This window comes from Podarcis muralis, chromosome 6 (genome assembly GCF_964188315.1).
Source record: "Podarcis muralis chromosome 6, rPodMur119.hap1.1, whole genome shotgun sequence".
In the NCBI taxonomy this organism is placed as follows: domain Eukaryota; kingdom Metazoa; phylum Chordata; class Lepidosauria; order Squamata; family Lacertidae; genus Podarcis; species Podarcis muralis.
This window is the reverse complement of record NC_135660.1, coordinates 72,429,110-72,717,467: the sequence shown is the minus strand read 5'-3', so window position 1 is coordinate 72,717,467 and position 288,358 is coordinate 72,429,110. Positions and strand designations below refer to the sequence as shown.

At 41.9% G+C, this 288,358-nt stretch overlaps 1 long non-coding RNA gene and 1 other non-coding gene across 2 annotated transcripts; one reads left to right on the top strand and one right to left on the bottom strand.

The window, feature by feature from the left end:
- Nucleotides 1-100,624: 100,624 nt before the first annotated feature.
- Nucleotides 100,625-275,054, top strand: LOC144328044 (uncharacterized). The gene is made up of 3 exons (XR_013393280.1): nt 100,625-102,050; nt 183,900-184,041; nt 274,463-275,054. It is a non-coding gene; the product is annotated as an uncharacterized LOC144328044 (long non-coding RNA).
- On the bottom strand, nt 271,488-271,562 carry TRNAK-UUU (transfer RNA lysine (anticodon UUU)). Its single transcript has one exon. It is a non-coding gene; the product is annotated as a tRNA-Lys (tRNA).
- Nucleotides 275,055-288,358: the final 13,304 nt, after the last annotated feature.

Below are 288,358 nucleotides of genomic sequence, written 5' to 3'. Positions count from 1 at the left end.
GGACACATTCCAGCCAGGCAGAAACTCTCATGGATGGTGCAAAGTATCCAGGGAGAGTTGTGTGGCCTGAGCAGAATTCAGTGGGTCAGCCGGAAAGGCCCGGAGAGCTGCATTTAGTCCCCTGTGGCAAACTACCTTATTATGGAGAATGAGACCATGCCATCCTCTTTAACAAAGCCGCCTTCAGAAGGGCAGCAGCAGTCATTCAGCCTCATGGCTCAAATGGCAACTAAATGTATCATAACAGCAGGGATGATTTCTCAATTGCTGGCTGCCAGGGGCAAAAGAGCATTAAGGACGACAAGATGTTCCTGGCTTCAGGAGAAGAGGTCTTAGAAAATGCTCATCTCATGCCTGACTTGTCAGATGGCATTCGGCATTTTCGGAACACTTTTAGAAAATGTGGATTGCAGAAAGCAAAGTCAGTAGACTTTTCTATTAGCAAAATGTTGAGGAAAGCCAATGAGACCAATGCTGAGAAAGCTACCATCAGTTTGACTCTATAGAAATTACCTCTGAAAGTATAGTCTTTGTGAAATATAGTCATTGATTTTTTTATATGTGTAGCATTACAATTTCTGTACTTCTTGACCTACTTCTTTTTTCCCTATAATGTTTTTGACCACAATTTTTATAAAATCTCTGTATTTTTTATAATTTAGATGACTTTTCTTTCTTTTCTTTTTTTTTTGCATATTAAGAAAGAAAATACCTTCAGATTTTTAAAAGATAATCTCCATGATTAAGCTCCATTTCACAACTCTCAAGTCAGGCTTGATTCCACAAAAGTAAAGTAATCCATATTAAATTCACTGGATACTGAAGCAAATCTCTTACTGTCGATGCTGATCACAGGTGAGCATTCTAACACTATATATAATGTTAATACATTTTTATTTAGCTTTTTGATAATTATCTGGGACAGGTTGAAGTTGGGAGCTAGGGTGAAATTAATTGTACACAGTGCCCCAGTTTCTTGAGTTCCTTGAGTAATTGTAATGCATAGCCTTTTGTATCTGCCAAATAATTCAGAAGGTTTTTCAAAAGAAAGAAGTTGAAATTCAGCTGTCAGTTGCAGGGTGGAGTACCAGTGGGCTTGGAAGCTGGAGACACTCAAATTCACAGCTTTTCTTGAGGGTATAATGGCAAGGTATTTTGTGGGAAGTGCTTCTCTTGCCTCACCTCCGAAAACTGCTCACTGATTATTTGCATATTTCTTACCAGTTTGCTACTTCTAAATGACATCTGCTGCTCAAGTTGCCTTAGAAAGCTGAGGGCACCTGTTTCATCTACCTCTCCACATGACAGGTAACAGAGGAACTCATTCTTTCAGTCCTGCACTGGTATGCATAGTTTAAATTGTTTAATTTCTTTTAAAATCATGTAACTAAAAGCCCTTCACAAATTAGAATCTGTGCATTCAGAGAGAAGGTGAGAAGGTGAATCTTGTCCCAAATGTCACTGCCCCTGCAAAATATTGCGGCTAGAGTGTTGATGGGTACAGGGTACCATCAACGCACCACTCCTGTGCTCAAAAACTTGCACTGGCTGCCTATATGCTATTTAGAATCAATGAGGTGGTGAGCTATATACAACTTAAAATAACACCAATCAAGTAGGGGAAATGATAGTTAAAAAGAAAGCTGCATAAAGATAACAGAATAGTCAACCATGGAGACAATTAAAAGCAATTTGTTGGACAGCCAGATGCAACAGAAATGCCTTTGCCAGTTTCCTAAAACTTATCAAAGACCAGACCTGGTGGGCCTCTTTAGGGGAGCAGTTTCACAAGCAATTCACTACTAATATTGGTACTGTGGGACAAGAGCATAGAAAAGCCCAAATTAACATGCCTTCTGTTTTAAAATATGTTGATTGGAAGGTTGCAAGTTCCAGGGAAGCTTTCGGGAAAGTTGTGAGCAAATATGGCCTTTTAAAAAAAATGGAATGGCCTTTCAAAACCAAGTGCATTGCAAGGAAAAGTAAATTGAAGTAAATCTGTGTCATCTTGTCTGTAAATTATAGTGTTTGCATAGTTTTGCCTTTGTTATCCGGTTCATTAACACTGGGGACAAGTGCTTCTTATATGCTATTTAAGTAAGTTGGCATTTCTTTGTTCACACACTTTTACTGGCATAATTAGATGTCAGATGAAGTTTGATGCTCACTGACCTTTACAGCAAAAAGGAAAGTATAGACTCCTAAGCAAAACTTTAATTTCTTAGCCAGGATGACATACAAAAAAGGCTGCAAAGTGAGAACAGTGATCTGTTATATTGGATGAGCGTCTGTTGATGATAGCACATCATCATGTGTGTTTTCGGGGTTGTTGGGTGGGTTTTTTGGGCACCTTGCCAATTTACATTTTTTAAATAGCTACTTTCTTAACTACTTTCTACCTAACTCACAGCTCCTTACAGTCAGTTCTTCTTCTTCAACCAGTCTGCTCTTTCTGCCAATCCTATTGCTTTCGCCAAACCCTAATATTCTATTAGTTTGTAGTTCCTTCTGCAAGAGAACAAACTGTTTTGGGGTTGTTGTTGTTTTTATTAAGCTCTGCTGTGTCCCTCCTGTTCTCTCTCTTTGCTGAGAAATTGCTGTTTCTTCAATCTGTGGCTTTCCTCTGAGTCACAGAGTTGTTCCTTCTGTTTGCTTTTCTAATTCTCTTACTTTCTTCCTCCTAAGCTGACAGGGGCCTGGATTTGATAGTGGATTTGATAGTGGTTCATTCTTCTAAAACCATCTTGGCAAGAATACAGCCTATAGTCTAGCAAGTAGTCCTTTATTTTCAGGTAGGTAGCCGTGTTGGTCTGACGCAGTTGAAATTAAAAATTAAAAAATAGTCCAGTAGCACCTTAGAGACCAACTAAGTTTGTTCTAGGTGTAAGCTTTCACGTGCATGCACACTTCTTCAGATACACTGAAAGAGAAGTCACCAGACCCTTATATATAGACCCACCCCACCCTCCCACTATATATAAGGGTTTGGTGACTTCTGTTTCAGTGTATCTGAAGAAGTGTGCATGCACGTGAAAGCTTACACCTAGAACAAACTTAGCTGGTCTCTAAGGTGCTACTGGACTATTTTTTAATTTTTAATTTCCAGGAACACCTTCTGTTAGGAGAATTATAGGTCAAATGCCTAGGTGTGGACATGGTTGGAGAAGATTCTTCATCCTTATCCTCTCCTTTCTAGTCAGAGAGGAGACTGCAAACTAGAAATAGTTTTAGAGAGAGAACGAATGAGAGAGCTGGAGAGTGCATGGTTACCTTAGGAATCATTGTTTGGTGCTGGCTATCCGACAATCTACAAGAAAAGGTGAGGTCTTGAGAGGTATTCTGAAAGATGAAAGAGAAGAACTGAGTTAAAGTGCAGGGGAAATATAATCACATTAAGAGGCTAAAGTAAACGAGAGCAACAAATGTACAAGGAAACAACTCAAAGAGATGGCCATAGGAAGGCAAACTCTAGGTAGCAATACAGAACAGTAAAATGCTGACTCCTGGACTCTCTGATAAAGGAGCAATATGAAAGGAAATCAGCAATTCAAGTGGACTGGCAATAGCTAAGTGGTCGGAGTAGACTATGCCCTCCAAGCTTCGCTGTGTGACAGTCAAATCACGGAGCAACCTATATTGCCAGTTCTGGAATCAGATTTTTCCTATAGAGCCTTTTCCTTTAATCTGTCTTTTGGTTACTTTTACCTCTTCTAGCTCTCTTAAATCAGAAACAGGGAATCTTTTTCTGACAATGGGCCATGTTACCTCTGTGGAAAACTGGGTGGGAGCAGCAGAAGCCGCATAAGTGGTCACAATCACACACTCTTAATGTACACAGACATGCTTCACACATCCACAAGTACACACACACACAGCAAGGTTGATGTGATGGCTTGTGAATGTTCTTCGCAAGAAATGCCTCTGCTCACTCAGAGTTACATATATACAGTCTTTATTTTACATATGTACAAGCAGCGCATTACAATCATGCATCCGAATCCTCCGGCTTAGATTCTGGGAGTGGCTTATGCCAGCTCCTTCTCCAACAGAAAAGGCGGGAAAGTTTCATGTGATGCCTCTCCCCTCTCCTCTTTAACACTCTCCTTTCCCTGGCAGACGGAATAGGCATTGTTTCACTGTCTGTGCCAGAACTTCCTGTGCAGTGTTAAGGCTCTGGTTCAACATCTGTGAGCCATCCCGCCTCCTGGCTTTCCCCTCTTTCCTCAATCGCCACTTCCTGCCCCCCTCCCTCTGTCTGTCTCTGCTCCTCCCCTTCATTCTCTGGCAATACCATGACAGTTGAGAGGGAGGAAAGAGAGGGAGGTAAAGGGATGTGTGTGTGAGCGAGAGAGTTTCTGTGTTGTATGGTGGCTGGCAAAAGTTAAGAGTCCCTTTCTCACTGCAGAGCGCAGGAGCCAAGCAATTTGGGGTCTTAGTGGACCACAAGCTTAACATGAGTCAACAGTGTGGTGCAGTAGCAAAAAAACACACACCAAAAACAAACAAACAAACAAACAAACAAAAAAGCTAATGTTATTCTAGTCTGCATCAACAGAAGCATCGTGTCCCGATCAAGGGAAGTAATAGCACCACTCTATTCTGCCTTGGTCAGACCACACCTGGAATACTGTATTCAGTTAAGAAGGATGTTGACAAGCTGGATCATGTGCAGAGGAGGGCAACCAAGATGATCAAGGAAACCAAGCCTTATGAAGAACGGTTGAAGGAGCTGTTTAGCCTGGAAAAGAGGAGAGTGATGAGATATGATAGCCATCTTTAAATATCTGAAGGGCTGTCACATGAAAGATGCAGCAAGCTTGTTTTCTCCTGCTCTGGAGGGTAGGACTCGAACCAATGCCTTCAAATTACAATAAAGGAGATTGCGACTGAACATCAGGAAGAAATTTCTGACAGGAAGAACTGTTCAACCGTGGATCAGTCTTCTTTGGAAGGTTGTGGACTCTCCTTCCTTGAAGGTTTTAAAGAAGAAGTTGGATGATCATCTGTCATTGATGCTCTAGCTGAGATTCCTGCATTGCAGGGGGTTGGACTAGATGACTAGAAGCAGTGGGCAAAGAAGAGGCTGAGAGGCTACAAAGCCAATTGGGAAGACTTCTTGGGGCAGCCATAGGAAGCTAGTTCCCCAACCTTGGCTTTTATGTAGGAAGGTGGATCCACTTGATTCCAGGATCTAGTTAAAAGAAGGTTAAAAGAAAGGTAGACATGGAGACATTGGGTATCACTGATTTTTTGAGATAGACATTCTCCATTCTTGTGGAAGTGGAGGCAATGATCAGGGCAGTAAGAGAAGATTGCAGTAAAGTACTCAGAAGTTTGGCTACACTGTTGTAGAGCATTTCAAAATTGCCTGGAAAAAGAAGTTGTTGGCAAGAACTAGTAGTCTCTTCAAGTGACATGCCCAAGCATTGCACTGACATATTGATGCTTTGCTGTTCCAATATTCAAATGAAAATGATAAATAGTTGCCCATTTGAGGGACTGGGCCTCGGGAAAATTCTTGTCTGAAATAGTAGCGGGCTGCCAGATGTTGCTTTAAGCAGTGTCGTTTTGTTCTTGTCAGCTCATCCAGTTAATGGAAGCAATTTTGGTGCACTCCCTAGAGCACCTCATGTATATGTCAAAAATAATTTGCATGTGTTGGAATGAAATTAATAGAGTTGATTAGGTGGAGCATATTTCTTGCGTAAGGTTTCACACGGGGTTTTCTTCAGCAATGTGAGAAGTTATTCACGTCAGCAGGTACAAATTGGTGCTTTGTGGCCACAAGCTAGAGAAGAGATGGGCAAGTGGCAGTGTGCAGGGCACATCTGGCCCTCACAGCAATATTGTCTGGTCCCTGGCAGTCCTGACGAATTTTAATCAAGGCGTGATCAAAAGTTCTCAGCTTCACTTGCAAGGAAAAGAAAAGTTCCTGCAGTAAGACATACAGAAACCCCACACATAATTAGTTCTCCCTCTTGGATTTTGTACATACTGTGTAAATATGCATATTTGTGTATAATTTTATGACAGACTGCATAACTGGGAAGCCTTTACTGCTTGATGGTGCCAATTTTATTAGGGAATCTGCCCATTTGTGAAGGAGTCTAGACAAAGCACATTTTGAGCTTCTGGACCACTGTCTAGAGAACAGAATGAGCCCTGAAAACACAAGCCATCGCTTTGAAACATGTGCATCTAAAGTGTTTTCAGTGTACATAGCAAAGTGTACAAGTAGCAAATGTGGGTATTATGCAGTTAAACCTGCCAAAGAGCTTCTGATTGGGAAGGGGTGCTTGTTGGGTATGCACACAGTGGCAAATGAATGTAAATGGCAATTATACCTAGCAAAAGCTCTTGTGTGCTTAAACAATAATTTAATTAACTAGAGTAAAAATAACAAGTCAACAATTTCCACTAAAAAGAAATTAACTATAAAATGAAGTTCCACAATAACATATAGCTCACAATAAATGCAACTCATGGTGGTGGAAATTATGTATTTGCATCTTGAACAAAATGAAAAGACTTCAGGCTGATCTTTTCTTCTTTTTGTTGTCTCATATATATGAAATCTGCATGCCTCGCCAGTTTAGCTCTGTTTTGTAATTTACGTAAAGGTTTTGAAAGGCTATAAACTGAAACGAAATGGCAACTTTATGAATCTCAGCATATTTGCTATTAGTTGCTTTCCTTCATGGAATCTTTTCTGTGACCTAAAAGTATTGCCACTTCATCTAACGACCCATCCAATGAACCTATTAAGATTGCTTGCCAAGGCAGTAAAGGATATACAGTTTTAATATTTGTTGGCGACTGGCATCTAATGGGTTTTGTAAAAATAATAATGACAAGTTTGCACTTTCCCAATCTAGCCATGATCCAAAGACCCTTGCAACTAGTTCCATGTTCCCAAGTGGGGTTTGACCTGGCATTTGTCAAACAGCAGCTGCCCAAGCTGCCTTACCTACAGTAGCTAAATATTACATGTATTTAGTAATTAAGAGTCGGTGTGGTTGAATAGTCTGAGCATTAGAATTGGACCCATGAGGTTTCTCTGCTTTGTTGGGGACTCAGTTCTCTCCAGTTTGAATGCTCAGTCCCTAAACTGGTAACCCACTAAAGAAGGATGTCAGAGTGAACACAGGAATATTAAAGCATTCTGAATGCTAGAAATATGTTTAAATCATCGTATATCTGGTAGCAAAAATGTCCACATCATTAAAATAGCAAAACATAAAGAGGACTTCTCTGCCTGAACCCATCTTGTAATAATAAATTGCTAGTAGCTGGGTTGATAATCTGATGAAGTATCTCCTCTCAGTGAAAACAGTTGATTCAGGGCTTGATCTAGTCCTCTAGCTGTAATCTTGCAGGAAAAATAGATTTGGAGCAGAAAATGCATATTCAAATGAGCCATTTTCTTAATAAAAACAACAACCCTCAGAGCAAAGCCTGATTCACAAAACCCTTCAAAATTCCAGGAGTTGTTGTTGTTGTTGTTTAGTCGTTTAGTCGTGTCCGACTCTTCGTGACCCCATGGACCAGAGTCCAGGAGTAGGCAACAGCAACAAATCTATATTCTGATGATTGCCTCTTTCCAACACATGGGAGGAGGAAAGGAAAACACAACAGGCGACCAGTATGCCGTCCAGGTGGAGCAGCTTTGTGGCAGGCGAAGCCTTCCTCACTAATGTCATTCATTCATGAGGAAGATGCCCAGCCAACCGTGAGGAGCAGCAGCCAGAGCTCCTTCCCAAAAATGCTGGGGAAAGCAGACACGATGTGAAATTGTTAGATTATGATGAGGGCAGAAAAGTGGAGATGTTTGGATGAACTGTGAGAGGCACACAGAAGGGCTCGAGGGGCTGTAAATTGATTTCATTTCATTTAAATATTTCGGGGCCACTTTTCATTCCAAATCTCAGTGTGCTCTACAGTAAAAACAAAACAAAAGCAACAATACTATGAAACATCATTTTAAAAAAGCCTCCGCAGCAGGCAGGTTAATTAAAAGCTGGCACCCTGTGATTTGGAAAAGCCTGTGTAAACATACATTTTTAGCAAGAGAAACAAATTGCTGTTGGTGCCTCCTGTCTCATGGCAAGGAGATCATAGTAACACCAATTTTTTAAAAAAGGATCTGGAAAACTACAGGTCAGGTAGCTTAATGTCTGCTCCAGTGAAACCGGTGCAAAGCAATGTAAAAAATAAAACAACCAAGCATATAGAAGAACAAGTGTTTCTGAAGGGGAACTAGCATGTTTGCAAAGGCCAGTTCTCTGGCTCAGTAACCCTTTAGAGTTCTTAGAGAGGATCAGCAAGTGATCCAGCTTACATTATGCACTTGGACTTTCAAAAAGCTTTTGATGCAATCCTTAAGATTCCTGAAGAACCTTGGTAGTCATGGAATAAGGGCACAAATCCTCCTATGGATCAGTAACTGTTTAAAGAGCAAGAAACAAAAAGGAGAAATGAATGGACTTCTCCCAATGGAAGGAAATAGGAATTCCCAAAGATTGATACTGGGACCTGTGCTTTTTAACTGATTCATAGATGTGTTGGAGTTTGGGGATGAGTTAGGTAGTCATGTCTACCAATGACACCAAATTGCTGAGTTTGGTAAATGCAAAAAGGGATTGTGAGGAGCTCTAAAAAGATCTCTCCAAGCTAGGTGAACAAGTGTTCAAATGGCAAATGGGATTCAAAATAAGCAAGTGTAAAAGTGATGCACATTGGGGCAATAAATAAATCCTAATTACCTTATGCAGTGACTGGCCAGGGAAGAGATAGTGGGCCATGGTGGGATAGTTCAACGAAAATGTTGACCCAGCATGCAGCAGCTGTGAAAAAGGTGAACTCCAATCTAGGGATCATCAGGAAATGAATTGAAAATAAAACTGCCAAGATCCTAATTCCATTATACAAATCTATGAGACAATGCACTTGAAATAATGTGTGCAGTTCTAATTACCATACCTCAAAAAAGACATCATAGAGGTAGAAAGGGTGCGGTAAACTACAACCAAAATAATCAGAGATGTAGTGACTCTCCTAAGAGGAAACGTCATGGGATTTAGATTAGAAAAATGGCACACAAGTGGGGACATGGTAGAGGTGTATAAAAATGGATGGTGTGGAGGAAGTAAATCAAAGCTCTTCTCCCCCTTTCATAATACTAGAACTTGGGGACAATGAAGTGGAAAGTGGAAAGATTTAGAACATATAAAAGGAAGTACTTATTCACATAGTACATTGTTTAACTGTGGAGTTCATTGATACAGGATGTTGTGAAGGCCACCAACTTGGATGGCTTTAAAGGGGGTTAGATAAATTCATGGAGAATTAGGCTACCAATGACTACTAATCACGATGACTGTGGGCAGATCTACATGCGTCATTTATTGCGTTAAAATACATTATTAAAATGTATAAAACCAGAGGGTGCTGCAGAACAGCAAACCACCAGCAATGGGAAACTGCCTTAAAGGTTTTGAACATTATTAAATATAACATTCTATAAGATCAATGTAGATCCAGCCTGTGTCCTACCGCCTGTATCAGAAGCAGTATGCTACTTAACACCAGTTACCAGGGAAGTCTCTCTCAACTTCTCATTTTTTCAAGCTTAAATTCAGTTTTCCACATTAGTGGGGGGGGGGGGGTCCTCATACAAATTCTTCAGCATTTTAGTGCAATTTCCCCTAATATGCACATTTTTGTATGCAGCTTTCCCTACGCATTTTTCTATGTTATTTTCTTGTACATACGCAATTTAATGCACATTTTGTACGCTTCACTTGGATGCAGAATGGCATTGAAAAATTCAGGGAAGTGCCAGTTTCAAAGGACGGCTGCTTTTCAGTTTGCACTTTGTTTTAAAATTCTGCACTAGAATCACCTTTAAATGCACATTGCACAGTATTTCTTCCCCACCCTTAGTCACTGCCACCATAGGTAGTGTTCAGGGATGATGGTAGTTGCACTCCTGCAACATCTAGAGTGTCATAAGTCCCCCACCCCTGCTGTACCCTATAGTGAGCATCCATTTACCTCTGCATTTTCTATCGCTAGCTAAATAAATACAATTCCAGGAGGCCAGTTAGCATTACATTTTCTGTTGGCAGGAAATGAATACAGTGCACAAAGCGGAGGTAGAATTAGCATCTTTCATAGAAAGGGATGGCAGATATAAGAAGTGGATGGATGTTTAATTATGCAAATAGAGTTCTCAGATCTGATAATGCAGTGACATGAAACTGTCTTCACTGCATAGTCTAAAACATATGACGAGGAAGATTTTATCCCTAGGCTCTGTCTTTGGAAGGTTTTTTTAAAAAAGATATATTCTAGAAGGGCTGGTCCCTTTAAAAGCACCAAGAAAAATACATCTGAGATTTTAATATGCCTTGCTGCTGCCAAGCCCCATTCATAATGACAACTGAAGTAGGCAGGCAGTTCTGTCTCCTGTGCATTTATTAATTTGAAGAGGGGAAAAAATGTCAGTGGGAAAGTTTTATAACTAGCTCTAGGAGATTAAATTTTGTATAAAATATTGGGCCCAACTCGGCCTAACTTAAAACTCTTATCAGTCTGATTAATTTGAAAGGGCAAGATTTAATCTCAGTTGATTAAAAACAACATGGCTGTACCAATCCATTGTCATTTGACTCCAGTTCAAATGTACCCCAAGAAATCCATACAAATAAAATACCTGGCGGAAGTAATTAAGCACAACACCATTAGCAGGCTAGAAAACGATGTCTTTACTAGAAAAGGGGTCTCAATATAACAATATTGAGTTGCTGGGGTCCACAATACCCCGATGTAAAGGACAAAAACCTACACAAACAATATGTGATCATTATACACCTTTAGGCACCAGGCAAAAACATTACTTTGACTGATTAGCATCCTATATGCTTTTAAATGTATTTGTGGGAGAGGGGGTTATTGGTTTGGTTTATTTTTGTTCTTGTTTTTATTATGTATTTTGTGTTTTTGTCTTGTATTTTTATGCTGTGAACCACCCTGATATCTTTAGATGAAGGGCAGAATACAAATTTAATAAATAAATAAAAATTAAAAATCTAACTGATCCCACTGGTTTTTAAACACACCAAAAATGTGTCATTAACATACATAAAATATAACAGTTTATATGCAGCTTATTTGTCTGATTATCACATCTGTGAGAATTTTCTGAGTCGTAAGAACATTCCTGTAGTAAAATGGACCTTGACTGGATCTTGTTGAGGAAATATTCACCTGTAAACTTTGAACCCAAGTGCCACATGAATTGAACACTTCAATGGACCTCTTGTGTTTCTTGCAAAATTGCCCAGTGAGACTGTAGTGACTTTAAGAAAGACTTGGGAATTTGGGAGCCTGAATTCAATAAGCCTAACTGCTAGCATGTGACTGTGATTACACTATACCTATACAAGAGTAGGGAAGAACTTTAATATTAAGGGTCATAGCATCAAACTTAGTCAGAGTGATTTGGGCACCAGTGGGGAGGATACATCAGTCACCAACAGAAAAAGGTTTGTATTAATCCTGTGTAATATAATTTGAATGCTAGTGTTGTTTGTATGAAGGAGAATAAAAAGAGGTTTGTATCAACTTTAATTAATTTAATCTGAGCACTTTGACTACATGTTTATATAGTCTACCTGATTGGGTCAGCAATAAGGCTAGGGGTTTATCAGAGAGGAAAACCGGTAATTGATGGGAGCTGTTATGTATAAATATATTTGCAGATGTATAACCGAAGAAGCAAATAATGCAAGGCAGATAAATATTGGAAATCCTTATTATCTATCCGTGAAGCAAGTTTTGTAAAATAGTAAGCTGCTGTGAAAGTTTCCTCAATGGAGAACATGTTTTAGAAAATGAAAAGCTCCTGTAAAAATAACAAGATAAAATTTTGTTGGAGCAAATCTCATTGTAGTAATTTATAAGCTATGGCCTGCACAGGTTGTTTTCTCCCTCTCCCTCTTTTTGCAAATTAAGCAGCCTAGGCACAATCACCATAATTCACAATTCCGGGAGCAGAACAGGCAAAACAGTTACATTAAGCACACTGTTGCTGTGATGTTTTGTAACTGCATCACTCGCACAGATGGCACTTCACTCTCTTTTTTTGGTATCGGCAATGGCAAGCCATTCCAGTTCTGAGACTGATCTCCTGTTGTCCTAGACAAGCTGGCCCCAGCCCAGGGTTTATTTGATCAACTCTCTTCTAGGAAAAGACATCTTTGGGGATGCTGACAGCATTGTGGGTTAAAACAAAACAAATTCCTTCCAGTAGCACCTTAAAGACCAACTAAGTTAGTTCTTGGTATGAGCTTTCGTGTGCATGCACACTTCTTCAGAATTCAGCATTGTGGGTTGTTCGGCTTCTTCCTGTATACTGTCTTATTGTACATTTTAATTAAGGATGTTTTAATGATACTGTGGGTTTTAATTATGGATTGATGTTATAGTTGTAAACTGCTTAGAAGCCATTTTGGTATGTAAGTTATATAAAACCCTGGAAATTACACTTTCTGTTTATTTTCTCATGTGCCAGTCTAATCCTTCAAGAGCAGAGAAAGGTGAAAGAGCAATACTTTCCCCACTTCCTATTTCACCTTTATATTCTTTGGAAATCTCACATCAGCAGCTTGAGTGGGGAGCCAAACCTTGAAAAGTATATAGAGTTGAAATAAGAAGTAGGAACGAGTGTCAATCTTCTGTACTTCCTCTTTTACCTCCATCTGCACTTCACAGGGGGCCAGTGCCAGATTTACATAAAAGCTAAACAGGCTATAGCTTAGGTGCCCCCCCCCAAAAAAAAATTTAAAGGAAAAACCCACTGTATGTACATTTCCAAAATATACAATAAAAAACAAATAAAATAAAACCTACATACAGCATCAGTGTTTTGTGTTGTGTAGGCTTCTATTTTGTTATGTGCAAATGGCTTTAGATACTTATTAGGTCCATAAATTACCATATAGCATATATTCAGCACAAAAAACACTGACAATTTGTTGCTGACAAAGGACAGCGGGATATATAAAGGGTCCCATTACCTTCAGTAGGGTAAAGGTAAAGGGACCCCTGACCATTAGGTCCAGTCACGGATGACTCTGGGGTTGCGGCGCTCATCTCGCGTTATTGGCCGAGGGAGCCGGCGTACAGCTTCCGGGTCATGTGGCCAGCATGACTTCAGTAGTTTAGGGCCTCATCAAATCTAAATCCGGCCCTGCAGGGGGCAGCCACTCTCGCCCACCTCATGGCAAAGGGAACGGTGGGTGTGTTTGGTGGGCCCTTGGGCTTCATGAATGCCAGAGGAAGTCCTCAAGGGTGCCACACTGGTGATCCCAGCACTAGGGCAGTTGAGTAATTTCAGTACCAAAACTCTGGTGGCCAGAGTGAAATGGATCCCATGACCTCCAACATCTCTGGAGGGCAAATCAGGACATGCACACTGCACCATGCCCCCCACCCAGGTTGCGCCATGGCAACCTGAGGCCTCCTTAGAGCATCCTGGGAGTGTGTGCAAGCGCCAACAGTGGGCCTCACTCTCCCGTGAGCTGATGGAGCTGTAGTAGAGAAGAATGGTGTCATATTGGTGGGGAAGGGCAGGAGCTCTTATGCCTCCTCAATCCTGCTGCCACCGCAGGAGCTGATTCTGCAGCCCCCATCTGCAGGCTGTGCCAAATCAGTGTGTCCCAGGACAAAAGCAAAGCCAGTGGTGCCTTCAAAGGAATTGTGAACTTCACACTTGGAAGTTATGGGATCCAGGTGATTGGTTGCATCTAGGCAAACTGGAAGTTGGACTTTTAGCATACTCTAGCAACGACAAGGCTGTATTTTGTCTCCCTGCTTATTTAATTTGTATGCAGAATACATCATGCGAAAGGCTGGGCTAGATGAATCCCAAACTGGAATTAAGATTGCCGGAAGAAATATCAACAACCTCAGATATGCAGATGACACAACCTTGATGGCCGAAAGTGAGGAGGAATTAAAGAACCTTTTAATGAGGGTGAAAGAGGAGAGCGCAAAATATGGTCTGAAGCTCAACATCAAAAAAACGAAGATCATGGCCACTGGTCCCATCACCTCCTGGCAAATAGAAGGGGAAGAAATGGAGGCAGTGAGAGATTTGACTTTCTTGGGCTCCATGATCACTGCAGATGGTGACAGCAGTCACGAAATTAAAAGACGCCTGCTTCTTGGGAAGAAAGCAATGACAAACCTAGACAGCATCTTAAAAAGCAGAGACATCACCTTGCCAACAAAGGTCCGCATAGTTAAAGCCATGGTTTTCCCAGTAGTGATGTATGGAAGTGAGAGCTGGACCATAAAGAAGGCTGATCGCCGAAGAATTGATGCTTTTGAATTATGGTGCTGGAGAAGACTCTTGAGAGTCCCATGGACTGCAAGAAGATCAAACGCATCCATTCTTAAGGAAATCAGCCCTGAGTGCTCACTGGAAGGACAGATCGTGAAGCTGAGGCTCCAGTACTTTGGCCACCTCATGAGAAGAGAAGACTCCCTGGAGAAGACACTGATGTTGGGAAAGATGGAGGGCACAAGGAGAAGGGGGCGACAGAGGACGAGATGGTTGGATAGTGTTTTTGAGGTTACCAGCATGAGTTTGACCAAACTGCGGGAGGTAGTGGAGGACAGAGGTGCCTGGCGTGCTCTGGTCCATGGGGTCATGAAGAGTCGGACACGACTAAACGACTAAACAACAACAACAACAACAAAGCAACATATTTAGGTATGAAATACTCAGTATCTCTATTTAGTGGCCTTTTATTACTGTGGAGGAGTCATTTTAGATTTTGGTGGTATGTCTTTTAAGGGAGGACAGGCCTGTCAAGCAAGGATTGTGAGAAAAAGAATTATTGTCCATATAAGGTGGTAAAAGTGATAAAAAAGAGGCAGTTTTGTTCTTCCAAATCCTGGCATGACTGCAACATGCATAAGCAGGCCATTAGTTCCATGTGACCTGGCTACAAATATTTCCAGATCTTTGCCTAGGCAACAGACTCTGGCCTTGCTTGTGACTCCTTAAGGTGTTCCAAGTTTCTCTGTGTGCCTGTTCTCCCTCCCCGTCTCTCTCCCCATATCCACTTCTTTCCCCTGCTGTTTTCATGCTTGTTCTAACTCCCTTCCAGGTGGAATTTTCAGTTTTGATTCTGGTTTGCTCTCAAGTCAGTCCATCAAACATTCCCCCTGTGAAACTGCTCCGATGTCGTATGCAATCCTAATCCTTCTGGGCTTCCTACTTCAGCTTCCCACATGCTCTGCTACCGGTAAAGGTAAAGGGCCCCTGGACAGTTAAGTCCAGTCAAAGGTGACTATAGGGTTGCAGTGCTTATCTTGCTTTCAGGCCAAGGGAGCCGGCATTTTTCCACAGACAGCTTTCCGGGTCATGTGGCCAGCATGACTAAACCACTTCTGGTGCAACGGAACACCGTGATGGAAACCAGAGCGCATGGAAACACTGTTTACCTTCCTACCGCAGTGGTACCTATTTATCTACTCACACTGGTATGCTTTCGAACTGCTAGGTTGGCAGGAGCTGGGACAGAGCAACGGGATTTGAACCGCCAACCTTCTGATCAGCAAGCCCAAGAGGCTCAGTGGTTTAGACCACAGCGCCACCCATGACCCTTTAAAAATCTCACACCCAACATGGGGCTGGAACCCACAACCCTGAAATTAAGAGTCTCATGCTCTACCGACTGAGCTAGCCGGTGTTAACACTATTTTCCACCCCCTGGTATGTTGAGCTTCACCTGCTGTCTTAGTTTGAGGCAGGCTTTCCCTCTTGACTTTTCCTTCTTCTCTTGAATGCTTGTTTCTCAATTAGGTCCGTTAACCCACTCCACACCCATCCCCTCAGAGTGCTCCAACCTTCATATTGCAAATGCATTAAGCACATTAATTACTTATCTTTAATCTTCTTAGCTAATAATCTTATATAAAGCTTGGCTCATCAGTCCCTTTGCTATCATTTGCTAAGCTGAAAAGATACCAAATGTTCCATTGTGAAGTGTGTGTATAGATTTCAGTATACTGATAGCTGTACAGCAACCATAATTCCAGCACACTGACACTGGACTAACACAATTTTACTTGTACTTGACACTTGACAGGGGAATGGGAGTCGGCGTGGCATACAGATGAAAAATAGACCTTGATCAGAGACAGATGTGTTGAAATGGAAAGGGAGAAAAGGTCTGTTTACTTGTCTTTACAAACATTGCTTGTGGGACTGCTCTTCTTCCGCTCTGTGTATGCAGGTCTCATTAGGAGAATTTTGCAGCAGGGAAGGAAGGTAATTGCATACATTTCAGTTTTCCAGGAACAGACTCTCAGCTCTAATGGAATCATGGTTTTGATGCACTTTCCTCAGCTTTCTGACTCAATGAGAAAAAGCAGTGACTAGACTGGAGTGTTTGGCATCACCAGCACATCACTCATGAACCACAGAACTGCTCTTTGTACCCAAATCATATTGCTTGCCCTTCTTGGAATCTGCCATTTCTTCCTTCTTTAGAGGAGACAGTCTGTACTTCCACACTGCTACTGTTATTACAGGTTTGCAGTGTCAGTCTGAATGATATTTGTGGGTACCTTCCAGCTATGCCTTGAGGCTTCCCTGGAAACCTGATGTGGAGGCAAGATCTGTTAGAGTCTATTAATGATGTGTGCTCTTCCATCCAATGCTGACATTATACAGCATTGGGTCTAGCATAGAGCAAAACAGCCTTCTGTGTTTCCAGCTTCCAGAATCAGTCAAAACTTACGAACAGAAAGCTCCCCTTGGCCTATTGTTCCACATCCTTGATGGGAAAAGGCCCAACAATTTGTCCAACAGAGCTCATTCTCTAATAACTGGTATCTATAAATTTTACATAATACACAACTGTTTATTGTACATCATATTAGATACCATACGACTATTAATTACGTATTATCAACCTATTTATTTGATTTAAGAATGTTATATCTATCTCATGCATTATTGTAAACACTCATGAATATCCACTAATCACTACCCTCCATACTTACATAATAATAATAATAATAATAATAATAACAACAACAACAACAACAACAACAACAACAACAACAACAACAACAACAACAATTTATTTATACCCCGCCCATCTGGCTGGGTTTCCATTGATGAGCCATAATACAATGCTTTCCACCAGAGAACTACAAGTGAAAAACTTGAAACTCAAAGGGTGTCCCATATCAACCTAGAGGAGAGCGTCCTATAATCAACACCCCCCGTTCCACCCAGCCCCCACTAGCACCACATCAGCCTATATACTGCCATCGACAGTCTACCCCATAAGGGCACAATAGTAGACACGATAGCCCCACTGCTAATACCTCAGGTCAAGGTGTAGCAAATGTGAGGGAAGAGATTGGCTACATTTTTAATTATAAAAAACACGAAAAGCACTATGAAACCCTGCATGAAGGCAAGTTTAGTAGTAAAATAGATAAAGAGTATCTCTTTTAACAATGCTCTGGGATGCACGCACACCACCCCTCACCCTCCTCAACAACCAAATTCAACCTTTATAAACTAAAAGTAGTAAAACAGAGGAGGTAAGTTGTAACATGGTAAGTGTACCAAAAGGTGTGCTTGGACTAACAAAAAGTAGCTTATTTAAAGCACCCAGGTTACAACTAGGAGATGTCGCACAACCACGACTTTTTTGAGCCCCCAAATAAGCCGACTAAACCCCTACAAAATCACCTAACTATACATTAAACCAAACCATTTACCTAGGTTAGTAAAGTAAATGAGATTAAACACCACCAGCCAGCCTTATAAGTACCGCAAGGGAGCAATGAAAGAATAATGAAAAACTTTAAGCAACACATAGCAAAGATAAACCGCTGTACCTCCTGCATCATGGTCTAGCAAAACACTATCGGACAATGAGAACCTTTAGCCTGACCTCCCGAAACCAAGCGAGCTATTTTTAGGCAGCACTAAATCAGAGTGCACCCGTCCCTGAGGCAAAAGGGTGGGAAGGCCTAGAAAGAGGGGTAAAAAACCAATCGAGTTTGGTGATAGCTGGCTGCTCAACAAAAGAATTTAAGTTCAACTTTAGGCGTAACATGAACTAACCACTAAAATTCCATTTCTAAATCTAAAGGGAATTAATGGGGGTACAGCCCCATTGAACCAGAATACAGCCCAAACTGAGACCCTTTTACCCCTTTCCCCTACCATAGGCTTCTAAGCAGCCACCAAAATAAACCACGTCTTAGCTGAACCAAAGCAAATCCCAACAATCCAACCACCCTCCCAATCCATACCTTGAGTTATTCTATAATAATACAGAAGCACCAATGCTAAAACTAGTAATAAGAAACAACTCTATTCACACTCCTTTAAATCAGAATAGAAAAAAATGCATTGACAGTCATTTATTATCTTCCCAAGGCATCACAGTAGCTGCTCATATACAGTGAAGTAAATTTGTGGTGTAAAATCATCCTATAGAATAAGACATGGCTGTTTTTATTACATACACACCTGCTGTAAAATCACTGCCACTATAGCCTCAAGAATTGACATCTTTGGTTTGATTAGGATCCTAGATGGCTGGCTCATGGCAGATCGTCTTGCTAAATGGAGACAATCTTTGCACTCTGATCTTTTTCAGAGCATCCCTATGCCCACCTATTCAGAAGTGAATTCAGTGGGACTTAACAGATAAATTAAATTGAATTGCACTCTTAAAATAGTTTAAAAGTACACCAGCATAAAGGAAAAAGCAAGCTTTTGGAGCTGGTTGCTCATGTAAGTAATGTGGGTTTTTGCTGCCTAATGAAATGACTTGTAAAGCAAGCCTGCCAGTTGCCTTTATAATTTTGGAAATAATAAATAAAGGATCTACCCATGGCAATTTAAACTTGATGTGAGTAATGAACTCAAACTTTAAGGTCAGCGGCTGAGGGATGTGGGGTAGGGATTTAGCATCACTTGTTTCTATTTTAAAGGTTATTTCAAGTTTTTCCCCCTCCCTAAGGGAAAGAAACGCAGAGAAGCTGGTCCTGTCTGAAACATCAGGAGTGAGACATTTGTACATACGGACTGTCAGTATAATTGTCAAGCTAAATGAAGCTGTCCCTGGACTCTTGACAGTCTTGTTAGAATGGGCTCCAGAAAAGCACCATGAGCAGACAGCCTGGTGAAATAAATATGAACAGGGAATGGATACTGGGTGAGTGTTGTTTCTAAATAGGCTTTGGCTGTAAATAATATGTGCAGAATGGCTTACCCCTTTCCCAGGTGGGCGGCAGTTGTGGCCCCTCATGTTTGGCCACCATTCCCTGAGCATACAGGTTTGGGCCAGCCATTTAGGAATTCCCCTGGCCAGCCAGGTCGCAAGGTAGGACTGCCCTCCAAAAAGTCAAGTTAAACTGGTCAGAGCCCCTCCTAATGGGCAGTGCCTCACTGGCTGATCGGGTATTGATTGCTCCCATGCCCAGTCAGGCAGGGACACGTAAAAGCCAAGAGCAGAAGCAGAAAGATAGAACAGCGTGGGACAAGGATCAGCGAGGGACAAGTAGCAGGTAGTGGACGGGCAATTTCTAAGCACCTGGAGAGAGAACAGCAGCATCTCGGGACTGCAAGTAAGAATGGTTTCTTATTTCCCCTATTCATGCAGTATGTACATACTGTTTTGGGTAGCTTTGCGGCAAGGCTTTTCAATGCTAATACGCTGATCGGAACTTTGCTTGCTGAGTGTTATTTTAAAATAGGCTTTGGCTGTAAAGAATATTCACAGAAGAGAAATATGATGCAAGGAGAATTGTCTGGGCAGTTGCATCCTGTCACAGAAAAATTGCTTGCAAAAATGCATAAACTAGACAAAAAGCGGGTAGAAAAATATGTATGTTAGGGGAAATTACATACAACGTTTCCCGTGAATTAAAAAAATGAAATTGGAAAAGCTGAACTTAAGATTGCAAAAATAAACTGGAATTGACAGATTCACCCATACCTACCTCTCACCAACCCAAAATGTCACCTGGACCTGATTTCCCTCTCAGTGTTGCTTGTTTTACTTTGTTGGTTGCTGAAATCTAGGCACTAGCCACACAAAGGAGAGAGGTATTGATTGGTACACTTCGGAATTTGCAAAAGTGAAAGAAAAAAACAACAAAAGCCCTTTGAGGGGGGGACCCTCTCCCCCATACAACCTAATGAGGATTGAGCATGCTTAGTGGCCATGGAATTGCTGATCTGCAGTCAGAGTGGGGGGTGGTAACCGAAAAATTGATAGTGAGAAGTGGGGGGATGGAATGGAGCATCTAGAATTCTGAATGAAAACATTCCACATTGCAGCAGTGTGGCCCACAAGTTCCGTGTCAAAGTACTCTTGCGGCCCACTTGGCATGAAAAATTGGACTGCCCTGATCCAGACTAACCACAAACTATAACCAAGGTTTGTTTGGCTCAGTGTGACATGCAAACCAAGTCACTGTGTTCACACTTCAGTTCTAGATATTTTTAAGGGGGTCAGTAATGTCTTAACACTTGTCCAACACTTTGTCCATCATTTTGCTATTCCCAGGAAGGTTTTCTGCCTCTGCCTCAGTTCCAGAGGCAAAGACAGAAAAAATGTTGGAGAGATTGCTTTTGCATAATTGACTAAAAGAATGTAATTATAAAGTTTTGTTGAGCCCGCCTGTGTTTTTCTAATGATAGCCAGAATCTACGGTGTCAACTGTAAAGCAGTTCATTCAGTGGACATGCTGTGTTACAGCCTAGGTACAGCATTACCTCTGAAAATAATTAGTGTCTGATCTGCAAGACTTATTTTCTTTAACATACTGCATGATTTTCTTGTCCTTGTGTTGAAAAGTATGTTATTTCTTTAGCAGTTCCTAGTGACCTACTAGCTAATAATTTCACATTGCTTTGTTGATGTCAACCTTTTCATAATTGCCAGCCAGGGCAGGGGCCATACGCTCCCACTTATAGATGAGATATGCTATGTTTTTACAGCTGGTCTTCCTCTCTCTTTTTTATGACAAATTTTATACTCTGGTTGAATGGTAAATTGTAAAGCCTTGGCAATTTACACTAGCAGAGTGATACATGACATGTTTTCAAATCAAAGTTGTTTGCATGCTGTTTCAGAAGAATAAATGCAGCTACATGTCAGCAGTTTTAAATTCTAATGTGGAAATGGGTTGGTGAAGCAAATAGCAGGAGAGGCAGCTCACGCTTCTCTTATACTTGGCTAAGCCTGCAAGAGTCTAAGGCTATGTACCAGTAATAATTTTGCCATGACTAGCACTCATGAGGCACACCAGCGTTGCAGGCAAAGTGACCACTAGTCACACCACTAAGGACAGCTCCTATCAAACAAGGTGAGCCAATGAAGACTGGATGTGAACTGAAGCCTTGTGAGCTTCTGCTTCCAATCCACCCCAAGCCCCTTTGCAGGATGATGACCCTTAAAGGGCCAGCATCCCGGGTTGCAGACGACTCTCAGTGTGACTTCCTGCTTGGCATGCTTCCTGTGCCATTGGATGGTGATTCTTGGGCTCAAGGGAAGGTGCTTGTGAGGGTTGTGGCTCCAGTTTTGTTGTTCTGCAGGTTCCTGCCCTTCAGCTGTAGGTGCTGTGGCCTCAAACTCAAATGTCAGGAGCCCAGTAGAAAAGCCTCAAACTCCTTTGACTATGGAGCCAGAGACCCAGCAGGCTGCCATTCAGTGTTGGGAGCAAGTCCCATTGAACTCAGTACTTCCATGGAAGCATGCATAGGTTGGGAGGTAGGTCCACAACCACATAGTTCTTCAAGCATTTACTAGTTCTACCTGTAAATCTCTTGTAGCCATGGAGCCCTTCCCCACCTTTTGAACAAAATTTGTTTGGTGACAGCATCCATGAGCAAAAAAGTTATTTATTTAAAATAGATATTGCTTTATTCATACCTGCCCGTGTCTGTATTGCCCATTCCTGTTCCTTACTGTCTCACTTTATGCCAGTCCTTCTGCTGAATAAAATGCCACAATTTGTTTTTAGAATGTTAAAAAATCATTCACAATGCACAATTTTTTCTGGCTATTGTAAACTCTCTAAATCTACTCTAGTAGTTTATAAAGAAACCAGGGTTCTGCAAATATTGCTTTTAGTAGTGAACAAATAGGTTGGCAGTGATGTTTTTCTTTAACGATCTCTGTATTTTACAGATATATATTGCTTCTGAGAGAATGCATCTTTGGGGCTTAAGGTGCAACAATACCTTAGCATCTAACCAGGCCTGAACCTAGCTTTTTTCCAGGATGGAAACTAAGATACTCATATACTTCATTTTCAGCTCCATGCAGAAAGCTCAGGACACAAACGAAATACAATTACAGTGCAATCCTATTCATGTCTACTCAGAAGTCAGTCCTACGGAGTTCAGTAAGACTCCCAGGGAAGGGTATATAGCAGGGGTCAGGAAACATTTCAGGAGGGGGCCGATCCACTGTTCCTCACATCTTATGGGGGGCTGGACCCACTCTCTCCCTAAAGCACCCCCGAAAGCACCCCTGTTCCAAGCGAGAGCTGGAAGTAAACAGGCATGTGACACACAACAGCCTATTCCCTTTTAAGGTGGAACAGAACTATATCCTAACATCCCCCTCCTGAAAGGACCCCCACCGCCGCCTTATCTTCGTCATCGTCGTCCTCTGCCTTGGCCAGGGGTCTGTGGGGCACAGAGCCCATGCCGCTGGCCTGGGCGGCGAAGGCAGCCTCCCCGCCGCTGATTCCTCCCGCTTGGCTCTTGGCCATATATGGCTACCTCAGCGGGAAGGAAGGGGCATCACCCAGAGGCGTCTGCGGCTTCGGATTGGCTGCAGAAGCTTCCTGCAACCAATCCAAAGCCACGCCAGCATCGCAGAAGTCAGTCCCCGCGCAGTGAGGCCTCCGCGCTGCTCCAGTTTAGCAAGGGGACTGACCGAGTGGGCGGCAGGGTTTGCAAGGTTCGTGGGCCAGATTAAAGAGCCTGGTGGGCCGCATCCGGCCCCCCGGGCCTTAGTTTGGTGTATAGTATTGCATCCATAATTATGGTTGCCATCTTCTATATAGTTGTCTGGGAACAAGTCCCATTGCAGTTACTTCTTAGCAGACCTGTGTAGGATTGTACTGCAAATGAGCAATGTTTTGACAAAATGGAACAGTTTTGTTAGATCAGATTATCCACTGCCTGTCATATTGTTAGTTCTGCACTGAATTTCTTACCATTTTAGTTGTAAAGGAGTCTAGTCAACTTCGCAGCCTGAAATCTACCCAAAACGTGTTACTGAAGAGTGTAAGAGATTCACAGTTCATTTGAAATGCATGCTTTTGATTTATGCTTCTTTTCTTGTTTCATCTGACCTCAGGAATCTTACATTTTATTGAAATACTATTTTCAATTTAACATATTGGGTAATAATAGACTAGAGGTCGGCTACCTTGTATTTCTGTGTTAGTGACACCCTGAATCTAATTAACTGTTCATTTGAAATGTATTTGCATTTTCAGATGATACGCTTTGAAAAGACAGAATATTATTCCCCCACATCTGTAGCAAGATCTTAGCCTTAACAACTTTTGCTTCATAGGAAATAGCCTTAAGATAAATTGCAGCAATTTCTCTCAAGGTCATCAATCGAGTAGCAATGGCTGTTAGCAGAAGTTTTCTGGGGATTGATGAGTATGTAGGAGGAGTTGGTACCTCAGTCCACATCTCATTGTGAATATCCAAAAAATGTTAAGGCACTGTTTTTTTGTAAGCAAAAATCTACAGACAAATGAATAGGTAGCTCAACCTTGCAGAATTTTAACCCACCAAGCAACATGCAGCCTCTGAATATGTGAGCTATGTATCCATCAGACGCATCAGAGGCTCAATAAAACTCTGATCCGCTTTGCCAGCACAAAGACATTTTCTTGTACTCGTTTCTAAAGATATACAGCAGCAATAGGAGATGTTTAGCCCTCTAGATGTTGCTGAACTCCAACATCCTTCAACCCAGTCAGTATCGTCAATAGTCTGGGTTAATGGGAGAGAGGTTTCCTGACCTCAGTTTTCAGGAATTTTCCATTTTCCTGATTCTTTGGTCATGGTTCGGTTTGCTCTTTGTGACCTGCAGGTCAGGGTTTTCTTTCTTTCTTTCTTTCTTTCTTTCTTTCTTTCTCTTTCTTTCTTTCTTTCTTTCTTTCTTTCTTTCTTTCTTTCTTTCTTTCTTTCTTTTGGAATTTCCCTTTTTCTTACCCCACCAGTCACCATTTTGTTCATTTTTCACATATTTTGGAGTTTTCCTGACCCATTTTCCATGGTTTTGTTTGCTTCTCAGGTGTTCTTTGAATTTTCAGTCTTCCCAATCCACCGATCATAGTTTTGTGCCTTTCCCCCATTTTGAGGAATTTTGGGCATTCCTGACCCTCCAGTCACAGTTGTTTCCTGTTTCCACCTTTTTCTGAATTGTCCGTTTCCCTGAAATACCAGTCACAGTTTTGTTTGCTTTTTACATTTCTTAGAATTTTTGGTTTTTCTGAACTGTCAGTCACACTTTCCTGCATTTTTCACATTTGCGTCAGTGAACTGAGCTAGGTATACCTGTAGACATCGTTCCAGTTCAGTATCTAAAGTGTATATGTAATCTATAACTTTTCTTCAGAAATTAAAGGGAAGAAATGTGCCAATTGAATTCTTATAGAACTGAAAATATGCATAGCTTTAATTAAGAACTATCCTACCTTTCCATAGTTGTTCAGGTAGAGTTGGAACAGGGGCTCATTTAGTTCAGTATTGTCTACACTGTTTGGTAGTAGCTGTGTAGGGTTTCAGACAGGGAGCATTCTGACTCCGACCTGGAGAGTTGGGGACCTTCTGCATGCCAGGCAGTAGCTCTTCTCCCTCAAAGTATGCTTAAAAATGTGCATACAGACCTGATAAACTAAAAAAAGACCCTTCAAAAACTTAGTTGATAAATAGAACAAGTTTTTCCATCCCATCTATCCAACTCCTTTTTGTAAGCTAGGGTTGCCGTTCATTCAGAATTCCCCAGACATAGCTGGTATTCAGTGTCCAGGCAGAGATTTCTCAAATGTCTGGGAAACTCTGGACACATGGCAGCTCATGTCAGAATTGTAGATTTTCAATAATAATAATAATAATAATAATAATAATAATAATAATAATTTTTATTTATACCCCGCCCTCCCCAGCCAAGGTCAGGGCGGCTAACAAGCAATAATAAAAACAAGTTGAATGAATACAACTTAAAAACAAGATTAAAATACAACATTAAAATATTGAAAGGTTAAAATGTTAAAATGCAGCCTCATCACAGGAGGAGAAAGGAAAAAGAGAAAAGAAAAAGGGGGAGGGAATCAAATTGGCTCCAAGCCAAAGGCCAGGCAGAACAACTCTGTCTTACAAGCCCTGCGGAAATTAAATTAAATTAAAAATAGCTCACATTGTTGTTGTTGTTTTTCAAAAAGCTCACAACTTTCCCCCAAAAAATTACAACTTTTGAGTCCGGATTTTCACTTTTTGAAATATGACAACCGTATGTAAGCAAAGGGGCTCTAGTGCATAAATATCTAAAGACTGGACAGGACAAGCATAGACCTACCTCCTGGGTTAGGTTGTTTTATAGAAATGTTCCTTGCATATCATAATGTACCATGATTATTATTTTTTAAAGGGATTTCTGAAGCAGGTCCCTTTGAAGGTGGAGCAAACAGGCTCTTTTGGGGAGAAACTATTCGGGAGAGTCATTTTAACGATCAATGCAACAACCATCCAGGTTGTGACAGACAGTGCATTGCATCTGCCTTTAAAAATGCAACTCACATCAGCAATCCTGATTTTGTGCATTCGTTGCCTAGTTAAATGACTAGAAAAGCTAAATGACAGCTGCTCACGCTACTGAGTTTGTTACTTTCTTTGAGATTCATGTTCCCATAGGTACAGCATCAGGCCTGCCATTCTCTACAACACATGTTTTTCTCTGTGTACTTAGGAGTATGATTAAAAGTCTATTTGTAAATACATGCAAAGCAGGCTTTCATTAGTATTTGGGGGATTTTTAGAACATCTTGACACATATTCTGTTATTCGCTTTGTGTAATTGTCAGTACATACCTGTCAACATATGGAAATCCAGGCAAACTAAATTGCAGCTTTTCACCTGGATTGAAAAATCCCTCAGCCCCAGCATTTCATAACTCCCTCTGCTATTGGGAAACATGCTCTGGAATCCTAAAAAAGACAAACAAAACTGGGTGTGGTATTCAATATCTGCATTTCTTCTAACTGTATCCTTCAGCATGTGGTCACGCTTTATCTTTTGATTTAATCATTTAATTTTTCTAATTTTCTAAGTTGAAAGCCTGTGACTGACTGCTGTTGAGCATAAGGTGCACTTTAGTTTTCCGTAGGGGATAATTTATTCATTCTGGTATCACACTCTTGTTTTCATTTGCGCAGTCATCTGAAAGTTTTACTGAAGCCTTTCAGAAATCTTATAAAGCAGATTCAACTCATTGATTTTTGTGGGTTTACATCTGAGTAGAACATTGGTGGGGGAAGTCAGAGTCGATCATCCTTCCACTTCTAGGATAGGGATTTTCAGGGTCTGTTGCAGGTGGGGCCCAAAGGAGATGCAATTAAAGGGAAGGTCAGGGCTGTCCTATTTTTCTTGGCAAGAGAGTGGGATCCTTGTCCCACTGTGAAGAAGGGAAGAGATGGTGTACACTCGATGGATTGCTTAGAGCCAGGTCCATGGTGAGAGAATGACCTGGGAATGAGCTACTGAGAGTAGCCCCTTTCAGGTGGGCAGACTAGATAATGTGTTTATATTGTTGTAAACCTCTGTAACACACAAACACACAATGTTTTTTTCTGGGGGGACGCATACCCCTAAACATTTTGTGAATCTAAGTTTGGCCTCATTGAGGGGCAGTATTTCAATAGGAGTAGGAAAATGAGAGTACCACTAAACATTTTTTTAAAGAAAAAAAGCACTGTACACACACACACACACACACACACACACACACACGATGCAGCAATATATAAATGCTTTTATAAATAAATAATTTCTGTCCTTGTGTTCACAATCTGGATTTATTTCTTTTTAAAAGCTCTCTGGCTTTGTGGTGTTTGATTCTAGATTTTTGGGAGTGTGAGTTTCGGTGCAGGCTTTTTTGGCAGAGAGGAGGAATTGAAGAGATTGGGGAGAAGACTTTGGATGCCACAATCTGAAGTGTGATAGGGAGAGGGAGGTATGGCTGTGAGGGGTGAGATATCTGATGCCCTCGCTTCTGGTTTCATTCCCAACCAGGAGTAACCTGGTTACTACAGCAGTATCTCTCTGCCTTGTATTTTTGCTGCTTAATGCTGGTCTGCTTAATTATAAGTTTATTCCATTGCAAGATTTAATGACCAGCTAGAAGATGGAGTTTATCATAATTTTATACCTCTGTTTTGCCCTTTGTCTGAGGAGCAGATGGCTCATGTGTTACAAATAAGTTGGGGAAAGCAGAATCTGCTTGAATAGCAAAATGAAAGAGAAATTATTTGTAGTACTTTACTTTGCAGATCCTGTATAATAAAATCCACTGATCTGGGCACTGCCATCCAGATATTTTGTCAACAGTAGAAAGTGATAAATTCATCAAATGAATTATTCACTATAAATTTATTTTACACAGCTCTGTTAAATATATAGCTTCCCACCCCTCCACTTTTATTAACTTCTTTACAGCTGCCATGTTCAAAATGCCAGCGACTGGCACACAATAAATATTAATGGTCCATAAATTAAGGCATTACTCTTCCTGACATCCCACCATTTTTTCAGGGTCCAGTAGAAAAGACACAGGAGGCTGCTTATCAAACAAGAAAGATCAACCTGGAAATAAAGAGAGAGGAGGCATTTTAAAACAGTTGATGTATCAAGATTTAAGAATAAGTGTGGAATAGCACGTTCATGTACCATATTTCCACAAATGTTAAAAATGAAAGCATTTGCTATTTTAATGTATGACTTCATTTAGAGCAGTGTTTCCCAACCTTGGGCCTCCAGCTGTTTTTGAACTACAATTCCCATCATCCCTGACCACTGGTCTTGCTAGCTAGGGATGATGGGAGTTGTAGTCCAAAAACAGCTGGAGGCCCAAGGTTGGGAAACACTGGCTTAGAGGATGTACATTTATGAGTCAAAACTAAAATAAAAACCAGTCAGATACATTAAACAATAAAGTGCATCAACACTAACTCAGCCATTGCAGTTTAAGAGGTGATCTTTGAATGTCATTATGTTGGCATCATCATGATGGCACTAGAATCCGTGGGACACATTGGACAAATTCATACTGCCAATGCCACTTCAAGTTCCTGAGGGATGAAGTTAGCATGGGGAAGATCTGCAGTGTGGACTCTTTCCATATGCCCTGTGGCATCTTGTATTATCCCAGGATCGCAGGAAGAAGGAGCACTGCCACGGCTCTCAAATGTAAGATGAGAGCCCTTTATTGCACATGAAATAAATATTCTGATAGACTCACTAACCTATTTGGTGTTATTACCTAGAGGCAGCTTTAGCTTGTGCCTAAAGAGGAGTAGGGACATGGGTGGCGCTGTGGGTTAAACCACAGAGCCTAGGACTTGCCGATCAGAAGGTCAGTGGTTCAAATCCCCACGACGGGGTGAGCTCCCATTGCTCGGTCCCTGCTCCTGCCAACCTAGCAGTTCGAAAGCACGTCAAAGTGCAAGTAGATAAATAGGTACTGCTCCGGCGGGAAGGTAAACGGCGTTTCCGTTCGCTGCTCTGGTTCGCCAGAAGCGGCTTAGTTATGCTGGCCACATGACCCGGAAGCTGTACGCCGGCTCCCTTGGCCAGTAAAGCAAGATGAGCGCTGCAACCCCAGAGTCGGTCATGACTGGACCTAATGGTCAGGGGTCCCTTTACCTTTACCTTTAAAGAGGAGTAAGTGAGGAAAACAAAGGTATAGCATTCACTGTTAAGGTCAGATGTTTTACTGAAATCAGTTGCACTCATGCGCATTTAACAGTCACAGCGATGAAGCCCAAGTCCATTGTGTATAGCAGTAAAATTGAAGGTGAGAATGGATGTAATGAGTGTCTTAATGCAAACCGGGCCCCTTTTGAAGGACAGAACCCTGAGGCTTCCCTTACTTTGGTTGTCCGCACAGACTTAGTGCTTATCTGCCCCATGCCTGCCTTCCTTTGGGAAGAAGATGCGTGTCTGACTGATCACTTTCCTTCCTTAGTTATATCAGTTGCTGTTTATCTTGCCTAGAGCAGCAGATGGGATAGTTGCCAATATGTGTACTTGACAAGCAACTAACTTTCATCCATCAGCTAATTAGGAAAATATTGTATTTGTTTAAAAAACCAATGAAAAATAAGGAAAGCTTTTATTTAAAAAGTGACACACACACACTGCCTCAAAACAATTGAATCTCACATTTTGAACTTGGGTTTAAATTTCAATCCTGCATTTCAGAATTAAAGGCCACATTTTATTAGAAAAATCCAAATTGTGAAATCTGAAACATTGTCCTTTAGTGTAATCCCCCTAGCTGCTTCCTGCCATAGTGGACAGCGATGTAAACAAGGTCTCATTTCCTGTACTCTTCACTTCTTCCTCCTCATTCTACGAACATCACCCCAGTCAGGTGGACAGGTGAAAGGCAGCTCCATCTTGTGTTTGTCGCACGGTTTCCATTCTTCCACATTTCAGTTTCTGTTAACACCTACGTTATTTGTCTTGCTATGCACGGAACTAATGTAATTCATTATGTGGTTAATTTCAGTGCATGCCAATGTCAAAAACAATTCAGAAAACTGTGTAATTATTTATGTAACAGTTGCAGACTGAAAAACAATGATAGTGATACCTCTCATATTCTCTTGCATAATTTCCATTCCTGACCTCAGACAAACATGCAAATTGAAGCAATTTACACTCTCATTTCCATTTCCAATAGAATTCTCTGACAACCCATAGAGACATAATAAGGCTTTCTTTCTTTTACATTTCCAAATACATCTCTCTATGCACGGGCTCTGTCTAAATGAGATCTTGCAAAGGTTTAAGCTAGTTGGTCCAATACCATTTCTATGAGGAGAAAAATTAAAATATTTTATTTGTTGAAAACAGGTGTGTTCCCTCTTAATGAAAGCATTTTTGTCATGTGAAGAGGCCAAGGAAGAGAGTACAAATTTCTCTGTGTGTCCACAATGGGAAGCATTCTGCACTGGCTAGAGCTATAGTTTTGAGTTATGAGAAGAGATGAACATTAATAAACTGGGAGGAGGTCAAGGCACCCAGTGTACAAGGTATATTTCTATTCTGCCAGCGTTTGTCACCAGATGCTAGCCCTCAAATAAATCTTGCTTTGAGAAATGGTTGTTAAGACTTGCTTAGATCCGACAGCTGTAAATGTCCCTTGTGAACTATGAAAAAGCAATCTCAATCCAGCTGCTAGTGTTTAGGGCAACACAAAATGAAAAGTGCTGTAAATGACACCATCCCCCCCCCCATAGGTTTGACAAACAGTAGAGCTGAGCTGGCAAATGATGGGGGCTTTTTGTTATTGAGTTGCCAGTAGCAAATGCTGTTTTTTTTATTGGTGTAGGTTAAACATAAGATTAACAGCAGTGACATGGAATTATGTATGCAGATCAGTAATTATCCACCTCTCCCCAGAATACTAAACTCCCTTTCATAGGGTGCCTGCAGACTGTCAGTGTTTAGTCAGAGGGATTCAAGTACAAACTGGGAAATTTAGGCTCTCACCATTAAGGTGGATTTAAAGTGCCCTGAAATTGCAGCACAATAAATCAACTTTACAAAACAAATGGACTTTTTGCGTTTAGGAAAGTGATGGGGAAATGCATTGAGAAGTGTGGAACGAACAAGATTAATGTGATGATGTATAAATACCCTGCAAGCAAATGAGGATGAATACATGGTGAATACTCACTGTCATATAGCCTCCACACAAACAAATCGGAACAAAAGATTCATAAAGAACAGCTTTAATCTAACTTCTGCGTAAGGAAATCAGGATGTGTGCTCAATAAATAGGTCGTCTGGAGAAGCCCTTAGTAGCCAATGAATGCAGATGGAGATGTAACTCTCCTCCCTCCTCCTCCATCCACATTCATCAAGTGCTTTAGACTGTTTAACAGCAGGAATTCAAAATACAAATCTGAAGGTGCTCTAAGATGTCATGCTTTTCCTGCAGTGTTACAATATTGCAGTTTTGTCATTGCTGCAGTGCATAGTATAGCATTTCACCCTGAAAATATGGCTTCTGCAAGTGATTTTCAAATTCCTTCCTTATATTTGTAGGCTGCAACCCTGAACCCATTTACAGTGGAACTTCGGGTTATGTACTGTCCTCCTTACGAACTTTTTGGGTAACGAGCTAACCTGGAAGTAGATGCTCCTTGTTGCAAAGTTTGCCCCAGGATGCAAGCGGAAGTTGCGTGGCACGGCGGCAGCAGGAGGTCCCATTAGCAAAAGCACGCCTCATGTTAAGAACGGTTTCAGTTTAAGAACGGACCTTTGGAACGAATTAAGTTCGTAACCGGAGGTACCACTCACTGTACCTGGGAGGAAGAACAGGAGGGTGTATAGGGTTGCACCACTTCCCCATTGGTCTAGCTGGCCAGAGGTGGCATGCCAGCAGTAGCTTTTGCCCATAAGATAAAGGTAAAGGGACCCCTGACCATTAGGTCCAGTCGTGGCCGACTCTGGGGTTGCGGCACTCATCTCGATTTATTGGCCGAGAGAGCCGGCGTACAGCTTCCGGGTCATGTGGCCAGAATGACTAAGCCGCTTCTGGCGAACCAGAGCAGTGAACGGAAACACTGTTTACCTTCCTGCCAGAGCGGTACCTATTTATCTACTTGCACTTTGACATGCTTTCGAACTACTAGGTTGGCAGGAGCTGGGACCGAGCAATGGGAGCTCACCCCGTCGCGGGGATTCGAACCGCCAACCATCTGATCGGCAAGTCCTAGGCTCTGTGGTTTAACCCACAGCGCCACCCGTGTCCCTTAAGGTATGCTTGCCATATGTCTGGAATTTCCTGGACATATCCGGAATACTGCCCATCTCGGCAGTGCCATTTTTGCCACTTTTCCTTAAAAAAATCTCAACAACTTTTCTGTCCCGATTTTCACTGTTTGAAATACGGCAGCCCTACCATAAGGCTGATTGCAGCATTTCTACAATTAGACACAGAGATAAGGGTCCAGCCTCCCCTCTCTCCACACTATGGTCCCTGTGGAAATCTCTGCTCCACCCCTAAATCTACGATTGCATCTTTGAAAAAGAATCCTGTGATGTGGCTGCAAGTCCCACAATCAATGCAACATGCAGTTAGTTACATTAGCACCTCTATAGGAAGGAATTGACTAGATCAGATAGGTGCTGGCACATATTCCTGCACTGCAGGGGGCTGGATTAGATGACCCTCACAGTTCCTTCGAACTCCACATTTCTATGATGTAATGCTGATAATCCCTCTTTGAAGAATTTGATGTGGGTGTTCCTTATGCTGCATTTTCCTTCTGGTCAGAAATTATTTTTCATATTACCTTTGTTTTGGAAAACTCTCGATATTTGCAGATGCTCAAACATTTTTATATTGTATTCCTGCAATGGAGGGATTAACAGATGGACAACAAAGGTGGATCCTATTAAGCCCTTATGGTTGCAAAAAATACTTCAAAGGCTGGAAGGATAAAAATCACATCATCCACTACTTGGTGGTCTGAAGTTTTCACTACCCTTTCTATGTTTGAACATGTACCAGTCTTGTTTGGATATCTATTTGGACATATGGACTGCTTATATACGGTAAATACATAGGTTTAAGTCAGAATTTATAGATTATTTTTATGGTTAAGATGAGCTGGTGGTGTTTTGTTGTTGTTGCTGTTGTTGTTGTTGTTGTTGTTAGATGTTACATATACTTAAGCATGCAAGAGCATCTCTTTGAAGAGACAGGGCTTCTTGTGAACATTTTCCTGACAGAACTCTGTTTTGATTTTGGATGCTTTTCTTAAAAGCCCAAAGAATGCTATTGTTGCATCAGTCTGCGGGAATCATCTTCTCAGCTAGAAGCCTGATAATTTGGGACAGTGCAATAGCAACTTATTAATGGCAACAGTCCAATTTTCCCTTTTACTTAGCCAAACTGTCCTCCCAGCTAGAACCGTTTCAAGTGTGGTAAAGCAAGATAGAGTGTCAGGGACTGGCAGTGCTCTGGCAGAGGCAAGGGGACTGGATACTGACCCAGGAGAGGGGAGCAGTGATTGATGGGGTTTTGTGCCACGCATGAGACAGGAGCCCGGATGGGGGGAAGAGGAAGGGTCGGAGCAGTCAGAGACAAAGGTGGGAGCAAAGACAGGTTAGAAGTGGGGGAAGAGACTGTTCGGGTGAGTGGTGGGCTGACTGAAACCTTGCCATCCCCTGTCCCACTGTCTCCTAGATTTGGGAGGGGCTTGAAGAGGGAAGAGCAGCAACATTTTCCAAGCAGGAGAAGTCTCAGGTTGCATGTGTGCTCTCTGTCAGATGAGGGGGGCATTGTGCCACTGTTGCTTCAGCTGCTCCATGGGGCATGAACCTGGAAAAGTTAAGGCCAGCTAAGAGAACTCTCTCCTTCATGGATCACTAAGATCATGGCCACTGGGCCCATCACCTCCTGGCAAATAGAAGGGGAAGAAATGGAGGCAGTGAGAGATTTTACTTTCTTGGGCTCCATGATCACTGCAGATGGTGACAGCAGCCACAAAATTAAAAGAGGCCTGCTTCTTCGGAGAAAAGCAATGACAAACCTAGACAGCATCTTAAAAAGCAGAGACATCACCTTGCCAACATATAGTTAAGGTCCATATAGTTAAAGCTATGGTTTTCCCAGTAGTGATGTATGGAAGTGAGGCTGATCACCAAAGAATTGATGCTTTTGAATTATGGTGTTGGAGGAGACCCTTGAGAGTCCCATGGACTGCAAGAAGATCAAACCTATCCATTCTGAAGGAAATCAGCCCTGAGTGCCCACTGGAAGGACAGATCCTGAAGCTGAGACTCCAATACTTTGGCCACCTCATGAGAAGAGAAGACTCCCTGGAAAAGACCCTGATGTTGGGAAAGATGGAGGGCACAAGGAGAAGGGGACGACAGAGGACGATATGGTTGGACAGTGTTCTTGAAGCTACCAGCATGAGTTTGACCAAACTGTGGGGAGGCGGTGGAAGACAGGAGTGCCTGGTGTGCTCTGGTCCATGGGGTCACGAAGAGTTGGACATGACTAAACAACAACAAAGAGACTTCTAGAAATGTGTGCGTGCTTTGGTTGCAGCTTAGGAGCAGCTGTAAGTGTGTGCATTTGTCAATAAAGAATTAACTATCGAAAATTTGCCTTCCTTGGCTGGATGGAAGCAGGAGACGGGGTTTGAAGTAGGAATTCAATTGTGTTTGATTTCACATGGTTTGTTATTTTCGCCCATTTTGCTCTTACCAATCTCAATTGATACAAGCTGCTTCTGGATGTCAAATGCTATTTCCCAGCTTTTGCTTAAAAAGGGATATTGCAGAACAGCAGGCTTTAAGCAAATTAGCCGTCCACTGTTCCTTTCACTCTCTGGCTTTCTGAATTAGAATAAAGAAAAAGGAAGAGCTAGTCCAAGCCAATTTTCTAATTTCCCAACTATTGCCCAAAACTGCACAGGATGGTTGATATGCTGGAGGAGTCTGGTCTCCAGAGGGAGCTCTATGGCCTGTAGTTTTGCCAGAAGATCTGGGAAACCCTGAGGGGTGCTAGGGAATCAAACTAGGATAGCAGGATTATTTGTGGCAGGGGTCAGCAGCGTGGTGGCTGTGGGTCCAAATGTGTCTATGGTGGATTTCCATGGTGCCCACAGGGTCCATTCTGCTTTCCCCACTGAAATTAGGCTTGAAAGTAGCATTCTGTTATAGCCAATAGAAGAGGTTTCAATATGTGCTTCATTATGGTGTGTGCAAATATTTTGCAAATATGCCCACAAGTGGTTGGTGAACCCTGGATTATGGGAAGCTATTATTGTTAAACTAGTATAAAACCTGCGTATAGTGTTCCTTTGCTAAGTTTCAAATACATATACCTACAGGCTAATTTTGGAAGTAAATAACCACAAGCATCAGTCTTAGTAATGTGTAGCATCTTGTTCTACGTTGTTGTTCCTGTTGTTAAAACACGTTTTTGTTGTATTCTGCCCCTAAACTGACTTCCACTGTAGAACAACCCTGAAGACTACATAGGATTTTGCTGTTGAAGATGTCAGTATTGGGTACATATATAATTCCATGGGCAACTTTTGATAGACAAGGGAGGTGTCATTTGATTAAAAACAATCAACAGAACCAGAGTTTCAATGGTGTCATTCCCTTCAGAGAGAGAGCAGGGGGGGGGGAGTTGGGGAGCTGGAGGTCTTCAAAGACGCAGTACTTTTGGTTGGTGGACATCATGACAATCGGAACCAGATCAGGTTAGGTATCTTTTTATTCACAAATGTAATGGTATCAAATATAATTGATCAAGAGCAATTATATAACAATTATATAAGTATATGTTCAAGAAATATGTACAAAACCCAATACTTGAAATACATCTACAGTGCTGCTGCTATTATATTTATCTATGAGTATTATTTATTTTTATTATTTATTATTACATTTGTATACCACCATATACTCCTAGATCTCAGGGCAGTTCACAACATAAAATTACAATATAAAAAACACAAAACACATAATAAGGCAGGGACCGCCTTCTGGGGGAGTGCCTTCGGCTCTGGCCCCCCTGGGCATGTGGACATGGCCACTCCCCCCAGATCCCTTTAATGGAATACCTCAGTGTTTGGAGAGGCAGGCAGGGATTACAACCTCCCCTCCATCCAAAACAAGGGATTCCCCCAATGCTCAACCAGTTGTGATGAATTGCTATGAAGTAGGCAAAACCACTGGGTAAGAGCCAATTATCCCAGTGGGCAAATTCCTACCCGGCCCCATAAAGAACACTGTAGCCACAGCAAAGTCATTGCCTATCAGTGTAAGCCATGGGTAGGTGGGATGGGGGAAAACCTGGCACAGGAACAAACAGGCTGTGTCCCAGGTGTGGGCTGCTTAAATGGGCAGGGGGCAGATCAGAGGGAAGCCCACCGTCGGCTCCACTGGCTCTGCCCACGTTCCAGTCTGCATCCCCATTCGCCAATGCAGGGTGCAGGCTAAGATTCAGCTCCTGATAGGTGGCGGGGGCACATGCCCCCGCCGCCTATCAGGAAGGGCAGTGCCATTTGAATTCCACCATTAGGGCCCTAGTGAAACCTCTTCCTTCCGGCAATGCTGCCATACCAAGATTGGTGAGCGGACTTCCATAACACATTTAAAAGTGCATCAGGTGTCAGTCAGCCAAAGGCCTGGTTAAAGAGGAACGTTTTTGCCTGGTGCCTAAAGCTAACTTCCTTTGAGGCATCCCAAAGTGATTTTTATGTATAGGTATATCATATGTCTTACATACAGTTGGTTCATTATAATGAAAAAGCATGGAAATCTGGGAGCACAGTAGCTTTTCATGAATTGAGCAGTAGGAACATACCTCTGAGGACTAGGAAATGTTTTGATTCACTAGCGGCAATAAGAAAGAAAAAAAATCTTATAGTAGTTTTGGACAGTCTTGCAGAAAGCACTAAAACATCTGCATCTGGGGGGAGGGGAACCGTCTCTGTGGCATTGATGACAGACAAGATAATTTTAGAACTTGCCTCCACTTGGAAACGATGAAAAAACTCAGCTGAACCGTGCAAGGCAGTAGCTTCATTACACTCTGCAATGATTTTTTATTTTATTCTCCGCCCCCCTTGCAAGGTATTCCAGCACTTCATTCTTCTTTGCGATATTATGAGACAGTAGCTTTTCTGCGACGACATTAGAGGCATTTGTGGAGTCAGTGGCTTTCAAATTGAGCAGGAGGAGTATGCTGAAGTCTCTCCTTTCTGCTAATGTGACTTCAGCACAGGTACTGCATTTCCTCTGCAACCTTGTAATGAAGTGCAAGGCTGAATATTGACAGGTGAAAATAGTATTCTGGTTTGTCGAGAGTTTGCATCTCAGTCACCTCAGTGACTGCTATACTGAATGCCATTTCCTGGTGGCAACAAATATCGTTTGTGTTTGCCTACTTAGTAAAACCATGAAAACCATGTATTAGTCTAGTTATCATATGTTGCTTCATCAAAGCTAAGCAATCATCATGGGATGAGAGTGAACCTGTACTTTCCCCAATATTCCTCATGTACGTTTAACACTATGGTGAGATCTAGACATGACTACAGGCTGTGCAAACAATGACAGATCTGCACTTTGATGATATTCCTATTGCTATCACTTTCTTCTTTGCATTTGAGCAAAGCTTAGGAGCATCAGAAATTGCCGTATATGGAGTCAGATCATTAGTCTATACCATAGTTATGCAGGGAGATTTATGACTACTCTCATCATGTTCTGTTTTCCTTATTGCACAGGAAGCTGCCCTAAAGTCAGTCCAAACTAGATGAACCAATCTAGTGCAGCAGCCAACACTCTGGCCCCTTAGGGCTCCAGGCAGGGGTCTTTCTTATCCTTACCTGGAGAAGGCAGGGACTGAATCTGAGATGTTCTGAGCACAAAGCATATGCTGTACTTTCAGTAGAGTGGTGATCCTTCTCCGACATAGTCATGAAGTTGGGATAAGTGTTGAATTCTGAAGTCTTCAACGAGTTACAACCCAAACATTTCCATTTGACTGACATCTTTAGCTATCTTATCACTGAAGACTGTGTATGGTATGATTTTAATTATTGCTAAGCTACAGTATTTAAGTGGGAAGCTACTTGAGGCCAATATTCACATTGCAGATCTCCTGACATCTGTTTTTCTGTTAAAAGCAGCAGGAGGGCACCATGATCCATCAGAGCTCTCTGGAATATGGGATGGTTGCCCTCTGGTTTCTGTTTGTAAACATTCCCTCTCTGTGCCATTTTTGCTTTTTGCCTGTCAGTGGTTTCTCTTATGGACGAACAGCACTGAAGGGTTAGCAGCCCTGGCTTAAGGAGAGAAAGCATCAGAGACCCATGGAGAATAATGTAGAACAAAAAGGAGATTTGAAAAGGCTATTTAAAACAGAGACTTCTCAATGTCCAGGCAGAGATATGAAAAATCAGACAGTCCTTATGGTATCGTGGACCCAAGTTGTTAAGTGATGTTTAAATTAGAACCTTCAGCTTGCCCATGTAACATATGGACAGCCAGTACAAGTTTTTAAACACTGAGGTTATATACGAGTAGTTTTCTGCCCTGCCAACAATCTAGCTGCAGCATTTTGTATCAGTTGGTGTTTCTAGACTAGGCCCAAGGGTTGGACAGAGATAGAGGTAATTGCAACAGTCAAGTCTTGAGGTTACCAATGAAGGAATCACCTTATGTAGAACAATGGCATTTAATGAAATTGCATGAGAATATTTTGATCACATCCTAACTTTCCTAGTGTCTGCAGGTGGCCAGATGACACAAGATCTTGTCCAGTTTATATAAGTATCACTTGTTGATTTTTGGAGAACTGAGGAGCAGCTGGTCCTTCTTCCCCCCCCTCCCCAAATACTGTTTCAGCTTAAGGGGACAATGCAGAATTGCTACATATAAGGAATTGAGAATCATTTTGGTGTGGAATTGACTTCCACGGAACTAGGAGTCCATTTGTTAGCTGAGACTTTTTCAGTGAAACTGAGAACTTATGAATTAATGGGTTGTAAGATGAAGACACACAAGTAATTGAAGTGAGCAGTAATACAGAATGGGCTGGGTCACCGGAGCACTTCTAGCTATTATTCCAGGCAGAGTTGCTCAATAAAGGAGAGAGAAGAAAATGTATGTTCTCTTGCTACAGCCTTGTGGTGTTTTCTTCCCATCATTAGGAAATATAAAAGGTTTCTATCCTTTAATGAATTTTTCTGCATACTTACGGCTTCACAGAAGTGATACATGTGATTTAGGCTTGCCTCAGACAGCATCATTTTGTGCAGAGTAGTTTTGTAATTAGAAAAGTGGCATTTGAAACGTCAAAAAGAAGACTTCTTTTGGTTTGAAATTAAATTATCATATTAAGTTGAGTGTGTCTAATGTGAGGTTTGGATGTGTGTCAGAATCTCTGTGGTGTGTGTGAGTTGCATGGAGGCTCAGTGGTAGAACCTGACATCTGCAGTTATGAGAGGCTCAGGGAGCAGGTGATGAGAAATACCTATGATTGAAATGCTGGAGATCAGCTGCCAGTCTTAATAGGCAGTACTGGGCAAATAAAGCAACTTTTATGTTCTGATGGGGTATGAGGTATGAAAGAACCTCACCTTGATCCCACTGAAATGAATTGTCCCAAGTGTCATATATACTACAGCAGAGCTGTAGTAGTCTGAAGAGAGATCTGGTTAGTTCTCCTGGAGGGTCATATTAAAGGAGGATTGGTGAGCTAGTGCCTCATCCCTAACTCCACAAAATAGTTCACTGGTCGTTCTTTTTGGAATTCCCCCAAGGGGGGCAAAGCTGCAAAGCCCCAGAATTGGGGGTGTTAATTGAGGTACCATGTTTTTCGCTCTATAGGAATCAATTTCCCCCTCTAAAAATTAAGGGGAAATGTTTGTGTGTCCTATGGAGTGAATGCAGGCTCCTTGGCTTCAGCGAAAGCAACATGAAGCCTCCAAAGCGCAGAGGGAGCGCTCCCTCCACGCTCCGGAGGCTACGCGTTGCTTTCGCTGAAGCCTGGAGAGCGAGAGGGGTCAGTGAGCACCGGGACTCCTGGATTCAGCAAAAGGAACCCGAAGCCTTTGGAGCACAGTGCGAGGTCCCGCTGCACTCCAAAGGCTTCGGGTGCCTTCACCCCACTGCCCTGCGGAGGCTTCAAAGGCTGTCCCAGACAGCGTTGCACAGCGCTCCGTCTCGCTGTTCTAGCTTCAGGGTTAGCGACGCAAAGCCTCCCCAGGGCAGCGGGGTGCCTTCATCCTGCTGCCCTCCGGAGGCTTCGCAGGCTGTCCCAGAAGCCTCTGCAGGGCACGGGGATGAAGGCTCCCCGTGCCCTGCGGAGGCTTTGCGCAAAGCTAGACCAGCTATCCCAGCGGCTATCCCGGAAGCCAGATCCCTCTTTCTGTTCTGGCTTCTGGGATTCAGAATTTTTTTTCTTGTTTCCTCCCCCCCAAACTAGGTGCGTCCTATTGTCTGGTGCATCCTATAGAGCGAAAAATATGGTACTTAAAATAGGTGCATCTTCTGTTTGGTGGCTCAGTTGTGATTGCCTTTCTAATTCTTAAATGAGAACTACAAAACTGCAACATTGTGTGTGTGCTGATGAGTTGCAGTTCAGCAACATCTGGGGGGCCAAAGGTTCCCCACACTTGAACCAGACCAAAAATTATGTATGGAAACATTAAAATATTTGGTTCCAGAATGAGCAAATAATGACCTACAGCGGTCTTGGTTTAGCTGACCCAGAAAAAGGATGTAATTTCCACACACCCATCATCTTATCAAATATGCTTTTATTCTCTAATACTGGCATGAAAGTCTCAGACATTCTTCTGTGCTTGCCCTCCTGTCCTGGGCTTTCCTTTCTCCATGGTCCCAGACTGGGAACAGATTTTACTTCCGAAATCTATTTCTCTGTTTTGCAATTTTGCACTGTAAATTCCTCAAGCCCTCTTGTACACTCTGAGTGATTTACGGAGAGCTCAATAATGATTTATTTTCTCCAGTTTGAGTGATCAATGAGAAGCAATGAAGTGTACTTTGAACTTTAGAAGGCAAAGAATAGCCATTTGTAATGGGGAAAACAACTGGAGAAGGGAGACATGGCAGTTTGATTAAATATTTCAGCAGTGGCACCATTCATATCACTCAGAGTGAAGAGGCAGAAAAAAGCACGGTCTAACAAAATTAGAGAGAGGCAAGTCTTAATAAGAACTGTCATTTTTTTCTAAGACATTCGCCTTCAACTGGTAGGTTGGGGGATTCACAAATGGGTCACTCCCACGTACCTTTGGTCAAATCAGCTGATCAACCATTCACTTTATTAAGGGAAGAAAGAGAACAATAATACAAGAGAAACATGCTAGGGTATGGTCTGAAAGTGCATCAGGCTTCCACCTTGCTGAAGCTAATTAGTTCTGGATCTGGTCAGTGTCTGGGTAGGGTGACCCATGTAGAACCACATACACACTGCCTTGAGTTCCATGATGGATGAAGCATAGGCTACAAATTTTCAGTAAGTAAGTAAGGCTGCAATTCAAACCCCACTTACCTGGGAGTAAGCACCACTGAATTCAATGGGACTTGCTTCTGTGTAGACGTCGTTAGCGTTGCAGCTTAAGCCCATAAATATAGTGTAAAAAATAAAATAAAAGTTGGTTAAAAGATTTAGCCTAAAAATGGGTCCAATGCCTGGAAAGTTTAAAAGCTGCAACATTAAATATAGCACTCCCAATGCCTGGATGCTTCTGAATGAACTGCTGTCATGGACTTGTCCATGGTTCTGATTATAATTGCAAAAATAATAGCTGAAGGGTAACATAGCTTTTGAAAGCGTAATGGAAAAGAGCGAAAAAGAGAAATTGGCTCAGCAATAGCTTACTTAATTTTTCAAGAAAACAAGCAAGTATTGTGAGATTCTTAAATTGAAGGAATATATATTGTTAGCCTCCACAGGTGTCTTGAGATGCAGCACATAATTCAGAATAATTTTTTTCCCTTTAGAAATAAGGGGGAGAAAATCACCACTTTGCTGCTGCTTTCTTATTTACTAGCAGGCTTTTGCTTAAATTAAGAATGCTGGGTTTGATTTATCTTTAAAATGTTAAGTGAATTGTGAGATTCTTTTTATCAATAACAAATAGCAGTGTGTAATAACCAGCTGGCATCTATCTGTCTTGGGAAACAATGGAGGAGTGCGCCTTTGGGGGTGAGGTCAAGCTGTTGGAAGTGTCCTGTCCTATACAGAAGCCCGGGCAGTGTGTATGGAGGTCCTGGGCTACCCAGACGACAAGACCCCCCCCCCTCCCTTGGTGATGTGGGCGAAAGGAAAGCAATATGTTTGGCACCAGTTCGGCTGCAGGAGTTGCCAGAAGGAGGCATACAAGACGCCATCCAACCGTCTTAGGCACTCCACTCTGGATTTGTGTCAGGTTTACTCCTTAGCCTTTTCTTCCCAAAGATGTCCCGCAAGGCAGCAGAGTACATATTTTTCCTCAGGGTTTACTCCTGAAGCCTTTGTCATGTATTAGTGTAGCTGCAAGGCTGCAGAGGTTTAGGATCAGAGTTTTCCTTCTCATAGATGGGCTACCTTCCCAGGTTTACGAGCTCCATCTGCCCCTCACTTCCCTCTAGGGCCCGTGCAGAAACAGCTTTATTGACCATTAGACCCACTATTGGTCTCATCCGCTCAATCCACCAAAGCGTGTCTTTGCATGCAGGGGAAGTCCCTAACTCACTGAGGGTTGAGACCCATCAGCTAACCTCACCTGGTTTAGCCGGACACAGAAGCCGTTCCTGGGGTATGGCTGCTGTCGCATGCTGACAGCTTCTAGGAGCCACAGATGAGAGCTGAATGCAGGGAGGGGGGGACAAATGGTGGATGAACATGCCATGTCCCCCACCAGAGATACTGCTTCTCTGCTAACACCCCATACACTTCATTGTTTAATAGGAAAATTGGCTAAGGAGGCATTTGGGCCCTTGGATGTCAAAGGAATCAAAGGAAGAGAAACAGAAGCTGAATGAATTCTATGCATCTGTCTTCACAGCAGAAGATATAGGGCTGGTCCCTATGCCTGAATTAACTTTTGCAGGAAGGGCGTTTGAAGAACTGGTGGTGATGAGAGACAAAGTTCTGGGCCTAATAGGCAAAATAGAAAAGGGAAATTTGTTGGATCTGAAGGGCATCCACTTGAGAGATCTCAAAGAATTCAAATGTGAAATTGCTGGTTGAACTTGTCCCTAAGAACTACCTCCATACCTGTGGACTGGAAACTGTTTTACATGCTCTTGTATATAGCCAACTATATGCCTGTGTGTGTGTGTGTGTGTGTGTGTGTGTGTGTGTGAGAGAGAGAGAGAGAGAGAGAGAGAGAGAGAGAGAGAGGGAGATTGTGCCTACATACTGCTTCTGCTGTCTGCTTTAGTAACACAGTCACACTGAGGCACCACTGTGATTTCATGCTGATGCTGCATGCTGAAAGAAGGGAGAGTTGTCATTGGCCTCTTCCAGTAGCCTCTACTTATGATTTTGGAAGCAAGTAAGATTTTTTTTTAAGTGCTAAAATACAATATATTTAACACCCCCACATATTAAAAATCTCTTCTGCCTTGGTTACTGCAATTACATAAAACAATGAGATTTTCACTGCAGTATTACATATTTGTAGTATATTGGGTGAGGAAGCTAAATATTGATTGTTCAATAAATACATGTGGATATTTAATGCACGTAGGCACATTAAAACTGCAGAATAAGCAACACGGCATTTTGAACCAAATACGAGGCTTTGGTCACCCATATAAAGGTGTTAAAGGTATTGGAATTAATGAAGTAGTGGGAGAGAAAGTGGGAATAGATTGGGCTGAAAGCAGAACTCAGTGGATGTTAATTAAAATGTCTAGAGTTTCATTGTGTGGAAGGAAATGAATTCATAGTTAAAACAGGCAAGACACTGAGATCTATGATTACATCTCACACTTGTTTTGTTCAGTGCTGCTATGTAGGATGCAGGGACAATCAGCTCAAGAAACTGGTGCTGTGGTGAAGGTGTTTAATCTTGTTTTATGTTCCTACTGTGTATCTTTGTCCACATATGTTGAGAAATACGCATGTACTGGAAGAATGTGTTTTGTCTTCAGCTAGGAGTCATGGTGTGCCATGGAGCAAATTCTGCAAGGAATGGGGAATAAGCCACAAGATGGCAGACCAAAGTTTAGAATAGAAGAATATGGAGTTTATTACAAAACAGAAATATACATTGCAAATTTATTAAAGAAAGAAAGAAAAGAAAGAAGAAGAAAACACTAATAGAACCCCCCCCCGAATAGAATGGTAATTTAATGATGAACACACATTAGATTGTCAATCTGAAAAAGATCTGAATGTCAGACAGGCTTGTGCTAAGCAAGTACGATGAGCTCAAATAAACAGAAACACAGAGAATGGAAATAAGTGGCACCTGAAGCAATGTATGATTACAGAAAATGAACAGCAGCCAGGGGGGCCTGCCTCGATGTGCCTGGAAGCCAGTTGCCTGCCTTCTTATTAGAGGGAAAGAAGCAAGCATTTTGTTGGAAGTACCTATTGGGGAAATTGACCTTGGCAATGTTCAGAATTCTAATGAATATGTTTTGCTATTGCCACAGAGCCAGTGGTGAACAGATTAAATTATAGGGAATAAAAGAAGAGTCCTGCTAGATCATGCCAAAAGCCAACGTAGTCTAGCATTCTGTTCTCACAGTGACCAGACAGATGCCTAAGGGGAGCCTGCAGGCAGGACCTGAACGCAGTGGCACTCTCCCCATTCATGATTCCCAGCTACTGGTATTCAGAGGCATTCTGCCTTCGATGGTAGAAGCAGAACACAGAGCAGTCCTTGTATTGAGAGTGAAGCAGAGGTACTTGTAGAATTCAATCTTTGTAAATTCCAACTCGAACCAACCCAATTTGCATTCTCTAGACTGATGTGCAGATCGGAGCATAGTTATTCAGATTTTGTACATCTCTAAATTTTGGAGTGCAATTATTGGTTAAAAATGTACTAACATGCCCATTTTTGGATCAAATAAGTTTAGAAATGTGGTTTTTTAAAAAGAAAGTACTTTGAGATGTGCATTTCTGTTTTTTTGTATATAGGGCTAGACAGAAGCACTGACTTGGGTCCCAGGTTATGGGTGCCCAATGGTGCCCATGACATAATGTGGCAGTGCTTCCTTGGTCTCACAGGGTCTCAGAGGTTATGTCTGAGGCGTCGCGAGACCTCTGACGTGACTTCCAGTTTCTACTGGAAGTTGTGTTCAGAGGCCTGGCAGGGCCTCCAATGTCGTCCATCATTTCACATTACTTTGTATTTTTTTAAGTCCTCCTGAAACTTCACCAGCATTTTAGTGTGAATTCAGTTTGCACGCAATTTTGCCTCATATTTTTGTAAAGCAATTTCCCTAATAAAATGTATTTGTGTGTGTTATTTTCCCTAATATATGCATGTTCATGCAGACCTCACCCTAGTATATTCATTTTCTGTACATGCATTTTTGGCTTGAGAACTGTGTTTCAAACTCTGGAGAACTGCCAGTTTGAAAAGATGGCTGTGCTTCCGTTTGTGTATTGTTTCAGAACGTGTGAATTAGGTAAATTCACCTTTAATTGTGAACTGAATCAGATTTTTCTCCCATGCCTAAGCACCAGGCTGGGGAAAGTTGCAGTAGAAAAAGGTAAACTTAGAGGTTCTTTTTGTTTTCTCATCACTCACTCAACCTGGCTTTTAGCACAGATTGTCTCTCTTTGTTTCCAATGAATATTGAGTAATATATTGAAAGTCAAGCTATAACTCTGGACTCATGGTCATTTGAGTTTGTGTCTATTCATGCAGATACCAATATTACTGGCCTTGACACAGGTTAGAAGAAAGGAAATAGAGTGTTCCTGTTACCTTCCTGTCACTATTATTTGCCAATAGTGGTCTAGATAACAACTTCTAAGTGACAGCAATCTTGTTCCTCTTTTGCCAGATAAATGCTACCTGGAAGGATAAAATACATGGCAGTAACCTTTCAGCAGAAAAGACTTTGAAAATCATCTCTGTTAAAACTAAGCCGTGGGGTGAGCCATTTCAGGTGCTGCCTCATTTGCCCAAGTGAAAAATGGAGCAGGCAATCACAAAGATTCTTGTTGGGTTACCATTAACAGTTTGCGTGATGGGCCCAGGTTGTTGAATTTTGTTAAGCTGACTAGTAAGATCTAGGAAGGTATGTCCCATGTGACTTGGAAGCCATATTCAACATTGGTGGTGAAAATGCTAGTGCTTGATCTCAGATGCTGTGACTTGTTGCAAAACCTCCCTGATCTGTACTCTGGATATTACGGGGGCAATCCTTTGAAAGGTAAGCCTTTCAAGTGTATTGTACAAAAAGCTTAGGAAAGAGCTGCTAAAGAAAGGCAAGAAGTTTGAAGCCTGAAAGCACAGTGGAGAGATTGCTTTGTTCTCAACCACATTCTTATTTTGGATAGAGATAAAGGGATATGACTTTTCACTCTAAAAGTCCCTGTTCTTCTTTATCAGCACTTCAGGGAAATACAAATGTTTGGAATACAACATACAGAGTATGTAGAACAATAAGGAGACAGCTATGCAGGGAGAGGATTAGAAATCGGGACCTCACTTTCTTTGCTGTATGTAGCTTTTGTTAATGTGATTGGGTTTTGCCAGATTTGTTTACTCATTTCCTTCTTTCCAGCTTTTATACTAAGTTGCTGCTGCTGCTATTTTGGTTGCCTATTGAACCTGCTTCCTTTCTTCTGAGATGAAAGTGTTGACTCTGCGTACCGTAGCTTCTTAAGTATCAAAGAAACAAGTGATCCCATCCAAGTTGCATAGCAAAACAGCAGCAGCAGCAGCAGCAGCAAGCAGCAGCGGCAGCAATAGCAATATTCATAATTGCAACCCAATTTTACACTTTAGAATGATTTGCAAAAATTCAAAGCTAAAAGTGTTCAAAGGCAATAAAAGGGCCAGTCTATAAGACTGGGCATTTTCTCAACCTTTGGAAGTGCACACTTTTATTCCAAGCTTTTAATTAAAGATTTGTCCTGCAAACCAACGTTTAAAAGAATGCTGTTCTATAAAACAAGGGAGTGAAATGCTAATAACAGAAAAAGAGAAACAATGCTGCTTATGAGTTCCTCCCCAGACTAAAAAGGAATATCTATCTGGATGGAGAAAGACAACCTGGTATTTCCCCCTGAAACTGGTAAGATGATTTATGTATAGAAGCAGGGATGGGTGACCTAGGATGTTTGTTGCCCCTCCCCACTTTCTTAGTGGCTATAGGTAGCCTGTTGCTAGGCTGGTGCCAGTGGTCAGCATATGCCAGGGCCCATACCTTGCTATTACTAGTGCTGATGCAGGGTTTATTGTGTGTTGAAGATGAGGCACAGTCATTGTATAACCCCATCCTTTACCTGTGTTCATAAAAAGAAGTCCAAGCTATACCTCCGAGAAAGAGGTATGGGCCACAGAGTACATCCTAGGCTTGCTGTGTCCCATGATGGCCAATTAAATGCTACACTGTCACTTAAGTATCCTTTGGTGCTGATGTTGACTCCTCATCAGCATTTTAGTGTAAATTTCTCTTCATACACATTTTTATATGCAGTTTTGACTATCGTACACATTTTTGCAAAGAAATTTTCCCAACCGCAATGCGTTTTTGTTTGAGATTTTCACTAATAGCTTTGTTTTTATACACGCTTTCCCTGATGTATGCAGTTTTACAAACATTGGATAACTCTATCACAAAAGTTCAAATATCAAAGGATAACTGTGTCCACACATTATTCCAGAAAGTGCTAATTTGATTAGATTTGGCTTTAAATGCATGCTTACCTGAATTTCCCCCATCCCATGGTGGTTATTTGGGGTTACCGGGACCTGGTCAGTGGATGCTCCACAAAACTTTCTTGATTCTTTGAGAAGCTGGTAGTCAAAACTACACCTTCAGGGTTCAGAAGTCTCAGCGAAGAACCTGCTGCTGGCAGGCCTACTGGGGGTGGGATGGGGAACGAATCCATCTCCTCCTTGGACCCGCTACTGCTTCGGGTCTCTAAGCCTAAGATGGGGGGCATTGCCTGGTCCCTATGTGAAGATAGCCCTACTTGATCTTCCCATGGTAGCTCCCCTTTCTCCTGTCATGTAAGCTTAGAAGGTTCTCTGGAAACAAGAGAAAAAACCTGCCAGCTGCTTATTTCTCACCACACCTGGATTCTATTTGGCCTCTCAGCATTCTCTAGTTCCTATGGCAACCAGAGTTAGCCGGTAGTCACTTCTCTCTTCCTTCAGTTGCTCCAGGGTGGGGCACCCTTTTTTTCTCCTGAGATGTACCTTTTCTTGGGGGACAGGCAGGGTCCCCAGCAAATATATTACTATGGGTTGGGACTTCTAAGCTCCCAGGCTCTCTATGCTTAGATAATAGGCAGCAAGCTCCTGGCACTGCTTGTATCCGAGCTTTTATGACAGTTTGATTTTTCCCTCCAGTGACTTATTTTTCTTGAGGGACAGAAAACGGGACTTCACCATAAATGTCCTGTTCTGGCGAGAGTTACAGAGGGTATCTGAAGGAGAGGAGTAAGGGGACAGGGCTTCTTGAAACTTGACTCCGCTCTGCAGGGGAAGGTCTCCACAGTTCACAGGCCATACTGGAACAAGGAGGGACTCCTCCCGAAATGGAAAGGAAGCACTCTGCCGGGCAGCCAGCATGGCGAAACTCTGGAAAACATCCCGATAACAGGCCCCACAATGAAAAGGTAAGAAAATTTGAAATGAAAGGTAGAAGGCAGTCCAGGAAGCCCTAACTACGTCCTTTCTGTGGTATTTATATGTGTAAAAGCTGCCCCGGGTCATTTGACCCTTTAAAAAACATGGCTCTCTTTTTCTGTCCTGGAAAAGGCTGCACAAGAATCTCTGTTTAGAGTTTAAACATAACACGTTACTGTACTTTGAATACTAAAACATTTACATGTGTGCATATATATATGAGACTGACAGACTTATGAGACTTTACAGACTTCTTCTGAGGCACATAGCAGCATAAAACAGACTCCTGCTGCTCTCACAGTAAGACTTACTAACTAATACTCTGCAGTGGATAGCAGACCTAACTGAAAAACTGCCTACTGGGGTGACATCATCGAATTATATACTACATTAACTCTTTCCATAGCATTTTGTATGCACTGCTCCCACACTTTCCATGGAGCCTATAGTCCATGAAAAGCTGATATGCACAGAAACAGAGGTGGCTTCAATGTCTTGACTCTCTCTGAAACATGACATGCCCCAGCTAGAATATTCCTGCTTTCTCTGGTAAGAGTAAGGTGTTGTTGTTGTTTTTTTAAAAAAGATCCTTCAGGATATAGAAAAATATTGCATACTAGGGAGGGGTACTGCAAGCCCTATGGTTTCCGAACCCTGTGAAGGAACCTCCTCCCAAAGGCCGCATTTGCTGAGGCCAAGACATGTGCTTTGTAATGCCGTATGAATGTGTAGCTGCTTTGAAAGTCTCATACAATGGGGCTCTACCACACTCTTTCCTTTAGGAGAGAAAACTTTTGTAACTCCTTTCCTAGGTGGCCATATACCCAAACTCACTTTATTTTCGTGAGTTGGTTTAAATTGAAATGGGCTGAGGACAGCTGCCCCATAAAACACCTCTGGACATTTATTGATGGTTTCCTGTGTGCTACTGACTTAGGAAGATAATAGAAATGTTTCACAAAATGTCCTGAAGATTTCTTCTGACCCTTTGGCATGTAACACTTTCCCAATAGTTCACTTATGTTTCTTGTTCCTCTGTTAGTTTTATATTACTCCGCATTCTGTCGATATGTGTATGATGGATATTTTTTTTGATGGTTTCACAACGTGGAGTTCTTTCCAGATGGGGAAAGATTTAGTATAATGGGGCTTTTTTGGTCTTCTTTTTGTTATGGTCAAATTGAGGCTATATTTTTTGAACAACTGTGTAACTATCCCTTTCTAAAATGTCAACAGTCTTTTGTTTTGGCAGTACTTTCTTCTATTCCATTCATTTTCAACTAGGGCAATGCTTTCAAAAGGTGAGGCAAACAACTGCTTCGGTTTCCCTCCCCCTTCCAGTGATGAATTGGTTTTAAGATTTGTCAAAAAGGCATTTCAGGAGACCTATGGGGTAAACAAAGTAAGTACAGGATGGTGATCCACAAACTTGCTGGAAATTCATCAGCATTTTAGTGTGAACTTCTCCTAATATAGACAGTTTTGCATGCATTTTAGCTTAATATAGACATACTTGTAAAACAGTATTCCTTAATAGAATATATTTAGTATGTTGTTTTTACTAATGTGTGCATTTTTAGGCACACTTTACCCTAGTGCATGCTTTTTTGCATACATTGCCCCACTGGAGAATTGCATTGCAAAATTCAGAGAAATGTGACTTTCAAAGAACAGTTGCGTTTTGGAAAGTGCAAATTGGTAGATTGGCCTTTAAATGTGAACTGAAATTGAATCTCTGTTCCATCCCTACTACAGAGTGAAAGAAACTAGGACAAAGGTGAAACATATATACTGAAATTCTGTGGGAGGCAGATTGAAGTTACGGTCTCATAGGGAGTGCTGTCAGGACAGGACTTTAGGGCTAATGTTCAGGATTCCCACCTTGTAGAATGAGCAGGAAGATCCCAAATGCAGCAGGGCAAGATGATTTTGATTTAATTTTGAATACACAATACCATCAGGAGAGGGTTGTATTATAAGGTCTTTTGAAGTTACCTCAGTAATAATATACACTACCTTGACCTAGTTCAGTATGACACGGGGGGGGGGGGGGGAATACACAAACACATTGCAAGGCACATTGGCCTGATCCAACATGGATTCATGAATACACAACCACGGCTATAGGTTTGCTTCTTTTTACCCCATTCCCTTTGTATGGGATCCAATCCAGCAAGGAAGGATATCCTGCATAGAAACCCTTTTGCATGTGGGTTATCCTTACTAGTCAAGGTACCAGTCCACAGAATGACAGATTTTCATTGTAAATTCTCATTGGATAAAATACAGTTCATCTACTTGTATGCAAATTTAAGTGATCGCATGATTGTGGATTGTAACACTTTGAATTGCAAGTGGGGTGTGTGCCATATTTTTGATTGCCCAACCATATTAAACCTGAAAGTAGTAAACTATCAGGGAGAGAGCTAGTGTCTACATACAGGGAGGTGTTTTTTGGTTTTGCATTGCAAAATAATCAGTGCTATGATCTCCCACCTGCAGTTTGAAATGGTAGAGCCCAGAATTTTCCATCTAATTTTGTAAATGGTGTAAATCTGGAATAGAGAGAAAAATGAATGCATATACTCTTGGTTTATTTTACAGTGTTTTATTTGTGGCCATTCAAGGAATGGTTACAGCTTGAGTAATCAGCTCTTATCACCGCTCTTTAGGGAGCAATCCTAACTCCCCTATGCCCAGTGGCAGATCTGTAGGGAATGTGGAAGGTATCTCTGCATCAGGAGTTTGACATTTCATGTCAGCCAAGGCAGAAGGTGTGTGTGTGTGTGAGAGAGAGAGAGAGAGAGGTAGGGTTTTCATAAAATCATAGAATGGTAGAGTTGGAAGAGTCCCTGAGGGTCATCTAGTTCAACCCCCAGCAACACAGGAATCTCAACTAAAGCATCTATGACAGATACCCCATCTTTTGCCATGCCTGCTCCAGGCTGGTGCAGAACAGAGGCCCAGATTGGGACCACTGCCATTAGCTGGGCCAGCTTTAGGATCCAGTCTAACTCTGCCCCTTCCCACCCCAGAGATGACTGTTTTGGATATTTCTGCTGGCTACTTTCAGTGGGCCTAGCAAGGACTTTCACAGAGCCCACTGACCAATGTAGTTGAACAGAGCCAGACAAAAAAGGTCACTTCTGTTGCATCCAAACCCTGTACAGCATGCAGATTAGGGTTTGGGGTTGCTGTGTTATATGCTTACTCTGTATCTGCTTTCACCTTTTGGCCCCTCTAAATCAAGGTGTGCTTTTGTGTCAGAGCTCAAGGTGTCTGCAGTTAATCTCTTCTTCAATGGCAGCCATGAACAGATTTTTCAGGTGTAATTATAATGTGAAGAAGGCCTATTGATTAAAGGTCAATAATTATCTGAGCAGGAAAGTAATCCTCCGCAAATCTCAGACCTGTTTCAGAGACATTTTGTATTATAAATCTGCTACTTAAACAGAGGAAAAGGAGACAGTAGCTCCTTTCCTAAATGACTTGAGAAAAAGATTTTGGAGGCAGAGAAACATGAAAAATAAATTCAATAAAACCCAAGCAATGCTCTTCCCCCAAACAGTATGGAAAACTTATTTTCTGAAAAATATGGCGAAACAAAAACTTCGTTAATGTGGTTGGTCTGACCCCCCCCCCCCCAATTGTTACCTTTTATTAACCCAGTGTTCAATTCCTGGTTATTAACATATGATTAATGATTAGATGAACACTGTTTTATAGTTTGCATACAAGGTCCCATGACACTGCCTCTTCTATTCGTACTCTCTTTATATTTTTATTCCTATTCCAAGTAATGTTCTAAATCTTCTCTCTTGTTCACACACATACCTGGAGTTTTGACTCCAGAGCTGAGGTAGTTACTCTTAGCACCCTGGTTGTCTGTTCCATTGCATTTCAAGCATTTTGTAAACTACTTTGAGAACTTCGGTTGGTAGACAAGGTATATAAATATTTTAAATAAGCAAATTCTATGCAGCACAGTACTGTCATAAATTACTGTAAATGCAATCTTAATGGGTATACAGACTTTCATGTATTTTTGTGTTCTGTGTATGGTTAAATAGTTCTTATATATTAAGAGAAGGAACAGATGCTGGAGAACGGGATCTGCTTTAACCCATTTTCATTGCTACATTATTTGCTTTCTAATAACAGACTTGTTGCTAGTGGGTTCTGAATATATCTCCAGTACTGAAACTTGAGGCCATTTTTTACCTCTTTGGTGTCAGAGAACTGGACTTTCTGACAAGCAGCGAAAGAGCAGGCACAGAGGAAGAGATGGGGAGAAGCAGTTAGCCACAGGAATTCAACCTTTGTACACACAGAGAGAGACGGAGAGACACAGAGAGCAGGAATTCAGCTGCAAGGCTCAGATAGTGACACAGACACAGAAATGGAGAGAGTGCAATCACCCTGATCGCGTAGACTCATGAGATTAGCCAAGAAGTGCAAAAATTACAGGAAGAGGAGGTGAGGGTTTTCCTGTTGGGGGAGAAGGGGGCGGAGCTCAGTCCAGGCAACTGTGGCATCGGAGGAAGACTGAAATTAGTGGAGCTCCAACTGGGGCTTTTTGTTGAACCAATAAATCTTAATTAATTAACTGCCGGAGTCATGTCGTGTGTGTGTGAGAGACCCAGGCCTTACATTTGACTTCACCACACCTCTCCTCCTCTGCTACATCAGTAAGGAGGAGATTGGAAGCTTTCACTTCCATTTGCAATTATAATTATTGAACCTGGACAAACCGTGGTTAGTGTTGGCTAGGGTTTAGTGAAACAAACCAACTTCAAGCATGTTCCACTAACTAAACCATAGTCAGTGCTAAGCACAGCTCCTGATTCAGAATGTTGTGATATACAGTTACTGATTCACATGCATGAAAGGGTTAACTTGAGTCCTGAGCTCAAGGTACCAGAGTGTATATGGTTTAGCAGGCTCTTAGCAGCCTCTGCTTCCTCTTCTCAGACTCTTTTCTCTTTGTGCTTCCTATGTAAGTCTTGAGTCCAGTCAGGGGAAAAGACAGAGTTAAAAAATAAATAAATTATAATAATAAGCAAGAAGCCATGTGGCCATGGCTCCCTGCAAGTGAAAGGAATCTCTGTAAAAGAAGATTTTACAGCCCGCAACTTTACTAACCCAAAGATTGCAACATCCTTTTTTGTAAGGAAACCAAGTTCTTTTCTTTTTAAGTTATTTGGAGGATTTTTTTATCTTAATTTTACTGTCAACAGAGATCTGGAAACTTTGTGAGTAAAATATTCACTTATTTTCAAAGTGATTTATTCTAGCCTAAGTAATTTTGTGGGGAATGTTTGTATAAAGGTGCATGAGGGCAGATGCAAATCTAACCAAGTTTTAACATGCTTGGAGCAATCACCACTGTGCTAACACTGGCTCCTCAGAGATCTGATGCTTGTCTTTGTTATTACAGTCAATAGTCACAAAAATACTCTGTCCTATGCTCTAAACCAGATATGTATTCAATAATAAAATTAGCAACAATATATCATCTCCATTGACTGGCTTAGCAATAGCTAGTAATTTTTCTCTCCTGTAACAACCAGTGCACAATAGAGTACAGCTCTAACTGAACTATCTGTGAACCAAATTTATCTGACAAGGACATGCACCCTCTAAAGACGTACTTGACAGCTGGATCCTACTAGATAGGGCTGTTTTGAGAATAAAGGTTCTGTGTTAGTGCAAAGTAGAATGATCAGGATTTAAAATACTTGCTTTGCTAAAAAGTACTTTGTAAATTATTCATACTAAGCCTGATCATAAGCATAACGAGGTACAATTATTACATTACTGGAGCTGCTTCTCACATAAGTTGGCAACAAGATGAGTTCCTTCTCACGAAAATATTTGTTATCTTATTTAGGTTTTTTTAAATATCCTATTCTTGTGTTCCCAGGGAACTCTCAGCATGGCTTTCAAGGGGTAGTTGTAACACCAATAATCTATATCATCTATATCTATATCTATATCTATATCTATATCTATATCTATATCTATATCTATATCTATATCTATATCTATATCTATCAATATATCAGCAGCAGCACAGCTATTCATCATTAAAAATGGAGATTGTGGAAAGGAATAATGTGGTCTTTTAGAGTAGAAATTATGGAAGTGACGTGGTGGGACCAGATTACAGAAAAGCAGCTCCCATTCCACTTGGGTAACCAGTGAATCAGGTCATGTCATTGAGGAAGCCATTTTGAGGACTGCTCCACTATTGGGGCTCTCTCTTTCCCTCAGAAGGTCACCCAAGCATGAGCATCTTAAGCATGTGCTATACAGCTTTTATGTTTGATTTTGCTAATGAGACGCAGGTGGGCATATGTATCTTATTTCTTGGTACATATCTTAATCTTGTGTCTTAGTGTTTGTGTGTGTGTGTGTGTGTGTGTGTGTGTGTGTGTGTGTGTGTGTGTTAAAAATGTCTTGTGTCTGTTTATTTTACATACAGTATTGTAATGGCTTGGGTCTCTCCCACAGACGCGAGACAACCCCAGCAGTAATTATCTCAGATTTATTGCTCAAACACACAAATCATTTCGGAGCTCAGTCACTAGCATCATCCTCCAAGTTAGCAGTTGCCCGGACTGAGCTCCGCCCCTCCTCCAACAGGGAACACCCCCCCCCCCGTTTCTTCCACTCTTTTTCTCACCTCTCGTGAAGTCTTGTAGCGCGACAATTTTTTGCAGAGATCACATCCGGTCTCTCTGTCTCTGATCCAGAGCCTGAGTTGCCAGGTTGCATTCCTTCCTTTCCTTTAACTCTTTGCTCTTTGCTGGAGCCTGCCTTTTCTCCCTCCTCCCTGCATTCCAATCTGATCTGGCTGTCAGTATTTTGACTCTCTGTCAGCGGAGGCACGGAGCTGACAAGTATTAAATATTATTTTTGAGGCTGTTTTTAGTTAGGCTGGAAATATGCTAGAACAATGTATAGAGCACTTGCCGGCATTCTCCTGTCTGGAGAGACAATGAAGTGCATCTCTGGGGTGAAGTCAAACTGCTGTGTTAGCAGCCCCAAAGTGATCTCCTGGGCAGCGTGTATGGAGGTCTTGGGCTGCCCAGATGACAAGACCCTTCTCTTGGCCTCACTGATGTGGTCCAAAGGAAAGCAGAGCAATACACTTGGCACCAGCTTGGCTGCAGGAGTTTCCGGAAGGAGGTGTACAAGGTGCCATCCAACCGTCTTAGGGACTCCACTCTGGATATGTGTAGGGTTTACTCCTTAGCTTTTTCTTCTCCCAGAGACATCCCGCAAGGCAGCAGAGGTTTAGGATCAGTTTTTATTCTCCAAGACGGCCTACTTTCCCAGGTTGATGAGCCCCATCACTTCCCTCTACAGCATGTGCAGAAACTGCCTTCTTGACCCTTGGACCCACTATTGGTCTCATCCATTCAACCTGCTGGAGCCTGTCTTCACGTCTAGGGGAAGTCCTGAACTCACTGATGGTTGAAACCCATTGGCTGCCCTCATCTAGTTTAGCCGCCAGTTGTAGCCATTCCCGGGATGTGGCTGCTGTCACATGCTGATAGCTTCTAGGAGCCACAAGTGAGAGCTGAGTGCAAGGTGGGGACCAAAGGTGGACAAACTACCCCAGAAGTAGCATGACGTGTCCCTCGCCCCTCCTGTAACATCCCCCCACCCCAAAATAACACACTCACCTGTCCTTTAAACTCATTCCTTTCTATTCCCTATTTCTGCTCATAATGGCATAGTTTTTGGTGGTTTTTTCTTCTCTTTTTTACATTACCCAAACCATGTCTACTGTTCTTTATCTGTCAGTTCAAACTCCAGAGAAAGGTTACAAATGTTTTGACATTTTGCCAAAGTGTACATATTTGAGGGGGCCTAATATACATGATTAGTGGGACGCGGGTGGCGCTGTGGGTTAAACCACAGAGCCTAGGACTAGCTGATCAGAAGGTTGGTGGTTCGAATCCCCGCGACAGGGTGAGCTCCCGTTGCTCGGTCCCAGCTCCTGCCAACCTAGCAGTTCAAAAGCACGTCAAAGTGCAAGTAGATAAATAGGTACCGCTCCGGAGGGAAGGTAAACGGCGTTTCTGTGCACTGCTCTGGTTCGCCAGAAGCGACTTAGTCATGCTGGCCACATGACCCAGAAGCTGTACGCCGGCCAATAAAGTGAGATAAGCGCTGCAACCCCAGAGTCAGTCATGACTGGACTTAATGGTCAGTGGTCCCTTTACCTTTACCTTTAATATACATGATCAAGGTCATGATGACAAGGAAACCAAGGGTGGAATTTTGACAAGGAATTCCTGGGTGGAATTTTGTTTGAGATTCCAGAAAAAGCGGCTTTCCTCAGAATGGCAAATAGTTAGTTTTCTCTTTTTTCAAAGCCCAGCCATGCTAGACAATGTGACCCAAGGACTTGTCAGCCCAACTTGTAATAGTGAGGGGTTTTCATTCCATCTTGTCAGTTTTTCATTACTTTTCATGTCACAAAAATCATCCGCACATATTTCAAAGTCTCGTGTATTTCTGACCTGAATTAAATGAGCTGAGCCCTCTAGAGATGTATTATTTTGTTTCTCCTTGCTAAATGAATGCAACTTGCTTTTAACTTACTGTGTAAGGAGGAGATGTGTACAGGCATACAGTCCTTCAGAAAATGAGGAGGACTGAGATATCAATAATGCAAAAGGCTACTCTCTTATTATTGTGAACAAAGGACTGCAGCAAGCAAGCCAGGGAACAACAGGTCCAGAAGATTATCTCCTGGAAGCACAAACTGGTTACAATGGCCTAATTAGTGCAGATCTAGAATGTGACAAGGAAAATGTTGCCTCTTAGAGTCCATGGTATGGTGCAGTGTTGTGATTTTTCAAATATGTACCAAGAAACTTGGGAGTTCCTCTGAAGTGTATCATGTATTTTGCAGTGAGAAAACCAGAAGCAACAGGCAAACTTCCCTTAAGAATAGCTCACCCCCCCTCTATCCCATGCTGAGCTATCCAGGTAAGGTGCAGCAATGCTGATGTCAGAAAGGTGGATTGCCCCACCAGACCAGCCAGACCTGCTACTTACTGCACTGGCCATTCTAAGAAAGTTGCATCAATATTGTGACAACTAGGTTCTCTCTCTCTCCGTTTGCCTCTAGCAACTCTGAAGGCAGGGACCTATATGGGGAACTGAAGCTTTTAGCCAGCTTGTCCACATTTTCAAGCAGATATTGAATAAAGGCTGGGGTCATGACAATTTTTATTTATTTAAGGAGCTGCCATTCTCAATTAGCTGAGTTCTGTATACAATACCATATGCTATGCTTTTTCTGCAGTCCTGTAGAATGATAGCCTGCATGTTCTTGTGGTTCACAACTCCAAACCGAGCACAGCCTATTCAGAAAGCAAAGTACAGAATATTTCAGGGGTCTCCACATGGTGAGGCAAAGGGTTACACCCTCCTTGGAGCATTCCATTTCTGAGTTCAGTGGGACTTACTCTATGATAATGGGGTACAGCACTTCAGCCTTTTTCTCTCTCAGTAAGGATCATTATCCAAGCCACTGCTATCCAAATTGCCACTCTTCTTTCCTTGCTATGCACTGTAATTCATTTGCTCTGCCACAGATTCTCCTAAACTGGCTTCAAAGGGGGATTTTAATAAACTGATCGTAACGGTTTCCCTTTATTAAAAAAAAACAACTAGAATATTTAGTCTCACAAATTACCTTGCTTTGCCTGTTCTAGAAAAGCTGCAACACAAGCGCATTAGATTTGCATAAATATTACATTTGATGCAAACCTTCAGGGTTCATATTATTCAATTCATATGTGCTTCTGAAATTAGGCCTTTTAATATTAGTACAATTAAAAAACAGCACCGATGTTGTAGTGCATTTCAAGGATTCAAATAAGTTGTACATATGGAGCTTCATAAATGGTCTAGCCTACTAGTTTCTACTGGCTACTTGAACTATAGCTGGCCTCCGAAGGGGATTCTGCCTAACCTTGCTCTCTGACTCAGGACTCAGCTACATTAATAAAGAAACAATAATTTGAATGTACTATAAACATGTAACACTAGATGAAGCCAGTGAGCAGGACATATTTAAACATGTTTTTCCAGAAGTGTTTTTAAAATTTTGTTTAAACTATCTAATTTCTGATTTATTTATAGTGAGTCCCCCCGCCCCGTGTAGACCCACCCTCAGATCTTTTAACTGGAAGTGCCTGTGATTGAACCTTGGAGCATTTTGTATGCATTGTAGTATAGGCTTTGCCACGCAGCTGTGCCTTTTGACTTTGCATACTTTAGAGTCATAGAATCATAGAATTGTGGAATTGGAAGGGACTATGAGTGTCATCAAGTCCAACCCCATGTAATGCAGGAATATTTCACCCAACGTGGGGCTCAAACGCACAACCCTGAGATTGAGAATCTCATGCTGTACTGATTGAGCTCTGTTGTGACTTGAGTCAATCCTACATGCAGTCACCAGCAACATATTGCATGCATTAGGGCCGAAGCTGCATTATGAGTTGTATTCTTTTAAAAATAAACTTTGGTACGTGAAGCTTTTAATGGTTTTCGTTTAGATGGCTCACTTTCATGGATGGAGAGATCAGCTGCTTTCCAGTTCATGCCAGTTTCACATATGTTCATTTGTTAGTTCCATCAATCTGTGACTTAAAAAGAGCTGCAAAAAAATTCACACTATTTTTGTGTACATTGTATTCTAAAATACCCATTTTTGGTGCTCTTCTGAGCTGAAATCTGCAAAATTCAGAGAAGTATGAAGCCCAACAGGTAGCTGTGTATCAATCAGTGTTTTAGTCTGGGAAGTACAAATTGGCTTTGTTTGCTTAAAAAATCCCCACACTTTGCTATTCATGCAGAGGAACAAAATTCAATAGGGTATTTCTATGATGCAGTAGAAATTTCACAATGCCAATCAACAAGGCCTCCATAAATGGCTATTTTTGTCCCCCTCCCTCCCGCTTCCTTGTATCCATGTTGAGTGGTGTCAGCAGGGTGTGTTCAGGATGTCCTGGCAAACATCCCACTTGACCAGTTGTGTGATGCAAATTAATATTAACAATCTGTCTGTTTTTCCATGTAATTAAGCAATAATGATCAAAACTCAGTGTTTTCCTGGAGATTAATGACGGCTTTGAGAATTGATCGTCTGAAGTGTAATCGAGGGCCATTAACCAGAACCAGCCATTAATATCCCAGAAAAAAAAATTATTTGGCCTGAGTCATTATTCCTTCTATACTATGATTATTTAATGGTGTTTTCCCCTTTCCTGCCTCTTTATTTATTAGAATACTAATTAGTATTCCTGTGGAGACTCTTAATGCAAGTGAAATGCAACTTCAAAGGAAGCACCTGGTACGTGCTGAGAGCCCTGTTCTTGGGCACCGTGATTGTGGCAGGGCTGATTAATTTTGTACAAGACAAGGGGTGTAGAAGGAGGTAATAGGGGTTTTATTTACATGTTCCTTCCTACTTATATTTCATTTACTCTGGACTATTTAAGTACTGCATGTGAACAGAGATTTTTCTTTCTCTGTACAACAGCAGAGTCCCGTCCCCCCCCTCCCTGAATGGGCATACTTCTAGGTCTTTTAATATAGGGTCTGGCTCTATAGACACTCATCATTTTCATAGGTTCAGCTTGCCCTAGTGAAATATCACCAGCATAAAGGTGTCAGGGGTTGTGTGTCTTACGTTCCACGTTGTTGCATTTTAGTTCCTGCTATTTCCTGAATTTAAAGCTGGCTGTTCAGTTCCAATTACTCAACAGGATAAAAGTTCTGAAGAGTTTATCTCATTGCCGATTGTATGGTGGATGCCGGGGTGAGCCAAAGTTGCTTCTTGCTATTCACTTGTGTGCATGCGCAGAGATAACAATTTTATTTGATTTCTGAGTCCGTTTCCCACTGATGTCCTGTGTGCATTGCATTGCCCAGGTTTGCTCTCTCTACTTCACATTTTAAAAGGGGCAAAAAGTACTTGTCAAATGTCTGCTGATACAGCACTGGGCATGCAACACAGAAGTCTGCATATGCCCCAGATCAAATGCAGAAACTATTTTAGGTACGTGCTATGTACTGGGTCATAGACCTTTAAAGCAAAGTTCATACTGGGAAGATCAGAGGCTAGTTTGACCAGGAAACTTTATAAAGTATTCTAAAAGAACAAGCTTAAAGCAAGGGTGAATAACTGTGGGCCATATCCAGTTCCCAAGAGGTTTTTGTGTGTGGCCTCTAACATACACTCATTTAATTTTTTTAAAAAAAGCTTTTTAAAAGTTATTGGCTGGTCCTGTGATAATAACAGTTTGGGGGTTTTCTTCTTCTTCTTTAGATGCTTCCTAGATTTCGTTTGTCATCTCAAGTTCTCCCTGATCATTCTGATCAGTGATATGATAGCACATTCACAGTGCAAAATTACTATTGGGGCCCAGTATCATCACCCACAGTGATTCTGTGGAGGAGTCCACCCCTTTTGGAATTTCTAGTTTGCTGGACATGGGTAATTACATAAGCAAGCATCATGCTGATATCCTGACATCCCCATGTTGCATCAGGTTGGAGGAGCCAGGCAGCACAGCTTCAGTGTCTGGCAGCTCCTTCTCCTGCTGCAGAGGGGAAGGAGGGAGGAAGCAGCAGCCCCCAGCGGTGGTGGTGGCAGGAGGAGGAGGAGGAGGAGGAGGAAAAAGAAGAAGAGCCGCTGGCTATTGAAGTCGCACTGCTGCCACATTCCTGGCTCCTCCAACCAGGCACAACTTTTATTTTTTAACATTGGAGGCAGCCCTCCAAACAAATATTGGAGGAGGCCCAAAAAGATTTGGCCACCAGGAGTTGGCACCCCTGACCACAGCAGAGGTAATACTGCTTGCTCTCATGCAGGATAAAACTTTTTCCATGAACAGAAAAATTAATGTACCACTGCCAGTATTTAACATGGCCAGTGCTGCTTACCAAATGAAGGGTGCAAAAAAGGGTTTTCTGCTGGAGGTTTAAACTATTTATTTATTACTTTAGATGTTTCTACACTGCCTGTTATGCAGGCTTCTCAAAGCAGTTTACATCAATAATATGAAATATAATACAGCCTACGGGATGTTTGCACGCTTGTGTATTAATGCCTCTCACATACCAGCTTCCCCATACTGATGAAAAAACGATCATTTGCCTCCAATTCTTTGACCCTAACTTGTTCCTTTACAGGGTTAAATCTCCCTGGTTTCATTTCTTTGTCCCTGGACCAGTGACAGGGGATGAGAGGGTCTTTTACACTTGTTAGGGCTGCGTATAAACTGGTAGTTGTCCTTTTTCACTTTGGCAGTCAATTGTAGAAGGTTAATCAGCACGTCTTGGCCAGATTCCTTTCCTTCTGGGTTCGAAAAGATTTTCACTTGACTTTTTAAACCCTCAGTCTCTATGCATTTTAAACACAATTAATTAGGCTGCCCTGTCACTCCTAGGCATGGCTGCTAAGGGCCAAAGCAAGCCAGCATATATTTTGTCATCAATGCTTTCTACAATAACTGCTCCAGAGAACATTGTGTCACTGCAATGCTAATCTTCATTTTGCCTCTCTGAAACAAATGACATCTCTTTGCTCACACATAATGTCTGCTTGTCATAAATGGTGGTCTCTGCTTTCTACATCAGTAATTCTTGTAGTTGTTTCCCCCCCTGGGAATTGGTATTCTAGATGGATGAAATGCTAGACACTTATCTTGACTCCTTTCCCCCTGCATGCTCATTAGCACGTGAGCCCAAAACACTGTTGGGCCTTAGCTGCATGAAAGAGCAGATATTAAGAGCAGATATTTTCCAGTTAAAATGGAAATGCCACAAGGATTTTGCAAGGATGATCTGCTAAAAGAACCAGGTGGGGAATTTTGCTGATGGGATATAATCTTTCCTACTTTTCCAGCAATTGGTGCGTCATTCTTTTAAAATACAAAAATACAGTGGTACTTCGGGTTACGCTTCAGGTTACACACTCCACTAAGCCAGAACTAGTGTTTCAGGTTAAGTAAATCGGGCTCCGGTGGCGCGGCGGCAGCAGGAGGCCCCATTAGCTAAAGTGGTGCTTCAGGTTAAGAACAGTTTCAGGTTAAGTACGGACCTCCGGAACGAATTAAGTACTTAACCTGAGGTACCACTGTACTATCCAGCTCTCCACTGGAATCACTCTACAAGCAGCCTTCCATGGGAGTCTTAGATTACATACCTCCAGTCAGGAAGCTAGGCAAGAACTTTCTCTCAAAGAACACAACAGAAAACTTCTGACCACACTCAGATACATTTAAGTTCAATGTGACCTAGTGATTAAACTATAAGCTTCCCCTTTCTTGTGAATGAGGGAAGAGATCAGAGGTGTTCTCCTGGTCTCGCTTTCTTGTATCATGGATACCAGTCCTCCAGCCGTCTACATATTGAGGGTTGCAATCCATCAGAGGGGAATATTTTCTATTCAAGTAAGCTACCTGTGCAATTTAGAGCTCTGATCTTCCAGGGTTTTAAGTGTCGGTAGTGTGGAGGAGAAACTTAAACACATTGCAGAGTTCCCCAAAAATAGACCAGAGGCAATTGTACTTCATCCAGCAGAGCTTTACTGCTACTGAAGGCAAATGAGCATAATGGTCACAAATCCAATACATTCAGGACTGGCACAGTCCATAAGAAATCCAGTTGCAGCAGTCTTATATTACTAACAAGAACTTATAATAAGATGAAACCTTAACACTATACAGTGGTACCTTGGATTAAGTACTTAATTCGTTCCGGAGGTCCGTTCTTAACCTGAAACTGTTCTTAACCTGAAGCACCATTTTAGCTAATGGGGCCTCCTGCTGCTGCTGCGCTGCTGGAGCACGATTTCTGTTGTCATCCTGAAGCAAAGTTCTTAACCCGAGGTACTATTTCTGGGTTAGCGGAGTCTGTAACCTGAAGCATATGTAACCCAATGTACCACTGTATTCAGAACAGAACACCACACCAGAACAAAGAGATAGAAAGGGAAAGTAAGTGAAACCCAGGCTCCTTCTGGCCTGACTATTATAGTCAGCATGATCTTGACAGAAAGATAACAGAACCAGTTTAAACCAGCTGCACTCAGCTTCTCAGAAGGAATAACCCAAACAACAACCTTCTTTCACATGGAGAAGAAACCTTCCAGAACCCTCTTGAACTAGGCAGAACAGGAAAGATCTCTACATATCAGACCAATACTTTCTGTACTAAGAAATGCAGACTGATACTAAGTCACACAGGGATCCTATGTGAGTAGAGCAGACTCCCTAGTGCAGATGTTCAGTCCTCAACGTGTGATGGGGCACAAGATTGGCAATGGGCTGGAGTGAGGGAGTACCCCTCTGCCCTTCACTGGAGTGTATTTATGTGAGGGAATAACACATGAAGAGAACTCAACTAATGACACTACACACCTGTCACACCATGAATCTGGTTTCATCATAGTGAAATTTCTGCACAGGCTCTCATTATCCTGGTTGGACTTGCTTGGATATTAAAGTAATAATTTATCTTAAACACTAGGCAAGTATTATTTAAAAGTGAAGTGACTCCATGAAAGCAAGTCTTTGAGAATATGGCACCTCTTTTCTTTTGAGGTCTGGAGGTATTCAAGTAAAAGGATAGAAATCCAGGCAGATGATATTATTATTATTATTATTATTATTATTATTATTATTATTATTATTATTATTATTATTACAATTTGTATACCACCCTACATCTGTAGATCTCAGGGCGGTTCACAGCATAAAATTACAATATAAAAACCACAAAATAGATAAAATAAGATCAAAAACTAATTTCCCCTCCCGTGGCACATGTCAATCAGCCAAAGTCCTGGTTGAAGAGGAATATTCTACTTGCACTCACAATCCCATGTTGAAATGGAAACTTCACTGTAATTGTGTTTACTCTTACATGGTTAGAAAAACCACAAGATTAACTGTTCATTGGTTTTCCAGGGCTGTTTGAAATATCTTAGAGCAAAACTGATGTGAACCAACTGCTCCGCAGCTTCCATTAATTTTAATGGGGTGCTCATGAGAGAACCTCTCAATGGATTGTGCCCCACAGAGTTAGCAGTAGCGCCTTGATAGTATGCAAAATATTTTGAGACATATAGCACTGTACTAAATTCTCTTTCAGGTGTTCTTAATTATTGGGAAAGAGGCAGAAGCTAGGGTTATTGAATTGCTTGCAGCAGATGGAAAGACCATCTGGAAAGGGAGGCAGAGCTGTCCAAAGGCTCTCTGCTTGCTGACTGGTTTGACTCTGTAGTGTTCTGACTTACATAGCCTGATAATTCACAGGTTATTGCAGCAGACACCTGCTTATTTCATTACTTGGAATTGCACTACAGCTACTTAGTAATATGCATTGATCCCATCCAGTATTTTTAAATCAAATCCTGAGAGTGCATTACAGATTAAAATAAACCTGTTTCAGCAATGCATGTAACAGGTTAAAGGATACTGGATAATTTAGTTGTTTTAAAAGTTTGAAACTCAGGACAATAACCATGTATGGATCAAAAGTAAAATAATATAGAATAAGCCTTGGCCTGCCAGCTGTTTTGGGACTACAATTCCCATCATCCCTGATAACTGGTCCTGTTAGCTAGGGATGATGGGAGTTGCAGTCCCAAAACAGCTGGAGGACCAAGTTTGGCCATGCCTGATAGGGTTTCCTTGAACCGAAAGGAGAGTAAAAACCCCTCGGATATCCTCATGTGATTTGTAATTTTTGAAGCCTGATCTTGCAGTAGTGGTCTTCTATGTCTATATCTCTATGTTCTTCTAGGTCCATGAACTTTGCAGAGAGTAAGCCCATCCAGAATGTTGCCTGTGGCAAGATCTGGATTTTTTGTTGTTGAAGTACAACAGAAGAATTTTGTTCAAAGTTAAACACAATTTAAGTTTGTAAAAATTCTAAGCTGCTCTCCCTTAACAAAACAAACAAAACTAGAGCTCACAGGAATCTGCAGGCAGTGTCCTTGACAGCTTTATGTTGCAAATCCTATCAGAGACCTGTAAGGTAGAGCTTTCCAAACTTCTCATGTTGGTGACACACTTTTTAGACATGCGTCATTTCTCGACACAGTAATTCAGTTTTACTAGCAAACCGGAGGTTAAACTAACCCCTTTCCAGCCCTTCGAGTTTTGGGGTTTGGGAAGGTTGATGGTTCAACCCCACCCACCCACCCACCCACCCCAATAAAGGTGGAAATAGCTACTCATCTTGTCCCCATCTTTCTTTTCCCTTTTCCTAATCTAACAATCTTATTTATTTCGTTGGCCTCACATTTAATGTTCTGTGCTTTGTGATTAAAAATAAACTTATTGAGATTGCTGGACATGCTGACATGACTTGTTGTCTAATGTGTGGTGTTTACTCTGTGATCTTTTGGCAATAGGATTTAAAGCTCAGTTTAAAGCGTTTCCCCCTCCTAGGAGGCCGAGACTTTCAGGGTGGCTTCCCACATGTAAAATGCCAAGGCCTCTTTTATTTTGGTAAAAATGTTGGCATTTTTTTGGGGGGGGGGTAATGAATTTGTTCATTACCCCCCCCCCAATTTGTTGGGATGCGGGTGGCACTGTGGGTAAAAGCCTCAGTGCCTAGGGCTTGCCGATCGAAAGGTCGGCAGTTCGAATCCCGCTGCTCCCGCTACTCGGTCCCAGCGCCTGCCAACCTAGCAGTTCGAAAGCACCCCCGGGTGCAAGTAGATAAATAGGGATCGCTTACTAGCGGGAAGGTAAACAGCGTTTCCGTGTGAGGCTCTGGGTCGCCAGAGCAGCGATGTCACGCTGGCCACGTGACCCGGAAGTGTCTCCGGACAGCGCTGGCCCCCGGCCTCTTGAGTGAGATGGGCGCACAACCCTAGAGTCTGTCAAGACTGGCCCGTACGGGCAGGGGTACCTTTACCTTTACCTTAATGAATTTGTTGAGATAAACAACATTGGTATACATCTCTGAATAAAGTTTCAGCAGCCACTAAAAGGTGATATTCAGGAAAAGGCAAGGTGGGGAATAATACAGGAGTTAGCAATTTTGCACTTGTAGGTTGTTGACTGCAGTCCTCCTTCCTCAACCGCTGCTCCTAACAAACACAAAGGTACCCCTGATAATTTTTCTCCCTCACTTGATTGCCCCACACTCTTGTCTAGTAGTTTTGTCAAGTGACCAGCCATCACTGGGTAGGAATAATTTTACTCAGGAGATGTCAATCCCCATGGTGAGTACAGTATTTAGAATGGGCCCCTTGCTGTGAAGCTGCTTTCAGAAATTGAGTGATTTATGTGCACAAGTGAACTGGTCCCGAGAGTGAGCAAAACCCATTCCAAGGAAAACCAAAGGCATTTGAACTGTTTTATCAGAAGCTGTGCACCCCAAACCTCACAGCATGCCCCCCTTTGTCCCTTAACTGATTCTGGAGCTCCAGCATAACAACAACAACAACCATCATTCATACATACATACATACATACATACATATATATCCTGCCCATCTGGCTGGGTTTCCCCAGCCACTTTGGGTGGCTCCCAGCAGAATAATAATAATAATAATAATAATAATAATAGTAATGTGATTAAACATCAAACATGAAAAACTTCCCTCAACAGGGCTGCCTTCAGATGTTTTCTAAAAGTCAGATAGTTGTTTATTTCCTTGACATCTGATGGGAGAGTGTTCCACAGGGGGAGTGCCACTACCACGAAGGCCCTCTGCCTTCTGCTGGGTCAGGGCTGCAGATGTTTCCATGGCAGCAGGTGTGTATGTCCATCATCAAATCCCTCCCTCTGACATCAGAATTCTCTTTATTACCTCAAAGGGGAGGGTACATTGTATCCTATAGCCCTTGAAATGTCAACCTAGGGGAGGGGGAATGGGGTTACAGCCTGTCTTTTATACAATAAGGTTTTTAAAAATGAAAACCATGTACGCAAGATTTATTTCTCTAGATTCTATGTGTGCCTTGAACATTTCCAAACAGTCAAGAGGAACTGAGGACAAGGTTAATAGAGAAAAATTCAAAACTTATTATCTTTTCCACCACTCCGTTTAAGGAAATCAGTCACAACAAACTCTGTAACTGGGCAGTCCTAGATATGTCTACTCTGACATGTCCCACAGAGCTCAATAGGGCTAACTCCCACGAACACAAGTATAGGTTTTAAACCAAACCAATACTTTTATCTAGATAAATAAAAGCACAAAGGGGGGGGGGAGAGAAAGAAAAAGAAAGAAGTTTTAAAAAGAGTAGAAAAGAGGTTAAATGAGAAAGATAGAAAAATAAGATTCAGAAAGTAAAGAACTTCTGATTCTTCATCTGTCCGCTATATAAAAAGCAATATTCACTTCATGCAATCCAATATAACATGCAACAAAGCCACTTTCTATAAGCAAACATTATCTAGGACATTGAAGCAGTATTGACATTTTGCATACTTGACAAAAACAACCGTAAAACATTTACTTAGAGCCCTCAGGGATAGGGTGGGTTAAATTTCTAATTTAATTCTAGTTTAAATATTTAATTCAGGCAGCTTTAGTCCACTTCCAATCTTTATTTACAAACTTCATAAACTTCAGACCTGAATGATTTGAACAGGGAACAAAGTGTATCGTCTACTAATAATTCATTCCTTCTTGAGCCTGTTATGCTCCACTAGCCAATTTCCTCAGTAAATCCCTACGCAGCTCTATTAACTGCACACTAAATAAATATTTTGCCCATGTTTGCTTGGTTTGGCACCCGTCATAACAAGAGAGGTCACAGCAGCGCCATACATTAAAAGGAAGAGACAAATGAAAAGTCACTCTAATTTCCACTTAAATCAAAAGAACTGAGTTAATTATATTCTGAGTTGTGTGCTGGTTTTGGTACTGCTATTGGAAAAATCATCAGCATGCAGAAATGTACATAAAAATGAAGCTTGTGCTTTTCAGTCTTCCAAGGAAATGAGTTAACTCTATTTAGAGGGTGAAATGTAACCTGGAAAATGGGTCTTGGAGTCCAATTTATTTCTATTGAGTTGTCAATATGTCGGAGTATTCTGATGCCAACAAGATTAGGTATTAAGATACTGCCTGAACAACAATACCTGTAACTTGGTGGAGACATGTGGACTGTAAAACTGCTTCAACATAAGAACTGCAAATTATGTTTATTGTGAAGCTGAGTGCATCTGTTACTGTACTTTTTATAATAGATCTATGCTATTGGCCCTCTGTGAATAAAAGGCTTACCGGTACTTCTGTTTGCAGAAGAGGCTCCGATCCAGTGGAGTTTCCTCCTGGTGGAAGCTGGGGAGTGGGGAAGGTAATTTCCCTTGAGGTTATCAGCAACAACTCTGACATGAATCTATAGGGACCCCCGACCCTCCCCATATATGCCCACACAACCACTTCAGTCACATTGCACATTGCAAGAAATCAATCTTTTAATGTAGCAGCACCTATACTTTGGAACTCAGGACCCAGCTATACAGCTATACAGCTGCAAATAAAACGTTTAAAGTGTGTTGAAAAGTGCATTATACAAATGTGACACTAGATCATGATGGTGAGCTATGGCAAATTCAATATATTTTTCAAAACCTTTTTAAAAAAGTAGTATTTTCACAGCATTTTTATATGTGTCTAGATTCCTCCTCAGTGCCTGTTGCCACCAGACAGCTGCCTCTGGTGAGCTCTTTCTGGTACCTGCTTAAAATGTATTTCTTTAGGCAAGTCTATCTAGACAAATAGAAGTTGACATGCATTTTAATTTTTTCTTAACTTTTAAACTGCTTTTTAAATCAAGAATTGTCATCTCTTACTATAACTGCTTAGAGGTTGGTTGGTTGGTTGGTTTTTTTTACAATCACGCGGTTTATCATTTTTGTTGCAAACTTTATTAAAAGAAAAAAAATGGTTGGAGAATTACATTGCAAAATTCAGAAAAGTGCAGAGGGTAGCTGTTTTTCAGTTCTTGCATTGTTTCAGGAAGTGAGAATTAAGTAGATTGATACTGAAATCCAAACAGAACCAAATTTCTCCCCTTTCTGCTGTTGCCATTCAGATTGTTAATTGTTTTTTATACTGAAGCTCTGATACTTGGGGAAGTTCATGTTCAGATATCAGACAAATGCAAAAGCCAAAAGGACTTAGGAGGAAATATCCATTATCATATATACTAATAGTGATCTGAATTCATCAAGCACCATATTATATTGTGAAACTGGCACTATCTACCAACAAGAAGGAGGCATCCTTTTGCAGAAGGACAAAACATCTTGGGGAGGGGGGAGGAACAATAGGTGTACCAGGGCGGGACACCCCCCCAAAAAAATAGGCCAATAGCCCAAGCCACAGTGTGTTCAGTGGCCCCAGAAAGCTGACGACTGTTGGGGATGGAGAATGGAACAGAATATTCTAAACAGGAACTTTCTAAGCTATATCATTTTGCTGCATGTCCTACTTGTGGATTATAATATTCTACAAATGGCCTCGCAGACTTCATTCCATATTTCTTTCAAGCCTCTTGTAGGAGGAGGGTTGTGCTACTTAAAAATGGTCTGCATGAATTGCTTTCTTTCAATGCGTCCTTCCCTTTGTGTTGTTCCCTTTTTGATGTCTTGAAGAACTGTGCTCTCTTTTTTCCTAATTTGCTTTTTATTTTGCTTAATACCGTACTTTAGTATACAGTACTTGGTATTGGTGACAATAAAAAAAATGGAGTAATAGCCTTATAATTTAAGTAGCTCTGCATATTACTTGATATGGGGCCATTAGTACCAGCAATGAAGATGGCATCTGTAATTGTGGCTCAGTGTTTCCGGAAATAAATAAATTAGTAACAGCTATGAAGATGACAGATTTTATCAGTTCAATGTATCAAGGATAAAGAATACAAAGCTGTGCTATTGCAGAGTAATGAATTATCTCATTTGCATATTGTCTCTTCAAAGCGCTTGCTAATTCAGGTGCCCCTTTTGTTAAATTATTGCTTAATGCTATGTAGGTTTGCATTCCACCAAAATCAATGAACTTCTCAAGTCCATTGCATAGGGCATAACTGAATTATTATTATTATTATTAAAGAAATTAATTATTTTTTTAGCATAGAAATGATCACAAAAAGGAGAGTGTACTTCATGTGCAGCTGGATTTTTTTCTGGTAAACTTTTCAGGTTGCACTGCTCTAACAGGAAATTAATAAAGCATCCAAAAGTACAGTTTGCAGCCTTAATCGTACACCTAAGAGAAGTGCACTCCATTAGCCAAAGAAAATTAGCCAAATTTCTCTTTTCCTCACTCTGTGCAGAAGAAATGCCAGTAACCTTGTTCCACCAAGCACATAGTTAATATACAAAACTAGACACCTATTTTCATGAGATCCAGTATATTGTTTTAGCAGCTTCGGAATAAATAAGAAAAGGAATCAGGGAATCTGCTATGTTCTAGTTAACTGGTACATTATCTTTTCCTTTAACAGAGTATGCCAAAAGTTCAGCTCTGTTTGTTTGTTTTTATGTTCCAGCAAAAATGTTTTGCAATGCAAAAAAATCAGTGGTTCATGCTGTCGGCCATTTTGAAGTGGGAGGTTGGGAGTTATTGAAGACCTGCAACTTCCTCCCTCCTTGTAAAAGCATTAATTTAGGCTGCAAAGCTATCCTATACTTGTGTTCGTGGGAGTTAGCCCTATTGAGCTCTGTGGGACATGTCAGAGTAGACATATCTAGGACTGCCCAGTTACAGAGTTTGTTGTGACTGATTTCCTTAAACGGAGTGGTGGAATTTACGTTAATCATTTTAAAAGTGCTGGAAGCTCTGTTAATGAAATTAGCCGTTTTTCTCTCCACTTTTGAAAAATTGTGCTGTGCTTTTATAAGATACGAATTTTTGTTAAGCCACCTTGAACTCTGCCAAGAAAAGGTGGGATGCAAATTGCTTTAAATAAAGTACAGTAGTACCTTGGTTGTCAAATGGCTTGGCTCCTGAACAATTCAGCTGCCGAATGCAGCAAACCTGGAAGTAAGTGTTCTGGTTTACAAATGTTTTTCAGAAGTCAAATGTCCGACGTGACTTCCGCTGCTTCCGATTGAGTGCAGGAAGTTCCTGCAGCCAATAGGAAGCCGCGCCTTGGTTTTTGAATGGTTCCGGGAGTTGAATGGACTCCCAGAATGGATTAAGTTTGACAACCAAGGTACCACTGTAATTCTTAGGGCTGTGCCCGGATCCTGAATGGAATTGGACCTATTTCAGTCATCCTAGGAGTCTGCCGGATCATGTTGAAATAGCCCCAGGATTTCCTGGGGTCAGAGTGGGTCCACCCAAAGTGATTTGGGGCTGTCGAAAGGTGTGTGTGTGTGTCTGTCTGGTGGCATATAATGGGTGGAGAAGGAGATGTGCAAGCAGTCTGTGCACATCTTTCACCCCCCCCCAACTGCATGACTGTGCAATCCTAGTCAGACTGGGGTTGTGCTAGATCAGTCCCTGAATTTGGGGGATTGCACACAACTCTAGCAATTACAAGTCTTGGACCCGTGAGAGTGGGTGCCCAGGGCACGCCAATGTCATTGTGGCGTGCGCGGGTTGTGTCGGCACCCCCACAGCGTGCTGATGTCACTTGTACGCATCGCGGGCGTGTGCGTGCACCGCCGAGTGAAACCTTGGGGGGATCCGGTCCCTTCATTTAAAATTTTTGGGTGCTCAGGCACCCAGGGCCCCGCACAGTCAGCACCTATGAGCATGCACCTCCTTGTAGTCTCTACAGCCACAGCAGATGCTGTACTTCTCTATTGGCTTGACTTTACCCCTGAAAGGCACATTTTTCCATTGTCTCCTGAGACAGATGGATGCCAACAGCAGTTTAGCCCTGTGCTTGGATCACAGGCTGCTCTGCATATTAGGAGCACCTGCAGCAACAGTTTCTGACCTGTAAAATGTGGAAATCAGCCACATTGATTTCAGTGTGATTTGCTTCCAAGCCAGCGCCTTTAAGGTTGTAGCCTTAGACTTCTTAATTTCAACACTGGGATCCCCCCCCCCCCGGAAGATAAGCCAGCCCCACAAAGATTCTCCTCATAGCATATAAAGAGTTTAACAATGTGGAAAGAAACCCATTCCCTGTAGGGACTTGTGTCATGGTGGGTGGCCAAAAGTCATCTTGTATTAGTAGCAAAGGACATCTTTTATTCATGGACATGAGAAATAAGAGGGAACTGCAAAAGACACGCTGCTGGATTATGATACAAAAATAATATGGAAGACACTGACAAATTGGCTCCTTGACAAAATGTCACTTACTGTTTGAACGCTGCATATTTTAAAATCTAATTTAAAGCTGCTTATCAAGTTTTCTCTCTCACAGGTTCTTTTATTAACTTTTACGTCTACACTGGATATACATATCCATCTGGGAGACATGATTACCCAGAGCATTACTGTGCACACAAAATGTTCCTTCGCCTCATCTTGGCTGCCCTTTCTTAGTTCAATATGTGATTCTCCACTGTCTGTGGGATTTCTTGGTGGGACACTGGCAGCAGAAGTAAAATATTGCCTTCATTTTTAGGGGTCTGGAGGAAGCATTCCAGCAACTGGCTCCTGGTAATCAATAAAGGAACATAGGAAGTGGCCTTATTCGATATCAGAGCATCGGCCATCAAGCTTATTGTTGTCAACACTGACAGAGGCTTCAGAAAGGGGTTTTCTCTACCTGGAGAGGCCAGGTACCTGGCAAATCACTGTGCTGGTTTTTGCACCCTGTCAGAAAAAAAGCTTGTTGCTGGAATGGTTGTTCTTCAGGGTTCAGCTCTTCTCTCTAAGAGCCTGTGGAATTTTCATCTTCCAGTGGGAAGTATTTCGTCTCTAGAGCACGTAGGTGTGAATGCTAAGGCAGCTTGCAGTGCACAGCCGGTCTTTCACAACTGGCAGTTCTAGAGGTATATTTTGAACAGCAGCTAGCCTGTTGCAAGACAATGCGGTTTCCTAGGAGGTATTTAATAAAAAGAAGAAACATGCTTCTAGCTTTAAAACAAATGCAGTGTAAAGTAGATTAGGCCGGGGGGGGGGGGGGCTCTGTAATGTGAATCTGTGTGATTGTAAGTGGACCATCCCAGGATATAAGAATTGGGATGCTTCAAGGATATGTAAAGTCTGTTGGGCTGTCGTCATCTAAATACTTGTGCTAATGCAAGGATTAGTGCTAGTGCAAAGAGAGTTTCTCCATCTCCTCCCCTGTGCATGACATCCCTATATCTGCTCTCAGATGTTGGTGGAACCCCCCCCCCCCCAATTGATTTAAGGGTGCATGGGAGGAGGAGATTGGGAGAACATTCCATTGTGCAAGGAGAAATTCTTGTGTTGACACAACATTCACCTTACAGCATTATGTTAGGTACAATCCAAAGCCTGTGAAATCTTGAAGGGTATGCCATAACCTGAAAAATTCTACCCTAGCTCCACCTTGACCTTCCTAATTCATTCCGTTGCAACCCCAAGATACCTGGTTCTGCTCTGGCTAGACCTTGACTTACCAGACTCAATTATGGTTGTCTAGCTTTGCCTTACTCCTTTTGGAAAGCAAAAGTTGACAACCTTAAGCCCAGCCTACAGCCATCATTAGCATGGCAGGTGGCTAAATGATGCAACAGTGCAGTTTTGTGACATCATCAGTGTTACAGAATCACCAGAACTTCCACAACCAACTCAAATTTCCTCTTGAATTTGTTTGCACAGTCTCTGACAGTAACTTTTCTGCCCCCCCCCTTTTCTACTTCCTGCTGAAGCTTTTTTTTTGGGGGGGGGGTATTTTTTAGTAAATATGCTAATAGCTACAGCTACTCTAGATTGCATGCTTAGTCCCTGGTGCATGGAAAGAAACATCAAATGAGGTATACATAATGGGATATTAAATTACATTTCTGAAGGGCCAGGCATGGATATTTCAACTGTAAGCATTAATGGAAAATTACCCCATCACCTCCACCAGAGGAAGAAGGCTATTTTCTTGATACCTCATGCTATCTTACACCATGTTCCTACATGGTAGATGTCCAAAGATGTTAATGCCATGCTTGTTATGTTCCTTTCAAACTTTCCAGCTTGAATAGCTGGGAAGAGAGCAAGCTGTTTATAATTTTATTGTCCTTTTTGTGAGCTGATAATGCAGTGAAAGGCAGGGTATGCATGATATTAAAAGAATTATATGGAAGTTAAATTATATATTGGCTGATAGCCAACTTAGTCCTATTCGGAGTAGTCCCATAGACACCAATGGACTTAGTTATTTATACCTACAAAGGGGAGCCTTCAAAGCTTTAAGCCTCATATCTGAAATCCCAGCAAGACTACACCACATGATTTTTCTCTCCATGTAGTTTGTCCTACAGTGCCAAGATTCATAATCTTGAAGTACAATGAACCTTGTTGAGAAGGCAGTATGTTTGACTGCATGTCAGCAAACAGAATCAGTTAGCAAGGCATGCTGCCAGTACATAGAATCTGCCTTATATGGAGTGAAACCATTGGTTCATCTAGCTCAGTTTTGACTACACTGGCTGGCAGCCACCTGTTCTCCAGCATTTCAGACAGGGAACATTCACAGCCCTACCTAGAGAAGCTGGGCAAGTAGATGCTCTAACATTGAACTTTTCCCTTAAGGGAGACCTGTGCTAGCAGGAGTGGTTAGCAGCAATTTTGCCCTTTGTATGACAGAAGTGACATTCACTGCTTTAACAAAATATGTGTATGTGTTTGCGTGCGTATATATATCAGTTAAGAAACAAGGAATAAATACGGTTTATTATATCATTTTACCTATGATAAATATCCACTGAGAACCTGGTGTTTAATGGTGATGTATGTGAAAAACATGAATGTTTTTAATTTTAATTGGCGGTGTATGCATGCATTTTCAAACTGAGTGCAGGAAAACCCACATCTGAAGTGGTTCTCTGGAGATGCTCAAATTGTTCCACCATGGTTCTTCTCTGTGTATCCTACTGAAGGATTTTTTAATGCTATAAATCATTTTATCCATGCGTAATTAATTTTAGCAATAAATGATGCCAAGCATGAAAGGAAAGCCACAAATCAATTTTAAGGAAGTCATTCTGATGACTGGCATGAAATATGTGAGCCTCCTGCTGGCTCTTTAGAGTTGTACCTATCCTCCAGATTATTTGCATGAACGGGTGCTTAAAGGATGCATTGCCCCATCTTGGTGATCACTGAGCACAGCAGCAAGGTGTATTCGCCCCTGTCTCTGATACATTCTCAGAGCCCTCTGTGTTCTGCTCTGCTTCAGAAGTGGTTTGAGCTGTCAGACATTGCCTATTGGGATGGCACTCAGTGCTGGGGAGGGACACCATGCACTCAACAGCAGTGATGTCCTTCTAAACTATTTTGTTCAAATTCCATGTTGGAATTCAGGAATTTGACTTGACATTCATAGGCCCTGTGTGGGTAAACCGCTGAGAGGGAATCTCAGTGGGGGAAAATGTTGGAGGACACTGGTGCTAATAGGCAATTGCTGTGACTCCGCCCCACTGGATGAGCCACATTGATTTATTGATTGCTTTATCTACAGTACTTTGATTTATATACCTTGCTAAGGTAACCAAGTGTGGCAGAGTACCATCAGGTCAATTGGGAGCCAGTGATATGTGTGATCTCTGGCCTGGGCTCCTGCCTGCCTTCAAGGCACATGGTTCTTAGGAAGATGAGGAACAGCTGGACCAAACATCTCTCAGGCCATTGATGGCTCTGTCCGAAACTGATGATATGTGTGCTCCTTGCCTGGGGTGAACCTACACATAGGGGAAAAAACTGCTATAAATGAGTCAGAAATATAATGATTTAATTTACAAAAGAAAAAAACCGCTATGTAAAATCGCATAGAAAAGTTTCCTGCTCTACAGTACCATCTGGTGTGGCATGTTTATAATGCATTCAAAACGCTGTTTTTGGACTACTTGGTTCTTTCTAGTTATTATCTGGGGACTAGACACCAAAGTATACTCTACCTGAGTATACTCTACCTGAGAAGGAAGAAAGATAGGTGTCTGAGTCTACACAAAGGGGTTGTCAAGCAAACTCAAATTTGCTACATATCCTTTTACAGCCAAATCAATAATCGCCTTGGAGTATAATTCTATGTATGTTTACACAGAAGTAATTCCCATTGTTTTCAATAGGGATTCCTCCCAAGTAAATGGGCATAGGATTAAAAACCCCTTTTATGACCGTTTGTACATATACCACAACTTCATTAACTCTGGTAGAATTCACAAATATATATGTATTACAAAACACTTCAATTTGCTTGCTCTCACAGTAAGATTTGTCAACTAGAAGTGCTTCTATCTACATTCTGAGAGATGAAATTTATTTCATTTTTGCAATTTGCAGGGCACTGAGACTGAGTGACAGTGATTTAGGCTGCAGTCCTAACCCATTTTACCTGGGTGTAAACCCCACTGAGTTTGACAGGATTGACTTCTGTGTAGACATGATTAGCCTTGTACTGTTAATCAAGGTTACCCAGTGAGCCAATGTCTGTGCTGGGTTTACCAACTTGCTTTCCAGTGTTTAAAAATCATGCGAGGGAAAGAGCCTTTGACTGCTTCATAATTGGCTGAAAACATGGAAATGAAAGAGTAAAGTTTGCTCAGTAAGGTATAAAAATGGGAAGTACATTTGTCACAGCAAAACAACTGCACTCTGGGCCACTAAGTGCCCTGCTTTTAAATCCAAAGATGATGGAAAGAATGAAAATTGGTTGAGCACAACCTGGTTTTTGTTGTTGTTCGTTTTCATGTCACTGCACCTTACAGTGGGAGATTTTGGAATTACAGCATCCTCATCGCTTACAATGGTGGCCTTTTCAGCATACTGGGAAATGCCATTTAGTGACATGAATTAAGATTACGGGAAGACACTAAAACATTTTAATAATGAAGGCAAAACGCCTCATGTATGCCATTGGGCTTTGACCTCGGTCCATAATACTGGTGTGCAGCTCAGTTCAATGTGACGTTATAAACGGTGGGAGTTAAGAATTCAGTGCAATTAAGCAGCACTCTAGTGCGGCGTTTCGCCTTAAGTGATCTGAATATATTTCCCGCTGCTTATAAAGTGGCAAAATCCTTGAGCTTGGAACATTATATAGGCACCAGGGTGGGGCAGTCCCCACAGTGTTTCAGACTACAGGACTAGTCCTCAGGAGAACTCATACATTTGGCTGTTATATCTCATCCCAAACAAAAGGTGATAGGAACCTCAGAAATTGCTTAATACCAGCTCAGTCTCTTTGTCCATCTCTTGTGACTGGCTGCAGCCTCCCCCTTGGGTAGGAAGCTTTCACACACCTCAGTGATTTGAATCTTTTTTTTTTAAACTGGAGATGCCAGGGAGCTGGTTCATTTAGCAGGCAAAACATGTGTTCTTCTGTCACTAAGCAGTGGCCCTCAAACAACTTTAACTTAAATGCATGGCTTTTCCCCAATTCAGACTGCATCCACACCCACACATTTAAAGAACTCTTGTACCACTAACAGCCATAGCTCTTCTCCCCAAATCCTGGGAACTTCAGTTTGTTAAGGTTGCAGGGAATTGTGAGGGGTAAAGTACAGTTTCCAGGGGGTTTTGGGAGGGGGGAAGCCATGACTATAAAGTGGTGTAAGAGGACTTGAAATGGATATTGTGGATGTGACATCAGTGTTGAGTTTCTCAGTTGGAACTCTGAATCTTTTTACCCTTCCCCCCAGAATTCTCTTCACCACACTCCATACCAAAACCAGAGATGGTGTTCCCTGCCTCCAGTCTCACAGTGCCCTTTGAAGATGTAAATAGTAGAGGTGGAGGTCCTCTGCCACAGAGGTGGGGAGTCTGTGGACCTCCAGATGCTAATGGACTACAACTCCCTTCATCCCTGACCATTAGCTGTGCTGGCTGGGGCGGCTGGGAGTTGTAGTCCAAACACCTCTGGAGGGTCACACCCTGCTCTATAGTCAGGGACTTGCACACCTTAAGTAGCATCATCTCCTGCATGTACCTTATACCCTCCAACATTTCTCTGATGAAAATAGGGACATCCTATTCTATTATTATTATTATTATTATTATTATTATTATTATTATTATTATTACCCCACCCATCTGACTAGGTTGCCTCAGTCACTCTTGGTGTCTTCCAACATATATAAAAACATAATAAAACATTAAATGTTAAAAAACTCCCCTATATATGGCTGTCTTCAGATGTCTTCTAAAGGTTGTACTATATAGTTATCTCCTTGGCTTGTGGGTCATATAAGTCCATACCCTCCAATATTTCTCCAATGGAAATAAGGACGTCCTAAAGAAAAGTGGGACATTCCGGGATCAAATCAGAAACCGGGACGGCTTCTGTAAATCTGGAACTGTCCGTGGAAAACAGGGACACTTGGAGGGTCTGTGTACCTCCTGGTTTCTTCAGATCTGTAGTGGAGGCACGGCCCTGTGTCTTTCACAGAAATGGGAATGGGAAGGATGCAAATCTGTACTTTCTCTGTGGTGACATACTGCCATTGTGGAAATGCAGCCAAGCAAAGCCCAGCTGGAGGCATCTCCATGGACCTCTCCACACTTAGTTAAGATGTGGCTGTTCCAGAAAGCATGTCTTGCCAGTTAAGCTGGAGCTGGTGCCTTTCTCTGTTGGGACATAACCTGGAATCTTTTTGGCTGCGTTTCATGCCGGCTGTTTGTTTCTCATAGCGTTTGGGGGATGTTTTTATTGTAATTGTTTGTGTTTATTGCACAGTACACAGCTTTGAGTGTTCTCTTTTTGGCAGAGATCGTGAGATAGAAATTTCAATTAATTAATTAATATTTGGCAAAGAAATGAGAGAAAGCAGCTGGAGTGGCAGTGGTGGGGGCAGTGGTGAGTAGCAGCAACACTTTTCAGTACCATTCTGAAATATATTCTGGGAGTGAGCCCTGACACAGATTTAGCCCCAGTGCAGATTTTGCCAGAAACACACCCTCTCCTGCTGCATATGCTATCCCCACCACTTTCCCATATTCATAATTAGTGTTGTGGGATAGAATTTTTTGTTTTGCTGTTATTTGTTTTAGTGTTTATTGTGAAGATTTCATAGGAGACAGCACCTGAATATTCTACTTCAAGCACAGAAGTGTCTTGGGAAGGCTTGTGTTGCTACACCAAGGGAAGGCACTATAGACATTCATCCTTTGCTGTGATTTTTAATAGATATGGCACTGCAGGAGGAAATCTATCCTGAATGCAAGCAATTCCTTTTTGAGGAGGAGTCCATATTTCCCAAGGCCCCTCCCCCAAAGTTAGTGTGTCCTGTGCTTAATATTAGCTATTGGCTTATTGATTACTCTTCATACAAACATGCTAATTCATTTTTCCTTTAACCTCTGAGACTTTGAACTACAGGTCTGCTTCTGGAGTTTATTGAAGAACAAGCTCCTTAGTTCTTAGCTAGTCCTTGAATGTGAGATAGCTTGGAAAAGGCAATGCTCTCTAGAGGGCAGGCTTTGTCTAGTTATGCCTTGAAAGGTTTCCCTGTAAGGCCGAAACAGCAAATTTTGAAAATCATTTCCTCTCCCAGATGTTGAGACATTCTTTATTTTAATATTCCAACCATGCCCTTCTGCTAAATGTGTTCTTCAAGGTACGTATGTTTTAGCAAACCAAACTACAGCAGACATGTGGCTGCAAGTGAACAGAGCCTTCCTGAAATGTACTCACTGCTTCCTTCTCATAACATGTATTTTCTCATATCTGGGGTGTAGTGTAGCTTTGTACATTTGGGGTGAATCCAGCTGGGTCCTTTGCCCTAATGGAGAAGGGCTTTTGAACCAGCGGATGGTTCCACTGATGGAAGAAGAAGGGGGGGCCATTTTTGTCCTTTCACCCTCACTCCCCTGATTCTACCTTGTAGACTCCACCTCCCTCCCTGTTAGGGAAGATTACCCAACTCTCTGGAGCAGATTTCTTGTGGGTGCTGCTGCGGGTAGCAGCAGGGAAGGGAAATTGCCAAGAATGGCCTCTTCCATTAGCATAGGTCTCACCTACGTCAAAATTCCTTCCGTGAGTGCAAGGCCACTAACTGATCGCCATTAGTTGTGGGTGGGTGAGTAGGGAAATTCATGACATAACTAGTCGCATCATAGAAAGTGAAGCTTCCCAATATGGAGAAGGAATTGAAGAAGCAAAACAGGAAGGGCCTGCCTGCTGGTACCCCCTCCACGTCTACTGTAATGTGTTGTTTGGCTACAAGCCAGATAAGTGAAGCTGCTTTTTTGTTTCTCAAGTTAACCTTGAAATGTGTTAAGCGGCTACGTGCATTTATTCCATTGTGTGCTCACTGTCAAAATATGCTGTGGAGAGCATACTGGCATTCGTTTATTTATTAATTTATTTTAAAGATTTATGCCTTGCCCTTCAACGAATTCTCAGGGTAGACTGTAAAGAATCAGCATTACAGTGAAAGCAACTTAAAACCAAAACATTAAGCCTACATTTTGGCTTACATAGAATTGTAGAGTTGGAAGGGACTATGAGGGTCATCTAGTCCAACCCCCCACAATGCAAGAATCTTTTCCTAACATGGGGCTCGAACCCACAACCCTGAGATTAAGAGCCTCATGCTCTGCTGACTGAGCTATGTTGCAGCTTAGGCTTCCCCATGGTGTGTTTTCACTCCAATAATGGAGGGAGGGGGGATGCGTCCAGAAGTGAGTTTGCTATGTTCTTTAACATGCAAAGCACCACAAGGCAGTGCCTGAACAAAAGCTGGTATCCAACCAAGTAGTGTACTTCCATGAAAGACTACAACTCCTATCATCCCTGACTGGGACTGGATGGGAGTTGGAGTTGAATAACACATGGGGAACACCACATTGACTAATCCTGATCTACTAGATAGAACTGGCTGATGTACCAGCACTGAGAGGAAGAAATCTCTAAAGTGATGCTATTTTCTTTGACTAAGGTATGGTTTTTGTGTTAGATCGAACAAATTCATACTGTCAGTATCTTTCAAAATGGCAGATATAGTGAAAATGCAACTGATGTTCAGTCACAAAACTGTTGTAAAGAACTGTAGGTTATGAGTGGCAAACACTGTCAATCTTCCCTGTGTGCCGTGTTTCATGTTGAATGTCAGGATGGGGGGGGGGGGGGCTTAAATCACACAAGTTGGGAGATTTAACAGTGTTCCAGGTACTTTGCTGCAAGGTTATCTGAGATGTATTGTGTTCTAGAAGAATTAGATCCTTCACCAGGGCAAAATGGAGCCCATTCACTGCATCAAGAATGCAGATCCCAGATCAAGGCTTCCTTGAACCGTGGCAATGACTAAGGCTCATGAACTATATGTCATCACACAGGCTAAGCTTTGGCAATCGATTGTAAAATGAAAGTATGCTGGCGCACAGGCTTCTCTTTGGGAATCTATTACAAAGCAAATCAGCAACATCCTCAAACCTGTGTAATTCTAGGCTGGATCTACACTGACGTGTTTAACGTTATTACAATGATATTAGATATATTGTTCTAAAATGCCACAGGGCATACTTGCAAAGTAAATGCTTTCTCCCTACTTCTGGGTGCTCTGCAGCGCCCTCTGGTGTCACATTTTAATAACGCATTATGAACGTTAAAAGTAGGACATCATGTATCCATATAGTTAGCAGAACTATTCCTTACCCCTTCCTCAACGTTAAAAACCATGAGTGTAAATCCACCCCTAGTCTGGATTGACTGCATTGAAGTGCTTTATTTCTCTCCAGCTGGCAAAACATTGACCTGACAGCTAAAGATGTGGTACATACCCAGGCAATTGCTCCATTTTGCTCTTTTGTCTGACCGGTCCTAAAAGTTTCTAATGTCATAGAAGAAATATTTAGCTACTGAGCCACACGGCTAAACCTAGATTCTTGTTTGCGAGATGCAATGTGTAAATGTGTTTGTTAGGTGAACTGCTGTCTGCTTGAACAATACTTTGTGTGATAGATCTCTGAGCAATGATGATTCTTCTGCCTAGCCTAAGATGATTTGCCTCTGGTTAGAGAGCACATTTCAGCTGCCTCTTGCTGGTAATTCTGCAAATGCAGTTTGATTCAAATCCAAAATGAATTCCGATGCTTCTTGATTTTAATCTCTATCTGACTTTCGTTCTGGTGCACATCTAATATATTGACGTATATCTTCCTCAAACTGATGATGGTATCTCACTTCGCTGCTCTCCGATATCGTTGAATTAAGACATCAGAATAATTAATGCTGCTGCCAGATCAACAATGATGCTCCTTTCCATTCCACAGAGCAAGTCTCAGTCTAATTTTAATGTGGAAGCATCAGCGAGAGAAGACTTCATTGCCATTAAGAACCAGTTAAACATTAATTAATGGCCATTTAGAGCTTTACGGGGACATGTTTAGTGAAAAATGCCCCATTGGCAGAATAGGAATTGCCTTCTAATTATCACATGGCTTTGAAAAATTACCTGTGTATCTGTACTATTATTCCTTACAATTTGATGGCATGTCACATATCATGATCTATATAGATAAGGAAAAGTACAGAAGTAAAATGAACTGTTACTTCCCATCTTTCTGCTGGATTTGATCAATTTCCAAGTAAATGTGCTCAAACTTGTGTAGCAAGCAGAAATGGAAATGGAAACATTTGTCACCTTTAGAGAGAAATGTGTGCAGAGATTGTTAATATTTGCAAACTCACTGACATTCCGAAAGAGCCCCCCCTCACTCCAGCTACCCCCTTCCCAAAGGAAAAGCATTCTGAGGCACTTCGCTTTGCTCTTTTCTGCTTCATGTTACTATATTTCCTCATTCTGGTTGTGGGGGAAAAAATCAATAGCAGCTATTAATCATTCTCCCTCATGTGCAAAGACTGTGAACACCTTAAAGGTGAAATGCAAAGGTTGGCAGCAACAAAGAAAGGGTATGTGAATTGCCATTAAGTACACCATAAGTGGGGAGACCGTTAAGGTGACAACCACATTCCACTATCTTATATGTTGTTCTCCACACAGATGAGGATCTTAACCACTTAATGAGCAAGTCTTCTCTGGTTGCAGCACCCTGCACCTCCCAAAGAGCTCTTTGTGGGATGTCTAAAGGCCAAACAGGGAATATACCAAACTTCTAGACTTTTTTAAGCTCACAAAAATTGTCACTGTATGTCCTGGTCTCACTCTTTTCTTATCCCCGTTGTGGTTGAATTTTACCAGATTCTACTGTTTTGTTTTTCTGTTTGATTCTTTCTGCATTGTACTTTGAAAATATATACTTTCAAAAGGTACTTGCCAGTCACTGCTGTGTGGATGCGTTTCTTAATTTCTAATATAAAACTCACGCAATCCCATTACTTCTTCGACCTGTTTATGTTCTCCTGTGCCATGTGCTACTGCACATGGCACAGGAGAACATAAACAGGTCGAAGAAGTTCAAACCCACCATTAATTTCATATAGTAAGCTTTTTAGGAGGGAATGGGCTCATTTGGGATTCAAAACAAAATGGTTGCGCTTTTCATCCTCAATGTAGTTTTGTCCCTTTAAAAATGGAACCTTGTTCTATAAAACTGTATATTAGCCATTGTGGCCAAAAAGGCTTAGTTGAACCATAAAGCTGCTGGAATGAATAATTGTCCACCTTTCCTATGTGCATACAAAAGTGCTTTGTACATGAACAGATATCATCTCTCTATTCTCGTCACAAAGTTTTGGCCCATAGAGTTCATGATTATGCTCCTCTCACTGACCAACACTGGTGCTGAGAACCTACTAAAGGTGAATGGTAAAGGTACATGAGTTTTTCTTCAGTAGTGTTCTCCTTCAAGTTTGCTACTTACTGGTCTTTGCACTGAAGAAACAAAAGAGAAATCCCCAATCTTGAATAAAAGACAATGATTGTTTCCCATTGTGCTTTGTACTCCTCCTGGCTTCTTTAATCAATAGAATGCTCAGTGCTTCCTGGTTCACTGCGACAAAGCAAAAGGTTTGATGGGAATAGCTCAATAATGTCAGATCCTTCAAAAAGCACAAAAGAACGCCCTTTTGCAGGTGGCTGAAAGGATTCTGCTAAGATGTTACAGTGAATACAGCAAATGCCGTATTGACAATCTAAAATATACGTTGGCAAAGCTACAATATGTGTCCAGTGTATGACATCGCGAGAGCTTGGTCTTCTGATCTTGCCAAAGCAGCCCAAGAAGAAGCCAGACTGCAGCATTTCCGATGCTTCTGGTGACATAGGAAGGAATCCAAATACTGCTGATAGTGAACATCTGCTGGGAAAATGAAATGGCAAATCTCCTATGCAAAGGAATGGCAGAGCCACTGAGGGGCAGGTGCATTAGGCTGCTCCAAAAGGGTTGGTTCCGAGTAAGACCAGAACATGGGGGGGGGGGGGGTTGAAAAGGCCACAGCATTATTGATTACAGCAAGGTAGCAGGGATTTATTTCGCAATGTGGCACGGATCTGTTTTCCACTTCGGAATTCTGTTTGAAGAAAACACCTTCACGCTTGCCTGCTGTGAGGTATGCTGCCCACAAGAGTTAACCAGAGGGAAGGACCAACATGGTGTAGCTCATGCATCAGGGATCTTGCAGCCAACTTGAGGTGAGAGCTGTGAGGTCTGGCCCCACTTGAGCCGTGACCAGGGGGTGATGCATCACCTCAGGGTCCCATGTGGGGGTCTCCTCATGTTTGAGATCCTGCCCAATGTCATACATACATAAAATGAAATTCCTGGCTTATCTAAGGATATTGATACCTGAGCTTTCAGAAACTGCAACAATTCTAGCTCACTCAAACAATAATGATATTGATTCTTCCTGAATTTACAATTTACTATTAAATTAATAGTATGATGTAGATAGGGAATGACTAGGAGGGTGATAGGGCAAAAGCATTTTCGATAGCAAGTTATATTTAGCTGTGATTGGACGTAATACATATTATGTTCTCTACTGCTTATCAAATGACTTCCTTTTATTCTCGTCACATCCAACATTAATCTATCACCAACGATCTGGGGTTTAGCATCTGAGTATCTGCCAAAAAGTCATCATTACCATGATGCTTACAGCCGTAGAAGGTCTCTGGTATTTTGTCAGTTATTATTAACAAATACCAGAATGGAAATTGACGATCAGTCTTGATAAGAGACCTGATTGTGCTATTTACATCAAGGCAATTTTAATGAAATGCCTAATTCATAAACATACACCATTGATTTTCATATTCACATCACTGCAATTAGGAATTGGTATTTAAAGGGCACACTTCATATTCTGCATGTGGTTTTTTTAATCACACTTCACGTTTGTTTGTTTTTTGGAATTGTATAATTTCCTCCTGTGAGATGAAATAATTTGCCTCCATTTCCATTGCTCCATTAAAGGCAACACCTTTTAATGTCCTAAGATAGTTGGGTGAGGATGGGGCATTTGGGGACCTGGTTATGGTGCACTGAGAGGAAAAGAGCAGAGTATAGTTTGGTGACACACAAGGCAGTTCTGCTGCTGAAGCTAAGCCATTCTGCCTGGATGGGAGACTGCCTATGAACTGGATGAATATTGTACTGGATCTCCTCAGAGGAAGTGTGGGGAATAAACATTATAGACAGATAGAGATAGAGATATATGCAAACTGGCTCCCAACAGTCTACTACAGTCTAGCATGATCATAAAAAGACTCCAAGATGGGACTCTGCAAATGAAGGTAAGAGGTTATGTAAATCTACAGTGTCATCTCATTTCCTCCTATTTTCTTTCAAAATTAACAGTTTAATCGAGATAGAGAGTGGCTCAAAGAGCAACAGGGCAAACGCCTGCTTAGAAGTCTAGATTTTCAAAAGTTGAGTTCTCTAGGGAAATCCCAGTTTTAATGGCGCCCCAAAGTGTTCTTTCATTCCCCTCAACTAAGTTAATGGCCTCCTATGGGCAAAAGTGCACTTGGAATAACTTGCAGCATGGCAGGAAAATCTATCCTACACCCCTGACCTGAATAGTTCAGTTTGCACAGTACACAAACCCCTTTGGGGTTTCTGGATGTATAGTCACTCTTTCCACACCCACCCACCCATCGGAGTGATGAGCATTTCCCTAAAAATAAATCGCCAATTCAGTTCTAAGCACAGTTTTAAATCACCCTAGCCAGAGTCCTTCACCTGCTTACTAGCTTTGTTGTACCTCTTCCTGAGTCTACAATCAGATGAGTTCATCTGAACTTGATTTGCCCTCCCTTCTCATCTAAAGGAAAATCCAAGCTACATTCATAGGATCCTGCTCAGGCAAACACACAGCTGTAGCAAATATGAGGGGTAATGAAATTTCCAAAGATGTTGTGCATCTTTGTGTGTGAGTTTATAACTAGTTATTGCTTAAATATTGCATTTGGACAGTTCTGCTCAAGCAAAGCATTTTAGGGGAAGGTAAAATAATTCTAATATGTGAAAGTTAATTTTGCAGAGGAAGTTCCCACATGTTGTCTAATCTAAACATTAATTGGAATGCAGAACTCAACCCTGCATTTTTAAAGCAATTTGGCTGTTGGCACAGCTGTTATTTCCATGGAATAATTAGCATTTAGCAGTAAACAAGAAATACATTCTCTTTTCTTCTAAAGCAGTATGTGAAATCCTATAGAATGCCATTCTATTTTCCCCTGTTCTTTGCAAATTGTTATATGAAACCCTATATAATAGCAAACACATTCTCAGTGTGGGCATCCTTCATTACCTGAAACTTCAACATCCACACACAAGAAGGAAAGCATTGCTTACTGACTGAAACCCAGAGCACTCCACACTGCAACATTTTGTTGCAGACCTCACTTGGAGTACAAAGCTGTGGCCATTGCAATGGCTTGTCTCTTCATCCTTGCTGATGAAGGGCTCTCAGCACCTGGAGGTGATTACAGACAGCTGTTGGAGGACCTCAGAAGCTGGCACATGTGAGACTGGCCAGGAAGTATGGAGTGGAGAAAGAGGGAGAAAGAACAGTGACAAGCAAGTAGCAAAGTCAGGGGGGAATGAACCTCAGAGCAACAAAGAGTTGGTGGCGCAAAGAGAAATAGAAGGGAACTGGGAGCAAGCAGGTAAGATGGAAGCTGAGAGTTCTTAACTCAAATATGCAATTGTTATTTTGACGAAAGCTTGTCCTAAAGACTGGCCTCAGTGCCTGTACTGGAAAGTGGCCAATGCAGACCACGTTTAAAAAGTAATAATCTGGTGCTGGTAATTTAGCAGAAAGCATTATTAAAAGGAAAAATATTAAGCCGGTAGACAAATAAGTCTTGCTGAAAAAGAATCAACATAGCTTCTGCAAAGGTAAAACCTGTCTCACTAACCTTAATGGATTGTTGGTCTATCTTACTGTATGTTCAGATATTTCTTCACCAGACACTGGCTAATGAAGACAGCTTTTAAAAAAGGGATGTGACAAATTTGTGGAGGATAGTTTTTGTCAGTGAAACCTCTGGGTTCAGAGAAGGGCCTTACCAAGTTTACCTCTGAATGGCAAATGCTGGAGACAGGTGAGGGGCATTGATGCCATAACATGCTCAGCCATTGTTTGAAACATAATGCTTGTCTACATGGATGGGAACCTTTGGCCCTCCAGATGCTTTGAGCCACAGCTTGGTTTTGACAAGGGTGTATCGTGTTGTTACTTTGCTAACCTTTCCCCTCTCTCCTCCTTAACGGGACTGATTAGCCGATTTGGTGCTTTAGATTTCTGATGAAAGCCTTTCAGAATTTTTTCTGCAAAGCATTTTGTTTTCCTCTGAAAAGAAATTACATCAGTTGACTTAGAAGGAGATTAATAATTCAGAGCTTTGAATAGAAAATGAAAATCAAGACAGGCAATAAGTTAGCAGTGTTCATGTTTTGCTGATCATATGAGTTTTTGTATGAAACGCTTTCTCATCAACCGACAAAAATGCTAATGCGTTGAAATATCTACCGGTATATGGTACCATCAACCTTATTTCACTTAGGGAATGATGTAAGATCAATTCAATTGCGCCCTTTTGAAGAATATTGAAATTTAGCATTTGTTCTATGTAGGAAATACAAAGGTAACCTTTTTTTATCCTGTCTCTCTACCTGTGTTGTCTCTTCCATCTATGCATACATTGAGTTTGTTAACCTTTGGAGCTGTTGAATCATAGACTGAAAGTGACTTCATATATGAGGGGAACTCAGCAGAAAATCCTTGCAAACTCCTTATTAGGTCTTTGCTTCAATTCCCAGTATCTCAGGGTTTTTTTTTTTAATGAATACATAGCAGCTTAAGATGGCTCCCTTACTCTGTGGAGACATCCTTGCAGGTAGCATAAATGGCATTGGGCTAGATGGACTGAGAATAAGGAATTTTAATATGTTCTGTTCTGCTTGTGTGAGAAGAATAAGGCTGAATTCCGGAACATGGTTACTCGAGAGACTAACTTCTGAGTAAACCTGCTTAGGATTGTGCTGTAAGAATGATAGCAGAGCTTGGAAGAATAGCTGGCTGAGGGCCAAACTAGATAAGGTTCCGCTAAGGAGTTGGTGTGCTGGCCCAGATGTTTAGCATCTATCCATGGTGGGAATACTAGCTATGTTAAATCACAAACAAGCCTTGAGAATCAAACTTGTGTGGAGCTTTCATCTATAGGCCTAACAGGATGTTAACAATCTGATTTGCAATCACAACATATGTGGGTTAAAAAAAAAAAAATTAAATACCAGGTTGACAGGGGGAGAGGGCTATCAGGATAGCTGCAACAAGGAGGGAGGTTTTGAGCATTTCCTCTGCATGGAAATCCCAACCATTATATGCCAGTTAGCCTGAGGGCGGAAACCACACTGGCACCAAAGGAAGCTTTCCCCCCTTAATAGCTGTGTGGAGTAGGAATTTTGTGGAGATTGCACTGTAATACTGATAACAGTCCACCAGTACCTGGCATTTGATAATGAAAACACCATTGGGGAGAGTCAACATAGTGCTTGCAGGCACTCACTTGTGCAACGAGGGTTCGCCTTCCTCCCCTCCCACCCAGCCTCCTGTGCAGCCCCAAAATCTGATTTGTATGGTTAGGGGTTGAGATGGAGGAGAACTCTGATTCAGTTTGCATTGAAAACAATACACAGACCAAAACAACAGCCGTCTTCTGAAAGACACTTCTCTGAATTTTGCAGTGCTGTTCTCCTGCCAAGTAATCTGTAAAAAACTCTATATACTAGGGCAAAATGTGCAGAGAGATGCATATATTAGTGAAGATCACAAAACTGCACACAAACATGTTTATTAGGAGAAATTGGCACTTCTTTTGAAATGTTAAGATTTTGTTGTCTTGGATTTTTGTGTTTTGGGCACTTGAATTTTATTTCTGTGGGTTATTCTTTGTGAGATGCCTTGTGAGCTTTCTTAGTCCAAAGGCATCATATTAATTAACAGTAAAAATAAAATGTTGATGGATTTTCATGAGGGTTTTTTTAAAAGATGAACAAACAGATGTGAAAATGTGGGAGAATTGAATTTAAGGCTGAGGAAAAATTAAGAAACAGGGAAAAGCCAAAATTAACAGATTTGCCTATCCCTGGTTGGGTGACCCTCTGGAACAGATATTTGGGGCAACATGGTGGGGCAGGATGGAAGAGAAGTTATAGAAATCTAACTGCATGTGCAGATTTCTATTCCACATTATTGTATGTCATCCAGTCTGACTGCTAATCACGTTTTTAACTTCATGTGATGTTAGGCATATTTTACACTTACATTTTTATATTTAAAGCTTGTTGCATGCTTTCCTTGCTGCTGCTGCTGCTGTTTCCACTGATGGCTGAAAGCCTGTATTATGTTGTATTGCACCCTTTAAGCTCAGTGATGGATGACATGCCAAACACGTCAAGGGCAATCAAAGTTAGTTATATACCCTCTTGAGTAGTACTGACCTGCAAGGACTCAAGTCCTCGAGCGTCAGCGAAATGTGGCAATAGTTTGTCGAAAGGAAAAAAAACACCAAAAACCTAGAGCCCTATTCTGAGGAACGAAACCCCCAATGTGCTGAGCAAGCTGTTTATTTCAAGCAGGTATTTCTTCTATATAAATTGTCACTTCTCCCTCCATTGCTTCAGTGTATGTGTATGTATTTCGAGTGTACCAGCTATAGATCCCTTAAGTAGCAAAGAGGCAGGATAGACCTCTGAATTTCCATAGGTGCACATATAAAAAGCTGCCTTATCAGGCTATCTAGTCTAGTGCTGACTGGCAGTGGCTCTCTAGGCCACTAATCCCATTAACCGCAGGCGCTGGTATTGCATTGCTTTACTGCCTTCCTTTTTAAGAATGACTTCATGGATACAGATGTTAAGAAAATAATCAGGTGTTGAGATACACAAAAGGCTTTTTGCTTCTACGGTAGCCAGCAACTAGCCTTGAGGCAGGGTGAGCAGCACTTGGGAAGGCGAGGTGAGGAGAGAGGAACTATACCTAATAGTCCTCTTCAGCTGCCTGCATAAGTTTGAAGGGCACCTGTTCCCTTCCATGCCAAGCTCAAGATTTTACTATTGGCAAATAAAGGCCTTAAAAACTTGGGACCAGTTGACTTGTGAGATCTCCTTAACCCACTCCACAACTTTGATCTTGACATTGGGCCTCCGCTTTCAGCACCTACTTAGAAACGTTTTTGTTTAGACAAGCCTACCCAGATTTGTGGAACGTTTACATGCATTTCATTCTGTTTTTAGCTCATTGGCGATTTAAATTATTATTTGAATGTTTTAATTAGTTGTTTTCCACTGTTTTTACTAATACTTTTATGGTTTAATTCTTTTGTTAATCTGGTTTGAGTTTTTTTTGCATACAGTGGTACTTACCATTAAGTACTTACCGTATTTTTCGCCCTATAGGACGCACTTTCCCCCCTCCGAAAATGAAGGGGAAATGTGTGTGTGTCCTATGGGGTGAATGCAGGCTTTCGCTGAAGCCTGGAGAGTGAGAGGGGGCGCACCGACCCCTCTCGCTCTCCAGGCTTCAGGAAGTTCTGTGCAACTCTTGGGAGACCGGCGCGACTTCGTGCCGGACTACCGAGGGCTGTGCAGAGCTGCCTGCAGTCCGAAGCCTGGGGCGTGCTGAAGAGCACGCCCCAGCTTCGCGCAGCTCTCCGCAAGCCTGGGGAGACCGGTGCGACTTCCCACTGGGCTCCCTAGGCTTCCGGATAGCAGGCTGTTCTGGGGGCTGGGGTCAGGGGAAGCTCGGAGCACGATTTCTGTTCTCATCCTGAAGCAAAGTTCTTAATCTGAAGCACTATTTCTGGGTTAGCAGAGTCTGTAACCTGAAGCGTATGTAACCTGAAGTGTATGTAACCTGAGGTACCACTGTATTGGGTTTCCAGATCACAGGGAGGATTCTAAGAACATTCAGTCAAACATTCAGAAACACATATGTCAAAGTCTCCTGCAGAAGCACGGTGGTCTGAGAGAAGACTGCATGCCTGAATACATTTGGAACAAGGCCTCCATGCATCTCCTGCCCCTCTACACACTTATAACCCTCATGTATTCCGGCAAATGCATGAAGAGGGGGCTCATATGGTTCGTATGCCACACACACACACACACACACACACACACACACACACACACAACACAATAGCATTATGAGATCTCATACCCTCCAACTTCTTGAGTCCCCAAACGGGGATCTGCATCTTCCTGCCCGTGCACCTGCATGAGTCACATGACCCATGGGAGATCATGGAGCCCAAATTGTGCCCTTGTGTTTTGGGGTTCTGCATCGTGGCCCTGAAAAAAAACTTTTTGTTGGGGGGAGCACTTTTTTCAGGGCAAGATCTCCCCCCCAATTTTTTTATTGATTTTCCACATTTATCACAAAAATGACATAACAAAACACACAACAAAGTAAAACACATTACATACAATGAACAAAGCACATAGAAAAATTGTTTCTTCAAATTCCTAATTCTCATTACATTGATAACTGACTTCCTCGAATCCCATCTAAATTTCATTATATCACCTGTATAACAGTTCTCCAAATTCATATTTCTAATGATATTAACTCCTTTCATTTACTAACCTCTTATCCTTTATTAATATTCTAATCATTAATATTTACTACCACACATTCTTATTCTATCCCTAAGCCTATTTATTACTTCCAAGAATTTTCTATTTATCTTATATCACAATATTTAGCTAGATATTCTTTAAATTTCTTCCAATCCTCTTGTGTCTCCTCTTCCTTCTGGTCGCGGATTCTTCCAGTCAGGTTGGCCAGCTCCAAAAAATCCAACATCTTCATCTGCCATTCTTCTATTGTTGGTATTTCTTGTGATTTCCAGTTTTTGGCTAATAAAAGTCTTGCCGCTGTAGTGGCATACAAAAACAGTCTAACATCTTTTTTGGGCAATTCCAGTCCTAATATTCCAAGTAGAAAGGCCTCTGGTTTCTTAATAAATGTATTTTTCAACATTTTTTTAACTCATTATAAATCTTTTCCCAGAGGTATTTCACCTTGGGACACGTCCACCACATATGATAAAAGGTACCTTCTTTTTCTTTACATTTCCAACATTGATTATCATTTGTATGATAGATCTTTGCTAATTTCACCGGGGTTAAGTACCATCTATACATCATTTTCATAATATTTTGTTTTAATACAGTACATCCAGTAAACTTAGCCCCTTTCTTCCACAGCCTTTCCCAATCCTCCAACATTATATTGTGTCCTTTTCAGGGCAAGATCTTGGTGTGAATTGTGGCAGCCAAAATGGCCCCCATGCCCTCATGTGAGAAAACAGGATGTGCCAATTTCTCTGGGAATCTTACTTCAGTAAAGTGGCTCCCATGCCACTGGGGCGTAGACAACCCTTCTGTCCCTCACCTTCCCAACATTTCCGCTAACTTTCTCATAGAACTAGTGGTGGGCAAAGCTGTTAATTTTGGTTTCTCTCAGAGGAGTCTTAGGCTGGATCTAGACACATCAAAGAAGAGTTTCAGTTTAAAGCATTGTAAATTTAAACGGGGAAAACAGGTAGAGAAAAACAGGACTCCATGTTGCCATCCAGTGGCACAATGTTATATCGCACATACAATGCATATAAATTGCCTTTTCTGTACCAGTCTAGCTGAGTCTAAGTTCAGTTCTCCATATTTCCACATCAGTCCTAATGAAAATTCACCAGCATTTTCAAGCAAATTTCTCCCAAATTACACATTTTGCAAACCAATTTTTCCTAAAGTTACTTTGTACTTTATTTTCACTTATATATGCATTTTTATGCACACTGGGCTCCAGTATATGCCTTTTCCAACACATTGCAACACTGTTCCCCATCCAAGTAAAGTTTGTAGAAATTTGAATGCTGGGTGCGTTTTTAATTCGTATATTATTTAGGAAAGTGAAAATTAGGTAGGTTCATCTTTAACTGTGAACTGAATTGAATTTCTCCCCAGTCCCTAGTTGGAATTTCAGCTTTGTTCCTCCAGGCTACCCAAGCGCCTTGTCATTTCTGTAATGATCTAAAATGGGGGGACTTTGGTACTTAACTGTGCTTGTAGAAATATACCTTGACATAAACTAAAACAAGCCCCTGTCATTTAATTTTTAACTCCATTGATTTAATGCCTAATGAGGTAGATTTAATATATTTGGCTACTGGCAACAGTATTTAAATGAAGCACATGATTTGTTAAATACTAGCAAATATGCTTCTGGCTTTAATGATAATGTATTTTTTTCACCCCTTCATTGGCAGCCCTAAGTATCAAGATGCTGTTTCCTCTATAGCTCAGCTTTTGCAAGGTCATGGTGGCAGATGTAACCAAGATATTCCAGGTTTTTATTTTAAAAACTAGAACAAGCCCAATTAATCTTCTTCTACGATCCCTTTCAGCGGCCGATCTGTGTGGAGAACAAGGGCCAAATAATATCTGATCCTATGTGCCCATGATGGTTTCCCAGGCAGTGTGGGAGAAGTCTATATGAGTGTTTAGGCATACAACTTGCTATCCCTGTCAAGCCAGGCCAGCCATGACTTCTTTTATATAGCTGTATCCATGGGGGACACTCTGTGTGGACCCCCTGACCTCAAATCTTAGATACAATTCAAATCATCACTGAAAGAAGGGAGCCTGTACAGGTGACCCCACCCCCGCTGAAATGGCATTGCTGCTTTGTTACTTTTAGCATGTTACTGGAAATCACAGGAAGTGTGCACACTTACAAAACTTTCCAGCTAAATACTTACAAGATTCCAGGCCCAAGCCCGGGGAATAGTAGTTTCCTAAAATTCATAGGTTGCTGCACCTTTCCCCCTCAAATCTCCCACGATCAATATTTCCTAATTAAAAACAAAGACAAAAAGGAGCCCATTAGCTTTCCTTTTACTGTGCCCCAAGGCAAAAAAAACTCCAACAACCCTTAAATATTGTTTTAATTTTTTTAAAAAAAGTTAACTTAATGAGGGGTCTGTCACACCACGACAAAATTCCTCAAGATTCATATTCCCTTGAGAAACTTTAAGAATAGATACATAACTAAAAAAAGGAGGCCAAAGCAGATTAAGCCTGCTCAGAAGCTGACCTTGCATGTATTATTTTGTGGTATTTACCTGTAAACCTGCTTAGGATTTCATTTTTTAAAAAAATGGGTGTAAGAGCCGATAAGAAAGTTGTCCTCCCTGCTTGATTGACACTAGGAAGAAGTAGCCTGAGGAGAAACGAAGAGCTAATCCTTTCTCCTCCCCTCTGCTGGAAAAGTGCCAGACATTGGGGCAGCTGATGCAGGCAGTGGTGGAGCCAGCACTTAGATAAGTGACCCAGGGACATCAGAAGAACCTCTGAGGATCCAACTCCATCCTAGCTGTGCCTATACCTCACAGCATGTGTCCAAAGCCCACCCATAAGCACAATCTCATCATGCCCACTGATGTGATGGTAGATGCATGTCTGACGCAGGCTTGGCATCAGTACCTGGCACTGTGGGGCAAATGTTGGGACCCCTAGGACCTGGATTGGCCTACTGTCACTGACACCACCCCTTAATTATTATCATTCAATTGCCTAAGAACTGTGATGAGACACGCCGGGACAGATGGCTGCAGCTGCTGTCATCATTATCCCCAATACCTTGAGGCTCTGCCCTCAATGTTCTCTACATTAGGGCAGAGTCCAGGGGCACTGGGGTTGATGAAGATGACAGCAGCTGGTGCTTCTTTTCACTGCTGAGGGAGCACTGCAAGGCTGGAGCTGCAATGATTCCAGCATTGCCACCTGTCCCTGTTTCTGCCACCTCCACCTGTCGACATTCATCTTCTTCTAAAGCAAGTTTGGAAGGCCACAAGGGTGATGTGTGGTGCCCACCGGACGGCACCTGCCCTTATATCTCCTTAAACCTGGTATCAGCCTTGGTCTGAAGAAATGGCCCCAAGTAATCTGTGAAAAGGAAGCGCAGAGCCTTGCCAGCAATTGCTGGAGGGCTTTGTCTGGGTGATTTGAACCAGAGCACTTACTCAGGTCTGTGTTACTGTTTGGAAGTAATTACAAGTTAACTATAAAAGAGGTTTTTGCTGTAGATTTTACCAGCTTCTGCAGGTGAAAAAATGCAATTTCTTTTCAATGTCTTGATCTCCTACAACCTTCTATAGCACAGAAATTCAGCCCCAGGCATTGTTTTTGAGAACAAAGTTTTCTTAATTTTATTTTGTTGTCTCATCGACTGGGGGAAAACAAGATTTTTCGTAAAACCTTTTCTGGGGAAAATAAAACACTGATACTGTCCTAGATCTATTATATGCATGAATGTGCACAACCTCTTTGCTATTCACAGACTCCGCCCTGCCCCCTCAAAACAATGCACAGAACCTCTTTGGACAGAACTAACTTTTTGTTGTTGAGTGTCAATAATTACTACCCCTCCCCCCCAAAAAAATAATAAATTGGCATTGTCCATATAATTTGGATGCTTCAAAAGAAAACATTAGAGATGTGGGTCTCTTCTGACTATCTCCAGTTTGCACAAAGAAAGCCTGATGACCACTAAAGGTAAAGTTAAAGGTACCCCTGCCCGTACGGGCCAGTCTTGACAGACTCTAGGGTTGTGCGCCCATCTCACTCAAGAGGCCGGGGGCCAGCGCTGTCCGCAGACACTTCCGGGTCACGTGGCCAGCGTGACATCGCTGCTCTGGCGAGCCAGAGCCGCACACGGAAACGCCGTTTACCTTCCCGCTAGTAAGCGGTCCCTATTTATCTACTTGCACTTTGACGTGCTTTCGAACTGCTAGGTTGGCAGGCGCTGGGACCGAACAACAGGAGCGCACCCCGCCACGGGGATTCGAACCGCCGACCTTTCGATCGGCAAGCCCTAGGCGCTGAGGCTTTTACCCACAGCGCCACCCGTGTCCCCTGATGACCACTGACAAAAACGTAATTGCACCTCATAGTTGACTGTTAGTCCTCTCACAATTCCAGCTCTTAGTTTTTTCAATGAGAAGATTAATTCCTGCAAAATATACAATTATGCACATGCACACTCAAACACTTCATTGATTAATTGCACTTAAAAATCATTATTCATCCAAGGAGCTCTGTTCTAGAGAGAAGCAAGGAACCAAGTTAGGCTCACAACACCTCTGCAAGGTAGTTTAGGTTTGTGGCTGACCCAAGGTCACACAGTGAGCTTCATATCTGGGGGTGTTGCAGAACGTCACAACTATGGTATAACGAATTGAGCAGAATAGAAGGCAAGAGGCAGGGGTGCCAAATTCTGGTCTTGCAAAGGGCACCGCTGAAATTTGAAAGACCAAAGTCTACTCCTGGCTTAGCTACAATAATACTTACTCTGGTAACCTCTCAATTAGTCTATTGTAATGTGTTCTACAGGGATGTGGGTTAAACCACAGAGCCTAGGACTTGCCAATCAGAAGGCCGGCAGTTCGAATCCCCGTAACGGGGTGAGCTCCCGTTGCTCAGTCCCTGCTCCTGCCAACCTAGCGGTTCGAAAGCATGTCAAAGTACAAGTAGATAAATAGGTACCGCTCCGGTGGGAAGGTAAACGGCGTTTCCGTGTGCTGCTCTGGTTCACCAGAAGTGGGTTAGTCATGCTGGCCACATGACCTGGAAGCTGTACTCCAGCTCCCTTGGCCAATAAAGCGAGATGAGCACCACAACCTGAGTTGGTCATGACTGGACCTAATGGTCAGGGGTCCCTTTACTTTTTTAATGTGTTGTACATAGGGCTGCCCTTGAAGATAGTCTGGAAACTACAGTTAGGGGCAAATGTGATGGCAATATGGCTGTGAGTTACTTCTTGAAGGGAAAAATCTACAGGTAACTTTTGTTACGCTGTTTCTTCTGTTTTGTTTCTTAGCGCAATCCCAGTGCTAGGCCCTGTTTCATCCTTCCCCATTTTACTTTGGATATGAAGAAATCTTTCCACACAGGAAGGAAAGCTTCAGGGAGCCTGATGAGAGCATATGTTTCTTCCTCATAAGTTTTTCTGAAATGAGAGTTCTGAAAACAGTGTTTTGATTTCATTAGATGGATCCTACAGCAGGAAAGTGTTGGTGGTTTCCCCCACCCCAAAAAAGGAAAATAAATAAATCATAAATTGTTCAGAGAAGAAAAAAGCCCACTCCATGAAAACTTCTGAAAACTTCTTTTAGACAGGTTTTCTATTAATTCTTTATGCAGCATCTGGCAACAAAGGCGCAAAACAGAAAGCCCCAAGAAATGTTATTTTTATCTATGAAACATTTTGATCTAGTTTTAGCAGAATATAAAGCCATATTTCCTAAAATGGTATTTTTTTTTTATATCTCCATGGGGAAGATCATGGGAGGGAAATACTGATTATCTAGTTCAGAGCAGATATATATTTCTGATGTATATAAATAAGTGCTGTTTCTTTGTGAAACTCTGATCCAAGGCTTTCCCCCTGCACCCTCTGAGGGTGGGGAAGAAGAATCTATATTAGAAAAAAAGTATCCTAGATAAGTATGCATGAGAAGATTAAATGATATTTTGGACTCTACTGTATCTTTAAAAAAACAGGGTATATCTGTAGAACCAAATGACATTGGCAACACTGCTGGGTAGATTCACCACCATATTTACTCAGATAATGGTAGATTGTGACATGGGAATTTGATGTGATATTATTTCTCCTAATATACCAAGTTTTGACTAATGTATACTTTGGGCATACCAGCCCAAAGCTGGGCAAAGAAATCCTTGGTATCACACTGTGCCATGTTTGCTAGGTACTCAAAGCATAAAATTGCTCACATTTGTAATGACCTGGATGCCATGGTTGATGCATTTCAGTCAGTGAAGGTGTCTAGGGCATTGTTTGGCTCTACTTTGTTGCATGATTTTCCGTTATTAAGGCCACAAGCCCCTTTGCCAAGTCTAGCCAGCCATTCGTTTGCTTCCCTCTTGGTCCCCTCTGCTCCCCCCCCCCATCTAGCAGCAGTGCTGGCCCTCTTGGAGGTGGAGTGAAGCAACACCAGCCGATTTCTGGTAAGATCTCTTGAGATTTCACGAGATCTCACTGGAAATTGACACTGAGGCTGGCATCGCTCATTGCTGCACATTTGGCATGAAGGAACCCTTCATAACCTGCCTTCTATACAAAAAGAGTAGAACTGGCCCATCTGTGTTTGTTTGTTTGTTTGTTTGTTTGTTTGTTTGTTTCCCCTGTTTATACAGAACTGTTCTTCTTCTTATGATATGGTGGGGCCTCATAATGGCGATGCTGTAAGTAGTGGTGTGTCTTCGCTTCCCTATCCAGTTTGTTGTTATTTCATTTCCCATTCATTTAAATAGCTTTATTTTACTAGTTTATTCATTTTCCTATTGATATATATATATGGAAAATCCCATCGGTCTTCTGCTGCATGCACTGACTTTCCCCAGGCCATCAGACCTGCCAACTTTCAGAGAGAGAAGACAAGGGTCATACATTTTATAGACAATTGAAAAGGGTCTGTTCTTAGGACATTCAGTTACTTTCAACAGGAGAACCCAGAAGTGGAATTTTTGATCCTACTGGCACAAAATCTTTAGGTGTACTTCCAAACAAAGCCCCTAGCACCAGATCTGCCAGATTTCAGATAGTTAGGACACAGGGATACCATTTTATAGGCAATTAAGGAAGGTTGTAAGACGCAACCTAAATGCTACCTGTACTAAATAGAGATTCCAGCTTTATGAATCTCACAGTGCCAGCCCTCCTGCCTTCCCCAGACAAAGAGTTCTAGCCCATTTATTCCATGCATAACAATTACCACTTTTGAAAGTGGTTAAAAACAAACGAAAGAAGGAATAATTGTTTTCCATTCTAATTCATTCAAATGTATGTGCATCCTTGAGATAAGGTTCAAAAAGTTGACCTTGTTAGTTCTGTAACATGTAAAAATGTCATACACACAAGCATAACGGGAGCATGGACCCAGCTGTCTTTTGTCACTGTTGCAAGGCTGTTTTTGATCTTTGTGATTTGCTTTCTATTGTTTTAGCGAAGGCTCAAATGGGAATTTTTTTGAAAGGATTCTAATAGATCAGCGCAAGACAGAGCCAGCTATTTCCCCACTGCTTTAATGCCTCTGTGAACCGCTAAGGCTCAAAGAAACAGAAAGGGAAATTATTTTGGAGGAAAGAAAGAAAATTGCAGGGGGAATTGGGATGGCACTGGGATAAGCAACTCTTACTCTTAACTTTTGGTAATAGCTAGAATTACGCAAAACTGAAGAAACCCTCAGAGCTCAGATTTCAGTTCAAAAGGTCTCCAACTGCTCATAAAGTCTATGAATAGATGGTCTGGAGGAGGGAGGAGGAAAAGGTAGAGGATGGGTGGCTATTTTGGCATGAAAAGACTAAAAAGCCATACCACTCAGGTCTCCAAAGATGCCTTCCAATTGATCATAAATACAGCTTGATGAAAAGAATATGAATTGTGTAATTTTTCACCAGCTCACTATGTCTACAGCCTCAGTTTAAGTGTACGGTTGTAATTTTAATTTCCATAGCTCTTGACATTATGTTGTTCTCAGGGAAAAAAAGAGATAGATGTGCACACCACATCTAAATAAATAATTGAGTACTTTAATGCAAATGCTTGCTTTGAAGCTTTGTTTTAACGCTCTTTATAAAGCTGAGCTGAAGGGAAATTTCCTTTGACATGTAGCAAGAAAGAAATAACCCTGGATGTGATTTCTCTAATGAATGCTACCAATGAGAGAACTCATAAATAATATTGTGTCCCCAAAGGCTTAGTTCAGGAGGTCTTTAAGCAAAGGAGCAATTAATTACTTTAGTGGGATTAAGCACATGTTTAAATTTAGGTATGTGTTTAAATACTTAGCAGCGCAGGGAATTTGATGAATGAAAAACGATCACCGAAATCAATGAAAGTTTTGCAGGCAAGGGTTTTCATAAAATCCTAGAATTGTAGAGTTGGAAAATACCCAAAGGATCATCTAGTCCAACCCCATGCAATTCATTTCTTCAGTGAATTAAGTTTTATTAAAGATCACAACAATTTCTTGATTGCCAAATACAGCAGTTTAAATGGTCATTGTCTGTTAATGATTCAGGGCATTGATGGAAGCATAGGAAGCTGCTTAAGACCAAGACCGGCCATTGGGGCTTCTCTCTCAGTTGTCTATTTACTGACTGGCAGCTGTTTCCCAGGGTTTCAGACAAGGGGCATTTCCAGCCCTACCTGGAGACTGAAACGGGAAACTTTTGCATGCCAAGCCATACCCCTCCCCCATTCCTCAGATGAAAATAGGGACATTTCTCACTGTCCGGCAACTGACTCTCTCCGACCCCCCATTCTTTGTCTCCCCCACACAGAGCATTTCCTGTTAGAAGAAGGGCGAGTGCTGCCACCACCTTCCTGCCCAGAGCAGCCCTGCCCTCTGTCTGCCCCTCAGAGTCTGCATGTCACACGGGGCACAGCCTCTCCTCCTCACTTGCTCTCCAGCAGCCGCTCTGAGCTGCCCAAGGGAGGAGGCTGGCAGCACTGCCCATGGAGAGGCAACAAGATTCTTCCTCACAGCTGCCGTAGCTTGGCACAAGCACCAGCTCACCCTCCTCTTTGAGCATGGCGGTGCTTGTGAGGGGAAAAGGGACATTCCAGGATCAAATCGGAAGCCTGGGTGGCTTTCATAAATCTTGGACTGACCCTAGAAAATCAGGACACTTTGGAGGGTATGCTAAGCAGATGTTCTACCGCTGAGCTACAGCCCTTCCTCAAAGGTAAGCCAGGATCCAAAGAATCTCCAACTAGTTCCATGAACACAAGGCAGCTTTAAACTTTGATTTCACAAAGAGTAGCCCCATCCGCATATGCCACATGCCAATCTGCTTTTGAATCTAAGGCAGAATGCAAAAGCAATTTGTGGTGGGGCAGGAGTGGGGGTACTATTGAAAGTCCTCCCCATCCTGCAATCTCAATATGTATGCCCAAGCTGCTAGACACACTTTGAGTATCTCTTTGGAGCCCATCAAATGCTGTATCACTTCCACTATTAAAGCTAGAATTCATCCTAAGCATGAGAAGCAAAACAAAGCTTTCTGGCTTTCCAGGCAACAGTATTCTGTTTTTGTTTTGTTTTAAGTATGACAGACACTTTCAAATCAGAGAAAAGCATAAATATATCCTAAAGCGCTCTCTAATGCTGTTAGTTTCCAAGCTGTTTATTATTACTGCTTTTGTTTAAATCAGAGTAATAAAATGTAAAACCATGGATTAAATATGATTTGCAATAAGCTTGTATCAGGATCTTTTTTTGAAAAAAGATCTGGAAAGGTTCTGCTGAATTAACATTTAATGGCAAAATAATATAACTGCAGAGAACCTATAAAATCTCAGTAGGGTAAGTTGGAATCCATTTCTGTCCCTGAATAATCTAATATTATTTGGAAATACTTGTCTCTAGTGGGAATATTTCAATGATACTTCTTGACATATTAATAAAATGGTCTCTCTCTCTTAATTTTTTATATTTAAAATCATATATTTCTAGCAAATTTAAAAATGGATGTAAAAACAGGCATTACCCACATCATTCAAGTTGAAGAAGTACTCTGATGAAAATCTAATTAAGGATATTACTGGGAGAAAGGGGGGGAGGGAGACAACAGCCGCCAAACTGGTTCCTCTGAGAGGAGGATATTAACTAGATGCAGATCTAGATGAGGGAAAGAAGAATCTATAACCCTCCTTCCTGTGTCAACCGCTTGTAGGGGGTCCACACAATCAAATGAGAAGATGGGCTGTGCTGCTGTCCACACTCAGGAGGTCACACAGCTTCCTTGCCTCCCCTGCCCCCCCCCCCCGCCAAACATCCAGGCACTGAGTGTGGATGTCTGCAGAGGGAAAACCTGTATGTTCCTCAGATGCTAGAACTAGTGCATTGCTGAAAATGTATTTTCACCATGCGGACCTTCCCACCACCTTGTCTCTCCCGCTCACCCTACCAGGAAGCAGCCCACCTGCTAGGTAATGAGCATAGCAGCTCCTTTTCATCTGGGGAGCTACTTCTGGAGCACACCGAACATAGGCGCACGATAACCAGGCTCTCTGAATTCCCTCACTTCAGTTAAAGTCTGGGAGCAGACATTACAAAGCACCTCTCTTCCCTTTTCATATCAGGAAGCATGGGCAGCTGGGGAGGCCCCAGAACTCTGAAGAAATGTATCATAATGTTGGGAAACGCTGAGGCCGATGCCTCTCCCCCAACGCAGCACCGCCCGGGATGATTCATCACTCCTGTGTCCTGTTGCGCTGATGTGGCCCATATCCAAGGACATGAGCACACGGTCCAAACAGAAGCTGAAGTGCGACAGCTAAGCCTAATTTATTATGTACAAAATCAAACTTAACAGAGCGAAGAAAACATGGCTCCTCTCTTACTTCCTTAGGGAGAAGGGAAAAGCAAAAGCAATACAGAACGGAACAGCGTATCTAAACTTCCGTTCCCATGACATCCAACACTCTGGAATGTAAACACAGATGCGTGACATGTAACAATCACACATCTGCAGCACGGAGGAATGAAATTTCCAACACAGAGGGAAAACTACACAGACCACCACTGGCCACTTTGCAACAATAAGACCACACCTACCAAAATTCTAAAGTGTGGGGAAACAGGTGGGGGAAGAAAACCTCTGAGAAAACAGAGAACATGTTTTGACACAGCACCAGCTGGATCCCATCTCCCATCGCCTATATGCACTTTTGGTGGCTATGACATTGGGTTGAGCCATTAGATATCAGTTACCCTGATAAAGGGCTCCAGGGAAAGGTTTGCTTTGTCTGGAATTCCAGATAGGGACCGTGGGCCATAGCAGCTTCCCAAGCGGTGGCCCTGTTGGGAATGTCCCACTTGATGTATGTTGAGGGGTAACCTGCTACTTAGGGTTGACCCACTTACTGATCCAGCAGCAGGAGGGTTGCTTGATATCTGTACATACCCAATGCCTTCGCCAAAACCAGCTCACATCTGTCATCGATAAAGCTGTGGCCTGTTTCAACCCAATCCTGATGTCCTATGTCTTATTTTTACCCTGGACTGACCCCTGGTGGGTCACACACTTTCCGTGCCTGGGCACGCATGCCTAACCCATAGACACCCATGCATAATGTGTGAACATGGGGGATATGGAGCTATGCAACCTTGGAGTCAGCAATGTGGCCCTGTTGCCCCTTCAGCTCACGTGGACCCCCTTTTCACATGATTAATCTGTGAAAGAGGCTAATGTGATATTCTAACATTACCCTTTCGATGTGAAAAATGTTAGCTTGCAACTCTCCTCTGCCTTCCACATTTTCAATATCCCATAGAAAGGAAGTTGTCTGCTTCTCATTAGGTCAATATTTAATTACAATAAACAGGTTGGTCTGGTTGCTTTTTAAATACAAAGTTAATCTATATTTCTATCCAAATGGAAATTTCCTCCATGTTGTTCAGTCAGTGGCATAGCTTAGCCTCAGTTTTTATTGCTCTTTAAGTATAGATAGAAAGCAGGGTAGCTAACAGTTTAAAGAAGAGAAACAGAAGCAGAACTCTTGACGCTAAGCAGACCTGATAGCTAAATCGAGCTAGATTATTGAGCTTGCAGCTGCTTCTCCTGATGTTGTTGGGTTTTTTTTTTGGGGGGGGGGGTTGCCATTGGCTTCAGAGATACCAAAGTCAGTGCCAATGCAGACATGACTTTAATTGCATAGTGAGCAAATCTCTAAGAGGTCTAGTAAAGTAGAAAAGAACATATTATTTTCATCTGTCCATTGTACAACTAGCTATGCAAACACGTTTTATCCCCCTTTTTGGGGTACTTAATATCACGGCACAATGAAAATACAGATTCTATCTGTCTGACATTAACCCAGAAGTAACTGGCTGAGTTTTTATCAATAGTATCTCTTAGAGTGGTGAATGGCACTATTTAGTGGGAAGAAACGCCAATGAAATTCCTCGTTATTGCATATTTTTACATGGCTGTTTATTTGTATCTATTTTAAGATTTGATATATGGATGTTTTATGACAGCCTATATTTGTAATATATAGGGTGGTGTTATGGGTAAAACATCAGCGCCTAGGACTTGCCGATCGCATGGTCGGCGGTTCAAATCCCCGCGCCTGCCAACCTAGCAGTTCAAAAGCACCTCCGGGTGCAAGTAGATAAATAGGGACCGCTTACCAGCGGGAAGGTACACGGCGTTCCGTGTGCTGCGCTGGCTCGCCAGATGCAGCTTGTCACACTGGCCACGTGACCCGGAAGTGTCTGCGGACAGCGCCTCTCCCGGCCTATAGAGTGAGATGAGCGCACAACCCTAGAGTCTGGCAAGACTGGCCCGTACGGGCAGGGGTACCTTTACCTTTTTATATTTGTAATGGGATGCGTGTGGCGCTGTGGTCTAAACCACAGAGCCTAGGGCTTGTCAATCAGAAGGTCGGCGGTTCAAATCCCCACGATGGGGTGAGCTCCCATTGCTCAGTCCCTGCTCCTGCCAACCTAGCAGTTCGAAAGCACATCATAGTGCAAGTAGATAAATAGGTACCGCTCCAGTGGGAAGGTAAACAGCGTTTCCATGTGCTGCTCTGGTTCGCCATGCTGGCCACATGACCCGGAAGCTCCCTCGGCCAATAAAGCGAGATGAGCGCCACAACCCCAGAGTTGTCCGCGACTGGACCTAAAGGTCAGGGGTCCCCTTTACCCCCTATATTTGTAATGCCTAATAAAGGTTTGGCGAAGTAAGACATTGAATCAATAAATAATATCATTAAAGCAAAACAAAAACCCCAATAACACAAAACCAGCAATATAAAAGCATAAAAACAGGAATTCAGGGCAACACATGGCTCCTGCTTCACATATAGCCAGTGAAGGAGCATGCTACAAGTACAGGGACAATAATGGAAAATGCCTGTTTTGGCATCACTGTCCTATGCTTTATTATATTTCATAACATAAATTTCATAGCATTTATATACCACTTGATTTTTCTTATAACCCCCCCCCCCAAACTGGTTATTATATTTTATCATATGCTGTAGAGTAGAGTACCGCAAGTATAATTTCCATTCTTTGCAGTTATGCAGTCTAGGGGAGAAAATCCATTGATGCCCAAATCACAGTTAAACCTTCTTCCCCTATGCACAACTGTCCTGATGAGAAACACCCCCACCCTGCAGCTGTAATTAAATGAAGGAAAAAAACCACATAGCCCCAAGCTGCACATTTAACCTAATGTATAGTTTGACCCTATGACACAATACTTGTATTTTTAGGCATTACTCATCCTCCCTCTCTTGCATGCAGCTCTCCAGCTGCGGAAGGGAGTTCTCAGAGGGCTCTAATTAGCCCTCCCTCCTTAACCTCCCCACTGGCCCTCAGTTCGTGTTCTCTCTCTCTCTCTCTCTCTCCCCTCACACTTGCATTGTCCTGGGTGCACTACAATGTTTTTAGCTATTACCTCACGCGGAAATCCATTAACCCACTTTTCACTTGACACCTGGTGCACACGGGATTCTTGCAACAAGCAAAGGGCCCTGAAGATGGATAGACACCTCTGTAAGGCATGGGATAGCTTTATGCTCACTGCAGTGGCTCGGTGCTAGGAATGCGTGAGGAGTTCAATTTCTGTGAATACCGATGCAAACTGACCTGATCTGACCTCCCGGAAAATGTGTGGAGCTGAATGTAATTATTCTTTCAATTTTGTGATACGGTTCTTGGCTCAGTAATGAACCAAAATGCACTGAAATGCATGTTAAAGGATAAGATGTGTTTAGAAATGTGTACATTGAGATAAACATAAATATTTAAATGTGGGTTTGTGATGAACATGAAATTTCATGTGGATCTTTTCAAAAAAGAAAATAGGAGGAATGGACATATGGATAAAGATTGACCTGGAATAGACTACCAATCCCATCTCTATTCTGTGAATCTTCCCCTTCTTTTGTGTTTGCAAAAGGCACTGCTGTCACTTTAGTTTATTTATATAAATTGTTTTCTAGAAGTGCAACAGTTGGATGAAGCAGGATCATTTGCACGGTGCTTAAATTTTGTGTGCCTTGGCTCCTGCAAATGCTCCAATAAGTAGAGAGAGATTTCAGCAGGAGCTGATTCAAACAGTATTGATTAACGTTTGCTTTGCTGTTCTCTGAGGTATTCTAGTGATTTCCCGGAACTGGATTTAAGGATCCGGATTCAATTCCTCACTTAGCCTTGGTCAGAAAGCATAAGGGGAAGAGCTAAGGATGGTGACAAGATTTTCTGGGCCCTGTATGCTATATATCAGACATGTTCAACCAGTCAACCACGATTGACAGGTAGATCCCTGGGATGATCCAGGTCGATCACGAGTGCTCCTGGTCAATTGTGTTAATGGATAATGAATGTCACAGCTTCCCGCCCCTGGTGTTTGGTCTGTTTTGCTGCCACAGCAGCAAGCACAAGTAAGTGCAACGCATTTGAGTGGAAGCGTAGGTAAAGAACCCCCCCCCCCGAAAAGCTCAATAACTTTGGGCAACCTTCTCCCGCTTCCACCCACCCACCCACCCACCCCCGCTCCCCCTCCCTCCAAAGACAATGTGTAGATCACTGCCAGTTTTTTTATACTAGGAGTAGATTGCAGTCTCTTGGGAGTTGGATGTTCCTGCTATATATTGATCTCACCTTTCTGCAATCTATCAGCAAAAACTTCTGCTGATGTCCATATAACAACAGCTCACCTGTGTGGAGGAGCTGCAGCAATAGCCTCCCTCCAGTGGCATCAGCAGGGCAGGGTGAGGAGTGAGATTGTGATGATTCTGTCATGGCGATGAAGTCACAAACTTCATTTGCATTTGTTAGCCATCTGCCATGCTAATGGTGGCAGTAGGCTGGGCCTAAGGTTGTCAACTTTTGATTTCAAGGAAGAGTGAGGCCAGACAAGCATGGCAGAATTTGGTTATGAGGACCTGGTATCCTGTGGTTGCAACTGAATGAATTGGGAAGGGTAGGGCTAGGATAGAATTTTTCAGATCATGGCATACCCTTCAAGACTTCACAGACAAAATAGGCATACCTTTGAAACAGGGAAGTTTTTAACGTGTGATATTTTACTGTATTTGTGGTTTTTATGGAAGCCGCCCAGAGTGGCTGGGGAGGCCCAGCCAGATGGGCGGGGTATAAATAATATATTATTATTATTATTATTATTATTATTATTATTATTATTATTATTATCCCAGTTCTTGTACAGTTGGAGAGCATCCCTGGGTATAGCTTGCTGAAGGTTCTGCCTTGCAACAGACTACCAGCAGTTCAAAAGGTATCTCTGGAACTGCATGTTATAAAGTGGCAAGCTGTGACTGCAAGATGCCTTAGCATTCATATGTATGTGCCTGGAGGCAAAATACACACTACAATGAGATTTAACTTCTCGGGTCTCTTGGGGGTGGGGGTGCGTGGATCCTCCTGAAAAATGACCCTTCTAGAAACTAACACCAATGTTTTCTAACATCCCCAAAGGGCAGACATGGGGGTAGAGACCCACCAGAAATAAGAAGGGATGGAGTGTGTGAAATGCAACTGGTAGTATGGGTGGAGGTTGGTAGAAGGTGGAGTTTACTACATTTTCAGGCCCCAGTATTGGTTGGCAGACAAAATTCAGTATTATAGACAGCAAAATACCAGCTGGTACTGGGGAAAGGACATAGCTCAATGGTAGAGCATCTGATAAGAGCTGTTCAACTGTGGAATGGACTTCCTCAGAAGGTTGTGGATTCCGCTTCACTGGAGGTTTTTAAGCAGAGGTCTGTCACGTACAATCTAGTTGAGATTCCTGCATTGCAGGGGATTGCACTAGATGGTCCTTGGCGTCGACCTCCAACTCTACAGTTTTGTGCTTCTAGGCATGCAGGTCCCAGATTCCATCCCCAGCATTTCCAGCTAGAGCTGGAATAGTTCCCTGTCTGAAACCCTGCCAGTCAGTAGTGCTAACTTGGATGCATCATCTGTCTGATTTGGTTGAAGACAGTTTCTTATGATCCTACCAAGGGGATGTGCTGAGAGACAGAAAAAGCCAATGTGACAAACATAGCTGCAGCTGGAACCAGGTGGATGCCATCCCAGCATATTATGTTGGTGCAAGCTATAAGGCATTGGCAGGCACTCATGGAGACTGGACCTGGGACAATTGTACCCTTTCCATTGTCCTTTTGGTAGTCGTTGATCAATATCAGAGTACATGTTTTGCATGTAGTTCAACCCTCAACATATTTAATACCTGAGGCTCTGTAAGGCACTTCCAAACAAAGCAGGCAGTAGTGGGTTGCATGACCTTAAGCACTTGTATTTTTACTGGGCTTACAAATGATACATTTAAGAGATCTCTCCATGCTCTTCAAATTTCTTACTTTTGACTGAGAAGCTACAGAAACCCTTTGGCCACAATGGGACTACTACAGAATCATAGAATCACAGAGTTGGAAGAGACCACAGGGCGATCGAGTCCAACCCCCTGCCAAGCAGGAAACAAAAATCTGTTGAATGGTCATATTAATAAAGGATGCCTTTATCCTAAATATTAGAACCATGGACTTTATAAGAGTTCTTTATTGAGAGAATATATACATGCAACCAAGGACACATGCAACCAAATGTCTTCTGCCCCTAAGGTAAAGGTAAAGGTACCCCTGCCCGTACGGGCCAGTCTTGACAGACTCTAGGGTTTTGCGCCCATCTCACTCAAGAGGCCGGGGGCCAGCGCTGTCCGGAGACACTTCCGGGTCACGTGGCCAGCGTGACATCGCTGCTCTGGCGAGCCAGAGCCGCACACGGAAACGCCGTTTACCTTCCCGCTAGTAAGCGGTCCCTATTTATCTACTTGCACCCGGGGGTGCTTTCGAACTGCTAGGTTGGCAGGCGCTGGGACCGAACAACGGGAGCGCACCCCGCTGCGGGGATTCGAACCGCCGACCTTTCGATCGGCAAGCCCTAGGCGCTGAGGCTTTTACCCACAGCGCCACCCGACTTTCTGCCCCAACCCCACTTTAAAGCTGGTGCAGCATGAATAATCTCACCAATAGCAGAGGATCCATCCATGCCATCTCCAGCTACATGGCTCACTGCTAGGAGACAGCTTGCTTTGTTTGTCTGTTGTTCAGTCCCAATGGATGATTGCTTGATTCCATGCACATGTGAGCTGGCCCTTCAGTACACCATCTGGCAAACTGAAACTATATTTCCTTGGAGAAGTGACAGATGCCCCTGGGATGAAGTCAGCATTTTGCATTGGATATCCTTGCCACCAAGGAGACCTCAGTGGATCTCAGAACACCATTCCATGCCAACATCTTTTAACAGTGCCTGTCAAAACTTTATGATCAGATGCCATCCTTCAAGTCCTCCTTAGATGGGAGGTGAAAAGAGGTCCTTCTCAGTTGTGATGCCCTCTCTATGGAATGCCCTCCCTAGGGAGGCTCCCCTTCGTCCCCAGTCAAATATATTTGTATGCGCTTGGGTTCTTCCAGTATGTCGTTGAAGGTGGCTTTAACTGATGGTTTTATCTCTCTGCTGTGTTTCTGTGGTTCTCCTAATTTTATTGTACTTGATAAGATTTTTGTAAGTTGCGCCTGAATTTTTTATAGACAGAAGGGCAGGATATAAATATTTTAGATAAATAAATAAAAACATGATACCCACTGCAGGAAGAAAGAAATGTGGTACAGGCTTGCTATTCCAAGCCCTTTCACTGGGAATTATTCCTCCATTGCTGCTTATGTCTTTTTCATTTAGTTTCTGTGCAACAAAGACTGAGCAACCCATCAGAAAGTTTGCCCATTCACTTTACGTGCTCTTTCAAAGCCTTGTTCTAAATGCAGATAGTCCTAGTTGCTTTCAGAAATGTTTTGAAAACTAATTAGCTAAGTTGGGGTGATGTGCAAAGCATTTAGAATTCCTGTTATCCCTTGAGTCTGATAAACCATGAAATCATGCATAAGTCACCAATTAAGCTCATCCAATGTTTAATGGGTAAAAGATCAGATATATTTGAACTTCATTCAAGCCAATTATGTTTCCCCCACAAACTGGTGCAGTGAAACTATTAATGGATCTTGACTTTGCCTTAGGCTTGAAGCTACCAATTTGTTCCTTTTTGCATGAAACTTCTTACTCAGTACATGTTACATTTTCTTGCTATTTAAATTATCTTGATCTGTCAGATGCTCTGAGAGAGAATGTTGCTTAATGTTCTGAGATGGATATTAGTGCAGAAGGAATTTGGAATAAATTAATTGCACTCAGTAGTCACTACATGTGCAGAGCTTGTGGCCTACCAAGATGAGTGCAACCCACCAACCATATATGGGGTCCATCAAGCACTGAAAAAGTGGGTGGTGGGTGACAGGAAGCACCTAGCCACAATCCATGGCTGGTGAGATGCAATGCGCTCAGAGCGTCGGAAATAGTTCAAACTTGTTAAATTTATAATGTTGCTTTAATAAAGGAAATCACTTTGGTTTACTTACTTTCTAGATTCCTTTTCAGTTTTCTGTTTTAACTTCCTATAGCCTTGTGGCTGACCTTTGAGTGACCGTAGGTAGCCTAACAGTGAAAGCCTTACTCAGAAGCAAGCCCCATTGAGTTCAACTGGGACTTACTCCTAGATAAACTGCTATAGGACTGCAGCCTTAGGGAAGCATAGAATCATTTTGAGAATATTAAGATGATGTTGTAGAGGAACTAATGGGTATGTAATTGGGAGCAGAAATTTGCATAAAAATTTGAAAATATATTTCAAAGCTTGGAAACATCAAAGCACATTCAAATGCCAAGCTATCAATGTGGATGTTCAGTGTTTTTTTAAAAGAAAAATGAAAGACAGAAATGTACGAGTTTCAGTTTTAAGTTGACTAATTATATCAAATAATTTCAGACAAATGCAATACCTTCCCCTTTTCTATTTTTCCTGAATGTGGCTAATGTGCTTTTTCAGTATATATGGTAAGGACAAAGTCCTCCTGTTTTTCTGAAAGCAATGGGCTTTAATGCTGCCCTTGACAATGTGATAAAGGTGATGCTCTGAGTTTTATTGCATGTTAACATATTTATTTATTCAAGCAGTGCTTTTTTCCCTGGGGGATACTCAAGGATACGTAGTACCAGTACCTTTTTTTCTAGAAGAAAAGTACTGTATGCAAATATGTATATTTATAAACCTTGGGTGAAAGTACAATTTATTTTAGTGAATGCTTTATGGCCAAATGGTCTCCTTAATAAAAAAAATTCACAGTGTTCACAACAACATTGTTAACATTCCAGCAAACCAAACAGTGAAGAGTCAATTCATGTAATGAGTCATTTTCATGCAGCATATCTACAGCAATTTATTTTGAATGCCATTGAGGTCCATTAAAATCCCATCGATATTGATGGGAGAATGAAGCACATTTTGGGGCCTTCTCCCCTTGAAAACAATAATTGCTTAGCATTGGGTCAACAATATATGCACGAGTATGGAAGTTGCAGTCCCACTACCTCTCCATTCCAAACAGGAGGAATAGAGCATTTGACAGCTCATGGAATCATTATGAGATTGCAGAAGAAGGCCAAGTCCTTGCAAATTGTCCAACAAAATGCATATACCCCAAGTTCCTTGGCAACAGAAGTTTCAGTTAAGTGGGCATGAGGGGAGGAAGCCGTGACAGATTAGTATAAAACCAACAGAAGTTTGTCATGCTGATATACCCTTATCGCTGGTGTCACCACTCCTCGAGGCTGAATGAGTCAACTGGACCTTTCTGAGCTTTATAATTATTTATATTGGTTGCATATAAAATGAAAGCCAAGAGTCTGAGTAGTGAAAGAAAGTACTGCTGTTGAGGAGAGGACAGGCCACACACCCCAATATGGAGACTTGATGCGCTTGTTCTTCCCTTCCCTCAGCCATTTCCCACTGTTTACAGTCCTGATGGCACATTCCAAAATAAAACTTAGAAGGAAGGTCACAGTGCTTTGGCAGAGATGCTCATAAATCAATAACTTTCCTTGGCGTCATCGTATCTCGTTCATTATGTCATTTGGCTTAGTAATTCACCTTGAAGAGTGTGCTAACCAGGCAATGGCACAGCCAGGTTCAGGTGAGCACAGGACTGCAAGGAACACTGAAGTACAGAAAGAGATTGCTTGAGTGAAAGTGGGGCGGCGGCGGGGGGGGGGGCAGTCAAAATGCAGGGTGTCCTGTTAATGGAAAATAGGCAGAAAATGCCATGGATCTAGCCTGATGTCATCTTTTTTGAGGCCCTATGCTGATAATGGCTTATATCTCATAAGGGTCTTGTAGCTCGGCTTCAGTAGGTTATTCAATGAATACAATGAACTTTTAAAATAATTTATATAGCAATTTGCCCTCATAAGACATTTTAATCAATAGTATGTTGTAGTACTGATACCATCACTCCCTGTATCCTTGCTTCTAATATCCCCATTTCATTACAATGCATTCTTGATGTAAACATTAAAGCAGGTCTGCACAATCTGTAATCACAGGTAGTCATTCAGTCATGATCTGCCGCCCCTCCTCCTTGTTTTTACTGTCCCAGGCAGGCAGCAAAACGAGAAGAACAAGGTGGTAGGTAGATCAGTGCTGTGCAGGCGCAGCAGCTGGAGTTCCAGATTGATCACCAGTGGGCCCACACCTTGCTGACCTCTCTACTGCACCCCTCCCTCCTAAGTGGTAGCAATGTCACAGCTGCAGGGAGGACAGATGTGCACCCCCACCTCTTCCCACCAACCACTTCGGGTGACGAGTGAGCTGTGGGGTGTTTTTTTAATGCATCACAAGTTGTAAAGGCAAGGATGGAGAACCTGCAGCCCTCCAGATGCTGTTGGACTCCAACTACCCTCATCCCTGACTGAGGTTGATGTGAGTTGGAGGCCATGCTGGTTGAGGTTGATAGCAGCTGGAGTCTTTATGGAAGACCGCAAGAAAGGCAATCATTGTTGGCACCTGCCTGTTTTGTATTTGGCTTATCTGAGTCTATCCTCTTGTCCTCTTTTCTTTTCTACAGGTTTTAAATAGAGCAGCTTTTCTTCTAAATTTATTCCTGCCAAATCCCCACAAGAGCACATGTGCTTTTTCTAAGAAATAAGCCGAACTATTGTCTGAAACTATTTCACCATGCCTAAACCTGCGGTGGAGTTTGGCTCCCATGTATTACAGAATCAGTTTTATCCTGAAAGCAGGTGGGCTGGTGGTACTTGAGTGAACATTTTCATTAGCCTGCATTGTAGCACATGCTCTGAGAAGATTTTCATAGTTTTCACAATGCTTGGGAAAACATGCTTTATGGCTGAAGCTAGCATATGTGTATATAGCTGCAACCACACAAGGATTTTCCTGATACGATGACACCATGCTGTTTTTAAGTCACTACCATGTATGTGTGTGTATACAAGACAGGCCAGGCCAGTAAGATGGCATGGATTGTTGCCCTTTGAGCTTCCTAACAGCAGTTTGCTGGCACTTTTAAATGTACATCCCCATTCCCACATATGGCAGCGATCAGAGTGCCCAGCTTAAGACTGGGAACAAACATCCTGGGTCAAATCCCATTCAGCTATGAATCTCACTAGGGCATCTTGGGTCAGTCAGTCTTTATCCCCATAATTTGGCTTGCAGGACTGTTGTGAGAATAAGAGGGGGGAGAAACTTGTAAGACGCACTAAGCTCCTCGGATAAAAACAGATGTAAAAGAATTAATCATCAAGAGATGTCAGAACTCGCCATAAAAGCCTCCCTTGTTCTCTTAGAATGACAATGGCACCCACCTGAGAGGTGCCAGAACTGAGTTCTGGTGAGTTCCAGCTGAAAAAAGCCCTAAGAATAAGAATAATAAATATATATTTATTTTTTAGATGAACAATTAGTTGGATCATAGTGACCATCTATCTGTTTTATAGTGAAGATAAATGGCTTATTCCTCCAAGCTTTCTCTAAAAGTCTGGTAGAATTGCGCTTATTATTACAGTGATGATGAAAATGATCTTATTGAAATAGCTTTGAAATATCTTAAGAAATGGAAGGAAAATGTTGGAAAGAAAGCCAAATCTGGAAAGTACTATTGGCTCTTATGTCTCTCTTAATCTGCAGAAAGTTATATAGAATTGTACTCAAGTCAACACAGAGTTTTGCTTCTTAATTTCAATTTAAATGTTGGTAGCAGTAGTAAGACATTTTCCGGAGGCAAAATGCCTTACAGTGCAGAAGATAATGGCTTCCACTGCAGTTTTCCAAGTGCCTTTTTCATGAATATATTGCATCCCACTGGTTTCATGCAATAGTGTGAGATGGTAGCATTTCTACTTTGAGTGGACTTGATTAATCACAGCAGAAAGTCTAATTCTATGTGTCATACTCCGGCAGATCTATTATTGCACAGAGAATAGGTGACATCGTATCTCTCATCATTTTCCGAGCCACACACCAGACCCAGGACAAGTTCACAAAACAGGTCCCATTCTTCATGGACGCACACTGTATAATGAAATATTTTATATTTAATTTTGAAAATTGTACGGATAGATCTTATCACTTTATAAGTTTAATTTTATAAAGTGAGCACTTCCCCCTCCTCCACCTTGGCAATGATTTTGTTTAACCTTGTCGTGCTGGTCACCTATACCACAAGAATTTAAGTATACAGTATAAGGAATGAAGCTTCTGTTCACAGCAAGTCCATTTGGTCTGGGAGTGGCAGTGTCATATTGTAACTAAGAACTTGCCTGAGTATGCTCTTTCTCCTCTGCGCTTCAAGTCCTTTTTCCTTTTTGTGTTGCATCTTTCGGATTGTATGACTGAGGGTAGGCACTGTCTTATTTTTCATCTTTGTGAGCTGTTCTGGGAGACTTTTTAACCCGAAGAGTGGGCTAAAAGTGCTTTGAATGAATGAAGCTAAGCAATACTCTATTACAATATAAAGCATGCTGAAATCTAGAAATATAATACATAGATCCAGTGCTTTTTTTCTGGGGATACACAGAGGTATGCATACCCCTAAACATTTTGTGAACCTTTGTACTTTTGTCCATTTACTGTATTTATTTTTCCTGTTTTGAACAATAAAATGGTGAATTTCTTGAAATCATTTTCTTAAAATGAGGCTACTCCTAAACATTTTTTTTTAAGGAAAAAAAAAGCACTGCATAGATCAGCCATAATTGCAGTCTTTCTTCTCTAGGCTTGTGGCTAATTCACAAGAACAGGGCTGGGGTGGGGGTGTTCATATAGGGCTGGTTAACATATGTAGCAACCCATATGTGATCCCCACCCAAAAGAGAAAGGACTTCTTCAAGATTCTGGACAAACTCATGTGGAAGTGTTCTTCTGATAAACTATTACAACATCCGCATTGATCAGTGACTTGTGGTCAGTGGACTAGGGGGACTAGGCTAGTCTCCTAAAGGTTCCCTGTAAATTAGAGTAGGGAGAGAGGTATGATTCTACAAGGGGGCCCAAGAGCTCTTCGGCCACTTTCCCAAAAGCCCAGCTTTGAGAAGGAGGCGTGATGCTCACATACATTTCCTCCCTGGAATTGCGGGCGCCTCTGGCCCTAACTGTTCACCTATGGAAAATATCACAACATGCCACAGGCATCAATAATGTCCCCCACAAAAAAGCTAGTCAAAAATGCAGGTTTTACCTTGGAAGAAGGCCATGTTGATTCTTAAGAGGAGAGTCCATAGTTCAGTATTCCCAGGTCTAGTCCTTGGCAAATAGGAAATCACAGCTGGCAGCCACTTCAATCATCTCTTAAGCCTCTCCAACCCTCTCCTACCTTCATATGCTTATATCCTCAGCAGCTCTGATTTCTGTGATGACAGCAGCACTTCTTGGCATCGCCATTAACAACTGTTCCTTTCCTACGCCAAGTAAACTTGCTATATCACAAATTCTCCCTCACTGCTCACCTTTCATTGCCCACCCTCAAGTGAATCAAACGGATTCTAACTGCCTTAGAATGCTGCTAACAACCTCTCCTCCTCATTCCAAAGGCTAGGGCATTGCAACAGGAGCAGGGCATTTCACCCCAAACTGCCTTCCAGACTGTTGATTGTCTTGCATCCTATATGCAAGATTAGGGTTGCCATATTTCAAAAAGTGAAAATCTGGACACAAAAGTTGTTGAGCATTTTTGGCAAAGTTGCTCGCTCTTGTGATGCTCACTATAATCTGGATAGCTAAGAGTCGGATGCAACTAAACAATGAAGACAATTGTTTTTCTTCTTTGTGATCATCTGCTCTTGCCAGGGATGAAGATAAATAAATCTGCTGTTTTCAGCTTTTCTCCATTTCTCATGTTTCTGAATTCAGTTCCATATCCATGTCAGTTTGTGGGGTTTTTTTAATGAAAATTTGTGCATGTTTTTATCTGCAACTTGGTGTGCAGTTTTTCCTAATAGTGTACACATTGTTTGCAAGCCATATCCCCCAATAGAATGTGTTTTTGTAAGATGTTTCCACTAAAGACATTGTTGAGGGTACTTTTTATCATCTGCATAGTTTTACATTTTTTTGGTTGGAGAACTTGCATCACAACATTCACAGATGTGCAGATTTTGAAAGGTAGCTGCATTTTAGCTCACACATTGGCCCAGGAATGACAAGTTAGATAGGCTCACATTAAAGTGCAAACAGAACAAATTGCTCACCCATCCTTACTCATAGCTATCATCTGAAGAAACACAAGATTAACATGCAAAAAACATCTTAGGAAATGTAATTATGTCTCCAAAGAAATTTCTTGATTCCGAAAGAGTAATACCACAGCACTTGTCAAAAATTATAACAAACTACATTTGAGTGTAATTCAAAACACATGATGCAGGGGTGAGGGGTGGTGATAACCTAGTGCGAAAGATAACAACATGACTTAGGGTGCTTCTTTAACCTCACTTACCCAGGAGTAAATCCCATTGAATTAAGTGGGACGTAGACATGAGTAGACCACTGAGTAGACATGGTTGGGCTTGCAGCCTTAGATCACTCCATATATGCATGAGGGCGGGGGCAGAAAATGCATTCTTTATACCATTCAGCAATGAATATTACTTCTAGAATTTTAGTTACCTATGGAACTTCCTGATATAGACATAAAATAGCCTTTCATCTATTGCATTTTGGTGGCAATCATCATGATGATTTGCTGAGTTTTTGAGTAACATAAAAAAAAATGAACAGATTGCTTCCAGTCAGTGGCCATATGGCAATGTACAAATGAGTAAGTGAAGATTTTGAGCTCTCTTGCTCTTTCTCCCTCTTATCAGCCACTTAAAGAAAAGGGAAAGGGGTTTGTGTGGAGCTTTTAGAATGTAAAATACATGCCTGCCTCTTCTACTGCTTGAACAATTGGTGGGCAAAACACTGGTAATAATGGCTTGAAATGTCTGGTTGTAACCTAGGTCAGCCTTTGACCTTTAATCAGTTGGAGTCCTATAATTTCCTGTTATGTGCCAAGCAGTAACTCTTTACAAAAGAAGGCCTTTATTCCCGCTGGGTCCATCTTACAAGGTGTGTGTGTATGGCTTTATTTGGCAGTTCTGACAACTTTTGAATCCCCAAGTTGTCCCCAGTGCATTTCAGAAGTGTACCATCTGATCCCCTGAAGAAATTCTGACAGGTTACAAAAGCACATCACTGTGAGATGGTTGTAGAACTTCATAAGCCCAAATCTACAGCACATTAATACCCATTTCTTTTTTAAAAAGTTAATATGGTTTATTTTATAAGAAGTTTGTGGCTGTTAGAATATTGTGTTCTTTTTTAAAAAATAACATTGAAGCAAATTAAATTACTGTATTTTTCGCCCCATAGGATGCACTGTCCCATAGGACGCACCTAGTTTTTTTTTGGGGGGGAAATAAAGGAAAAAAAAATTAGGGTGCTTCTGGGTGCCGGCAAGGTCTCCGCTAGCCGTGGGAGAGCCGTGCGGCTCTCCCAGGGCTAGCGGAGCACTGCGCTAATCCTGAAGCTTGGGGCATGCGGAGCTCAGCGCGCCCCAAGCTTCTGGGTGCCGCAAGGTCTCCGCTAGCCGTGGGAGAGCTGCGCGGCTCTCCCAGGGCTAGCGGAGCACTGCGCTAATCCCGAAGCTTGGGGCGTGCGAAGCTCAGCGCGCCCCAAGCTTCTGGGTGCTGGCAAGCTCTCCATTAGCCCTGGGAGAGCTGGGTCTCCCACGGCTAGCAGATAGCTTCCTGAAGCCTGGAGAGCGAGAGGGGTCGGTGCGCACCGACCCCCCTTGCTCTCCAGGCTTCAGCGAAAGCCTGCATTCGCCCCCATAGGACGCACACACATTTCCCCTTCATTTCTGGAGGGGAAAAAGTGCATCTTATAGGGCGAAAAATACGGTAGTTGCTTTAGTAACCAGTTGTAATATCTGGATTCATTAAAACCCATTCATAACCAGTTGTATCTTATATTGAGGAATAATAGAAATGTTTCCCAACCCCCTGCAATGTAGGAATGTCGTCAAACAGTTCCCCATCCAATTTGAAACCATACTGCACTCTGCTTAGCTTTCAAAACATGCTAGCAGTTTTATTGCTGCAGCAAAAGAGGATGTTGCTCTATTGCCTTACCCAAATATCTACCAGTTCATCCACGATCCAGGTGTTTGATTTTCTACTTGTCATAATCATATTATACTTCACACAATATTTCACAGATGATACCTCCCCCCATATTATACAGGATTTCACTAGAACCAACCTCTGAGCATTGGTGAAGGCTATTTTCTGCATACTATATTCACTTGCTATGCAATAGTCTTTTCTTTACACACAGCAAGGTTTACTATTTGGATAGGCTTTTAACAAAGGAAGGGGAAGAGAGGAGTAGAAGAGAGGCAGTATGTTGTCATTTGGTGTTTAAATGGCCAAGCAAGAACCTACAGCCACAGTCTGGACTTGGTGATTGCATGCTTTTAAAAGCATATTTTTGTTTGTTTGCTTTGATCAAAGGTACAGTGGTACCTCGGTTTATGAACTTAATCCATTCTGGAAGTTGGTTCTTGAACCAAAGCTGTTCTTAAACCGAGGCTCACTTTCCCTAATGAGGCCTCCCGCCGCCAGTGCCCTTCCACCTTTCAGCTTCCATTTGTAGACTCTACTTCTGGTTTTGCGGAGTTTGTAAATTGAATAGTTCGTTAACAGGGCTGTTCTTAAACCGAGGTACCTATGTACACTAAAAAACCCTGTAATTGTCTTTAATACATTATAGCTCAACACTTCAAGCTCAACTTCCCTGCAGCATAGGGAATACTATGCTTTCTTCTAAAGCATGTTGTGTATTTTAATCCTATGCATGTTTAGTCAGCAGTAAATCCCACTGATTTCAGTGTGCCTTACTCCAGAATCAGAGGGCATAGGATTGTCCTGTTCATGTATATGCACTGCATGCCCGTGCATGTGCTCTGGAATCAAGCTGCCTGTCCTCATGCAGAAGTTTTATTTTGGATGAGATGGATGAGATGGATGAGAATGGAAACACCAAGAATGGCAACCCTGGTCCACTTATGCAAAAACTAATACAGTGGTACTTCGGGTTAGGAATTCGTTCTGGAGGTCCGTTCTTAACCTGAAACCGTTCTTAATCTGAGGTACCACTTTATCTAATGGGGCCTTGTGCTGCCATCACCGCGCAATTTCTGTTCTTATCCTGAAGCAAAGTTCTTAACCCGAGGTACTATTTTTGGGTTAGCGGAGTCTGTAACCTGAAGCGTCTGTAACCCGAGGTACCACTGTACAGTTTATAACAGGACACCCCAAACAGACTCCTCAAATAGCAAAATAAGGACACTGATATGTCTAGGAGAAGCACCAGAGAACATAAGGATGTTTGAAGGACATACATAGAAAGCTGTTAAAATGTTTCTTTTTGGGACAAAATAATAGTGCCTTCAGAAAGGCCAACAGGAATGGTAGAGTTCCAGAACATCAGGAAGTTCACAAGTTCCCCATCCATGGTTAACTTTAAGTGAAAAGAGCCAAGAGAAAATTATCTGCTGTATTCATGAGTGGTGAAGTTGGGCGAATGAGATTTCATTGAATATTCAACATGGAGGGGAGCAAAATCCTCTAACGGTTTCTTGGGAGTGGAGCTCACCAACACAACTTATTTCCCCTGTTCTTATTTTGTTGCTACTCATGCAAATGTCAGCAGCATTCCTGGACAGGCAGCCTGACCAACTCTGCCCACCCTGCCCATAATTCTCCTAACCTTCTAGAGCATTGGTGTGGGGAAGTAGAAATAGTGGTTGCCACAAAAAACAGCGCAGATTTTTCTTTTTGCAAAATTGACGTCTTTTGGGGGTGGGGAGAAAATATCTAAAACATCACCCAAAAACTCTCTTCTGAAAATTTTCAGATTACCTCTCAACTCCCTTTTTCTCCTGCTCTTGTTGCTATGCTGCAGCAGCTATGGTTGCTTGTTCAATCTACCTGTTAAACCATCACTTTAAAATGAGGCGAGTGCTTGCCCCACAGTGGGTAACAGAGGCTGTCAAATGGGACAGCACTTAGTCTCTGTTGACTTTGCTGATCTCTGATGCCAGTTACAGCCGCAGTCGTTTCTGTGTGCACAGCTCCTGCACTTTGAAGCTTAGAGAGATGTCTTTGCTGAATGCGTCGTCTGCAGCTGTTGCAGGAGAGAGCAGCAGGAATACTAATAAAACCTTAAACAATAAAGCCGCCACTTCTTTTTGAGCATGCACTACAAGAAGCCTGCAGATTTAGAGAACGAAAGCAAACAGCCTGGTCCTGAAGGCAGCTTACTTGTGAGCTGCACTTAAATGCCTCCTTTTTGCAAAAATCCCACTGCTGTGCATCTATGGCAGTAAAAGCCCTCGACTTTGCTGAAGCGGTTTGGGGAGCTGCTGCAAGACTTTTGAGAAGTCCCAGCATTTGCATTCTCAACAACAGCTGTCCAACAGAGGCTGTGCTAACTCCAAGTGCATCAGCACCCAAAGCAGCTTGACAACAAGTAGATCCAATTTATCTGGCAGTGAAGAGATGGCTCCAATTCAACCTTCCAAAATAGTTACATTTTCTCAGCAAAGAAGGAAATTAAATCTTGTCAGAGCATGGCAGAGAAGATGTGGAGCTGCTGCTCCAGAAATGTATTTTTTTTTTAAAGGCAACCAAGTTAACTTTGTACCAATATGCTATGCTTAAGAATAGAATACCATGGTCTGAGTATGTCTGCAAATCCACAGATTGGAACAGAAATGGTCTTGATCATGAGAGGGAACCTCTATGTTTAGAAGCAGTTTCCCTGACCTGAAAATGATTCTAGAATGGTTTTCTAAAATGCATTTTCATGGACTTTTTATCCAGAGTCTCAGGGAAAAAAATCACAGTTCAAACCCCACAGACAAAATATTTATATCACATAAAGTAAGGTATCACATAAAGTAAAGGGACCCCTGACCATTAGGTCCAGTCGTGACCAACTCTGGGGTTGTGGCGTTCATCTCGCTTTATTGGCCGAGGGAGCCGGCGTACAGCTTCCAGGTCATGTGGCCAGCATGACTAAGCTGCTTCTGGCAAACCAGAGCAGCACATGGAAACGCCATTTATCTTCCCGCCGGAGCGGTACCTATTTATCTACTTGCACTTTAAAGTGCTTTCGAACTGCTAGGTGGGCAGGAGCAGAGACTGAGCAACGGGAGCTCACCCCACCGCAGGGATTCGAACCGCCGACCTTCTGATCAGCAAGTCCTAGGCTCTGTGGTTTAACCCACAGCGCCACCTGCGTCCCTATATCACATAAAGTACTGTGCTATTAAAAGATATCAGTTCATACATTTAGATGGCAGTCACCAGGTGTCCTGTAATCAAATACAGAGAAATGGAAGTTAAACATACACTTTTGCAAACTAGTCCTATGCTATCCTTCATCAGTCCAGATCAGTGGTACCTGCTGCTCCTTAAATCTGTTCAGTATGAGAAGCAATACTTCCTAAAGCAGCATGTTTAAAATACGGTAGCTTCTATAGCAAAAAACAGGCACTCTTTCTTAGGAAAACGTGTCTTAAACAATAGTTCCATCAAGCCAAGCAGGTCATTGCATTTAAACACATCACATCAGTAGTTTGCAATTAAAATGCAGTGACATCCCAGAAGAATATTGGTCCTTGCTGAAGAAGAAGGGACAGAAGGAAGAATGGTGAGAACATTAGATCACCCCCTTCAGGATTAATTAATTTGCCAGAAGCTGACAAATGTATTTCTGAAACAGCTGAAGGCAAGTGTTAATTGGAGACTTATCTTTCCTACTTTGAAGAAAGTTTCAGTCCAAACTAAAATTGGTTTATTTCTGTTTTCAACTTCAGTTCCTTAAGTTGTAGGGGATTTGTTTACCTGATCGATTATGTGATAAGGTGGACAGATGCTTACAGGGTCCTGTGCTTACACCAAAACTGTAACTGGGTGTGCGGGTCTTATATTACGCAGCACACAGGGATGCTCCTTCTATTGCTATTAATTGGCTTTTGATTTTCTTACATCACGGGTTAGGTTTGCTTTCATCTTTATAAGGATGAATGGGAGTACCAGCATCTTTGTTCAGCCTGTCACTGCTGCCTGCCAACCAGAGGTGGCTTCCTCTTCTGTCTCATGCAAAAAACAAACAAACCCATGTCCTTCACCCCATGTCTGGGTGGCAGCAATGGTGGCTGCTACAAAAAACGGGATAGCCAATATTTGCAGAAAATTATGCAGTGATCTACCTTTTCAGGGGGTGGAATGCCTGGCTGAATGTATATGTGAGGAGCATGTGGTCTGTATATGTGGGGAGCATGCGTGATGGCCACTTTGACCATGCCCACTGCTGGCGTGTGCCGCTTGGATGTTTGGCCAACCCTCAGGGCAAAAAAAGGTTAGCCACTCCCGGCCTCGTGTCTCCGCAAATTGAGCAGGCCTGGCCTTGCTGTAAACTGACTATACAAGGAATGCGTTGCTTCTGTCCTATTCTACTGCAAAACACTGAACTGCAGTTTTGCAGGCATGCCTACCAAGGAGTCTGCTTTGATAGTTTGCTGAACCTTCTTTCGATCCTCTCCTGCTTCTGGCATCTGCTCTGTTCTCACCCTTCCACAGGCATTTGCATTTTCCAACACCTAAAATGCATCTCTTCCAGATGCCAGTGTGAGATGCATACATTTCAGAGAATGACATATTGTGTCAAGAAAGGTTAACACAATTTATTCATCATAAGCAGCAAGGCAGAGAAATTTCTTGATCAGTGGAAGCTGTAAATGCAACTCAGAACCCTATTGATTTTCAGCAGTTTTTGTCCCATGATTAATTGTTTACACTGTGTTCAGTGTTAGGCACCAGATAACACATTATTCTTAGTGTTATGACAATATTCCCCACTGACAGCCTTTAGCTGTCTACACTGTCTCCAGCAGATTTGGCAAACATTTCCTGAATTTTTAATGTTGGCTTGTTTTTCACAAGCTGCATGGCTTTGTTTTTTTAAAAATGAGAATTTAGTTAGGAGCAGGGAACCGCAGACCTGCATTGCTCTACATGATTAATTTCAGATTAATTTCAGTTTGTACCTGTACATATTTAATGGCATTCTATACCCCCAACTAATTCTTTAAAAAAAAAAAAAAATTGTTACTGTAGATTCACTGCATGTTCATGAAGCTGACAAGGCTGAAGGCATACTCTGTAGGGCACAAATTAGTCTATGGAAGTTGCCTTATGTCTTCAAAATGATCTGCCCTCTGTTGATTCTGAGTTATTATGAAAAAATTATCTCTAAGCATAATTTAGAACAGGTCAGCACAACTTGGAACCACCAAGGTATTTGCCAACCTTTCCCAGCCCCCAAATGTTTTGCCTCCCTGATGTTCCAAACGGCAGCTCCCATCATCTCTTACCTTTAGCTAATCTGGTTGGGGCTGAGGACAGTTGTAGTTGAGCAACAACTGGAATTTACCAGGTTGGAGGAGCCAGCAAATATGCATTTTGGCCTGTTAGGTGCTTTATGACTTCCTTTTCATATGAGCTCTACTAGTTAAGTATCTAAAGGTGAAAGGCAATCACCTCTGAAACTTCTTTGAGTGATAAAATTGGGGTTCTTAGAGGGGAGACGGGGCTGTGTCTTACTCCAACTTAGAACAGACCAATTGAAATTAGTCAACATGACTAACTTAGGTTTAATTATTTGAATGGCTTTACTGCATACCCTCCAACAATTCTCTGATGAAAATAGGGACATCCTATTCCATACCGTCCAACATTTCTCCAATGAAAATAGGGATGTATACTGTGACTTTATGTGAACTGTAATATTTAGTTTCAACAGCCAACCCACTTACTATTTCCATTTTATTGGTGCATGGAGTGTCTCCATTTAGACTCGTTTAGCATCTGAAACATTTTCTGTGCTACAGATATGTGGGTGGACAAAGGCTAGCTTTGAACCTGCTTCCTGTACTTTAATCAGGAACAACGTTTTGGTCAAAGAAAAAATAACACTAATTTAAGGTGTTTCTAGGTTGTTTGATTCAACAGTTAGTTAGAGTGTTGTCATTGCTGTGTGATAGGTCTTCACTGAGACATATAGCAAGGTTATTGGGTGATATCTGTTTGAGACAGATGCTATATAAAATGCAAGATGCCCCGCCCCTGTCCTTCCCCCCACCAATGCAGGCCCTCGCGGCATTAAAACATTACTTGCCAGTTCCAAGTTATTGTTGCCCTTGATGATTCAGCGTAAGCCTGAGTCTGTAGAAAATGTGTCTTTTCAAATAATAAAAAAGGTTTAATGTGTTTATTCTGTTCCCTTTTCAGCCGTTGTTTCTATAGAGGGAATAATGGTGATGGATGGGCCTGTAATTTTCATATTCACTACAGTCTTTTGAAATTGGTTTTTTCATGTGCTCAGCAGGGGTGGGTGGAGAGAACAGGTGTGTACTTTGAGAGACTGACATTTATGGTGATTTGGTTCACATTTGCTGCTTTTCCTCATGTTTCGATCATACCGCCTTCTTTCCTTTCTCCTCCCCCCTCCACTTTCCTTTACTTAATTTTTAACACAAGCTAATTCCAGCTCTGTGTGCATCTGTTCCTTGCTTTCAATTCATTTTAATGTTGCGTTCTCCTAAGACAGTTTAGAGGCTCATGTATTTATCGGGCAATTCAGAACAGATTTTCTGAACTTTTTGCCTTATCAGTGAAGCATCAGTACATACGCCAGATTTTGAATAACTCTGGAGTGTCAAGTAATTTCCTAAATCTAGACTAGTCTTCTCCAGCCTGTTGCCCTATATACATTTTGCCCTGTAACTCCCATCTGCCCCAGTCAGCTTCACCATGCTGGCTGGGACTAATAGGACTTGTAATCTGGAGGAGGTCAATCTATATGTTTAATTGGCAGAGGTGGATTAAGATCAATAAGAGGCCCTAAGCACTTAAAAGATTTTGGTGCCCTCATATACATCTAATTTAAAATATAATCAATAAGAAACCGTAATTTTTTTTTCCAAAATGAAACAAAATCTACAGTAAAATGGAATATAGTGTTTATTTTTGTACATTTGGTATAAATAATGTTTATTTTTGTTTAGTTGCACCATATGGCCCATGGTAAATCCAGCAATGGAAAACTTCTGTGGTGCTCCCTTTCCTTGACACCCTAAGTGCGTGCTTATTTTGCTTAATGGTTAATCCAGCCCTGTGCACTGTCAACCTTACAGGGATGTTGTGAACAAAGCTTCCTCCAAACATGGGGCAGCCATCTTTTCCCCATACAGTATCACAGGAAGTGATGGCATTCACAATGTACTGCCACTTCTGGGGGCTTTTCACTCAAAACTTTCCAGTGAGCACAGGAAGCGCCACACTTTGTAGCGGCTGCAAGTAGTTAGAAGTGATTCTAAAAAATAAAGAAGAGCCAGAAAGTCCTCAGATCACTTAATAATAATAATAAACCAAACCTTTCATCAGGAGTGAGATATACTTGGAAAGATTTGCAGATGAGCTCTCTAATTTGCATGTCTGTGTTCCAATCTGAGCATGATCTGTTGGCTGCAGATTGTGGAGGCTCACTCCAAATAGTTGAGCAAAATCCTTTTGCATGCCAAGTCTTCTGTTTGGGAAATGAGGAAGTAAAAGGACTGGCCACTGTGAGAACAGAATACTGTGCTATGCAAACCTTTGATCTGATCCAGCAGGGCTCTTTTCATATCTCCAACAAGGAGACTTAAAGAATGTATCTGTCATGAAAGCCCACACCTAATGCTACTTCTAGCCCAGTGTTCACTTCTGGATGCTTTTGAAGTGATTGCAAAAGGACCTGCAGAGTGACGATGCACAGCATTAGAGTTGGGCAAGGCTGCTGAGGTAGATTGGGGAAAGATGCGTCCCAGGGAGCAACAGCTGTGGGAGATTTACGAGTCTTAGGGCAGGTTGTTCTCTGCCCATATTTTTCTAATCTCTTTCTCTGTTGATAATGCCATCCAAGCACAATTCCATAGGTGTGCATAGTAATTAGGAATGGATGGACTTACTGCCTGAGGGCAAAGTGAGAGCTTGGCTAGAGCAGAAAGGGAGGCATAATTAATGGACATAAAATGGAAATGCATGTAGGACTGTGTGCGTTTTACATTGTGCATCAGAAATGAGGTGATGGCAGTCATTCATATTGTTGATAATTATCAGGGCTATTTTTCTAGAAAAAGAGGTGCTGGACATCACCATGAACACCTCCCTTGTTCTCTTATGATGACAATGGCACCCACCTGAGAGGTGCCAGAACTGAGTTCTGGCCAAAGAAAAAGCCCTGTTGATAATGTTGATAAACTATCTCTTGTTGTTAATGTCCAAGAAGGCTGAGGTGCATAGAGGAATGTTGGCATTCCCCTCAAACCTCTTGTCGGCCTTCAACCATATTTGTCCAACAATGGAGAAGTATATCTATCTACACATATAGTTGGGGGAGCATGAGACTTATCTCAAGGTCATGGGTTTGAGCCCCATGTTGGATAAAAAGATTCCTGCATTGCAGAGGGTTGATTCTAATGACACAGACACAGAATCATAGACCTGGAAGGGACCCAGAGATATGATCTAGACTAATCCCCCAAACCTATAACAATATCCTACAAATGTGGCTGCCACTTACCTCCTAATTCCTAATTCCACATTTGACCTGGTGAACTGGGTATGTGAGCTTCGGGAAGAGCTGGAGAGAGAAACTTGACTTTCTCAGCTATGCTGACTCCAAAGATATGCCTTTGGGGGGAAGGAGGGGTTCCCTAGGGACCTAATAGGGGGGCAAAATCTGTTGGAGTATTAATATTGTGAGCCCCCTTATCCTATGGTCAAGTTGTATATGTGTGTAAATAAAATCATATATACTAAATACACCCTTGAGCTTCATTCCAAGGAAACTAAACCCTGGGTACATGCTAGGATCCCTGGAGTCTCTCACTGCTCAGAGACTGGGGTACACACACAATATGGAAAAACATTTTTAAAAAACGTTTCTTAGCTGTTTATAGAAAAAGTCCTAGAAAATTCTGCTTCCTCTTACTGCAATGAAATGTAAACCCTATTAAAATTGTATTGGATTTTTTCTGCATGACTCTGGTGGCACCAGGAATGCATTTTTGAGCTGTAATCTTAATAACACCGAGCAGAGTAATTCTGTTCTAGTAGCTCTAATGTGGGCTAAGTGGTTAAAGAGTGGAACCTTAAGCTTTCAGAATTTTTAGAAAAAAGATGCCTGCTAATGGTTAGAAAGCACCCAAGTGCTTTTCAGGTGTCTAAGGAGAGCTAAGTGGCACTTGAGCTTTTGGGTGGCTTTTACAAATTCACCTGTGATGCTGAATTAACTTTTGGTGATGAGATTTAGCAGTGCCATGCTACACTCACAATGCAATGGTGGCCACCAACAAAATGTAAATAAAGAAAGCAAAAACAAAAAAGTCATTGTTAGAAACAAGGCATAACATAGCAAAACACACATGTATAGGAACACTGCTATCACCAATAGCAGCACAGGGCACCCACAAAACCTGCCCATTACCTATGCATTTTAGTTGTTTAGCCATGTCCTACTCTTTGTGACCCCATGGACCAGAGCATGCCAGGCACTCCTGTCTTCCACTGCCTCCTGCAGTTTGGTCAAACTCATGCATACCTATGCACAGAGAGCATCAAACAATGCACAAGGAAAGGCAAATTACTTAAGCAGCATCATGACCTTGGGGGATGGAGCCTTGGGCTTGGAGGAAGAATTGAAGGCCGAGAGGGAATTGCTCACAGGGCTAACCACAGTGGTCTCCAGAAACTGCAGTACATGATGAGGCTATTCTGCCAACACATCTGTGACCTGAGAAAGTTGCATTGATGCTCTCTGACCTTGAGGCCCAGAAGTCCCAGCAAACCAGAGTCTTTGCCCTAAGCACGTATAGCAAGTCCCCGTTAAACAGAGGAACTTTACCCACTGCATGCTGGAGATAACTTTCGGGATTGAGTGGCAGCCTTTTTAAAGACTTTGTCAGGGATAGTCTGTTTCTAATGCAGCATTCTTCATTTGGTCCAGCTCCCCGTGGAACCGCTTGTTCTGAATATTTCAGCCACTTCTACATTGTTTCACCTTTCTCTACTAGAGTCAGCTCCTGGATCAGAACAGCTACTTAAAAAAAGAAAGAAAGAAAAAGTCCTGGACAAAGTGTGTTTTCACCCAATTTCCTGCTTGTACAATCTGAGTTCTTTAAACATTGTGACAGGTTGTTATTATCACATGAATTGACATCTGAGGTGTGTATCCTATGGCTAAGACATCTATTCCATTGTTGGTATGGCATGACTAGGTGCAGAGTAGGTCTGAATTCTATCTTCTGTTGTGGCTTTTGAGAGAAAGGAGGCAAGGGGCAATCAGTCTGGATTTTTAGCTTCAAAAGGTGTGTTTAACTTAAAGTTGTCTTCTTTTCTGGAATAGCATTATGCCATAATTGAGGCTAGGACCCAACCTCTGAATGAGCTTTGGATTCCTCCTAAGTCCCTTGCTTCCTTGCCTCATCTGCAACCCTCTAAAGTAGGGTTTCCCAAACTTGGGTCTCCAGCTGTTTTTGGACTACCAACTCCCATCATCCCTCGCTAGCAAGACCAGTGACCAGGGATGATGGGAATTGTAGTCCATAATCAGCTGGGGACCCAAATTTGGGAAACTGCTCCAAACTGTTCCCCTATGTGCCAGTCTTATCGTGCTACTCTTGCATCAATGTTTCACCCTGGTTACACCAGTATAGATCCATCTCATCATCATACCAGTGGCTCCACCACTACAGCTACGCTTTTTCATCAAGAAGTTACAAATCAAGGATAGGGTTGTGCTTGAAGATTTACTTTTGAAAAACTTATGTAGAAGAGCCGCACTGACTAGCAGAACAAAGGGCTGAACCTTCTTAGGTGCTCTATGGCAACCTGTTTTTTTAATCAGTAGAACATTTAATTTACAGTACTCTGTTTTATTAATAAAACTGACCTACATTTCAGAAACATGATATTGCTGAAAAGAGTACATTGTAGTCTACATGTTACCTTGCAGCTATTCTGTAAAAGCCCTGAGCGGTGGCTCTTTTTCATATTACTATTGTAATTCTGATGCAATTCGTACAGGTATCAGAAGGAGAGGATGAGCAACTTCTTAGTTCTTGATTCTTACCTCACACATGCTGGCCCTACAAAAAACAACACAACAGAAAGTTAACAGAAATATTCAAATCCCCAATGCACATATATAGCCTTTAAGGGGGATATCTTGCAGAAAAAGAGAGAATAAAATCTTTATTCACATCGCTTTGGATGGCATCACTCTCTTCTGTGGTTTTCAGTCCTATGGTTGCCACTGTTTTCCTGATAGAGACTCTGTGCTGTTCACAGTGGCATAGGAGAATTGAACAGTGTTTCAACTATAGGCAAAGTTCCCTCCTGTTTAATTTCTCATCTGCCGTGTAGCTGTTAAAAGCAAAGCTCCTCTATCAACAAATGGGGCGGGAGTGAAGGGGAAGCAGCTCTAATTGGTGCTGGAAAGAGGCACTTAGATTAGTTTTCTGACCAAGCATTTTCATACAAACACAAGCTGTGATTTCCCTTGAATCCATCTGGTTTTTTCTGGTAGTAACAGGAAGACTATCCTTCACATAGTTGCCTCTATTTGTGGCAGGTAGTAAGCAGGCAAGCGTCCTTATTGATTCTGCCATGCAAACTTTAGCTGGACTCATGGCAGCAGCATCAATTAGTTCAGTATAAGAAGACTGCATTTAGACATATTAAAATTTATTTTCTTCAATACTTTTTTGCCCTCCTGGTAAAATAAGTTATCAAAGTGGCTTACAACATAATCATTTGGATGCACATTTAATATACTGGAAATATGTATTTAAGAATGATCCATCATCATATCATCTGCTTCCTGACCTTGTCCAATCATACAATTTTAAAATTAAACTTCACGGGGGATCTCCAACTCAAAGAAAGGAAACCAAATTGCATGCCAAACCAATATCTTAAAATCTTAAGTTAATATTGAAAATCCTGCAGGTCACATTTACTTATATTTAAAAAATAATTATGCAAAATCATCAGTAGGCGAGCTATAATATGCATAATTGAAGTGAGTTAAATGATATGAAGAGTTCCTTGAACAAATAGCTATGGGGAACATGTACTTATACATATACAGAGCCATTAGTGAGAATCTATAAGTCTGCTTAATTAGACTTAATTTCAATACTGCTGTAGTCAACACAGAAGCGGGGAGATATGAATATAGATGTTGATGTGGTTGTACGATAAGGGGCTAATTGGATGAATTGGTTTTGACTAATCGGGAAACAGAAAACTTTGAAAAAGGCATACATGCTGTAGGTCTATTCAGCAACCATATCCGCCATCTCTTCTGACTTGGTGAAAAGAATCTTAAATGACTTTCAGAACAAAGATCATACAAGCACTTAATCAGTAGTATGGGTTCTACAGATATGGCCTAGAATAGCGCCGATAAATCTTATGATCTATAAGGTTGCCTTTCCTAGTTTCAGCTCTGTGTGTGTTTGGAGTCCATAGATGTTTGAAATCCTTGGATTGTGGGAGGGCACTTCTGGAGAACTTTGGGCATGGAGCTGTTTTGTAAGAAGTGTGTGAGAACTGTGTAATGCAAGAATATTACAATTATGTTTATTGCACAACTCCCTTTTTCTTCAAGCAACATGGTACTTGTGAATTATTTCTATGGTAATGGGGAAAATATGGGCTTCCAGATGTTGCTGGCTACAATTCCTATAATCCCTGACTATGCTGGCTGGGGCTGATGGAAGTTGAACTTGGAATTCAACAAGATCCACGGAACCACAGGTTCCCCATCCCTGCTATATATAGTAACTAGCAATTGGCCAGCATTCTGGTGTCTCTCTTGAGGTCTAATATACCTTAGCTTCATTGCTTCTGTAAATGAATAGTATTTGTGTATGCTGCTTGCTTGTGATATTCCCACCTTCCTACGTGAGTTATTGGGTTACAGTGAGCTGAATGGAGTATAATTGGAAATCTAGATGTGTTAGCAATGAAATGTTTGAAAACAGTATACTGAGCTCAGCTTGTGTGGCATCAGTCTGCAATTTGCCCCAGCACAGATTCACGTTTAAGTCGGTTAGGAAAAGATGTGACCTTCTCTTTTCACTGGGTGTTTTAGGCTGTTAACAATGGTTGTCTGCTACCAACTGGCTCCAAAGGCTGGAATGTGAGGGGAAGCACCAGGCTCCCATTTTGCCTTTCTTATGACACCTGCTGTGATGGAAATGAACCACATGGTCTTAGTCATTTTCACTCACAGCAGGTTCTTCAAATTGTGGCACAAGATTCTATAACACACCAGGTGTCTCTCCCCCGCCCCCCTTGAACCCAAGGAAAAGAGAAAAAGTAAAAGTATGTATATAGAGAAAAGCTGTATATGCAAAAGAACAAAGCGGAGAAGAGAATATGGGAAACCACTAAAAAGAAATGCTGTTGCAGAAATAAAATCTGCGTGCAACACGGTAGGTTTTGTACCGAAACATTTAAAAGGCTGGTGAATAGGAGATAAAATGGCAATTCTTGTTGGGAGACTGGCCATCAGGAACGCACATGACAGTTGAGGTTGCGTGGGAATCTTTAGCAAATGCTGTTAGTGCTCTTCTAATCACATGGGATTCCAATTACAGTCCTCTACATGTACTAATAATGGATACTGTCTCTCCAAGGAATTGCCATTTAGAAGACAGACACATCTCTGCCTCCTGTGGGCATGGCCAAGCCTTGCACTGTCAGGAGGAGGAATGGGGAAGGAGCTGAAGAAATGGAGTGCAACATTCTCCTTCCCATTTGATCTAGGCAAACAGATTTAAGATCATTTAGGAGTAGGGTGGGATAGGGGAGAGAAAGAGACAAGACTATAGTGCTAAAATATATCACATTAATGTGTCCCTTGTTCTGGAAAAGAAGCACGTGGAGGCATTGCATTTGTAGCCCATGTGTATGAAGAAAATAACTCAAACAAACTACTGCTCCAACACACAACTTACTGGGCTATTAATCTTGCCATTCGTGGAGGGGGGAGTACTTTCAGCTAGAAAACTATTTAGATTACATGGGAGGTAGCATAGAGAGAGATTGAATTAAATTTAACATTAAAAGAAAAAATAGCAAAATTCTAGTCAAGGATTTTATTCCCTCTCTTCCTCTTGCCTAAATGAAATATCCCTGCTGCAAGGACATACTGCAAAGCATGGCTGAATGCCTGCATATCTTGGGGAACGTATCTAAACGTGATGCATAGGAAGACACAAAAGAAATGATGAACCCATTTAACGGCGAATTGTTCCTTTCGGAATTGTGCAGCTAAAGAGGAAAAGCTTGGTTAGCTATAAGAATGTAGCTCATGAATTTTCTTCCAGGTGTAAAAAATAATAATATCCAAGCAACCAATGTATGAAATTAGAATAGTTGTAGCAAAAAGCAAATAAATGCATGAAAAGAATGGTGCACAGTCAAATATGCAAACATGAAAATCAGTTAGAATCTTGAATCTAGCAGGACAAATTTGTGTCCTTTTCTTTGGAGTCTGTCTATGCCAGCATTCCCCAACCTGTACGTTCCAGATATTGTTGACTACAGATCCCATCAGCCCAAGCAAACATGGCCAACAGTCAGGAATGGTGGGAATTATAGTCCAACAATATCTGGAGCACACCAGGCTGGAGAAGGCTGGCCTGTGCTCATGTACTTGTATGTAAACATGTCTGTGGAGGAAACAAATGGGATAAAATGAGCTCCATCTGTTTGTATGATAGGTTAAAGGCAATGCAGCACTGATAAACTCAGGGGTTACCAACCTTTTTGGGCCCATGGACACACTAGCAAACCAGACAAACAGTTTTGTGCCGCACACATATCAAAGCCAAGCTGCAATAGAATGTTTCTTTCCAATGCTCTGTCTGCTGGAAAACAAACCCAAAGGCATTCAATAATCAGTTGGATCCTATTAGCCTAAAGGACAGACCATCCTAGTCTTAATCTGCCCACCCTGCAGGGCTGGTTCAGAACTATAAGGCCAAATATTAAACTAAATATATTATGAGAGAACAATGCAAAATGTTATTGTTGCAAACAAAGCAGCAATGAAAACTTTCGGAACCAGGATGGATGAACAGTAGATTAATCACAAAAAGGAAGAGAAACCACACACACACAAAATATCTAAGGGCATTTAAACAAATAATGATTATGTGTTTTTGTTTTTGAGCCTGGCCAGCTAAAGGGGAGTTAAAATATATAAAAAGTCTGTTTTAAAAACTGATGCACATTTTGGGGCTTTGGGGGAAGTATTCTGTTGGCAAATTGCAAATAAATGAAAGACCAAATAAACTACTGTTGAAGTGAAATTACCAGGTGGTCACTCAATATCATTTTCTTTCCTTGTCTGCCCATCCTGAGTTTACAGTCACAAACAGCACTGTTGTTTTTCTCTTCCAAGCACTGTGTTGCCAGTATATATGTGCATAAGATTAAGGGCAATTTATAATCAGCTCATATAAATCTGGCGCCTCAGGTTTTTCCTCGCAAATTAAGCCCTCTATGAAGTTTAAGAATTGGAACCTGCTTTGAAGTTGGAAACTAGATTGCACACATGTGACTTTCCTCACTCCTCTGGGACCACTCCTACCTGGCTTTGAGTTTGCACAGAGTTACACTTCATATGTAAGGGTCTTTAAAATCTGAATACATTAACAGCAAGGAACCTGCATTGTAGGAGATATGACTTGAAAGGCACCCACACTCACCGTGAAGTTGAAGCATATGAAATGCTGTAGACAGACACCCGCTCTGGCAAATGGCATCCACACGTAGAAGCAGATTTGTTGCTTTTGCCATTGTTGCAGATACCAGCTGATACGCATGGGGACAAACATTCCTGTCAACACTGAAATGGTCAATATCCCTCCCCCCAAATCAGGCAGAGGCACCTTCTGTGACCAGCATCCCTGCTCGCAGAAGCTGGCATTTTCTGGTTTTCAGGAATCCCCTTTTCTCTCAACCTCTGTGCTGCATGCCTCCCTATTCTGCAAGGTCTTCTAACATTCGGGAGAGACTTTGTAAAGGGGCAGGATCAGGGGGCTATGGTGGGGGGGCATAGATGGGAATAAGGAAAGTTGGCTTCCCCCTGCCACCTTCTGTGGGCATTCTCTGGGTCCAATGCATTCTCTCTTTCATATGGTATAGTCCTCTGGTTGACCATTCATGTTCCTTGAGGCCACTTTGAGAAGTATGAGGTGGACCAACATCTCAACCTCTAGCCCTCTGTCACGGGGCCAGGAGTCAGCTTTGCCTGTCTGAAGGGGGAGAAGACGGAGTGACTCCCACTTGCAACTGATCAGCCTTCAAGGGCACTGAGGGGAAGACACAGATAAAGGACCAGCTGGCTACAACCTTCTTAAGCAGAGCTTCCAGCAGCAGTCAGATGCCAGTAGCAGCGCTTGTATTTCCTGGCCCTACCTTGCTGCTTCCTGCTAGTCTTGACCCTTGACCCTCTGATCATCGGATTTCCTGACCCCTGGACCATCTGACCACGCAGATTGCTGTGTGCCCGACCCTAAGCCTGGATCTGACTTTGGATGCTGACTCTGCCTCCAGGCAAGTACACCTCAGAGACACTCCTGGTTGGCTGGCCTCTCCCTCCACTGAACTCTGCAAGTTGTTGCCCAGCAACGAGATTATGACACCCTTCAAAGTAGCCTGCTTGTAAATTTTGCTCTGGAATACATATTTGCCTCACCAGATGCTTCTAAGTAGGCTGCTATTGGGCCTGGTGGCTTCTTGGAGGCTGTATTTGACTGAGGAGTTGCTGTTCCATAATGCAGTCTATATTCTTTGTTGCTTATAGCCCTCTTTCAGGTTAATCAGCCACAGTAATTCCTACAGACTCCCTTGGCTCCAAATTCATCTTCATGCTTTTAGTTCTTCAACCTTCCTATTGTTAAATGAAAAAAAGTTCACTTCACTTTATAAAATAAGCATGTTTCACCTCTTTCAGGTTTAACATATGCGCCCCAGTTTTATTTATTTTGTACAGTTTTGATGTGTTGCATCAAGCTGTATCAATCATATAGCACGGTTCTATAAAGCAGTGTGATTGACAGCAAGGAGCTGACACATAGCAATCCAAGCAGTTCAAGTTCTAAATCAAGATGTATTCAATGAATATATTTACAGCTGGAAATACTTCTTGCTCATCTTTATAAATGAGATTGCACATTTTTGGTTAAAAAATATAGCACAGATCTTTTCACCTTACTTTTTTACCTGTCACTTAAACTGTCCTGTGACATTGAGTCTCATAATCGCCATTCATAACCCTGTCGATATTAGTTGATGTATGGAAGCTTCTTTGAATTTAACTTTACTTGGAGCATGCTCACGGACATTCAGTGAAAACCTGTGCGTTTCTCACATCTGTTGTGTCACTGGCAGCTTAATCTTTCTGCTACCTGCATGCGATCCTTGAGCTGTTTATAATTATCACTGCAGTACAAGAGGAGGGACTGAGAAGCTGCCATATTTTAGCTCTTCCACATGCTGAAGAGACCTGAAGTCAACTGATGCCAGAGGCTTCACTGGCACTAGGAGTCAGCATGTAGCACCTATTGGAAACACTCAGTTTTGTGAGTGGATGTAAAAACTAGCCTACTATACAAAAGTAGAATGTTCATTTATTGCTCTACTCACTTTTACCTCTACAACACCAACCACTGGTGGAAAGTGAGTGCAATGGCTAATGAGTGCAGGGGCTGATGGGATTGCCAACTGTTGTTTCCTGCTCTCCTGCCCCCTTCTGCTGTTTTTCTACAACATATTTTGATTCCCCCCCCCCCAGCATTTTTCTTATTTATTGGTTGGTTGGTTGGTTGGTTGCCCACGTAAGGTAGCGTTGGCATAAGTAAAGTGAGTGTAGGTTGCGGGCTTACTGTACTTACAATCCAGAGTGTTGCCATCTGCTCAAGTTTGTGAAAGGTATTCAGTCAGGGTGAGTGACACTTCTCAGTATTTTGTTTTAATCCATACAGTTGAAATTTAAATTGGCATTCTACAACATAATATGCCTTCCGATTACATGAAGACTTTTCATTCCACATGCCTCTGGAAAAATGGCATGTTTTGGCTCTATGCCCCCCCCCCCCCATTTTTTTGCGTCTGTTCATAAGGAGGATGAATGTTCCAAAATGCCTCTGTAGACTCTAGAATATATCATTGATACTAGAGGTCAGAGTAAGCACAGAGGAGAGGCTTGTGGTAACACCAAGTTATAGTGACTAAGGAGCCCTAGCTATCAAAGCAGCCCCCATGAGCACTTTTAATTTCCACAGCACTGTTTGTCGCCAGAACTTTCTTATTGTTAGAAGAACAGAGAGCTAAATACTTCCCCAGGAAATAAAGCAAGGTCAGAAATGAATTTTAACAAGTTTTACTGAAAATCATAAAATAGAAAATACAATATGCTCAAATTACACAGCATTTTAAAAGGGTTTCTGAATAAATTGAAATTAAAGTAATGATACAGAGAAATAATTAGGTTTTAACAGCTTGTGCTATCTTGAAATAAAGAGTTACAAGAGAAAGGATTAAGATTCCTGTAAAAGAAATAAGAATTAAGAGAGATTCAACCTAATTAAAGTAATAATTCTTTTCCCTTCTACTGGCCAGGCTGGAAAGAATGTTTCATCAAAAAAGAAAAAGAAAAAAGATACTTTACTTTATAAGCTACTGTACTTTAGAGAAGGTATCCTTATTAGTATAGCATGAATATACTTTAATTCCCTAGAATTATACATATTGTATCTACCTTTGAATCATCATTTATATTATCCCTACAAGTAAAGCCTAGAATTACATATAGCCAGGTCTAAAATGAGAAAAATACCTGTCAAGTTTACCAGCACATCCTTGAGTCCCTGAGAAAAATATTACACAAATTCTCTTTCATTGGGGTCACCTTATTTTCTGTCTCTTGACCCATTTTAACTACAATATTCAAAGGCTTAGTGAAAGAATAAATTATATCAAAGCATTTTCTGTAACATTCTTAACATATGTCTTTCATATAGAAGCACAAAACTAACTGGTAGAAACCATTACTCTCCCATCAGAGCTCGTCCACAATCTAAGATCTTGGGTAACGTGGTTCACATGAGATACGATGCAATGGATGTATGAATCAACCTGACTCAATCTTTTCCAAAAGTCATTCACGCTTTCATCTGCTATTTTCCATTCTGCAGCAATTGGTTTATTTGCATGTCTTTCTTCTATTTCATCAGCTACTGGTGCAGTAATATAAGTTGTTTTTTGGGGGGTGGGGTGGGGTTACGTATCTCACAGTGTACAATAGACACACATATCCCAGCCATCAACAGATGTTTACAAATCAGCTACCTTCTGTGTGCTCCCTTTCAACACTAAAGAATTTTCAGAGGCGTAAAACAACAAAGAGTCTTAAAGACAAAATTAAAGAAGTGTTTAGTGGCCCATCACAAAGTGATGTATGGTTCTAACCTTGACTACCCAGAAGGAAGTCCTACTGAATTCAGTGAGGTTTACTCCCATCTTAAATTGGGTTAGGGTTGCAGCCTATCTCAATAAGCTTGACTTCAGAGTTCAGTATTAACTTGACATAACATTTCATTTCCCTCACTCAGGCATCAGGGAGAGATAGTTTAGCACCCTGCTGATATTTTGCATTTTGTATCTTGGATTATATGAATTACTCCTGCCACTGAACTGCAAATAAGTCCCGCCCCCATTTTAACAATTTATTTAATAAACTTGTATTTTATTCAGAAGATGGCAATGTGCGTGTCAGCTGAAACATAACATTCAAGGTAATCTCCATGCGAAAAGAATGATTTCTCCATGTGAAAACAACAATAATGCACACAATGCATTCTATTGCTTTTTGAAATTCACAATGGGAAGCGAGCCCCACTGAATTCTGTGCGATTGACTTCTCAGCCATTGTGCATATAGTCTGTCTCAAGCAATGACCAACTTCAATACAGTGGCAATTATACATCAATGAATATGTAAATAACATATATTACAAATTAATTTACTTATCTATTTATGTATAAAGTGTGCAAGTTAGTTGTTATTGTTGTTTAAGAAAACTAAGGTGAAAATAATCCACAGCAAGAATCTGTGCCCATGGTAGGGTTGAATGAGCAAATGTAAGGATATCCACTTGACAGTCCTTTTTCAATGGATTCAATGGCCAACGTGTGGTCTCTGCCAAAAGCTGTGGCTTGACATTTCCTCTTCCTCACTCCCCATAACATTCAGTTAAACAAAATGTGAGAAGTGAGATTACTGTGTGCTATGTTTTGCCATCCCCATTATGCTTCATTGCCTGCTATTTGCCTTATGAAACGTTATGTGAGGGTGAGGAGACGACGACGAGGAGAAGCTCCCAACATTAACTGCCCATCAGCCTCAATATTTTATTCTAGCTCCAGTAGAGCCAAATTATACAAATTCTTTATTCTACTGGCTCAACATCAGCATTCACAATCAATCTACTTTCAAGCTCTAAAAAATGAGACAATTGCACTTTCCCTTGAGCTTCAATTTTCTTCAGGCAAACTGCCCATCTAAATAAGCCAATACAGGAGATGGGGGTGTCACTTTGCAAGCCCTCCTTTTGCATGGCAGCAGAGCGCTGTGGAATGCTGGTCCTCAAGGAATAGCGGTGTTGCCTGGGCAACCAACTGCCAGAGGGCAGAGCTGAGGGAGGAAGTGTAGAAAAACTGTGCTGAAATTGAGACCTTTATTTCCTCTCTGAAAGAACACTGATAAGTGTTGGGCACTCAGGCCTGAGACTGGGCAAGTACCTAGGGCAAGTGACAAGCAGGGAGATAGAAATGAGGTTGTATGGTGGCATCAAAGAGGATCTGATCTGGTGGTATTCCTCGATGGCAGTTTGCTTAAAATGGAGGAAGACAGCAAGTGAGTCCTGGGGTGGTGACCAAGAGGATGAGCTGTGGTGTTGTTGCAAGCCCCCAAAGGCTATAAAAACTCCTAGGTCTGTGGCCAATAAAACTCAGGAGCTGGGAGGAAATAAAGTCCAGCCATTTATTACTTTCCAAGCAATAGGTTGGATTACTGCGCAAAAACTGCAACCACGATTCAGCGGTCTGGGGGGTGATATTTATAAGTTTTTACACAAAGCATTTCAATTTTCTCCAATCATATGCATAGAAGTATTTCTCATTACCTCATTCAGTTATTGGATACATTTCATATCAGTGCGCTTGCGCTGTAGCCTTTCCCCCTTCTGAGCGTTGCCCCAGGGTGAGATGATAGAGGAGTCAATGGACACTAGGGTGAGGTTTCACAGAGAAAGAGTTTATTCAGCTCTGCGCAGAGGCGGCCAGCGGAATCGCTTCCAAAGGCTGGCAGGCCTTACAGCATGTTGGCAAGCAATTTTTATACCCTCCTCATCACCCCATACATCGTCATCCCTTTCCTTATCCAACCATACTACACAATTCAACTCATTCTCTTATCTGGCTCGTGCAGTGCCCTGTTAGCCCTTCTTCATTGGTCCCTGACACCACCCTCTCTGAACATGCGCACTTGCCTAGCTTGCATAGCAAGTTTTATATAATCTGTTTACGGCAGGCACCGCCCGTACATGCTTCCGCCCAGGCCATTTTCCTTATCTTCTCTTTGCACCTTCCAAGGCGTGCCCCTGACCTTTATTTCACATTCTTGTGTCCTTCAGCGCAAACTTAGCATAAGCATCGGCTGTTTTGCTGTCATCTATATGGCCTCAGTGTAGAAACATTGTGTTACATTTTTATAGCAAAATCTATTGTGCGTTTGTTGAACCTACGTGTAATAGCTGCGTATGTTCTGCAATAAAGATGTTAGCAGCTTCTCTTCCCATGGCAAAGGGCACTTGCATAACAAAAGCTTTCTTGGCAGTTTCAGAGCTTTTGCAGTTTCTTAGCATTTTCTTAAAGCGATAGTCTATCATTTTTTAGGGGCCCTTGGGGCCCCTCCCACAATGTGAAGGCCCCAGGAATAACAGTTGGTCATTCCCTCCTCTGACTAGCAGTCCTGGTGGCACAAGGAACAAGAATCCACACAGTTCTTGGTTTGAGCCCCATAGCAGCTGATAGTAAGGATAGTAAGAAAAGACACAATCGCATACCAACAACTTCTACACAGCTCAGTTGTATGAATAAGTAAAAATGCCATCTGAAGAACACAACAAAAGAATTATTGACTCTTGGTTGGTGTTCCTTTCCAAAAATTATACCAAACCCCTCCAAAAATCGTTATTTGAGTTTCTATCATCTGAAAAGGAAATGAGCCACATGGCACAGGGAACATTTGGTATAAAAATTCCTTTCCACTCCATACTCATTTTGTATTAGCAACATTCAGATGCGATGCAGTTCATGGAAGTTTCCCCATCTCAAAGGTATGGGCCAAGAAAAAAGTTTAATGCTATAAAACTGCAGCTTTTTTTTAATAAATAAATACGGGGCAATTTGGGGACAACATCTATAACTTTTGACACTTAAAAATATTGCCCAGGTTGTTTTTGATGCAAGGATCCTGTATTTCAAATATACATGTACTTGATTAAGCATTTCCCCATGGTGTAAAAAATCCAAGCTGAATGTCAGGAAGGAAAACACAGAAAATCTCTTTAAATGTTTGCCTCCATATCCCCTTTTATTCCATTCAACATTTGAACAAATTAAAGTGCTCTCTAAAAATCCATGTACAGATGTGTTTTGATGGATGTATTCAATGAAAGGTACTATTTTTGACTCAGTATGCAGGCTGTGTTTTACTGTAAGAACACTGTAGAAAGTTATAAAGGGCTAATTTCCTGTAGAAATGCTTAAGAGAGTTGTTGGCTTTAAATTAGTTTTATAGGTTATGTAACTGTGTTGTGTGTATTGCATTTTTTAAAATGCATTTATTTTAGACTCTGGATGCTGGCACTGTTTGCCATAGCCAGTATGGGGTGTTGATAAGTAATGCTGCTCTCTGTGAGGAAAAGCCACACCAGGGCATGGGTGGCTCCATATATGTAGACTATGCATGCAATGTGATCGGAGTCCAGTGTCAAGAAAAAGATCTCAAAGCAAAGTCAGTGGTATCTACTAAACTCTCTTGGCAAATGTCTACTTACTTCTGAGTCTCCACATTACAATTACCAGTTATCTGTAGGTTTTCCTGTCATCAACACCCACTTCTTAGTTCACTTCCAGAAATGCGGCTATTATGTGGCATGTGTAGCATCTTCTTCCATATTGATTTTCTGATCCAGACCTCATATTCTAGTCTGGCAACTGTCTTAACTGTTAAAAGACCTACTGATAGCAGTAGCCAATGCTTCCATCTTGATATCCAGTTGGCATTAGGCAGGCATGGCCAAACTTGGCCCTCCAGATGTTTTGGGTCTACAGTTCCCATCATCCTTGACCACTGGTCCAGTTAGCTAGGGACGATGGGAGTTGTAGTCCCCAAACATCTGGAAGGCCAAGTTTGGCCATGCCTGGCATTACGGATGGGGGAGAAAGTCAACTCAGTATGCTTTTAAAGGAAAATCTATCCAGTTCAAATTTTCCGAAACAGTATGTGAACCAAAACACAGCTACCCTTCAAAATGCACACTTGCCTGACTTTCGCAAAGTTTTCCAACCAAGTAATGTTTACATTGGGGGAAAATGTGCATCAAATGCACATATTCACGAAAACAACATGGGGAAAAGCATTATTTTAGGGGAAATTGCAACAAAAATGTGTTTATTTGGAGACATTTGCACTGAAATGCAATGAATTTTCAGCAGGATTTTTTCAAAATTACAAATTGTTGCAGAAATGTGGAAAACTGAATTTAAAATTGGAAGTGTGAGAAACTGAGAGAAGTGAATTAACAGACCCTTTTACCCCTAGCTGGCAGAGGGAGCCTGGCCAGTGTGGATGTGATGTGTGTATCTTTCAGATCTTGCTAAGCTTTGCAGAAAGTAAGTTTTCCAGAGTGTTCACTATTGTTTGTGATGTAGTTAGTCTGGGGCCTAACCCAGAACGAAGACCGATGTCCTAGTGTTTTTTGCCCACTCCTATCCCAAACGTCTCTTTGGCATGGTGAAGGGACTAGAATTCACATTGATTTAGCTTGCTCTGGTGAAAATAAATAATCAGTAGTATTATAGAGAGTGACCCATAGAGAGGGAGAAGGAATGAATGGCACCTTTGTACTGGTTCCAAGCATGCTTGTCTTTTTGAGGAGGGGAATGGAGAGCTATCTTTACTCTAGTGGGTTTGCTTAGCTTAGTGAAATTAGTGAGCAGGAACCAGCTTGCGACTACTAAAAATTAGTCCAACTCATTACCTGAATTGGATAGGTTTGTAGAGGTCTGATATTTGGTTAAGTTAGCTATAAATGGATCTGAAGAGGTAAAAATGCATTTTTTTCTGCACTGCCTTTGATTGTTTCAATAACTGTTTTTCTATTCACTGTTCAATAAAGGAAGATCATTGCTTTATGGTCTGCCTTCATTATTAATGGCTGAAAAAGGAGTTGGCCAAGAGCTTCATTTGAAAACATTTAATTTTTTCAGCATTAAAATAAATGCAATATATTATGATATAGTAATTAAAAAGCATCACTTAGAAGGCTTTAAAGTATAAATCAGGCTATGTAAACATAAAAAGATTAGATTATGATGATGGATCTATGAATATATATTCTTTCCTAAATCAGAGGGAATCAGTAATCAAATCTTTATATGTAATGAGTGAGCAAAGCTCCAAAAGGCATAAAATGTTTTGCCTTAGCTACATTTCTGTTTTGGAATATTCCAGGAGCCAAATAAAGCTTGAATATTTCCTTACATGTCTAAATGGCTTTGAAACAGCAACAGATATAGTTTTGCAGAAAGAAAGAGATGATGAGAGTCATTAAAAGAAAGTGGAGATCTAAGTAAGAACGTGAGTGAGATAAAATGGTTGAGGAAGGTTGGCAAGTGTTTTCTATTCTTTCCCTGAACGCTTTTCTTACAGAAGTAGGTTTGAAGCTGGTGTTAAATCTAAAGTTAATGTGAGGAAAGTAAACAGAAGCTTCAAGTCCCGGTTGGATCATTTCCCCCACTCAATTCCCTCCTTTAGCTAAGACAACATGGCTGAGATGATTGGGGGTGTTTGTGTGTGACTGACAGTGAATTTTCAGAGACAGCAGCCGGCTTGGAGACCGCTGCCCACCAATACTGGGTCATGTTGGACTGCAACACTGCTCATTATTATAATAGGTAGTATTTGTAAAATTTATCCTCCATAGGCTCCCAGTTGCCATTACAAAGCTTTGTTGCCAAATGCAAAGCTTAAATTTTGTCCATATGAATGGGTAGAAACCACTCAGCTATATGGGAATGCTCTTGGCAAACCTGTGAGTAGCTAATTTTGCTCCGTGCTCTTGTCCCATCACCCGACCCCATTCATTTAAAACCAAACTATCAACACAGTTGCATTTTAAGCTGGGTGTCCTGGTCATGCTGTTGAGATCTGCCTTTTATTTGTGTAAATCTTGCATTAGCCTGCAGAATTTAGCAGAGCATAAGCTCACTGAAAGAGAAGAAAAAAGCTGGTTTATCTTGTGGAAGATTATTAGTTTCTAGATAGAGAGAGGTTAAGCTATACTCTGGCACAAGTAACCGTCAGGAAACCATTAATTTGTTGATTGGAAAAGTACTTTCCAGTTTTGATGTTTTAATGGTTACATTTTGGCATGATGAGCCAACATTGTAGATCTGGAAAATAATAGAAATGTCATTTCAAAAGTCTCTAGAAATGTTATTTCTCCTGGTTGGTATCTTGGTAGATTCACACTACTTAACTAAGCATGAGAGGGACATGATTCAAGCCCTGCCTCCCTTGACAATATTCAATTTGGAGGTGATGCACAAACGATATAGCACATTTTAGACTTAGGTAAAGGGTAAAGGGACTCCTGACCATTAGGTCCAGTCGCGGACGACTCTGGGGTTGCAGGGCTCATCTCACCTTACTGGCCGAGGGAGCTGCTGTACAGCTTTCCGGGTCATGTGGCCATCATGACCAAGCAGCTTCTGGTGAAACCAGAGCAGCACACAAAAACACCGTTTACCTTCCCATTGGAGCGATACCTTTTTATCTACTTGCACTTTGACATGCTCTCGAACTGCTAGGTGGGCAGGAGCAGGGACCGAGCAATGGGAGCTCATCCCGTCGTGGGGATTCAAACCGCCAACCTTCTGATTGGCAAGCCCTAGGCTCTGTGGTTTAACCCACAGCGATATTGCAAAAACGTGTCACCTGTGCATCATTAACAACCAGCTTATGTAGAATAAACTAGTAAAGCTGTCTAAGACGCCATCTCCTCAATCTGCAGGGGGTTTGAATGGTTTATCTAATGAACTTCCTGCATGTAAAAGCTAGCAATTCAAAGAAAAAAATTCATTCAAACGCCCCAACTTGATAGCCCACAATTTTTTTATAGTGAGAACCTTCCTAGTAGAAGAGCATTCAAATATCCAACCCCCTCACCTGCAGGCTGAAATCGTACAACCCAAGGAACTTGTATCGGACCTCCCCCTTTTTGTGGCATCCTTGCTTATAGGATCATACCTGTCTGATCAGCTGTTCCCTAAAATTAAATAGGCAGTTCTAATTGTGGAGTGAATTTTTGCCTTCACTTTTTTTTTATTCTGGTGTAACTCTTCCAAGTCTATAATTTCCCTCTAAGATGCTAACCTTTTGAGACGATTGACATGAGAAAGCGCTCTTTCCCCCTTAGCCTGTTCATCATGCTCAAATGATAAACCTTCACCTAATTTCATTTCAGTGAGACAGCTACTGAAGCATTCCCCCAAGAAGTACATAATTTAATGGTGGAGCATCAGTCAAGACAAATTAGACTGATTGGTTCTGTATATGTTCCAGCAGGAGCAACATGAGATAGGAGGTGGCTGAACATTTAGATTATTGACAAAGTACAGTTCACTCCTAAGAAACAATGTAACATTGTTTGGTCTTATAATCAATAATAATATACTATTCTATGCTAGCCAGGAACAATAGACACAGAACAGAATACAAAGCAGCCTTGGACTTGCCCAGTGGAGTTATTTAATTGTTCAGTGCTAAGAATGAGTGCTGACATAGTGGTAAACACAAACAGCAGTGGACAAAGGATAATACTTTCCGCAGTTGTTGAAACGTAATTGGCAACAGCCCTCCAAATCTCAGTTTCTAACTGATACTGTACAGAATAATTTTGATAAGCTGCTAGTTTAACTCAGATAAATAAATACCTTATTTTCTAAGCCATTTTCTTGTTTTGTTGTTTCAAACTTGCATTCCAGTTTTTTTCCACATGTTAATCTGGCTGGTACTAACATACAAAATAGGGGCATGCCCCAACCACAAGATGCAGTTCACATCCTGACTGGGTGCATTGGAAAGCTGCCTGCTTTGGTTCAAAGCAATGTGGAGGCTGTTCAGTTCAGGTCATAGTCGAAATCCAAATCTGCATCGAGGAGAAAAAAGCTTTCTTTATCCCCATCCACTATCCTGGGGAACTGAAAACAGCAATATAGTTTTGACAGAAGTGGATGAAATTCACAGACTTTTAAAAATATTTGGGGAAAATATAAGGATATATGAATCTGTTATCTACCTGGTGCTTAGAATTAGAGAGGGGTGAATTTGTCATTTTGGTTTCTCTGTTTTTCATGCTGCATTTGTGATACTTCCCTCAGTTTCTGTGTGAAATCTGGACACTTCTCATTATGTGCAATTTTTCTAGTATATTCATTTCCTAACAAAATGTTTTTTGGTACATTAATTTCATTATCGTATGTATTTTGCAAGCACTTCTGACTAATGCCTTCAAGTTCGTACACATTATTTTGTTGGGGAAATTCATTACAAAATTTGGGGACATGCACATCTTGAAGCAGAGCTGTGTTTCTGCTCACATATTGTGAATTTGGCAAGTTGATGTTAAAATGGTAATTGAATGCGTTTCACCACCATCCCTGCTCTAAATACAGTTCTGGTGTGGTTGAAAGTTGTGCTGGTTTACAATTACTTCTACTATCATAAATCATAAAGGCACCACAATCAAAGTAGGAAGCAAAAAATAAAATTAAAAAATAGGAATGTAATGCATGCTATCACCACAATCAAGTTTTGCATTATATTGAGATAAAATTCCTCAGACATTTAAAAATGAAACCACCAAGTCAATGCTTAAATCTTCTATTGACTTTAGCTCAGACTATGTTTCGACCTCATGGCCTCATAGCAAGCAAGTGTTCGTGAACTCCAAAAATCTTTCTTCCTGTTCTTTTGCTTAGCCCACTCAGGACTCAATTGACTATGCTCCTTGATTCTCCGTTTAATGAAGAGCTGAATGTTCCCATCTCTATATTCACCGAGTCCGTCATTATAAGCATTATTCTCACAGAAAAGAATAAAAGGAGGGTATAATCCTTCAAACAGAAAAGAGATGAAATACTAGGAAGCCAAAAATTGCCCAGGAGTCATCCCTTTAAAAATGTCCATCGGGGGAAACGAAATGGCAGGCAAATTTAGAACTTCAATTACAGTTGTTCAAAGTATCAAAGTTACAGAAATTTGAACTTGACAGTATATTGCCTCCCTAAAAAGCCAGGGTCAGACATGTTTCTGAATTATGCAGAGAGAACCCATTCTGTACCCAGCTTGATTGTATGACAATGTACCTTTCACTTGATTTCTCACTTGCCAGATATGCAGGGCCTTTTTTTCAGCCAGAACTCGCTGGAACTCAATTCCGGCACCTCTCAGGTGGGCGCCATTGCCATTATAAGAGAACAGGGGAGGTGTTCATGGTGAGTCCCAGAACCTCTTTTTCTAGAACAATAGGACTGCAATTCTGTGTGGTGGCATTTTTAGGTTGAGATTATTGATTCCTCTCCTGGAATTCTTGGATTTTTGATGGATATTTAAAACAAGGGTAGAACTGTTCTGCTACAACCCTATGATCCTTAGATCCCAATAAATTCCTTTTAAAATAGTAGTTCAGGGCTTGCCAACACAGTACCCATGGCTGCCAGTGGGCCTGGCAGTCCCTCCTATGTTGCTTGCAAAAAGTCTCAGCAAACACCACCTCGAAAATCCCCAAACACAAGGGACTGTTCCTGCTTAGTTCCTGTTTTCACTGGTTCAGCTGCATTGAGCACACATCCCTCCTTAAGCATGCCCAAGTGTTATTATATGACAGGTTTTGATGCCCCAAAGCTTCTTTCTGCAGCAAGCATGGCGGTGGCTGATGTAGGTGCCTTTTCTTCCATTGATGGGGAAGCAGATTGTCCTGCCTCTCTTTCAGCCATAACACTACTCCACCACAGCAGCCATTTTGTGTTGCACCACATCTCACAGAAGCCATTTTGTTACTGGTGTCTGGAACACTTTCTCAAAATGCCAGATGTGCCCATTGGGTCGGTGACATCTTCAACAGCACTGATTAGTTTCCTATGCATGTATGAAGCTGTGCTCTGCTCAGCCAAGCCATTGAGGGAAGGGTACTGTCTCCTACCAGCGAGGTTCTTTTGCATTCTTGCCACCTGAGATCCTTAACTGACTCAACCTAGGGGTTTTATGCATGCCAAGCTCCCCCCTCCCGCCCCGGCTGTTGAATTTCTGTATAGAATTGTATCATTATTCCTGACATTAAAATCAACCTTCATATTGTGCATGTGCAGTTCGCATCAGTACACTTTTAAAACATCATTGGATCATTTAAACTCTGGCTGATTATATCGTTATTTGTTACTTCTAATACAGACTAAAGTCTCATGAGAATCTGTTTCTCCAGAGTTATTTATAAATTGCTTCTCTTTGAATGTGGACAGGTGGTGTTAGGACGGTCTAAATTACTGTTCTGCTACGGAAAGCCAAGCAATTAAGGGGGGAGCCTGCAATGCTCCCACTAATTGCGTTCCATACTGCTGCAGCACCCGTGTTCTCAGCCCTGCCGTGTTCCCGATTAATGTTTAATGGGAAAGCAGCAGGACCCAGCACATCAGCATTCCAGGCTGCAGAATGACATTGGAAACTAAAGTGTGATCGCTAAGAAATGATTTCTTTCCCCCAGTCTGAATACCTGGTTAACTGCTGTTAACAAATCCATATTAAAAATGCAAGTGAATCTTACTAAGGCAGGACTTGGCAGGAAACTACACATCATGTATCACTGTGTATTACGCTTTGACCATGAAAAATAGGCCAGGACATGGGTAGCAAGGTTGTTGTTGATGAGCTCTTCACCTGTCCTTTTTGTTTAAAAAATAATGTCCAAAGTCTCCTATATGAATATGAGTGCCGTATTAGGCTAGATTAATTGTCCATCTTAATTTAGCAATCTGTTCATTGCAGAGGTCAGACAGATTACCCCTCAAACATTCATAACAGGGCAGGATGATGGTGGTATGTATCCCTTGTAGTTAATCTCCAGCATCTGTTGACCAGAGGCACACTGTTCCTTTGGCTGTTGTGCCTTAGAATCCACAAGCAGACCATGCTGAGAATTGGCACTGAGCAGATACTTGGCTCTGCAAAGACCAGCTTTCCACAAGCCAATGCTCAGCTGAGAGCTGAGCTATGTATCTGCTTTGGGGAGCCTTCGTTGACTCAGATGGTAACTGCAAGTATGGTTAGCAGCACATGTTGCCAGAAATTGAAACAAAAGGAACCTACCCACTTCAATTTTTCATTTCTTATGAAATGACTAATAAGTGTGTGACAAAGGGGTTGGTTTTCTTTATCTCATTCATCACTCATTGGGGGGGGGGCTCACATCTCTCTTGACAACAGTTGATTTGGGCTGTTGCCGTTTTGTTTCCCAGAATACCCCAAACTTTGTGGTGTTGCAGGGGATTCCAAGAAAAGAGTCGGGGTGGGGAATGAAAATAAAACCTGTGGTGAGATTGGCTCAGTTGTGGCAGCAGCAGCAGCAGGGGGAGTAACAAAAATAAGTAAGAACACAGCAATGAAAACAAATTATTTTAATGAATGACTTTAAGGTGATTTTAAAGAAAGAATGTTTTACTCTGCTTGCTCCATTGACCTGAAAGAGAGATGCGTGCCACAACCGCATAGTCGTCTTTGACTGGACTTAACTGTTCAGGGGTCCTATCCTTTTACCTGCTGCAGAAGGTTTGGGACATGTTCAAAAGAGTACACTTAATTCATGCCTGCATTGGCTATATGCCTCATAATGTGCACTCTGCGCTGCCCTGTGACTGTGCATTTTCAGTGCAATTAATATTGATGAGAAAGCCATCTTTTAGGGAAGCTAAATGCCCATTTCTGTTCATCTCATTTGCAGTGATTGCTACTGATAAGCTTCTGAGGAACCCCTGGGTTCTGAGCAGCACAGTTTGAAGCATTGTGGACCAGATAAATACAAGCAATCAGATTTATTTCACTGGTAGCAATCATATGGAGTTCTCCCTGTAATTAAAGCAGATATTAATAGTTAGGTTTTCTAGAATTTGCTGGCAGATGGCACTGCATATTGGAGAATTTCACATAAATAGCAGTATTATGAACATATGTCTGATACATATTTTAAAATGTTGCATTCTTAAAGTACAGTGATGTAAAAAGACTTCATGGGGGACTTTTAAACATAGCTGAGCAAACAGCTGTGCTGTGTTTTTGATGAAAGACCCATTTTTTCATGTCTGCTTGTACAGGGACATTAAAACGCACACACAACAAAGTTTTGGCTTGATAAGTATAAAGCAAAAGGGAAAATCAAGATTTGACAAGTAAGATCGAGAGTTAAGTGTTCTCGTTAGTATATCTGGTACCTAGAGAAAGCCAATTCCCATATCAACACGCCCAGATGTTAAGATCAGCTGCTAGTGTTCTCCAGGTTGTCACTGCCAACAGGGAGAAAGTGAGTGGAACTAGGGGAGAGGGCATTTTTTGGTGTTCCATTTCATGAACTCCCTTCCCAGAGATGCTTTTCTGACACCAAACTTTCTATCCATTAGGCACCAGGCAAAACCCTTTTCTATTCTTCTAGACCTTTAAAGCACAATCCTACAGCCACTTACTTGGAGGTCCCATTAAACTCAATGGGGCAGACATATGAGTAGTCATGCACAGAATTGTATTTTAAGGTCTTTTAGACCTTAATATTTTAATTTACTCTTGCTTTATGACTGAGTTTATGTTGATTATATATTATGGTTTTCATTGTAAGTTGCACTCAGATCATTTTTGAAGAAGAGTAGTGTAAACATTTCTCAAATAAAAACAGGAAAGAAGCTTGTGGAATTGTAAAGACTAACAAATTTATTGTGGATTAAGTTTTGTGGCCTAAAGTCTACTTCATCAGATGCAGCAACTGCAATCCTCATTTGGCAGGGTGATGAGCAGAATATGTAAAGAAAACAAATAAATGTTGGAGTCAAATAGCAATGGAATCCAAAATAGTACAGTCTGTGATCATTCAATTAGAGCTTACACATATGCAAAATGAGTACAGTGACACTTCACCACAGCAGTTTTTTGTGCATATTTATTATTTTGCATACCATGGAGCTGTGTGAGTATGCACACTGGTGCCGTTGAGCTGAAGACACATGATCTCCCTAAAGCTGAAAGTAATTGTAGGTGAGCACAAAGTGGCAGTGTTTTGAAGGCAAATTAACATGGCTGCCCCCCCCCCCCGGAAATTATTCAAATAAATACTTATTCAGGCATTAAGAGTACCTCTGATCATATTCAGAGCACTTTCCCACTGAGGGTAATTAAGTTTTGGTTTTAAAAAAAGCAACATATCTTCAGGATACACTTTTGAAAAGCAGAACGTCAATAATAATAATAATAATAATAATAATAATAATAATAGACTATTCATGGTGACTAGTTCTGGAGTGGGGGCCCTAATTCAGTAGTAGGCTACATGTTTTGCATCCAGAAGGTCCCACTGTCAATCTCTGGCATCTCAGAAGAAATTTAGGTAACTGTGCTAAGAAGGATCTTGCCAAACAGCTGCACTGAGTTTTAATGTTCTGGGCCACATAGAGCAGTGATCCTACTCTGTGTAGGGCACCTACAAATACAGATACAGCAGTGGTTTGACTCAGTATATGGGTGCTTCACATGTGCGGACAACATTCACACATACCCTTTCACGTAGCTACAGTTATGCACTGCTTCCATGAGGCACATGTTCAAAAGGGTGCTTTTTGGTATTATGGTATTGATATGTACGGGGGACCATTCCTGCAAAAAGTGCTGCACATAGTACCAGTATGTGCCAGTCTATTCTAAGTGGATAGCAAAAATCCCTTCAAGTAACAATCCTATAGTGCTTTGCATGGCACAAGTTCTCATGGAATGTGTCCTTATTAGTAGTGACAGAACTTGTGCCCATTCTCACTGAGGTTTTGTGCATTAACTGGAAGCTCAGGGCCTGAGTGCTAGGAATGTCCTTTACTAAATTTTCCCTTCTCAGAAGGTAATCGAGGAGTTTATGGAGGGAAAAAGGGACTCCCATTAAAGAACTTTATGATGCACAATGGGTTTCTGACCTTGTGTTTTTGGCAGGTATTTCCACACCTCTTAACTTCTGAAATCTCACACAGCAGAGTGAAGTTTAATTGTCATTTTATCTTATGCACTGAAAAGATTTGAGGCCTAATTCCTCATTTTGTGGAGCATTTTTGAATAATTATGATCATTACCAAGGTATGTAATTAAAAAATAAAACAAAAGGGAACCCCAGGAGTGCTATGTTACATTTTCTGTACCTAAGACAATACTAAAAAGCTGTCCAGGGGCTTCCAAACTGCAGACTGTAATTCCAGTTTAATTCCAGCTCTGGGGAAGCACCTCATACTTTGGTTAATTTCCCTTGAAATCCATGCAGCTTTGATAGGCCATGAGTATGTGCCTTAAACATATATTCAAGTGGTTTTCATTTTCTTAATATCTGAGAGAGCCACACCATTACTGTGAAAAAGTAGCTAAGCATTTTGCTATGTTGCTAATGGGAGGAAAAATACTAAACTTATTTCTTGTACTATGATTGAATTCTTAAGGTACTCTAGTGTCGTGTGAATATTAAGGTGATAGGATAAATACACAGATGTGGTTTAGGTAATCTTGCCAAATCAATGTCTATTGACCTATGTCTAATACTGACAAATACCGACATGAAATATATTCCAGATAGCCCTGAAAAAGCCTTAAGCGTTACGTGTACCAAGTTATTGAGTCCAGGAGGTGGAAAGTTGCACTCTCCTGAAAGGAGCAGGTCTATAGCTTGTGGGTACACCTAGGTCCATCATTGTCACTGGAGGTTCAGGTGCCATTGGTGTATTCCTTCCAACACAATGCAGCTCAAATCTGGAACACCACCTTCTGCATCCAAAATCCTGTGCTAGTCACGTGACCCATGTGAGATTGCAGACCTGGAGAAAGGGCTTTTTAAAGGAGAGATATTGGCCTGAAATTGAATCAGAGCAAAGTGACCAAAATGGTTGCTGTACTCTCATGGGGGAAAAAATGGGATGTCTCGGTTTTTGCAGGGTAGTTGATGGGTGCTAGGAGTATCCCCCCCCCCCCCGACTTTTGCTGATTTGCTAACTACAGCCTCTTTTGAACAGTGATGTCTTGGCCAAGGTATTCCATGTTCTGGTAACTTCCAAGGTGGATTACTGCAGTGCACTCTATGTGAGGCCGCCCTTGAAGACCCTCAGAAACTTCAACTGGTCCAAAAAGCAGCAGCCAGATTATCGGCATGGGTTCCATCTAGAACTCATATAATCCTCTTTTTAAAATAGCTGCATTGGTTGCTAGTTCATTTCTGGACCCAATTCAAAGCCCAAAATTACTTAGGCCCCAGATCCCTGAAAGATTCCCTCCTTCTCTTCTGTTGTTGTTCTACTTACACAACAGATTTCTGCTTCAAATATAGTTTTCCTAGTAAAGGGCCTCTGTGATGTTGAAACTGCACCAGTTGAAGCTCTTCTGCTGAAAGGTGCACAGTATCTGTTAGGTTAAAGAGTGGCAACTTTAGGCATTGCACACATCATTCCTCTTTATTATCTTGCAAATCCCATCCCCTGATCCTGTTGGCAACAGGATTTGCCAATTCTGTAAGGAGGTTCACAGTTGTGACTTTAATACATAAGTTTGATAGCAAGGCAAGGTATATGTTGACATTATCTATCTAGTTTTCAGTCATTGAATTTTCCTTGACTTCTTAGGTAGGGATTAAACTTTGTTTCATTTTTTAGTTGAATCCATTGTTTGAATCTGATTTTTTGTTAAAAGATTATTCATCTCCTATGGCTTTTAGTAGTTCTTCACTTTAAGGAATAATCTCCACTTTATGGGCAGAACTTTCTGAATCCTCCCCTTGTGTGCATGGCACTGCTGGAGAAAGTATAGAAATGTCTATGGCAATAAGATCTATTCTGTATTATGACCATTATCTGTCTTAATGTAACAGCGTTCAAGCCCAGACAGTCCGTGATCAATGCACTCTGAGAATATCACAACAGCTATTGAAAAAGCAGAGATAACACTAGTGACAGTAACCTAACTCAGGGGCAGGTTTAAATGCACATCAAGGAAGCAATGAAACCAAGAAGAGATAAGTGGGAGCTCAGAACTGTATCTCCAGTGACATAAGCAATACACTTTGAGTAGTGATTTTCAGACTGTCGGCTGGAAATTTTTCCATCAGTAAATAACACAAATAAAAGGAGGCTTTCTTGGGCAGCAAGAAAAATGGTTGTAGGAAGAGTTCAGAATTATTACAATTTTTTTCCCCAGCCAACTAGCAATATATTGAATTAGCTTCCCAGCTCTCTAGCCTGTTTCTAGGAGTTTCTGTCTTTTTAAAAATCTGGCTGTTTTTTTTTTTAAAGGGTGCCAGTTACATAGCAGAGACAGAAAAAAGATATGATTAAAAATATGTGAGGAAAAAGGAGCTGGATAAGTTATTTTGGTGATTAGGAGGTTTAATCTGAAATCACATTAGATTTAAGCTTGTTGGTGTCTCTGGTATCTTCTCTTACACGATGGATGTTTGTTTCTGTTATGGATATATGTTCTTTATTAATACTATTGCAAAGGTTGTCAAGACCTTTGGATGGGACAATAAACTTATGAACGGAAAAGCTCCTATGGGCTAGAAACCTTTGTGGATTTTGTTATAAGACCTGTAAGGTCATTTGAAACTGGTCTATGCTTTTGGAGCTCTGGCTCATATATATATATTCTCGGTGAACTCTTCTGTTTCTCCATTGCAAGATTGCTGAAGGGCTGGAATACTGGGATCATTGAAAGGTTCTTAAGAGACGTTAAATTAAGTATGAGAAATGTGTGCACTTCATTTTGAAATACTGTTTCATTTATTTCATAAAACTGGGAGTTCACTTAACTCTGTGACTTTGTTTGTTAAGCAGAGTCTCCTACCCATCTCTTACTTTCTGTGAAAGCTTATAAGATACGTGTCTGTGGGTGTATTTAACCTGTGCAACTTATTGTATCTTATTCACATGATAATGCTTGCATAATCCCATCTTATAATAAAGCATGAAAGCCTTGATTCCCATTACAACTGTAAACCACTGCATAAACCACAAAGCAATAAATGTACAGTATGGTTTCTCCATCTCTTCTTGATGCTATAAATGAAGGCTGTAAATTGCTTTCTCACACAATTTGTGCAATAATATACTTAATGGATTATGAATGACATGGGTGGAAGTTGACATTAGCACAGCAATTTCTATTTAAATGTGCTTCAGACATAAATGCATGGTGTCTCAATAGCAGACTATCTGAATACATACACCCTTGAATTTGTATTTAGCAAAATTTGGTGTGCTAGAGATTGATGTGGTGAATCATTATTAACTAATACAGTACCTGTGCATGTATATCTGTTATAGATCTAAATGACAGGTTTCTCTGGTCTCTCAAGAAAAGTGGATTTCTTAATAGCAAAATTATTTCAAATAAGAGTGCTGTTCTCATTTACATAAACCAATCAGCTCAGAGCTAGAATCACCATTACATTGCATCTGCTACAAAATGGTGCCTTAACCAAATTGAAGCCACTGAAAAAGTGAAGTTATCTGAGAGTTTCCTTACATAAAGTATACAGCTGTCCTGCCTCCTGTATTCCTTGCCACAGTTTAGAACATTGTTTGCCAATCTCTTGCTTCTAGAGGTTTTTGACTACAACTCTCATTAGCCAATGGTAGTGGTAGTCCCAAAAAAACAGTTTGGCAAAGGCTCTTTTAGAACATGATGGGAATTCATGTATGATGAGATGAGGGAGAAATTCAGTTAGTTCACATTTAAAGGCAAATTACCAAACCTGCAGTTTCTGAAACAATAAGTGAACCAAAATGCAGCTACAGACCCTCCAAGTGTCCCCATTTTCCAGGGACGTCCCTAATTTAGAGAAGCTGTCCTGGTTTCTGAGTTGATTCTAGAATGTCCTGCTTTTCCTTAGGATGTCCTTATTTTCATTGGAGAAATGTTGGAGGGTATGGAGTTATCCAACCCCCGAGCTGTCTGAAGGCAAACCTGTACAGGGAAGTTTGGAAACTGCCAAAAGTGGCTGGGGCAAGATGTGTGGTATATAAATAGTAAAATTAGCACTATGGAATGGGACATCCCTATTTTCATCAGCGAAATATTGGAGGGTATGCAGCAATAATTAAGAATTAGACCCATCGTTTTGAAATACTCCTCAGATATGCCTCTAAGATAACTAAATGAGAACATGATTGTGTACCATTGGAGATAATAGTCAAGGATATTTCAAGTTGTCATTATTCTATGAGTACATCTAGATCCATTTTGAGCTGTACTTTAAAAAACAACACACCAGTAGCACCCCTGTCATGGTCAACATATTAACAGATATTACTTCAGAAGCCAGTGCAGCTTAGACTATTGAAGGCTCACCAGACATTGTGGGATGGGGTGTGCACCATTGGTGTGAAAATATGGGTGTTATAAGACTGTCTCCTGTTTAGCTCTTAAATATTCCAGGATGCATCTGTTCTTTATGACATACATCCAGTGAGAATGGGGAAGAATCTTTAGAAGAAGGAATAAAGTGCACCATCATTTGAATGCAGCATTTTCCACAGGAGACCAATATCTGTCACATATACTAAAATGTCAGCACCAGCAATAACCTTCCAGTTCACGAAGAAAGGATCATGCTGAATGAATGTGGATTTCTTGGTCATTCAAAAGTGTTTATAGCTTGGACAAGCCATTACATAAAGCCTTTAGTGCTGTGGAATTACAGATGGAGAAAGGAATTTTACAGATGGGCAGTTTTAGTTGATCAGGTTATAGTGTATGCCAGGGATCATCTCCATTTAACATCTAGGGCACCAAGAGGTGAAAGCCAAAGGGGAAAAAATGAGAGTGTTAAATGCCCAAGCACTACCACATGAAAAACACAAGTTAATATCTGAGTCATGCTGTTCACCTTACTAATGCAGGCAGTTGTCTTTTCAGAAATGAGAAAGTAAAAGGAAACGGCCAAAATTAATTAAGCAATTAAACAACGACTTCTTTCCTGCATTTTGAGTCTCCTGTGACTCAGCATTCTTTGCAACTTATTTACCCACAAATTGTGTTTTTCATGCTGGAGGTTGGATAGGGATACATTTTGTTAAAAGAGACAGACCAGACCATTCAGTGTTGTTTATTTATTGCTCAGTTATTTTAGGCTGCTCTCTCTTTTGCTCCCCTGCCTCTCCCTTGAGATGATTGTCTTTGTGTCTTCCTTTGTTGCCTTGGAAAAAATATATATTCAAAATGATATTTAAAAGAATGCCTGATATATTTGTAACCTTTTGAGAAGAATTAGAATTGGAATCTCATTAACACATGAGGCAATCCATCAGACGAGGACCTGTTTCCACTCCCCTGAGCAAGCTTCCTCTTGCTGGCCTCTCCTATTGTAGTCTGATTATTGATTCTTCTTCTCCTTTTTCATTGTTTCGTGTTTCCATCCAGTTTTTAGCAGTGGGGGGGGGGGGCACTTAGAAATGCAGAGCAAGGGGAGAGAGCTTTTTTGAGGCAACCTGCTTGAGTTGGTGGCGGGACATGAATTGCCAGGTCAGCAGTGTGGTCCTCTATTGTGCTCCTGTTACTCAGAGTGACCAGCACCACTTAACTGCAAGGCAGGTTGGTGAAGGCTGCTTTCTGAAGCCCTGGGAAGAGGATGTTATGTGTCCACTTCCCAGGCTTGAGAAGTTGCTGTTCCAACTTATAACTTTTCTAGGTTCAGACTTGTTGTTCCTTGGAAGATAATTTTTTTAAAATAAAAAAATTCAAATCACCTCCAGTCTGAATTGATACAGTCCAGAAACATATACACCCCATCATTTGTTCTCCATAGTAACTGTTTGTATGGCTGTCTGCATGCCCTCCAACATTTCTCTGATGAAAACAGGGATGTCCCATTCCATAATGATGATTTACTATTTATACCCCACCCATCTTACTGGGTTGCCCCAGCCACTCTGGGCAGCTTCCAACATATATAAAAACATAATAAAACATTAAACATTAAAAAAAAAATCCCTATGCAGGATTGCCTTCAGATGACTTGGAGTTCGGATTTGTATTCCACCATTCAATCCAGAGCAATCCTCAAGGAGAGCTTGCATAAAATAATAAAATGCACAGTTACATTAGGCGATGTGGCGTTTGCCCGTTCCTTGTGATTATGTTTGTACAGGGGGATGGAAATGGTTAATGTAGATTGACCAATGAGAAAGTTCAGAGGTGAAGCCTACCTGGTTTTGAGGCTCAACCCAGGGTTTACCATTAGGAGATGGAGGAGTGAGGGTCAGCCAGAGGCAGAAAAAAGTCAAGCATAGTGGTTGTGACAGAGTGAGAGACAGGGATAGAACTGAGAGAGAAGAGTGTGACAGTGTGAGATAGTGCCACATCTAGTTAAGGGTGCGCATTTGAGAAACTGTTCTGAACATATTTAAAACTTGTTTGTTCTTCAATAAACTTTAATCTTCGTTGTTGACTTTACAACCTGACTGAGACCCAGTATTTCACTAGAAGAAACCTGGTTGGTGGCAGCGGAAGAATAAAGCAGTGGTGTACAGGTCAATAGTCCGTGAAACGACCAGGGGCTCTGTATGAACGCCACAGGCTGCTTTATCCCATGACAGATAGTATTTCTCTGGGGCAGCCCATTCCATTCTGAACCTTAGTTCTCTTTAGATTGTTGTGGCTATTCTCATTGCTTTTTACCCCATCTCACTTCCCTGACACTACTGGCAACAAGATGGTCACTTGCCTGGCTGTGCACTCTGTATTCCCTTCCCCATGGGGACTGCAATTTACACCTATTATTAGAAAGATGATCTATGATCCGTGAAGCAGCTTTTATACTTAACGAAGATGCTGTTGAGTCCTTGGATGTCCATATCCCAATGACAGCTCAGAGAAGTAAAATAGTTAAAACATTTCTCTCCAGTATTGTGAAGTAGTTAAGAGTGGTGGACTCGTAATCTGGGGAACTGGGTTCACGTCTCCGCTCCTCCACAGGCAGCTGCTGGGTGACCTTGGGCTAGTCATACCTCTTCGAAGTCTCTCAGCCCCACTCACCTCACAGAGTGTTTGCTGTGGGGGAGGAAGGGAAAGGAGAATGTTAGCCGCTTTGAGACTCCTTCGGGTGGTGATAAAGCGGGGTATCAAATCCAAACTCTTCTTCTCCTAGTCATATTAAATTCAAAATCATTGTAACACCATTGTTTACTGATATATTTGAATTGGCATCAGGTACAGAGGTTTAGATCCAAGATTATGTTTCAGGAAATGTGATACTGACTCTAATTTCCCATCCTCCTTGCATATGTTGAGTATGAGCTAGTCAAAATTAGTACTCTTAAATCCCAGAAATCACACTGGGCATGCTTTAGGTATGTGTTGTGTAGTGCAATCCAGGTTTGCTCAGAAGTGCATCCCACTGTGTACAATGAAGCTTACTAGCAGTTGATTGTGCATAGGATTGCAGCCTAACTCTCTCTGGACAGTGGCCCTTTCCTTGTTGCCTTTTTCTGAACACCCCTTTCACCTTAAAAAGGTGATCGGAATCAAGGCCAGTCCAGTGCTGAGTTTTTAAAATTTCCTTTTGGCCAATTCACTCTGAGATGTCATTGGCCTTCCTTTCTGCTGCACCATGCCCCTCTCTAAAGTTCAGCTTGTGATTCATTGCAGCTTCTAACTCCTTGACAGGCCTAATTCCCCATTTTATTGTATGCATTTGCTGGATGTGATCTCTTGCACTTGTCCACTTTATAGTTCTCAGATGATTACACTAATTTATCAAGGTCACTTTGATGAAATTTTTGGTTTTCATAGTTCCTATCGTCCTTCCTAGCTTTGCATCATTAAAAAATTGGATTCAAATATTCTTCACTTCTTCGTTTGAGTATGCATTAGAAAGGTAGGATGGCATCAGATACAGAACAGCCTCCTTGTCAGTTTAGCATTCACTTATAACTGTGGGCTCGAGCCAGCCAAAATTAAGCACTGCTAAGCCCCATTGATTTCAATGTGAGAATTAACCACTCTCTCCCTTTAAAACCAATAAGACCTAGAAATATTAGATTTTAGTTCAACTGCATGTGACTTTTGGAATATGGCCCATTTCTAACATTTGTGGACCATTTTTCACCGCTGTTCAATTCAAGGTGCTATTCTTGATCGTTGAAGAACTCATGGAATAAGAGGAGATGTCTTCTTATGACCAGGAACTGATTAAGGAACAGGAATTAGAGAGAGGGACAAATCTCTCAATGGAGAGATGTGGGAGATGGAGTCCCTTAAGAATCAGTATTGGGACTTGTGCTTTGTAACTTGTTCATAACCACTCCAGAGTTAAGGGAGAGGAGCAAGGTAGCCAAGTTTCTTAATGATACCAAAGTGTTCAAGATGGTTAAAACAAAATAATAATAATAATAATAATAATAATAATAATAATAATAATAATAATAAATAAATAATCCCCCAAAAGGATCACTCCAAACTGAGTGTACAGGCAGTGAAATGGAAAATGTAGTTCAGTGTAAGCACGTGTACACATTGGGACAAAACAAACCCTAAGTTTATGTATGCATTCATGGGGTCTGAACTGGTGGTAAATGACCAGAAATGAGACCTTGGGGTAGGTAGTAGGGGGTAGTTCAATGAAGATGTTTACCCAGTGTACAGCAACTATGAAAAAGGTGAATTCCATTTTAGGGATTATTACAAAATATACTGAAAATAAAACTGCCAATATCATAATATTGTAATACAAATCTGTGTAGAGAGCACACTTGGAATTCTGTGTATAGTTCTGGTCACTTAACCACAAAAAGGATATCACAGAGCTGGAAAATTATCATGGGGTTGGGACATCTGCCCTTTGAAGAAATGTTGCAACATCTGGGGCTGTTTAGAAAATAAAGAGGAGTGAGGTCTCCACCCCCATCGTTCAGCCCGGACACTGAGGTCCAGTTTCAAGGGCCTTCTGGTGGTTCCCTCACTGAGAGAAGTGAGGTTACAGGGAACCAGGCAGAGGGCCTTCTCTGTAGTGGTGCCAGCCCTGTGGAATGCCCTCCCATAAGATGTCAAGGAAATAAACAACGACCTGACTTTTAGAAGACATCTGAAGGCAGCCCTGTTGAGGGAGGTTTTTAATGTTTGATGTTTTATCATATTTTTAATATTCTGTTGGGAGCTGCCCAAAGTGGTTGGGGAAACCCAGCTAGATGGGTGGGGTATAAATAAATAATAATAATAATAATAATAATAATAATAATAATAATAATAACAATAATAATTATTATTATTATTATTATTATCATTATTATTATTAGGTGGGGTATGAAAGAGAAATACAAAATTATGCACAGGTTGGAGAAAATCTGTCTCAGAATTATACAACCTAGGGCCACCCAGTAAAGCTGAATGTTGGAAGATTCCGGAAAGACAAAAGAAAGTCCTTTATTCATACAGCACATAGCAGCAAATCTATGGAATCTGGTCTGACATAGTGATGGCCACCAACTTGCATGGCTTTAAAATTGGATTGGTCAGCTCATGGAAAGTAAAGGCTTTTAGTAGCTACTTGACATGGTGGGCATATTCTCACTCCTCTATCAATATACAAGTGGCTGGGAATCACAAGTGGAGAGTGTGCTGCTATGATCAGGTCCTTTGAGAAGTCTCCCCATAGGCATTTGGTTGGCCACAGTGAAAACATAATGTTGGACTAGAAGGCTCTTTGGGCTGATCCAGCAGGATTTTTCTTTTGTTCACGGGTCAGAGTATCTAAATAATGAAATAGTACATGCTTTCTCCATGTATCAGGGACCTAACACCCACACACAACTCTACACAATTAGAAGTCTGAGTGAAGAGGTAAGCTTTTAACTGGAGCCAAAATTCAACCAATTTAGGTGCCAGCAGTATTTTAAGAGGAGAGGCATTCCACAACCGCAGAACCACCACTGTGAAGGCCCTCTCACGAGTCACAGCTAAAACATTTAACTAGGTCTTGGTAGTGTAGAGCACGCCTATTGTGAATGAAATTCAGCTCAACATGTCAGTGTACCAGTCAAAAAGCCACAGTTATACAATGGAACAGGTGCTGCAGTATGAAAGAATCATTATGAAATGGAACAGAAGCTCAGACATTATAATAAAGAAAACCAATGCAATATTCCCCACATTTGAATGCACCCTAAAGCATCTGTAATCTATGCACTCATTCCATGCAACCCCACCCAATTCTGAGATACAGGAACTATACCCACAAAACCTCTGTCTTCCCAGGATTCAATTTGAGTTTGTTAGCGGTCATTCAGCCCAGTATTTGTATGTCCAGACATTATTTCTATGTCTAATGTGGCATCGTGATGGGAAAGACGGTGAGCAATTGTTTTTGTTTTTTTTAAATAGTATTTATTAAGGTTTTAAGTTTACAAAAATACAAAAGAAAAAACACCAAATTAAACAATAGCAAAACAACACACCACAATAAAAAACAGAAAAATAGAAACAATTAAAAAGAAAAGACAAAATCGAAGCTTCCCATAACTTATCTTTCATTTGCTTGTTTCCCTGACCTCCTCACACCTCCCTTTTTTGTATTCTAAGAAGAAGACGGTGAGCAATTGAACTGGGACATACCTGTCTGCCTGCATTTAAAAGTCCTCAAAGTACAGTGGGGTGAACAGGCTATTGAAACCAGTTCCATTATTTGTCCCAGACGTCCCAAGCTTTGCCTTCATTTCAGAACTACAGTACCTTTACATCTTAGAACAAACTGTTTCAACAGTTCTGTGGAAATGCTTAGATCTCTTAAATACAAAGTTGCTAATTTGGATGGATCACTTGGAGGCCTAGCTTTGATAATGGCAGAGGTTTCATCAGAGCAATTTCTTGTCTGGTTGGAACAGGTTCATTAAGCTAAAAACACACTCAAATCAGGCATCTGCTTAACAAATGCTCATGGCAAAACTAATTAGATTTGCCAGGTTAGTGCGAATCAACAGAAGTCCTGTGAGATTCAAGCAATATTATTTCTTCTGAAATAAGGCAGGCTAGTTTTGCAGGCAAATTAACATGTATTCATTGTTAGATGGGTTCAGCAAAAATATTTTTGAAGAATTTCTTTATGTATCCTCAACAATTAGGCACGTCTTATAACGAGAAGTGTTGAAACCTTCTGCAGGCGTAATATGCTCCACTCTTTTTGAATTACTCTAATTTCTGACTTTCAGAATTGGCTTTCAAATTTGCACTGTCTCTATAGTGGCAAGGTATCCTTTCTGAGTGGAGCATCAATTTGAACCCAAATAACAAACTGAACACTCTAGATCAGTGTTTCCCAACCTTTTTTGGGCAAAGGCACACGGAGGTAGGCTGGTGTGCCGTGGGAGGGAGGCGGGCGAGTCGGGCGGCGAGCACACGCGGGGCGGCGAGCGAGCTCCCTCCCACATCCCATCGCCGCTCGCTTCGGCCGGCCTACTGGGCTGTCGCAGGCGGAAGGCCTGCGCATGCGCGAGGTTTTCGCGCCTTCCTCCAGTAGGCCGGCCGAAGCGAGCGGCGATGGGATGTGGGAGGGAGCTCGCTCGCCGCCCCGCGTGTGCTCGCCGCTGCCCCCCCGCCTCTCGCCGCCCGAGTCGCCCGCCTCCCTCCCACGGAACACAAGGCAACACCGGTTGGGAAACACTGCTCTAGATAATATCATGCTTAAGTCCAATTGTGGCCAGAGCTGGCTCAAAATATTTTTCTGCCTTAGGCAAAAGACAAGAGCTCCCCCTCCACAATTCCACTTGGAGAAGTCCTCTGCCACCTCTGAGGGAAGCAGGTGGTACAAGACAGGTTGCGTGACATGCACAGTTCTATACTACAATAGAAGAATGCCCGGTGAACTCAGGAAGAATGTACAGCAGGTCACTGCTGCCTGCCACCCAGCACCTGCTGCTTGAGGCAATTACCTCACTCTAATGGTAGGGCTGGGCTTGATCATGAGGCTTATATCAAGCTCAAGCAACTTGTTCCACTGATGTCAATGGGATTTGACTAATTTTCTCTGGGTTGAAGCCTTTGCCTACATCAAGGATGAGTAACCTCTGGCTCTCCAGATGTTGCTGGACTTCCACTTCCAGCAACCTGAAGCAGAATGACCAGTCTTCAGGGATGATTGAAGTTGTAGTCCAGCAACATTTGGAGGGCCAAAGGTTCCTCATCCCTGATCTACATCATACTGGCCCTGCAGTGACAGGAAGTTGGTACAGTGGTACCTCAGGTTAAGTACTTAATTCGTTCCGGAGGTCCATACTTAACTTGAAACTGTTCTTAACCTGAAGCACCACTTTAGCTAATGGGGCCTCCTGCTGCTGCCGCCCCGCCGGAGCCCGATTTTTGTTCTTATCCTGAAGCAAAGTTCTTAACCTGGAGCACTATTTCTGGCTTAGTAGAGTGTGTAACCTGAAGCGTATGTAACCTGAAGCGTATGTAACCTGAGGTACCACTGTATTGTATGTTAACCATCTGTGGACACAATTGGTTGATACTTTCTTATAAATGGGACTTTAAAATTTGTTGAATTGCAGAAAGGAATACACTTCTATTTTATGCTCTGCAAATATTTTATGCAAGTCTTTTGTTCTCTCCTTGTTCCATGGTGTCCAGTTTTGGTGAGCCTTCCTTGTCTTTTGTAATTATTTCTTCTCACATGAATACTTCCGCACCCCTTAACTTATACTTGTTCTATGTTTTGCGGTATGACAGGATTTTTTTTTTTGCATTCATTAGGACAGTACGTTGTTTGTTTCTGTCCATTGTGGATGTATTTTACTTTTGTTTACTGCTCTGTCCCTTGATTTTCATGTCATCTTTATTGTAGCCCCCTTTTTTTGCTGCTGATCTTTTCTCTACTGATTTATCCTTCCATTATAATGGTTTTTCTTCATGTTCTCTCCCATCTATCTACTGTAGTCAGCCAGAGAGCACATCTTTCTACCGCAGTGTTTTATTCTTCTGATCAGCAGATCGCCTTTGTGCTCTGCCTCACTGTTGATTTACACTCTTCTGTTACGAGCCAGGTTATGTAGTAGCCGCCCTTCTCTTTATAGGTTAGACAATTTTTGTGGTGGCCCATTGTTCTATTTACTCTTCGTTTAAAGACTGCAACCAGAAGACAAGCTTTTTGAAAAATAAAAAAGCAACCACAACCAATGTTGAAATAAGATTCTAATTATCAGTTTCATTCAATATTATTTTAACTTGGAAGGTTGTTGGCATAGAAATACTTCTCAAACTGATATGAAATGATTTAGAAAACAAGGATGTCTACATCCTTTGATTGATTAGCTGTCTGGCCTTTAATTCAATCATTAGAAACAAAGGTAAATACCACAGAATGCCACCGTTGGTGAAAGTCTGAAAATATTTGATTAAAAAAGTAATTGACCTAAACATATATGGAATTTATTTAGGGGATGGGGATAATTTTAAGCAACTCACCTACTCTAGGGATGTACTCATCCTAGATGTTTGACAAAGGATGTGGTTACATCCTAAGGAAGGTGCTACTAGTTGTAAAGAGAATTAAGACTTCCAACATCTTCTTGTGTTTGCTATTCCTGGGTAGAGATTACCTTTATGTCACAAGCACTTTGAGCCTTCAGTGGCAACCCACAGAATGTCTGTAAGAGATACTGTCTGCATACACACCATACCCTGAAGGCAAATTTAAAGCACATGGCTTTCCTCAAAGAATAATGGGAACGGCAGTTGGGTGCTGGGAATTGTAGGTCTGTGCAAAGCCAGATCTGGCCAAAGGTTGGAACAGTAGGAAGACCAGCAACAAAAGCCTGGAAACCTCCTTGCACTAACAGACCAGAGAGGGTCCACTAGTATATCCTGACCCCGCCCCCTACACAGATCAGGCAGCTCTGGGTACCAGGGAGACTATGCCTTTGTCATTTCTTGTTGGCCATGAACAAATTCATCTTGCTTCCTGGTTCTCAGCCTTTGTTTTGCCCCGTCCTGGACACAGTTTATCAGGAGCTGAGTGTGACATGGTCATGATGCTTCTCTCACTTTTAAGGACAACATAAATGAGGCTGGAGATGCCACTTATTTTATTGGTAGTGCTGCAAAATATATTTCTCATGGATTTCATCTGTTTCTCCCCAAAGTACACATTTCCTCTCAAAATAGGCATTTTCAAATGTGTTTTGATACACTTTTTTGTCAATAACTGCTCCGGAACAGTTGGGAAATGTGAAGGCTGCTAGATCACCAAGTTCCAGTATCCACACTAGTCAAAGAGATACAGATGAGGTCAATTTGTACTGGAATTTGCAAAGATTGAATTCCTCAAGCATCTTTAATTGTAACTCATTTTGGTGGGGAGAGCTCAGCTTTTCAATTGCAACCCATGCCCCTAGGCTTTCCTTTTCCCTTTTCTGATTGTTTGAAGTTCTCCATTGGTCGGCAACTGCCACAAGCAGAGGACCAGTGCTTGCCTTAAGCAGAGCAGTTCAATGGATCATCCTATATTCTGATATCGCTAATAAGTATCCATCTAGAATGGACAACTCCAATTAAAAGCTGGTTGTTTCAAAACTACAATTTGCAGTTTATGAGTCAATTACCTTTTCGTAAATCAAATGAATGCCTTTAACCATATTAGAAAAATATTCTGAAAAGGTGTTCCAGTCTTGTTTACGCTTTCATTTTAGATTGAAAGATGTTCTGAAATAAACTACCTCCCAGGAATAAATTCACAAGGGCAGCTGATAGCATGTTTCCACAAGTTTCTTAAAAATAAATAAATCAACCAAAAAAGAAACATTTAGGGAAGGCTCTAATTAACCACAAGGGAAACATTTTATTATACGTTTTATTTTATTTTTATTTCAGAGCGTCATTCGTGAAAGGTATATGATTATTATACTGTGGTTATAAATGCTTAGCTGACAAAGTTAGCTGGGATGATAAGCTCATATAAAATGATAAGGGAAGAAATGATTGAATGGAATTCATCTATTTATCTAAGAACTAGGTATAACAGATTTAAGGTTAGACTGTTCACTGCTATAAAGGAAATGAATGTAAATTTATTTCCATTTTTTATAAGCAAACACAATTATTTAAATATTTGATATAAGATTTTAGAGGTAATTCCTATTTGTAATGGATTTACCTCTAATAGATAATAGATTTACATTTACATTTTAAAGAGAAAATGAGATATAATCTTAAAGGTCTTGTATTATCATAGGAACATTGAATAGTTTATATAATAGGATGTATTGCACTAAACAATATGCTTAATAATGTTCGTATATAATCATTTAGAGTTTGTATGGCACATGTATTGCCTATATTCATTAAATAAATAAAAATGTTTAGCTTAGGTTTAGCTCATTATTGGGCATAAAATAAAAGGTAAGCTTGGACACAATAGGAGACAACAGAGAAAGCTGTATAATTGATATGACAGCTAGAAACTACTGACCACATACTCATTTGTAATGATTATCATAATGAAGGAATAACTATTATAACTAAAAGTATCAGAAAATGAAATCACCCTTGTTCAACCATATTTGACAGTTTGGAAATTTGTTTTTAGGGAAAAGGATAATGAAGTCCTTATATTTGATGGTGAGTTTGCTAGAGAATGCACTGACCATCCAAAAGTTAAGGGAAGAGTAAAAGGATGTTTAGATATTTATCATCATGAGGGTGATGGATGACATCTTTCAGCCATAGTAATGGGATTTTAAAAATTCAGATAGGAGGGAATTCATACTTATTTTAGATAAACTATCATTCATCCCAAAAAGGAGTGGGTGATTTATTCTGCATAAATATATGAGCTGGATGGACTCAGTTTACATATATTATTTACATATAAATGGCATAATTTGCATGAATTTGGAAACATGTTTGCATTTGGTGGGCAGGCCTTTCTTCTCTGTTTCTCAGGGAGATTAGAAGCAACAGTTTTGAGAAAGTTCTGGAAATCAGAGTTAATAAATATATTTATTTGTACTTAATGTTTAGGAACTTACAATGTTTGCTCACAAAACATGCAGTGCTGGGTTACCAGGTAGGCAGAATAGGCATGGGCCTATGGGCCTTATACCTTTTAGGGCCCCTGTGACAATATTGATTTGATCTTGAAAGAAAATTACAATCAAGCTTTCTTAGTTCAATGTTATCTGACTAGAGCGCACACATGAGCCCCCCCCCCCCCCCGAGATTTTGACTGCCTAAGGGCCTCCACAAGATTTAATTCAGCACTCGAAACATGTCCCAACAGAACCAAAGAGAATTTGTTGCACCAAATCTTTTTCTGTTGCAGACCCTGGCACCTCAGATTTCAGTGGTGCCCTGTGCAACGCCAAAATCCATCACCCTCTTGCCTCCTGTTGGATGTCATAGTTGCGGTGCCTGCTGTGGAGCCCCAAAAGCTCCATGCCTGGTATGACCAAACCAGTCATGCTCCCCCAGATCCACCTTTGTCTTTTCGTTAACATGGCTGGCCAATCCACTTCCTTTGTAATTACAGTTCAACAGCCACATGTTGTAATGACCCTTGAGTAAACTTGTTATTGGGTGTGGGTGTGGGTGTGGGTGTGGGAGAGAGAGAGAGAGAGAGAGAGAGAGAGAGAGAGAGTTAACCTGTAAAGCTTGCAGTCCACTCCTCTTCAGGTAACATACTAGAGGAGCTTTCTGTAACTTGGTGCCCTCTAGATCAGAGATTGCCAAAGGCTCCCCCCCTCTAATCACTTGAAAATTGTTAAGCGTTTTGATGGACTTAATGGTTTTTCTGTCTGTTGTTTGGTAATTGTAAAGTGTGTTTTTTTAATTACATGGAATTCAAATGTTAATACAAGAAAATACAAAAAGAAATAATAGAAGCATTAAAGAATAATAGAATCATAGTATTATAGAGTTGGAGGGGACCGCAAGGGTTCTCTACTTTCTTGTAACTTGAAGCCGATGGTTTGGCTTCTACCCTCCAGAGCAGGAGAAAACAAGCTTGCTCCATCTACCATGTGACAGCCCTTTAGATATTTGAAGGTGGCTATCACATCTCCTCTCAGTCTTCTCTTTTCCAGGCTAAGCAAACCCAAATCCCTCAACCATTGCTCATAAAGCTTGGTTTCCAGCCTGTTGATTATCTTGGTCACTCTCCTCTGCCCAGCGCTCCAAGTTGTCAATATCCTTCTTAAACTGTGGTGCCCAGAACTGGACACAGTACTCCAGGTGTCCTCTGAACAAGGCAAAATATAGTGGGACTATGACTTCCCTTGATCAGGACACTATACTTCTGTTGATACAGTCTAGATGTACTACTGGCAAGTCAGGTATCCACTGTCTTATATTTGTGCAGCTGGTTCTTCCTGCCTAAGTGTAGAACCTTACATTTGTCCTTATTGAAATTCATTTTGTTAGTTTTGGCCCAGTTCTCCAATCTGTTAAGGTCATCTTGAATCCCAACTCTGTCTTCTGCGGCATTAGTTACCCCTTCTGCGTTACCTGAAAATTTGATGAGCTTGCCCTCAGTTCCTTCATCCAAGTAGTTTATAAAGACATTGATCAACAATGGGCCCAGGACAGAACTCTGCTACAGTCCACTTGTCACCTTTTTCCAGGATGATGGCAAAGAACTATTAGTGAGCACTCATTGGGTATGGTTATTCAATCCCCAAAATTGCAGCCTCCATGAAATCTTCAACAGCAACCCCAAGGAGAGTGCACTGCTATAATCCAATCAGGTTACCAGTATATGGACTACTGCAACCATGCTATTCCTGCCCAGGAATGGTCATAGCTGGATGGCCAACTAAAGCTGGCCAAAAACACTCAGGCCACCAATAGTAATTGAGTCTCAAGTGGCAGTGTTTAAGAGCACTCCCAGATTATTTATCTGCTCCTTCAAGGGAAGGACAATCCTATCCAGGGTTTACCTAATTTCTGAATCAGACCCTATGCTGGCTAGCACCAGCTGTGAGAGCAGTTTGGGATCCAAGAGAATCCACGACAACTCAGCCCTGACTGTCCATACATTTGTTTGCCAGCAGGGAGGATAGGCAATCCCAGATTGCACTGATAGTAGGCTTTGGTAAAAGAGGGCAGAGAGATGCCTCAGTTCAATCCAACCTCTTGCCCATCAACCCATTTGGATTGCCATGTGCAGTTTGGCTCATAATGACATTCAGTTTTGTTGCATTGTCAGCATCGTTCAAATATTTAAAAATATGTTACCCACCACTAAATCCAAGGAAAACCCCCTTTTAATCACAAAATACCTTTGCCCAATAAATTATTTTATGAAAGGATTTACAGGCTCCCATTAAAATTGATAGCAAACCTACACATTTATTTCATACCCATTTTGCTGGCTAGTGACTATTGTGTGCTTTGCATATAGCTTTCAATACTATTGTGTGCTTTGCATATAGCTTTCTATACTAGAGGGCATACTTTCATTGTAGAGCGCTGAAGGATGTATTAATAGGGGGGAAAGAAAAGAAAGAGAGAGATGCTAAATATGGAAGTTTAATACCACAAAATGCTTTTCTCAAAATTGCTGTCCCTGGGTGCCATTTGGGAACAGTTCAACAGAAGAGCTGTTCCATTTGTCTGCTGCTTTTGAATTGTGCGTTAACTTGTGTGGAATGCAGGGAAATAATTCGTTCTCTTTACCACTTTTCAATTTGGTGGGGAGAAAACCTGAATAGGGAATGATCTCAATGAGGTTAAGTAGAGCTGGCTGATGCCCATTGGGTATCTTGGGGCAGAGGGCAGGCCAGCTAAAGTGGACAGAGCTATACACACAGAGACACACCCACATCACCCACACAACCACAGAGACACACTCAACACAAACTGTCACACATGAACAGGGAAGAGCAGGGTGTGGCATCTCCCGTTCAGCCCTTGAGGGCTTCTGCCACCTGAGGCAGTGTCAAGGAGCTGTCAGGTAAGCACAGATCATTCATGGGGCAGGAAAGAACTTGAGACACAAAATGCAGTTAGCTTTTATTCAAAGAAAGTGACAACACAGCAGAGTTCCTCTGGCTCATTTCCTCTACTTGGAGATGTTGCTGAAACTGACCACTGCCTGATGTACATCCGATGAGAGTAGCATTCCCTCTGTAGTGTATGCCACCCCCCCATTATCTCTAGCAAAGCAAGAGCATAATGTTCCTTAATGTCTGAAATACGTTTTGACCCTGAGTGATACTTTCCCACCATGTGCTGCTTTCTTTTCTTTTCTCTCCCCCCACCCCCAATGTTTTCTTTTTATAAATAGTGGCTAAAGGGAATGCTACAGTGTTTTAAAAGCCTTTTAAAGTTTGATGTTGGCCAAACGTATCATTTCTTCCCCCCGTTAGTGGTGTAACTTAACATTGATCGGGTTAATATTTTATGGACCAAACCTCCAGTTACATAAAAGCCTCTGAATGGGGAATTCTGCCTCATTTAGGTTTCTTTAGCTATAAAAGATACCTCTTTATTTCACCCCAAGGTACCCTGTGATCTGCGCATCTCTCTCTTTCAAGATAGCTGTGTCTGGTAGGGTGAGGGGAACCATTAGCTATATGCTCACCAGGCTAAGTCCTGCTCCATTGACTGCTCTGTTCTCTCATCTGTGGAGTTGTGATCTGATGGAAGAATTCCCTCTAAGCCCTTATCTGAGCCATTCAGGCTCCGGAGAAGTCAGCATGCGGTCCAGCTTCTTTTCTCCTTCTTGGCTTGCTTGGTTCAGTCTCCTAGGGGGTGATAGCTGTCTTTCCGTCTAGCCATTCTTTTTGAAGGGTTTCCTGGTCAGAAGCATTACTCCAGGGCCATAAATAGGTACACCCTCCCAGTGCTGTCCTTTATGTATATTCCAGTCATTTGATTTGTGGCATCCACCACAAACATGCCACCTCGGGACGAACTTTTGGCTTCTGTAAGGCTGCTCACCAGTGGCAAGTGCTGACCTGCCATACCTTTCTCTAGGTTGGATTATCAAGACTTCCTGACTGGCAACTTGTAAATAAAACAGGGTGACCAAACCCTGATAAAGATGTAAAAATGAAAGATGTTTACAGGCACTCCAATCCACCAGGTTTGGGTTATATACTCTGTCGGGGTTCTTGCATCTCTGTACATGCCAGCTAGACTGACCAACCAAAATGTCTCTGTATAGAAGGTATGGTCTAAATCAGCTGACAACCAATCATCTTGTGACCATGTTTGCATCTTCACAATCCATAAAGTGTACAACTTCACTCCAGCTTTCAGCACTCTTAGAAAATGCTGCTTTGCATGGCTGTAATTAGGGTGCAGTTACAAAAATATCTCTCTCAAGAAAATAACGAAAACAAAATACTCCTGTGACTGACTACAATGAAGAAATTTGCAATATTGCTCAGTTTAACAGAATATGGACAGACATGAGTTTGAGGATCATCTTGTCTGTCTCTTAGTGCAGACCCATTTCATCAAGCTTGAGCTTCCGAAGCCGCTGGCTGCCATTGGCAAGAATGGCAGTACCAGCAGCAGATATGTTCTGTGTTTATGATAATATTTTATTCTCTTGTTAATTGTGCTGTTTTAAATGCGCATTTTATATATGATTTCCTTTAGTAATGTTTTCTCTTGAAATGTTGACTTTGCTGCATCAAATGTGCACTCTGTTGCTGACCTCCTTTGTCATGTTTTCTTTTGAAGTCTTTTAGCGCAGAATCACCATGGTTTGTGCACATTCCCCATTGATCCCACAAGTGCTGCAGCATATGCACAATACAGCTTTAAGATAATATGAGTCTGAGGTAATTGTTAAATACTAGGAAGGAAAGTGTTAACCAAAGAGTTTGCCAAGTTTCCACTGCTCTTGTCCTTAGGTTAATTGGATTTTCATTTTGTGGGTTTCATTTTCATTTTCTGTGGGTTCTTCTTAAACAACAACGTAATTATGATATAGCAAGTCTAAGGTAGCTGGCTCTAACTGATCTTCCAATAAATTCAATGACAGATGAGGTGATTAGACAGCACACAATTACTTTAAAATGATATTTCTAATGTAGCTGTACTGTGTATAGAAGCGGGGGGGGGGGGGAGTAAACAAAACTAATGTACTTTGAAGGAATCCTAATTGTGACTTGTCAATTTTATTTCTCAGGGGGTATTTTTTTAAATAATACCTTTAGATGCCAGTCTTTTAAATGTAGACTTCTGTTTTCCTATCATGAAACAATTACGCTGAAGTGAGACTGGAGAACATAATTGCAGTAGGTTGTTCATCACTACTTTTGTGATTGTTGAGTGATATGCTTAAAATCTGCTTGTTTGAGTAACAAACTGAATTTTTTTATCAGTTTAATTGTGTAATTGTAATGAGTTATGCAGCACAGTAACATTGAAGTGAAAGCCAGTTTTGCTGCAGACAATTCTGCTAGACTCTAGGAGGGCTTCTGTTGGCATAGGGAGTCAGATATTATACAGTATATGATCAAGCCAGTGCTATTTTCTAGGAAAAGAGGTACTGAAACTCACCATGAATGTGTCCCTTGTTCCCTTATAATGGCAAAGGGGCCCACCTGCAAGGTGCCAGAACTGAGTTCCAGTGAGTTCTGGATGAAAAAAGCCCTGGATTGAGCACTATATACATTTCTACAAATAAATTAATTATGTGTCTTAATTGTTATTAATTTTTACTGATTGTGCCCAGTATGTTCCATATACATTACTTATTCTTAAAGTGAATAATCTGATATAATGGACAACAACATCCCACATTAAAACTTTCCCTTTTTCTAATGAGTAGCCTGTATATAATTCAAATGAGCAGGCAGTCATTAAAGAGCTCAGTCTGTGGCTTATTGCAACTAATTATTCAGACTTTAGCACATAATTAACATCTTTTTATAGGCTCTAACTCTCCTATTCTCTCTCTCTCTCTCTTTTTCTCTCTGTAAATAACTTCAGCAATCCCGAGTGTTCACTTGTGTGGAGCTGGAGAGTTCTCTAAGAATGTCAGGACACCAGGAGACTCTGTAGATTTGAAAAGCAAAAGGGACAATAAGCTGCCTGTTGGATGGAAAGGGAAGATATTATTGCACAAACCTCCGATCTCTGAGCAGTGTGAGATTCCATGGGTTCCAGGCACTTTCCCAGTGTTTGGTTTCCTTGGAAGGAATGAGGGAGAGTGGAGACTGTGGTGTCTTTATGATATATGGCTCATTTCAGGGAATATTTTCAGCCAGAACTTGATGGAACTCAGTTCTAGCACCTCTCAGATGGGCACCATTGCCTTTCTAAGAGAACAAGGGAGGTGTTCATGGTGACTTCTGCAACCTCTTTTTCTATAAAAATAGCACTTGTTCATTTGCACATATACACAACCTGAGCCTGTGATGGAGGGACTCACAGTGTTAACACCCCAAGAAGGCCTTGCTTCTCTATGGCCACAGCCTTGGATTCCAGCCGAAATCAATCATGACTTTCCCTCATAAGCTTCAGGCTGCTACCTGTTTCTAGCGCTCTCTCTCTCTCTCTCTCTCTCTCTCTCTCTCTCTCTCTCTCTCACACACACACACACACACACACACACCTCAACCCTGGCTTTTGCCCTTCTAACAACCAGCCAGGTGGGTGGAGTCACCCATTTGTCTGGTGGTACAAAGCCACTTCCTTTGTTACCTTAACAACCCATACTTAGTGGGCCATTACCAAGAACCTGGCCTTGCTATTTCAACAACCGGATCTTTTCTGAATCCAGGAATTAGGAGGGACTCAGGCACACTGCCTACCCAACCCTGTCCTAACTTACGACAGTATTAAAATGCTGGAGAAGCTTTAAAAAATATTGGCACCTCTCATCTGGCTGACATGGTTGGAGGTTTAAAAGGCACCCCCCAGATTATGGAGACCTGTGTTTTAGAGGAGAGTTGTATTTCACATTTTAAAGCCCTTTGCTCATCAAAGTAAGGTTTGACAATACACTATTTCTCTGGCTGGTGTTGGTGACGGGTTTTTAATTTGTCACCTTCTAGCTCTAACAACCAGACAAGGGCCTGAAGAAATAGTTTTACATTTTTCATTTCTTCAGTAAACTTTTAAAAGATTGGCATACAGTGGTACCTCAGGTTACATATGCTTCAGGTTACACACGCTTCAGGTTACAGACTCCGCTAACCCTGAAATAGTGCTTCAGGTTAAGAACTTTGCTTCAGGATGAGAACAGAAATTGTGCTCCGGCGGCGCGGCGGTAGTGGGAGGCCCATTAGCTAAAGTGGTACCTCAGGTTAAGAACAGTTTCAGGTTAAGAACGGACCTCCGGAACGAATTAAGTACTTAACCCGAGGTACCACTGTAATGTAATACAAGGTTGCTGAGAATGATCCAAATGTTTGAACTTTTAAAAGAAAACCACACACACAACTTAACTTATATACCTAAACACCTATTTTGGCATGTGGAGTTAAGAGAACTAAGCTGTAAGGTTGAAATTCCCCATTTTAAATCTTACCTCAACCACAAAAAACATTGTGGCCTTAGATAACTTTCATCTCTGCTTCATTGCCCCCTCAATCTGTAATAACCTATTAATAATATCAGCCTACCATACCAGGTTGTTGTAGCAGATGGGAATTTTCACTATAGCTTAACCCCCTACAATAGCAAATATCAGGGGGTTAAACTGAACAGTAAATAGTTTATTTCAGTTTATTAAAATACAGAAAAAGGAGGGGGGAGAATTATTAAACAATTCAGGTTGTATTCAACACTAGTTCTACTCAGTATTTAGAAATAGAGTGCAACAAGAACATTTCAATCTAAACCAGATGCGAAGAATGTTTGGCCCTCTAGTTTTTGCTGAATGACAATGTCCATCAACTCTATCCAGCATGTCCCATGGCCAGAGATGATGAACATTGTAGTTCAGTAACATCTGGTTGGCCAAAGGTCCTCTATATCTGGTCTACACAACACCACCTTCACTGAAAATTCCTGTTCATAGCTGGAAGAAGCTAAGTGGTTCATATGTGTATCTACCATTTTGGGCGTCAAATATTTTCATTCTCACATCCACATGCAAAATCAATATATCCTTGAAGTAATCTGTAACCTAGGTGGTTAAGTTTGTTTGACATAAAATTGTTTTCATGACACAGCTTCCCCCTTCCAGCCCCACTGTTGTTACTATTTTTGGCTTGTGGTCTTTTTTGTATAGCAAGATTTAGGTTATGGACTGTAGTAATGGAACTGCATTTCAAATTTAGCAAAATACCATTAAGAATTAATTTAAGAGTCTGGCTGCGTTCATGAATCACAGCTGTGTGGTCATGTAACACTTTGGATAGACTTTCTCAGCAAAGCTCTGATGATAATTTTTGGAGTGCAGACAGTTCTTCCTTTCATTGTGGTGAGATTCATAGGTATGATTTAAGGGAGGTGCTTTAGCAGAAATGCTGAGAGAGTAGAAAGCAAAGTTATGGATAATATTCGGGATGTAGGGAAACAATAGATGAGTCTACGTCTGCAAATGATATAAACAGTTGTTATCTTCAGTTCATGCAATTTGTAGAACGTTACATTTGAAAAGGAATAAATGAAATACATATTAAGGGAGAATCATTGCAATGATTTACTTGAGATCACCCACTGGACTATATTTAAAATTCACCTGGAGGGTACACACAAATCTCTGGATGTTCGTGGTTGTCTCACATGCCTCGCTAGGGGATGATCATCTTCTGGTGGCAGTAGATCAATACATTTCTTTAGCCTTGATCACATCACATGATGTGATGTGAGGTCTGGGCTTTTCAGTTGGGGTTTTGCCTGCATGGAGGAATGTGCATGATGGAGGGGGGCACCTGCGCCAGCTGCTCTACCATGGGTTGGCTACATGCACAAGGCATTTCTCAGATGTCTGCTTGAATAGGAATAAATAAGTAACTAACAGTATATTGGCAGGGGGGCATATTAGACCAACCAAAGTCATACCCTTGGAAATGCTTTTCAGCCCACAACAAACGTGGGGGTTACATTCCATGGGGATCTTGCCTAAAGCCAAAATCACACATAGTCAAAACACACTGGGTGTCATGATGCAAGGGATCACAAAGTCTTTTTTCCTGGATGCCCACCCCCTTTTAAATTTTAATGTGTCTCTTTTTTTGTCAAGCACGTGAAGCTGAATGTGCACAAGTTAAAAATGTGTATGTCGCAGGCTTCCTGTACTTTCCCCAGAATGGCTGGCTTGGGTGGGCTGGCTCAGGAAAACTCCACTGAGCTAAACAGGGTGTGTGAGCCCTATGCTGTTTATCTCTGCTCTACCTGAAATTGGATTTTAATGAATTTCCCCAAGTTCTTATATTTCCCAAATGTCAGATGCATAACATTTGTGAGAATTATCAGTGTGCACCTTTTAAGCCAAGGTGGGCTTTACTTTTACTCTTTTCCCTTCACACTGAGCAGTTCACCTCTGGTTGTTCTGGATTTCTGCCTCCTTTCTGATGTCACTCTCATGTCAAGAAAACATCCCAGCCATCAGCCATGCACTTTCATACAGCTGGTACTGGTGACAATACACCCACCAGTACTCCTAGAATGGAAAGGTAGCAGCCAGATACCTTCCCCTCTCCCCACTCAATGGTTGGTGGGTTTGACTAGCAAAGTGCCTTGCCGTGCAATGTTGTTTTGCAGTATTTAGCCTAAACTCTTTGAACCTTGAATTTCAAAACAGAAAGAAACACTCATTTTGGCTGTGCTTCAGTGTGCTTCCATGTCTTCAGTGCTAAGATTAGATTTAAACACCCTCAACCGCAAATTTTAACAGAAAATACCCAGGAGCAACCTTAGCTGCAACATTCAGAGGGTTAAAAAAAAGTAAATTAGTAAAGAGTTTTGTAACAGGTTCTATATGCTGTAAATTCTATGTATTTATTATTCCCTAATGTACAAATTGGAGTGTGTTCAAGAGGCTCATAAAATCAAGAAAGTGGATATATGCACAATGTGGCTTGACCTCTTTTGCAACAGACAGGCATCATCATGCCTCGAATTTTCAATGCTGTTTTCCAGGAAAGCAATGGATCAAACAAATTGCGGGAGAGGTCTATTATATATCAGGTTATCTTCCTAATGTATGCTCTTTATCAAAAGGTGCTTTCACATGTCCCTCAGTTGGCCTAATGCAAGAGGTTTTCTGGGTTGATTTGTGATACAGAAAGGCATTTCCCCATGTGTAAATAAGGAGCAACTTGGTATATGGAATGGCTGCGGAAAATTGAATAATGTCACAGCGGTTTTCAAGCTTATCCCTATTCCATTGGTCTAGTTTTGTATGGTGCATAAGTCCACGCTGCTAATAAAGAAATATGGATAGATATTTTAAAGACCTAGGAAACGATGCCTGTGTTCCTGAACCTCCACTTTAAGTTAAAAGTGTGCATTAAGCATAATCAGAGGATAGTGGGAAAAGATTGCACAATAAGTAAGGGTAAAGTGTCATATGTTGCATTTGATTACAGAAACAAACCCTTTCTTTACTAGATGAGAGCTTTGGCTGGTATAAATCAAGTGCTGCATTCCTGGAACAATATAGATTTATAGAGAGAAGCCTGCCTTAGTCTCAGCTTCTGCTCCATATAATACATTGTTTGCAAATGTATCTAACACAAAGGTTCACTAGCAAAAGTCTGGCAGCCTCTCACACCCATTAGACAAAGAGGCATAAATTTGTCATTTGAGTTCTGCTGAGACGATAAGAATCTGGACTTGAATCAAGGATTGGTTAAGTGTTATATGTGAAAAGGCCTAATATTTGAGCTTCTTTTATACACTTAGGTGGAGAGAGGATATTTTTTCTGATATCTCTGATACTGGTGACATTTTTGACAAGGGTAAACTGAGGAGAAGGCATAGTTGTGTTATATTTCTTTCTGGGGGTACCTGCAGATGACCTGTTTATTGAGCACTCATCCTGATTTGATTGCAAGGAGATTAGATGAGGTTGGCATTCATTCTGGTTTATTTCCGGTGAGGTTCAATGATGTGTCAAAGCAAATGTTATCCCACACTTTCCAGTAGGTTTGTTGTGCAAGGACTCCCAATCAAATATAATTGTGCCTCCCGAATTTGCCAGCATGGGATTGAATCCCACTCAAAAATAGTGAGCCTGGAAGCACATCCCCTGCGTTTCTACTGTATCCACATTCAATATTTCTGAATGTGAGTTATTACTTTAGTGATTGCACCTGATAATGGCTGTACTCTGCCTCCACAGTTGGAGGCAGCAATGCTTCTGAATACCAGTTGTTGGAAAACGCATGTTGGCTCTTGTGCTTGAATCCTGCTTGTGGTTCGGCCACTGTGAGAACAGGATGCTGGACTAGATAGGCCACTGGCCTGTTCCAATAGGCTCTTATGTTCTTATAATAGTACAGTGGTACCTCGGGTTGCAGACGCTTCAGGTTACAGACGCTGCTAACCCAGAAATAGTACCTCAGGTTAAGAACTTTGCTTCAGGATGAGAACAGAAATCGCGCGGCAGCAATGGGAGGCCCCATTAGCTAAAGTGGTACCTCAGGTTAAGAACAGTTTCAGGTTAAGAATGGACCTCTGGAACGAATTAAGTTCTTAACCTGAGGTACCACTGTAATGCCCATGAATGCAATCCAGAGTACTTAGGCGTGCTTGTCATGCATATACCAGTGCAGCTAACTCCTTCTAGATTCTGCTCCATGCTTATATTAAAGATGCTAAAGGACACTGCTGTAGAGATAGCTGGCCTGGCCACCATTTCTCCCTACATTTTTAGTTCAACTGTTCATTTGTCTAAAACAAATCACCTCTGATATTTTGGTGCTGATCCCAGGCCTTCTGCATTTCCTTCGCCATGGTGCAGCAGAGAATCACCACACAGAGGCGGATTTAGGGGAGCACAAGAAGTTTGGTCATACTGGGTACAGAGCCTCAAGGGTGCCACAGGGGGTGTTGATTTAGAATGGAGTGTGAGAGGAGGAGGGTTGTTGAATTTTAGTGCCACACAGGGTGCCACTGAAATTTGAGGCCCCAAGAAGTTTGTGCTCCACACAATAGGGTTTAGGAGAAAGGTATTTGGGATCAGAATTTCCATATGGATTTTAACTCCCTTCTACCCATAATTAAACATTGAATCCTGGATTTAAAAAAAGGAGCTGTCTTAGATCAATTAATGCCTTCATATAGAAATGAAAGCCACAGAAGATATAGATAGCTTAGCAACAACTGTTTATTTGTGTAGGAAGAGCTTACAATTTGCATTAATCGAACAAAAATGAAAGAGGTAAATATAGAAAGGGGGGGCTTAGCTACCAACCCACTTTTCCTTTTGTAATATATACTTTGTGCCATTTGGTTTCCAAGGAGAAATTGGCTGTAACTGTTTTCAGCTATATGTGTTGCAGAATAGATATAACACAGTTACATTCTGATGAGATTAGGTTTTATTATAAAAAAGGCAGAAATTAAGTTGATAGTTCATTCGCTTAAGGTAGCCTTAGGCAAACTACACTGCCTGCGCAGTCAAGATAACAAGAGACTTCAAAATCTTTGCTCAGTTAAAAAGCTGTGTGGTCAGCCATAAAGGAAAACTATTTGCTAACCTCCAAAATGCATATCTTAAACATTTTTCTTTTCCAGATTTTATTCTTTAGTGTTTATTTTAAGGAAGGCAATAGGCAGCTGCCAAAAAGCCAATTGCAATTACTGGATGTATTGGGACTAGCATTCTAGAAGAGATATGAAAGAATTCACCCTAGAGTACAAAGGCCTGGTCTGATCACCTGCATTCAAGCAGGAAGCATTCAGTCAACAGTACAGGGAAGGAAGTGAAATGCTTGTAAGATTGGAAAATATGAACTGATTTACATGTAAAGTGGTACCTCGGGTTACATAAGCTTCAGGTTACAGACTCCGCTAACCCAGAAATAGTACCTCTGGTAAAGAACTTTGCTTCAGGATGAGAACAGAAATTGTGCGGTGGCTGCGAGAGGCCCCATTAGCTAAAGTGGTACCTCAGGTTAAGAACAGTTTCAGGTTAAGAACGGACCTCTGGAACGAATTAAGTTCTTAGCCTGAGGTACCACTGTAACTCAATGTGAACATAAAAACATAGCAAGTGAACATAAAAATTCAGAGCTCTTCTGAATTAATTGCAAAACCCCATCTAGTCCAGAAGCCGCTCACGAGGTGCAACAGAGCCACTATGCTAGCTTCCTGGCAAGTGGGTCACAGTTGCTTACTGGGAAGAAGAGGGGGGGGGGTGTTCGCCAGTGCAGTTCAAGCACAAACTGGGAAGCTAATGTAGCATTTCCACCCCACCAAACTGGTTTGGGAAACATCCAGAATGTATGGGGGGAGGGGAGAGAAAAAAAACTCTTGCACAGCTTACAGTCATGGAACTGCTTAGTTGATTTCTCTTGTTCTTGTGCAGAAATCCCTGTGGGAGACTTGCCCTTATTGCATGGAAGAATGCCACAATCTGTCCTCCAGTTTCTCAAAAGCTTTCCTCCCCCATGAAAGATGCTTTTGTTTTTCTGCTTGTCAGGTCATTCTAAAAATTCATGGTCAAAGGTAGTATGCATGTTTTGCTTTCTGCTAAACATACTCCAGCACCTTGCAGTCTCCCTGTCTGTTCATCCTCCTTGAACTGGGAATGCCCCATCGGAGGAAACACTTCATAATGTATTTCCCTGGGCTTTAATTGAATTCTGGTGTTCAGGAGTGATGCAGAGTGCAGACCACTTGTGAAACAATTGTAGAATGAAAGGACCATTCAAACATTCCTCGTTCTCCTGAAAATTAAGTAAGCATGGTGGAAACCCTGTATAAGAACTGATGCACCCGTAAGAATTTCACTGAAATTTCTTTGTGATTCGAGGACCTGTCCCCCGCTTGGGAATAATAACAATGCCCTGAAAATGTGTACTTTGAGATTGAATATATTTAGAAATGTTTATTTTGAGAACAACAAGAGGGATCGCTGCGCAGCGAAAGCAGCAATCCCTCTTGCTGTTCTGGCTTCTGGGATAGCTGCGCAGCCTGCATTCGCTCCATAAGACACACACACATTTCCCCTTACTTTTTAGGAGGGAAAAAGTGAGTCTTATAGAGCAAAAAATACGGTAGTTATCCTTCAGATTTCGCACTTCTTAGCTAAAAATGACATAAAATGCCCTGAAAATGTGTATTTTGAGATTGAATATATTTAGAAATGCTTATTTTGAGAGCTAGTTTGTTTTTTTAAAAAAGTATTTAAATTTGTATTTACATGCATTATTTTTATTTTAAATCACAGATTAGGCAGGAAGAAGATGGAATGAACTAATGAATGAGCAGAGGTGAAAGGGACATGTACTGGAAAGTGACTACAGTATTCCCTTCATCCCTGGCTGTCACTGGGACTGGAGAAATGCACAAAGCCAAAACCATATTGCTGGGTAAGTGTTTCTTTTTTAATAATATTTTTATTTGATTTTCAAGAATAAAGAAAGAAAAATAAAGAAAAAGAACAAAAGAGAGAAGAAATAAAGTTACATCAAAATATCATAAAAATTTCACATATCAAGATTACTCTGAATCTCCTGACTTCCCCCCATCCCATCCATGGCTCCTATTAATTCTGTTTTCAACTGCATATCAATACGCCTCCAGTTTTTCATATTCCCAAATTATCCATACTTTCTGTTACATTACAAGTGCATTTAGAATCCTGCTAATGTTTTGACCTGTTTTCAATTATTTTGGCTGGGTAAGTGTTTCCATATGTTACAAGAGAGAAGGATTTGACAATAGGAAAAGAATTTCATTGGCATCCCCATGTTTCTGATAAATTGGTATTTAACTATAAAGGTATCGTGCAGCATAGACCAAACCCCCTGCATTGCAGGAATACACACCCCTATGGGGATCAAACCCATTATCAGTACCATGTTGTAACCGAGGTAACCTACAAGGCTATAGTTTCTGAATGATAAAAATAATAAACTACATACTGATCTGGTCTTGCAATTTATTATTAGAAGTAAAGGGAGACGGGTACAAGCTGTCTACTTGAAATCCATATCAGGCGACAGATTCAAATGAGTGAATATTTTTATATTCAGTAATTGACTTCTGTTTCTAATCAGTAGGGTGTGCTTGTGTGAAGTATCTATCTTATTACAGTGGTACCTCGGGTTACAGACGCTTCAGGTTACAGACGCTTCAGGTTACAGACTCTGCTAACCCAGAAATAGTACCTCGGGTTAAGAACTTTGCTTCAGTTTCAGGTTAAGAATGGACCTCCAGAATGAATTAAGTTCTTAACTCGAGGTACCACTGTACAATCTTTCCGCAAGGACATCAGAGTGGCGTACATGGGATTCCCTAATGAATGTCTCCTACCCAAATACTAACCAGGTTTAAGGCTTGTTCAGTTACACACAGAGAGATTTATGAGATGCCTCATTCTCTGGACCATTTATTTGTTTTAATACACACTTTCTAGGGAGTGAGGTCCATTCTACTTGATGGTGCACAATTCTGAGTAGGCATACATCAGGTTGCACTATGGATTAGTATAACAGGTTCATTCAATTTAGCTGAGAACACATTGGGTCCATAGGCAGCAAAACAAAAAGCATAAAAGTAAACTTTTTGTGTAATGTCCCCAGTATCTATTCTACTGTATTCCAGATTTAATCCAAGTACTAAAATGAAGCAAACTGAACAGGACCACAGTTGCAATTAAATTGTAAGCTGTGGCTTGGAAAGCTGCTTATAAAACGAAATTATTATTAAATAGTGTGATATATACATTAGCTTATCCATGATGGATGAGAATGGCACATAGCAATAACCATTGCTCCTGAACTCATAAATATTGAAGGCTATGGCTCGAAGGTTTATGGGCAGGGAAAGCTTTTACTGCCTCTCACATCCTTCACTGTGTAATTGCGGTGGGTCTTTTTCAGATAGTCATTGTTATAGCAAGCAATATTATTTTTCCTTTCCGTTCTGGCTTAGGTTTCAGTTTTGTTTAGGGCATATTTAGAATGACACAAAGTAGACTGAGAGGTGTGTTTTTTTAAAAAAAGTATTCCACCGTATGTGGTGATGATTTGCAACGCAGTGGCTGCCATTTGTCCCCTTTATGCACAGAAACCTTTTTGTGTCCTTCATTTCCTTTATAAAATCTCTAGTTTGGGTACTCTTATACGTAGGGTCTAAGGATGCATCTCACTAATTCATTGTTTCGATATTAAGTCACTGACATAGCTCAAAAGATTTGTGCATTTTGCTGCTCATTCCATGCCTTGTCACTGCTTGTCTCTGCTCAATATCCCATTTCTCATATTAAACAGAAACAACCTAACCTCTCGTGAAATTAATCCAGCTGTGCTGCTGCCATTTTGGAAATAAAGTGGGAGGAGGGACTTTTCATACATAAAAGGAACACATGCAAGAGGGGAGCAAAATCTGTCCCCTTCTGTCATGGTATTGCCAGAGAATGAAGGGGAGGAGCAGAGACAGGCAGAGGAAGGCGGGCAGGAAGTGGTGATTGAGGAAAGAAGGGAAAGCCAGGAGGCGGAACGGCTCACAGATGTTGAACCAGAGCCTCAACACCGCACAGGAAGTTCTGGCACAGACAGTGAAACAATGCCTATTCCGTCTGCCAAAGAAAGGAGAGTGTTAAAGAGGAGGGGACAAAGGCATCACGTGAAACTTCCCCGCCTTTTCTGTTGGAGAAGGGGCAGGTATAAGGCACTCCCAGAATTTGAGCTGGAGGATTCGGATGCATGATTGTAACGTGCTGCTTGTACATATGTAAAATAAAGACTGTATATATGTATCTCTGAGTGAGCAGAGGCATTCACAAGCCATCACACCTTCGCTGCCTTATCTTGCCTGCTTTAAGCTGCTTCCCTTCCAGCCAATCTCTTGGAAGTTAGCAAGGCTAAATTGCTCATAGCAGCTGAGTGTAGTGAGGTAAAGGAAGGAAGAGGGAATTCCTGACTGCAAGGAAACTTCTAAGGGTGTTCAAGTGAATTTGCTTCCAAGCCCCCTTCTGAACTTCCCATACATATTGGGACATTCGTGGCAAGGGTGGCGCCTCCCCCCCCCAAAAAAACCTTCCACATGAATCTCCTCTCACGTGTTCAGGCTGGAAGAAAGAAAGACAACCTTGGCCACCAAGTATTAAGAAGGCCCTATGATAAGATATTTGTTAACAGTAACTCTAAACCAGGGGTCAGCAGACTTTTTCAGCAGGGGGCCAGTCCACTGTCCCTCAGACCTTTTGGGGGGCCGGACTATATTTTGAAGGGAAAAAACGAACGAATTCCTATGCCCCACAAACAACCGAGAGATGTGTTTTAAATAAAAGGACACATTCTACTCATGTAAAAACACATTGATTCCTGGACCATCCACGGGCCGGATTTAGAAGGCGATTGGGCCGGATCCGACCCCCAGACCTTACTTTGCCTACCCATGCTCTAAACAGATACACACAGAGAGAGAGAGAGAGCTGGGTTCACAACTGAGGGTTTTCATTCAGTAAGAAGCATACCGTTTAAAACTAGAAGACAGTGTATCTGAAGAAGTGTGCATGCACACGAAAGCTCATACCAAGAACTAACTTAGTTGGTCTTTAAGGTGCTACTGGAAGGAATTTTTTTGTTTTGAATAGAACAGTAGGTTCAACACAACCTGATATTAAGTGCAGATTCGCTTAGATTACCCTTCCTTCAAGATTGAACACTAGAAACAAAATTGTATCTGGAAGTATTGATGAATAACCACAGAAGTGCAGGAGCACAAATCAAGGCTCCCAGCTTGCATGCATTTTTGTTCTGGATAGTGCTGGTCCTCTTCCTGCACACTGCTTTGTAGTCTGCCAGGGTCTGCGCAGCCCTCTAGCTGTGGCACATTAGAGGAAATTGGGTGTTCAACAAAACCGCTTTGTGGTCCATGGTGGTGTCAGCTTTTCGATGGAGATAACACAGACTGTTCTGGATGTTATTTCAGCAGCCTTTCTTAGTGTCACCTCTGAGTTTGCAGCTGATCAATGCAATGGCCCCACATCATATCAGGAGATGCCTGGACAGCATATGACAAGGGACCTGCCTGATTATGGACAGTATTGCTTAGACAGATAAAACTATCCAGCACCTCACTGAAGGTCATGGTATCCCCCCACCCTTTTGTGCAGGATGAGTGCTCCCATGAACCAGAGGGAGGAACCACTTAGGAAATCCTGATCCCTTTTGTAGGTGTTCACACAGAATCGTGAATTAAGTTTTACTAATTTAATTCCACAGAAAACTACCCTAACAGAACGAATAAACACTGAAGAAATCTTATGTCATTACTTTTCACTCTCAGAAGTCTTTTTGACAGACACAGAAACAGAAACCTTGCCACAGGCTGACAGCGCTCTCAGCCATCTCCCAGCAGGAAGACTGCTTCTTCCCCTTCAAACTTCACACAGCATTTTCTATGTGTGCTGGTGTGTTGTTTTTTTTACTTTCTTTCTCCCCCCCCCTCCTTTTTTGTGCTAACTGTCCTGTAGAGTTAGAAGCAAACACTCTACATGTGGTATGCATGAATGTCGTAGTGACACAAGTACAGGTTGCCAGTTAAAACAGTTTTGATCCAGCAGTCCTGGCAGGTATTGAGAGCAGACATATCAGTGCCTTAAGAGAATCTACTTTGATCACCTAAGCCATCTGCTAGGAGGAAGAAACCTCTTGCCAAGATTGGAAGTCAACGCTTTCTGTCATGGAGGCCTGCAGCTGGGCAAAAAAAATGGTTTGAATGAGTAGCTTATTAAGGACAAAAGGGGAAGCAAAGCTAAAGATGCAAAATCAAGATCACTCACATTTCGAAAAATAATAATAGCAGCCCTGTGGGGAGGGGAATCAGATCAGGGCTGTAGTGCTGTGGGGAAAGACTTTAACTCTCCCTCTTGTCTGTTTGCCCACTAGAAATCCCCTGAAGCTATACTCTAATCAGAAACAGACAGCTGTTCAGCTCCCATGACTTTTAATTTGTTTTAAGAATATGAAATCTTTGTTATGGTACCTGGTGGTTGTGATGGGCACAAAGGATAATGGCTGTCTAGGGGCAGCATCAGAATTGGAAGCAAATGGATTGCATAAGACTTCTCTCCCCCCCCCCCCAAGTGTAGACATGAACAGTTCCTGACAAAATTATGTGAGCAGATGCCTATGCTCCAGTAAAGCTGGTAATGAAATACTCATCTATTTTAATGAAAGTTCTAGAAATAGTTGCCTATTTCTAGTTATTTCTAGTTCTGTGCTGATAGCTGCACTACAATTTCTTGAAAACTTACCCTATAAAAAGGCCTAAATTTTTCTTTCTCCTTCTCAGGGCCCTTAACAATTTCTTTAGAGTTGGGGGGAAATGATGATTGAGCTTGTCTTATGTTTGTGAGATGGCCAAGGATGGTGTGGAAACTTTTCTTCCCCATTCTACATTCCCCAGTCCTCTGATGGAAGGCTGTCATGGACTGACTGGGTGCAGATGAGCGGTGGGAATGTAATTGACTTAAGTAATTACGTTGCCATTATATTATTCCCTCACCTGTGCCTCCTCAAATCTGTCAGAATATGACAGTGGCCACACCCTAGGAATGGTTTTCGGACTGGCTGGCTGAACCAGGTGAGGGTAGCTGATGGGTGTCAACCCTCGGGGAGGTAGAGATTTCCCCTGCACGCAAAGTCAGATTCTGGCAGATTGAGCGGACATGACCAATAGTGGGCCCAACTGCATGTGCTGTAGAGAAAAGTGAGGGGCAGATGGGCTCATCAACCTGGGAAAGTGGCCCATCTAGGAGAAGGAAAACTCTGGTCCCAAACATCCAGTGCCTTGCAGAACATCTTCCGGAGAAGAAAAAGCTAAGGAGTAAACCTTAGACAAATCCAGAATGGGGTCCCTAGGACAGTTGAATGGTGCCTTGTACACCTTCTTCCGGCAACTCCTGCAGCCAAGCTGGTGCCAAGCATATTACTCTACTTTCCTTTGGGCTGCATCAGCAAGGCCAAGAGGGGGGTGGTCTTGTCATCTGGGCGGCCCAGGACCTCCATACACACTACCCAGGCTTGCATCCCAGGGAGGTCAGTTTGGTGCTGCTAACTCAGCAGTTTGACTTCAGCCCTGAAGGCACACTCCGTTGCCTTTTGAGACAGACAAATGCCAACAATGTCATTCCAGCACATTTATTTCAGTGTACAAGAAAAGACACTGAAAATTGGTCAAGAAAAATGTATCATTTGTGGACTGAATGCAACAATGGCAGTTTTATTTATACTGACTGTATTCAATGGATTTATTTCCCTTTGAGGGATGGGACAAATAAGTGATCGTCAACCATTTCCACTCCCATTTTGTTTTCGTCAGAACTCTCTGATCTTCCTATTAAGGGAGTCCTTCCTTTTGCCTCTGAAAAGTCTTTCCAGAAAGATCTATTTAAAAGTAGAGAGATTTTACTTTTAAAAAGTAACAACGAGGAGCTGTCAGGTGCACAGTCTGCAGTCTCCCTGCATTCCTACGCTTACAAGCAAGGGCAGCAAAGGATACCATGGAGTTTTCAAGAAGCATGGGCATGCAGGGAGGCTGCAGGATGCAACCCACTGGGGAGGTGATTTGTAGAACGAAAGGAAGGACAAAATCCTCCAGTCACCTCAAAAGTAAGGTAAGCACAAAACCTCACCGCCCCCCACCCATGAGAATTTTGCATAAAAAATAAATCATTTCCCCTTTGCTCGTTTTCTGATGCAATTTCTTTTCTTCTTAATTGATGGGAAATAGTCGGCCTGAGTGGGGGAGCAGAAGAAATTTTTGATCACAGCACTAATTACTTCTCTTCAGGTTCAATTCTTGCTAAATGTGTTGTTCTCATTCCTGACTATAATGTGTAAATTGGGCTATTTACAGTTTTTTTGGTTTAAAAAAGCAAAACAAAACAAAAACAAATCACAAGTGGAATAAGGCAAAAATGAGGATTTATGAGAAGCAGAGAAAGTTTCTTTCTTCATTGTGAGTCTCCTGGGAGAGCTCTCATTCAAATAACGTGCAAAATTATGTCAGCAAGCTTCTGGAAAATTCAGACTGTTGTGAAGGCGAATACCAAGGGAGCATCTGAAATTTAAAGCATCAGGTAGCTATAATCATTCAGCTACACTGTAATCCTCTGACAAGCCTGGTATTCTGTGAAGAATGTTGCTCAAATGCAAGTCTTTGCCATCTCTCCTTGGGGCAAGCAATTGTATAACTCTTTGAGTGGAGATTTCAAATACTTTTCATGTACAGGTACCTGGGCTAACTCTCAGGCTTCAAGAAGCAATTGGATGTAGTTCAGAAATGGTCACAGAATTGTATCTGGAAATGTGTTTCTGCATGGGCGTAGTGACAGAAAGGGTATGAAAACAAAGGCTTACCTTTAAATTCTGAGCACATATTCCTTAAGTTTCCCCTCCCTGAATTAATTTCATTTAAATAGTAGCTTGAAATCAGTCAGCATTTCAGGCGCTCTGTTGACTGTGACTTCTCCCATCTTTTGAAGGTAGTTTTCATATGAGAAAGGAGAAAAAAAACATTATGAGGTTCACAGAAAGTGCAGCTGGGGGCAAAAAGGGGGCGGTCGGATTTTCTGCAAATGCTAGAAAGAGGAATAATGGCAACACTCTCACCCGAAACATATTGTTTTGTTAGTTGAGATACAAAATTGTGGTGGGGAACTGTAGTTTAACCCCTCACAGAGCTACAATTCCCAGCAGCTCGTGATCAGAGTTCAAGGAGACATTCCCACCAGGGGAAAACACTCAAGAAGGATGTAAAGTAAAGCTGGTGAGGGGTGTGGCCTGGACCAGAAAGAGAGGACTAGATAGATAGCCTCCTTCTCTCAGCTCCATGTCCATCTTCTTGGGTGTTGACCTTGTGACTGGAGAAAATGCAGCCAGAGTTCCATGCACCCTCTGTGTAATGGTGGATCCAAGCACAGACAGTTGTTCAGACAGCTAGCCATGCCAGCTTCTTGGTTTATAAACAGCTACTCTGGTAATATAAGTATTCAAGCATAGTTTATGGTAAGCAAGGAAATGAAAGGAAAGGAATTAGAGCTGAATGTGCTTTATAAGGGCTAAGGGAAAGTGGGGCAAAAAGCGTTTGCCATCATGACATCACAGTGGAGAATCCACAAGGGCAGTCAATAATTACAATATTATTATTTTTTAATGACAAATTTTGAATGGGATATTAGGAGACACCCATCCACACAAACAAAAAAACATTTTCAGGGCCTGCTATGGGTCACAGGTTAGCATCTCTATTATAAACAATAATCTCTGTTCAGATGCAAATAGTTTAAAGATGATTGAAGTACATAGCATGGTAGAAAGTGTCAAATTTCCCTGGACCAGAGAAATGAGTGACAGAGTACAGCTACTCTTGTCATTTTAAAACTTAGATGTAGATGGCATATGGACTCAGATTTGGTGGATTCGTCATTAGTTCTGTGCAGTTTGAAGATCTGAGGCAATTTTCTGATTTTGCCTCAAGAAAGGAAGAGTGATAGCCAAGTTTCAAGATCAAGGCTAGTTCGGCAGCTGCCTGTCAAGATTGCCCAGGGCTAGTTTATACCCTGCTGTGTGTGTGTGTGTGTGTGTATATATATATATATACTGTGTGTGTGTGTGTGTGTGTGTGTGTGTGTGTATATATATATATATATAGTGTGTGTGTGTGTGTGTGTGTGTGTGTGTGTGTGTGTGTATAAAATCCTGCACTTTCTGGATAATTTTGAGATGGGTTTTTTCCTCACCAACTCTTATATTTCCATGAATATAAAACTGAATATTAGCACACAGTTTTGAAGCCATATTTATATTCTAATCAATTCACTTCCAATTTAATCCCAGCATGTGCTCAGGGCATCTTTGAAATAAATATTATCCAAGGAAGATTTTATCACTTGCTCCTTCTTGCTTGTAGCACAAAATGTATTGCTTTTTTGTCATTGTCAGGATGACACCACAACATGGGGGGGGGGGGGAGAGATGTGTGTGTACACACACACACACACACACACACACACACACACACAGAGTTTTTTTAGCCTTTAATGCTTAATACAGAAAAAAGAAGCACCTGAGGATTTAATCTCCCAAATATCACAGTAAAATTACACACACACACCTATAAAATGATTGGCAGTATCTTTAGTCTCCCTACTACCCATATCAATAAGATTGTATCAGAAATTATGGCAGCATGGCTCACTCCATTACACTTAACAGTTGTGTCAGCATTTCCCCGGTAAACTCATATTTTCAGGGCTCTAAAGCTTGGCTATAAAAATTTTCATTGAGCTAAAACTCATTGCATATGTACTATATATCTCGGCAGGATAGGGTTTTTTAATAATTGTAAAAGGAGAACAAAAATTACCCATTCATTTCTTTTAAATTTAAAGTGCAGGGGAAAAGAACAGAGGTTAATTGACTTCAGTTGCTTTGAGAATACCTACTATAATTTTAAAACACACGTGGTGTTATCTGTTGGCATACTTACCCTTTCCAAGATCTTAAAAGATCCTTGAATATCTGACTGGCTATTTATATGATGCCAAACACTGTAATATCTTAGCACCAGCTGTGCTTGCTGCTCCATTTTTAAAAGCTGTTAATCAATTTCACTGGCTCTAATCCCGTTATCGAATATTAATAGTATGACTTTTCCCCCCACCCACATAACAGCCTCTGTGTTCCCTCTCCTTATACTTCAGCATCAACACTTAGTCTTTGTGCTAAGGATCCAATTTGGTTTCAATATGCTCCAAGGCGCAATGGGGTCATTGATTGTAGGGGAGTCAATATAATTTTTCATTTTGAGAGAAAATGGACTGGACTCATTAGATGTGCACTGCATATACGTAATGAACATAATAGATCGAATAATACAAAATGGCAAACTTAATGAAATAAGGAAGGGTCATTGCCGTGCTTGGTGCATTGCTCCAAGCCATGGTGATTCTTGCTAAGATATCTGATATGTATTTTTATGTATTATGGCAACATGTACGATTTCCATGCTTTCCAGGGCAGTAGTGTGAGCACAGTGCATTTTCAATACTGTATAGTTAGTGAATCTTTCAGTTAATGTGGATGTAAATGATGAATCAGATAATTGCTATAAGCACTGATATTAAGATTGTATAGTGAAAATTGCACACAATTTGCAATGACCATTGATGGCAATTGGCTTCTTGTGCTGTCACTCTTTTGGTTACATGGGCAGGCTGCACAGAGACAGGGCTAGTAGGGAATACCATAGGCACATTCAACAGGAAAAGTCCAATCCCAGACTCTGCCTAGTAAACTCCTCCCCACCAAAGGACTTTGCCACTAACTGCAATAGAGGATGGTATTCACTAGGAGAATTCTGTCCATTTGTAAGGGGGGGGGGGGGAGAGACATCTGTTCCTTCCTCTGAATCAGATATACTAGCTACAGTGATCTTTGCTCCAGTGCACACCCCAAGGCCAGCCCAAGACATTTTGGCACCTAAGGTGAACCACAAAATGGTGTCCTTCCCTGGCCTAGAAAGATGGGGTGAGGAACAAGAGGGAAATAAAGATCTGTAGCAGGAACAAGGGGTGCGTGAAAAATCTACATTGGGAACAAGGTGAGGAATCAAAGGCTGTTGTGGGGTGGGGAATCACATTGCGCAGGTTCAGAGCCCAGGAGGCCCCAGAGGGCAGCTCCCGCCATTTTCTCCCTGGTGGTGGGAGAAGACCAGCAGCAGCACCTCATATTTGCCAAGAGGCTACTGTAGTGGCGGCTGAGGGGAGAGATCTGCGTATGGAGGATATGCTTCTGTGCTAATTGCCCAACAGAAACTGGTACACAGGATGATAAAATAGATAATTATAGTGATTAAAGTATGGACCAAAGACTATAGGCAGTGAGAAGAGACGATGAAATGGTAATGAGCGCCCCTGCATTCTCTGTGAGCCGAATAGAGCCCCCACTGAGTACTCCTAAAGATAAAGCCTCTTCGATTAATCTTTCTGTCTACACTCAGCTACTTGAAAACATCACCTTGTTGCTCTGGCACTTTCTGGTGAAACAGCATGGACAAATTCGCACAAAGTAAGAACAGATGTGAGCCCTTTCCTAAATTCACCTCCACAAGAGCTTTATTTAAGGGCCTTCTCCTGTCTATGCCAAAAGCTCTTCAGTTTCCCTTGCCACAAATCAGAATGAGCAGCTGCTGCTTTTATAGCTAATCTAATACATCAAATATGGCTCTGCTGGCAGAAGGCTGACTGGATTAGGGATAACACTATCTGTCGCCTACCCAATTTACATGAAGAAGGAGCTGCACTGATAAGTTTGGGAAGCAGGCACTTATTTCGAGGTTTAAATCCTCCTTTCTTTTAAATATGAGAGTAAGCTGCTTGCCTGCTATTTATATCTTACATCATGGCAGTCTTGGGTGCCCTTATTTATTTGGTTTTTGTTTGGATGATGGTTGATATATACAATGCTTTTTCTGGTGGTACACAGGGGTACACATACCCCTAAACATTTTGTGAATCTAAGTTTAGCCTCATTGAGGGGCAGTATTTCAATATGAGTAGGAAAATGAGAGTACCCCTAAACATTTTTAAAGAAAAAAAGCACTAGATATATATATCATAGGAGCCAACTCTTAGGGGCCATGGGGGCTTCGGCCCCCACAATAAAATATTTGAGGGGGCTGGGCCCCCACAAAGTTGATAGGCGTTCCCATTGAAATGGTATGTGTGCACTGCATCATGTGATCGATTATGCATGGCAGGGCTTACAGTATTTTATTCAAGTTGGCACCCCTGATATACATACACTCTCTGTGTGTGTGTGTGTGTGTGTGTGTGTGTGTGTGTGTAACAAGCAGCTCAGGAGTTGGAGGACCCCAGTATTCACATCCAGAGAACTTCCTCCTCTGTGGCAGCCCCATGCCTCACAGCTGCCAAACAGCCAGGTTTTATTTATTTATAAGAGGATTTCATTTCAGGGTTGTTTTTTATGGCAGTGTACAGTAAAATTCTTAAAACATCATAAAATTATAAAATCGTGAAAGACAGAACAAATTACCAACACTGAATCAAATTAATTCTCTAAAATTGTTTGGCTAAACAGAAAAAAAATTCACCCAGTTGTAAAAAGAAGTGGAGTAAAAAAAATCAACAAGTTATGCCCAATGTCACTTGCCACAAAAACTGTCTGTTGGGAGACATAGTTAGTCATTTCATGAGTTCCACTGATGCTTAATATGACACCCTTAGCCTGATAATAATGGTTAAATTAATAATAATCATCAATACTTTTTTGCTCAGAAATACAGAGAGTTGGAGTAGGTACAATTGAGCTGAAGCCAGGGTAAACACCTAAGGTGAGAATGGGAGGAAAGCATTTAGGCTGAAGGAGATGCACAACAGGTGAGACTGTCAACAAAGAGAAAGCTAAAGCAGTTCAGAACAATTTGATAAATAAGTACTGGACAAAACTAAGATTTAATACCTTGTGATTAGAGAACGTAGGCAGCAGCAGTGCAGCATTATGACACATAAGTGATGAAAGAATGATGACATAGTTCTGATGCTGCACAGAGTGACCATACCTGGTCTTGACTTTGAGGTGTTAACAAAAGCAGTTTAGTTTAACTTCTCTCAGAGGTAAGCTTAAACAAGAGATACTTTCTTCTGAATTGCAAGTCAGTGGCATGTTGTCACGTAATGTCAGTGGGCTAGTCATGCCAGAGTTTGCTGTTGGGTCTGAGTTTCAGGCTTACGCTTTCCATCCTCACCCCCATATTCTGAGTCCTTCTCTAATTTCAAAGTTCAAACAAACAATAGTTTGCCATTACATCTGAAGCTGCAAGTTATGGTCTGTGCTTGCTATGCAAGGGGCTGGTGCCAGGCTGCAGCAAGCCCTAGCAGGCAGATATATATTGTCAGGATCCACCCTTTATCTGTAGACTTCTCACTCTAGCAGGTCCATGAATTAAATTTATTACAAGGAAATGTTATTGCTTATACTTTCCCCCCAACAGGAAGCACAGCCATGTCTTTGAAAATGGTTAGATTTACTAATGCTTTGTGTACTCAGCTACTCATCTGTGAATTTGTTTCTCCTTTCCTCTCGTTGAAATTCTCTCTTCAATGTAATGGCTTTGGGGGAAAGACATTGAAAGACTCTCTCCAACATCTCCTGGTGGAAAAGGAGAGCAGTTCATTACAAAAACCCATTCTGCTGGAGTAGTGACATCTGCAAGTGCAGAGTGTTGTATTATCCACGATTACACATCTGACCCTCTGGAACCAGAAAATTAATAGCGCCAGCGAAGCTGATTCTGTGTCACCATTCTAACTGGTATCAAAACAAATAGCATCCAATATGGTATGTGAGTTGCCTTGGCTGTCTACAGTGCTTTAATTATACTGAGTGTGCGTCTGGACCTTATTTTGGGGGTCCCTAGACTATTTAGTTTAGCAACTAATCTATCACCAGCATGCTCTAGTTAACTCTGATTTGTTGTTATTTGAAAGACCCAGGGAGAGCAGGGCCAGACAAGGACTGGCTTTCATTATTATCAGGCTCAAGGTGCACTGGTGCCAAGGTAATCTTGGCACAAGAAGGGATGTAATTTAGAAAGATCATTTGCATCCCAAAAATCAGATCCAAACCAACACCAAACTCGTAGGCTGCCTCCTTGTACTCCTGCCTGCTGTTGCTGTAGGATTTCCCTCTTCCCCGTTCTCCTACCAGCTTCCAGCTGATGATTTATGCCACCATTAACCCTATGAATAGGAATCCCACGGTGATGACATTTTTACATTCTGTGTAATTGAATGAAAATGGAGGCGCTCTCATGTTTCATCGAGACCTCATATTTGTGCTGAGCTCACTTCATATAGGAATCTTAATTTGAAATGTGTTTTATGTCCTGGAGGAGATCCAGACACATTCAAAGGTAATCACAAGCTTCATTATGATGTGGCTGGAGCAGATTCAAAGGGCAGCTACCGAAAATGATAACAGAACCAAAAAAGTAGATTTCTGTGAGAGGTAAGATGAAGAAACTGGGTTTCTTTATCCTGGGAATTAAGATGCAGGAGAAATATGACAACTTTCAGCTACCTCCAAGGGATTAGAATGTAGGAGCATAGGAAGTTGGGTCAGGTCACTGGTTCATCTAGCTTAGTATTGTCTACAATGACTGGCAGTGACCAGCGTTGTTCTAGGTGTGTTTTGCGACAGAGAATTTCATTAATGTGAGCAGTTTCTGAACTCTGGGCGCAGTACTGAGCCTAAGGTTTCAGATTAAAACTGCCACTGCTGGAAGGAAAGGACCTTTTTCTGCCTCCCTACTTCCAGCCACTCTCTGGAGAGGGGACCCTCATAAGAATATTAGAGGGGAGGGCAGGGGGAGTATGGCTTTGTTTTTTGCAGTCTTCAGATGAGGACTAGACCATGTGAAAAGTGAACATAAGGTACTCCATTGTGGTGCCCATAACTCAGGTTTAATGTGCCATTTAACGCCTAGCTTTCATATCTCAGTTTCTAATACTGCCAGTGACTCTCCAGGATTTCTTGATGGTACTCACCGAGGAGTAAACACATTGAATACAGTGGGGCATCCAAGTAAACATGGCTAGAAATGTGCTGTAAGGTAAGGTTACCAGATTTTTTTCAATGAATCCGGGGACACTTTTCAACTTCCTACTAAATAGATGGATTTTGTCAAGGGACTGGTTTGTAAATCTGGGGCCTGTCCCCAGAAAACGGGGACATCTTACTGTAAGGCTGCTATCCTGTACATGTTTAGCTGGGAGTAAGCTCCATTAGGAGAGGGCTGTAGAGTCATAACCTGGGGCATAAAAGGCTTTAGGGTTCCCCTCCTGCACACCCACCCCTATATTGTCAGTAGGGAACATAGTGCATTTAAGTACATGGAATATGACAAAACAGATGTGTACTTTGGTACAGAGTATTTAATGAAGATACATTGACTAATAGCCATGAATACTAATTCACTAAATAGACAAGCCATTTGCCTATCTGGTGAATCAGCATTCATGTTTATTAATCAATTAATCTTTTCCAGCTAACCTATTTTGCTGAATGCAGAATAAATATATTACAATCTCTGGTAATTACAAATCTCCACAGTATCTATAAACGTGATTTATAATCTCTAAAATTAAGACCAGAAATTATCAGGCATTTGCGCAATTCAACCAAATTGTTCCTTATTACTATAATTAATTAATAATCTAATACTTAAACAGGTAGCGCTGCTTGAGCGACTTCTTCCTTGTTTTTATTTGGGGGAGCCTATCATTTAATTTGTCAAAAGATGTTTGCCAGCAAGCATATTTTCTGCTGAGAGCATAATAAAGTGCTTAAGGCTTACTTGTCCTTTGGCAGACCTTTCACAATACTTCCCCGGGGGACATGCATAGGCAAAGAAAGCTGGCCTGCCTTTGCTGCCCTTTGTCAGCTGTGGCTGGTAGGAGATGGCAGAGATGCTTCATTTGATCCTTGACATGCTGAATTTCAAAGATGAAGCATGAGGTCATGCTGGGGTTTGGAGCTGGGACATGTCCTGGGAACTACAGGAGGGCATGGGCTCTATCAGTTTCGGCTCTGGTTCTGGCTGCACACTGTTAGCTCCACCCTAATTCATGCATACCATGAATTCTCACTAGAAAATGGCTTCTCTGCCTGAGCTGTACCAGTTTCTGTTTGTTCAAGGGATGCCTACCTGATGTAACCAAGCTAAACATTCATAGAGTAATGCATATTTACAGAAATACATTTAGTTCAAGGCAATGTATATATATTTTCTATTGTTACACAGTCTTCTTGAATTTGAAGCTCTTTACACATTGCTGCATAGTCCAGATTTGTTGGATACATTCTGCTAAATAAGTGAGTGCATATTACAATGGTTTATTCATCTGCATCAGATGGCTGAATACTCTCAACTCTGTAGGCCCAAAGTTTTTTTTCCTTTGTCCCCATCTTGGCTGCCTTGTATTGGGACTCATGTGTATAGGTTGGACTGCCAGTATTGCTTGCAGATGGCCAAGAGATATTTAAGAGTATGTCTCCATTAGCTTGACTGGGTTCTCAAGGCCTTGCTGAGTATGGACCTGACAAGTGTATTCTCGAGCCAAGTGGTTTGACATCATGGCCTGGAGGCTCATGTGTAAGAGGCAGACCCAGCAAGGTCAGATGGCAGAATCCTATAGCAGGCCTGGCCTATCCCGAAATGTCATACATTTCCCAACTGAAGATGGTTGTGAGCCTTCAGCTCACAGGGTCCCATTTTGTTCATTAACACACATATTAGTAGAGTTTCCAAGTGACCAAAAAGAAACTGCCTTGCCCTGCTGTTGTTCTTTTAATAGCTTTTTGAGCTGCAGAAATCAGCAGGTGAAGCTTTTCACCGTGCAGTGATAAACTTTAGTATCTGCTAATGTCTGCACATCAAGCTTCTCTAAAAGGCACTGCTGCTTAAACAGGAGCGAAAGAAGTTGCCTTATAATGAATCAGACCATTGTTCCTCCTAGTTTTGTATTTTCTATTCACTGACAGGCAGCCTCTCTCTAAGGTTTCAGGCAGGAGCCTTTGGCATGCAAAACATGTCCACTGCCACTGAGCTATGTCCCTCTGACAGCTTGAGATGCCAGTCTGAAGGCATGTGATTACTTGTTCAAGCCCTGAAGTCCCTGATATATGCCAGCAAATACTATGAGTAGTTTTTGTAGTTTGCACTCAAGCCTATCCTGATTAGTGCCCTTCTAATTAGGGCTGCATATGAGCAGTGCTGGATCAGGGCTCTGTGCATTGTATGTGAACCAGATGGCAAATGTTGAGGAAGAGGCTACAGTCCTAAGGATGCATTTGAGAATGATAATGGTAGCATTTGGGGGTCCATTTACTCTGCCACTCAGAGAGTTTGCTGCTAGAGGATCCAATAGTGCTTATGAGCCATTTATATTGATCATGACTGAGTGTTTCACTTGCATGTCCAAGGACCTGTAAGTTTAAAGATCATTTAAAAGGGAGGTGGAGTCTTTATAAGAATGTCATCCAGTAAGCATTACCTTATTTCTCCCCACCTCCCCCTGTATGGGTTCTGTTCTGCATGCATTTGAGAATAAGGAGAAGTTTTGGAAATGCCTGCTTACTCAGTACTTGTGCTCAAATGACTACTGCCTCAACTTAAATTCAAGTGACTTGGCTTTCTGAGTATATAGCTCTTGTATATGGCTAGCTGTTCATCATCCTGTCATCAGACTACAGAGTTCTATATTTTATTGTATAGTGGCCTGGTGCATGATTATTCTTGTGATTGTTTACAATTTGAACGGCAATATTTTGCCAATTTCGAGTAAGCATTATAGTGTTGCCTTTTTTCACAGGGCTCAATACCTGACCCTTTTTAAAAAATAATAATAATTGAAATAATAGCTAAGAAGTACTGCATTTGCTTTCTGAGAATCAATAAATAAAAGTCACACACACACACACATAACCCACCCCGATATGTAGGGGCTTATTCTGAAAAAGGTTTGTAAAAAGATTATCCAGAATCATCAAATGAGTCCATATAAATGAGAAAGGTGGCCAGTACTTCAGTTTTGCCTTCACACTTCCCATTTACTTTACATTTATCTCTCTCCAAACATGTACACCCATCAAAGCAAGATATACATATACTGCTAGAGAAATATGACTGTGGCTATAGAAGAGCTTTATTGATCTGTGTTACCCTTTACAGCAGGAATGGCTCACCTTTTGGCCCAAGGCCTCATTCATCCTTGGACATTTTTCTTGGGACTGCATGCCAGTGACTGGTAGTTGAGGCCCATAGTGCTTGTGGCCACCTCTCTCTCTCTCTCTCTCTCTCTCTCTCTCTCTCTCTCTCTCACACACACACACACACACACACACACACACACACTTGTGCATGCATGCACCACACATACATTTATTACTGTATGAACAATAACACACACAGGTCACAGGTGCACATATACGGAGCACAACATGATGCACAGACTGTCACACCCGCACAGCCTCCGCCCCGCATCTGATCCATGCAAATCAGCTGAGAGCAGGGTGATTCTGCCATTCCTGCTCCTCAGATGACTGAACTGACAAGCGGAGAAAGTCCCCTTCTGATCACAGCATATCAGAAACAGGAAGGAGCAATCCAATCTGTTATGATCTTTCCTGAGTGTCTAGTAACATCGGAGCAGATCAGAGCACTCCTTTCTCTTGCTGATCTGCTCAGTTCAGGGTGGAAGTTCCAGAAGAATGGGGTCATTCGCCCTCAGAACTGTGCCAGGCAGTGACATGTGACTTGCATAATAAATGCAGGCTACATCAGCAAGATTAACAAGAGCTGGTTTTATCTCTCGATCTCTCTTACACAACTTTTAATCTCGCATCCATTTTGGAACCACTTCCAAGAACACAGGCCTTGAGTACGCTCAGTTTCAACTTCTGTATTTTAGTGGTGGTGCCATAGATGCCACTACTGCTAAAACTGGGGTGATACTGAAGTCAAAAATAAGAGGTTGGGGGACTGGACCTAAGCTGGTAGTGCAGGATCTAACCCACTCATTTTGAGTTTTTGTGAGTGATGAAAGTATACCACCTAGGGGAAAACTCTTATATCTGTACAGAATGCATGTCTTTTGAAAAACTGTTTTAACCGAAGGGCATCTACATGATGAAAAAGAGAGGGATATGAAAGCCAAAGTTTTTCTCAGTAGTGGTTTTGCCTTTCCAGGAAAATGAAAGAAGGAATCAAGGAATATAAATTAAAATGTATTAAGGAGTAATCAACGGTTAATTAAAGATTAATCAAGGGGACAGGCATTAGGAAGCATTCTGATTTCTTTCCTCGCCATATATAATGACTGCCTGAAGGAGGAAACCATAGGCTGCCTTGGTCTGTTGATTAGAACCATATTTCATAATTCTGGCTAGGTGAATATGGCAATTGCCAAATACCTTTTGGCACAAGAGGGCTCATTTGGTGAATAATTCCTTCAGCAGGTATCATAACAGGACCGTAATGCTATTCAGTGATTTATATCTTCTAGTGCCGTGCCAAAACCTGCCAACTAATTTCTTGAAAATGTTCTTCCTCTGCAAAAGAGGCTCCTGTTTTTCTACTTCATTCACAGGGCATTTTAGAATTTATAAAATGTACGTGGTTGAGGTTGGCTGGGTGTTGCAGTGTGACCAAAGGTGGTGTGTTTTCTTCCTTTTTATGAAATATTTCTCCAGTGCTCTGCAGGGCTGCCTGATCTGAAAAACCTCTGTGGGAGGAGTTACCTCACAACATCTTCAAGTTTGCTTTAATTGAAGTGTGCGAAGTCAGTGAAGCTGCCTACTCAGCACTTGAGAATACTGTGCTCAGTGACCTTTTGAAAAAGCAAAGCTCTTCCTTTTCCTCTTAAATGTCTTAAAAAATAAAAGGACTTTGTTGTAAAATCTAACAATGAACAGCTGTCAGGCACACCACACGTATGTTCCCTGGCTTCTTGCACCTACAGGAAAGCAAACTGGGGGAGGGCATCATGAGATGGTCAGGAAGTGTGGACCACTGAAAAGGCAACTTATAGAAGGGAAGGAAGGAAGGACACAGAAACCTTGCCAACATAAACATTAAAGCCAGCACACAAACACTCCACACGCACTCAACGAGAATGTGAGAATGTGACTGAAATTTTCTCTACATTTTGCTAATTTCCTAATGCATTTTCTTTTCTCATTAATGGATGAAGAATGGTAAAATTAGCAATGAGTTTCTTTTCAGTCATCTTCCTTCTCAGTAAGATATACCACCACACCATCCAACCAGCTGGATGGTTAGGATTGTACTGTTAGTAACTATGTCTATGGAGAACTAAGTCCTATTGAATTCAATGGGGCATACTCCCAGGTGGTGTTAAGATTAAACCACAAGTAGTATTTATAGTGGTACCTCTGGATGCAAACGGGATCCGTTCCAGAGCCCTGTTCGCATCCAGAAGCGAACGCAACCCGCGTCCACGCGTCTGCGCATGCGCAGGTCGTGATTCACTGCTTCCGTGCATGCATGTGACATTTTCACCGTCTGCGCATGTGTGAGCGGCGAAACCCGGAAGTAATGCGCTCCATTACTTCCAGGTCACCACAGGACACAACCTGAAAATACTTATCCCGAAGCTACTTCAACCTGAGGTATGGCTGTATTTCAATAGCCATTCTCACATCATCTTTAAACTTTACATCAATTCTATTTTCAAGTGCTTGCAGTTTCCCTACATGATATAGTGTTTGAACATATCCCAATTCCCATTTCAAGAATCTTGATGTAGAAACATACAGTTAGAAGGTTAGAAGGTCATCTAGTCCAACTCCCTGCAATGCAGGAATTTCATGTTTCAAGCCTATGTTTATGTTTTACTATGGTTACATAAATGAAAGTTCCATTAGCATCAACAGTCATATTCTAGCCCAGGACTGGTCCCAACATTAGACAAACTTGAAGCAACTGCCTCAGGTGGCAGGTGCTATGTGTTGGCAGCAATCGCAGCAGCCACCTGGCTCTCCTTCCCAAGGCCTCTGGCTGGTCCCTTGTATTGGAAGATAGAGCTCTCTCTGCCATGTGGCCTGCCATACACTCTGTGTAGCATCTTACTCCCCTTATGTGTGATGGAGGATGCGATCCTGTCACTAGTGTTGAATGCAGTCAGTTCAGCTTCTGTACATGAAATGGGAGCATCATCTTGCCCTTTGCCTCAGGCAGCAAAATGTCTTGGGCTGGACTTGATCTAGCTGAAGTCCCATTGGGCTGGATCCAGAGTTTCCCTGCAGATGGAACGGCATAGAACACCTGTGGTACAGGTTGGAGCAGTGATGATCTAAGAGCTTGGCAAAGAAGCTTTTCAGCAGCCACTGTAGAAACTAATTTTATAACAGAGGTGTTAGGAATGCATTTTTTGACTAATGGGGGAAATGAGGAGTACAGAAATTTCAAAAGCAGCTGTGGAAGTGGCAATAGCAGCGAACTGAATGGTGCACTGCAGTCACGTATAACAAATCTCCCCAGTGTATTTTCTCCCTCACAGTGCCTCAAGAATAGAGGAGTGGTAGGGGTGCTTAACCCTTCCCCTTCCAGTCACATTCTCCCAGCTGCCTTTACCCCTGTGGGATTCCAGGACTGTGTTTCCGTAATGTCCTTAACTCTAGTAAGGGTCAAAGCAATGTGAAGGGGTAACTTTCAAAGGAAATACTAAGCTGTTTCTTCTCTGAGGCAAATTACCCACTCCTGAAAATGGATTGCCAGGGCTTCATTAAATGCAGCTGCTGGGTAACACGTTGTTTGCTCATTAGCGGATGTGAAAACTTTTTTAAAAAATAGGCGGGGGGAGGGCGGACGACATTTCAAACATTTTGAGAACTTGTAGAGGGCTGTGTATCTGAAATGAATATGTGCAAACTTGGATGTGCTGTATATTTACAATGTTCTAATCCCAGTAGAACAGGAGGAATTTAGAAGCAAGGTGTATCATTTTAAAGAGCATTTATTTAAATGCAAAGAAAATTAATGCAGCATCATGTTGACTTTGAAATAAAGCTTTCACCATGGAAATGTTAACAAGCTTCCACTGATGAGCGCTGATTAAACCTAATCCTGAGTCGACATAATCCTTTGGTGTTTGGCTAGGATTGCATGTGAGTTTTCATATAATTCCAAGCCTCTCTTGTCTTTTATCACTGCAGCTCATGTGGATTGGCACTGGTCAGGTATGCGAGAGCAAACTCACTTTGCCTTGTGGCAGGGCTTCCCTTGGGAATACCTTAGGGGTGAAATCCCACATTCCCTTTTGTCTGCTACAGGGTGATTTTCTTTAACCACGTCTTACAGTTTAAAGGAAGAAGACAATGTTCAGGGCTGTGCAAGCGAAGGAAATCTGTGACGATTCTTACAGTCCTGGCATGTTTTGCAAAAGGACAACCCCTTCCTTATCCCAGCATCAACTGAAAATAAGCTTGCTCGCATGAGATAATAAATCGCAGTGGCAGTGGAGTATTTATGAGTGCTGCTTCAGCAGGCCTGGCATTTTATAGGAGGGCCCATTAAGTGTTTTTGCTTTCACCAGGTTTATAGGGTTGGCTTATAAGGCAGCTGCAAAGGCAACAAGGGGAATCCAACATAACAACTGTAAAAGAATATATATATTTAAAAGCCAAAGAGATATTTGCATAGAAAAGAGATGGGCATTATTTATTCCCAGGGTGTTTCGAGGGTAGCTGTTTCTCAGAAATAACAATGTTTCTCAGATTCCTCATTACCCACATCTGTGAGCAAACCTGACCTGGAAGTCTTTATCCAGAGGTTCTCTGGGAATCCCTTATGGCTGCTGCTGTGGCTTGAAATTACTGTATTAAGAAGCTCCTTGGCTTTATTCGCTGCTGTCCTTTGTGCTGAACTGGATAGTGCAGCATATGCAGAATGCCCCCCTCAAGTTCCAGGTTTAGAATTTGCCTGCAGATTCAAATGCTGCCAACTTGACAGATACCCAACCTGTGCAGACAGGATGGCTGCAATGTTAATTTTGTCGTCTAAAGCTGTAGTCTATTAAAGGACGAAGTAGTCATAGTCTACAAAAGATGCAGTTTTGCCCCATTCATCTGACTTGTTTTGTTTTGTATTGTTTTGTTTTGTATTTTGCCTTTCATAAGCCAACTATCCTAATGCATGTCTCTCATCTGCTTTCCTTGAGGCACTGTTTTTGTTTATTCCCATTGCTTCAGCCATATAAGCCCTTGCCATCGTGCCTTTGGTTGTTGTTGTTAAAAATGTGCACTGCCTCTATGTAATCTCTTTCTCCTCTCGCTCAGTTTCTTAAGATTTCCTCCTAGTTACCTTGCAGAGCAAGAAAGAAAAAGTGGCTGGGCTGTGTGATTGCACAATAATAAGCAAGCAGGAAGATTTTCAAAAGACAACATCACCCATGAGTGTCCTTGAAAGTCAGGATGAGGCAGGCACCTAAGGAAACTTTGTGCCTTTGAACGTTTATTCCAGATTTCCCGGAAAACAGCAAGCTAGTCTTGGCATAGAAAATCTGGGAGTGGGGGTGGGTGGGTTTCAAGTGCATAAACCTAAAGGCAATGAGCCTGATTGAAAAGGCAAATTTGTCATTCAAATCTTTAGCAGAAGATACTTCATGAGCCAGAATACTAATCGGGCCATCTGAACATGTGCATGACAGGCTGCCACCCAGACTAATGGAAGTGAGCTTCTTTTGCCTTTGTTTCTGGTTGAATAGTTTGGCCTTGGCTGGTTTTTATTCACTAAAGTATCCATAATCACCTGCCACGCTTTCTTTGTTAATGATCACTCACTATTCAATTAACCATCCATTAAACCACAAGTCTTCAATACCTTCATTCTTGCACAGGAGCTTTTAACCTTCTGCATCTCCATAATAGCAGAGCCTGCTATTGCGTTGATTTCAGCTAAGTAAATCATATGAGGAAGTACAAGTTAATAAACCTCTGAAAGGATTGATTTGTGAAAGAGTAATCTATCAAGGGCATACATTGTTCGCAATTGTCAAAAGGAGAATCGCATGGAGCGGATGTTCTGTTTATTTTTAATTTCCTGTAGCACCTTTCCTGCTAAAGTGGTATACATCATTAAGACAACAGCCACAGTGGGTTAGAAGCCCAAATAAAACCACAAGAAGTCAACCATATAAGATTATGAAATGTCAGAAGGAAAATAAATTGCTATTGGTTTATATATATATTAGTAATTTCTTATTGATATAACATTTTTTATATGTAACTGTATTTTTGTAATACAATGGTACCTTGGTTGTCAAACTTTATCTGTTCCGGGAGTCCGATTGACTCCCGGAACCATTCCAAAACCAAGACGCAGCTTCCTATTGGCTGCAGGAGCTTCCTGCACTCAATTGGAAGCTGCAGAAGCCGCGTTGGGTGTTCAGCTTCCCAAAAACGTTTGCAAACCGGAACACTCACTTCCAGGTTTGTGGCGTTTGGGAGCCGATTTGTTCGGAAGCCAAGCCATTCGACAACCAAGATACCACTGTATTTGGTTTTAAGTTGTCTGTTGTTGCTTCAGATTTCTGTGCACCCCTTAGATATATTTCTAATATATTAAGTGGTTTAGAAATTAAATAAACAAAAATCAAAGCAAATTCTGAGGGTTTATGGTTGCCGAAGGCTGTATAGAAAATAGTGCTTTTCCATCAGCTCCTGAAATTGCAGTGGCTTTTGGGGATGGGGGACACCTTATTTCCCAGCCTAGTGCATTGCAATACAGTCCACAAGACCTCAGAGGACTGCTGCCTATTGATCCTTCTAGTGTTAAGAAAGGCAGCTTCAGGAGGTCTTAACCTTGGAGGTGGAGGGAAGTCTGGCAGGCAGGCAGGCTTGCAGTTTGGTAGTACCACCAGATCTTACCAAACAAGGGAGCTACAGTGTAACTATCCAGACCTGCAAGGAAGCATCTTGAACAGATGTTCCTCTTGACAGTCAAGTGGGGTCATTCCTGACTCCTACAATAAGCTTCCAGATCAGAGTTGTCTGATCTGAGCAACAAGGGAGATTAGATTGCATGTCCTTTTTGTCTTGCTTCTCTTCCAATATTTTGCTCCCTCTCTCTGATGTGGCAAAAGCTGAGCCTGATAACCTTGGGAATGAAATCCAAAACTTTGGTGCCTTCACTGAAAGGGTTGTGTTCCAGAAATTTTCCCATAAGGTGACATTTAGAACAGAACTTCATCTGAAAATCTAAATGGATGGAGAATGGCATACAGTTAAAAAGAAACTCTTTAACATATACTCAACCTAGGAATGAAGGACTGTTCGTTGTATCTGGCACATTGAATCATGCTTAGAAGTCAGCTGGAATCTGGAATAGATATAATATGCTCCACATGCCTGGAGCCAAACAGAAGGCATGCAATGACATTCTACATCAGCTGCAGTTTTTGCAATGTCTTGAAGGGCAGCTATCACAAAAAGCATATTGTACTAATTAGTTTGTGAGGTTACCACTGAGAGTAGCAATTTTGCACTCTTCCACAATAGCACACAGTCAGTGAGGACCTAATGAATAGTAGTCACAATTGCCAAATGGTTTACATTTACTCAGTACAGCTACATTATGAGGCATATTGCAAAAGTTCTCATATGTTGTTAAGAGTTATACATCCACAGAGAAGGCCCTCTATCTTGTCTACACTGGAATTATAGTATAGGGACAGTACTATTTCTGTGGCTTAGTATGTCATCCGCATAGTTTTATCAAGGTTTTAGATGGTTTTCCACAGCTCCATAGGGCACTCAATGTATTATAGCCAGCAGAAATATGTAATAAATCCCTCCCACCCCACCAGTATGCCTAGAGGTGCTATAAACTTTATTGGATGGAGAAGATAAAAATCCCCTCCCCTGTTATAACAGATGTATGGACAAAAGCATAAAGCAATCAGGTGCTCCAACGACTTCTTTTTTTTACTGAGCGGGCAAACTTAGGAAAGTATGGGGGGGGGGGACACGGACGGATGGACAGGACAATCAATCCAGTATTCTGGCTCAAAGAGCTTTTTACCAAGAACACAGGCAAGTGCATCACAATCCATCCCTAGAAGAACTGAGCATGTAAGTGGTACAGTAATGTAACTTGCAAGACTAAGGGGCAGCATAATGACTTATCTACCTACTCATTATCCAATAAGGAATTAGATCAAGGCTAAGAAACCAACTCTTCTCAGATCTGTCTCTGTCTTACTGCAGCTTTCAAGGCATTAGAATTGTGCAACTGTGTTTGGGGAAGCAGTGGCAAAATGGCTGCTCTTATTTGTACATGTGCTGCAAGTTCTACTTGACTCTTTTAAATTTGGGCAGAAATGTTACAGGGGAGGTGGGCCTGTCAGATATATAAGCAGAAGATCTGAGCTGAGCTCCATTACTGAGACACAGTCTAGGGCTGATAACTGCCAAATCCAGTTGTAATGTTGATCAAAAGGATTTGGGAATGTTTCAGCTTAATCACAGATTTAGCGGTGGGGGCTGGCTAGCACATATCGGAGTATCTGGATGGCTTGATTTCAATAGATGTGGATTAATCCATACCAATTTACAAAATGAAAACAAAGCCTGAAAGCTTAGCTTTTTGGCTTTAGCAGGCCACTTCCCCCAAAATGCTATCATTTGGTCAGGAGAAATGCCAAAGTTAATAAAGAGGTTGGGGTTGATAAGACCCTCATATATTCATGCTGAATGTTGGCTTTTCTCAGATAATCTGCACCTGTTTGATATATTAAAGCATCCCAATATACACTGTGAAGAATAATGGCAGGCTTAAAATTATACAAGAAACACTGGAAATTGTTAAAAATATCCCACCATATGGACAGAAATCTCTATGAAGTGTTGCCTTTTGTTTCCAAATAACGAAGAAAACGAATCAAATGTGAAAAAAAATATTTTAGAGAAATATTTATTGGAAAGGTGTGATTAACTTGTTTGTAGCATCTGCCTTTTCTCTCACTCTCTCAATAACCTAGATTTTTGTTTCTACTCTTTTTGATTAATGAGGTCAAAGTGACTAAAAACCAAAGTCAATTCATATTATGGCAAAGTTCTTGTATTAATGTGTTGTTTTATTTGCATAATGAATACAAGTGCCTTTAGAAAGCATGTTTTAACCTTGCTGTTTTAGTTTCAACAAAATAATTTGTGACACTGTCCATTATCATTAACCAAAAATTGTAAACATGGATATGCTAAAAGGCCATTTGGAAGTGATTGATCTAAAAATGAGAAAGCCAAAGGAGGTTACACAACTCTGGGCAGTGTGAGCTGCTAAAGGAGAGCTACAATTACAAGCCTCATTTATTTCATATAGTAAACTATTCTGAAAATAAGTTAGACCATCAAAATTGGGATTTGCCATGGGCCAAATGTTCAGTACTTCTCAGTTGTCTTTTGGACACAAAGAAGAATAAGCTAGATAAATGACGAGAAGAGCTGCTTGCTTTGATAGTCCTTGAGAATGGACCAAGGCTGAGTTGTACATCCATAAATTGTATGGGAAACAGTGGGATGCATGTAGCTTTGTGCAGGATTCTGGCCATGGTGGGATGAGGTTTGCTTTGCATTGAGGAATGAGCTCCGAAGTGCTAAGGAAAGGCTGAATTTTGGTCCTACAGCCGATCTGTGTGTTTTGTTTAGCTCATCTTGGTGTTTTTGTAATCTTTGTCTTCAAAGATTGTGAAGCTGCTCTGTGAGCTGCTCTGTGGCTATCCAGACAGTATGGTGAAAAAGAGGCATAGAAATTAAACGATGTAATTAACATATAGTGTACTTTTATTGTGACTGACTCCGCTGCATGTTCCCCTATCGAGATCTGTTAACTAGGGCTGAGCCAGAACTTTGCACAGTGAGTGAGTTGAGACTTGGTTAGCACTGTTCATAATTTGTCTTACATAGAAGGGAGAGTAGGTTCACACTCACATAAATTTGGAGGATTGTCTGAAAGAGCCTAAACACAGAGAAATTGTATGCATGTATACATGCATGCAGGAGAACCTGACTGTGTGGATTGAGCTCGTGGACAGTTTGTATGTATCCTATCATTCTTCCCAATCTGATTGTTGGAGGTGGAAATGGGAGAGATATCTAGTGGTATGGAGTGGCCTCTTTGCTGGCCAGCTGGAGGCTCCAGTGGACAGAAATCTTACGCTGGCAATTCTCTTTGTCCCCAGATGGAGCACAGAGGAGGGCGGTGCACTGGTAGCTTTGGATCTGCTGGATCCAGATTTATGAAGGTGTGAGCCTATCTACTGTGCCAGCCTTGGGACCTAGCAATTGCGCCTACACAAGCCAGTAGGGCCTGGGATGTGATGGAAAATCTGCCATATTGCTCCTCCCTGGGTTCTCATTAGGATTGCTCTGTAAACACCCTGATGCCTTGAAGGTCAATACAAATTCAGATTTTCATTTAAAGAGAGTCAAGCTTTCTCACTTAGCTAGTATAGTTATGTCAAAAATTAATTAAAGGTAACCAAAAAAGGACTATTTTCTCATTCATTTCTATAAATCCCAGGGAGCAGCAGCCTGAGGGATTTTCACCCCTATTTTCAACTTGCCTTCTGCAGCCTTCTCTTGTGAAGGCAAGAAAATGAGCAACATCAGTGATTTGCAAGGGGACTTGCATACTATTGTACAAAGATATGCAGTGTTTGTGGCACTGCTTATTCATTAATATTTGTGTCTGAGGCTTTTCATTTATTCTGATCTAGTACAACTAGAAAAATACTTTCCCTAAACAATAAGAAAATTATATTTGCGGAAATTATCAATTTTAGTCAATACTAGCGATTTGCTTCAGTTGATAAATGGTGAGGAAGATGAATAATTTTTCAAATGTTACAAGTTTCAACAATCTGTCTTCTCTGCAAAAAAACAAGCTCAAAAATGCTAATTTCAACCTACAGGGACATTTGCTCAATACATATTCAAAGTTGATTTAAGAGTGCTGCATGAATGAAAAATAGTCTCTGCGTGGTGCTGACCTAGATCACTGAAAAAATAATGTAGACTTGTTTTATTATGTATTTGAATTTACAACAGTCTCTGCTCTCCTCCCGGCCCAATCCCGCTCTTGAATAATTCCTAATTTTAATTGAGCTGTGCATATGCTCAAAATAACAGCAATCCTAAAGCATGCTCTAGGAATGAATTGGTGGAACAATAATTGCTTCCTAAGCCCTGCTGCTCACAGCCACTGGCATGCAAGGTGTGATGCTGTTTCTTTTTGCTGTGCCACCTCTAGTCCGATGCAGATAGGTGCTTGAGGATTGGGCCCCGCAGGGGATTTGTTTGCAGTACTTTGGGAGAACTACTGGTGGTAGCTTGCAGCTCTGATGGGTGCAGGAGGGGCCTACCTAGTGGTAGGCAGTAGCAGATGACATGGTGCAGGCTTCCTCAACCTCGGCAATCCAGCTGTTTTGAGACTACAGTTCCCATCATCCCTGACCACTGGTCCTGCTAGCTAGGGATCATGGGAGTTGTAGGGCTGAGTTTGAGGAAGCCTGACAGGGTGGGAAGGAGGTGTTTACCTACTTCCTAGCAGGTCTTGCTGCTGTTTACCAGGAGAGAAAGATGGGAGGAAGCAGAGAGGGCTTCATAGTGCAAATGAACCAGCAGGAATACCAGATTGGCTCTGCTGCTGTACTTGCACCACACTGACCTCACCACTGGGCTCCTCTTCCTCCTGGTAAGCAGCATCAACTCACCTGCCAGGAGGTCTAGTAAGCACCTCTGCCCCACTACTACACCATCTGCTGCAGCACTGTTCTCCCTGCTGTGGATGGATCTGGGGTTAGGATTGCACTTAATGTATTCTATTTAAGCTACAATACTTGCACCAATAAACCTACTCATACTGACGTCATCCTATCTACATTACCTTCTGTTGAACTTGTTGGGCTTACTTCTGAGTAAACATGTACTGGTTTAATTTGATTTGCATCCTGCTTTATCTGTGCATAATTCCATAACTATTCCATTATTCTGCCTAAAAGCAAAAGGGAGTACATTGGTACATACCTGGAAGGAAAATGGTTCCACCTCAGAATAAGATTATGTCTTCCTGCATCTGGAAGCAAGATTTGGCGAATGAACGATAAAGCAGATGCAGAAAACTGCCTTATGACCTGGTTTCTCTGCTGTTGAAGGCGTTTTCAAAATCAGGGCATCCACTCTTTTGCAACCCCATTAAGCATCTCTTAAAGCAGCACAGGCAAAACAATAGCTTTACCTACAAATCCAGTGCACTTCATTGAACCATTAGGAATCTTTGGTTAACTGTAACATATTCAGAACAGTGCCAAAAATGGTATATTAATGAAGTACTAGTAACCACTTTCAGATGCATTAAGAAACAGAGAGGAAGATTCAAAATAAGGTTTAATCGGCATGTGCATTGATACAGTTTATATTTCTCTCTACTTCAAAGTGGGGAGCTTCCTAAATTAGCTTAGAAAAGCACTGGCTTAGCTGGGTGTGGGTTGTGGCTGTGTTCACCTCTGTTTTGCATTACATCTTTATTCATAATGTTGACAGTAAAGCTGTGTTTCTTTATCTCATTAACAGATTGAAGTTGCAGTGTCGGACAATAGACATATTTTGTGTTGGGAGACTGGTTGTTGCTCCTAAAATTAATCCGCCTGATAATGAAATTGATTTTCTTGTTTCTCCTAAGTGGTTATCTATTTTCTTATGGTTTGGAGGGTGATATAAATACTCTTAGGCAAAGCCATCATCAACAACTGACGCCAATGGAATTTATTATTTTCCGTTGTATCTTAAATAGTTTCTGTTTTTAAGCAGGTAAATTGAAAGGTTGCAAAGTGATCCACTATTTAAAAGAGAAACATTCTTTTCAGGACAAAAAAAATTCCTTCCAGTAGCACCTTAAAGACCAACTAAGTTAGTTCTTGGTATGAGCTTTCGTGTGCATGCACACTTCTTCAGATACACTGAAACAGACATAAAAGAATGAAATTCTTTTCAGGAAACACTATTCAGGAGAAACATTTCTTTTTAAAAATCTGATTAGGTAGTGATCTGCTAACGAGAGTGTGTTTGTAACTTGCATATAGTTTAACTATCCTATCCTTAGGTGTTGTTCATTCTTACAAAATATTTGTTATTAAGAATAAAGGGGAAAGGGGGGGAATCATTAAAACCAAGAAGCATAATACAATTTATCCAGCACCATTTCATGAATGATGTATACTACGTATAAGTGAACTGCATTTTGAAATAATTACAATTTCTTGCTTCTTTTTTCACTATTGATAACTTTTTCAGTGTCCTAGCCACAAAAGTATGTTGTTTCACGCTGGGGTAAATACACTGAAGTAAGAGTAAATTGCTTATTCCCATAAGTACCTGCTACTCAGGCCTACCATCCACCAGGATCCATTTTTATATTTGAACATTGAAAGGAGGACATATTGGCTAAAATAATTGCCACATGTCCCCATGTGGAAGTACCTATTGCAGTATAATGCAGACCAAAATAGTAATATTTATGTAACTTACCTTGGATATTGGTGTGATGGGTTTCCTGAAGAAATGCTGCCAGTGGTTTATATTTCATAACCTGTTCAGAGGCTCTTTGTCTTTTTGTAACATTTCCCAGACTCCTAACATTTTGGCTGGTTATTCTGATGTCACTCATTACAACATAGGGAAATAAACCTTTATTTTAGGTCAGTCAGTTACCCTTTCTTTAGTCAGGGAAGAATACATGAATTTTTGCGAACCAGATCCTGAATTAATCCTCTCATACAAAGGAGGATTGTGCTGCATATATTTGGTAGATGGCACTCTCTTCCGTTCTGTCATTCCCATAGACTCTTCTGGATCCATTTTGCTATGCAACTTGGTATGTCAAGTAACGTAAGGCTATGAGCTGCAGGTTTGTGTCTGTTAGCTCTGTGTTGCATATCATTCACCTCCACTAGCAGTGCAAAGGGAAAGACTCACTTGTATTTAATTCCTGCTTCTAGGAAACATTAGCCGGCCATCACATTTTTCTCCTTTCCACGCTAAGAGGTAGAAATAAAATAGCTCATCTCTCACATTCCAATTGCCTCCTTTGCCCAAAAGGCTTTTCTTGAGGTATCTTTTGGTAGAATGCTATAATTATGTCCCAAGGAAAAGAATTATTGTTCGGCTTGTGCCCAAGGCTTCTGTGAGTATGCTAATGTATGTTGGTCCTGTAGTGATGTTTGGAAACAATTAAGCTCACCAGTTAAGCAAAAATCCAATTACTGGCAATTCTGACCTTAAGCCAAGTTTTCCAGATGCAAATGTTCATCTGTAGCTGTGGTACTTGAGATCATCAGTCTTTTTATGCTTTTACCATGCATTTTTAACCCCTCTCCAAGGCTTATAATCAAAATGCACAGGTATGTAAGTGGAGCATACGTAGGGACAATCTGGGACTTCTGCAAGGTAACAGATTTGCTACTCCACATCAGAACCCCAGAAAGAGGCTTCAACTGTAGGGAAATCAGGTCTTTCTGTGCGATAGTTCTGCTAACTATTGTTTGTTACACATCCATTTGCCTGTCACTCATCTTACCCATTCAGTAAATCATCCAAAGCCATTAAAGAAACATTTGGGTTCTTTTGTCCAATCTCAGACTCTAACCAGGCGACTCTTTTAAGGCAAAGAAGCATAGTGATTGACCCATTCACAGTAATCAAACAGCAAACTCACAGCAAGACTCAATGTTGTGTCTCAGTGGTGCCCAAACTTTGACAAAAGTAGCACCAAGGTCCAAATTATTAAATGAGTGGTTCCCAAACTTCTGAGAGCTCAGCTAAGGCACTTAGCTAGAATTCTCTGAGCTAGAATTGCAGGTACACCTCCAGATATTTTTGTATGGAAAACATTATTCTATTTCTTATGCATTCCTCAAATGTAGATGCCTCCCCAACCAGTTTGGAGGGCCTTTAAAGTTGTTGCAGGAATGTGTTTTTGCAGAAGTTTTTCAGGCTATTAATGGAAATAGCTGACTAACTAATCACTTAGAAAGGGAACAGAAGAAATTAAAGGGGTGAGTGGGTGCCTAATTAATTTACAGGCCTAATTACTGAGGACTATCGAAATGAGTCAGCATGTCACTGTGTGTGTGTGTGTGTGTGTGTGTGTGTGTGTGTGTGAGAGAGAGAGAGAGAGAGAGAGAGACAGACAGACAGACAGACAGACTCACTTGCTTCTGTTTGGCAACTGATGGGAGGGGCTCTGCAAAGACTACAGTGGTACCTCGGGTTACAAACACCTTGGGTTGAAAACACTTTGGGTTATAAACTCTGCTAACCCGTAAGTAGTACCTCGGGTTAAGAACTTTGTCCCAGGATGAGAATTGAAATTGTGTGGTGGCAGCGCAGCAGCAGCGGGAGGCCCCATTAGCTAAAGTGGTACCTCAGGTTAAGAACGGTTTCAGGTTAAGAACGGACCTCCGGAATGAATTAAGTTCGTAACCCGAGGTACCACTGTATTTCCTATAATCCTCTACTGGTAGTGGCTGAGTACCTTTCCAGCCTCTTCCTGCCGTCTACCCCCAGCATTTACCGCCACTGGCTGGCAGCACATTTAAAAAAACCAGGACAAGGGGAAAATATTGAATGAACAAGTGAGTAGTTGGAGCAGGATCCTGTAAATTCAATTGCTCTTTCCTGAAGTTGACAATTGGAGCAGGCTTTGCCATAGGAAAGAATGCTGGAACAGGACTGTGCATAAAAGGAAGAAAGCTATTAGAGGGTCGAATTCTAGCTACATATGCAAATTGGAAAGTATTCAAATGCTTCAGAACAGAGGATGCACAATGAAGTGCTCATTTTAATGCATCCTGGGTATTCGTGGCTTGGAGTGATTAACAATCCAGCTAACACTCCATCTTCCCCTTGAAAGGCAGAGCTAAAAAAAGAAGCTCCTTGTGTTGAACAGTCCAGGGAATTTATGGAATGTGTCTCTTTCACAATCATTACTTTAAATGGAGTTCTGTTCTGGAGCATTCAGTGACTGTGGGAAGGTAAAAAAGCTTCTGAAATCATGACACTGTTGGGGTCAATAGGAAAACCTCTATGGACGTGATCAGTGCTCATTTTAAAGAGGCTGCAGATTTATCAAAAGAGAGATGTGGAAAGAAGAGGTTTCCTTACTAACTCTATAATGACAAAACCCAACCTCCCACCAATGGTTCTCCTAAACATGTGCCATTGCCATTGTTCAGTCTTACATATTCCCTCTGAATTCTTAACTTGCCAGAAACAGGCCACGTGAGTTACAAGCACGGGACAAAGCTAGTCAGATACAAAAGTATTTACATTTATTTATTACAAGAATAAGAAATGCACAAGCTTATCTGATTACTTTAAAATAGTACAGCATTTTTAAACGAGTGTACACATTGTTAATTTGTTACTGTCACTTTAAATGCCAACAGCATTTATTCAGCTATCAATGATATACCAAGACAGCTTTAAGGAAGCAATTCATTAGACTATTAAAGCCCCTTAGGCAAATTGATGATTTATTATGTCCACTCCAGTTAAGTCTCACCAATAGAATAACAGAGGGCTCTGCTGGAAGCCTCTTTTCCAAACCCTTTACTAAGCTAGTGATGTGCAGGTTTGTCTTGCTGTGGAACTCTTCCCTCTGGTAGTCCTACCAGTCAGTAGAGACCAACGTCCCAAGCATCTTCTCTCTTCTGCAGACAGGTTTCCCCCTTGTCTCCTCAGCCTAAGCCCAGTGATTCAGCTATACCTAACAAGTCTTTGGCCACCAAGCCACTCCACTTGCCTCTCGGGTCTTCTATCTTCTTCCCCAATCCTCTTCTTCTGACTCCATGGACACCAAACAGGAGTAGTTCCAACTCCAACCAACCAATCCCCTGCTGACCAGCACCTGGCCATAGCTTCACTTCTTCTGGGCCCTCTATTCCAGTCACAGCCAATCCCATTGTCTAACTGAATTCTAAACCGCCACTCGCCGCTTGGAATATGCATACAGTACTTCTATCCTTTTGCTTTCTGAGAATTCTAACCCACACCTGCCAGTTAAGGTCCCAGATGACAGTTAAACCAACGATCACCATGTCAGACAGAAAACATCCCACATCAAATACGATTCGGCGATAGAGTGAAAGCTGATTGGCTGGGGCTGTCCAACAAGGGAAGAAACCCAGCAACAATGATGCGGCTGGCATGACACAGGGGAGAGGCGGCGTTCCTCCACCCCTTAGGCCAGTAAGCTGTTGTGACCGGCCACCTGGTCGCAACGCCACCCACTGGGAAAAGGTGAGTGGATTTTCCAATGTACATTACAATACAAATGTCAAAATCCACACAATACCCATTAGCACTGAATTCAAATAAACAGGATTTCTTCACAGGACGTAAACTGGTGAGCCCACTCCTTGTATGGTCACAGCTTTTAGTGTTCCATGTTGCAACTCCAAACTCAGAGACTGTTGTCTGACTGTTAACATGGCGCTACACATTGGGAAACTGTTCCTGTGAATATCACAGGGAAGCAGGCAGTGGGGGACAATACACAAGGCCTGGCTAGTATCTTTTTGATACTTAATGGGGATGTGTAGCTGCACCCAGGGCTATTAGTTGTTACTCGTGATGCCTCTTACTACAATGGCATCAAAATAAATGTCTACTTCAAACAAAAGAGAGACAGCACAGTTTTTGGATTATTATTTTTTAAAAAAAATATTCATCATCATATCCTGATTTCTCATCTACTAAAAGGCTTGGGGGCCAGAGAATAAGGGTTATTTCCCACCCAGCATTTTAGCCGTCTACAGTCATGCTAAAGGGACACCTGTCCAGGAAAGCAGGAAGCACAAGATGTATGAAATGATCTCATACATTCTCTGTGTAATACTGGCTCTCCAGGCAGTTAGTGGAAGCTACCGCATGGAAACAAGTCATAAGGCCTTTTAGTAGCAGATTTGATGGAAAGAACTACTGTATGTTAATTTGAGGGGGGGGGCACACACACAATATTGAGAACTTAAATAGTGACAAAGTTCAAACATCTGGCGTAGACCTTTTCTCTACAGCTGTTAAATTCCAACTAGCACATTCTTTTTACCAGCATTTTTCTTTCTAGCAAAGAAATCTAGTACAGAGATGAGGCTTATTACGTGTCTGACATTAATTTCTCATTGTTAAACTTATCTACAAAAGGCAGTTATAAAATTGCTCACGGCAATCAAGATCCTGGTTTCATGCCAGTTTTTCAACAGATAAGCACTTTCAAAAATAATTATTTTTCAATAGTGTTATTGAAGTTGAGAATAGTTTTTCCCCTTCAATCTTTTCAGTTTTCCTCTTAATTAAATCTATTTTCTAGAATTGCATCATGCACTACAAATACAAAAAGCTATCTTCTTCATTCAACAGCATCCAACATGCCTTTGACTATGGCATGGTCTTGTTGCGGTATTTGTAACATGTTCAAAATTTGTTATCCCGTGCTCATATGATGCTAGTTTTTATTTTTAATTATTGGCTGCCTGGGAATAAATCTCATCCACATTGGGGGCAGAGGGAGGTTAAACCAAACAAAAGAGCTCATGACCCATGTCTGACTAATACTAATAGGGGCTGTCAGGGTTGCTTCAAGATCCTAGCTCACAGAGGATCACGCTAGCCAACGGTCATTAAGTAAAAGTCTTTATTGAGTTACAGTTTCCATTCTCAAGCTGCTGCGTGCAACCCTACGTCTAGTAGCTAGATCGGCGAAGCTCCGTCTGAATCTCCGCCCCTCGTACACCAACTTAATATCCTAGCCCTGCTCCACCTTTTCCGCCTGACTGTTCTTCTCTGGGTCCCTCTGCCCCCCTGGGTCTCTTCCTTCCGGGATTCTTCGGACGCTGACCCCCCGGACTCTCCTGTCTCCTTGCGCCGGGCTTTAGGACCCGGCTCTCTTTCCGGGCTGCCTACTGCGCCTCCTTCCTGTGCATTTGAACTTGGCGCGCGCGCCCAACCTTCCACCTTCCGTCTAACCGTTTCTTCGCTCCCAGATGGAGGTGTGGCCACCCCTGACTCGTGCCCTCCCTCCTGCTGTGAGCTGCCAGCGCTTGCCCCCTGGCTCCTTTCCTCTTCCCTGTTCTCTGGCGGTGACGCTGGACCCGATCTCCAACTGCTCTCCTCTGATTCCCCTCTGGCTCTATCTCCCTGGGGTGCCCCCCTAAACTCCCCCCTTGCCTTGGCCACTGGTGCTCCTTTCTGTGAATCCTCCGACTCACTGGAGAGACTCGGAGATCTCGGGTCGTCGTCATCGCTCATCCTTTCTTCTGCCTCCTCCCCTTCGCTCTCTGTTTCCTTCCTTGCCCTTGCCTCTGCTCCTGAACCCCTGACATCCATCCCCCCCTCGAAGCCCCCCACTCCCCCTTCCCCTCCTTCCGGTGCTGGAGCTGGGTGCTGCTGCGTCAAGGAGACGAATGTCGGGTACCGTTCGGTTCCCGTAGCGGGCCTCCCTCCGAAGTCTTCCGGTTCTTCCTCCCTTCTCTCGTCGACAACGGTCACCTCTGCTTCCATCTCTGTGCCGCCGTGCTCGAAACCTGGATCGTCCCCGAAAATGTCCATGTCCGTCTCTCCCTCGCTTCCTCCAGGCGGCGTTGCTCGGCCTGGACCTTCTTGCCACTTCCTGCGCCACTGTTCCTCTGGTTTGTCGTCCCACCAATACGAGGGTTCTGAGGCAGATCCCGAGGGCGACCCCTCCGGGGAACGGACGTCTCGTATCGGGTCCTCGTCCGAGTCGAACCCCCGGAACGTGCTGCCCGAAAGCGTGGGTGTGAAAAGCCAGTCGTCGAAAAAGTCTGCTGGCATCGGTCTATGTGGGAAGAGGGCATGAAACTCGTCTTTGAGCAGAGGTTCGTCCAAGGCGTAGTCCGGCACCCAACTGTTCGCACTGGCCGGGGTGCCCTCCCTGGCGAGAAAGTATTCTACCCCTTCTTCCCCCCATCTGGAATCCAAAATCTCTGTGACTTCGTTGATGCGCTCCTTCTGTGCCACTCCTGCGTGCCCTGGTCTGTCTCTGGCCGGACTCTGCGCCGTTCCGGGTTCCTGAAACCTGTGCGGTGCCTTGTAGGGAGTGAGCACCGATCTGTGGAATACCGGATGCATTCTGGAACCCTCCGGAAGCGCCAGCCTGAAGGCCACCGGGTTGACCTGCTCTTCGACTTGATAGGGCCCCAGTTGCTTATGCCCTAGTTTCTTCTTGGCCAACGACCTGGCCGGCACTGCGTGGGCTGCTAACCAGACCCAGTCCCCCACGTGTAGCTCTTCGCCAACCCTTCTGCGTTTGTCCGCTTGTACCTTGTATGCGTGCTTGGCCAGTTCCAGGTGGCGCCTCAGCTGATCGTGGACTTCCTGCAGTTCCGACGCGAACGCATCTGCCGTCTGCGGCTCCCCTTCCCCCAGCCTTTCCAGTCCCGGGAAGGTTCTGGGGTGCCTCCCGTTGTTGGCGAAGAACGGTGTGACCCCCGTGGACACGTGCTTCGTGTTGTTGTAAGCGAACTCGGCGAGCGGCAGGTAATCCACCCATGTCGCAGGCTGTTGATTTGCATAACACCTCAAGTACTGCTGCATGATGGCATTGACCCGCTCTGCTTGCCCGTTGGTTTGCGGGTGTCTCGCCGACGCCAGGTTGATCTTGACGTTCAGGAAGCCCATCAGCCGCTGCCAGAAATTTGAGATGAACTGCCGCCCCCGGTCGGACAGAATAGACCGTGGCAGACCGTGAACCTTGAACACGTGGTCTATGAACAGTTTGGCGGTTTGTTCCGCCGTGGCCACCTTCGCACACGGAATGAAATGTGCCATCTTGGAGAACAAGTCCACCACCACCAGCACTGCCGTCTTGCCCCTCGAGCTGGGCAAATCCGTGACAAAGTCCAGGGCCACCCTCTCCCAAGGTTCGGCCGGAGTTTGCAGCGGTTCCAACAGTCCGGCCGGCGGTCTAAGCACTGGCTTCGCCCTCTGGCAGGTGTCACACCTCGCCACGTAGTCCGCGACCTCCCTTCTCATTCCAGGCCACCAGAAATCCCTGGCTACTAGTTCCACCGTCTTCTCCTTGCCGAAGTGCCCTGCAGTGGGCGCGTCGTGCATCTGCTGCAGCACCTTGGCGCGAAGTTCGTCTCCCGGCACGTAGATGGCCCCTTTACGGATGAGCAATCCATCTCTTAGCTGGAAACCGTCGGCCGCTGCTTTGCCCCTTTGCACCTCTGAGATCTTTGCTTGCGCGAAGGAGTCCCCCTGCAACGCTCGTCGCACCGCCTCCAGATCCACGGTTGCCGCGGCGCACGCCCACACTGTTGGTGCGAAGATGTGCATGGCGGCCGCTGGCGTTGCTTCCTCCAGATACTGTGGCTTGCGGGAGAGAGCGTCCGCCATGATGTTGGTGTCCCCCGGGACATACTCTATTCGGAAGTCGAAATTCGCAAAGAACTCAGCCCAACGTATCTGCCTTTGGTTCAGGAACTGTGCCGTGCGCCAGTGCTCTAGGTTCTTGTGGTCCGTGCAAACCTGCACCGTGTGCTTGGCGCCGATCAGAAAGTGCCTCCACGCCTTGAACGCTGCATGAATGGCCAGCAACTCCCTGTCCCATATGGTGTAGTTCTGCTCGGACTTGCTGAGCTTCCTGGAGTAAAACGCTCCCGGTCGCCACACCCCCTGCGGGTCTTTCTGCAGCAGGACCGCCCCCACGGCTCTGTCCGAGGCGTCAGTCTCCACCCTCATCGGCTTGCTGGGGTTGACATGAAGCAGCTGCTCTTCCGATGCGAAGAGACGCTTGAGTGCCTGAAAGGACTGTTCCGCCTGCTCTGTCCAAATGAACTTCTTTTTCTTGGAGCTAAGCGTGTCAGTGATGGCCGCCGTCTGCATAGCGAAGCCCTTGATAAACTTGCGATAGAAGTTCGCAAATCCGACAAACCGTTGGACCTCCTTCCGGTTGCGCGGGCTCTTCCAATCCAACACCGCTCGAACCTTGGCGCTGTCCATGGCGAGCCCCTTGTCAGACAGCTTGTAGCCCAGAAAATCCACCTCCGTCACGTCAAATTGGCACTTCTCCAGCTTGGCGTAGAGCCTATGGTGCTTCAGCCTGTTCAGCACTTCCTTGACGTGTTTGTCATGCTCCTGTTGCGACTCCGAAAAGATCAGGATGTCATCTAAGAAACAGACGCACGTCTTGTAGAGAAGTCCCGCCAACACGTGATGCATGAATGCTTGAAAAACGTGGGAGCCATTTTGCAATCCAAAAGGCATAACTCTATATTCGTAGGTCCCCAGTGGCGTGAACATGGCTGTTTTCCACTCGTCTCTCTCCCGCATGCGAATGAGGTTGTACGCACCTCGCAGATCCAATTTGGTGAACACTCTGCCCTTCCGCACCTTTGCGAGGAGGTCGTCAATTCGGGGCATGGGGAAGTCCGACGGCTTAGTCACACTGTTCAAGGTCCTGTAATCCACTACGAGCCTTTTTTGGGGCGTATCCCGCTTCTTAACGAAGAACACCGGGCTGCCTCCCACCGCCTTGGACTCTCGGATGAAACCGCGCTCCAAATTATGATCTATGAACTCCTTGAGTTCTTGCAGCTCGTTCCCTGACATGGAATACAGTTTCCCCTTAGGCAGCGCCGCCCCTGGCAGCAGGTCAATCTTGCAGTCATATGGCCTGTGAGGGGGTAGCCTGTCTGCCTCCTTCTCGCAGAAAACTTCCAAAAATTCTGCGTACTTGTGGGGAATCGCTTGCAGCGTGCCTAGCAGTAGCTGTGACTCCTCTTCCTCTCCTTCCTGCCTGGGCACGATGCAGTGTTCAGCACAAAAGGAAGAGCCGAAGGTCAGCTGCCTCTGGTACCAAGCCAGCGTTGGGCTGTGTTTGTCCAGCCAACTCATGCCCAACACAATGGGCGTGTCCGACAATTGAGTGACGTTGAAGCTGATGACTTCTTGGTGATTCCCAAGTCGCATCACCATCGGTGGCGTCTGCTGCACCACTTGCCCTCCTAGCAGCTCCCTGCCATCCACCGTGACCACCTGCAGGGGCAGTGTGGCCGGCAGCAACTGTATAGCATGCTGGTTGACAAAGTCCTGCCCCATAAAGTCCGCATTGCTGCCTGAGTCAATGGTGATTGGCACGTCCATGGTGATGCCATTGGGCAGCTGGAGCGACGCGGTGAGCCTCACCACTGGTTTGGGCGGGAGGGGGTTCACGGGCTGTAAAATCTCTGGGGACTGCATCATTGATACGTCTGGCTGGGCCCCAGTGCCTCTTCCTCCAGCCAGACAGCGTCGTTTCCCTGCTGTGGTTCTCCTTGCTGCGTTGCTGCAGTCGCCATTGCTGAGGCTGCAGTGAGCTTGTTGAGCCTCTGGGGACACTCTTTCGCCATATGCCCTGGCTCCTCACAGACGTAACACTTCCTGTTCCCTCTAGGAGGCTTCGCTTTCACTGCTGCTGGTGCTAGGGCTCTGGTTGCTGACTGAGCCCTGGCACCTCCAACCTCCATCGGTTCAGCTCCTCCCCCTGGCGGAGGCGTGGATTGCGTACGTGCTGCTTCTCTGGGAAAGAAGGAGGAGCCCCTGGCTGGTTCGCGCCCTCCACGCCCTTCGTCCCTGCTCCACGGACGTCCTTCCAGCCGTACCCCCACTGCCAGCGCCCTCTGCACGACCTCCTGGGTGGTCCGGGGTCTCTCCCCCCTCGCAATCTCATCTTTTACAGAGCTGTTTAGTCCCTCCCAGAAAAGGTCTCTTACAGGGGTCGCATCTCTGTCCCATTCTAGGGCACTGGCCAAGGCGAAAAAGCGGGCATGGTACTGCCGTACGCTGGCCCTTCCCTGCTTCAGTCCATGAATCTGTTGCCGAGCAAGATCCACGTCAATGCTTGATAAAAAACACGCATCCATCGCTTTAATAAAGGCATTCGCATTTTGGAGCGCCGGATCGTTATCCCTCCATAAATTGCGCAGCCATGCTCTGGCATCCCCATGCAAATAAGACATGATGAACCCCACTTTCTCTTGCTCATCTCTAAAATCTTTACTCAGCAGTTGCAGTGCACACAGTACGTCTGCTTTAAAATTGGGATACTGTTGCAGGTTCCCATCGAAGTGAGAGACCAGACCGCCTGTGCGTCTCCCCAACCCAATCCCCTCTGGTTTGGGTGTCTGTTGCCCTTGCTTCGTAAGCACTTCCAACCTGACCTGGAGATCCCTGTAGGCGGCAGCTGCGTCCTCCTCTCTCTTCCTGGATGCGAGAGCCTCGGCATTCAGCTGTGACACTGCTTCTCTGAGTTCCGCTATCTGCTGTTCAGCCGTCATGTCGGCTGCCGTTCGTGAGCTCACTCGTAGGCACCTGCTTCTCTCCTCTCCTCGAGGCTGTAGATGCCCACAATACGTGAGACGGAGCTTACTGTCAGGGTTGCTTCAAGATCCTAGCTCACAGAGGATCACGCTAGCCAACGGTCATTAAGTAAAAGTCTTTATTGAGTTACAGTTTCCATTCTCAAGCTGCTGCGTGCAACCCTACGTCTAGTAGCTAGATCGGCGAAGCTCCGTCTGAATCTCCGCCCCTCGTACACCAACTTAATATCCTAGCCCTGCTCCACCTTTTCCGCCTGACTGTTCTTCTCTGGGTCCCTCTGCCCCCCTGGGTCTCTTCCTTCCGGGATTCTTCGGACGCTGACCCCCCGGACTCTCCTGTCTCCTTGCGCCGGGCTTTAGGACCCGGCTCTCTTTCCGGGCTGCCTACTGCGCCTCCTTCCTGTGCATTTGAACTTGGCGCGCGCGCCCAACCTTCCACCTTCCGTCTAACCGTTTCTTCGCTCCCAGATGGAGGTGTGGCCACCCCTGACTCGTGCCCTCCCTCCTGCTGTGAGCTGCCAGCGCTTGCCCCCTGGCTCCTTTCCTCTTCCCTGTTCTCTGGCGGTGACGCTGGACCCGATCTCCAACTGCTCTCCTCTGATTCCCCTCTGGCTCTATCTCCCTGGGGTGCCCCCCTAAACTCCCCCCTTGCCTTGGCCACTGGTGCTCCTTTCTGTGAATCCTCCGACTCACTGGAGAGACTCGGAGATCTCGGGTCGTCGTCATCGCTCATCCTTTCTTCTGCCTCCTCCCCTTCGCTCTCTGTTTCCTTCCTTGCCCTTGCCTCTGCTCCTGAACCCCTGACAGGGGCTAATCTCATTAATGCACTCTTCTTAAAAGACATCTAGTAATGGAAAATGTGCCTTGTTTCTTCCCATTGGAATAAGTTTGCATCATTTAATTCCACTGGGTTTAAAGGCGGTTAGACTGATGATTAGTCACAGACACTGTGTTTTCATGCAAATGTATGGACACTACAAATTAAGTAGTTTAGTAATGCAGTAGTACTAAAAATGTGAAGTTTATTTTCACTTGGGTTTGTGACCAGTGTTATATTTTTTAAAAAACTATAGTGTTATGGCAAATGTGTTTTATTTATTTTCAATCTTTCCCACTCTACGCTAAATCTTAAGTTGCTTAAAAACTCATTTAAAGGAAGTAGCAATAGGTTTGTAGGAAGATTTAAGGAGCCCCCACCACCCCAATCAGGCATCTCGCTCCAGGCCCAGTGCCAGCTCTCAGTAGCCCTGGTTGCCATTGTCTCTACAGAATGAACTGTGTCTGCATTGAGGAGAAAGTGGGGCTTTCTCTGCTGCTCCGTTATTCTGTCTCTGCATTTCCCTTTCCTGCAACCATTAGCATGTGGCTAGGAGGAGCTGGGTCTTAGGACACATTAATGGACTCATTTGAAGTCTGCTGGAATTAAATTGCCTTTCTTTGGCTCTTAGCAAGGCCAGCCTAAGAGATGCATCTGAGGCTGAAAATACCACAAACACCTCTCCCTCTTCCCCGGCAGAAAAAAATGCAATAATCATAAATTAAATAACTAGCAGTTGGCTACATTTTTATGAGACCCAACGTCAGCTGCCTGAACTGGCTGGTAGGGCTGTCTCTCTGAAATGGGTAGAACAATTTTTGCAAAGGATTACTTTGGTTTAAAAGTAATTCAACATTCATTCCCAAAGGCTTGTGCCCGACAGCAATGCTCTGGGCTTCTGCAAGGGGTTTGGAGTTAGTGCCCAGCCCATCCTAAGGAAAGAATGAGCATTTTCTTTTACCTTTTGGACTTTTGTGATGCAAAATTGCACACCTTTCCCTAGATAATTAGGGCATCACGATATGCTTTGATGGCAGAGTACATTTTCTGCCTCTTGTTGAATGCTATCCTGCCCAGCTTTGTTGCTTAAAGCCATTTTCCAATTAGTATAAATGATGTGCCCATTGGTTTAAAAGCACAGCTAATGGAAAATGCACTACAGATATTAAAAATATTATTCTGTCAGTTGAATTAACTAGTATATGTATTAACACATTTACTTGGGTTGGGTTTTGCTATTTCTATTTCTGAGCCCATTTTTTTTAGGGGGGGAGACTGTTGTAGTTATCAAAATGCTGAATAAAGGTTGTTGGTTTAAAGACAGGTGTATTTCAGGAACATCTGCAAGTAATCACTGGTAACCCAAAATAATTAAAAGAGGTAACTGCAAAACGATTGGAGTAAACCTAATCAGAACAAATTTAGCCAGGTTTAAAAATTATTCTAGTTTAATAGTGGATAAGTATGGACATTTCTTTCTATGTCGCTCGTGTTCACCCTGCCCCTTTATTTTATCTGGGGAAAGCATGCATGAAACATGTATGATCAGTGCGAATGAAGTGATTGTGTTCTTGACATATACTCATAGTCGAGAGTGGATTTCATGCTCTTTATTCAGCTCATAGTGGTGAGGAGGAATAGAAGTTCCCCCAGAATGTCTGCTTTATATACGTTATTTACACAAGGGGCCCCACATGATTGGCTAATTCCGGGATTCTCCTGTAGGCCAATCAGGTTGTGAATTCACTTCCACCTGGAACTGGATTGGGTGGCCCCTGTGGACCAATCAGACTGCTGCATTCTGGATCCTGTTGTTCTAGGACCAATCAGACTGCTGCATTCTGAATCCTATTGTTCTAGGACCAATCAGACTGCTGTATTCTGAATCCTATTGTTCTAGGACCAATCAGACTGCTGCATTCTGAATCCTATTGGTCAAGGACCAATCAGATTGCTGCATTCTGAATCCTATTGTTCTAGGACCAACCAGACTGCTGCATTTAGGATCCTATTCAACTCAGTACATAACAGTTCTCTTTACTGGAACTGCTTGTCCAATAAAGCATAATAAAACATTGATGCAGAGATGCCAACAACTTTCTTTGCCACATTCTTTTTCATTATGGAACTCTCAGGAGTCTCCAGTGCAGTCACTAACCAGCCTCTAGCTTTAGTAAGGTTGTTGCACTACACACTGTGGGATTATTTTTGTTACTCTTAGAAGCCAAACAGGATTTTTCAAGGAACCACTAGAGGCAGAGGGAGAAGACCTGACGTGAGTGTGCCACACATTTCTTTCAGAGAGTGCTCAACTGAGAGTCCTCCGCCCACATGGAAATCACAAATTCTTACTTAGAATCATAGAATTGTTGAACAGGACCTCAGTGGTAATCTAGTCCAATCACCCCACCCTCCACTAGTAGTTCTCTACTTAAATTCCCTCCACCATAAGTGGCTAAACTTTTTCTTTTAAGATGCTGTTATACATGCTGTAATGTATTGTGTAGTTTGTTTTGAATGGAGGCATTGACCAACTCCGACACAGAACAGCACTGACCAGGTGGCTGGGTGGATGGAGGCAAAACCTAGGGATGGTGCTGCCGGCTTTTATGCCTTGCTGGCCACAAGGGCACGCGTCCAGCCAATGTCCTCTTGGCCTGTGACACACACACACACACACACACACACACACACACACACACACACACGGAGAAGCCACTGATTGGCTCATTTGAGATGCAGAAGCCGGCGGGAACTTGAGTCAGATTTCCAGGCAGCCAAGGGAATTCTCCTAACAGCTGCCTGGCCATGTGCGCTCCATTTTCACTGCCCAGAGATGGCTGCTGAATGTGAGAGGCCACAATAGGCGCCCACCCAGGAAGGGGTAAGTGTCCATTTTGGGGTATCGGTGCTACTTTGTGCCTGAATATTTACCTCAATGGTGCAAACAAAAATGATGATCACAATAATGCATCTTGTTTCAATTTCCAAGCAAAGGAAATGATTAAAATGGGAATATATCTGCATTCTTAGATCTAGTTGGATGGGGCTACTTGATACAAGGCTTCAGTTTCTGATTGGAACACGGGCGTAAAAGCTTACGAACACACGCGTACATATGTAATTGTGTTGTGTGTGTATGTATAAATTTTCCCTTGACGTTTGTTATTACCTATAAAGTGTTGTAATTATCAGATTGCAGAAAACTGTTATTCATTATTTATTAACATTGATTCTTTACATAAAAGTCACTCAATTCATAACCACAGATTACCTCAGAAAATGCTGTTTACTGCAGTTCTTCTGTGTTAAGGAAATGAAGTACTTAATTATTAAAGAATTGTACTGGTGTTTTCTGTTAATAAATTCTGAAGGAGGCATGAAATAGAGAAGAGAATTAGCCGGAGAGTAAAAACCCACAAACATTTAGGCTGCTTATACTGATTTGGCAGGCCAAAGGAAACTGGCCCCTTGAACCAGTGCTCTCTATAAACTTTAAAATAAACAATGTTTGCCTTTGAACTCTTTTCACTGATGTGTGACTCAAGAAAGATTCAAATAAGTATGGAAACGATTAGAAGGACCCAAAATGTTTTGGAAGAGCCCAAAGTGTGTCATGAATGCAAGTCTACTTTACACAGCAGCTTCTGAGGCAGAGTTCTTCCAAGCAGCGCATGGGGAGGGAAATCTGTTTCTGGACTGTACCACTTCTGAGTGTGAGCGAGGCAAACAAGATGGTGCAATCTACTCAGAAGTCAACTCCCTTACTTTCAATGAGATTTACTACTGCGTAGAGGGATGTAAGGAGGCAGCAGTTTGTGTCCCTTACTGTGATTGATGCAAACAGCACTGTTACCACTCCACTATAATTTAGCATTTGCTAAAACCTATGTTAGTCATTCTCATTATCTGCTATGATTGAAATTAACTTAATTGTGTCATTAATTTCAGTGCATTTCAGTGGAAAGGAACCCTCAAAAACAATGCAGAAAATGATAACCACTTGTATAATATTTGTAGACTTAAAAACCAACAATAGTATGGTTACCAGATGTCCCCGTTTCCCAGGGACAGTCCCCGGATTTACAAATCAGTCCCCAGACAAAATCTGTCCCCAGAATGTCCCCGGATTTCATTTAATGTCCCTGGATTTATATTTTAGGTGTTGTAGATTTATTAGTAGGCAATGAATGTTGCGTGATTGATTCAACGGCACAAGACACATCATATGGGGACTTCTGGCGGAGCAAAATGGCAGGCGCCACGGCAGCGGGCAGCTCCTGAAGCCAGCCAGAGTCAACTGTGCTACCAGGCTGGCTCCAGGCTGTTGAGACTGCCACTGCTGCTGCCACTGCTGAGGGGGAACCAGGGACACCCAGCGCGTCAACTGGGGAATCGCTGACACACCCCAGGACCCAGATTCAGCCGGGAGCGAGAGTGCCCGGCTACCCGGCCGACTGCCCAACGGTGCTCCGGGGCCAGGAAAACCCTGGAGCCGATGCAGGGAGAAAGGGGAGAAGAGAAGGAGAAGGAAGAGAGAGAAAGAGGAAGGAGAAAAAAGAGGGGAGCCCAAACCTTGCCGCGCCACTGCTGTCGCCACTGAGGAGAAGTAGGAAAGCACTGGGAGGACAAGGACACATGGCTGAACTCAAGCCTGATCCAAGCCTACTCCACAGCGGCTAGCGCTCCAAGTGAGCAGACCGGGGCCCAGAGGAAGGCCATGCGACAGAGGTGACCACAGAAGAGAATATATTACAGTGGTACCTCAGGTTAAGTATTTAATTCGTTCCAGAGGTCTGTACTTAACCTGAAACTGTTCTTAACCTGAAGCACTCCTTTAGCTAATGGGGCTTCCTGCTGCTGTGTGATTTCTGTTCTCATCCTGAAGCAAAGTTCTTAACCCGAGGTATTATTTCTGGGTTAGTGGAGTCTGTAACCTGAAGCGTATGTAACCTGAAGCGTATGTAACCTGAGGTACCACTGTACTTCTTTTTTAAAAACAACAACTTTGTTTCTCTTTTCAAAAATAAAAGTGTCCCCGGATTCTTTGGGGAAAAAAAACTGATAACCTTAAACAAAAGTCAATACTGCCTGTGCAATTTCCATTCCTGACCTAACCCCCCCCCCCCCAAAAAAAAACCACACATGCAGATTGCTCCGTGTTTCTGTTTCTGATGAAATTCTCAGACATCCCTACTCCCAAGTAAGTGGCTGTAAGATTGCTGTCCAAATGCTCCTTTGTACGAAAGAATGTTTCCTGGGCCTAGAAAACGAGGTGTTGGGGAGAATTCTAGACTAGATTTTCCCCGACACACACATTTTCAGGGTTCAGGAATGGGGAGGGAGGGCTACAGAAGAAGATGCACTCATGTACTTGGAGCCTAAAGTGATACAAAGCAGAATAAATTCAGCAGAGACTGCAAATTTGGTCAGAAATGTGAAGGTTTTTCAAAATGATCTTCAATGACCAGTGTATGCATATGTATTCTCTGCAGGAAGGTAAATGGTTTACAGGGTGAGGGGCAGTGGGAAGGGTTGACTGAAAGGCAATAATGAAGAAGTTTCTTTTTCTGGCCATCAACTTGCATATTGCCAATTTTGTAGCATGAATGTGCACCATATTCTTATCATAGTCTTGCAATGCTGGCTTGCAAATAAAGTGAAGAAAATTGCAACTGCAGAAGCAAATGCTCTTTCTGTGGTTTTTCTGTCATCGTCCATTTCCCCAGTCATTTGCAAAGTGAGCAAAGGATGCCCTTTCCTCACACCATTACACAGTGCTATCAGTCTTCACTACGGCATTGTCTACATTTGTGGAAGCTTAGGGCAAATTGCATAGCAATTGAGATGAACATTATAATAAACCTTCACTTACAAAACAGCTTTTCTGGGAATTGATTTATTTATCCCAACTCTATATATGGGCAAATTTGTGGATCAGCTGTTCTTACTGATTTTCCTCTGATAACAATAATACTAAGGCTGCATTCCTATGGGAATTTGCTTGAGTTTATCCTTTATTTCTGGGATTTATTTCTGAATAAGGAGACATGTGATTTGGTTGCATAGCTCTCTTAGATCAGATCAAATCAACTCAGACAAAAGAAAGATTATTTAAACTTTGAAGCGTGACAAGCTCTTTCATGCATAAATAGAATTAAGGCATGAGCCAGTAGGAAGTTCTTTTATACAAGCTGAACCACAGGAGTGGTGCAAGAATGAACATTCATTTAAATGGCTCTTGGGCACGAGAACTCTGCCACTGCTTAGACTTTCCTCACCAAAACTAATACCATACATTTAGCACACATGATTTTTCCTCAAATAGTCAGAGAACCGTAATGTATTGAGAATGCTGAGAATCATAGGTGCCAACTACCTGGGGCTCTGGGTGCCTGAGCACCCACAAAATTCCCCATGAAGGGGCCAGGCACCCACAAATTTCAGTGCCAGGACCATGCATGCTGCGTGATACCCACTGCCCCCGGGCACCCGCGGTCATGGGGCCAAGTTGGTACTCCTGCTGAGAATTATAGCACTGTTGATGGGTAAACTATAGATTCCATAATTCTTTAGGGGTAAGTTATGTGTTTTAAAGGTGCTTCAGATTAGCTACTGTGTGTGTGTGTGTGTGTGTGTGTGTGTGTGTGTGTGTGTGTGTGTGTATAAATTGTAGAACACCCTGTTTTTAAAAAATATAAGATCACTTCCCAGAGGGGGGGAAATCATGACTTACAGAGGAGGGGAAAAACATATTTGTGACTTTCTCTTAGTACATTCTGATCAATAACAAAGGCATCTGAGGGTCTTGTAGTCCAGAAAAAGATTTGCCATGCAGCTGCAGAAAATACCACCCAGAGACTAATGGAGTGTCAGAGAGTTTAATTAGATACTGAGGTAGGAGTTATAGGCATCATTATGTACAACAGCACAGCCTGCAACTTAGAAAATCCTCGTATTGTTAAAGAGTTGGTTAATATTGAACAAGCACTTCTGTGTTTCCTCTGCTAAAGAAACCAGATCATTGTTTTCGTGCAATTGGAAGGGCAACATTCATTTATATCTAGTAGGAAAAACTGTATCTTGCTGAAGCTCAGCCAGATTTCAAACCCTTTGGCCCCATTCCAATTCTTAAATCCCACTGAAATCATTACTTATGAGTCATGACTAATTGGGCTTAAGTGCAACTAATCTAAATTGGATTGGGGCCATTGGCTTGAATCCTAATGTTTAGCTATGTGAATAGAAAGAAATTCTGTTCATGGAAGACATGTTGCACTTATGGAAACACACCTTCCATGAGTCTCACTCTTTTTCTGTTCATGGAGGAAAAAGTTAGAATCCAAGCCATATTTTAAATTGATATTTCCCCCCCCCAACATATTCACTTATTTAACTACCGTACATTTTAGCCTCCTCCTTTTAGCCTGAGTTTGGGGATACCTGAGCAATTCACATCACTACCCCAAAATCAAACTTATTAAAATATATTTTAAATGTAGCCATATAACACATCCCAATACCATTAGATTTGAATTGTATTATAGTAATTGCTTTGCTATTGCTTATGGATTGAAGCTGCCGAGGGGACCCAGTTTGGGGTTGAAAGGTGGTGTGTAATAAAAATAAAACAATAAGTATATAGGAGCATAAACAAGAATCAATGGAAACAATGGCAGCAGTTCAACTCAAGTTAGTTGCACTTAATGCCCAATTTATTGTGATGAAGCATTTCAGCAGAAGTTAATATCTGAATTAAGGCCAGTAGGTCTGAAATCTAGTTCAAGTTCAGCAAGCTATCTGGAGAAAGGTCTTTCCTACATTGTATAGGTAAAATGTACCTTTCCAATTTCATGAAATGATCTGATCTCTGGACTTTCTTTAGCAGAGGTAAAACAAGTTTAAAAAAACAAAACCTTATACAACAGCAAAGGCAGTCCATAAAACAGCAGAAATGATCATTTCCCATTTACAGATGGAAGAGGAATCAATTTTAAATGGATTTATACATGGCAGATGAGAGCTTTGTTCCCATCAGACCACCTCTCACATTGAGTACCTGCTTACATCTGAGCCACTCATGCAGTGTCAGGGATTTTGTTTTAAAGCCCAAATAATTATATACAAACAATACATATCTGTGCAATACATATAAAAGAGTCAAGCCCTATGTTGTACTATATTTCTGTAGCATCAATATATATTAATACATACATATTTTATACACTTAAATGCATTACTATGCATCTGTTTGTGTGCTGGTTACTTTAGCAAACCTGGAATATATGTATTTATAATATAATATTTTAATGTATTTAATATAAGATAATTGTACACTTTTTTAGTGTATTTAAAGTGGCAGGGAATTTTTTTTAAAAATCATACAGCTAAGCTGCTATGGGTGAATGATTCAACCAGCATGTTGCTATGCTTCCTGGTTAGCTGCTCAGCCGTACACTTCTTTCATGTTTAAAAAAATCCTGCATATGGTGAACTAGCACTTTAGGAAGAAATGCTCTCTTCCTGCACACAAATTTTCTATGGAGGTGCTTTTTTGTGGTGGGATGTTCAAACATGCAGTCCCCTCAAGTGATACTTGCCAAGCAAGACCGTGCTGTGACAATTCTGAAAGTATTCTCAGGACATGTCACTTACCATTCAAGTGGCCTTTTTAAACTCTTCCATACCCTTCAACATTTCTCCAATGAAAATAGGGACGTCCTATTCTATTATTATTATTATTATTATTATTATTATTATTATTATTATTACCCCACCCATCTGACTGGGTTGCCCCAGTCACTCTTGGCATCTTCCAACATATATAAAAACATAATAAAACATTAAACATTTAAAAACTCCCCTATACAGGGCTGCCTTCAGGTGTCTTCTAAAGGTTGTACTGTATAGTTAGCTCCTTGGCTTGTGGGTCATATAACTCCGTACCCGCCATCATTTCTCCAATGAAAGTAGGGATGTCCTAAGGAAAAGCAGGACATTCCAGGATCAAATCAGAAACCAGGACAGCTTCTGTAAATCCGGGACAGTCCTTGGAATATAGGGAAAAGTGAAGGCTCTGCTCTTCCATCCAGATCCTCGAGCCTCTTTATCTGTCAGAAGTCATGTACAGACCCAGTAATTAATAATGTCCTGAATTCAGTTTTGCAAACTGAAATGAAGCACTGTGTATGAATGATTGTTACTAAACATGGAAGTAATATTTTATTAATCAACATTAATGTTTCAGCTCTTATGGACCAACTAAATTTGGAATTAAATGGCATTTCCATGAAAAAGAACTATCTGTGTGGTTGGAGTATGCATTCTTAGTAGGAAGTTTAAGAGAGTTGCTTCTGTCCTGTTAGACAATTGGAAATAAATATTTCCATGTGATTTATGTAACTAAACAACACATTCTGGGCAGCATCAAGCTAGAGAATAAACAGTTTACATTAACATTTGAATAATGAATTAATCTGACAAAATCAATGTTTGTGGACATTCTGGGAAGAAAGAGAGGCGATTAAATTAATCCTATAAATTTTTCATGATGAAATATACTCAGCATTATGACGTTCAGTATTTGCTGGGTTTCTGAGTAGTAGAACCAAAATATTGACCTAAGCATGCATGGCTGGGAAACTCATAAATAGTAGCAGCTCAAGAAGGAATTAAATGAGAGAACGTGAAAGAAGAAGAAATAGTGCACATTTTTAAAATGGAACTTGAATCAAAAACGGATGTTGAATCTCAATCCTTCACTACCTCTGATGCACATTTAAAATTTCACAGAGGCTAGAAAGTAAATGGAGAAATTTGCTTTTGATGCAAGATCTTTCCTGAACAAGAGTACAATACAAGCCTTTCTATTTTGTTCTAACCCCCTCTCTGTTTATAGTGGTTCATCAGGGCTTTCATCCATAGCGCTAATCCAGTTTTGCAACCTGGTTCATAAAACCACACACCCCGTTAAATGCTAGTTCAGTTATTAGTCTTGTCTCTCCATGCTTCAAGCAGGTTATTTCGACTCGGGGAAAAACATCCTGCATATGATATATAATATTTTCAAGTTACCCCATTGCTGCTGGGAATGAAGGTTAGACTGAAAATTGTCAGTAGTTGCTCTCCATAGCAAGCTTTCCCCTGATCCAAACTAAAGCATATTGCAGGTCAGGGTTTTTTTCACAGCTCATCTCAGAAATGAAAAAGGTTCCTTCAAGGAACTTCCTTGTAACAATATAATTTTAAAATTGCCACTGCTGCTTCCTCTGCTGTAAGGGGGATGCCGACAATGATGCTTAGAAAGTTGAGGTAATTTTATCTGTTTCAGTGTTTTAACTTTTGTATGTTTCAAAGTAGGGTTACACATTTTTCTTGATTTTACTGTTTAGTCTTTTATAAACCACTGAGTTGTTTTTTGTTTTGTTTTGGACAAAGGATAGGAGGATGAGTCCAGTCCAGGGGTCGTTCTGGTGGATAGGGCCCATGGCCCTGTCAAATCCCAGAGGAGGCCAGTGTATTATTGCTGTGCCAGCTGTCTGCTCTTATATATTGTTTTTATCCTGCCATATGATTCGCAACACTTTGCAAAGTTTCTGATTTGGAGTACACTTTGAACTTCTGCACAGCAACAAACCATCTAAATATGGATTTTCTTTCGTCTAATCTTACTTTTCCACTGAAACAGATTGCTTCTTTGATTTCAGTAAAAACATTGGACTAAACTTATCAGTTTTATTTGGATGGCTTTCCCTAGTACGGTTTCCTATTTTATTTCCCCTGGAGAATTAAATCTGATAAAGATAGCTATAGGTATAGGCATCCATAATTATTTTCTACTTGTGGCTGAAAACTGAGAGACAGATTCCTAGGCTGCAATCCTATACACGTCTACAAGTCCCACTGATCACACGTGTATTCAGTACTATTTTTATAGAAAAAAAGGTGCTGGAACTCATCGTGAACATCTCCCTTGTTCTCTTACAATGGCATTGGCACCTGCCTGAGAGGTGCTGGAATTCAGTTCTGCAGAGTTCCCACGAAAAGAAAAGCCTTGGGTGTACTTAATTCTGAATAAGCATGTATAAGATTGCATAGGGATGGAAGGGCGTACGGAAGGGACCAATTCTCATTTTCTCAATCTTAAATTCAGTTTGGGTGGACCTGAAGTTGTTGGCTTTGGATATTCAAGGGTTCCATCTCCTGATCAGTACAGACAATTCGTGAAGACCTACGTGACCAGACAGTCTCTGCTAAAAGGTTCTGGCTGATTCAAATGGGCCTATCAGGCAAGGTTTTAGACACTTTCAGACCCTCCAAGTGTCCATATTTTCCAGGGCCATCCTGGTTTCTGATTTGATCCTGGAATGTCCCACTTTTCCTTAAGATGCCCCTATTTTCATTGGAGAAATGTTGGAGGGTATGGAGTTATCCGACCCCCCGAACCATCTGAAGGAAATCCTGTATAGGGAAGGCTATTTTTTAAAAAAAGTTTAATGTTTTATTATGTTTTTATGTATGTTAGAAGCTGCCCAGAGTGGCTGGGGCAACCCAGTAAGATGTGTGGGGTATAAATAGTAAAATTATCATTATGGAATGGGACGTCCCTATTTTCATCAGATAAATGTTGGAGGCTATGCCCTTTACTTCCCTCAAAGTGGGCTTCTGCCAACTTGGTATACAACATCACTTGGTGGAATTACTTTTTTAAAAACTTAATGACATCCATGGGGTTTTCTCCAAGAGAGGTGAATAGGGGAATGAGTTGCAGCACCATTAAAATGCCAGCTGCCATTTTAAGCAGTATTCTAGATAGCTTGGGTGGCTCAAACTTGTCTCCCACATTGTCTCTTCATGAAAGGTATGCCCTTGGCTTCTATCCAGGTGCTGCACGTTTTTCAGATGGGTCTTGAATCGGGTCCTCACCACACTCTGCTTGCATTTGAGTGGGAATTTCTCCTAATAAATACATTTTTGTATGCAGTTTTGGCTAATGTACAGGTTTTTTGGGAGACTATTCCCCCCAGCACAATGCACTTTGGTATGTTATTTTCAGCAGCATCTGTGCTTTTTTTCTGGGAGTACGCAAGGGTATGTAGTACTGACACCTTTTTTCCCCCTAGAAGAAAGCACTGAGTAACATATTCATTTTAATGCACACTTTCCCTTGATATATGTAATTTTATTAACCTTATTTGGTTGGACAGCTGCATTACATTATTTGGATAAGTACCAACTTCGAAGGGCGACTGTGTTTCAATTCTCATACATTTTTTGAAAGTAAATTTTTTATAGATAGCCTTTAAACGCAAACTGAACTAATTTTTTCCCATTTCCCTAAAGTTGTGTATCTTTTATTCCTGAGAATTAACAGTACTTTAGCAAAGTTTGATGGCATTTATGATCTACACAATGAAAACAATACTGAATAATCAGGGCAGTTTAGTTTGCGGAAAATCAACTTCATACTCTGGAATACTTTTGCTAAAGCCCTCTGGAATGGCTCCATAATTAATCATGGGTTAAATGTCCTGGGGACTGGAGCTTGAATACTTTGTCAGTTCTAATGGCAAAATCAACAGCTTTGGCTGATCCATGCATATTTTAGAACTGTTGACATGCCTTTTAGTTCAGATTAATTATTTTGATTGGCGTCTCTACCTGGGTTACTTCTTCCATTCTTTCCTAAATGCAAATTCTTAAACACATGACCACCAGCAGAAGATGCAGCCAAATTAAGCACTTTTAAGTCCCATTTATTTTCCATGGCAGAATTAAGAATATGCTCAACTCTTTCCCACTGAAATAATTGGGATTTAAAGGTGATAAACTTCGGCTGAATCAGCCAAAAAGCTAAACTAAACTAAACTAAAAACAAATGCCCCCCACAAAAGCAAATAATTAATACCTATTGTCACGGGAATTGGGGTTGCTTGTGTGTAACCTTCTAGCGGTTCCAAACTGCTTAGGATTGGGGTATGTCTTCCCTGACTGAGCAGCTTGGGTGCTGCTGCTGCTCAGTCGCTCGACGAATCCGTGAGTGGGCATTTTCTAAATTTCCTCCAGCATAGAAGCTCCTTGACAGATAATCTCCGCCTCCCCTCTCTGCGCGAAACCCTTCTGCGCAGAGTGGGCATGCCCAGGGGTGCCCCTCCACTCTCTTCACTGCCTTCAGTGCCAGAGTCTCGGAGCCTCTCCTCCAAGATGCTTTCCCCCTCTTCCTTCTTCCTGGTGTCACCTGGACATTCTTCCCCAGATGACGTTCTCTCTCTACCCTTACTCATTCCTTCTCCTGCAGAATCGGGAAGTACCGCCTCTCCCCTCTGCTCCGATGTCAGTTCCCTGACACCTATTAAACAGCAACAACTGTAACCTGGCCCCCTCTGACTCCCAACTTAACAATAAATGTTCAAGAGATTCTACGGAGGGGGAAAAGGAGCATTAAGTAGTGATATAATTTCTGATAATGGCTCACTTCATTTTTTTGTGAATCATTGAGCCTTTCCTGCTTCACAGTTGTTTCTCTATCCTAATTTTGATGCTCTTTCATCCCTGCGTGTTTTACCTGCATAAGAGTTTGTAATCATTTTTTAAAAACTTGCATGTGTGTTTCGTCACATGAACTTTGGACCATTTACTGATCACATTTTTATGCGTGTAATTTTACATAATTTTATTATGACATGTGTCTGCAGAAAGGGGATTGTGGAAAGTGAAGCTAATGTAGCAGGATTTTTTTTAAAAAGTTTTTCAAACAAACATTTATTTGAACAAATACCATCCAGGTCATTGTAATCCCATGAATGCCCACAGAATCTTGTTCAGTGTGTGCTCGCTTGCTTTCATGAGGGCACAAAATATGTGATCCTTTGTAAACAGTTTGAAACACACAAATTTTGCAGACACCCCTAGTTAAGAGGCACGTCAAAGAACACCACCAATATTAATCAGAAAGGGCTGACCTCTGAGACCCCAGTCCAGCTCTAGCTCTGCTTAGTTAGACATGAGGGCATCTAGTGGCTCTGAATACCATCCTCACCAAAGATGTATCAAGGCAAACCAAGAGGACCAGAGTGAGCTCCACAGTACCACATGTAGGTACACATCCATTTTTCCAACTTCGTTCACAAAGGTTGGATATGCAGAAGCCTCGTTTTGCAGAAGGATATCTCTATGCCAAAGTGAGAAAACTCTTTTTAGGGAGCAGCATAAGGAACAGTTTCTTGCTGTTTGTGTGGACCATGATAGCTGATACCTTCTAAAACCCATTGATCACAATTCCATGATAGCGCCTTACAACTTCAATTTGCTTGTACAAGGCTGTGTTGAGGGTGGTAGGCTAGGTCACAAATAATGGCTAGTGACTCTACTTGGTACACACCATACTTCCCCATTTCCTTGCACAGCAGAGCCAACTGTATCCAGCTATATCCAACTGCAACTTCTCCAGAGTGCCGATGTGGCAGTGCATTCATGAAGGCTGCAAAGCCAGGTCACAGTCGCATAAAGAGGCATTGTTTTATCTGTGGGTTACGGTGTTGGTAACAAAACACATGTGGCACTGTGTAGTGGAGCGGATGATTCACACCGTTAGCACTGGTATCATTTTGGCTGTGAAAGTTCGTATGGGTCTTCTGTAGCCTGACACTAATCCAAACAATTAGTAAAAAAATAGCAAATTCACTCTTATGCATTATATGTGTTGGAGAAAAGGTGTGCTGTTTCTTCCCTTGAAATGGTTTCAAGAGAGATAGAAAAGAGAAATCCAAGCTTGGATGAGGTTGCAATAGCCCATGGGGATAAATAATGCATGAGCCATGTGGGGGGCAGATTTGGGCATTGCACAGGGTGCCACAGATATTTGAGACACCAAGTTCTGCCACAGATTTCAAATTCCAAATTTGAGTAGCAAAATAGGAAATCTGGGGAAATTTCAAATATTTGTGAATATTTGTTTCAGCCCTACTGTGTATCTGTACCTGACTTGCAAATAAATCCACAAAGGACACTAGCTTACATGCCTGCATATACCAATGTTTGTCATTTTTTATTTACCAGCCATGACTAGAATGCCAACTATGGCCATTCTTGGACAGGAATAGCCTCAAGCTTCAATTACTCTGTGTGGGGCTGTCAAAATGCAATTTTATTTCACTTCAGGTTGGGCGATCTCTTAGTTAGATGGATACTATCAGCAATTTAAGAAAATGTTATCTAATTGGTTTCTGACCACACACACATTTGTTTAGTCTTTCTTAAAGAGAATATAGATAAATGCATATCTAATGCTGCAGATCACTAAATGCAATGCTCAGTGCCTCTTGTATATGGCTGTCAATTCTGATGCCAATGTAGCATGATATTAAGCTCTTTCTAATCTTTGTCATCCCAGTCATGGGAAGTTTCATATGGCTTCTGTCACTTGTCAGAGGCCACATGCAGGTCCTCATAACGGTGAGGATAAAGAGAGGCGTTATGCTCCAATAACCATCAGACTTGACAGTTATTATATACAGGAGACATGATTCCTGCAGTTTCTCATCTTTCATGAAAAGTATCTTGTCTCAAATGCTTCCATGTCATACTGGCTTTACATTTGCTCACCAGTTTTTGGAGTGAGGTCTGTGATTTCCAGTTTCAACATTAAATTCAGCCCTCTTCACTTGTTAAAATTAGAGTAATGTAAACACATAAGAGGAAGCAGCAAGGCTGGGTCGCTAGTCACCCAGAGTGGCTGAGGCAACCCAGTCAGATGGGCAGAGTACAAATAATAAAAATTGTTGTCATTGGTGTCATCTCCACCTTCCACTGTCACCGTTTCTTTCACCTTCCAACTCACAGAAAGCAAAGGTTTGAAATGAGAAGCATTCTGTAGTTGTGCAGGCACCCTGTGCCTTTTAGACTCTTGGTAAATTCAAAACTTCAATTTCCACAAGCTGCAAGGTGACAAATGGAGATGGAGTGGGGCACTCACCGCCCGTGTGTCTACTTCAGCACCTCAAGAAGGCTCTTGAGTGAGAGTGCCTCAGGACATATGGTTAAAAGCCCACATGGTCACGCACATGAGAGCTTAGGTCAGCCTTTCTCAACCTTGGGTCCCCAGATGTTGTTGAACTACAACTCCCATCATCCCTAGCTAGCAAGGCCAGAGCTCAGGGATTATGGGAGTTGTAGTCCAACAGCATCTGGGGACCCAAGGTTAAGAAACACTGGCCTAGGTGGAGGTAAGTCCAATAGGAATTGTGTGGCGATGCCAATTATATGAACTGGTACTTATGCACTTGCATCTAGCATGACTGCAACTGGCTTTTTTTTGGGGGGGGGAGCAGTCACAATTGTCCAAAAGAACAGCGCCGGTAGGTCATACCATTGCCTCCTTCAGTCTGTGTGATCCATGCTCTGACAAGTGACCACCAGGAGCTTTTAAACATATCAGCTGGGATATTGTGTCCTAGTTTTATGTATTTATTTGTATGTTGACAATTTTTTGTCACATATACTGCATTAATTCTGCCACCCAGTTCTTGTTATCTAAATTTGTTGTATTCCCTAGTGAGCTATAATTTTGGAGTACAAAAAACTAGCTTTGGTATATTGATGCAGAGCCCAAGAGAGTGGCAGTTGAAAGACCATTCTCCTGGGCCTACAAACATTCTGCAGTTGTTATTCTCTTCCTGTTTTTCAGATAATATGCATTTTAATATCAACTTCTAATCCTCTTCTCAGGTAAATGAATATAAAAAATATAAACAGAATGATAAATATTGTATGTCTCATCTAAAATGTCAAATGTTACTGATAGTGAAACCTAGGCTACCAAATAAAGGTAAAGGTACCCCTGCCCGTATGGGCCAGTCTTGACAGACTCTAGGGTTGTGCGCCCATCTCACTCAAGAGGCCGGGGGCCAGCGCTGTCCGGAGACACTTCCGGTTCACGTGGCCAGCGTGACATCGCTGCTCTGGTGAGCCAGAGCTGCACACGGAAACGCCGTTTACCTTCCCGCTAGTAAGCGGTCCCTATTTATCTACTTGCACCCGGGGGTGCTTTCGAACTGCTAGGTTGGCAGGCGCTGGGACTGAGCAGCGGGAGCGCACCCCGCCGCGGGGATTCGAACCGCCGACCTTTCGATCGGCAAGCCCTAGGCGCTGAGGCTTTTACCCACAGCGCCACCCGCGTCCCATAAAGGCTACCAAATACTGGATATCAAATAATATATTGATGTTCATTTTACTAATATGTATAGCCTCCTTTCCCTGAGAAATAAATCCAATAAATAAACAAAAGAAATGTAGTATACAAAAATAGTCCTCCATCTGCCACAGAGTGGCTGGACACTACTGAAGTCCAAGATGAGAAGGTCAAAATGTTGGTTAGGCCAACAAAAAGGGCCTCTCTCCCATTCCATCTCCTCTAATAAGATGCATAGCTGATGGCTTTTCAGAGAGTCCAAGAGGAGAGGGGCTTGAATGAATAACATGGGCCAGGAATAGCCAACATAGTGCCCTCTACACGTTCTTGAATTCCAGCTCCCATCAGCACCTTTCAGCTTGGCCAGTGATCAGGAATGGCTGGAGTTGAAGACCACCAACATCTGGAGGGGATCGCACTGTGGAAGGCATAGACAGCCAAATATCAATTATTAGTTATCAAATAGCATGGTTTACTGGGTATCACATGAGATGTGCAGATCAGAGTTACTGCCTCTACATAGATTTTACAGTGTTTAAGTCTCTGGACAATTCCTGGGGTACTAATGAAGTGGCAATGGTTTTGTTTTTTAATCTTGCAAAGCCACCCTGTCATCAGCAAGGAATAGAGAATGAAGTTGATAATTTAGTATTCAGACCAAGCCTCTGGTGGACAGTAGATGCTGATGGCATTTAACAGTACTTGTGCTTTTCAACAATGATTCGTCGTAAAACATTTGTCTCCTGACTCTGTTATCAAACATTCTTTGGCACTCATTTCTCTCTCTCCTTCTCTCCCCTCCCCCCCAGCATGTCGCTAATGCCAGTTGAGATTTGAAATAGTCTAAACAACTGAATACTTAAACTACAAGGAGTCTGGGGCAAAGAATCTTGTATTTGTAAAAAGGGCGATATTTGCATTTTTAGAAGATAGTAGTAGCAATGATTCCTGTAACTCCATAAGTCCCCTGACAAATAAGATTACATTTATTTATATTGCTATATGGAAGAAAAGATCCAGTATAATAATGTTGCTTTCTGCATCATTCCCCCTACTCCTCCATTTTTAAGTACCATTTGTTGCAAAGGCTTCAACAGAAAACTGGAAGGCCTTCACAAAAAATAATAATGGGGAATTACCACCAGATCATGTAGTGTAGAGCTAGCCAACTTGATGCCCTCCAGAGGTTGTTTAAAAACACTCCCATTATCTTTGACCATTGGTCAGGTACCTGGAGCTGATGGGTGTTGTATCCATGACATAGTGCAATCTTGTGCATGTTTACTCAGAAATAAGCCCCACTGATTTTAATGGTGCTTACTCCAAAGTAAGTTTGTACAGGGTTGTAGCTTGAGAATGTGTGTTCCTAAGCAACTTTCCTAATGCCACTCTTTATTTTTAACCTGTTCAGCACTGGATATTTTTGTCATCCATTATCATCATCATCATCATCATCATCATCATCTCAAATTAATAGTGTGCACACAAATAATAAACATAACACTTAAAATTAAAATGATGTTACAGTTTTGTAATCCCTAAATCAGGGTTGCCAGTGCTGCACCTGCAGATGGCAGTTGCCACACGAGTACCTCTTAAGGTGCACACAAAAGGTCTCAGAAAATATTTCCTCAAGTATCCACAATAAATGAGAGTCTTTTGCTCTTCTTATTCAGTTCCTGTTTGCACTGGCAGCGGTTTTGTGACTGGTGCTCATCGCACTTCCTCAAAATTGCAAAAATGGGTTGGTGGCTCTTATCTTAAACCATTTTTTCACAAGTGGGATCCACTTCAAAATAAATTGCTTAACATTAGTGCCTTGGTTCTAGGCCCAGTGCAATGATTCCCAAACTCTGTGCTTCAAGAGGTTTTGAAGAATGCCTTGGAAAACAAAGCAGAGAAGATGAATGACTCTACCACTCTATTCACTTGGAGTGGGTAGGCACTGTGCAACATAGGTCTCTCTCTGACACCATATGGTTGGTAACATCAGCCCAAAGAAGGAAGAAAGGAATCAGGATGCACTAAGAATCTTTGATGCAGCCTGCATAGCAGAGTGAAAGGCATAAAGGAATGCCAGAAGCACTTTCATTGCCAGACAGTATGGCCCCATCCCTACGTGGACCAAGGGGAGGGTACAGTAGTAATTGCACTCAGGGATGCTTGAGCTGTTAGCCAGATGACAAAAACAGAAGCATAGTCATGGCCAATGCACAAGTTTTGCAGTCTAGTGAAGTGCAGGCAAAGCAAGGCAAGATGGCTTTGTATTGCTACTCTGAGGGATGGAGGAAGCATTCCAGTCAGCTCACTTTCAATTCATTTCACATCACATTCATTTCAATTCACTTTTCAAAACAATATGCAAACTGAAGCCCAGCTGTTCTTCAAAATTGGCCCTCTGCTGCATTTTGTCATGCCAAGTATTCAGTGGCGTAGCGTCAGGGGTGCAGGGGGGGCCGCCCGCACCGGGCGCAACATCTGGGGTTAGGGCAAATCCACAGGTTAGGGGGTGCAAATCCACGGGTTAGGGGGCGCAAATCCACGGGTTAGGGGGCGCAAATTACTTGCCTTGCCCCGGGTGCTGACAACCCACGCTACGTCACTGCAAGTATTGCATACAAAAATGCATATACTATGGTAAACTGTGCATATAAATGCATATATTAGTGAAAATAAGATATAAAAATGCATCAGCGGAAATTGCTTTGCAAAAATGTTTGCACACAAATTTGTTTAATAGGAGAAATTAGCAGAAAAATGCTGGCAAGCTCTCTTGAGGACTCCCTCCCCTGCTTTCAAACTGCAGACTGATGTGGAAATGTGGATAACTGAACCCCAGAGTGGAAAAATGAGAAATTCTGTAAACTGCCTTGTGATCTTCAGGTGAGGGGAGGGATATATACATTTAAACAAATAAATAAATGGGAAGAAAATGAAATTGAGATATTCTTCCATTGCTAGTGATGGGTTGTTCAGATTGAGGAGCAAGCTCTGAGGCCAGAGCTCTATAAGTCTGGGTAAGTGAGGATTGTCCTGTGGACTCAGCTGGCAATTCCTTGGGTACGTTTGTACTGTCTACAATTGCATCCTTCCTGCAGAGCAGGAATAGTGCTGGTGGCCCTGGAAATAAGGCACCAGGTGGACGCTGCACTTTGAGACCCCTACTATCAATTTTGACTCAGGAACCCAAAATATAGGAAACACTGTCCTTGTGCATTACTTTATTCATAAGCTTCTATTTGAATCCTTACTTCTGAATCGGTGCTTTTATCAGGCTAGTAGAGATGAAAATGTTCTTCAGTTCTGTTTCCCTACAATTGGATAGAGTGGTATTCTATTCAGTGTAATTTGGATTCAGAGCTACATTTCTTCCTGTTTTCCTCCACTCAAACCATAGAATACTGATGAATCGCAGGCAAAATTCACTGAGGGAGCTTGCCTTGTTTTTCTTTGTTGTTTTCTAACCAGTTTTCCCCTTTCTATGTACTGTTTTGTTTTTTGAATCCCTTTCCTGCTTTCATCTTGTCCCAGCATAAAAGCTAAATATTTTAGGAGCTATGGAAATGAGAGCTTCACTGGTCTTGTTTGTCATACTTCCAACCTGAGTGCTTCATATTTCCTGTATTTTTGTGTGTGCTTCTTTGTGTGTGCTCATTGGAATGTCCAGGTAAAGGGATATAAGCTACCAGTGCTAACCAGGGACTTCAGGCTGATACCTTAGAGAGCCATTGCTGGAGTGCCAGCCAGCAGTGGTCTGACCCAACATAAAGCAGTTTCTTATGACCATAAGTTTAAACCTAATAAACAATAAAAGGGGAAGGGAGGCATGAGAGGCTTCTTTCTGTCACCTCTCTTTCCCACAGAGACCTTTCAGGTTTGAAGCCATTGCCAGTTCTTTCTTGACATAAATCCCACATTATACCATTGCAGCATTAGCCCTATTCAGAACAGTTGACAGTGGAGTCAACCAAAGTGGTGGCAACCCTGGCCTTAATTGTAAAGCTAAAGTTAAAGGTACCCCTGCCCGTACGGGCCAGTCTTGACAGACTCTAGGGTTGTGCGCCCATCTCACTTAAGAGGCCGGGGGCCAGCGCTGTCCGGAGACACTTCCGGGTCATGTGGCCAGCGTGACAAAGCTGCATCTGGTGAGCCAGCGCAGCACACGGAAATGCCATTTACCTTCCCGCCAGTAAGCGGTCCCTATTTATCTACTTGCACCCGGGGGTGCTTTCGAACTGCTAGGTTGGCAGGCGCTGGGACCGAGCAACGGGAACGCACCCCGCCGCGGGGATTCGAACCGCCAACCTTTCGATCGGCAAGCCCTAGGCGCTGAGGCTTTTACCCACAGCGCCACCCGCGTCCTGGCCTTAATTGTAAGTAGTGCCAAACCTAGGACCTGATGGGAGACAAGTGTGGTTGAACTGAACACAAAGTTGTCAAATTCAACATATACACAACATACACACACGTGAATTGGCAAGGAAATTGAACACAGTCACATTTGATTTCAAAAGAGGAAACTTACCCATAATAGGGATTTTTTGAGCCTCCAGCACTTGAAAGTATGATCAAAATGTATATGTAAGAAATAGTCATCTTACAACTTCTCTTTCTATAATAAAACTTCTATAATAATGCCCAGCTGTGTAGATTGACATATAAACTAAACAATGTCTTAGATTTCTTTTCAGACCTAACATCCAGGATAGATTAGCCCAGGACCATTTTCTCCCATTTTACTTTAAACAAAGTGTTGTGGTTTGTTAGTCAAACAAATGGTGAGTTGCCCAAGGTTATATGGGGAAAGAGTTGTATGCTTATACCCAAAAAACTGGCTCATATGTTGTCTAACTAAATGTCAGTTGATGCTACTGTTCATCTTGTACAGATTAGTATTTTTAGTATTGCCCATAAAACATTGAACCCTGGGTATACGTATGCCCTATTCCACCACCACCACCCCCGGCCGCTGCCACCACCAAAATGTCTGCTTCTACAATCACTTCTGATAAGGGCTCTATTTAATAGGTTCAAAATGATTTGGCCCCAAGTCAGCCTGTCTTTGCATCTCCTTAGAAAAATGAAACTTAAAAAGAGCTACTTTGAAATCATTATTTTATTAAAAGGAATTCACTTCTGAGTGGAACAAGATAATTTGAAATTAATTACCATCTTGTAAAAAAACAGCCGTGCGGTTGCTTGCTATGCAAATGCTACACTTGGAAAAAGTAACAAGAAGACCAGGAGAAAAACAAAACATGATGTGGGAAGAAATCTTTTATGTTGTTATTTTAAACTTTAGTCACTGTTCTTGTGACGGGGACTCATTATAACACATGATACATATTGGCTCAGTGGAAGCCATTAGGGAGAAATCCAGTGAACTATCTTCTCCATTTATTATCTACCAGCCAGCAACATTCTCCATGGGGGAAGAAAAATCTATATTCACTGTCTGAATCATCAGACAGAATATTAAGAAAACCAGCAAACAGGACGCCGGATCCAGCACTCTCCACAAGTAGCAGTAGTTTGGGAAAGAGAACCAAAATATGGACCATTTGCAGTATCTTGCGCTGGATGATACAAAATTTATTACATGCTGAGAATCTGGTTGAACTGGGAAATTTCCTGTGTCAGCCACCAACCAATCAAAACAGGAAGAATATTGTATTGGGAGAGCATTGTATTGGAAGGGTCGTATCTCAGTGAATATGCTTTCCATGAATAAGATCCCAGGTTCAATCCAAGGCATCTTCAGATAGGGTTGGGAAATATTTCTCTCTGAAATCCTGGAAAGCGGCTGCCAGTCACTGTAAACATATTGAGCCAGGTGGGCTAATGTCTTCATTCAGTCTAAAGCAGCTTCCAGTTTCCTGGTGCCATAAGTCACAGTTTGCTGGGACATACAGGAGCTGTACAAAAGCATCTGCCAGAGTATTCTGGATTTGAACTGTGAGCGTCTGGGTACATGTGCAAATAGCCATCATGGTGGGCAAGAAGAATGAAGCAGCTTTGCTCTCCAAGGTTCTTCAACCATCCCATGCTCTTGTGCTGCTTAATTCCTCCTCTCTTGTCCTGGATATAGATACTTCCTGGTCAGGCCTGTGTTTTGTGCTTCCCAAGGTGGCTCTCTGTACCAGCAGAATCTCTGTTTCAAACACTCCCACAGTGCTCCTTTCTGAATGGGATTCCAAACACACATTTGTGAATAATGCCAAAATTCATTGCACCGTGTTTTTATACACATGCAAAATGGGTAATTTAGCAGTCTAATAATCATTACCTCAGATAAGTTTGGTTTATTTGTATCTAGTCATCAGACTACCATCTATTATAAGCAAGAATAACAAACAAAAGGGAACTACATAGCTAAATAAAATTTAGAAATGTTAAAATAAGTAAAATAAATACAATTTGCATAGACCTGAATAAAATAATATAAAAGCATAATCCAACTTAAAATTATATTGAATATGATAAAACTATCAAGTTTGGTTAGGGCAAGAGAGGGAAGACAACTCTTACAACTGCTTTGTAGAAAAATGAAATATGTTTAGTGTGTATGGTACACAGAAATGAGCATTTTATTTTATTGTTATTATGAAAATCTTCTGTATTTCTAACACACACACACACACCTGTAAAAAAACAAATCTGAGTCTCCCTGGTCTGACACAGCATGACCCTGTAAAACTTGCTCTTAAAATTATTTCAACACAGCTTAAATAAGTTCTCACAAACGGGAACAAAAGTATATAGAAATAATAATGTAGCAAAATTTTGAACTTCCCTGGCAAGACACAACATTCTCTTTCAATTTCCACCCCCCCCCCTTACCCTCAATTAAGGCAGATAGAAAATGTGGCTTTTATTGTAGTTTGGCTGCTCACAGCTCTTTATGTGCATCAAATATATTTCCCCTCTCATGCTTTTGAAAACCTTATTGATTTAGTCCGCTCACAAAAATGCCATAACCTTCTATTTAATATCTCATGCAGCAACAGAGATCAAGATTCATTATAGAAAAAGAATTCACCTTAAATAGTTTTGCACTCCTTTTTGTTTGCTACTTTTGTGTAAGCAAAATTAAAACAGTTATCCTTCAAATGCTGGGGTTGTATTTCCCCCCATATGCACACTTAATAGTTGCTAACCTCTTTGTAAGGCCTTCTAGAAATGTTTGATATGCCTGTGCTAGATTTCACCCACTCTATGGCCCTATTTTGGCCCATATGGCTATAGATTCGTATAGTGGTTAGTCAATGTATATTCTGGGATAAGAATGCAAGACTGATGCCAAAGGTATCTATGGAATGGCATACCAAATTGTTAACAGGACCGAGAGCAGTGGAATTTTCTGTTACCTATTGCCATGGGTTTGAGCTTTTGTGGAGTCTGAACCCTCACCTTTATTGATTGATCATACTTTGCTGCCCCTTTATGAGAAACCAAGTGGAACGTTGGAGAAATTGGTGGGTAAGGCCTCTGCTCTGTCTGAGGATGTTTTCTACAATAAACATTTGATTTTCTACATCTTTTTGCTAGAGCTAGCTAACAGCCAGCAGAATACAAATAAGTTGAATTCATGTCAATTCTGTCATTGCCCCAGCATGCACACACTGCACTAGACCTGTCAGTTTATTGAGAAATTGAAATGTGGAATTAAAGCAGCATTGAACGGTCAATAGAGCTCAGTTGCCAGCCTCCCTTTCATCCCTGCAAAACTTGCCTGTGAGCAACCATCAGCATAGAATTGCTTGCTAAACTCCAATCCGACTCACAGATGGTGAAACAGTTGCAGTGCTTCTGTTTCCACAGAGGAAGACCAAGAGATGATCACCACCCCAAAAGCACGGTTGCAGTTGTCAGCTAAGGGAGCATTTGGGGCTTTCATCAGAAGGGAAAACTGGGGAAGATCTGTGCATTCCTGATAAGAATGGGCAATTCTGTCAGCTTTTGTTTCTCTTTTTCTCCAATCTCAAGTTCAATTATCCACATTTCCACATTCGCTTGCAACTTTTTAAAACAACAACAACATTATTTATACCATGCCCATCTGGCTGGGTTTCCCCAGCCACTCTGGGCGGCTCCCAACAGAATATTAAAAAATGCGATAAAACATCAAACATTAAAAACTTCCCAAAACAGGGAATGAAAATTTCTCCTGATATACACAGTTTTGTATCTAATTTTACCCAATGTACATGTTTTTACAAATAATTTCCCATAATATAATGCAATTTAGATATTATTTTCACTGTATATAGATTTTTCTGCACACTTAGTGTATGCTTTTGTGTACTTGGCTAGAGAATTGCATTGCAAAATTTGGGGAAGTGTGAATTTTGAAGGACGGCTGCATTACAGTTCACATTATGTTTTGGGAAGTGCAAACTGGGTAGATTCACCTTTAAATATAAACTGAACTGAATTTCTCCCCCATGCCTACTTCTGGTAGAAGTGAGGGGGTGGGTGGATATGAGGAATAAACATGTAAACTGGGACTCTATGTGTTTAGGCCTTCACATTTGAGTGGCCACATCAAATGTTACATTGCGTGTGTGGCAGAAGGAATGCCTGCCCACTTCACCACAGGAATGCAGTTGTTGGCTGGGAAAGCATAACTTGATAACTCACATTAAATGTGAGAATGTTCTCCACTGACATGTCAAATTTCTGTGGGTGATATCTGATAGCCCCTTCACAAGTGGAACTCATCACTTGATCCTACAGTTATCAGGTGATGAACATGCACATGTGAATGAATTCTTAAGTGTTGTAAGTGACCTCTTCAGCAGCCTCAGGAGGCAAGTCTTCCAGGACTCACAGCCAAGCTGGTCTCTGGCCTCCTCAGCAGCCTCAAGTTTTGTAGCTGGAGTCAGTCAGGGTCCCACCCACCCATGCCAGGTGGGGAAAAAGCCAGCAAGGCACTTTCTGTCTTTGTTTTATAACCAACATTCACATTGGGACATTCTGTGGTAAATGAGGAAGTTGCTAGGCTGCTCACTGCAGTGAGCACTTTGAAGTATTGGCAAATCTTGTTTTTTTAAAAAAATAAAAGGAAGATACTGCAGGGGAGGAGGGAACCCTCTGTTGCCTTGTGTAATGGCAAATCCAGTCATCACCAATTGATTTCACTCGCTGCATGAAAACAAACTGTTTTTTCAACCATTCTTCCCCCACTCCTCAAACAAGTGAAAATCTGGGCCAGTGTATTTGGTCCCACATTAAATACTTCTTATTATGATTGGTTTATATGATCATTTCATATGCATTCACACTTTCAATCATTCTCTTTGCTGGTGATATAAGAGATTGTCCTCTTTCATGTTCTACTGCTGCAGTCCTGATGGTGCAAACAACACTACTGTATACTCGCTGTGAATTGAGAAAATCACACTTTTCAGCAGATACTCACTCCTGTGAAGGAAATCAATATGCCCAACCTAAGTGAAATAACTGCTGGCAATACAGTAATTAGGTCATTAAACAGCAATGGATATGCATTAAGAAGCAACACAGAATGCCCTCAGCTCTGTTAAAAACAGCACATGCTAAAGCTGGAGGTAGTTAGCAATATCAACTAATTAGATGCAGAACAAGAGAGAGGATAAAGAATAAACTATTTTTTAATTGATAAGGTTCTTGCAAAGCTGTGAGGAGAGATCACAATAGCTAGGTTTTTGGCAGTTTGTGAAATATCAGCTTTAATCTCTGAAGCAACCTGCTATTAATAGATGCTAGAAGAAACAGATGCTAGAAAAAATACTCCAAACACATGGAAAATACTTCTGAGCTTAATTATTATGAAGGCTAGGTAATCAACACAGATACCATATCTCTCCAAAACCAGAGAGTAAAATCAAAAGAGAGAAACACAAATCCTTCACTGTTTTCTGATTATTTTGAAATAGCAAATAAGATAATAAGTAGCTGCATTTTTTAACAATGTGAGAAGAAATATATTTGCCATGGGAAGATACAAATTGATCACAGTGTCCTGTGATACAATGAGGGATGGGTTTACCTATCCACAGCCACTGGCCATTCTGAATTGTTAAACAAAATTTTTTTATCCTAAAAATGATAATGATTTTTACATGCATTTTAGCATTTATACTTTAGTTTTGCCAGTGTGGTGTAGTGGTTAAGAGAGGTAGACTCGTAATCTGGTGAACCGGGTTCGCGTCTCTGCTCCTCCACATGCAGCTGCTGGGTGACCTTGGGCTAGTCACACTTTTATGAAGTCTCTCAGCCCCACTCACCTCACAGAGTGTTTGTTGTGGGGAAGGAAGGGGAAGGAGATTGTTAGCCGCTTTGAGACTCCTTAGGGTAGTGATAAAGTGGGATATCAAATGCAAACTCTTCTTCTTCTTCTTCTTCTTCTTCTTCTTCTTCTTCTTCTTCTTCTTCTTCTTCAACAACTACTGGTTGATTCTACATTAGAACTGCAGGAGGAATCTGTCCTTTGCAGGTTCTGATACTGATCTAATCCCCACTTTCTACACCTATGTGTGGATTTGAAGGTACCTTTATGCATTTCATGGTTGGGGCGTGGAAAACCGCATGGTCTAAGTCACCCAGTGGGCTTTATGATTGAGGTTGGAGTTGAATGCACAGCACCTTAACCCAGTGCTTTTTTTTAGCCAGAACTCACCGGAACTCAGTTCTGGCACCTCTCAGCTGAACGCCATTGCCATTGTAAGAGAACAAGGGAGGTGTTCATGGTGAGTTCTGGCACCTCCTTTTCCAGAAAAATTGCACTGCCCTAACTGCTTCAAATTCTGTCTACAACCCCATTGTATGATAGTAGGGCCGATATGTTTTCAGCATTTCCTTTGCAAGTCTGGGCATAATTTGATGTTCCTTGGTCTCTCAAGTTCCTTGTGGCCATTTCATGAGCAATATTCTTTCCATTACAGCCACAGCATTACCAGTGCTATAATCTGAACACTCCCTTATAATGCAAACTTTTATAGGGCAATCAAACATTTTGTTGAGCTGTTAGATATTATGCTGTAAAATGCATCCTTAATTAATAGATGTCTGACAGGTTCTATCTGGTGTATTTTACATATTCACAACCTCTCGGGTTTTTTGGTTTAATTTCCTGCACGTTAGCATCATTCAAAGGGATATTAAAAATGTCCAATTTATTTCTCCTGTCAAATCTACAAAGCAGGAGCAAGTTCTTGTAGTGATTGTGGTATCCTGGAATAATCTAATGATGTTGTGTCCCCATTTTATGCTCTATATAGCACTGAGTGTATGCTGTACGTGAGTGGGTAGACATGGTTGGAATGGCAGATTGAATCCAAGAGATTATTAAAATGTCCATCAGACGATTGAAAAGTTTGAAATCTGCAACATGGCTCTGAACAAAAAGGGGAGTGGTAACTTCATCCAGTCATATCTGGTTCTGTGCCTTCTCTCTATACTTAAAAGCAGTGAGGTCATGTATTCACAGCAGCGACCAGAGAAGAAAGTACTTTTAACTACAGTGGTACCCCGCAAGACGAACGCCTCGCGAGACGAAAAACTCGCAAAACGAAAGGTTTTTTCGTTTTCGAGTTGCCTCGCAAGACGAATTTCCCTATGGGCTTGCTTCGCAAAACGAAGCTTGCCCTGGGGACAGCGGGTCTTCTCTTTTGAAGCAAGGGGCGGCGGGGAGATCGCTTCTCCCCACCGCCCCTTGCTTCAAAAGAGGTCTGCCCCCGGACCTCTTTTGAAGCAAGGGGCTGCGGGGAGATCGCTTCTCCCGGTGCTCCGAAGCCGGGCGGGGGGGCGGGAACACCTGCCCCAGCCACCCCGCTTCGGAACGCTGCTCCGAAGCGGGGTGGGGGGGACGGGAACACCTGCCCCAGCCGCCGGGCTTCGTAGCGCTGCTGCGAAGCCGGGCGGGGGGCGGGAACACCTGCCCCAGCCACCCCGCTTCGGAACGCTGCTCCGAAGCGGGGTGGGGGGGCGGGAACACCTGCCCCAGCCGCCGGGCTTCGTAGCGCTGCTGCGAAGCCGGGCGGGGGGCGGGAACACCTGCCCCAGCCACCCCGCTTCGGAACGCTGCTCCGAAGCGGGGTGGGGGGGGCGGGAACACTTGCCCCAGCCGCCGGGCTTCGTAGCGCTGCTGCGAAGCCGGGCGGGGGGCGGGAACACCTGCCCCAGCCACCCCGCTTTGGAACGCTGCTCCAAAGCGGGGTGGGGGGGCGGGAACACCTGCCCCAGCCGCTGGGCTTCGTAGCGCTGCTGCGAAGCCGGGCGGGGGGCGGGAACACCTGCCCCAGCCACCCCGCTTTGGAACGCTGCTCCGAAGCGGGGTGGGGGGGCGGGAACACCTGCCCCAGCCGCTGGGCTTCGTAGCGCTGCTGCGAAGCCGGGCGGGGGGCGGGAACACCTGCCCCAGCCACCCCGCTTTGGAACGCTGCTCCGAAGCGGGGTGGGGGGGCGGGAACACCTGCCCCAGCCGCCGGGCTTCGTAGCGCTGCTGCGAAGCCGGGTGGGGGGCGGGAACACCTGCCCCAGCCGCTGGGCTTCGTAGTGCTGCTGCGAAGCCGGGGGGGGGGGCGGGAACACCTTCTGAAGGCGGGCGGGGGGCGAAAGTCTTTGTCCCCCCTGCCTGCCTTCCCAGGGGCTTTTAAATCGCCCCGGACAGCGGAGAAGTCCTCCGCTGTCCCGGGGCGATTTTAAAATGCCGCCCGCCAGCATTTTAAGATCGCCCGGACAGCGGAGAAGTCCTCCGCTGTCCCAGGGTTTTTTAAAATGCTGGGGGTGGGAAGAAAAGCCCTTGTCCCCCCCCCCAGCCTTCAGAAGAGGTCCGGGGACAGTCTGTCCCCGGACCTGGTCTGAAGGCGGTTTCCCTAGGAACGCATTAATTGATTTTCAATGCATTCCTATGGGAAACCGTGCATCGCAAGACGAAAAAACCGCAAGACGAAGAGACTTGCGGAACGAATTAATTTTGTCTTGCGAGGCACCACTGTAGTACTTTCCCTATATATATATATATAATGGATGGTATACAAATACTGTGTGTGTGTGTGTGTGTGTGTGTGTGTGTGTATAGTATTTGTATACCATCCATTATGTGTAGCTTTGTATTTCGCTTTTTAAGATGTATATCCTTTTAAAATGAACAGTTACTGTAAATTTAAAAATGAACAGTTAAAAGGGGGGAGTGTGCAGATGGAGGGGATTAGTCTACTGATTGCTGATGTCACAATGACAAGTTGCTTGGCAACGGCTGCTTGCCATCTTGCCGGTGAGTGGGTGTTGCAGCCCAATACAACGCCTCCTCTGTTCTCTGGACACACAGCACCATTTTAGATTGTTCCCCTATCTCCTCCAGCCACCATGGAGGCTCACAGGTTCCTGCCTAACCCATCCTTCAAAGGAGCCAATCCGCAGCGGCCGGGGGGGGGGGGCATGGCCAGCTACTTAGACTGACTGACCACTCAGCACAGCATCCAGTCGGCCAGGAGCATCGCCCATCCCTTCCCCCCCCTTCATTAATAGTTGATTACCATTCTGTTTCTTTTCAGCTAGCCGGACTTTACTGTGGTCTTTTGGCGGCTGCCGTATTTGGAGCCGGGAAGCAATTTTCCCTGCTCTGCAGGTTTCACCTTCCCCATGGTCACAACTGTGGCGGTTTAGGCCTTAGGCGGAATCCTATAGTCTTTCATCCAGCTGAGGTGTGGTGGAGTGGTGACTCACCCACCCCATTTTCCCTGCAGCGGCGTTAACAGGGTAGAGGGCTCTGGAAGGAAGTCTCTGTCCAAAGAGCCAAGTGCGTAGGCCTAGTGGACCATAGAGTTTCCCTCAGGATTTGGGGGCCATCTGCGTAAATGTGCGTTTTGCAATGGATCCACCCCCGACTAGACCCTTTCATGCCCCAGTTCTCCAGCGGGGGGCAGGCTGAGAGGGATAAACGCCCAACGCCTTTGCCAAAGCTTCCTACATCTGAAATCAATTAAGTTGTGGCCATTTAAATCCCAGACAGTTGTTGTGTCCATTCATTTTACCACTCAGATTTTGCGGCTGGGCACGCAACTGATGTTGTCCTTTCAGAATCTGCTACCAGACTATGCTGTTGTGAATTAAAACCATGTTTTACTTCAGTTCCACTTCTCATGAGATATATAGTCACTGCTTTTCTTCCATTTTGTGGAAATAAAGTATTCATTACCCATGAAGAAAATGATAGTAACACTTAAAAATTCTGGACAAAAATGCTCATCAGATCTGCATGGCAGAACTTAAGCTAAGATGCTGTGTTCTCTGTGTCATCACAAAGAAATCAAGGGCTTCTTTAAATTGGCAATGAAAGTCATTAGGCACTGAAAAAAGGGGGAATGTGGAAAGTTTTTTCCCCTTTCAGGTAAATTTGCTTTGACATCTGTGAAGGCCTGTGCTGCTTTTAGACCAGATCCCCTAGGATACTTGGTGTATTCTGGGTTCTCTCTAGGGCTTGTCTTCTCAATAAGAAAAAGAAACAATTTCACATTTATACAAAAAAGGGGGCAAGAATCAAAGCATACTCAGCAACAATAGGAAATGAAAAAGGCCAGGGAAAGTATCACGTAAGTGATTCATTTAACCTGACCAAAAGTCCAACAGGAAGGTAATACAAAACAATGTAATTTAAAGGCAACATATGTTATCTGGAGAAAATAAATTAAACTGGATTCCTAACCTACAAATTCAAGCCTATAAAATACAGTGATAATCACACTGACAGTTAATTAAGAAGGAGAGCAATGTAGAGAAGTATATCTGAGTCTGTCAGAAGTATGGACAGTTCCTTTTTGGGTTTCCAGATAAGTAAAATGATAGCTGCGATTCACAGGAGTTTCAACTCCCCTCTTCCCTTGAACCTGGCAAATGAACTGTTGCCCCAAATGGAAAGCAGATTTCTGCATCTGATTGTAAGTTGCGCCAAAGAAGGGGCAGCCTGTCCTGTTTTGCCACCACAGGCAAAACACGATAGTGTTGCTCTGCTGCTGAAGTCTCTCTTACCTCTCTTACCTGGCATCACCTGTGAAATGGCAACAACAGCAGTGGGTTTCAGCGAGCTTTCACAAGATCTCACAGAACTCTCATGAGATTTTGTGGAGCTCTTGCTGGAAGCCATTGCTGCTTCTCCACCAGCAGTGGAGACAGTTGGGGTGCCTTTGAGGTCACTGGCTCTTGGGGTTGTGCCACCCAAGGCTTTACACTGCCTCATGGACCATGCTCCAAAGAGATGTATGTCCAACATAAAAAATATTAAACACCAGCATACCAATGTTTGCATAGAAATTACAGTTTCAGCTGTAAGGGTAGTCTAAGGGTAGACCATTCTATTTCCGGTTCATGCCATTTTTCATATGTTATGCATATGTCCATTCCATTCTATTTCCACATCTTTTTTGGTTTTTATATCTTCTGTCTCAACATTTTTGCCTGCAGATGTTATATTTATATACAGTTCTAGATGTTCATTTTAAATAGATGCAGCTTTTTATCAAATATTATCAAATTGGCCTGTAAGAGTTGTGTGGCAGACAGAAATTAAACAGACTAAACCTTTTCTAGCATGGAAATGCAATTACGGGGAAAGCTTCACCTGTTGACATTTTGTATCATATCTATTTACTTGTGTGTGGCTATCCTTCACCCCTACCTGCAAAAGAGGACAACTTTGCACAAGATGAAGCATATGCAAAAATTGTGCAAATTTGTGCCTTATTGAATGAGTGCAACAGAGACCCAAATCTGTATTCTGGGCCCAGAAAATCTTGGAGGCAACCCTGTTATGGTGGCCTGTGATTCCATACAATGTTGCACCAGGTAGACAATGTCCACTGGTTGGTCTAATCTTACATTCTGTAGCCGGCAATGCAAGCACTAAAGGCTTCAGTATCTGTAAACTCTGAAGAATGAACTTTGTATTAAATCAGGAATAGCCAAAATAGTGAATTCCAGGTGCTGATGGCCTCCAATTCCCATCAGTCCTAGCCAACAGTTGGGGATGATGGGAACTTTAGTCCTGCAATGTCTGGAGGGTACCACATTGGCTACTCCTGTATTTAATCTTCACTGCTGCCTTATAAGAACACTAGGGACAACTTTCTCTGACTTACATAGGGTATTGGCATGTTATTGTTTTTGGTAGTAAGTTGCCTGGAAGGTATAAATACATACTTGGCTTGCCTTTGTCTCTCCGTCTGGCAGGTGTTACTTTGTTCTCAGAGATTTCTTTCCAGTGTTTAATTAGTTTTGTCAATCAGCTGTCTCATATGGCATTTCTTGAGTCATTACAATTTTTATCCAATTAACAGCAATATTTTTGAAAGGCATAATGACTAGAATGCCACTGGAGGTAGAAAAATGACTCCCCTCTTCAGTGTGCAACTACATCTCTAGAGAAATTGTTTATAAAAAACAAATATACAAATATTTTATTGTTTCATTGAAAATACAGCGGCGTTCCTGTTCATGATAGGAATAGACTCAAAAATGAGGCATTTCCTTGTTCCACACAGCCATTACTAGAGATGAGTGTATCAGTTTATTGGTGGTCTATGCCATTTTTGAATGTGTTTGCCCTTAAAGCTGTTGTGTCTGATGCAAAAATTAACAACTGCATGAAAAACCACATTTAAATAAGTATTTAAACCTGCATTTCAAAATGTATTTTCTCTGACGTATTTCTTTCAAAACGCATATTTCTAACCTGGCTTTGAGCTGGGAACTGCTCCCTCCTATGTGCCAAGGTTATTATGTCCACCAGAATATAGTGAGGAACTGTGATCCAGGCTCATAGCCAGAGGGAGACCAAAGAAGTGTGCTTGGGAAGAGTGTTATGTAGACTGCTGGTCTTTTAAATACAAAATTGTAACCTGTTTTTATCAGTGTATCCTGTACTTACAAGTGATGTAACAGAATTTGCAACAGAAGATTTTCTACAAACACTGCAAGATGTCCTGCCACTCCATGATTTAAACCAGGAAAATAGGATCATCTGAATATGGCCAGCCATTATAGATGGCCCTGCATTTGATGAAAGACAAGGCTGTGCAGGTTTAGTCTCACCTAAGTCTGTTGGTATGGTTATAGCTGAAGTCAGCTGAATTTCTTGCTAACTTCTCAGATGTATCTTCTCTTTCCAAAGCATCTCTGGGCCTGCTGAGAGTAGAATCAGTGTCTTCTCCATTGGTTAAAGGTGCCGCTGCATTGCCTCTGACAGAAGTTGCTGTTCAATATTTATTTCCAGCAAAGAAACTTATGATGGATATTTGTTTTGAAGTGTTTGCTTATGTTTGCCTATAGTGTATATTGGTTTTGAAGTTATGATGATAATAATAGTGCTGGTGAATTGGGTGTCTGCAACTCCCCTAGCCAGGGGGAAATATAACTTTATCTCTCCACCCGAAAAGGCATAAAAACATGCCCCCTCGACAAGAGGAAACTCTGCTGTTGCTTCAGTTAATTAACTCCTTCCCTGTCATAGCAAGCAGAAACTCTAGTATCCCACCTCCCTGCTGCAAAGATTATGCTTGAATAGATTTCACAGCCACAGAGAATGTATGTGTTTGCTATCTCCGTGGTCAGGTAGGAAAAATCTGCATCCCTTTTGAGTCCCTGATTGGTGATACATAAAAACAAATTGACCAAGCCTGTCGATATTCCTTCTCTCCATTTTGACCCGTCTCCTGGCCCTTGTCCATTTCACCCCCTCCAAATAATAGCACATGTATCTTTAAAAAGAAAAAGAAATCATTTTCTGTTGCTCTCTAAAATTTCTGTAGTAAATTTTAAGTATTTGTTTGTAGAAAAAGTTAAAATAGGGAGGGCATAAAAATGTCACATACTGTATTTGTGAAAACAACATATGAAAATGCATTTTATTAGGGGGAATTGCTTTGCAAAATGTATATATTAGGGGAAATTGCATACAGTGGTACCTCGGGTTACAGACGCTTCAGGTTATAAACGCTTCAGGGTACAGACGCTTTAGGTTACAGACTCCGCTAACCCAGAAATAGTACCTTGGGTTAAGAACTTTGCTTCAGGATGAGAACAGAAATCGTGCTCCAGCGGCGTGGCAGCAGCGGGAGGCCCCATTAGCTAAAGTGGTACCTCAGGTTAAGAACGACTTCAGGTTAAGAACGGACCTCCGGAATGAATTAAGTTCGTAACCCGAGGTACCACTGTACAAACATTTGCATATTAAGAGAAATTCACTGCTGAATTGTTAGGAGGACTTTAAAAAAGTAAATCACAAATTGGTGTGGAAATGTTTAAAAGCTAAAGATGGGAAAATGAGAAACTGATATTGACAGAATTGCCCATCTGTATTTCTGGGTTACAACCCAGTAGTAAACCAGGAAAGTAAATGCCTTACAGGAACAAGTATAGAGGTAAAAGGGAAGGGAGAAAGAAATTTGCATAGTAACCAGAGGGAGAGCTAATTGGTGAGAAGAGGTTCATCCTTCCTATACCAGGAGCCAGAGACTTGCCATTATCTGTCTGGAGGAATAAGGAGAGCTTGGCTACTCTCATCTGTGGGAGATTTCAGAACAGGAAGGATGCTACAGCAAGCAGGGAGACAGGGAGCGACGAGTGCATATTTATACATCAAACCAATGCAAGTTGTCTGAACTAAAGCAGCACAAATTTGAACGGAAGCTACAGTGAAGAGAAATCCTCAGAGAACAGTACACAAATGAATTCTGGGGGAAGAAATGTTTAAGTCCTTAAAGATTCTGTAACTAGAAACAAGTTTAGAAAGTGACGCCAGTGGAGCAATACATCCAGAAAAGAACCAGAAGGGCCAGAAAACAAAGTTTGGTATCTCCGGCTTTGCTTCTTCCTTTGCTTTATTCTTCTATCAATGCTTAGTTAACCGAGGCCCATCAGAAATGCTACAAAAGAAATAATGATACAGACAGCAGTAGAAATAACACCCAGTTTTTCATTTTCTGTAATGGGACTTTGATAATAATATAGCATTGTAGTTGATTCACTGTAGTGTCTGGAGGCAAACTCAGAAAAGGAAATATGTTTCTTTAAAAGCTTTCTCCATTCGAAGCTTTTCATTTTCCCAGGACAAATGGAAGAACTGAATTGCACAAAGAGCGTTGTGTCATGAGTTTTACAGTCAACTCTGAAATTAGTCCTTGGGGTTTGATAAATGGATTAGTAATGCCTAAGATCCAGGCAACTGTGTGGTTAGTTCCATATGCATAGCCACAACTTGTGTAGCCACATCGTATAACAACATCACCTTGCATATATAACAATTTATTAGTGTTCAGTGTTGTCAACGTGCTTTTCAGAAACAAAGGAAGAGAACACTAGGAATAGATAAGTGTTTTTCCATTTCAGTCGCAGATGTGTTTCACCTCATTTCTGCATTAATTGTTGTTGTTTTATAAAAAAAGAAACAACAGCCCCAAAATGAAAATAGGACTTTAACGTGTACTTTAGCACAAAATATTTATTTAACAGCAGCCCCATCCTCCATCATATGCTAAAGCAAATGACTTTCGAAACTCTGAGGAAAGCTCTTTCTGGGCTGACAAGCAAAGATGCTCATCTATAAGATATGAACACCATAGCTTGAATGATTTGGAAACAGTGAGGCAGGCACAGCCTCCTTTGAATACCCAGGTGCACATACCCGATTTCCCCTAATTCTTCTAAGAAGAAGAATTAGCTTTTTTGGAATGTGGTAGAAGTGGTGGCTCTGGCTGGGCTCATGGAATGTCTGTTTCTTCTGAGGATCCTGGGATCCATAACATGCAAGTTCTAGTTTAAAAAAACAAAACTATTGTGGGTCAGAATTAGATCAAATTTGTAGAGAAGGTTTGCTAACTCTGAAGGAATGGATCGTGCCAAATTTTGAAGGATAGCTGCAGTGGTTTTATTTTGCACTTTTGGAGGGTGAAAGAGAATTATGTAGTCTCCCTAAATGTTTTGTGATAATTTTTGTCTGAAAATTGCAGAGTTAAGAGAGGTGCCGGTGCGTAAGAAATCTTCCAAATTTCAGATAAATAGGTCCAAGGGCTTTAGTGCTAGGTGTCATTAAAGATAGACCCCACTCAATGAAGCTGTCTAAAATGTGTATGTGTGTACAAAATCGAGTGACATTTGTAGGCAAAGTCATACCTTCCAATGGGTGGAATCCTCCTAAATTTCAGGATGGCAACAGCTGTTTTCCCACAAGCACAGTCTTTATAGTTGTGTGGTGGGTAAGACAGGAAACAATCTCCCCCTTGTGTTTTCTGGGCAATTGGTCTCAAAATTGCAGACACAAGAAAGGCGCTTCTGTGTAAGAAGGCTTACAAATTGTAGTTAAATACATCCTAGACCTTTAAAGTTGAATTTTTTTGGGGAGAGAAGTGGAAGAACGAAAAGGCATTTGATTTTTAGGTAAAACTATTCCTCAGATTACAGGTTTGAACCATCAATCACAGTAACTGTCCTCTGGCCCTCTTCCCAGGCTGGTGTTTGCAGTTCCTTCCCCGATTGCTTAACTCTGGCATTTTAGCTATATGATAAGCTTACAGACATTTAGCTAGAGCTAAACTGAATGATGACAGAGCTGTTGATTATCAAGTCACCCAGATTTTCCCAGGACAGCTTTGGAGTGGCTGGCTTGAGAATTACATCTTTAGGATGCAGTTGCCTAACATCTGCCACCATAAGATTCTTAAAGGAGCAGTCTCTTTCACGTGCAGATATTGGCAGCCAAAATATGGTGTAAAGCACACTTCTGTTTTTCTCCAGAAATGTGTGCCAGAGCTCTAAGATTCCATCTAAGAGTTTCCCAAACTTGGGTTTCCAGCTGTTTTGGGACTACAATTCCCATCACCCCTGGTCACTGGTCCTGCTAGCTAGGGATGATCGGAGTTGTAGTCCAAAAACAGCTGGAGACCCAAGTTTGGGAAACCCTAACCTAAGAGATGGTAATGTAGTGAGTGGCTTGTACTGAAGAGAGAGTTTTGGAGATCACCAAGCGATAGGCAAGGAAGAGTGGTCCTGTATGAGAGACCCAGTTTTGCTTCCCTTGCATCCCCCTGTTCTACTTGGCTGAAGTCTAATAATTCTCTATCATATGTCATGTTCTTTGTTTATCATTGTATCAGAGAAATAAAATGATGGTGCAAAATGCAATAGCACAACATTGTGAGTTACAGTATCTACACCCTCCATACGAGCACAGATTATACATTCCAAATTAGGAGCATTTCTTCCTCCCTGCTGCCTCAAAGACTTCCACCTACACTTGCTTGCTTTAGCCAATTTTCCACTGTTCAAGAAACGAGGGGGAGTTGGATGTTTGGCTAAATTACAGTTCTAAGCTAATCCTTTTGGAACAAAAACCATTCATTCTTGTGTTGTGCAAGAGAGTAAAAATATAACAGGAGATAGGTGCATTAATTTTTGCCTTACAAAATGTTCCAGAAAGATAAAGTGCTATTACCCAATGAGTTTTAAAAAGCACCTCTGCTGCTGCCGCCGGTGAATTATTACTACTTAGGAAAATCAATAATGACATTTGATTTTTCAGGACATTTGAGAGCCTGGATGATCCACTGTTTAAATACAGAAATCTGTCTTACTTGAAGTCATTAATAGTGAGAAATGTCAAGCAAAGTACTTTGTAGTCAAGGAGAAAAATGAGCTTTATTTTAAAGTCTGGGATGACAGTATACCATACAGGCCTGACACCAGATGTTTGTGGATTTTACACATTCACATACCACGAGGTCCACTTTCTCCCCTCCCTCCTGGCAACATGTCACTTCTTGGTAATGATGCTTCTTAGACCATAAGTTCTCTATGTTATGTTCAGCTTTTTCTCTCATTTTCCGCATTATTGTTCACAGTTCCAAGGGGTGAATTTATGCCCCCTTCAAGTCTTGGTTAGGAATTCAGATCCTTCACACATCAAGGGTCATGTCAGGGAGGGTGAGGGCACGCAGCTAAGCCCCACCCATCCAGCACATCACTTTCATCCAGCCATGCATGAGTTTGAGGGTGGAGGTCTGCAATTGTTTTCTCTGGAGCTTGAGAGTTCATCTCAGGCTGGACCCTGAGTGTTTAAGAAGTCTCAGTGGATGTTTAGCAGAAGTTTCTTTGTTAAATGGTAATGTGGCTGTATTGTAAACCTGAAGGATGTTTGCATTAATTTAGCAGGAATTGCATGGTGAGCTAAGAATTATGGCATGTTTGCTTGTTATTTTTTGCTTCAGAGCATTTGAATTCTGGATTAACTCCTGTAGCTGAGAGGGGTGCATACAATATGAATTGTTGTAAGTTTCCAGGCACACTTTTCCCTCACAATTCTAGGCATTTCTTTATTTATCCTTGATTTCCTCCCCCCTCCAAGTAGGTCCTAATGAATTCGGCCAGTAAACTAAAGTCCCTTGGTCCTTGGCTCTTAGCTCCATTCTCTTCACTTAATGTATTCTTCATTTTGACAATCTGTTTCTTCTTTTGATTTGAAGTATCAGTGTTATGCTGTCTCCCCCTGTTCTTACTCATATTTCCAATTGTCCTGTGGGCTATATGTGATTGGATATCCAAACATAAACTCCAACTTAATATGCAGATGACAGAATTTATTATGCATCCTCTAAACCTTTCCTTTCAGCTGTCAACATCACCCTCCAGCCTTTTCAACAAATTATGAATGTGGACACTATCCTTGATCCTTCTCTTTGGCTTTCAGCTCATGTTATTGCTCTGAGGTCTGCTATCATGTTATCAGCTAAAGTCTGCAAAGTCCTTCTGTCACATACGTTCCCAAAATCTGTCCTTTTTATCTACTGACTCTTAGTAGATTCTTATTCATACCTTCGTTCTATCATATTGACTTGCGTAACATTTTGTGCATCAGTCTTCTTATCTCTCAGCTTAAGTCTATTATCTCTGTTTTCCTCTGATCATTTAGTCTGCAATCCTACACCTCCTTCCCTAGGAATAAGCCCCAATGGAACTCAGTGGGACTTATTTCTGAGTAGATGTCTATAGGATTGCAGTGTGTGTGTGTGTGTATTCATGCTTATATCATGTTCCTCTATGTTTCCTTTCACAAGTTTCCGCTTTTATTTTTTATCAACCTATTTTTATTTTAATCAAATTGTCTTAACTTTTCAGTCTTTTCACGATCTTGTCTCTTATCTATTTTTGTTGCTTTCTCTCTCCTCTCTTCCTTGATCCCTCTGCTCATCAAACACTAATCTCCTTATAAACCTCCATGCCTGTCTTGCAGTTTCTTGTCTCCTTGCATTTTTCCTTGTGACAAGCTGAGCTGAAAGTGTCGCCTAACCGTCGCAGCACCATTTTGTGGCTGCAACAGTCAGGAGCTACTTTCAACACCTTTCAGGGTGGGCTGGTGAATTCTTTAAGCTTTGGGGCACAGAGAATTTACATTTGTAATATCTAGGAATATCTCAAAACAAGCAGTGGTGGTAATCCTGGGGCTCTCCAGCACCATGCTGACATACAAACTTTCCTCTGTGGAAAGTCACATTGTTGGCAGAAGAAAATGGCTGCCCTCAGTCCACACTTCCACTTGTCCTGTCCTTTTAGGCATGGGTCTGAGTGGTTTTGACTTGGCCCTGCCACTTCCCCCTGAAGAACCTGCTCTTTAGTGCTGAATCGGAGCAACCAGCAACTCAATTGCCATTTGTTCTGATTCAGTGCTAAAAATTGGATTTCCTCAGGAGAAAGTGGCGGGGCAAACAGAGGTGTGGATAAGCCCTTAATTTGCTTAATCCTGTTTGTTTGTTTTTATTAATACAATTATATTCCAACTTTCCCCCAAAGAGATCTCATCCCTGTGGGGTAGTTCAAGCTGCATTGTTGTTTTGCTGCCACTGAATGAACAATCAGCTTGGTTTTTACAAAGAGCTTCGTATTGCCGTCAGCCCAGTGATTTTGTGGGTTATGGACTCCGTCTCACTGATGGGTTATGTGAATCAATTCAGTTCCACTGTAGTGTGTGAAGTAACTCACTTTGGTGCCATTTTAGGGCAAAACCCTAATACTACCATTTGTCTGTCGGCTGCTATGTGCTTCCAGTCTTCTTGTGTCAGTAGCCTGGAATAATTGTCTGTTTCACTGATTTGATAAAAATGCATCATCTTCTGTTGGTGCCACTGGTTATGAAGCAAGGAAGAAAAGTTTTAGAGATCACATTTGATGAATTATGTAGGCTTTTTACACAGTCACATAGTCATTTGACACCTGTGACCTACTTAAACTATGGAAAAGCCTGTTAGAGCAATTGCAGATTTGGAGTGACACACGAGTAAGTAGCTCACAGAACTTTAAATAATGTGACCTTAAAAAAAAAAAAAAGGAAATGGCTGGTTTTTCTAGCCTTGAATTAATTTTACATTAAACTGGCTGAAAGAACATGGACCTACTTTTGCGGCTCTTTGCGAGCACTTAAGGAGAGCGTTTCTGGGCAATTATATCACTTTGTGCAGTTACTTTGATATGGCCAAGCTTAATGTGACATGCAATTGTGTGCATCTTCTTTCTCCTGATAGTTTAAAAGGAAGAAGCCATAAGCAGCTTCAGCATGTTGTAGAGTTAGAGCTGAAAGTGTGTGTGTGTGTTCGTTCTCTCGAGTTGCTTCCCACTCAAAGTGCCACACCCAAGTTGTTTTTCTCTCTACAGGCTAAAGATATGGAAACCCATATTTTTTCTCCGTGGGAGGGAAAACATTCTTGGAGGGATAATTTTTAGCAGAAATTCTGCCACAAGGAACCTAGCCTTCTGCTATTCCTCCATTCAAACTCACAGTCCCTGAGATTGCATTATAACTGGGCATGTGCTGGACCTTAGGAGATCAGATTTACCACGTACACCGATGGCCGCTATGTATTTCATCTTGAGAAACAAATAAATGAGTATCTGTATGTGATAGTAATGCCTTATTTTATACCAGGCATGAACAGCTTCTCCCATCAAGATGTCAGACCTTCCAAGTGTCCCTGTTTTCCAGGGACAGTCCTGGACTTACAGATGCTGTTCTGGTTTCTGAACCCAGTTCTGGTTTCTGATGTGATCCTGGAATGCCCCACTTTCCCCTTAGGATGTCCCTATTTTCTTCAGAGAAATGTTGGAGGGTATGGAGTTATCCGACTCCCAAGCCTACTGAAGGCAGCCATCTATAGGAAGGGTTTTTCTTTAATGTTTAAAGTTCTATTACGTTTATATAAATGTTGGAAGCTGCCCAGAATGGCTGGGGCAACCCAGTTACATGGACGGAGTATAAATAGTAAAAAATGTTGTTGTTGTTGGCACCCCTATTTTCATCAGAGAAATGTTGGAGGGTATGAGATGTACATACTAAACAACTGTATATTGGGGGTCTGCCAGGTGCGTGCACATTGTTTATTTCCATGCTGTGTGCTGTTCCAATCACTGTGGGAGGCAGGCCTTTCCCACCCCCCTGAGCAACCAGTAACTTTAATGGAGGGGTGGGAGGGATGTAATTCAAGCAACTGCTGCTACATTAGCAGCATGTGTAGGAAAGGAACAGCTGGCAAAGATAATTGCGTGTTCAGACCCAGAAACCTCCTCCCTAAATAAATTCACACTTGACTCAAATTTTAGTTTTGGTTTTTGGCAGAATTTAGGCCACAACTTTATTGATTACAGAAAGTGAGTGGTTGCATAGGCTCTGGTTCAACTAGCTCCCTGCCATGCAGGTAGCGCTGACCAAGGGTTCCAGCATAGGTCAGCCAAGGGTGAACACCTGGATAAGCGGAAAGCCGGGAACAGGCTATCTCCGCCACCTAAATGTCCCCCTGGACTCAGGCACGGGCACAACCCCCTCTCAGGGGTTGACCAAACCATTGAGTCCCTGGATTCCTTTAATGGAATACCCTTCACATACGGATGGCGAGAGCATTCTCCCCTCCCTATCACCTGAACCAGAGCCTATCCGCAACCTTACAAGTTGTGATGATTTGCTATGCGGCCGCCAAAACCCAAATGGCAACAGCCAATCAGCCAAGTGGGGCAAAATCCTGCCGTGCCCCTGTCCCAACGACAGACGACACACGACAGCATAGCAAGGTCAAGCGCAAAAGCCCTAAAAGTAGGGAGAGGTGGGTGAGTGTTCTGAATGTACACACCGAAAGAGGAAGCTCTGAGTCACATGCATGGGCATATATAGGTCTAATAATAATAATAATAATAATAATAATAATAATTAATAATAATAATAATAATTTATTTATACCCCGCCCATCTGGCTGGGCTTCCCCAGCCACTCTGGGTGGCTTCCAACAAAATATTAAAATACAGTAATGCATCAAACTTTAAAAGCTTCCCTAAACAGGGCTGCCTTCAGATGTCTTTTAAAAGTCTGGTAGCTGTTGTTCTCTTTGACATCTGGTGGGAGGGTGTTCCACAGGGTGGGTGCCACTACCGAGAAGGCCCTCTGCCTGGTTCCCTGTAACTTGGCTTCTCGCCAAGTGAGGGAACTGCCAGAAGGCTCTCGGTGCTGGACCTCAGTGTTTGGGCAGAACGATGGGGGTGGAGACACTCCTTCAGATATAATGGACTGAGGCCATTTAGGGCTTTAAAGGTCAGCACCAACACTTTGAATTGTGCTCGGAAATGTACTGGGAGCCAATGTAGGTCTTTCAAGACCGGTGTTATGTGGTCTCGGCGGCCGCTCCCAGTCACCAGTCTAGCTGCACCCCATTGGCCAGATTAAATCCAGCATCAAGGGACCTACCAATCGGGTGTTGTGGCTGACCAATCTTACCCACCCACAACACAGGGTATCGGTTTCCAGGTCTCACCACAACACGTGCCCTCTTTAAGGGAGGACACAATTTGTGAATAGAGCACTGGTATTGGAACGGCATAAGTGAACTGGATGTTTAGCACTGGGCACTTTGGGTGACCTCTGGCATTATGCTTCCCCCTGGTCTCTGTTTTCAATTTAACATGGTACACCAGCTGCTTGGAAGGCTGCGAGTCTCAATCCGAAAAGCATCTCTGCCTTTGACTCTGCCTTTGATAAGGGCATTGCTTTGGGCTCACTGTTCAGCCAACTGTGTGTGCAGCAAGAATCGGTGCTCTGCGCTGTGACCTTGGTGTATTTGACCTGGGAGCCCCGGAGAGATGTAAAGGAAATAAACAGAAAACCCCAAGTGTGTGTGTGTGTGTGTGTGTGTGTGTGTGTGTGTGGCTGTGCTGATCAGCAGAAAAGATGAATGAATACGCTGCAAGGTTGATCAATATTTTAGTTCTTCTATTAGCAGTTCTCCTTTTGCATGACCCCCCAGACTAACAAAGCCATGTGGCTCCTTTTTTCCAGCGCCTCTTTGTAGTGTGGCACAGTGCCCTGCCACCTTTAAGGAAATGGGATTCCTTGTATTAGTTGTCGCCAATAAACCTAGCTCAGCTGTCAAGAAAGACAGGTTTTTCCTATGTGCTTTATGTCATGCAGAGTTTGTATTAGGCATTCTGTGTTTATTAGGTGTATGCTTCTTCAGACTCTATCTTCAGTTGTCCCTTCATGTAATTATGGTTGGTTTTCTGGTCATAAATAAGGCTTACATGGGAACCAAAGGCAAAGGGGAAATATAGGTATGTGAAGAATATGGTCTCTCCAACCATTTATCATTTCATACAGCAGTTATTCTTTGAGTGCCAGTGGCATTTGTGTGAGAGGAGGAGTGTGGGGGGGAGATGATTGTGAACTAGTACTCACTTCCCCTATAGTAAGTAATAGAATCATAGTTGGAAGAGACCATGAGGATCATCTAGTCCAACTCCCTGCAATTCAGAAATATTTCAACCAACATGGGACTTGAACCCACGACCTTGAGATTAAAAGTCTCATGCTCTACCAACTGAGCCTATTTCAGTCCCATTAAGCTGGTGAAGAAGAACTGTGAGATGCTGATAGGGTCTGTTAACCCCATTCCAGAGATCTGTAGTTCTGACATCTGCACCCCTAAATGGTCTAAAAGAGTATACTTCCAGATGGACCATCACTCACGGGTAGAGAACATACTTTAAGGTCTTAACTTAACTGAAGCTGCAATCCTGCACAAAGATATTTTCAAGAAAGCACCATGGCAATCAATGGGGCATGATGCTGAACGAATCAGTGTAGGTGCATATACAGCCTCAGGCAGACTTGCTATGACATATTCTCTTGAAGACAATTTGGTTCCCTGAAGAATTTCCATTTCCGAAAAATCTGCCACAACTCAATTGGAAATAATAGAGCAGACTTCTCATAAAGTGTGTTTAAAAAGTAAGGAAAATGACAAACCCAAGTGTTTCTGACGTGGTGATTATTAACATCGATTATGATTTTGTAGTAACAATAATGTGAGACATACAGAAAGAGGGTCCACCCTCCCTGCGTCGTCGGCTATGAGTCACAGAGAAATGAAATTTGTAATACATAAGGCATTAACTTTTATTGAACCAATCATTCAATGTAAAAAGCACACAGCCTTGCTTGCTGCCTGCATATCACTCTGAATTGGGGAAGTGTCCATTTCCATCCTGGAATGCCAATCTGTATCTATTTGCTTCTCTCTGGTGGCAATCAAGTCTCAGACTATTTTGCTTTTGTTTTCCCCCATCAGGCCATTTTATATTATACCCAGCACTCAGTGCTTCCAAGAGTAAAACTTGAGTCAATGTGGAGAGCTTGCATGCTGCACCCACTGTAGTGTAGGTTAGTGCCTAAGGGCCAAACTACACATTATGTTAAATGCATGGCCATATTTCACATATCTACATTTTGTTTTTTAAAATAGCAGCTGTTGTGGGTTAACATTTTCCCCTGAGCTTTGGTGTCAATGAAAATCACCATCTGCAAGCGGCTACTGTATATGCTCTGTAGGGGACGCTTCTATTTGGCAGCAGTGAGTTTCCCAAGTCAAATAATCTCTCTGCTGTTGTACTTGCAACAGAGTGCAGGGTTGCTGTTGCCTTTACCCCATTTTCAAGGTGGCCAAAAGGTGTTTGCAAGCATCTTTGCTTTAATTCCACAAATCATCTCTCTGGGGGTTTGTGTAAGGATAAATGTTAATATACCTTTAGACACACTTCCCATATCTAGTTTAGGAAGTTAGGGCCGAGGAGGAGGCAGGGATAGAAGCAGGAGGAGAAAGTTGCCAAAGGAGAGGGGTTATGTTGTACAGAGTTCTATAATCAAGTATCTCTTGTTCAACCAGCCTCCCTGACTTCCCATGATTCAATTGAAGCTTAGGGAAAGATGTCATGAGGTCAGTTCACCCATGAATTTTTTTGTGATCAGGAAGCACAGGCAGTTGGGGAAGCTGCAGAGTGTAGGATAAATGTTTAATGGCAAGATAAACAAGCACCCCACCCACTGCCAGCTTGCAGCAAGAAGGTAATCTCACCTTTGCCCCCACTAACGTTCTAAAGAAATATTTTAAGTGCCTTGAGAATTGGACAGAAAAATGGAAGCTTCTTTTTGAATTGGAAGAAAACTTTTAAGAAATTGGAGAACAGGTTTGAGCACAGTACTAGCTGAAATCTAACCCCTGCCCTGAACTTAATAATTGGACTTAGATAGCCATTCTGTGTTAACTTCACTCCTAAACTGTCCCCTATTGGCGTAATAATACTGATATCCTCTGCCTTTAAAACTCTCTGCCTTGCTTACTGAGCGAGGCCCACTCAGCATGCCAGCACTGGGAGGGTAAGGACGCTTGTGTAGAGGCAGTTCCCCCTATCAATCAGTGTGTTTTTTTTAAAATAAAACTTACCAAAGGGGAGGGGGACTGAATGGTGGTAAAGCCATTTTTGCAACCCATCTACTATCAAGGTGCAACCAAACGGTGAGTCATGTCAATGGGCATCTATTTCTTTCAGCATCTAGTTTTGTAAAAATGTGCTGCAGGCAGGACTGATATAGGTGAAGGAAGCTTATGTGACTTGATGGCCATATCTCAAAAAGATCTGAAATTTAAACCTGCCATAGGGAAGTTACATTTTCTCTGCCTCGGATCGCCTCTGTGAGAGGGTGTTTAGTGTGTAGCTCCCATTAGGATCATCCAGCTGTCACACAAAGGAGGTCTTTTGCCACCAGCAGTTTTTGTTCAAGTGATGCATGTTGTCTGTTGTTGTATCCAGATGAACTCAGCATCTACTTGGTGAATCACAGCAAACGTTCGCCAGACTACTTATAGGCAGGGGCAGCCTTTCAGGTTTCCTTGACTGGGAGTAGGAAGAGATTTTAGAATAAATGTGGGATGGGGAGCAAGAGACACAGCAATAGTGAAATGCCTGCATTTTTAAAAGCATTTGTTGTTTATTTTTATTTTCTAACTCCCCCCGCCCCCGATCCTTCTTCTGTCATGGAGCCCACACAAGTGTACATGTGGTTCCCATCCAAGCACTGATCAGACGCAGCTTCATGTGGTTTTAAGCCATAACCTGGGACTTCAAAATGGCCACATTTATGGTGGTGTTGAAGGAAACAAAAAAACCCCCTCCATATGGCTTGAAATGGGATAGAGCAACTACCTACACCAACTTGGCTTCCTAAAATAGTGCCTTGAGAATTCTGTGGCCGTTTCTATTTTAGGTAGAAGTAGCAAGTCCCTTTTTTAAAAGTGACCTATGCTAGCATGAAAGAGCAAAGAAATCCAGAGGAAACTGTAGCAACAATAGACTAGTGGTGGCTGGGGACCATCAAGACTGTTGGGGTAGACTGCAGGGAGCCGAAACAGCAGGCAGAGCCCAAGCCAATGACAGGTTGGTTTTGTTTTTTGCCCCCAGCCTCCTCTCTGCTGAGTTCTATAAAGACAACATTGAGACTATGGAGGAAGAAGTTGACCGGTTGTGCAACCACCCCCGGACTGCTTGTAAGTAAGATGGCAGACAGGTGGGGGCTGGGAGAGGGCAGACTGAGGTTGGTGGGACAGTGCCCCACTTGCCATAACGGACCTGGCTCCACTGCAACAGGCTATAGGAACAAAAGCCATCCTGGGCACCCATCTCCTATTTTCCCCATGTACAATTACCTACATTGATCGTAAGGCATTCTGCAAGCAGTATCGCTTCAAAAATCTGACAGTAAAGTTTGATCACACCAATTTATAGTTTGTTCCAGGCCTCCATTGGTATTAAATTACCTAGTTTCAGATTTGTATCATTTTAATTTGATATTTTATGTCTAAAAAAGAAATTGCATGACTTACCGTTCCCTCACTTTCAATATTTGTCCATCAAAGCTAACAATGGCCCAGGGAAATGTCCATATTAGTTCTTAAGGAAAAGCAAGCAAGGAAAGGAACAACTTTGTTTTCAGGCTGCTAACATCTTCACATCAAACTTCCACTGTCGTAATACGTTATCTGTTTCATTGATTTCAATGTCAGGGTCCCCCCCCCCCCCCCCCAGATTGTCAGGAGATGAATATGCTACAGTTTGAAATAATTTTATTTGAGTATTTATAGCCCACCTCTCTTTTGTAACTTCTGAGGTGGTTCATGGCATACTTAAAACCAGCAATATATAAAACCAGCAATCCAATATTTAAAAAGCAACAAAAACATTTAAAGCAGTAGGAGAAAATCAGATGAAAAGGCACGGAGGTCCATTAAAAACCTGTGCAACAGAAATGTCTTCTTCAGCTGGGATGTGAAAACGATGGACGGGGCACCACATTAAGGAGCAGAGGCAGGGAATTATGTGAGCAAGGTGCCACAACAACAAAAAAACTCTGTCTAGAGATGGTGGAAACTCACCTTGGATTAACTTGGAAAATCAGAAAAAGGTAATTTTTTTAGTCAATCCAAGGGCTTGGAAATATTACCTCTGCCCTTTGTCCACTGCCCTGCATCATTCCTCTCCCTATAATCTCATCGAGTGAACCCACATCATTATATTGCGCATCATTGTATTGTATTGTATTGTATTGTATTGTATTGTATTGTATTGTATTGTATTGTATTGTATTGTATTGTGGAGGTGGTGGTAGAGTGCTTTGGGGGCAAAAACCAAGGAAAGAGGAGCCCACCTCTTGTAGAGGACTCACAGGGGTTTGGTTTGCCTCTCCCACTCTGTGTTTTGGCCCTGTACATCTTTATTCCATCCCCATTTGATTTCATGATGGGTATCCATTACACACTACTGTGCACTGCTCAGTCCAAGAGCTGATCTGACCATATTTGTCCATGAGTGTCTGCTTCTTTTTTCTAACATCTTTACCAAACTGAATGTTTTCTAGTTTCTTTAGGCATACAATCCAAATAACCAACGGTGCATGTTTGTTTTGTGTGAGAGTGAGAGTGAGTGAGAGATGCTTACGTAGTTTTTGTCGTTTGAGGGTACATTTTAAATAGTACTGCTTCAGCTTACTTTATCAGTTAGGAATGGCCTTTTGAAATGGAAATCAATCTCTTAACTTAATTTGAATCTAAAATTGCTTGGACATTCAGGGCTCGGCTCTGTGGTCTCCTTAAGGCACTTTTCATGAAGTTCCAATTAGGAATATAATCAATTTTTTGAAACTCTTCAATCACATTGTGCTCACATGTTGTTATATAAGGAAACTTGTTTGTGCATTCAATGTGTTTATATTCTTCAGACTCTTTTTATCGGCTATTAGACATGCAGCTCTCATGACCTCCCTTTTGTCCTTTCTTAATTCTGTACTTCAGAAGAATATAAAACAAGAAGTTGCTGTCTGTGAACATCATTCTTATTTGGAAAGGAAACCAAATCCACTTGTCATTCTAAAACTCACTTATAGCCACAAGATGGGCATGCCATTTATCTAGGTAACAATACAAACCTGAATGTTCAAGTGATGAGTCATTTTGAGAGATGTTGGTTTTGGGGGGGCCTCTGCTTGAGACAATATAAATGGACCTATTTCCCTATATTCCAACTACTTCAATTTTAACACTGGTAATTTGAGGGAGAGCTCAAAGTTCTGCCTGATGCAATAAAAAGGCTTATTGCTGAAAGGTGCAGGATCCTCAGGCTGGATCAGAAATCTGATGTTTGGAAGGGGGAGGGTGTTTTAACGCTTGTCCCCCTACTGTGATGCTGGATCCACACTGGGAGATGTGCCATTTATCTGTAAAAAACCAATCCTATAATTATTAATTGCAGGATTGATATCTCATCTAGTTTGGCCAAAAGACAAATATTCTGACCCCCAAGGTTTGCGCACAGCAGAATGATAGAATGCTGAGGCAGTACAATGGTCTGTGCTCTTTCAGAATGCTGGTAGGAGAGGCATTTTAATGCTCTACAATTGCATGTGTAGACGTGTGTGTGTGTGTGTGTGTGTGTGTATTGTTTCACACCACTCCAATATCTTAGTGGTGTGAGATTCCAGAGGTTCCAGGTGTTTACGCAGGGTTTGTGTTTTCTTTTGGAATGAGGCACAGTAGAGACTGTGGGGTCTTTATGATATGTGGTTTATTTACACATATATACAACCTGAGCCTATGATGGAGGGGTTGGCAGCATTAACACCCCAAGAGGGTCTTGCTTCTGTTGCGGCCACAGCCTTGGGATTCTAACAAAAATCAAGCATAGCTCTATCTCCCAGCCTGGAGCCTTCTAGCATCTGGTTCACAAAACTCAACTCTCAGTTCTGGCCTTTGTCTTTCTAACTACCACCTAGTTGAGGGGCCCACCTAGGGTTGCAAAATTGCAAAGAAATTGGATGTTTTTGAGCTTTTTCTGAGGAAAGTCGACTGCCATATGTCTGGATTTCCCCGGTCATTTAGCCGATTTCTGCCCGGACACTGATTGCGGCTGCAATATTCCAGATATGTCTGGGTAATTCTGGACATATGGGAACCCTAGACCCATCTGTTACAGAGCCACTTCCTTTGTTACCTTAATGGTCCATACTTAGAGGACTTCACCAGGAAGCTAGCCAGGCTATCCCAGGAATTGAATATGTGCTGGATCCAGGGCATACACAGCCTAACCCACTCCAAACTCATATTAGTATGTAATTTACATAGCATATGATGTTTGAGTTAGGTCTGTGTTGCACTGCTGAATTAGTAAGACTTCCTCCTATTATTTCTTCTTAAGAAACTCAATTCTTTATTCTTTTTCTTGAGATCTTTCCAGGCTTTGTTTCATTTCACTAGAGAGCCTAACAAGATCACGATCATGAATGCAATGCTTGTAAAAGCACTGGCTTAAATGCTGCAAAATGCACCAGTTTTTTCCACAATATCTCATTAATTTGTTTTAGCCAAATAAAGTAAAAAGAAGATGATGATACATTACACACAACATCTTTAGGCTGTCATTTTATATATAAGAGGGGTTTGATTAATTATACAAAATCATTAAAGGAAATGTCGGTTGTAGGGGAATAAAGAAAAACTCCCAAGTACAGAGCTCAGATCCAGGTAAATGTGATTGATGCTCATTGTTGTTCTCGCTGTGAGGCTCCATCAATGTAATTAAATTAAAAGTGAGGAAGTGGGCTGAAATGGTCTCATCACTTCTTAGAAACATGAGGATGATGGAGAGAGAGTCTAACAAGTAAGTAGCATCCACATACAACAAAAATGCAATAAAGGCTGGGGCGGGGAGAGGACCTTGGTCAATTGGATATTGTTGAATGTTTCATCTTAATTTTCTTCTCTGCTGCAGAAACAAGCTTGTCTCATTGGGAATATTATAGTTCATTCATGTCCAAACAAATTAATGTCTCAGCTTACTCAAACCATTATGTCTGTTCTGTATCACTTGGTATTGCCAGACATGAAACCTGGAAGGCTTGCTGTGGTTTGATTTGAAGAATTTAAACAATTTCTCTTTGAAAACCTTTTGTGGTAGGGCAAAATGTAGTTGATATCAGCTAAAATAGATGTGCTATTTTGTTAGCTAGGACCCCAAGTTAGGGATGTAATACTTCTATGTTATATGGCTTGTTTTTAAAGACCATTTGTGCTTTGTACACTAGAGTGAACATACAGCCTAACACTCATGGACAGGGGCACAAGAAATATCTGTAATTTGAGCGGGGAGGGAGCAGTGGCAGCATATTCACAACCATGGCTAAGGCTGTTCTGAACAATTATAGCAGATCCATAGAGAAGAAAAATGGCAGCTCCATGGTCACCACATGTTTTGCCCTCATTATCATCTCTATACATATGTTAATAGCGCACTTAGGTGACTGCATGTTATTCAGTTTAGAAGCAAAACAGGGCCACCTATAAACAAAATGGTAATTTCTACATGGGGGGGGGGGCACACAGAACTATGTGAGTTTGTAAATTAAAAGGGGAAAAATGACCAGGTCTGTTAAGCCTGACAGTTGCTCTGTGTTGATGTCCCCTAGAACTCATTAAAAAGATTCCCTTGACAAACACAGCTTGAAAATGGCCACTTACCCAGTACAGAGGTGGGTGGTGGTTGCGACCCAGCACAACGCTTCCCCCTCCTTCTGAAGCCATGACACATTTGCCCCAACCGTTGGCTCCTCTCCCTTGGCTGCTGCAGTGCCTGCTGGATTCCCGCCAAACCCAGTTTTAAAATTTCTGGCCAATCCGCGGTGGCCTTGGGGGCAAGGCCATCTTGGCAGTGCAGTCAGCCCCATTGCGTCACCCACCCAGCCCATCCTCTAATCTTGTTTTCTTGCAGACTAACCTTTTCTTTCCAGGCGTGCAGCCGTGGCCATGGTCGTGCAATGGTTGCTGTCTTCAGAGCTGGGAAGGAATTTTCCCTGCTCTTCAGGTTTTGCCTTCCCCATAGCGATTGTCACAACTTTGGCGGTTTATTCCTTGGGCAAAATCCTTTAGTCAAACATCTGAGGAAGGAGTGAAGGGGTGACTCATCCACTTCCTGCGGCGGTAATAACAGGGTATTTGATTAGAGGGGTCATGAGCGTAGTCTTTGTCCACAAGCACATGGTGGATGGGCAATAGAGCTACTCTCAGCGATTCGGGGAGGGAGCAGTTGCGTAAACTCACATTTTGCATTGGTGCCATCTTCCCCTCACTGACCCTTTCATGCCTCAGACCCCCAGCAGGGGGCTGAGATGGATACCCGCCCAGTACCTATGCCAAGGTTTACCTACATCTGAATTCAATAAAGTTGTGGCCATTTTTATCCCAAATGCATGTTGCCGTGTCTTCTCCTTTCACCATGAGGCCTGGCTCCTGGGGGAGGCAGTACTGTGTTTGGGTACTTAACCATTGGGTTAATGCCACTTCAGATTTGTTTTAATTTGAGAGTAGAGAACTTGTGGCCCTCCAGACATGTTTGGATTGCAGTTCTCAACAGCCCCAGCTAGCATGGCTAATAGCCAAAAATGATAGTTCAGCAGCAACTGGAGGGCCCAAAGTTCCCCACACCTGTTTTAAATCGCTCACAGAAGAAAGCTCATCCATATTGGTACTTGCAGTTGGGGATTAGGATATATGTTTATTCAGACCAGCAGGAATTTTTCAAAGTTTTTGGGATTTTATCCTTGCTTGGCTGTGCCAGGAGATTGGACCTGGGATCTTTGGCACACAAAGCATGAGCCCTATCTGTGAGCTATTGTCTTCTGCAATAAAGGCATGGGATGCTGCTGGAAGCAATAAGAGAAATAATAGGCCAGGGAAGACAGAGTTGGTAGTGAGAGCAGAAATACTTTGGAATGAATTTGTACAGTGGTACCTCTGGTTACATACGCTTCAGGTTACAGACTCCACTAACCCAGAAATAGTACCTCGGGTTAAGAACTTTGCTTCAGGATGAGGACAGAAATTGTGCTCAAGCAGCGTGGCAGTAGCAGGAGGCCCCATTAGCTAAAGTGGTGCTTCAGGTTAAGAACAGTTTCAAGTTAAGTACGGACCTCCGGAATGAATTAAGTACTTAACCCAAGGTACCACTGTACCTGGAAATAATTGGGTAGTTAAGCATATATCCATGCCACCAAGACTGCAATCTCAAATGGTTAACCGTTAATAAGTCTCATTGAAATTAGTGAGACTTGCTTCTGGTAAAAGAGCTTTTTTGTTTTCTCCACCCATAATGTGAAAGAAAACGTACATAAACTAGAATGGGTATTGTATTTTACCATGCAAAGAGTAAAGAGAAGTTTCTGCTGCAATCCTTATACCCATTTACCTAAATAAACTGAACTCCATGAGACTTACTTCTGAATGAACCTGTATAGGATTGCTCTGTGAGGCATGTTGTTAGTGTCAACACCTTGAAGCACCATGCAGTTTAAAACTGGGGAAATCCATCTTGCGGTCCAGCAGCTTACTGGATTCATATGCCTTTGTGTGTTATAGAAAACATACATTAGTCATTTTTTTTAAAAAATGTTCCCCTCTGTGAGTGAGGATCAGAAGAAATTTATTTTCCAGAAGACTCACATTCTGAGGACTTAAAGCACTTTAAATTATGCCACCTGCTATTAAATCAAAAGAATGGGCAGTCCTATATGGGTCTTGAGATCATTTTAAAATCGTGTTATTTTGTTGTAGGCATTTCCCTGCTTTTAGCTGCCATTATTTAAAAATCCATTTCCTTAAAGCTGATATCTAAGTTACAGCTTTTGGATATTGTAACAGTGAACATGTTAATGCATTCTAATTTGTCTAATTATACCTGAAATGGGATGGGGAACATGTGAAAAGGTTGTCCAAGAAAGACATGCTGTTTGGAGAACGGAATTAGATTTAAGTACTAAGGAAGGAATTTACAATGCTAGTGTGTCTCTTCTCGCTTTCTCATTCAAAACTCTGATGCTTCAGCCATATTCTTTGATAAGCAAAAGCATACCTTCTTCAGATGTGCAGTAAGTCTAGAATTCTAAAGAACAAGTATTTCTATCAATAAGGTTGTACCATATAGTATGGGAAACAGCCTTATTAGAAGAACTAACCAATAAACTGAAACTGACACTGGGGAAATGGAAGAAGATGCCTTCACCCCTTTATCACATACACAGCCCAACAAGACAACGACAAGAATCTATCAACAGCATACGAATCAATATGGCTAACCTGACTCAAAACACCCACCCACCCCACTCACATATGAAAACAAAGTTCACCACAGCCAATCACAAACAACCACACCCTAGGCCAACCTCAACCTCTCTCACCACCAAAGGAAAACAAGTGAATAGTAAAGAAAACCCGCACGAGTGACGCTGACCCAAAACCCCACACATACATTAAGTAAAATAGAAACATCGCCACCCGACTCCACCCCCACTCACCATGGCCCCCTCCACCTCTTTCCCCCTTTTCTTCCTAATGTAACACTAATGTCTCGGCATATAAAACTGATCTGTAGAAAATGTAACTTGAAAAGAGAGACATTGCACATACTTTTGTAAACCAAGAAATCTTTCATAAAAAAATATGTTTTTAAAAAATAAGGTTGTTCTCAGTTATGATAATTAGGGATGGAACCTACCGCTACAGTTGCAGTCTAGCTTTGAATACATGGAGAGATTTCTTTTTATGGTTCTAAAACAGTATGCCTAACAGTGAAGAAAACTGTATGTTTTTATTCACAATTTTAAACTCACAATTTTAAGTCAGTGTAACTAAAAAAAACACTTATTAGCTAAAGGGTATTTAACTGATGGGGAACATCAATTATTCTGTCACAGCACCTGAGTATGCAAAGCATTTATCCTCAAAGGGGCTAAAAGTACATAAGGTAAAACTTAATGATTTAAGATGGAGGAAAATTCTGAATTCATGCTGTTCAGATAGCAGGAGCAGCCTCAGCCTATCTTGCAACAAGTCTGCTCATAAGCAAAAATCAGCCTACTGGTTCCTTCTGTCTAGCAGGGATTTCAGTCACATACCTCTGAATGTCTCCTCCCTCAATAGCAATTTTCAATGGCATAACATTACACAGCCTCTGTGCAGGGTGATATGTGACTTTCCATTTAATAATTCAAAATATAACGATTACCAAATTATATATGGTATGACTTTTGAAGCACATTTTTTTCTTCTTCTTCAAAAGCATTTTTATTGATTTTCTATTGCAAATTTACAGTGGAGGGAGAAGGGAGGAAAAAAGAGGGAAGGGAACCCCCAAACCCCTCCCCCACTTTGTCAGCTCACCCTAGCAATCCAATAACCATCATTATACCCATCTTAATTTATACATATAGCTTGATATAAAGGTAAAGGTAAAGGGACCCCTTCCCATTAGGTCCAGTCGTGACCGACTCTGGGGTTGGGGTGCTCATCTCGCTTTACTGGCCGAGGGAGCCAGCGTACAGCTTCCGGGTCACGTGGCCAGCATGACTAAGTCGCTTCTGGAGAACCAGAGCAGCGCACGGAAACGCCGTTTACCTTCCTGCCGGAGTGGTACCTATTTATCTACTTGCACTTTGACATGCTTTCGAACTGCTAGATTGGCAGGAGCTTGATATATGTTGTCCAAATAGATACCCAAGCAGCATTGCTGTTTATAACAAGTGTTCAAATGTAGCAAGGGTGTACAAACCGTTGTGTAATAGATGGTTGGTATTTATCCTTCCAGCTCAAAGTATAATTCTCTCATATATATTTTTGTGCTTGCTTGCACCAAGGGCTGATATCTCTATTGTCCCATCCTGAATTCAGAACTGCAGCTGGAATCTGGTTACTATGGCAGTCCTCCCAGTGAAGGCAGTGCTAAGCAGATCTGGGAGCAAACCTAGCCCAGGGAGATGATGCGCATTTCTCCATAAGAATGCAGCAGCTGTGTAAAATTTTAAACCCTAAATAACCATGGGTGAGTCATTCTAAAAAAAGAAAACGTAAAGGTGCTAAGAAATGCAAATTATTTGCTGGAAGAATCAGAGAAGCCAAAATGGCTTTGAAGAGATTAAGAAGTGTGCCTATGTATCTGCTGTATAATCCTGAAATTATATCAGTGTTCATTATGCAAAAAGTATGGAACACAAGTCTAAGCATCCTGCAGTGGCAATGTCTTAAAGAATATGCAGGGCTTATCAGAAAATTAATATCTTGTTTAACGGATTTGTAACAGGTTCCTCTGAACAACACTTTTCTCCTTAAAGTTACTTTTGGAAATAATAATTATTTACGAATACCAAGTTTACATGTTTTACTCTGAAGTCTCTGTCAGACACATTTTATCTTTTTCCTTTGACAGCACCTCACTAGCTTATTTTTGCTCCATTAATCTTCCCAGCTTCATATATCTCCATGTTGTTATCATGTTTTTACTTATTGACTTCGTTTAAAAATTGCAGTATTGAAGGTATGGGTCTATGGGTGGGGGGGAGAAGCATTTTGCTCTGATGTTTTAAAGCGACTTATTTCTTTCTTCTTCCCCCTTGAACTTAACAAGCAACAGACAAGGAAAGCAGATCTGTGGCTTGTCAGGTAACCAGAGGGTGGCACTGGTCTTTCATATCTAGATGGTTTAGGTCATGCCATGAAATATTTAAAAGAGTTTATGTAAGTTGCAATCAATGTATGCATTCTATAGTCTCTCCCAAACATCTGTGACTGAAACAAGTAAGTGTGACATATTTATATATACTCTTATTTCTAGAGACTTGTAGTTTAGAGCTAAGCTATATACAGCCAAAGATGCAAGCATCAAGATAACCATTGTTACTATAGGTTTAGTCTCTGCCATTATGATGCCAATACTGTACTTCTTAGTATTTTGTACAAAACTTAAATCAAATCAGCAAACAGATATGCAAGCACCCCAAACAATGCCTCAGAATGCACAGGACCTGTTTCAGTTAAATATTTCTTGAAATAAGGAAGTGGTTTTTTTTAGGGGTTTTTTTAACCGAAGCATCCTAGATCTGGCTCAGCCTTATATTGTAATTGCAAACATTTTTGCTGGTGTACTTGCCTGCAGTGCTGTTACATTATAGATTTTGATGTGGCAGTCAACCAGCAATGTAATTGTTTGGTTTCCCCTAAAGCAGAAGAAAAGAAAACATTGTTGTTTCCCACTTTAGTCCCTGGGGAATATTTGGGGGCTTTGAACTAGAAGAAAGGTTGCAGGTTCTATAACAACGTCAGAAGAGGCCTGGTGAATCAGGCCAAAGGTCTTGTACTCTTGTACTCACAGTGGCCAACCAGGTGCCTGTGGAAAACCGAGAAAGAAGTTATGAGCACAACACTCTTCCCCATTTGTGATTCCCAGTAATGGGTAGTCAGAGGCATTTCAACTCCGATACTGGAATTGGCTGAAGTCTTTTTAAAATCTGAAAACAGAAACTTGGGGATTGGACCTGGAAAATCCTTAAAGGTCCTGAAGACTGTTCCTCAAGTCTACAGTATAGCCCTTGACATAGGGCAAGAAGGTGCTTGTGTGGCAGAAGGCAAACAGTTAAGCGCTCCAGTTGAATAAATCATGTACCCAGGATATTAACATTGCCTGGATCTCTTATGTGGAGCACTGTGTTTTCATTTATTCTTCTGCAGTGCCCAAGAAACAACAGAGTTTCAATGCTTAAAAGAAAAATATGTCCCAGTACAGCAAAATGTATTTATTTGCTTGAAGCTAAAACTCAGATGTGAAACTGCAACCAGACAGAGGCATTTCTGAGTAAAGTGGTTTCATTTATTCTTCATTGCAGGCTGATCTCTCAAAAATTTGCTTTGAAAATCAGAACACTCAACCATTTAACACGTTGGGGCTGTCAAGGAAATTAAAGGGGGATCAGAGTAATTCTACAATTAAGGGCTACAAACAAGTATGAGCAGAGTAATAGCCAGTGGACTGTGGAGATCCAGAACCTAGCTTCCTTTTATAAAATGAAATGAACCTGAACATTAAGATGCTTACCTACACTTCTCGCATTCTGCACTCTATCGTGTATTCTCTGCATGCACATGCTTCTATTGATCAAACCTTAGGCGAAAAATCAAACAGTAGCATACTGTAAACAACTGCTATAACAATACATCAGCATGGGTAGAAAAATTCTACATACACAATATGTAGATTTATTTTTTATTTAAAAAACCCTGCCTTCTAAATTTTGTAATATCAGGTGTAGGTGTGGCTTATTTATTCTTATAAACCCCAGTCTTGTAAGCAATATACATTTGGGTGTATGTTTAAGAAATTGTCATAACATTGTATTAGGAAATAGTTCTTCCCCAAATCACCATGTTTTCTTTTTAAAAAAAGATATTTTATCCAGCATTTAACCATTAAGTATCTATAAACATTACATACTTTGAAGTGCATCCAGTCAGCATTCAATGCTCTCTTTCATTTCTGTTGATACCAGCTGTAGAGCATTCCAGTTGTAGAGCATACCAGAAAAAGGTCCCAGTTTCCATACCTGGCATCTCCACAGAAAACTGGGAAAGACCCCTGTCTGAAACCCTGGAGAGCTACTGTGAGTCAGTGTAGAGCAGTGGTTTTCTGATTTGGGGCCACCTTTAGTGCAAATGTGCACTTGGGGACCCACTTTTTAATTGTTTGTTGCCGTAAATTTGAAAGGGGATAGTGCTTCTGTTGCCACCAGGCATGGATCAGCCTGCAACTCCACATCTCACCATTGTAGTGGGTTGGCACAATACTTACTGGTTATAACGAAATTAGGGCATGTCCCCTGGGGCACTAGTCAAAGCTCTTCTGGGTAGACTTCCCCACAACATTTATTTTTAAAATGTTTCTTTTCAGAAGTTTTGAACTGCAAATGTGGCACTCCTGTGGAAAGTACAGTGGTACCTTGGGTTACATACGCTTCAGGTTACATACGCTTCAGGTTACAGACTCCACTAACCCAGAAATAGTACCTCGGGTTAAGAACTTTGCTTCAGGATGAGGACAGAAATTGTGCTCCGGCGGCGCAGCAGCAGCAGGAGGCCCCATTAGCTAAAGTGGTGATTCAGGTTAAGAACAGTTTCAGGTTAAGAACGGACCTCTGGAACGAATTAAGTACTTAACCCGAGGTACCACTGTACTAACATTTATATTTATTTATTTATTTATTTATTCATTCCTAATTCCCATATTAGGGTTGCCATATTTCTAACAGTGAAAAGTTGTTGAACTATTTATAAGGAAAATAGCCAAAAACGACATTGCTGACATGGGTTGCCATACGTCTGGGTTTTCTTGGACATTTTTTGTGATTTCTGCCTGGACACTGCTTCTGACTGCTGTATTCCGGATATGTCCAGGAAATTCCAGAAGTATGACAATCCTGTAAGAATCTTTGATAGGTATGGGACCCGAGCCTATTCTTCTTTCAGATCAAATTTTATAGTGTCAAGCCTATGTGCCATTTGTGACTATGTTCCAACAATTAACAAACATCTTTGCAATTATGTATGAGGCACAAATGTTCACTTTACTTTCATTCATGGGCAGTGTATCCCATTCCCACAGGGCTCTTATCTGAGGCCTGCACATGAGCATCTAATTGTTTTCATTGTGTTTACATTTTTGCATGTGATGCTATGAGCTCCTGGAGTACTTTTTGATAGATGGGTGGAATATGGATTTTTGCAATGAATGCAATATAGTTCTGGCTTACCTAACATCTTACCCATCTTTCAATCATTCTCTCAGAACTGCCTTTTTAATTTTTTGTAAATGTCTAGCCTTATGCTTGCTGGAATTCATGGGGCAATCTTTGGTGGTAAAGAGTCTCTTACATTTAGACAACGCTAAGCGTCAAGATTATAGAATCAATCAGCAAATAGTCTTAAAGCTGCGGAAAAGATTTCACTCGGCTTCTGCATTTCAAAGGGAAATAGGATAACCTTAGGATCACTCAGATAAGGACTATGTCTTAAGTGATTTACGAAGCAGAGCCTCAGTTGGGAAATGTATTAGCAGGCTTGCATCAAGGCAGATAAAAGGCTTTACGTGCTGGTCCAAAATGTTTGTGCTGTCTCCAATCCCTGAACTATGTTTCTGTAAATGTGACATGAGTTAACACCATGGTTTGTGATGTGCTGGCAGCACAATAGTAGGTATTTCATTTCATCCCACACTCTTATTTACAGTTGTTTGTCCACCTTATGCTCATATGCTGGTGCTAAAACAAACCTATGTACAAAACAAACTAAGTTTTGCAAACCCCATGGATTCACTGAAACTGACTGAAATTATGGCTGTGGTATAGTTAAAGCTTCCCCAATATTTCAGCTCACCTGGTAACATCATGTTAAACCATCTGGGAGAGGGCAGGGTCGTGTTGGAGAAATCACATCCTAAGTCTGCCTCCAGTCCAGTCTTTGGATGGATTCTTCCAACACTGTTCCCTCCTTCCTCACATGCTTTTTGTTGTTGTTTTGTTTCTTTTCCTCTAATACTGTTAAATTTCATGATCACTCTCCTAAAGTAAGAGTAGTGGGATACAGACATGGGATAAACAGAGACTTGCTTCCAACAAGTGTGTTATGATTTATTAAAGCTTATTTAAAACAACAGCAGGAAGCTATAATATATTGCAGATTGGTTATCTAACAGTGCTTAGTTTCACAATTGCTTAAATATGGTTACTGTTGCTTTAAAATCAGTGGCTATTATTGCCCTAGTTCTCATTCCCATGTGAATCTAATATGCTGTTCCCCATTCCTCCTCCCCTAGTTAACTCACACTAATTTAGAGGACTTCCCTTGAAATCTTTTCATTATATGGAATCCAGTTCACATTCCAGGTTCTCGGAATAGTTTGGAAAGATGTGAGTAGACATTTGCTCTGACCCACTTCTAC